Consider the following 227929-nt stretch of genomic DNA (forward strand, 5'->3'; position numbering starts at 1 on the left):
AATTTTTACAGTAATCTAAGAAGTCACTGTATGTATACGTTATCGTTTTAGGAATCGAAAGCGATAGAATTTGAATTTGAAGAGCATTTCACGAACATGTTATCGCATATTGAGGGTATGACATTTTAACCACGCTACGAAATATTTCTTACAATTATATGTATATGCGCTTGTTCCTAATAACGAATGATCGCTGTTCTCTAACAAAGCGCTTGTTTTCAGATCGGTCAACGTCAACCCCGAGTGTTCTTTTACCTCGATGTGCTAAACCGAATAAAAAAGAAGTGTTCTTAGCGTTAACGCAAAGGGTCGAAACATTTAAGAGAAGGGCGCGGAGGTAAAACGTTTGTCTTCAGCTGGGAAACAAGAAGAAGAAGGGGTTTCGCAAAATCGGACCGGACAACGAAGATTTTCGGAAGAAAGAAGATGGTTGTTGTTACGTTTCTTCAACATTGTCCTCGAAACGTTGCTCTGTAATTACAACTCGAGCAGCAAAGTATTCCATCATAATTCGCGAGGTTCGAGTCACGCCCTTTCTACATGTTTATTGGTGAGTAGGTGGATTGTGTCTACACACACACGAATGTCGTTATTAAATATATAATTTCCACCTTAACAAAAAGGACTGAAGAGGATGGTAGAGTGGAGTGCAGAGATTATCCCGATTTGTTGTTGTCTCGCCATTCTGTCAAGAAACAACGTTCGGCACTGCGTGCTGCGAATACTGTATCGCGTGTGCGTGGAAATCGTTCCAATACTGTGTTCATAATGAAGAGAGTTCAACCAACCAATTCATTTCAATCTCGCGGGAGTTATTCACACTGAAGAAGAGGAAAAAAGTAATTATGCACGAAAAAATAACCATTCGATGTAAATCGGAAAACACCTCTTGTCTCGAGCGAATTATCAGGAAGTCGAACAAAATCAACCCCAGTCGGTCAATATGTGAGAAAACTTGATCAGTGCTTGATTAGAGTTTCGAGCCTTATTAACAGGCCCGGGTGTGAGCAGATGTGAAAGGGCGCAGCCGTACACAGAGAGTAAATAGTGTGCATCACTATGAATTTCATCTTGATTTTAATTACTTAACTGAGTCAAGTATAAAATTCTACTAATTTATAGATATCTCCTTTTGTGGATTTCTCCAGGTCATTTTTATGGCTTTTCCTCCTTGTTCTATCTACTGTACAGTTTCGGCTGGCATTTCATCTACTGGCAATTCCGGATTAATTATTTCCCTTTGTTGCGATATCTTTAAATACAAGATTCGACATTTTCGACACGTGAATATGCATCCTTATTTGTACATTAGATGAATAAATTTGAATTTGAACAAACCTTTTACAATATATTCACCCCCCCCCCCTATTGCGTGAATGAAAGCATGTATGAACCCTTTACGCGGCACAGCAGAAATCACTAAACCCCCTGTAAAATGTTATATCATACTCTTTTTTTTATGAAATAGGATTCCTTACAGTATGACGAGACAACTCAACTGGTATTAAAAGACAACTTTTGCACTCCAAGCCGATTCTTTTATCCACATTTCGATTTTTCGATCCACCCTAGTGAACACGTCTTTTAAATCATCGAACGATACTGAATATATCCTCGAGAAGTTGCGTAACTAAATGCTTTGAACGCGCACATCTCATTAAGCATTTGGAATATATCAGTGGTTTCTGTGTCTGCACGTAGATCGCGTTAAGACAAATCTAATGATGCCCGACTGATGTTAATGACTCTTCCGAGTTGGGCACCAGATCCACGGCCAGCATTCGTAACGAAATTGTTTTACGCTATATCTCGCAGCGCAAATAAAAGCCAACGGCGTCGTCCGGTACCTATTCTCAAGACAAATGGGACCATACCACTCTGGTTTTGATATCCTTCTTGTCTGGGCCCGCGGCTCGCATTTGTAACGAAATCGTTTTTCTCGAGAGGTTCACGACCTAAATAGAAGCCAATGATATCGTCTGTTAGCTATTCGGAAGACAAATCTAACGATGCCCATTTCGTTACGCGTGATAGTGACCACGCGATTCAAGGCACAAAGAACGTTTTCACGTCAAAGCTAGAAGCCGTGTCTATGACACATAACCTACCCCAATTTTTTTTTCCTGAATGTACTTTTTCACATGATCAGAGATATCTGATTTATCTGCCCTTTGCTGGCCGCGTTTCAGCCTAAAACCATTCTGGAGCACATGCAATGGACAGTCACGTGAAGGAATAATTAAGAATTCTTATACTTTGAATTCAAAATATTAAACAGAATTCGACACGTATTTGTCATCGAACGAAGAACGTAAGAAGAAAAATCCATTGGGGGGAAAAGTCTGATCGAGAAGAAGAAGAAGTAAGTGTTGGCGAAAAGTAATCAAGGGAGGGACCATTAAAAAAAACCCGATCCACGCGTGGTTATCCAAAAATAAAAAGAAGTTGACTATTGGGATGTCGACGCTTCATCGTGTGATGGTGGGTTGCGTTGAAGAAGATTCCGCCAGTCTCTTGGCTACGGGGTCGGAGAAGGTGAGCCAACATAATAGTCGGCGGCGGTGGATTATTCTACCCGACAAGCTTCCCATGTCGAACTTTGAACTCCCCCACGTATACCTTCCTTTTTTCAAAAGAATAAAAAAATTATGCAATATATATAAAAGGAAAAATATCGCGAGAGATAATTTCACTCGCGATAAACACCGTCCTCTCATTTCCTATCAAAGTGCTTCGATTTCTTTTGATCGGTTTTTTTTGGCGTCCCATTCAATACAGTTCTCGATTTATTATTACTTTCTCGAGAATTACGACCGCGACTATTAAAATTACTCGGTAATAAATCTAATACTGCGTTGTTAATTTCTTTTCGCAGTCGTCTTCCAGCACGTAATAAATCTTGGCGTTTTTGACAGAGGTTCCGCCATCGCCGAATAATAATTCCCTATTGGATTTGAAAGGAATTTCGCTTCGCAAGTGACCCTGTCCAAGATTTTTGGAACTTCACTGCATGGCGCAAATCTCTGCTTATTTTTAGAATTATCGTCGCTGCGAAGTCGAGAGAAAGTTGCGCTCGAGAAGAGGAGATGCGCATACACGTGTGTCTCTCTCTGAAAAGAGATCCGAGGAAAGGAAGGAAGGGTTTGGATTGTCGTATCCTGCAGATAAAAAAACATTTTTCTTGAACATTATCGTCAACCGAGGCTCATTTCCTTTACACAACATCCGTTTCCAAAACTGCAAACGGTTACTTCGGGATTATCAGTGGACGAACGAAACATTCGAAGATGGATGCCGAGAAAAAATTATTATTACTATTATATCGTTTACGCATTTTAATCCAAAATTTTCGTTAGGTATCGAAACCAGCGTCATGTCGGCTCAAAAGAAAAAGTGGAGTCGTATACATCGAAACGATGAACCTCTCCGCTGATTATACGAAGATTATACAAATCGACTGGATACCAAGCAAAGATAATTTCGGGGAAAAAAGCGACATTCCCTGTGAGAGAAATCGAACCACCAACCTCTCACTATCTGAGCGAGTGCTCTACCATTAAGCAACAGAGGACAGACATTTTCGGACCGTAGAGCAATATGTTCTTTCAGCTGAACGGGACTGCGGTTGTATGCCCCGCTACCATATGCTTCACCAAACACTAACTCTGGCCGTATCGTTATATTACAATTTACTGCTATTAATGAGATGGATTGGAAATGATCTGTTGGTGGTCGCCTCAAGTTTATTAAGGAAAACATCTTATATCGATGCCCTCCATCGGGTTCGAACCTGGCGCCGTAACAGCAACCTTCACAGTGGTAAACGAGCATCTTACCAGCACGCCACTCGGGCATGTAAGTCGCCCTCTGGTGGCTAATGTCGTAACAAGCTGTTGCTAAGTTAGAAGGATACTGCGCAGTCACGTTCAGCTTATAGAGCATATTGTTCTACGGTTAGAAAATGTCTGCCCTCTATAGCTTAATTGCGGAACACTCGCCCGAATAGTCGATTCCTCACAGAGGAATGTGATTTTTCTTTCCAAAATTACGTTCGCTTGGTATCCAGTTGATTGTGCTTCGTACATCATACATGTTCAGTCCATAGTGGCCCTCTGATTCATCTCATGTGGCCCACAATCTAAAACATAATTTTGTGAAAGTGAACTAAATAAATGTTCATGCTAGTATTGTTTGGTCCTTTTTTTATGAGATAGTAATCTCTCAGTGGTTATCCAACATTGTAGCTTCCACTATGGATGCCAGCAGAGCTGTGTTTAAAATTGCATCAGAATCAAATGTACCATACCATGTGAAAAGATGATCGTCGTTTTTGTTTTAAAACTTCCATTATGTTGTCCAAAAATATGTAAAAAATTGAAAAGCATGAAACATTTTATTAGACTATAGCCCATTGATCGATTACCAAACCATCCAAGAGGCCCAGAAAATATTACCGAATTGCTTAACCCTTTCAGCATATGCGGAGCTAGACTTGAAAGTCTGGAGGGAGGGGACGGTCATTATTGTTGGGGGGCACGATGATGATGTCAATTCATATATACACATATACATTAAGATCAGGTGACTCCACCTTTGAAGCTGGGGGGGGGGGGAGGAGAATGTGGGGCATTGATCCCCCCCCCCCCCCGCCCTCAGCGTCAAAGGTAGAGTCATCTGATCTAATGTATTTAGAAGACACCAACGAATTTGCCTTATTCGTTGGTGTCTTCTAAATATTCTTGGGCAAAGTGGATCAACTCTTCTATGATCTAATGTATATGTGTATACGTATATGAATATGCACCCTGTATATGTTACTGTCAAAGCCAGAGGTGCCGCCAATGCACGAAATGGTCAAGAGTTTTGGCCAAAGTCCAAATTTTCAGAAATGATTCGGGCTTTGGCTGGCCAATTCACAAAGTAGCGGGAGATCCCTGGCTTATGTTTGGTGTGCTGATGTAAGACAGTCTGGCTGGTCCCAAATCCATTTTTTTCATCGCCAACGTGTGATACATGGCTATATATAGTATCTGTATTTGATAAGCTCCATATGATGAGAGTGAAAAAAAATATAATAAAATAGACATACAGTTTTTCTGTCAAATTTTGAGGAAAAAAATGATTACCGCATCGTGACTGCAATATGATGGACATAATTATAACGAAAATATACGCCGAATGGCGATGACCCGGAATCATGCTTTTTTTCGGACTTTGGCAGGGAATCACCAACCACTTCGCAAACTGGCTGGCCAAAACCCGAAATTCGGACGCTGGCCGGGTCAATCGACAAAGAAATCGACCAATTCGCAAACTGTCTGATTTTGGGCCTTAGCAGTATAGAAACAACACGCACAGATTTTATTGAATTTCAATCCAATAATAATTAATGTTTCTATATTTAGTAAAGATACAACTAAACGTCACTCAAGTGTTGAAATCCGTGTATAAAACATCACGTAAAAGAAGCGATCCGTTTCTCGCTTAACAGTTAATTGAATTCACCGTCAACCTGTGAAAACTCTTCTTCTTTGCTATTTCATTCTATTCTTACTCCTTAAATAGAGGAATGAAAGAAAAGAATCTTTATCGTAACCCCCGCGAACTTTTCTCTTTTTTACGTCGAATACGTGTTTTCGCCCATTGAGAACTTCTCAATCGTGACCGTCTCACATAAAATCCAAAAAAAAAAAAAGAACCGCAAAAAGATACAATTCCAAGTTTTGAGGAAAAGTTACAAATAAATAACTTTGAGGGGTTTTCCCAAAGCCTACGCTACTTATATTTTTAGTAGGAAGAAGAAGAAACATAGCTTGAGGTACAATAAACCGACATGCCATATTTATCTCTCTTTTTTTCAGCTGCCCATGCTATATATTTTTGCAACATCTTCTCTCTTCTCTTCCAAAAACTCTTAGTGATGCGTTTCATTCTTACATGAATGTCGAATAGCTGAAATGCGTCTAATTGCGTCTCATCACGTTCATCGTGGAACATTTCTCAAGTTCAAGAGGAAAATAAAATTAAATATGTAATTTTTTAGATTGTAATTATTCAATTAGTAATTCCTTCCAAAGTTGCGACTGTGTACATAATGTGTAAATTTTCCATATTAGAAATGTGGTGACACGTTATCTATACATACAAAACACAAATACGGTCGAATCGCATTTTAACGAATGCCGTAATAGCAAAAATATCGTTTTAACGAACACTTTTTAATCATCCAGTTAAGTTCACATAGAAACAATGGAAAAACCTGGAATTCCTTTATAACGAAATTTCGTTAATAACGAAGTGATTTCTCTGGTCTCTTAGTTAGTTATAACGGTATTCAACTGTAGAAGGGCCACAAAAGGCAAATTGCCCAATGAGGTGGCTGAAAGAAGATGCCCATAAAAAATATGGATGTCAAATATAACCGAAATGCATAAACTCAATATACAAATACAAATGCAAGGCCACAACAGGAAAAATGCTCAACGAGGTAGTTGAGAATAAGATACCCATAACAAATATGGGTGTCATATATTTCTAAAATACAGCAACCTCCCAATTAAAAATGCTAAAAACTAAAAACACTATATATACATGATAAAATGTTATGCAATGTCCATAAAAAATATTTATGGTTGTCTTACTCTAAGTATGGATAGCTTCTCGATTTACCCCTACATGTTTATCGTATTACTCGTTATAGAATATAAAAGTATGTCTCGAAAAGAATAATATTGTTACAAAAATTATGTAAATAGTGATTATTTATCCCTTATTATGTCACTCTCATCTGTACATCGCCATTTTCTTATATAAAAATGAAAATTAGGCATTTATCTGTAAGTCTCGCCAAATTACGACAAGCTTGGCAAGTCTGGCGACACCTCCAATGATTTGGCGACGTCGTATCACCAAGAGAAGTGTAAAGATAACGCGAGTATCGTCGAGATTATTCCTGAAGGTTTCTGTCAATGAATTTCTTTAAAATGAATTTTAAGTTCTTAGCCTTTAAATAGCATTGAAATTAACAGAAATAGATTATAATAACATATAAAGGTATTTTCTTTCGAGATTTTAATTTTTTTGCTTTAAAAAAATAAATGTTTGATCGTCTGGCGGGGTGGGGCACGTGCCTCCCCATGCCCCCCCCCCTCCTTCCGCGTATGTCTCTGATCCTACCAATGTGTGTTAGGAGGTAGGGGTCAGAGATGACGAAATTTTGCTGACGGTGGGGGGGGGGGGGAGGTAGACTTTTGCTGACAAGGGGAGGAGAGGATCAAAAATAGCTCAAAATTTTTGAGCTACTTGAACGGCCCCAGTCAAGAAAATTAGACTATATCGGCAGATGAGCGGCAAAACTCGTGTTGCCCACGGGCGGAAAAAACTGGGGCGCTCACCCAGCATATGAGAGTACGTCCAAAGCCTCCAAGGTACTATATACAGGAGGCTTTGGTACGTCGTCGGTCCGATTCCCCCGCAGAATCAGTTTAGTTTTCTTTCCTGAATTCACCTTCACATCAACCAGTTGTTGAACTTTCATGGAAAAAGTATTCACATTTAAACTTACACTTATTTTTTAATCGATTTGTGAATTCAACCTAATTATGTTCAATATGTAATTACGGTGGTTTGATAAATTGCTTACATTCCTCTTTCGCATTCGTGCTTTCATGGTAATGTTACGATTCAGTAAATCCCCCCCCCCCCACCTCCATCGATCTAGCACCACCAATCGCTGACAGTATTTGCCAACGAAGGAGGAAAAACCCATTTTCGCGAATATGATCCTTATCCCGGTTTTGTGATTGGTCCTTTCGGTAGACAGAGAGCACGCGCAATACATTATAAAACAGCAACTTACCCAATCACTATTTTATGATTGTCATCGCATATTTGCGAGGTCTCTCGTCCGATTACCGCATCTCATTTCATGCGTTATGGATACCGATGATGGCAGTAATACAACGAATGACAATGAGCCACAAACTGAGCAACAATTTTCACGCAATATTTTTCGCAAACATTAATTTGAATGCCATTCTTTTATGATTCTCAAAACCATCACTTTTTGAAGTTCGTCTCACGATTTATTATTATTATTTGCTTCTATTTTCTCTATAACTCATCATTAGATTCTGCAAATGCTCTTGTAGATCAGTATTTGTGCATTGTGCATTCAAATTCAAAATTACAAGGTATTCATATGAAAACAAAACCAACTGCAGGGGGGAGGGAGATTATTCGTACGTGAAACGACCGACCATCTTGTAGGGAAGACCGGGGCGTTTTGTCGCACGAGTAATACGTTTTCACACACATTGTTTCTCAGAGCGTAGATGTCCCCCCCCCCCCCGTCCATAATGGTACAGTTTGTTCATCTAGTTAAGGGGATTTTTCTTCCTATTATTCATCTACTTCGGACACTTTCGTAAATTTTTAGAAATGTTTTTTTCTGAATTTTCCCTAGATTAGTAATTTTTGATTACCTCAGTTTTCGTTTCATTTCTATGGGATGTCTTTATTAATCGATTTTATCGAGTATGTCTATTATAAAGTAATGCACAAGCTATCATTTCGCATAGTTGAAAACTTTCTTGTTGACAAAGAAATCGCTGTTGGATTGAGTTTTTCGGAAATGTGGATCTGGGACTAGTTGTCCCAGACGAAATAGGGTGAGTTGTGTCAGGGGCGTAGCCAGGAATTTCGTTCGGAGGGGGACCACTTTCATTTCAGGGAGGGACCAAAGTGACAGAACAATGGATTTGGCTATCTTTTTCCCTTTTTTCGGTCATTTTCTCACATTTCGGGGGGAGGGGGACTAGACCCCCAAGTCCCCCCCCCCTCGCTACACCCTTGAGTTGTGTCATGTGCTAACTTACCCAAAGGAAATTACTATGTTTCGTTTGCATTCACTTGGTTGATTTCTTTCAATATGTATGTATAATGATAGAATACTGCCATATATAGTGAATTCATCGACTTTATATCAATGCAATCTGAGAAATCACAATGTACGCCCTCAGCGTTGATTCCAAGAGTGAGTTTGGGGGCACGGTGTACGAGCTTTTTTTTTTGGAGTGCCTCAATTAATTTGGAGGCTCTTATTTCACTCTGTGCGGTACGGGACCCGTTGTACTTTCCCCCGTCTCCACTTTCTGTTAATATGCCACTGTTTACAAGTAGCAACGCCCTGGACGACTCCGCTTGGCGCCTGGTATTTTCCGGACAAGACGCTTGCTCCGCGAACCTGATGAACCCTCTCTGATTACAATACCTGAATTATCCTTAAAATTTTTATCAGGATTACCCATGCCCCAGCTAGCTTCTTCAGTATTAACAATCTGTCTACTTTGTCAAATGTCATCTGAAAATCGACGTAAATAACACCAATCTCTAGTCCTGAATCGATAAGCAAAACTTCTAAAAATATTTCCATAGATTCCCCCCCCCCCTTCCCAAGCCAACCTAAAGAATCCTATAATTGTTTCTATCGCACCCTGGAATGTCGCTGCATCCTCCCAATGCATGATAACACTCACTGGGAAACACTGATCAATGATGTTAACTGCGACAACGCAAGATGCTAATAAAAACCATTTATAGCAAAAAAAATTCCCATTTTCCCATTCTTTAACATACAGGGTGCCTATAATTAAACTTCCTTTGTTCCGAGGTGTTTAAAGCTATAACTGTTCATTAGACAGCTTTGAAGCAAATGGTTGTTAATTTTGAAAACTATGTGACACCAATCTGCTCAAGTTTTATGCCAGATCATCATCAATTAATTGTTCAACTCAATCTGTTTCTAATTGTTATTTCTTTATCGAAGAAAAGAGTTGTTTCTGTTAAAAGAACGTGTGGCAATTTCAAAAGGGGACTGTTTCCGCACCAGATGTTTTGCTGAGAGTTTCGAAAGAGCCGCCAGACGCAGAGCACGGTGCGAAAATAATTTCGATTTCATATATTTTGTGGGGGGGGGGGGGGGGGGATCGCCATCCATTGATTCATGCATTGCCACAGCATATTCAGGAATGCTGAAAAATATCTACCCCAAAAAATATAGACACAATTAATAACACAAATATTGATGAAAATTTTGAACAGATGAAAATTCAGAACTCAAGAAAATTTTAAATTGATGGAAGAAATAACTTCGAAATTAATGAAAATTATCGCCAAATGATCTACGAAATAATGAAAATTTAAAATTGGTGCATTAAAAATTAGAAATTGTAGCACGAATGAAAATGCAGAATTATTGAAAGAAATAATTCCACAATTGAGGAAAATTGCCAGAATAAATCAGTTGAAGCTCAGATACCTTATTTTCTACAAACAATGTAATTTTTTTTTATATGTATACAGTATATAGATACATTTTTTCACTTCTACTACCGTGAGTGCGGGGCCTGGTGCGACCGCACCTGTCGCGCACTCCTTAAAGCGGCTCTGACTTTCGATATGTAGAAGCTTCGAAATTTATCCCGAACCCCGAGGCTGTAGAAAGCTCAGTATGAGTTAACTCTTATCACAGACACCCAGTAGTTTTGTGGAGATTCGCTCATGGAACAGATGTTCTCGTAGTATCATTATTGCATATAGCGCATTTTCTATTTTCATCATAAAATACAAATATGTATCTATACCGGTTTTTAAGAGTGAGGACGAGACGACATAACAATTGCGTCGAATGTTTATACCTCCTCCCCACCACACACAAGTTTCCTTGTTAAGTAGCAGCAGTCCTATAAAATTAAAGCGTATGAAAAAATAAAAACATCCGTGAGGTCACCGAAAGGGCCCCCGATCAGAGTGACCATAAAACAAAAGGGTGTGGCGCATTTAGCCCTTCTGCGGCTGAGTTTCACATTTGACCTTTTCTTTTCTTCTTGCAATTCCTCTCTCTCTCTCTTTGGGTTCCTTCTTCTCATTTCTCGTTGTGATAGATACAGACGGAACTTGCAGAACAAGATTGTAATGTTTTCCGGATTTGCATTTAATTATCTTTACTCGGGAGTTATTTCGTACGTCACTGGTGTCACTTTGAAATTGAGAACCTTATCCAATCCAGCAGCACAGAGTGAGAAAAATCGTAACTGCAAACTCAGTCATCCATCTTACGTTTCACGAATGAATCGATTTTTGTTGCGTGCGTCAGTCAAATTATTTGAAAGGAAAAACAACAATTTTCCTTCCAATAACAAAGAAAAACAATCAAGGAAAAATTATAATAATTTCCTCGAAACAAAAAATACGAAATGATTAGGTTTGCAAATGCAGAGCAGAATAACATGAATTTCTACGACGATTAGACGAATTTCTTTTCGTTTCTTTGAATTGAATGCGTCTACTAAATCGGCTGCCCGATCGAACCGGCGGCATTTCCAAAATTTTGGCACATCGAATTCATTTGAAACGCTCATGTCTCATGATGTGCATGACACATATGTAATTCTTTTGGATGTTCGGATAAAATCAACGATACTTTATCCGTGCGAATACGTTTTCAGGTTTCGGTATCGGCCCCTCTGCACCCAAAGTACCATAACAACATCATTTTACGCTGTAATGTAGGCCTATCTCAAAAAGTAGATCTCACACATTCATATTTTTTCGTACAAATCCAGCGATACTTCATTAATGTGAATGCGTCTTCGGGGTTTTGTTTGAGTACACACAGCCCGGTTGTACTGTGCACCATGTTGCATCGAAACATAATCACGCCAAACTCGAGAACAGTCCATGACGGCGTAATAATAATAATAATACAGTAGAGTCTCGAAAATCCGAGGTGCTGGAATTTTTTCAAGTTCCTTCTCAAAAAACCATTCTTTTTCTGTTTTTCACTGAGAACGCATTTTGTTAAATGCAAATAATTAATTACAATAAAGTTAATGAAAATTATTTCTGTTTGAAGAAGTCTTGATTCATAGTCTGTCTTCGGAGAATTCCAGGGCAGTTTTTTTCACTGGTACCCTCTATGATAAATTATTCCTATCGGGGAGTGCAGGAGCACCTAGCGTCCGAGTGGCATGATGTTTGCCTTCCACTATGTAGGTTGCCGTCAAGTTCCGCGGGTTCGAATCCGCGCAAAGAACATCTGGAATAAGTTATTTACTTAAAGCCCGGGGCGTCCACCGGTATATGGCACCATCATTTCCCACCCAACTCCACTAGCTGGAAAGTGCCATATGGCGATATATGATTGGAGTTAGTGTGCAGTAAAGTAGCTGGAGGCCCTGCCAGTCTCCTTTATAATGAAACTATGGTTTTTGGCAGCACCAATCTAAAACAAATTAAGCCGTTGAATTAAGAGCAAATATTTTGTAAGAGTAAGTTTTCAAAAAAGAAGCTAGAACAAAAATATTTTTATAATTTCATCAAATGAAACTGAAACTTATTTGCAACATTAATTTCACCGGTTGTTCCATGTAAATAAAGGTCATTAGATAAAGGACTGGCTCCAGCGGATTTATGGACCTTGTAATTCCGCAATTTCTAACACTATATAGTTAATATTAACCATAAAATCAATATATGGAGCCCCCCATTGAAAGTTACTTTATGTTGTTTTTCAGATAACCCGATTTTCCAGTAGATTTCCAGATTTTCCCGATTTCTAATGTAAGGTACAGGATCGGATCACCTCGGACATCCGTTATCACTTCAGATTATCGAGACTCTGCTTTAAAACAGTATAACCCCTATTTTGTGGATACCGCCGAGACAAAAAAAAATTTGCTGCAAAAAAGGTGATCGTAAAAACAAGTGGTAGAGGGTTCCTATTGACGCTTTCAAAATTGAAACTATAAGCACGATACTTTACTTAGCCCCCTAATTAAACTTTTTTAAAAGATTGTTTTATGAATGCATGTAAAAATTCCGATTTGAAAAATATTTTTGCGGATTGAATGCAAAATTCTTAACTTGAAAATTTTAATTATTATTTTATTTATTTTCCCCGTATTCCTAGTTAATGAACGTATTCCTAGTGTAAAAGACAACAAATAACATGAAACTTGCGACAATGTCAACGAAACAGCTTTTATATGAAATTTTTACAATTTTTATATGAAAATAAGATTCTTCTGAAAAAATCAATCTTGAATGTAAAATAACAAAAATATAGGACAGTAACATTTCAGTAGAATATGTATAAAATAGTGATAATGACAAAGGCGTGATATTTTGACAAATATGGCACCTATTTTGCCATATGTATTGTTTTTACTTTATACACGTACAATATATAGCTAAGCTGTGATTTATTAAACGTAAAGGAGAAGTGATACTGTCAGAAAGCGTGATTCGAATTAAGAAATCGCTTATCCGATTTGACCCCCCCCCCCCCCCCCCCCGTCCCATGATATATTTTTTTATTTATAGTTTCCCTTCATCCGCGAAAATGTCCGTCATCTTTGCGTTTGGAGCGTGTTTATTCACGTACAAATCGTGGCTCTCTCATCATCTTTTATACATATTATAATCACGTCGCATTAACATAACTAAGACAGAACGAGGTTCGTTCTCACGTTCGATCCTTTCGTTGACCCATTTCGCACAATCCCAAGTATAAGATATGCATTTTATATTCCCCGTTTTCCTCGTTCACACATTTTGTTGAAGCCGTTTAAAAATAAACGAAACCTTTGTCGCTTTTTCCCGCTCATTTCCCGCTTTCGTTTCCATACTGCTTGTCCTCATTAGTTTCTGATGTTTTTTTTTGGAATTGAGTGACGAAAAAACTCCACAGTTTTATTACACAGTAAAGAATTAACGCGACTACTTATGATAACATGTCATAGAACCAACAATTACTCCTAGTACATTTACTAGATGAAATCTATTGTATCGTGCTATATTAGATGCTCGTTGCGAACCGTGACCATTCGGGACCAGGGGTTCTCAACACCTTTTTAGCCGCGCCTTTTAGCCAAAATCACTCATTTGCTCAATCATAACTCCTTCACTTATTCACCTCTAACTCACTTGCTATTCATCCACTCCCATTTTTGCTCTCTCTCAGCTATATATATATAACTCCCCTTCACTCACTCACTCACTCACCCACTTACTTCCTCATTCCCTCACTCATTTTCTCACCTGCTCACTAATTAACTCCTTAGTTCACTTGATCAATCATTCACTTGCTCACTCATCTGCTCATCCCTTCACTCACTATGTCACTTTGTCGGTGAATTTTTCGCACACGAAATCAACATGATCAACTTTATGATTCACGGAACTGATTGTTTTTTTCGAAATTGCGCAATAGGTGTATTTATAAGAGGACTGTAAATGGATTTGTACGACCCATCTCGGAAAAGCCACGGTGATCCAAGTTTTGGTCATGGCCCCTAGGTTGAAAACACATGATTTAAGCAATGGATTGCGATTCTCGTCTTAATCTGTGGTTTGTTTCTCAGAGCTCTCTATACGAGAGATTTTTCATAAATAAGAGGGCTGCGTAACTATAAAAAAGGTGAGTATACGCATGAACAGTAACTTTAGTGAGCTGTATTTTCACCCTCATGCTAGACTTGTAATGCATTAGAGCAGAGATTTACATCGGTTCAGCTCAAGCACAACGATTGATAGTTACGAGATAGTTCTACGGAACACAAACAATCATGAATGTTTCTCGAATATGCATTTCATTGTACACCAATGAAACATTTCACAGCTCTTTATACCTTGGAACCCCTAAAAAGCTCTTGTGGAAACACCACTCGGAAACCTATGCATTAGAACAACTAGGAGACTTGTTTGAATCGTTTAGATGACAATTTGAACGGGGAACACATTTTTTGACTAGAGTTTTATAGGCGACCCTCCCTCTGCCGCACAATTTCATGCTGTAATCAACATCGTTCGAAACAAACAAATGACTGGATTTTCGTTTGCAATCGAGTAGTTTCTTAATAAACTGATCCATTCTAAATATTGTGTATATCGATTAATGTAGAAGTAGGATTTCGAAATGTTCAATTAGCTAAATTAATGGTTGAAACATTTTATGGTATATTAGTTTGTTACATTTTCATTTCTGTTGCGAAAGATGAAAATAAATTTCTTATCAAAAGACGTTTTTTAGCATGCAGAGTGATTCAAAAATCAGGAAATTAGACAGACGTTTTTTGAGTGCAGCTAGGTAACAAAGAAAATATCTCGGTTGAAAAGTAAAGGGCTCCAGGACGAGTAGCAAGAAATAAGCGTACTTAGTTGGAATCAAAAGGCATGAACCGAGTGCTTATGCACGTGGGTTGATTAATGAATCGAGTCAGAAACGAGCTGTTTCTTCGAGAGAAAAAAAAAACGGTTCGTTCACCTGAAAAATGAAAGAGAAAAGTTTCAATATTCCTTATTAGGAACAACAATCATATACGCGGTTTCTGTTATATCTTTCAATACAACAGGAAAAAATAAATAAATAAAGTACTCTTTTCCTTCTGATTTTTATAATTACTTCCACAATTGATAATCGAGTCTGAAGCTGCAAAAAGGTTTTTTTTAAAGAAGACAAATGAATCCGCAATTTTCAAATTTCAATGGGTAAGAAAAATAAAAGTATCTTTGCCGCGTATATTATACGAATCGAGTTATTAATGGGTACTTCCAGAGAATGCACAAGCTAAAGGTCCTTGATACGAAAGGACACGATTCTTACTATACGTCTAATCAAAGATGTTTTTTATTGCAAAAACAACAAAAAATATATTATTTTTTCCACAAAGGAATGAGCAAAGTTCCGAAAAAAATATGCTTGAAAATTTTGCTTTTAACACCTGTTATCGTGTAAATTTGATTTTCACTAACTCTCTTTGGTTCACCTCCCATAAATACGCATATTTATTTTTTTTACAAATACGGATGTAAATGGGTGATTAGTACATTTTAATTGAAACAACACATCAATACGGATATTTAATTACAATGGTCAACTAAGACCATTTGGAGACCATACCTACAGAGGGACATAGACTTGGTTGAAGGGGTGCAGAGAAGAGCTACGCGTGTCCTTATTGGCACACAGGGCTTGAGTTATGCAAACACCAAACATGGCCCCCGCTCTGTCCCTTGTGGGATATAAGCAGGCTACCTTGCGGCTGGGCCATGCTGGAAAAAAGAAAATGCCCCGCTAGCCACCAAGACCACTGTCCGACCTCCAACCCACGGAAAGGAATACAGACACCAACACCAAACATGGCCCAGCTCTGAGGCAGATTACCTAGCGGCTGGGACATGCTGGAAAGGCTTGAGTTATGAAGAAAGACTTCATTTTTTGAATATGTTTACATTGGATGAACGCAGGTGTCGAGGAGATATGATCGAAGTGTTCAAAATTTTCAACGGGATGGATAGGATGGACCATGAACTTTTAGTACACCGCCAATCGACTGCTTTTACAAGGGGACACCAGTATCGATTGGTGAGGGACAATGCAAGGTTATGGTGTCGCAGGGAATTTTTCTCTAATAGGGTTGTTAATAAATGGAATAGCTTACCCCCGGAGGTAGTAAATTGTAACACAATTGACACGTTTAAAAAGAAATACGATAAACATGTTGGGGTAAATCGAGAAGCTATCCATTCTTAGAATAAGACAACCATAAGTATTCTTTATGGGCATTGTATAATATTTTATCATGTGTATATATTGTTTATAATTTGTGTTAATTGCATTTTTAATGGGGTTGCTGTATTTTTGAAACATATGACATCCATATTTTTATGGGCATCTTTTTATCAGCCACCTCGTTGGGCATTTTGCCTGTTGTGGCGTTGTATTTGTATTTGTATTTGTATTTGTAAGGATAAAAAAATAATAATCAGCTTTCCCCTTTATTTTACTGTTATAGACTTATTATACTGCAACTTTACTATCTCGTTAAGCAGAGTTGAATAGTTGTTACCATGAATATTATTTCCGATTCCCCCTCACTTTGGTGTGATTTTATAAATCTCTGAACACATAAAATTTTAGCAGCTCTCAAAAAATGACACCGACAAGGAATCAACTCTATCTAGATAAAAAAAAGTCGGAAAAGTCTATCTACTCTTCCATAAAAAAAGTATTGCTCTTGTACAGCCGTATTTTGTATTGAAATGACACTTAAATACCAAAAAAAAAAAAAAACCAAAGAAAACAGAAATTGATGTAATTTCCCCCCCCCCTCAACCATGTATTTGCCGTGTACATTCAAACATACAACCATAGAGAAGTTAAATTCAATTTTATTTCTCCTTGAAGTACAATGGAAGTAATAATAGCGTACCTTGATCTGTCAAGTTATTACATCGCATCAGTGTTTTTCAATGTGTGCGTTGCGGATCGACTAGGGGCGACGTCAACATTTGTTAAGGACATCGCAGCGAGCTGCAGATATTCATTTGTATGGCTATTTATTTGTGCGCGCGTGCATGTGTTTGTTTCGAAGTGGTTCTTTTACAAGTGAAAATATCTACTAAACCATTCTGGGGAGCAGCGGTGGAACCATGAATTTGTCAAGGGAGCCGCGATTGACAAAAGTTTGAGAAGCACTGCATTACATAATAAAAGGTCTATCAAATAAATCCCGTTCGAGTAGATTTACTAAATTTGAACAACAAATATATCTGATGATGTGATAGAATCAAACGAACTATCTACAAAAAAGGAAGCCAAAAAGTATTTGTGTGGTTGGAAGAACTCGCCATAGACATCAAAACAGGCATCCTACATAAGGATGATTCCGTCCGTAAATAAAGACTTGTTTGGTCCGCTACAATTGCGTACATTGCACAAGTTACGTGAAGGCAACATGGCTAAGCGATCCAGCATCCTTTCCTGTGATGTGATCATGTTACGCGGCAAAGCTCGTCTTCACGTGGCTTTTTTAGAACTTTTTTCGAAGGTTCGAATGAATAAAAGTCACCGGTCAGATTGGGACTAAAGAATAGGTGGTGCACATCCTAAAACAATTCTCGTTATCTGGAATCCTGTGAAAACTATTCGCCATTTCAAAACGAGCATTGTCATGTTACAGATTCACAAATTGAATCGATCACAACCAGGCTCTGTCACTTGTAAGATATAAGTTCACTCCTCCGGGGGCCGTGGTCGTGCCGGAATTATTTCCGACCGGAAAACCGAATAAAACTGGCAGAATAAAAAAATATATGCTGGTCATGGGGGGGGGGGCGCCTAGTGACGAACATGTGCGGTTACAGGGGAAAATATATACGCATATCCACAACATGTTACACACCCACTCGACCAGAACATGGTTCCCCTTCTCTCCCCAGAGGACAGCGTGCCGATTGGAAAGTATGCCGGAGAGTTTCGTCATGATGGCTTTATGTAGCTTGCGTAATGTGTCATTGTAGCGGACCAGCTGATGTCACGATTGACTGACGAAAGCATCCATAAGAAGTTGGATGCTTTTCTGAATGCCTATGGCGAGTTTTTCTTACGCAGATATGAGTTTCCGCCTCCGTCTTAATAAATACATTCCAATAGATTTCATTTGATCGATCCGCTTTCTCATTCAGGAACAGTAATCACTAGACGTTTCGTTCTCCGAGTAACGAGCATAGGCACCAACTGTACTAACTCGCTCCTCATTCGGAGGGCACTGGTCCTTTGGGAAGCATTCAGGAGGTCCTTGAACTTGAATAAGAAATCGCAGAATCACTTCAACTCGTAATTTTTACGGTATAAATTGAATATTATTCTTTCCAGTCCATCTCCGGCCTTCACGAAGATGGGCTGGAAGAGATCTCGGCAACGGGATAAGTCCGGTGGCATTCTGGCCGAAGTTCTAGCGTTCATTAATTTCTTGATTTTATTGGTACAAGGGGTCCGCGAGACATGAAAGGTCAAGTACCCCCTGATCTGAAGGAACGCCTAATACCTTATTTTGAATCAATAAACGAACCTCTCAAGTAACATATAATGAGGAGAAGGTTAATTCTCTCCTCTGGGAGGGGGGAATATTGAAACTCAATTCCCGCATGGAGTGATTGGTAAGTCCAGGGGCGAAGCATTTCCTTCTTTTTTTTTCAACGTTTCAAGTGAAATTTTCCCAACATTACTCATGACTACCAGTCGTTCTTATGTATCTGTTGAGCAGTTAGATGATTGCGCTACTGTTATGTTAAATACTCATGAATTATAAATACCGTAATCCTGGTAAAGCAGCTCTGCAGTTTCGCTCTCCATCCCCCGGGGGGTGAATTGCGAATGAAATTGACGGAGATCGAGGAGTTGCCCTTGGAACTAGGGCAGGTGTTTTCCATCTTAAATGCTGTTATTAGTGGCATGACTTTTAACGTAATAACGTGCTATTGGTGTTGCGTGTGTTTATTTATTTATTTTTTCTTCTTTTCCAGGTGGGTAAAGTGAAGCGCCATCATTTGTCAGGTGCCTGTGTGGTGTCTTGGACATTGTCTTCCCAAAAACCGAATCTTTTATCCAGTCACGCGACTAATAAAAATCTGTTCTTATTTGTTGGTTGCACTTCCGATCGATTCGATTATTCCTTATGCAGGATGTCTTGCGCTAGGGGTGCACAACCTTTTCCGTCCACGAGCCAGATATGTCGTATTTCTGGCGTTCGCGGGCCAGAAATGGAATATATCGAGTAACCATACGACTCCTATTTTAAGGAAATTCCCGTAATTTTGACCGTTTCAATTTTTTCCATAAAATGCCCCGATTTTCGACGACTCTTACTGAAATGTTTATTTTATACTGCAAACATAAAGATTGAGATTATAAATTATATGATGATAACTGTGACAGATTATAATAATTATAGTGATATAAATATATTCATATTTCATATACTAGTCAAAGAAGATATGCGGGTTTTCCCCCTTGCTGAATTAAATTCCAATCAATTGTGTGTTGCGGTAGCCCTCTGTTTTCCGCCATTAGCGATTGTTCAGAAATTGTAGCCATATAGTAGTTAGCGAAATTCTCAATGAAAATTTTCTTGGTTATAAGTGGAAACTTTACTTCCGACAATTTTTTTTGACGATAATTGATGATGGTCAGTATAGACCTCGATTTCCCGTATTTTTACGAAACTATGTGTGTGTGGTCTGCATTTTACTTCTGATACTTTTCTACCGAGTGTCCACCTTTCGCGGGCCGCATGTGGCCCGCCCCTGGAGGTTTTACATCCGTCTCACGCGCTTCCCAGGTTGAAAAGTATTTCTTAAGTTGTGTAATCGAAATAATAATTGTTTTCCCCAAGATGAAATGTAAGATTTCTTTCGCATCTATTAAGTGAAAAAGGTAGATAAGGGGGGGTCTCTCTGACCTCTCTCTCATGTAAGTGATTCCACAGGTTAATCTTTAAATCTGGTTATTTAATGATTCTCGGTTTCCTTGTTCATCTCATTAAACGTTAATCGAGACTCGTCCATTCATTTCCGAGGCTGGCACTGGATTATGAAGAGCTAAATGGGAAAGAATAGAGTAGTTTTTCTCTTATTCGGCCACATTTTGATTCGCATTGTTAACGCTATTTTCTGTATTTGCCTCAATACTCGCGTATATATATTACTCTTTTCCCTTTAATTTTACACAAACGCATATTGTGAGGTGCGTATCTCTTTCTTTCTCAAAAATGAACGGACGGGGGAAGCGGAAAAAAATATGACCATGGATTCGATATAACTCCGGTATATTTCCGTTTCCTTTCGAATATTTTTTCAATGATGTAAGTAATGAGAGAAAAATAGCATTTAGACCTCCATAAAACTATTTAAAACTTGTTTATCACAATAGAGGCACATTTATAGATCGCTTACGTGATCCGTGGCACAATTCTAGAGCATTTAAGTGGCCCACGGCATATTTTCAGATCACTTAAGTGGTCCGTGGAACATTTAGAGATCTCTTGAGTGACCACTTGATCAGTGACTTTTTTGGCACACTCAGTAAATATGCTATTAAGAATATTTCATGTTTTTCTAAAGGATAGTTGATGATGTAAGCATCTTTCAAACCCCCCTTCCCCCTGTCATCAAAAGTCAGTAAACCCGAAACCTTCCCCCCGCCGATGCTGACATAATACTTGAATGCCCCCCCCCCCCCCAGAATATAACGTCAATACACTGCGTCACCTAATTGACTGTATATAGAATTTTGATTGAACTCATTGCTAAAATGTTTGTCTGCCTTAACGGTGACCAAGGATGTAGAGTGAAAGGAGGGGAGGATTCTGCAACCCCTTCCCCCGTTGTTTCAAAATATTAGAACATCTCATTACGAGCGCAGTTCATGAAAAGTGCACATTTACAGCATGGCTGTAATTTGCATTTTAATCTTTCGAGAGGTTCTACTTGAGGTTGTCGGTTTTCCGGGGGTTGTGAATTCTAACGCAGTTGATACGATTAAAAAGAATTAACATGTAAGATAAACATGTTGGTATAAATCGAGAAGCCATCCATACTTAGATGAAACAACCATAATTTTTTATGAGCAGCTTATTTATCATAATTATCGGTTTTTATTACTCTTACTGGGTCACTGTATTCTTGATATAGTTTATATATATATATATTCGACATCCACAATTTTTATGGGCATCTTTTTTTCAACCACCTCGTTGGACATTTTATCCGTTGTGGCCTTTGTAATTGTATTTGTTTGTATAAAAAAAATTGCATATAAAGGGGGGATTGAATGTCTTAAATTTCAAATTACTTTTTTTTTCAATGTTTCAAAAAATTAGACCATCTCTCAATTAGAACTGATTATTACACGGATATTTTTATGCATATGGACATCAACTTGTTTGAATAAACGTTGTGCGTCTTTCCTAGTTTTGTAAGTAAAATTACAATAGTTAAATCTCAACATTGTGGGTACAAAAAATTACTGCAAACGCAAAATTACGTGTTTGGACAGTATGAAAAAACGCGTGCTGTTACGTAAGAATACATTTCACTGTGGCCATCTTAAGCCTTGATCGGGAATTTTATGTGCATCAAGGCATTGAATCTATACGTTTTGGGGTGTGTATGGATTCTGCAACCCCCTAAACCATGACTCCCATTACTGCTGTTGTAAAGTGATAGTAACTGGCTTATATTCAAATAATGTTTTTTTAAATATTATTTGGCAATTTCTCGATAAGGTAAGCATCAAGTACCATCATCAGATATCTCATGAAACCACAGAAACATCGATGAGGTTTGACGAATATGGCCGAATTCTTGATGGAATTTTCTTTCATTTTCCATCATCAAAGTCTCGTATCTACTGAAACTAGAAAACAGGGGCCCGGTGAGACACGGAGAGTGTACATTACTTTCTACCTTTTGATTTCCGAAGTTCATGTCTTGTATGGAGATGGAAATTGCATTTACCATCAAGATTTTCCTAATGGCCGTCTCCCGTGAGTGATGCAAGTTTGGTTTACAGTATAGGAAGAGCAGATAAACTTTGCCCAATAATACTCAAAATCACCGACGAAGAAGACAAATTACAGAAAATACAAAACATTTAATGCAGGGGTTCTCAAACGTTTTTCTACCTGCGGTGTACCTAACCTTAATCAACGCTTATTCCCCTGAGCACTTTAACAAAGAATCTCTTCGAAAAACCTTTGTCAGGGACAAAAAGGTCGGAGGCACGCCAGGGCGTCACGGCGCACAGTTTGAGAACCCTTGTCCTAATGCATTTCTACACACAGTGGGTGTCGTCTTCAGAGGAAAAATACATAGAAACCAATCACGCTGATCGAGGATCCCACTTGAGTTGGATACTAAATCTTAAGTCTTCGTTTGCTCATTTATATATTTTTCCTCTGAAGACGACACCTGCTGTGTGTCAAAATGTATTAGGAGTTTTGTATTTTCCGTATTATTTGTCGTATTCGTTGGTTATTTCCGAGTAGTTTGGTTTAGTTCCGCATTATTCATGTTTGTAGTGAAATAACCACTTCATTGAATAAATGTAACGCAATTTCAACAACGCAATTTTGCTGTTCTTATGAAAGTCGTTATTATCGACTTAATTTGTTCCACCACCTTGTCTTTTCGCGAAAAAAAAAATTTAATTAAAAATAAACAATTGCCTCTCTGTGCCCCTTACTTGGGAGAACCCGTAAGATCTTATTATAGTATTAAGTTGTTATTTAATACAGTACACCGCTGCTGAATTGTCCATCTGTAACTTTTACGTTGTCCTTTGGTGCCACTTCGAGAAGGTGATGGCGTTCACTTTGGAAAACGCTGATTTTAAACCTGTATGAAATGGCGTTTAATTTGCTAAAACAGTCGTGTGACAGGAGCTTTATATCATCACCAATGTCCTGCCGCGATTATCAAATACCGATCAGAGTATGATTACGGTCGAATGTCCCAACGATTAGAGTGTACTTCGTTTGAATACTGAAAGCGAATAATTCAAAGGAATTTCTATCACCTTAATGATAATCATCTCTCACATCCTATACAACAGGATCCCATCAACCAGTTATGATGGGGTTTTTTTTCCTCTCTCGTCATTGGATGCTCTTTTTTTGTTTCTTATTTGGAAGGAAATGAAGAGCGTGTGACGTTGGAGATGCGTTTTTCGTTCGACATCGAAACGGTTGCCATTGGCACTAATCTTCAATAAACAGTGGGTGCAGCCCTAAATATTAATATCATCCATTCCCTTTCGCAAATTGCCCAATCCTTAGCGAGCCTCCGAGTCACGTACGCAGATGGCCGACCAATGGCGCTGTTCAGTGAGTGTAATTGGTGTGCTGAATAGATGGTGGAGAGGGGGAAATTCACATTGGATTCGGGGGGGGGGATGGAGATAATTGGCCATTACACAACTGGATGAGTGATCTCTAGAAGATCGTTGATTCCGACTTTGAAGAAAACAGGTGGCAGTGGTGGTAGAGAGAGTGAGTGCGAGAGCACAATGCACCATCTCCACCATCAGCTCAAGCGAAATTATTGAGTGCAGTCGGGTCTTTGCCGCTTCACTTAATAAATAAATTTACACAACGATGAGGGATAAAAAAATCAAAATATAAAATTACAGAAAAAGTCATTAAAAACCCGCATTCATCGTTTATAGGCTAATGTGTGCCGACAAAAACACAGAAGTTCGAGAGCAATATTAATTACAATCGATTTCTTATTTCTCAAATTACGATTTTCCCTCATAATGGAAAGATTATCAATTCTTGTGAGCATATTTTTTCCCCATCTAACTATAACTCCTATGAACATATAGATGAGCAAAGTCTAGTTCCGAAATCCTAGGTGGAGAGGCCTCCGAATAATTTCGGTTTTTGAGGCTACCACTGCACCGAGAATAGCTGGCTGGTACAGTAACAATGTATGAGAATATTCACGCTCCTCCTCTTCTCCGAGGCGAAACCCAGAGATAGCCTCTTCTTGTACATACAACGAAGGCAACAAGCCGTTCTTTTGAAAACGTCAAGAGCTTCGTCGTCCGAGGCCAACACACACACACACTCACAAGAAGAAGCCTTTTTCGTGTTTTTCACACGCGTCTCGTAGTATCGATGTAGAAGAGGATGTTCCGTGCCACCAGAAGAAGAGTAAGTACAGAACCATCGCGGAAGAAGCCAACCTCTTTCTCTGGTACCTACACATCGCTTCCGTCCGCCGCCGCCACCGTAAGGCGAAATTCTGACGTGCCAGTGATCGATGAGGTGATCGCCGAACTTGATTTTGTGAGCTTAGTGGTATATCTCGATGCTACCTCCTCTGCCAATAACATTGTACGCTGGAAAGAAAAAAAAAGGCCCATCAAATTTTGTAATATACATAGATATATATAAAAAAAAACCAGCTCTTTACATGCACATTTTATGAGTCCACACATGCGTGTCCTACATTGTTCGCACCATACGTATGTTGAAGCGATTCCTTTTTTTTGTTATTCACTCGATCACTCTCTATACCTATTATAGGCATTTTATGAATCTACTGAAATGTCATTCATGAGTTTGCGCTTCTATGGGGATTGTTGCATTGAAAAATTCTCTCCCTGGCTTACGTGCTGTTCATGTTCACATACACGCACATACCGTTCACGTTCTTGATTCACTGGCATTTTCAATCTACATGAATGTAATTTTGAATTTATTATTTTCAGATCCGTAAAAATAATGCGAGAAAAACACAAAGCTTTAACAATTCGGTCATTACAAAAGGATACGTTTCAAGAAGCACTCGGAAAACCATCGATATTCGTGGCAGTCTTTAAGCACTATTCGACATGTTTAAATACAATTTTTAATGATACCGATTCTACCAGAGCGTATAATTTTCAAGCCTTTTTGACCATATTTAGAAGGTATCGGAGTCCTTAAGAGTTTTCTCTGTGCAAGGCCGTTAGGATGAGCGAGCTGAACCTGATTTCCGCATGAGCAAGAGAGGCATCTACCAAAGACCCCATATTCACGAAGGCTTAAATTCAAACAAAAATTTCACCAACCAAACATCTCCGACTCTGGTCACCTATCCTTCATTAATTTTTGGATTTATTACAAAATTTCCCTTCAAGTCAATGTTGCGCCCTGCTAGGTCTCGTAAATCACTCATAAATGAGCAAGGGAGCTGGAGCTAATAGGTAACCACTGGTGGAGGGCATGGGCGAAGATACGGGGTCAAAGGTGGAGTCGAATGATCTAATGCATATGTGTATATATGAATTGACATCATCATAATCGTGGTGCCCCCCCCCCCCAGACTTTCAAGTCTACCTCCGCCTATGGTGGAAGGGTTCCCTAGAATAGTGATGGGCAAACTACGGCCTGCTTAGAGGTTCCATCTGGCCCGCCAGAGATTTAAAAATAATAGTAGGCCCATAGAAATATTCAATTTCTGTTTTTTTTAATTATTTGATAAGGTGTTTCTTTTTTTTGCAATGGAAAATAAGTGGTGAGAATTTTTAAATAGGAACTGATTTAAAAAAACCTTTGCATAGCCGTAAGTTATTAAAATATACTACTTATTTATTTTTTCACAGTTGTGAAGGATAAACCATTGTCTCTCATTTGAAACGAAACCGTGGTAGTCTCCAAAGCATACGACACATTCCGCCACTTCATTTCTAAGCATAAAAAATGCCAAATTTTTTCTTTCTATTTCTTCGTCCGCTCCTAAAAACGTTTGGCCATCACTGCCCTAGAATATGAAATGAATACATAGAATCACTTCAAAGATTCCAAGAGAAATAAAGGTTAAAGAGAAACTGATGATTCGGTGAATACGCTTTACGTTAATTCATTCTAGTTGTTTAACCAAAGCACTCAATAACATTAGAAAAGAGAAAAATTCATCCCCCTCCCCCTTTCTGGGTAGATTTACGATTTAAAAAAACAAGTTGCAAAGATCTCCTCGAACACGATTTTATCAAATCTTAAGATCAATTAGAAGCATCAATTACATAACGAATTAGAAATAGCCTTTCTCACTGCGTCGGTTCATTCAATGTGTAAAATAAATGCCAGTTGCGCCAATATGAACACAGAATAAATACATGTATGTGCATGCGCGCTCACACATATATAGGGCATCCTCCTCTTCCACAGCAATGAGGTTTTGTCAATAATAAAGAAAAGTTTGGGGAGAGGATGAATGTGTATCGAAGTGAGAAAGAAAAAGTGAGTGGTATGTTGGCCTTATTCTCCCACTATGTTCGATGATACATCAGGCGTTAAAAAGCCAACCGGCAACCCTCCCACTTTTATCCAGGTCTTTCTTCGGCTATTATAAGTATTTTTCTTTTATGGATCGAAGGAACCCCCCCCCCCCCCCATGTCACACTATTGTCGTCTATTGTTTACTCAGATGGATGATGGTCCTAAAATACGTGTTGTAGCAGGTTACCGAAGAATAGCTAACCTCTGGTTATGAATATTAATGACTCCTAGAGAGAGAGAGAGTTTCCTGGGAAGACAGAAAAGACCATCTTTGGTCGTGACGTGTCCTTCTCTCGTTCCTCCTCCTCCTCTTTTAGATATCGCACTTCCGACGACAACCAACCTCTGTCTAAATACGCATTTCTTTTTTCACTTATGTATTTGCAAGAAAGTGATATGGAAATTCGTGTTCGGCAATGATCTCTCTCTCTCTTTCATTTTTCTCTGCGCCTCTTCCGATTCCGTAACAACCATTTCCGATCGTACAATATGGGGGAAAACATTCATTTCGCAGAATAAGCTGCATTGACGCAATTCATGTGTTATAGCAATTATTCCAACGACTCTCGCCAAGTATAGAAAAAATACGAAAATGAGATTAATTCCGATTTTCGGAAGACCCGATTGTGTTTGATTTCGTATTTTTACGATCAAAAAATTAGACGCCTCAATTAAACCATCCTACTGAAGTTCAAGATATACAGAAAACTGGTTGTTATGTAAAGATGCTGAAATTTTTGGAACGGAAAATTCCTTTCTGCCTCTAACGGGACTCGAACCCACGCCCTCTCGTATTCCGAACAACTGCATTACCACTATGCTGAAAGGTACCGTACGATGGACGATGACAGCAATCAGCTTATGACTCGTAAAAGGTCCGTCCCGCTAGAGGACGCTGGGTAAGATAATTAAAGTTAATAAAAGTCTAAAGATAAAAAAGTCTTTGTTGGACATATACCGCAAAAACCACAGCCGGCGTGAAGTAATCCCTACTTGTTCGGTCATTCACAAAGAAAGACGCTTGTTCCGCTGTCTTTGTATTGAAAGCCATAAAAATTATTGCTTCCCCGTGGCCCGAGACGACCGCGAATCCTGACAAAGACTTTTATTATCTTTAACTTTAATTATCTTACCCAGCGTCCCCTAGCAAACTGTCGTGGGACGGACCTTTAAATGGCACCAATGCCATCAGACGTTGGCATATATGAAGAGAAAGATGTCCTCTCCACTTGTCAGTACAAGATATACAAAAAACTGGCTGTTTTGTAGAGATGCTGATTTTTGTGTGGAAAGGAAAAATTCACCTGGGCCTCTACAAAGACTCGAGTCCACGCTCTCTCACATTCCGAACGAGTGCGCGACCACTGAAGTTCCATTTCAGTTAAGCTTTCCGAATTTAATCATATAGGACACATGAGGTGTGTCCTAATCTTTAGGTGCTGGACATGAATTGACTCGGAAAATTGTGATGACTATTGGAGCGAAAATACGATCAGAAAAGTTCCGAGATCAAAAACGCATGTACGTCCGACATCGAATTCTCAATTTCTACAAACATTAACAACAACAGCAATACCGTAATTTCGTGCCTATAATTCCGTAGGTCATACGCGTTAGCAAAAATATCTGAAGTTTTTGGAGGGGCTTATATAGGCTGGAGAACTCGAGAAACCGCGAGACACCCAGGCTCTGTCGCAAGAAAAGAGCTGCTGAGTGTTATCTGCAGATTCTTTCCACATTAATAAGGGTTACATGTCCGGACTCTAGGGTGGTTGTTCCAGTATTTACCAGAAAAAATTGTTTTGGTACGACGATCATCGGTCGTAATTCCAACTTAACATCACCTACATTGTGTTGCGTGAAACACCAAATTTTTCTTTTGCAAAATGCTCCGTTCTTTTTTGTTTTTCTGTAGCCCTCGTCACCATTCCATTTGACCACATATCTAATAACTCAATTTAAAAGAAATTAATTTCTAGAAGATTAAAGTAAAGAAGAAATGGGAAGATAATATATATAAATAAATAAATAAATAAATAAATAAATAAATATATATATATATATATATATATAGTATATTTATCGTATTCCATTCGTTAGAAATTCCGAGGAGGAATGTGTACGAGTTGCATGTACGGTTAAGTAGTAGTAGTATATTCATCGTACTAGTATGCTGCCTGTTACCCAAGTAACAGCCCGTCCTTGTCGGGAGGCCTCACTTGAACGAAACCGAGATGTGTTGTCTTTTTTTCATCTTGCCTTATCCCGAAAATTTTTTTTTTGACAACAACGAGTGGAAATTGGCATAAAGCAGCTTAAATGTGTTCTTCCTGTAGCTTTTAGGAGTCTGTGAGAAAAACCTATCGATACAAGATGATGTATGGTTCGCGTGATTCTTCCCTGCGATGGTGTCACATAATCTGTTGTTCGTGTTACCAGAATCGTTATTGATGGGTTTGAAAACAGTCTCTTTAACATGCGTCTCTTTTTATCTCTCCATTGTACACTATGAATACGAGATTCGATATTAGCATCTTATTTACGCAACTTTTTCTCCTTTTTTAGTACCGAGGAAATTCGAATATCGCGCTTATAAAAAAATATTCTCCACCAGTCTTACAGTACTGCGAAGCCTCCGAATTTTCATCCTTTTTTTTTGTTAACTTCACCGTTTCCGTACAGTCGAGTACACTTATAACATAGCCTTGGGTATAACTTACACAGTGAAAAGAACATACGGTTTCGTGATCCGAGATTTTTGGTCAAATCCATCACTTGAACCCAAAGACACTCTATTTACCTAGAAAATAATTCGGGCATAACATACTGCAAACAAAAATCCTCAAAAAATGAAGCTAAAAACTGACTGTATTTGTGAAACATGAGGTATTGCATGCAGGTGATATACCTTAATTTTTTTTTTTCACAGAAAGGGAATTTTTTTAAACAATCAAAATTTGTCGAAATAAGTAAAATAACTTAAATGATTACATTAGCACTGTAATAGTCAACAGCAGGAGTTCGCAACATTTTCTGTCCGCGGGCCACATATGCTGTAATTCTGTCACTCACAGGACAGAAACTGTCCAGTTGGGTGACGCGCATTTTACGGGACACTTGCCGTAATTTTGGTTGCCCCAACTTGCTCATAAAACGCGCTTCCTGTTTTCTCTCTTATTTTCAGCGAGACTTACTTAAATTTTTAAGATCAAGAATCAAGATTATTTTCATGGCAAATTATTGTCTTTAACAATTTCTTGGGATGTGATAGGCAACTTCACTTGCCTTTGAATATTTCTTGGACATGAATGAACTCCAGAACTTTGCCGCTGAACTTTTCCCGTTACCGAGATCTTTTCCAGCCCAGCTTCGTGGCAGAGTCCGGAACACTTTATTTAAGTCAAAAAAGAAAGAAATGATAATAATATACAAAAATTTTACAACATATTTTTCCCGGACAATTGGGGGCTGTCGAGATGAACAAAGTTTGTGGTGATAACAGACGAGATGGGGTTGGGAGTTGGAGAAAAGTTTGGTTACGGGGTTTCGTTAAGATGGGTGAATGTACATACGTTATATACACTGGTGTAAGAAAGTAAGAGAATTTGCAGACTTGGTCGATTATCTCTAGAACTACTGTACCGATTTTAATGAAATTTTATATGTACATACATTGATACAATACAAAACAAATAACCATTCAATAATTGGAATACACACGCATGATCGTGCGTAACACTCGTTGGAGTCGGAAGGTATGAAACAGCGGTTGCAGAATAAACAAAGAAATGGGTTAATAGATGGGTTAATAGGGGGTATGGTCCCCTCTATTGCTCTGGGGGGGGGGGGTAATCCCCTCCCCAGAGCGTCCCAGACATGCTCTATAGGGTTAAGGTCTGGAGATTTCGCGGGCCAATCCATCCGGCGAATATCCTCACTCTCTAGAAAATCGTCGAGCAGAAGAGCTCTATGTGGCCTCGCGTTATCGTCCATTAAAATGAACTCAGGGCCAACTGCACCCCTGAAAAGGCGAACATAGGGCTCCAAGACCTCACACCAGTCACACCATGATGCCTGCCCAGACCATTAAACTTCCTCCGCCATGATGGTCGATTTCGCGGACATTGGAGGGTAGGTAGCGGGTCCCTGGTTCTCTCCATATGAACGTACGGCGAGAATTGGTGCTTAGGCTGAACAGGGACTCATCAGTGAAGAGAACGGTCGCCCATTGATCCATACTCCAATCTCTATGCTCTCTGCACCATGATAAACGGATTCTCCTGTACGTAGAAGTGAGCGAGACGCAAACAGCAGGTCTTCTTGCAAACAACCCTCTCTCATGAAGTCTTTTTGAAACAGTCACCCTTGATACACGGGTTTCTGTGGCTGCATACAAGTCACGAGAGAGCTGAGAAGCTGTAGCACTCCTGTTACGCCTCGCTATAATCGACAAATGGCGATCTTCTCTGGCCGTCGTGGCTCTTGGACCACCTTTCCCAGGCTTTCTCTCGATGGATCCGGTATCCTGGAACTGTTTCCAAAAGTTACACTCGACGCTGGACGTTAAATTGAACTCTTTACAAATCTGGACTTGAGTGGCCTGCTTCTAGCCTCCCCACAATTCGCCACCTCATTCCATCATCATTCTAAACGTTGGTGGTTACTCATTTTTACTGTTACAATTTGAAATTAACCGATTGCTGCAAAATAACACCAAGAAATTCGCCGAGGTGTGCTAGCGAACGAAATGCGTCTTAACTTACGCGCGCTTATAAAGCCTGTTTCTCTACTGGCTCCGCCTACACACACGTGTACGCTTACGTATTTGACGTACAAGATTTGCATTTTTGTCTAGAAGCAGTGGTTTTACATTCAGTTCAGTTCTTTTCATGAAATTCGATAAAATATGCAAATTCTCTTAATTTATTTCACCAGTGTAGAATGAAGGTATATTAGTTTAGAAGCAATTGGAGGGTGAGGGGGACCCATGCCATCTCATCTGTTATCTTACACTTGTCATATTATATACATAGGATGCAACAGACAAACAAAACTATAGAATCTTATTTTATAGTATAAAATACTCATCGGAGCGAGTCATCTCGCTTAACACCTTGTTGGTGAGCAAATGGGTTTCATAATTTGCGGACTAGAAGCCAGCATCAGTTTTATTGGGTTGAGTTCACTCGCTCCGGTGCATTTGAAGAAAAAAAACAAAATAAAAATATTGTGTGGGGGGGGGGGGATATATACAATTAGGGACCACGCGTGCCATCTCGCTTAGCACCTTATTCGGTGATCGAGTTTATCGATAAAAAGTGAAAAAAGTATAGGGCCAAGGACACTTCCTTGGGTAACTCCACTTGTGACGCCTGTCCAACCAGAGAATTTCCCGTTCACCATAACTCGTTGTGACCTATCTCTTAACCACGATTAAATCCAATTAAGCAAGTTGCCCAAATCCCGTGTAAACGCTTCAAGAGTTTACCATGTTGGACCCGATCGAATGCCTTTTGGAAATCAAGGTAATCTACATTTTCGCCCTTATAGAAAGCCTTAGTCAAGTGATCATAGAAGCAAAGGAGGTTAGTTACACGTGACTTCCCCTTCCTGAACCCATGCTGATTATATTATTCTCGTCTATCCATTTCACCAATATAATTTCCAAAATTTTCGAGAGGGAGCTCGTCAAACTCACTGGACGATAATTGGACACAGCTTCTCTACTACCCATCTTAAATATCGGAAAAACATTAGCAAGTTTACAATTCCTTGGAACAATACCCTCAGCAACACTACTCCTGTATATCTGTGCGTCTGGCCCAACAATTCATTAGCACATTCCTTGAGGACCCTGGTTTAGATATCATCTGGTCCCGGTGCTTTGCTTTCACATACATTTCTTAGAAGATTCAAGACCTTTACGTTTTATATTTGAATATCGTTGAGGATTTTATTACACCATGTAACACCCGTATATCGAATATCATTATCTCTACTAAAAACCGACGCGGAAAAGAAATTGAAAGTACTACACTTGCCTACATTGTGCTCTCTACCACAGACCTCCTATCGAATTACATCCATTAAATCCACGTATCTAAAAATGATTTTGGGTCAGAGGCATCAACTTCTTTTCTACTATCCCTTATCGCTTTCTTCGACGCCCTTCTTTTATCAGTAAACAATGACAAGTCACCTCGTCCACTTTTATACTTTCTGAATGCTCTTTTCTTTTCTAGATAAAGGTTACGCACGCTATCCGTGAACAACATTACAGCTCTTATTGCTGAACCATCATATTTTCTTTCCTTTTGGGGTTAAATTTCGTAATTAATCTTCAACATAGAGTTGAACATCTTAACGACAAAATACCTACTCCAAGCTTCACAGGGGAGAAATTAAGGAAGTGTAAGAGGGTTCTGCTCTCCAGGTTTTGGACAAGTGAGAACCCGAAATCTTTTTTTTTTACCGTTCCAAAAAAATTACTAGATGAGGACATCGAAACGCACACTTGCACCGTGTGATAGAGTCCGTTCTTTTTACTGGTATTACGGCCCCAGGCCCTGTCTCTTCCCTCAAGTTTTCCCAAAATCTTTGTTGTGAAGGCATGGCTCAGCGTGTGGTGTCCTGTGAACTTTTATTGTTCCAAAACTTTGAAAATTTTATATGTGCCAGAGGCTGCCGCCACTTCCAATCAGCCGTCTGGGTGCACCGCAAGCCTTGCACCCACGCTTAAGCCACCCCTGCATTTGAGAGAAATATAAGGACGGGAACAGAGCTATAAATATAGTGTGATGGCATCGTTTAAGACTATTGTACGGTTATTCCTGGTTTCAGTTTATTCGAAGAGTACCGAAGAGCTCCTCGAAGAATCGATTCGCAGTTCATTCATTGGTTCCAAACAGGAAAGATCACTCACACGAAGATCAATGTTCATAATCGGTACTCAAAGTACTTTTTCGCACGAGCGAATGAGTCAAAAAAAAAAAAAAAACTTCAAAAGAAAAGGAAGCTTGAAGGGAAGAAAGAAAGAAAGAGAAGCGTCGTTTTATTCTTTTGTCGATTAAACACTCGAAAGAAATTACTTCCTAAAATCATCTTTCAATCTTTTGAAATTGTCGCATCAAACAGAATGGCTCCCGCCCGTCCTAGTGATCCGCGTGCATTGATAAAAACGACAAGCCGCAATGTTATCAGATGAAACCTCGGATGGTCCCTTTGTTTGGGGCTGGATGACGACGATGACGATCACCCACTGATAACGGCTACCTGTAAAAGTGAAGTGTTGAACACATTTAGCCGCCGATACACAAAGTCAAGAGAAATAAATGTATGACACCGTTGCCAGATAACTTCAGTGTATTCAAAGCGACACAAAAAAAATCACGTCCCCTCTTTTTCTGTTCGCGCAACTTTCTATTCTGATATTTCCGCCGCCGAATATCTCCCGATATTATAATATATATTTTTACTTTGCCCTCCTCTCCAACATTATTTTTCTCTTCTTTTTTTTTTGCGTGCATTATATCGTCCCGAACGTTTTTCTCCAAATTTAAGCGACGTTTAATAGATGAGTTGGTTCCCTCTCTCTCTGTATTTTTTATGAGCTCTTTGACCCCCTTCATGGAAAGTAATAGACGGCTAGAAATGCATACAAAGTTTGCTCTTGTTGCTGCTCTCTTGGGTCGTTGGGTTTCCCACACTACAACCGTGCGCGTCGCCGTATATTTAAACATATATAGGTACAACACACACAACCGGCCGTGGACGAAAAGGGGTACCACCAATAACTAACAAAAGCATCAACAACGGAGGCCAACAACGACAGAAGGAAAAAAATGAAAAGGAACGAAAAATGATGAATCGATATTTTCACGAAGAGACCCAGATATTTGTAGCTCTCCGATTTTATATAGCATATAATATAACTCGGCACTCACTCTCTCTCTCATAATAGAATTCCGTCAATATAGGGAACCTGCCGCCGTCGTCTCTGTTTAAAATAGTTCGTTACGCACTACTCGTGCTAGAAAGGATAGAAGAAATCGTGTTTCGGCAGAAAATGTGTGATCATCTTGCGCATCCAGAAAATAAACCGAATATTCAAGCAACAAAATAAATTTTTAAAGAATCTGAAAAGAATGCGGTTAGTCAATTAGTCGACCTGCTAGAAAATTTATTTTATTCATTTCACGCACAAATATTCGCTGGCCAATACAACGAAAGGGCACAGGTGCTGGACACATGCTTGGTTCAGGCTTTATCATCCAAGAAATCTCCCCTTGACTCTACTCGCTGACACTCCATCGTTATAACCGATTCTGACTATATAATTCACAATGGATTTTCCTAATTTCATCAAAATGATCATAAACACGCTCTGAACTGTTGTATTTGAAATTAAGTTAACCATTATAAAGTTTATCTTGAAAAATTTGTGCAATATTTTTATTCTTTTATTCTTATTTTATTCAATATTTTTATTTCATACTCCCTTTTTGTGAAGTAAATTTTTAAAACAGTGCAGTTCAGAAATGCATAACAAGCATTTATTAAGTACTCGTCGGTACCCAGAAGTCAGAAAATATGAATAAGAGTAGGTTTTGGATAAAAAGGATGTTTTTCATGGTAGGAAGTGAGTATTTATGGAGCTCCGGTATATTCGGCTTTTCTGTTATCCGGCCCGCCCATCCGCAACATTAGACCGGATAGTAAAAGAGAATTTGTATTTGAAAATTATCAAAGCATAGAATGAGTATTGAACAAAGTTTAATTGGAAATGAATTCTTCTTTTTTCTTTGGATTTATGTGCTATACAGTTTTTCCCACCGCATTTATAATCAAACAATTCAGTGAAAGTACAAAGACCAACCACCTCCTTGAGGAGGATTAGAGAGAAGTTATGAAGAACCTCCTCGAACAACACGTGATCAATCAGACGTGAGTGACACTGCGTCGTGTCAAGATAGTACGCACATAATAATACACTCGACCCATCTCACGATCAAAAAATAAAAATCACAAAAAAGAACTCTCTTAAGCTTCATCTATTTGTTGAGAGCAATGTTCTTACAAGCATGATATAAGAGATTCGATCTCCATCATAGGATTTTTGATGTACCACTTCACACAAGCGGATGGTTTTTTTTATTCTCCTACGGAAAGAATATAGAATTTAAGGAATTAGATGTTTGTTTTGGTTCCGTGGAACAGTTTCGTAGACATAAATAAAGGGTTCCAAGCAAAACTAAACGTCTGAAACCTTTGGTGGCACTCTGCAGAAGAAGAATAGTGTGAAAACTTACTGTGTTTCTGATTGATTTTTTGATCATTTATGCAAATACTTTATGGTTGGCTCAGACTTCGTACAACTACGATTTTCACAACTTATGCAATTACATTTTTCATGAAATGCGCAGAATTTTATAAGCATTTTTTACCTCTCTATTTTGATCCTTATATTTTATATTGTATTAACATATCAAGACCTTGGGAATAAGGAACATATGACTCACAAAACCTCAAAATGGAACATATAGCTCATATTTTGATCTTCTCCTCCATATGAATGATGCACTGTCATCAATAACTATGAGTAATTACAAGTAGTGATGGATTTCCCTTCACGTGACGTTGGTGTAGTCTCGAATATCGTAACTCCTATTTTGTATATTTCAATCGCTTGAACCACTGATTCAATGTATACGTTTGATTTTTTTTATCCTTTCAAAAGAAATCCATAAATTTCGAAAGAATAAAATGCTATATATGAGTGTGCTATAGTAAAAAGCAAGTTATAATAAAAAAAATTAATTTGGGGTTCATATGTCACCAAGGATTACATTTGCGGCCCGTATAAAAGTACCCTACTACGAATTAACCGTACATGCACCTCGTAATAATTCCTCTAAGGATTTTTCCAATGAATTGGCACGTACCGGAATGCGTAGTGTCTAATATGTGGCCCCAAGTTATTAATGTTGTCAGAGTTACGTTTTTGTTTCGGGTTCTAGGGGTGCTGTCATCTGACTTCAATATTAGAATTGAAAGTGGCAGATGCCTGAACTTTTGCATTGCGTAAGTATCGTGGTACGGGAAATCGGATCGCATTCGCGCCTCGAAGTTGGGAAAGCAGGAGCAGTTTTGTAGACGTTTTTTTGAAGAAAAAAAAAACCAACTTAAGCTGATCACCGCTGTGTTACCAACGGGTTTCGAACCTGAGGATCCTCTGACGCGACCGTGACGGTGCCGACACGACACCACAGCGGCTCGTGCAAAAACTGGATAACTACTTCGAAAGCCCCCATGAAAGCCGAGTTACTTTCACGAGGGCAGCTAAATAATTTTCTAAACGTCTGAATGACTCACTCCCTCGAAGGCGAAATAAAAATTGAAAAAAAAAACTGTTTTTTCTTTTTTCAGTTTTAATGTGTGTACTTAAAATCGCTTTGCGGGCCATGTACGAATCAGATTGGCCCGGGATCACCAAGTTAGAGCACCCATGCTACAAAAGAATATCGTATGACATATTCTATGGAAGAAATAGAAATTTTCAATCCCGCTTAGAGAGTATTGCAACAATTCTATATGGATTCGGAAGCTATGGCCAGGTCTACAAAAATCCCCCTTTCCTACGTAACGTATAGAAAGTATATTTATTAGCAGAAATGGGAATGCACACCACGCAATACTCACACGAATAGCTATTTGATGCCTACGAGGAATTATTCTTCGGCGGATACTCCATCAAAGATGAAATAAACGTTGGGAATCGAAAAGCTGCGCCCACGTTTCTCTCTCTCTCTCTCTCGGTACCTCTTTGACGATTATTTCTCGCTGTTCTTTTTTTTCTTTCGAGCGCATAGTTTAAAGTTAACAACGGCAGAGAACGATGGCATTAAATCAGGGTGTGGTTGGGTTTCGTACTGACAGAACGTTGATGAAGAATAACCCATCACACATATAGCCTAGGAAAAACGAGAAATTTCTAATCTCGATCATCGCCACGACGAGACGAGTAGGAGGCGGAGGAGTGTTGTGCTCACAAAACAACCATAAACCTACTTCGGGATCTCTCATCATATATACATACATATTCTGTTTCTGCATGTCAGTTATTTCCGAGTACCGACCGCTCTACTCGATCACCAACAACAGGTATGTTGTGTCTCTCTCTCTCTCTCTCTCTTAAAATTTAATGAATTTCCCTCTGTTTTCATTATTAGTTTTCATTAAATTCTTAAACTTTCTATGATCAAGTATTTATTCTCAGAGAAGAGCTTAACAACGAATTCATACATGATGCATCACGATCACGTGCAGAGAATTATTCAAGTAACTAAAGACATTATCTATAGAAGAACGCGGCAAGGATATTATTGATAGAATTCGTTGCGGAGAGAGACATCTACATTCCGTGAATTCGTGACTCCATAAAAATTGCAATTTTTCAAAGGATTCCATTCTAATCTAATTAAGATTCATTCATGGCAAATGCCATGTCATTATTGGAAGTTAATTCTGCTACTTTTCTTTTCTAGACAAAATTCTCACCCGTGCGATACATCGCTTTGGCTCTGCTCCGGCGTATAAGCCGCGCGTAAAATGACCCGAATACTTGAAGCCGCTGCTAGAGATTAAATACATAAAAAAAGAAAATTTTTTCCCCACGAATAATTCCATCCCTCGCATTCATAATTTAAAAGTTAACAGACATAATATTTTTTCTAAAAAAAGCTTTTCTGCAATTATATTTTTTCTTTACCCTTGGTTTGGCCCTCCATCTATAGTGGCACCCCGTGCGACCACACGTGCCTCACAGCCCTTGAGTCGCCCCCATTCTTTGATATTCCATTGGGTTTTGCCAAATATTACCAGATATATTTCCGTTAATTTCTTATTCCTTGATATAATTTATCCTAATTTTAATTAACTCCAATCATTCATGCATGTGCACATAACTCTTGTTTACGAAGTTTTAACCCTTTAAGCGACACAGGGGAACTAATCAAACCCCTCCTCTTTCAAAATAGCATATCTTTTTGATAAAGTAGGCTTTCATCAGGTGCTAGCAAAGAAGTATAGGGAAAAAGTGTTCTGTGTTGAGAAGTCAACCTTACAAAATATATATTCTTATCAATAAGTGGCTTTTAAAGAGGCGAAATATGCCGTCAATTTCGCTTAATGGACGTGGTGATCACTTTCCCGAATGTTCCGCGTGTTTTTCATATGAAATATTTTAGCGAGGGAAAAAAGTTTAAGGCTCCATTGTTCGAAGCATACTTTTTTTCTCTAAACTTTCAGCTATGTTTCGGTTAACTTGAATTTCAAGAAATATTACTTAAATTAATTCCTTAATTATTAATTAAACTTCAGTTTATTTATTTTTCTTAAACTTGAAATTTACCCAGAGTAGGTGATGAATTTCTCAGATTTAAAAAACGTTAGACCCAGTTCAGATCAGATGCGATGCTGAATTCCATTGGTTAATCTAGTGCATATCTTTTTGAATGGCCGCAGGTTAACATCCAGTTTTAAATCTTGGAACTAAAAATATACAGCCAAACTCGGTTGTAACGGCACCTCGGCTTACATCAATAATTGGCTTTCTGAACTGATTTCTATGGAGGATAATGAACCTTGCTTATAACGTCAATGAAAAGCAGCCCCCCTCGGATATAACAATATTTGGTAATTTTTTTTTTTTTTGTTTCAATGACGTTTATCCAAGAAATTCCTAGGATTTCAGCTGGTAATCACATCCAGAGATTGTATGTCTGCTGTTCTATTATTTAAATCCAACGTAAAAAAAAAGATTTATTGCGTTTGACGACTAGCTCATTGACATGACCACTATATGAATCTCTTTTTTTTTTTCAAAGAAGCTCGCTTTGATTCTCAATCTTTACTAGAATCAGGAATGAAGGCAATTTGTATAGTTTGTAAATTGTGCTATAATGAATATAACTATACAAATATTCATCTCACATATTTCCCAAGTTCTTTTTATCAGACTTACTGTAGCATTTATTTTTTTTTCGCCAAGGGTTATAACTCTCTCCTCACAGGTCTCTCCTCACACAATATAAATTACATTCTTTTTTTGGGTCTTCCACAGTCAGTCGGTCAACTCTCTTTGACAATACAAAGCAAATTATGAAGACATGGAAGCTTTTTTAAGAATGAAGCTCATTTGAAGCACTTCCAAAAGAACAGTGCAAAATATGTAAATTGAAAGATTTTGTGTAAATAAGTCAAGGTGAATCGGATAGTTTTAGTGCGTTGTCCATCTTTTTTTTAAAGGGATTTGCTAATATTTTACTGTTCAATGTAATTCGTTTTTGACGAATAAAGCACTTTCGTTTCTAGCTCTTTGTTGAACATTGTGAATATTGTTCATGCCTTTGCGTGCCCTAAAATACAAAAGACAATTGAATGCTATTGGGTATCATCAAAGTTACAAAACCTAGAATAGGCCTACGTATCCACCTGCTTTTTAATTCAAACTGTTGTTTCACCTATACGCAAAATGTGCCCATAATTTCGAACGATGATTGTTAGTTATTGTTCAAGACCATGAAGTAATAAATACAGAATTATTTTTCGCCTCCAGACAGAAGTTTTTAATGACTACTCTATTTGTTGAACCCTCAAACTAAGCAAATGAAAAATTTATAAACCAAATGATCCACATAACCTTGCCCCCAAATAACCTTGAAAACGACCAAATTCCTGCTTTAGCAGAATCATTACTTGCAATCCACAAAGTTTTTCAATATTTGACAATATATATTGATGATTTCTTGCTCAATTAAAATCAATTACACGAATTTTGTTGATAGGATTTTGTAAAAAAAAAGGAAAAATAGGACAAAAAACTATAAAGTAGGACAAAACCGAGAAAGTAGGGCATTTTACCAGAAAGTAGGAAAAAATTGTACGAGTGGAAGCCCTGCAAGAAATTAATCTTTACGTGATTTTGGCTTCAGCCAGTGAGATTTTTCACGAAACAGTTTTTTTTTTGAAGGAAGCGAAGGAAATATATTTCGCAAATATTTACGGAAGTTTGTGAGAAGCTTTACTCCTTCACTTGAAAAAATAGTAATAACATCGAGTGCCAAAATTTCAACTTTTGATTAGCCATATTGTACACTTTGTTTCTTTATTCAAAATGCATTGATTATGACAAAAGCCAGATTGGAACCCTTCAGTAGCTACGCTTCAACATCTCCGTATTCCTATAAAATAGTATTTACTGTATTTTGAAATGATGAAATAACCTTCGGCATCTGAATCACGCACCGATTAAAAACGCTATGAACTTTCGAAACGACCTGATACATGCTTGAACCCCGCTGTAACGAACCCGGCTTACAACGAAAACTATATAACGAAAAACATTTTCAGTCGTATCCCATAAAAATGTTATTATTCCAGGTTCACTTTGTTTATTTGTTCATTTTGAAACAGTAACCTTGAGAAAAGTTACGTTTATATAATGATTCTCGTTCGGGAAATTCAGAAAAAAGTTCTTTAAACCAAACTCGGGTTCAATCGGTGGAAAAACTTATTCCTCGCGAAAGACCACAATTTTTAGGAGCAATAGACGCGGATGAGAAAACCACATCAAATGAACTAATGTTTTCATTTGGATCTCCGGTAACAACTCCTCATGCGTCACAGAGCGTGCTATGAGGCTTACAAACGTAAGTTACAAACATTATGCGATTCAGAGAAAAACTTGGCATTACAAAACAACTTAATACAAAAAAATAAAAGATAAATCACACAATCATCACATCATATGTGCAATTACAATATACGAAGCCCCAAATCAGAAACGCGATAAATTATTAATAGATGTCAGATATATACATATATAAGAATATCGATGTCAATAAGGAAAAGAGAAAATTACACAATATATAAGATATAAAAAATACAACCACACATAATTATGAAAATAGTGAACAAAAGTTGAATGAAACAAACAATATTTTAAAAAAAATAGCACTCGTAAAAGAAAATGAGCATGTGCGTACGAATATACAAAGTGTACATACATACGTATGGCATTTTACTGGCGAACCGTTGATCCTAGAGCAGTGGTTCTTAGGGTGCGGGAGAGCATTTTCAAGGGTGCGAGAGGGGGGGGGGAAACTACATCATGTAGACTGATTATTCAGAAAAATTAAAATGATGATAAAAATTGAATTTTTCAATTCCTATAAAAATATATGAATCATACCAATATTTTGACTTCTGTTCGCAGAAGTGTGTCATACGAATTCTGCATTGTAAAAGTTTCTTTTTCGATTGGCGATCGTATTTATTTTCCATTTCGGTTGAGAAAAAGTACTATTATTTACTTGAACTATTTCGTAGTTTGTTTGCATTGGTACCTCGTGTTATTAGCATATTGTGCTCAGATTTGATACTATGGTGAACACACACAACTTAGAGAAAAATCTCACAAAATTCAATCAAATGTCAAAGAAACATTATTTTGTAGTTGCTGCGGCTGCAATCAATGAGTGAATTTAATGAGAATCTTTTTTCCAAATCTCAAAAAAAAGTGAAGTCAAAATTAAATATTACCCATAGCCGAAAAAGAATAAGTAAAATAAAGTAGAATAAACAAAATAAGTAAAATAATTCATAGAAATTAATTATAGGATAGTTACAGAAATAAAAAACCTGAATTTTCTAACAGAAAACACGTATTATCCAAGGGGGTGCGGGAAGGGAAAAAGATTTTGAACACACACATCGCTGTCCTAGAGCCATACTTCCACGTATGCTACTGTACGTTAAGTTTTGAGAGGCGAGATTTCTCATGATTGCCGAAATACAAAACATTGAGTTTGGCAAGATATCTCGTAATTGCTGTTGAGTGGTTAAGGGCGGTTACTGTCTCTACTCAGCTCATCACACTTCTACGCGTGCTATAATAAGGATAGAAATGGTGGTGTCTCTGTAATATACAATGGTTAGCTGCTGTGGTGGTCAAGTGGTCATAGTGATGAACTCACATCGCGAGGACCCGGGTTTGACCCTTCCCCCCCCCCCCACCGATCGCCAGAGTAGTGGCCGGCTAAACTTGTTTTTCCGTGGTTTCCAACTTCGAGGCACGAGTGCGATTCGATCTTCCCTTTAAGAAATCTAGCCACATTGAGCAACAAGCTTGCACACAGTGCTACAATTATTCAATCATTACACTTAATTCATAGTTAGAAAAACTGATGGCAGTTAGCAGCACTATTCATGACAACCATTACACAGTAACAAACTTCACGTTAGGTTCACAACACGTACACGCACATTCCAATATGTAGCAATTCGTTAGGAATTCCACAGAGGACGAGACGCACATGCGTGGTTTAGTAGTAGTAGTACGTTGGTTAGTACGCTTGCTTAGATTACAAGAGGTTTCGATTTCCAGCGGAGACAACAAAATTTTCTTTCCTCCAAAGTTTGTCTCAGCATGAAGGAAGTCTCTTTCTTTGATGTGTTGTGGGCTTAGAAACTAAAATCTCACACACACACACACACACAATCGCGCTAATTTTTGGAAAACTTAATTATCAAATCATCGATCATATTTGGTAATAATGTATCATGTTGAATCTTTCCTTCACCCTGTGAATCAATTTTCCAATAAAGATATTTTTTCTCCCGATAACTGGTGTTGTTTGGAAACTTCAAACGACTTGAAAATTTCCGTAGTACAGGTTGTGAAGTAAATTGATTCTCATCCCTTCAATAATAATTTCAATTACGCGTATCACCCCGTGGAAGTTACTTCGAACTGAAAATTAAGATGCCGTCTTATACGCATATATATGCTGACTTTACAAGTTGTGCGTCTGTACGCAAACAGTGTAAACAACTGGTGATTCCGTACAGACCGAGAAGACAAATCCCGAACTGGAATCGTGCAGGTTATTAGACATCCCGTTCGAAGGAAAAAACCAATTAGTTTCTTTCAACAACAGATAGAATCTTGATGGATTGCGACATTGGCGCGTATCTGTATTTATATATATATACGTGTGCGTGAGTGCACACTTATGCGAAACGAAGTAATCGATGGAAGCTTTCGATCAAATCCACCAGCTTTGACTGTTAGGCATTAGCAAGAGAGATAAAAAGGAAAAAAGCGCCACATATATATATGTGGTATATATATATATATAGACAGCGGAACAATTATAAATGCGATACGAATAAATCGCTTTATCAATCAACTACAATTTTGCTTTTATGACTTCTCTGATTGGGAATGACGATTGATTACCACATCGCGGCAATCAGTCCCGACACGCACTGCGCGCGTCATCACGTTCGATGATGATGATGTCTTCTTCATAGCTTCATCTCTATACAGATCGATCAATCAATGCACAGGCGACCTCTAACAAGCAAGCCTCACAAATTTTTTCCCGTTGAGTTTTTTGACAATCTTCACGGCTCGCACTGGAAATTTTACACTTCTAGAATGGAAAAAGTTTTCCTATATTGTTAGAAATAAAAGATATTGCATGAAAAGCAACGGTGTGCAAACAACATTAATTTCGAGTCTCGATAATTTTAGTCCCGAAACTAAGACGTCCCGGGTAATCGACGGTGTGGTTTTTCGAGATTCCTTCTTAAGATCTGTCTATTTTTCGCCAATAACGATTTTCGTTCAATATCGTCTCAGTTTTCCTACCGAATGCGAGAAATTTGTTTGAAGGAGGGTTGACAGGGACTGATGGGGGGGGGGGGGGTCTTAATCTCTAGATTTGAGTTTTCAATGGACCCCAAGGCCAGAATGCTTCACAGGCCCTCATATAGTAAATTTAAAATTTGTGGGGGAAAATTATATTCATGTCAAGCCAAGGCTAAAACTGGGGGGGGAGGCACAGGGGCAACTACTCCGGGTGATAGTGATAGTGATAGGAACCGAGAGACACCCAGGCTGAGAGACACCCGAGAGACACTCCGGGTAGCAATATTTAAGCGAGAACAAAAATGTAATTATAAAATCATTGATCTTTACAGTGACGAGGGCAGCGAAATCATAATTTGCTCCCCCTCCACAAAAATCCTAGTTGCAACAATGGCTAGAGCTCCTGTCAGCCTCCTTTATAACGAAGCCATGGGTGTTGGTAGTAGTGCAATGAACTGCAAGGGGTGTCATGACCCTTGAAGTCAAATTTTAAAAAATTACTTCAAAAATATATATTTCATTCAAACGCAAATAAAATACTAAAAATTTCGTGTCAATCGGTTTATTTGTTCTTTCAAAATGAAAGTAAGAGTAACGAAGTATAGTGTAGAAGTATATATTACTGCTAAAGCCCGAAATTAGCCGATTCTCGACAGGACTAGCCAGTTCGGGAAATGGGCAATTTTGTTAAATAGATCGCGAAGCGGCTGGTGATCTTTAACCAAAGTTCGATAGCAAAATACATGATTCGTTATCATCGCCAAGTTGGCGTATTTTTTCATGCATATTGTCCACAATAGTTATGGCAACTCAAGCCGCAGTCACCGATGCGGTAATCATTTTTTGTCTCCAAAATTTGGCAGAAAAAAACTGTATGTTTATATAGTTATTTTTATAGTTTTTCTCTCGTCTCATGCTGCTAATTCAATGCAGCTGCAATATACAGTTATACAATATACACACGTTATCGATTAAAAAATTGGATTTGGCTCCTACCGGGCCGTCTTACATCAGCACATCCAGCTTTGGTCAGGGATCGCCGGCCACTTCGTGAAATGGCCGGCCCCGTTGCGAATCGGCCGCACTTTGGGCTTTGGCAGTAACTACGTAAGCTTTGAACGTGGTTTTCTCAGATATTAAGTTCATCCGTAAGAGTAAAAAAAAACTACAGCATCGAAAATTCTGGAAATTTTGGCAGAAATGTTTATTTGGCATGTAAAATGAACCTCGGATTTTTCAATTGACTAATGGGAAATATTTTTAAAAAAATGCTGAATTTAGATTTTTGAAATTTATATATATTTTACAAACTTTGAAAATTCATAAAATTCTAATGAATGGTCAGATATCAAAGTTCGAGATCCATTTTACTATAACACGTGTCGAATAAACATTTCCACACAAATTTTCAGATTTTTTTTTTCTATTAACCTTACGGATGAACTTAAAAACCACGATCTCTGAGAAAACCACGTTCACTGTGTTTTTTGTCGTATACGTTTACTTTATAATTATTTCTTTCTTTCGTTATGAAAGAACAAATAAACTGATCGACACGAAATTTTTAGTATTTAATTTGCAATTGGATGAAATATTTTTTGAAGCCTTTTTTAAAAATTCATCTTCAAGGGTCGTGACGTTCCTTAAGCAGTAGAGCTAAAGGCGAAACATAAGAGTACGTGACCAAGTGCCATCTTAACGCATGGGCCCAACCGGGCACGACCTGGGGGCCTCACAAAAATGGGAACTAATTGAAATTTTCGAGAATTTTCCAGGTAGGGGGCCTCAGGAAAACTAATTGGCCCGGGGGCCCATGATGCTCTTAAGACGACCCTGTCGTGACCCACACTTGAAATGTTTTCAAATTACATATCGGATAAACAGAGCTTTCAGTAATCCGAGAGAGGTTGACCTCGATCCCATTCGCCTCGAATCATCGAGACTCTACTGTATGAGTAATGGCTACTTTTTTTTGCCGAGTTTCATCACTTTTTTAAAATTGCTTTTTGATATGCAGCCGACGCTCATTTGTATTGTATTGTTGTAGGCCTGTTGCCACAGAGAGCAACAGGCCTACAACAATACAATTATTCAATCATTACACCTCACCAATAGTTAGAAAAAAATTAGTGGCAGATGGCAGCAGGGCCGTCTTAAGAGTATCATGGGCCCCCGGGCCAATTGATTTTTCGGAGGCCCTACCAAACAAATTCACGCAAATTTCAACCAGATCTCATTTTTGTGAGGCCCCTCTTCGCTTGAAGCCCCGGGCTGTGCCCGGGTGGGCCCATGCCTTAAGACGGCACTGAATGGCAGCAGTACACATAACAATCATTACACACAAATAAACTTCTCGTCAGGTTCAATACACATATACACACACATTTCAACATGTACCAATTCGTTGAAAGTTACGCAGAGGAATATGGACGAGGTGCATGTCTGGTTCAGCAGCAGCCGATGCTCATTACAAAGGCCATGCGTTATTGTGGCAATTCCATTATAACGATAAGCCGGTACGATAAGCTAGAAATATTTTCCTATCTATCGCTTGTGTTATTTTTATTCATTATAACTACCTAAAAGACCATCAAGTCCAATACAAGATCCGAAATCAACTCTGCCCTGCCTCTTTTTTGCAAAGAAATTAACAAAATCCGTTAGTGTGTTTCACCTCAGCATTTTGTAAATCAGTGCGTGCGTGCATGCATTATCACCGTATATTGTAATTCTGTTATTACTTTCTAACCTGATGCATGGGGCTCCCAGAACACCAATCTGTCCAGGAAGCCCATGATTTTAATACGGCGCTGAATAGAACTTGGACAAGAGGGAAGCTCACTAAACTCTAGCCGGTCGTGTGGGCATCGTGCCGGACTCTCGTCCTGGGGATCCAACTTCGAACCCCGTTGATGGCACAGTGGTGGTGGGCAGAAGTTTGTTTGCTGCGGTTTTCCAGCTTCGAGGTGCGAATGCCAGCCGGTCTCGTATTTGAAAAAGTCTCTCCGCAGAGAGCAGGCAGACCTACAACACGATACTGATAACATGAAAATACAAGCATTTCCATCTTTACTTCAGAAAATGGAAGACAGATGGCAGCATGAACACTAAACAAACGCAATTCAACAACATAAATACGTTAGGGCCACACATACACTCATGGTACACATTCCAGCATGTGCCGATTCGTTAGAAATTCCGCGGAGGAATGTGTACGAGGTATGTGTAGGGTTAAGAAGAAGCCCAGTGGCTCGGAGACGAATCTTATTTACAAAAGTTTGTTCGCTATGGAAGCGTGGTGCATGCATATTGGGTTTGAATATTGATTGCATGGTGCGAAAAGGGCTTGCTTGTATACGGTAAATCAGGGAGGACAGTGCAAGTGGGGTCAAAACATGTATGCGACATGAAAATTAATATCACGGAGCGCGCATGCAAAAATAAGCAAATATTTGCGACCCAGGGTAAATAAATAGCAGGACAGCATCACGAAAAAAAGTTTTGCACAGAAACTGGGGGCACATAGTGCATGAATTAGAAAGTGCCAGTTGGCTCCGTGATGAATCAATAATGTTTCATCAATTCATCGACAGAAGTATATGATGCTTAATTCATGATCAGTTTCAAAAAGAACGAGAATATTTGATAATGACAATGGAGAACAAAATCGCGATCTGGAGGTCTACGTTAGAATATGAAAAAAGCCCAAATTTTTTCAAGGCCCTGCGCTCGGATTGGGCGAACCAAAATTCTCACGTCCTTGCGAGTACTTTTTCAAAAGGGACTCGAAATTTATTACCGTGGGACAAATTGCTCTTAAATACCCGAGCAATAATAATAATGTTACATGTATATATATGCGTATAAAGAAAGGAAAAAATCTGGAATAAATCCTTTTGTGCTCAGTATCCTAAACATTTGCTCAATACTTCAACAGATGGCGCTCGAGTGCGTCCGGTGAAAAGGTATGTTTCCGGCACAATGAAAAGCACCCTAAAAAAATAGTTGTTAAGGTATGAGGGGTATGATGAAAAAACGCGAGTTGTGGTTTCGAGAGCAAGCGGCGAATTAAAACCTTTAGTGCAGTATAAATCGTTAGCTTAAACATTATGTCACAATTTTCTATGCGGTCTTTTCAAGTCATTGTGATCGCAGTGCTCCCTGGGCAATAAACTTCACGGGTGGGGGGGGGGGGGGATACGAAGAGATTTAAATTTTCTTAGTTAAGACATAACTTTGGTTGCTTAAGATGTGGAAAGCCGGGAGGAGAATAAAAGAACGGTTTTATGGGATAACTCTAGCAGCATATATTGTACGAAAGAAAAAAAAAAGCGCCGTTTTCCTACCCACGGGGACTGCTAAAATTCCATCTATTAATAAAAATATAACCGTGGATAGGAAAAATTTATGTGGTCGGGAAGTCGGGTCGGAAATCTCACTTCTCGATAATGTTTTGCTCGATTTTCCCCGACGTTATCCTCCTTACCTCAGAGATCACCCATAGAATAACAAATTCCATGCAGAAAGCTTTTCCCATTCATATATTTTTCTGAAAGAGAAAGAAAAGCGCGTGTCGAGATGCGCCCACATTCAGCATTCGTGGAAGGAAACATAGAAAGAATGCATGAAAGAGAGAGATAAATCCTATATACGATATATATATATACTCACATCAACTTATTCGGAAAAACTACAAGCGATATCTTTCAATTGTTTGATTAGTGAATTTTCGATCAAAATCAGATGAAAAAATAACTCGATATCTCGGGACAAGGTAGGTCAACAATCTTCTGAGCTACAATGCTCTAGTCAACAATGATTCTTGAAAATTATTCGGGACAGAGCAGTTCCCAAACAAAGTTATGAGCGATCTTGAGCGTGCACAACACTTCTTAAGCAGTGTTCCTCACAACAATACTTCTTAAATAGTGTTCCTCACAACTATACTTCTTGAACAGTGGTCTTTAAAACGAGATTTCTTAAATAGTGTTCCGAATAAGAATATTTCTTAGGTCGATTGCACTATAAAAGTTTCGTGAAAGTTCTTTCATAAAACTTGAAAAATGCAACAAATAATCGTACCGGTTATATTCGCGCAAATGCAAAATGGCTGCATTTTTAAAGTTTTAAAAAAGAACTTTTATCAAACTTTTATAGTGTAATGAAGGCAGGCGTATTACACTATAAAATTTTTCTAAAAGCTCTTTGATAAAATTTGAAAATTGTTACCGATAAAACTTATTGGTCGTATTTGAGAAAATGCAACCGGTAAGCTAGCTTATTGGTTGCATTTGTCTAATTTTATAAAATAATTTTTATAAAAATTTTATAGTCTATAATACCTGCAATAAAAAATTTTCTGCGCAATATTTCTCTTACAGTGTTCTTGACAACAATATTTTTTGGAACAGTGTTTTGACAACAATATTTTTTGAAACAGTGTTTTGACAACAATATTTTTTGAAACAGTGTTTTAACAGATTATTTTTGAAACAGTGTTTTGACAGATTATTTTTGAAACAGTGTTTTGACAGAATTATTTTTGGAACAGTGTTTCGACAACAATATTTTTTGAAACAGTGTTTTGACAGGATTATTTTTGAAACAGTGTTTTGACAGAATTATTTTTGAAACAGTGTTTTGACAGTATTATTTTTGAAACAGTGTTTCGACAACAATATTTTTTGAAACAGTGTTTTGACAACAATATTTTTTGAAACATTGTTCTCCACAATAATAATTTCCAAACAACATTTCCATTCTTTGAAAGAGTTTTACGCAGCAATAATTTTCAAATAATGGTTTGGACAACATGGAACAGTATTTCAGCTCCTCAAAAGTTCTGAGGAATGGAGCGAAAGCGTCAGAACAACGCGAATCATACCCGCGTTGTCAAACCCGCGATTTTGTTACTTTATTAGGCGAGGAATAGCGTTTTCTTTCGATCGCTCGTGAAATACCAGCGCTATGTCACATTTTATTTTCTATTTCAGCAATCGAATGTGTGGATTTAATGATTAAGCGTTATGACATACGCAAGCGGGAAAAATCGACGAATTTGTGGGTCTTCGAGAGTGGAACAATCTGCAAGTACAGTCCCCTAAGAAGCCATTTTCATATGGATGCGTGGAACAGGTTGCGAAATTGGAAGGAGGATGCTAATGCAGAGGTTCTCAAACTGTGCGCCACGAAACGGTGGCCCTGACAAAGATTTTTCGAAGAGATTGTTAAAGAGCTCTGGGGTGAGCCAGCGGAGCTCGCGGATAGGCATTGAAGTAAGGAAAGGGGCGCCGCGAAAGGAGAAAGTTTGCATGAAACTGAAACATCTCCTAAAACATTTGGATCTCCTGAAACATCTTCAATTGTTTCAGGAGATCCAATCCCAAAAAAATCGATCCGAATAATTAAATCTGGATTCTTTCTCAACGATCGTAATTTTTGAACAGTGTTTCGGACAATAACGATTTTTTGCCAGTGTTTCAGACAACATGAGCTTTGGACAATAATCTGAACAACAATGATTTCCAAATAATTTTCTGAATTCTTGAGGAATGTGTTTACGTAATAACTTCTAAATAACTTTCTGCATAATATGGGTTTTGAAAAGTGTTCTGGACAACACAGGTTCACCATAAATCAGGAAAACGTAGGGGTAAACAATTTTCTAAATAAAATATTAGTCAGAAATGTTTTGGTCATTTGATCAACAATGTTCAAATCAACAATCTGTTCCAGTACACCGAATGCGAGATGGTCTCTCATTAGAAAAAGTCTCCCCGCAGTAAGCAGGCAGACCTTCAACATGATACTTAAATATAATATTAAAATTCAGAAATTTGCCATTTTTATTTCAAAATATAGGTGACAGATGGTAGCACATTGCGAAATAAACGTAACTCTAACAACATAAATACGTAGAGGTCACTCACACACAACCAACACGTAACTGCATGTAACAATTCGTTCGAAATTCCCAGAAGTATGTTTAAGAGGTGCATGTGCGGTTACCTGGAATCAATAGTTGGTCAATCTTCTGAACAACTATGTTTTAGTCAACAATATTTTGACATAAATCGTGTGGACAACAATGTCCGGTCAAAAACGTCTGGACAACAGTATTCCTAAAAACAATCTTGTGGACAACCAGCAGTCTTCCTAATAACAATTTCTTGTCAAAAATCTGAACAACAGTCTTCTTAACAGCAATTTGTTGTCAACAATATTGTGGACAACATTTTTCCTAGCAACAGTATTTTGGTCAACGGTCTTCTAGATAACAATGTTTTGGTCAACAATCTTCTGGACAACAGTCTCCCTAAAAACAATGTTTTGGTCAACAATCTTCTGGACAACAGTCTCCCTAAAAACAATGTTTTGATCACCAATCTTCCTGACAGCAGTTTTCCTAGCAACAATTTTCTAGTCAACAATCTTCTGAACAAGTCTTCTTAACAGCAATGTTGTGGTCAAAAGTATTCTGGACAACAGTTTCCCTAGTAACAATGTTTTGATGAACAGTCTTCTGGACAACAATGTTTTGGTCAACAATCTTGTGGACAACCAACAGTCTTCCTAACAATTTTCTAGTCAACAATCTGGACAACAGTCTTCGTATCAACAATGCTTGGTCAACAATATTCTAAGCCAAAGTTTTCCTAGCAACAGTGTTTGGGGTCAACAGTCTTCTAGACAACAATGTTTTGGTTAAAAAACTTTCCGAACAACAGCCTTCCTAACAACAATGTCCTAGTCAACAATTGAACAATCTTCTGGACAATAGTTTTTCTAGCAACAATGTCAAGTCTTCCGAACAACAATGTTTCGGTCAACAGTTTTCATAACAACACGTTTTGTTCAACTGTCTTCCTGACAACAATGATTTAGTCAGCAGTCCTCCTAACAACAATGTTTTGGCCAACAATCTTCCGGACAACACTCTGCTTAACAACAATGTTTTGTTCATTTGTCTTCCTGACAATAATGTGTTAGTCAAGTCTTCCTACCAACAATGTTTTGGCCAACAGTTTTCCTAACAACCATATTCTGGTCAACAATTCTCTGGGCAACAAATCTTGAATGGTATTCCGGCCAACAATGATTCTTAAAGTATTCTCGACGTTCGTGATTCTCAGTGTTCTCATTTGGGGGAAAAGAAATGTTTTGGACGATAATTATTTCGGAGCAGTGTTCTGAAATTCTCAAAGAGTGCTTCCTGCAACAAGCGCTAATTATCTCCAAACGCTGTCCTGAGTTTTGAACGGTGTTATTCACAAAACAGCTTTTTGAACAATGTTCCGAAGATGAATTCTCATTAGTGTCCTGAATAGCAATAATCCTTTAAAAGTTATGAACATCAGCAAATATTGGAATTTAGAATAGTTTCAATTTTCCTCGAAGAATTCTTTTGAGTTTTAACAACTTTTTTTTTTGGGGGGGGGGGAAAGAGGTTTTTCTGAATGAAAACTTTTGTTCTTGAATGAAATCACGTTTTCGACTGTGAAGAAATGCGAAAAGAGCATCGACTTTAATAATAAAGAATTCGGAAGAAGAAAAACAAAACATGCAATTTTTCTTTCTTTTTTTCGTTCGAGGACATTCCTTATTTTAACAAGTCCAGTACAAACCGATCTTTTATTTTCTCTCTGTCGGTTCAACATTGGGTCAAGTGTTTCTTTCTTATCTTTGCTGCAGGTATTTGCTGGCGTTGCATGGAATTCTCCCGACTGAATCAACTCCGCGGCTCCCGAAACCAGAGATGAGATTAGGGCTTTCGAGTATATTTTCCTAAGACTTCTCTTTCTCTTTCTTATTTTACCAGGGTCAACAATTCGGTCCACACACACACACACTGTTAAGCCTCTAGCAACTACCGGAAAGGAGGGCGGTACCCTCCCCTCATCCTTATTTTTTATTATTATACATGGAGAAATTCGCAGTTATTTGAACTCTGACCCCGAAGTGGGAGCTTACCTGTGTAGGCGGTTATTCTTTTGCTTTCTCTTATTTTTTAATTTACTTTTAACGCGTTTTTCTTTTTTTCTGTATTTTCTTTTACTAGAAGAAGAAAGTGCTGTTCATTCAGCGCAATTTCAAAAAGCCGAGGGACCCTTTTTTTTATTGCCTCGTCTCGGAACACACACAACTTGAGTTGGAAAATACGTAGAACTAATGAAAATGCCTAGTTTCTCGCGACCATTTTGTTCCTCCTCCTCATTTTTTTATTTTTTCGCAGCCTCAATCAGGTCAAGTCGAGGATAAAATAGTGCAAAGCTTTTTTTTTTTTGCCAACCACAGAATATTTTTTACGAGCATTTAAAAAAAAACTCATTCCGATGGTATTGAGTGTGAACTGAAACTTTAGCGCTCTATAGTTTTGTCGGAATAACTTTGAGAATATGGTCTTGACCAAGGGTCTTCAGCTTCTTTTTTTTTAATCGGGAGCACCGTTTACGCCCTCAATCGGAATTGGAGTACTCTCTGAAAAAAAGCGGAAACTCTCTGACATTCTTAAATCAAGACCAGCATATTGTGAATACTTGAATGCAACAAGTATGAAATAGTTCTATTTCATTGTCAATCAAGACCTCGAAAGCACGCGAAATTACGCACAAGTATCAAATTTAAGCATGTGTATTAATGAGTTTGATCATATGTCGCAGGTACTGCGCTCTCCTTCTGATGATAATGAACATAGATCATGGGTCTCCAATTTATTTCGAGTCATGAACGCTGTTCGTGTCCAGGATCGAGAAAGCACTCATATGACACAACTGTGGCATACGCTTACGTCAATGCGCAATGTGAGTTTTTTAATTCCATTTGAATGGAATAGTTCAATTCGGGCGAAATTAGTTACAAGCATCAAATAGGATGAAAATTCCTGGCATGGACGGTGCTCGTGACTCGAAACAGGATGAAGTTTCAGTTCTGAGTCAGACGAAAATATTTGGATGAAGGAAAGGTGTGAAAAATAACTTGTAGTCAGACACACATTGACTAGGTACAGAGAAATCTCGTAATTATAGGTAATAATTAGGTCCTACATTTTTTATAAAATTTGTCCCGTTTTTTCAACGATGCTTATTTGAATTTGTAATGTTTACTAAAATCGTGAATATATAAACTGCGTTTTCGTACCTTATTATGGTAGTACTTATAGCCATAAATACAAACATTCGTCTTACACATTTGTCAAGTTATACGGTTTTTTCGTCAATTTTTCAGCGATTTTAACTGCAATGGGAGATTTTACCGACATGTGTCAACAACGTTTTTGATGACGATTGGCGACGTGTCGTATTTTACCATTTTACCGTATGTAAGATTTCAGTTATTTTTTTCTGAATGAAATATGGTCATCTACTCATTTGAATGGTTTTTCAAGTACATTTTTGTTCACTGTGATTTGTAACTGCCCTTTATTCACACTCCACTCATTTTAGCAGTAATTAGTAAACTTGTCGTAAATTTCATTTTGTTTTAGCTACAATTATTAGTGACATCCAGTTACGATCGCAACTTCACGCATTTTCCGTGGTGAGGTATGGCGAACCGAAGTGTGAAGGTACAATTTTTATTCGAGCTCATATGACCCATATGGATATTACTGATATTAATTACAACAATTGAAATTGAATGATTTTTCATTCAGTTAGAATTGAATTATCAAGCCTGCTTGTCGACCATTAATGCCATCGTCACAGACGGAAAGTCGAGAAACACTGATGTCTAGTGAAAAAAAAACTCGACATAACACTCGAAATATTTTCTCCGCATTGCATCTCCAATTCAGATTCACAAGACTGAACCGAACTAATATAGTTTATCTCTTACTATCAATGCGAATGTAAGATCGGCTGTCAAGCGAGATAAAAGAAAAATGTCAACTGTATGAAGTTATAAAGCATCGTCTAATTATACGTTATTTGACACCAAGAAACAAAATAAGTAAAAAAAAACACCGACCACGAATCAGAATTACGATTACAACACGTAATGAAGCTAGGAGCAATTTAATCCTTTTGGTGATACAAGACGGGGGGAAAAAGCCAATACCAAGAGACAGTAAACACATGAGAACCCTCCATGGTCCCGCGTTCATTTGGATATACATGACGAATACATGGTAAAAAAAAAAATTCACATTATACCAATATCTTTTCTCAATTTTTTCGGTATTTTAAAGTTTCGTTCTCCTAAAGTCATTCTTCCGCTTTTTCGAGGCTTAGTTCGTCCTGGACTGGAGTATGCTGTAAGGTTTTGGAGACCATACCTACAGCGGGACATAGACTTGGTTGAAGGGGTGCAGAGAAGAGCTACGCGTGTCCTTATTGGCACACAGGGCTTGAGTTATGAAGAAAGACTTCATTTTTTGAATATGTTTACATTGGATGAACGCAGGTGTCGAGGAGATATGATCGAAGTGTTCAAAATTTTCAATGGGATGGATAGGATGGACCATGAACTTTTAGTACACCGCCAATCGACTGCTTTTACAAGGGGACACCAGTATCGATTGGTGAGGGACAATGCAAGGTTATGGTGTCGCAGGGAATTTTTCTCCAATAGGGTTGTTAATAACTGGAATAGCTTACCCCCGGAGGTAGTAAATTGTAACACAATTGACGCGTTTAAAAAGAAATACGATAAACATGTTGGGGTAAATCGAGAAGCTATCCATTCTTAGAATAAGACGACCATAAGTATTCTTTATGGGCATTGTATAATATTTTATCATGTGTATATATTGTTTGTAATTTGTGTTAATTGCATTTTTAATTGGGTTGCTGTATTTTTGAAACATATGACAACCATATTTTTATGGGCATCTTTTCATCAGCCACCTCGTTGGGCATTTTGCCTGTTGTGGCGTTGTATTTGTATTTGTATTTGTAAAAGACATATTTTAGTGTTATTTTAGTTATATCAATACAGTGACTTTTTATCTAGAAACATTTGATTCCTTATTGGAGTAATTTTTTGAAGGATGATGAAATTTTACGTGTTCAGAGATTTATGAGATAGCGCAAAATAGAAGGAATTGGACTTCATTCCACACACAAGGTTATTGGAAATAAAATTCTAAGTAAAACTATTCGAATTTGCTAAGCAAAAGATTTTTATCTTTCATAAATAACATTAAAATCAAAGCAAACTGTATATGATTTAAACTTAATTATGGCTAATTGAATTTAAACTTATAAAGTTTAGTTAGTTAAAAATCACCTCTAATTAATTAAATTGTCGTGCTATGTATTGTTTCAAATAAACATATGTTAGCAGCACTCATTTACATCCGTATTTTTTTCTTTTAAATTTTAAATACTTTTTATGGGGAGAGGGTGAACCATAGAGGGTTAATTTATCGAAAAAATTCCGGGAAATGCATGGGGTAAAAGTTGCATCGAATCGTCTTTTCTCTTCGTTTCACAAACAAACCTTTCGTTTATTACAAACGAACAGCTGGCATAACAACGATACAACGTAGATCCGTAACAGCAAACAATATCATCAATAAAACAACGTAAAATTTTTATAAAACTGATATCAGAAATGAGAGAAATATTGTCATGTTACTTTTGTTTACCTCGAATATCAAATAGTGATACTCGATTGAAGGAAAATTCGTCCCGGAATGGCATCCAGTTCTGTATCTATGAATTTGTTCATCTGTGCTTCGTACGAATAGCGAAATCTGACGCCACCTCTCCCTTCCTCTCTGCATTAAATTGTGATTCTCTTCCGACTCAAACTGACTACTCGTAATATTTATTTCGGGATAACTGTATAATTTTGAAGAAAGTAAAACTACGCAAAACCGGAATGAGCTTTTCGTGACCGATTAATTTGAAAAGTTTGCTGAACGCGAAGGGAACGTTTCTTTCAATCCACTAGTGAGTAAACTGAACTGAACCTTTAATGATTTGCACAATCGTGCCTATCAGTACACCAGTGGATGGCAAGTACAAATATTAGTGATTAAATTATTGGAGATACACAAGACAGGAACAAATGCATAAGGTTTGAACACAAGAAGTATAAATGCATAATATAGTTTCGAATCCAGATAGATTTAAAAAATAAAAAAAAAAAAAAAAAAAATAAAATAAAATAAATAGAACAAATAAATAGAATGTTACCTGAGCGCATGGGCAGAGATATGAAGCAAACAGCAACAGAAAGGGCGTCGAAACTACTGCCCCAAGAAAAATAAAATTTTTGATATATCCTCGATAAATTTAAAAAAATGTAGACACATAGAAGGAGAGGGGTTGCTAAACATTAGATAAAAGTTTGATCGGGAGTAGGTATGGCGAAGGTATTTAGAGATATGAGTATGTCTTTGAAGGGCAAAGAATGTGCATTCCTTAAGAAGGTGAAAAAGATCATTGTAGCTATTTAGTTGATTGCAATACTGACAAGGTTCATCAGGGTTAAATTTGTGCAATATTCCTTTGTTAGTATAAAGTATAAAAGGGTAAAGGCGAAGCCTGGCCATATTCTTACAAGTAAGTCAAATATTCGGTAACTGAGATGGACGCTTCTAAAAAACTGCAAGAGTTATTAAAACTAGTGAGTAAAGTTAGGAAGCATTTTTAGACGCAAAAAGGAAAAATGAATCGGAATCGTAATGAACTTCATCAAAGATTACCAATTTCTACAAAAGATCTCATCATATTTCCATTCAATATAATCAGTAGCTATCGCACACGCACACAATAGCATTGGAATATTCTATTGATAAAAATTCTGTCGCCGTTCCATTCGTCCAAATTTCTCTTATTCTAGACTAAATAGTTTTGGTTTAATAGTTTCGTCGAACAGTCCTATGAAAAAATTTTTTTTTGGAGTTCAGTGAGAGCTTCTTCGGGACTCCGTGGAATCATACTTCACCGAACCCTTAAAAACCTCGGAGACCGGAAAGCATATAAATAAAATAAAAAGCATTCTTGTTACCGATGTAGTTTTTACTTTTAAATTTGACGAAAAAGTTATGTTTTTTAAGCAAATCCAGGTGATTTGAATGACAAAATAAAAAATAGAGAGAAATTCCGATAGTTTTTTTTTTATTCTGACTTCATCGATCAAAAACTGCAGACATGTTAACCATACAAAGAATTCAAGAAAGGCATTGACCGACACTACAATTTTTTTCCCCCTTTCGAATCTACTTTTATTTGATTAGGGCTGGGAATCTATTAAAACTTTTAACTGGTTAATCAAAAAAAGTTTAATCTATTAATCAACTGATCAATCGAATTTTAATTGAATATTTTCAAATGGTACTCATTTTCATAGCAAACGTAGTGTTGGTAACTATAACATATCAATTGATACTATATAAGTATATTCTATTCATTTCACGCATCCATTCACTGAATTTATATTATTTACTTATTTATTTCTGTAATAAACAAATGCAGAAATACATTAAGAAATAAAGGCCGCGCCCACTTGAAGCTATTTAATATCGTTCCCCTTTGAAAGAAATATGAATGTGCAAATCTCTATAATTTGGAAAACGACTTTTGAATGCTTACTCTGCTCGTGTCACTCTATGAAAGTTGTTCTAAGATGTTTTGTAAAATGTGTTTCAATGAGATACACATTTACGCGTTTCTATTAAAACTTAGCAAAATAAGTGATCCAACCACCACATAAACTCAAAAGTGAAACTGTACGCATTCGTGTCTCTGGTTTAAGAGGGACGATATACTGAACATGCTTGTCATATCCTAGAATTTCTTAACTGTAAGACCAGTCGTGGCCCAGGATCTGTCCCATGAGGGATATAAGCCTTTTACCCCGAGGGGTTGGACCACGCTGGAATTTCTTAACTGGGATCTTACCGGTTTTTTTTAATCAGTAATTTTAGAAATCATCACCGGTTTTCGTTGAATCGACTTGCGTTTCCTCATGTCGAAAAATTTGATCAAAATATTGATTCAAATATTTTTAAATACGATCACTTATGTTATGTATAGGAACATAATTTAATCAGTTTAGTCAAATAAATCAACATTCCTTTGACCGTTAAGGTTGCCATAGCTAACCATGATTATAAATTGTCATAATTACAACAAAAAAAATAAATAATACGTCAACGTGGCGATGACCACGAAACATGTTGATCAATATATTCAAAAAAAGGATCGATGTATAGAGTCAGTCGAAGCCCGGTTAAAGCCCGAAATCGGGACATTGGCCGGGTGCCACCTGGGCCGCCGATTCGCGAACTGGCCGATTTCAGGCATTGGCACTAACATATATACAAGGAAAAAAAATCACGGACAGAGAGCGATAGCATGTGTCACATTTTTCTTCTTGCTATCGTGATATGACAAGAAGAAATAGTTTTAATTTGAACACTGTTCTAGAGAGAGATTTATTCAGCGACAGCAATCAATTTTTATTATGATTACACTAAAAGACCGCTGTAAGTTTCCTAAGCTTCGCTGCACACACACACACACAAATAACATTTCCAATAATTTCTTACTCATCTTAATTATCGATAATAGTGTTTGTGTCAAACATTTTTAGCCATGAAACAGATTTTTTCAAGAACATACAGCTACGTAGCTGGGCCCGTGGTCTGTTGTGACTTCTAAATACTGTCTTTAATAATAAATAAATCTACAACTTTAGACCGATCTCTAAAATTTTGCGTATACGCGAAACTGGGCCCGTCTTGAACGATAGTTTGCTTTATAAGTTCGTTTGCCCGAATTGGGCAAAAAAACTGTCGGTAACAATGGTTTTTGGGCCTCAACAATGTAGTTCCAAAAGTCATCGCATTGATTACTGTGGTTAATTGGCAATGTGTTTCCTTTACAATGATTTGCAACTTCTTTTATGTTCCCTGCATATGGAGAAAACGCGGGCAGCGCATAATAGCATAAGTATCATAAAAGCAGATCATTATGTATTTTATTTAATGATGATTTATTATTGCTACATTAGGTTCTCAAAAGGTTTCAAATTGGTTCTCAAATTGTAATTAGCTATTAAGGGCGACAAGTCGAAAGGTCTCATTTCGTAGATTTATTAGTTCTATGGTATGATAGTTTGTTAAAACATGTAACTCTTACTATTATTTTCCTACATTTTACGTAAATTTTGTTACGAATTCGAATAATAGTTTTTCATTTTAATTATCTAGCCGTTTAGGCCTATTGTTCTAATTAGCGGTGCCGTGGGAAAATGTTTGATGCACAAAAAAAAAAGAAGAAAAAAGAAAAAAAAGAATGCCATCAACCGAAAAAGACAGGGGCTACTATACATTAGATGTAAAATGTGTCCGACTTTTAACCGTGCTCTCAAATTTAATGATTTACAGTGAAAAGAGTTTCCGAGAAACGAATACGACTCATAACGAGAATCTCGCTATTATGAGTGATTTGCAAATGACTGTAATGAAGCTAATGTTAAAGATATGAAAAAAATACTCATTTTTTCGGAGTTTCAAATTAGGAAGCTTCCGTTATAACGTCAACAAAATTCTTAAAAATTGCAAGTTTTTTCTTTCCATCTTTAAGAATTGAACTAAGGATGGATTACAGATCACTCATCATTGCGCATGATCCTTGTTAACATAATTCTGAGGTACAAATGATGGACGCAGAAAAGTCACTTTTTTCTATTCTTAACCTTTGCCAATATACACGGTATATGTGACTTCTGTTACTTTCAGTGGCTGATAGACCACAATTATCTTTCACTATAAAGGTTTATTTGACAAGAACTAATTCATTAACTGCGCGCCTACTATGGGTTGGGCAAATCGTGTTAAAAACCTCTCAATACGCAAAAAGATTTTAACAAGTCCATAAAGTTATAAAATGGAGCAATGAGATAATAACTGAGAAGTTCTGTTGGAGCTAAGTAATTCAGTGAATGCGAAATTCTTTGAGCCTATTTCGCTGTTTGAATTTTGTTCATTTGCCAATGTTAGATCGAAATGATATTGAAAACAATTATTACAGGTAAATAATTGTATAGTTTTGCCTGACAGAGCAAAAAATAGAAATTCGCTTATAACCGACAATTCCTTATAACGAAAACTTTTCCCGGGATTGTGAACTGCCGTTCTTTTTAAAACGGACTTTTACTGTATTTCATTTCCAATAAAAAAAAAAGTACCAAAAAATCGAGGTTACCAATAACACCCTCCCAGGAACATAGATCGGAAACATTGATGTGTACTTCTTTCGATAGGAGTTCTGATGGTACTTCACAGTTACATGACGCTAGCTCACTTCCAAATTAAGGGTGAAAAAATCTGTATCTACAGTCAAATCCCGTTTTAACGAATACCGTTATAGCGAAAATTTCGTTTTAACGAACACTTCTCTAATCCCTTAGATAAGTTTAATAGGAACAACAATGCAAATACCTGGAATTCCTTTATAACGAAATTTCGTTATAGCGAAGTGATTGCACCCGAGTTTGCTATAACGGGAGTCTACTGTATATGAATGTGTCATGAAAATTACGGTATATTATATTACTATAAAGAAAATATACGAAGTTTCTTTTTCTGAAACGAAAGTTTGAATGTGGAGTGAAAACATTATCTCAGGCTGAAACAAGACCAGTACGAGAACGGTTTATTCGTGAGCGTCTGAACATTCATTCCATACGTCGCAAATGACTCAAACACGGCAGGTGAATCGAATTGAAACTACTCTTACAGGCTGAGAAGTAACATAATTTGAATTCTTGAACGCTACTTCGATGAAAAAGTGTGGATCAAGACTTCACGAGCGCGACATTGGCTGCAACCATAAAGTGTGGGTGTGCTTCTGAGCAGCAATTAATGAGCACGATCTCTGTACCACGATTCTGTAAGATAAGCCTACTTTTCGAACATCATGCTTTAATTCATTCCATAGGCGTACGCAGAATTTTCCCCAGGTGGGGGTGAGTTCAATTTTTTTTCTTCTGAAGGTTTTTTTTCACATTTTTTGCTGCAAAATCACACTACAGTCTCGGCTTGGGGGGGGGGGGGTTTAGAACCCCCCAAAACCTCCCCTTTACGTACGCTCATTATTCATACAACATTATTTCAGTGTGTACCATCGTATCAGAAATGTATAACACGGTTCATGCATCAAAAATGTAGATCGTTGAAAATACTGCGCCAAGATATATTTTTGGTAACGAATTACGCAAACATTTTATGATATGCAATAAGATTTTACAATCGTTCTCAAAGCAAAATTTTTCTTCAATCGATACAAATATCTGGAATATCCCGGTAATGCGAAACATGTTCTTACATTTAAAAGATCATAAGGGGCCGTTCAAGTATTACGTAAGCAAATTTTTAGCCATTTTTGAACCCCCCCCCCTGTCAGCAAAACGCTGACCCTCTCCTCCCCCCCCCCCCCCCGTCAGCAAAATTTCGTCATCAGCTCTGCCCCTCTGAATCCTAACTCATATTTTCATAAAGGGTGGTTGATGACGTAAGCAAAATCCAAACCCCCCATCCCCCCTTGTCATCAAAAGTTAACAAATCGGAACCCCCCCCCCCCCCGTCGATGATGGCGTAATACTTGAACGGCCCATAAGGAAAAGCAAGAGGACGTCGTTTGTTTAGTGAGAAGATTGATTGCCCACTTTTGCTGCTAGACGGACATGCAATATGTAACTACAGACAATGTAAGCTCAATGTACTTTCACAAACGTCTGTGAATGATATAATAATCCGAAAGAAATGAATTGTAACCCGAAGAACTCCGCATCTGGTACTAAAGAATGTTTTTGAATTTTGGAAATTCCAAATTAATGGTTAAAAATAGTTTTTTCGTCCCGTTTATACGACTTTCACATTTATGAGACGCTTGGCTTCGGTCGCAATTAATACCATGTTAAAATATTTTATTTATGCATCGCGTGACTTCAATTACACGTTTTCATTTTGACTCGAACCCCAAATTTCGGTAAAAATACAATTTCTGTCAATCGAATCAATATTTTTTGGGGGTGGCACGGACACGTCACTGAAATAATTTTTTATGAATATTGGCACCGCAAAAGCCGTAATTTTTTTTAGTGTGATTGACAGTTTGTGAAGATACGTAAGCATTCACCGGACTGACGACCACTACAAGGAATTTTGTATTGTCTTTTTTTTGAGAATTGAAAAAATGCAGCGAGTCCTAAAAAAAATGGAATTTTGGTTTTTCCGAAAGGCGATCATTTTCCTTTATTGCCCCCCTTATGTTTGTGCTTAGTTTCGCATAGTTATTAGAGATGCATTGCAAAACCCTTTCAGAGACTTTTAAGAAAGTATTGGTCTGTTTGATGCGAAAAATGTTGTGAGATCGCTCGTCTATTTCCAGTAGCAGGAATTTCCTTTGGTTGTAGTATCGTGCTAGCCCCGGCAGTGTCGAATCAATTGTTAATTGTCATTTTTCTAAAGCCGGGAAAACAAAAACGGTCCCCTTCTCTGGAACGTGAAATGGAAATTTCAGGCAATTTCGACAAAAACTTTGAATTTATGAAAAACAAAATAGACTTTTGAAAGAATTAAATTCAAGAATGTTCTTTTATAAATATATTGGATTATTATACTTCCAGTGTGTAGGAAGTGTAGCATGTAATAGAAAAATGTTAATAAACCACGAAATATATATAACGGCATAAAGAATGATTTTTTTTATTGGACAGAGCACGTGAAAAAGAACATAAGACAGATAGCAAAGGGACGAAAATGCTCAAAAAGTGTATATACAAAAAGGGACACACACACACACGCTCGTTCTTCCAGAAGATCAAAATTAATTCAAAATCTAATAAATAAATAGAAATCATATTTTTGTTAAAGCAACTTGCCTATAACATAAGGTGCATTGTATATAAATATACAGTTACTTGCATATGCACACATGATAAATTTCATAATGTGTGACAAAACAAAAATTGCACGTTGAGAATTTTTTTATAGACTTTTTAAAAATGCATTGATTTTTTTTGTCAAAGAGCAAACTTTATGAAAACTTAATACACTTTCTTGAGAATGTCGAGTGTATCCAAAACTTTGTCTGTCATAGCACCATAGAGTATCAAAAGTGTTTGAATATATGCTGTAGTTTTCAGAGTACAATTTCTCATTTAGGTATCGAAAGAAGAATAATTACTTATAATTGGAAAAGGGGCCCAGGTCGATAAGATACTCGCCTAAAATACCAAAAGGATGTTTAGTGGTGTCGCGATTTCGATACCCGTTTCGTCCTTGTCAGAAAACTTTCCTGACGGGGGTACAACAGAAACGGCGACATGATCAGAAAAAGATTGCTACCGCAGGGAGTCCCACATCGAGGGTTAGTGCACCAACTCCTCGGTGAATATAAAAAAAACAAAATATCGTGCGCTGCCATTCGGAATTGGCAGTAAATTGTAGGTGCCGGTCTAATTAGCCCTAGTGCGCAGAAACTGACCGCGGTGCGACAAAAAATAAACAAAATTATAATTGATAAAAGATGAAAACTGACGTACGTAAAATAAATTTTTTTCGAAATTTTACTGGTTTTTTTACATCGCCCAGAATTATAATGAGAAATCACGCGTGTTTTGTTATAAGTATGGTGTTTCAAAAACGAAGGTACTCCGATGATAGTGCTTTGTTAACCTTTCACCTTTTTTAATTTTGAACAAACATTATACGGAGAATGTGCTTCTGTCGTTGGTCGCCATTAATTGTTATTCATTAGGCTCGTTTTGTAGGAGGGGTGGAAAAAGAGGAAGTTTCTCTTGGATATGCGCGTGCATTTCAAGCCAATCGAGGGAAACGGAATATTCCGATCGTGATCCAGAACTGTCTCAATCTGCATTATGCATGACGAAAGTATTTAAGTCATCGTCATCATAAAAATAATAATGATAATGGTAATTGTTGTGCCCGCTTCTCTTTTGTTCATTTAGTATTCAAGCAGGTGGCTCCTTCTGCGGCTACCTGAGTCTACCATCTACGAAATTACCCGTTTTCTATACGCTTATCCGTATATATGTACACAGATTTCCCTCCCCCCAATCTCCCTATAAAGATACTCGCTCGCAGATCTAAGGGTGTGTCTATCTTTTATCATCGTGAATGAAGGCAGGCAGCAACAATAACCCACACGCAACCCGGGGGAGGCGGTCGGAAAGGGTCACACAGCACTGCCGATAGTTAGCTGTGCACCTCCGAAGAATTCGTGATGAAGATCCGGGATGCCACATGCGCCTTCCCACCATGTCCTCTCGTCGATACCCCATGTTGTACTACGGCCCACCATGACCTCGGCGCTACTCGCGATTCTCTCTCGGCCCCCGGGGCCTTAAAAAAAGAAAGAAAACCAGCGCTATCGACTTCGATATACCACAGTTAATGATGCCAGAAAACTGACTGACTCTGTATATAAGCTGCTGCTGCTCGCCGGTAAAGAACAATCATGATGGGAGAGAGAGACTCCCGAGAAAAAATATTAAAAGAAGGGAACCGTTGATGACAGAGCGCTAAAGCCATGTCTGAGCATCGGTCGAGGGAGGAGCTCTCCCTCTCCCTCCCACCTACTAACTCTGCTTTTGTTCCAGAGAAGCGAATTCTGACAAGATTTAAACCTATTATTAACTGCAGCATTTTTCTTTCATTTATTTTTTCGTTCGCGAAACTGTAATTGAGAGGAACCTGATTATATTGTTTCTCTGAAAAATGAGGGGAAGAGGGAAAAACGCATTTTTTTTAAGAGGTACGAATGGTTTAGTTTAACTCGGTGGTGCTTGACTTAACGCCAGCCGATGTAAGACATTAAAGCGTGTGGTCCAAATAGCAGTTATTAACCACAAACGGACATCAGACACGTGTCGGTTGAGGACTACTATAGCCACAGGAATATAATAGCCTCGGAAAATCCATTTGTGTTATGAGTCGAATTCACTGAATATCCAGTTTCCGAAAACACGAGTGCAGCTGACAAATGTCATGAGCCAATTTGATTAACATCTGATGACTGGATGTCAATAAACGGGGGCGTACGCAAGATCGACCTTTGGGGAGGGGGCACAAGGATTAACTTCTAGAGAAATATTTCGAGTTACTAACCTACGAAAAGCATTCAAATCGACAGAAACCGATTAAAATAAAATATGAAAGCATTTCCGAGCGAGTGACCGCATGAAGTGAGTAAGGGAATGAATGAGTGACCGTATAAGTGATCAAGTGAGTGGGTTAGTGACTGAGTCAGTAAGTAACCATATGGCTTATTGAGTGAGTGGGTGAGTAACCAAATGAGCGATTGTGTGATTGAGTGAGTGGCAGTATGAGTGACCAACTAAGAGGGTTAGCGAGTGATGAACTAAGTGGGTGAGTTAATGATCAACTGAAAGGGTGAGTGAGAGATTGAGAGAGTCAGCGACCGTATGAGTGGGTGAGTGCCAGAGTGAGTAACGCGTCTGGTTTGACGGAGAATGAGTAACCGTATGAGTTACCGAGTGAGCGAGCGATTGAGTGGGTGGCCGTATGAGTGACTCATTCAGACGCTCACTCACTCGTTGATTTACTACTTACTCACACCTTTGCTCACGCACTGACACTTTGACTCACTTGATCAATTAGTCGCTCACTGGTTCACTCACTTTCTCCCTTTGTCGATTAATTGTTTGTCGGTGAATTTTCAGCACACGAAATATAATAATAATACAACGATATTAACCTATTAACGGCCGATTAATTAATAGCAGTAATAGAATAGTTTTCCGTTCGTAAAAAAGGACATGATTTTTTTTCTTGATTCCAAACTTAATTTAGAAAACAAAAATTCTATTCATTTCAGCAATTAAGGAAAAAATTTAATTTCTTTTTAAATCATCCATTTTTAAAGAAATTTAATTTTTAATTGAATTTTTTGAGGGGATGATGTAACTCTCCGCTATCCATACAAAAGTTTCGAACAGCTGGCTGATGCGAAGATATATTTTGGAGAGAGAAAATTCAACTGCCCTTGCGGGGAATCGAACCTAAAAAAATCATCTCCAAGGAAAGATTGAGAGATTCGTTGCCATAGGGGCCGTTCAAGTATTACGTTAGCAAATTTTTAGCCATTTTTGACCCCCCCCCCCCCTGTCAGCAAAATTTTGTCATCAGCTCTGACCCTCTGAATCCTAACTCATATTTTCATAAAGGGTGGTTGATGACGTAAGCATTATCCAACCCCCCCCCCCACCCTTGTCATCAAAAGTCAGCAAATCGGAAACCCCCTTTCCCCCCATCGATGATGACGTAATACTTGAACGGCCCCTTAGTGGTCTAGGGCGTTCACCCGGAAAGTGAAAGGACGTGGGTTCGATTCCCCGCAGGGGGCAGTCGAATTTTCTCTCTTTCCAAAATATATCTTCGCAACAGCTAGTTGTTAAAAACTGTTGCATAATAATTTTACTGAATTTTTAATTCAGTGGTTTTTGTTTTTATGTTGTTTCTATGGACACGGGCTGGTCCAAAAAAATTTTCATGAATTTTTGCGGTTGAAATTTCTAAGTTAAAGGATCATAAGGAGGGGGGGGGGGCAGAAATTAAAAAATTATGGTTAATAACTTGGTAATAAATGGTTATAATTATTTTTTTCCTTTTTAAGGGGAGCTAGGTATTTCGATTCCCCCCCACCCTTAAACTTCAAGTTATCCATCTCTGCCTGTTTCTGCTTCAACAAATGCTTAATCAAAGCTGTGGAATGTCTTTGATGTACTTTTTACGGGCCCATAATTAATTTTAAAACAACCTAAACTATATAAATTTATGCAGTTGAATATCAAAAGACAATACGGGGACAATAATTTTCATGTTTGAGAACAGATAAATAAAAAGTTGAAATCAATGTTATTGCATGAATATCCAACTCACAAATATACGGGTCCGGCTAATTACTTCATATTTAATCTCCTGGGCTTCGTATCTCTAAGCGAACTCAATATTTCAAAAATTGAGAATACAATGCAATCTTTAAAATTATTGTTGCGGCGGGAAACCTCACTAAATTTCCGCATTTCAACAGTAAAATCGGCAATTTTAACACTGATTTCTATGGGTGATCATCGTTTGCCTGACCCTCAAAGTGATGCTGACGTCTATTCAAAAAGTATCATTCCTGGGAAAATTGAAAAAAAAGTGGAAAACCATTATAAATGCATATACACGTCTGAAACGCATTTGCTAGGGAATCACGGTAAATAAACGTTCCGAAAGTGATTGCTGAGTCCCAGAAACCATTGTTGCCCGACAGTTTTTTTGTCAATTTCGGGCATTTGGCCTGCTCTGACGAACTTTTAAAGTAGCCTATCGTTCAAGTCGGGTCCCATTTGGTATATATACAAAATTTGGTGACGATCGATCTAAAATTGTAGATTTGTATAGAGAACACACAGAAATTATAAACTAAAAAGGGCTCACGAGTCAAAAAAACGGGCGGGAACCGCTGGACTAGATTATTGTTCGCCAAACAGCGAAGCGCACGTCACTGGGAAGAAATAGAAGTTCCATAGGGAAGAGCGAGAGAATTGCAGAGCCATTCAGTGTATCAATAAATTTCATACATGTAGATTTACCGATTACAATTTTTTTGCGGCGAATAAATGCATAAGAGCGCATTTTCTGATAGTATTAACAATGTCGATGTAGAAAAGATGACAACAACAGCATGAATTTGATCTCAAGTAAGGATAATTTTGTCTCTCGATCTAACGATAATCCTACGACGATATGGGCCGCAGAAATAATATCGTTTTTTATCGAGGGGTTTCACTGTTTTTAAAAATTTCCATTTTTAATGAAAGAGTAAGTGTCCATTCTATTGCTATTCAGGATAACTTTTTAAATTGAAGTTTAACTATTAGCGCACTAAATATGAAATTTGAACTGCATAGTTATTTGAAACAGCAAACATGAAAAAATTCCGAGTAATAATATGCATGTCTCTGTTTAACACTCGTTGGCTTAAACAAGTTGGGTGGATGTTCTGAAAACTTAAGGTATCCGACTACCTTTCTTGTCATCACTTTTCTTTAAAATGGTTCTCGAGTGAACTTCAAATACATTTTTTGATAGAAAGTGTCTCGAAATGGTCAAAACAGTGACAAATTTTGGTCTATCTATTATATTTTCTATGAAAAAGTCGTTTTTATGTCAAATTTTAGGCAAAATTCATGTGATATTCGAAACACGATTGCAAAAAATTTTATTAATGAAATGCTTTGTGACTTTCATAGTGCATTTAGCTAGAAATGTTGCAGGTTATGAACCAAAATTTAAAGGATTGCATGATATGTTCATAAGTTACACAAAAATATGTTTAAGTACGTGTGAATTTTGTGAAATTTCCTCCTACATTTTGTCTATAAAACACTGTAATTCAAAAAATATACGTGATAGACCTAGGATTTTGGTTCATAACATCAACAATATATAGCAAAATACCCCATTAAAATTTCGTAAGGAATCAATTTTTACAAATCATATCACAAACTCAAGTAAAATGTCAAAAATAGCATTCTTCGTAAAACACGTTTGAAGTCTTTATTCGCGTATTACTTGCATGTAAAAACGCAACACTAAAGTCAATGTAACTCTGATTCTATAAGCATCATATAAACAAAACAAGGCCCGTTTTGGAATCACAACAAATAGGGCTTTTATAAAAAATTAAAAAATTAAAATCCATATTTTCTTCCAAAATCACGTTTTCAACGTAGTCGGATACCTTAAGTTTCGTAAACGATAAAGATAAATCACTGTATTTTATTTTTATGTGCACCTCTGTGAAACGGAAACCTGTCTGGAACGGAAAATAATTTCAGTCTCTCTTGACCTTCTTTAATACAGGTTTCACTGCATAACGCATAGAATCGAAGTTACGTAAATTTTAGTGTTGCGTTTTCACATATAGTGCAAGTAATCCGTGAAAGAAATTGTAAACGTGTTTTACGAAAAGTTATATTTTTGGCATTTTATTTGAGTTTGTGACATGATTTCTAAAAATATATTCTTTGTATCATTAGAAAAATTTAATATAACATTTTGCTATATATTGTTGGCGTTACGAACTAAAATCTAAGGTCTATCACATATATTTGTCAAATTGCAGTGTTTTATAGACGATACGTCGAATGAAATTCGAAAAAATTCACACGTACATTATATAACAGATTCGAATGTAACTTATGAGCATACCATACAATCCTTTAAATTCGATTCATAACCTGCATTATTACTACAGGGTGGGCAAAAAGTCCGTAGAAACTTTAAAAATGAATAAAAACCTGAAAAAACCGAAATAAAAAACAGTTTCCAGGGTTCAGAGTAAGTAATAATAATTATTATTACTCTGTCTATATATAAGTATATCTTTAGTCTGTGGTTAGCATCGCTAGGTCACGGGAACTTTTTTAAGACAGAAAAAAAAAGAGTAAAAAACAGCAAATAACAAAACATCCCATTCATAGAATGTTTTGCAATTGTGTTTCGAATATCATACGAATTTTACCTAAAATTCGACATAAAAACTACCTTTTTATAAGACATTAGGTAGTCCAAAATTTGTTATTGTTTTCATCACTTTGTAGAAAAGTGCTCTCGAACGGAGTTGGATACCTTAACTACTCCTGCACAAGAAACATAAATGTTATTTTTGCATAATTTTATTGTCAGATATACAGGGTGCATAGCAAATAGGAGATATGGTATTCTTGTAACAATCAGCTGTTTTCCTCACAAGTACTATTTGGGAGGAATTTCTCTAGAGGAAAAAGTAACAGTATCAAGATCAAAAGTGGTTTCGAAATTGGTAACTAACCTAAAATGACTGATTTCCTGAAAAAAATAACAAGATCCTAGGGGACCTTTCAAGTATTACGTAAGCAAATTTTTAGCCATTTTTGACCCCCTACTTCCCTCCCCCCTTGTCAGCAAAATTTAGTCATCAGCTCTGCCCCTCTGAATCCTAACTCATATTTTCATAAAGGGTGGTTGATGACGTAAGCATTATCCAAACCCCCCCTCCCCCCCCCCCTTGTCATCAAAAGTCAGCAGATCGGAAACCCCCTCCCCCATCGATGTTGACGTAATACTTGAACGGCCCCAAGTGAAGAAATTCTAAGATATGATAAAAATGTTCAGCATTAATTCAAGCGTGCAGCCTTAATGTCTTTAATCGATTCCAATATTTGTTCACATGTTGCGAATAGGTGACTGAAATGAATAAAATATATTTTTGCAACAAAATTAATAAAATAAAGTTTCCTAATAAGTTTATTATAAAGTTTGAAAGTATTCTCGATTACAATGCGAATTTTTCTCCTATGTAGGCAGCCTAATTTTGCAATGACTTCCGACTATAAAGGGCAGAAAATAGCAATTTCATGTTTTCAACTTTGCTTTTTGAACTCGGGAGAGCGAATTTTTGTTATTTTGTAAGTGAAATGTTGAAAAACCAGGATTATATGAGTCGTAAAGAAGTATTTCGAAAATACATTATGCACAATGAATGACAGATTTTTTGCAAGGGTGGCCAGTTATTGATCTCTTAAATCATGGATACATTTAACTGAACCTCAAGCGGGACATACAGTCAATCGTCACCAAACAATCATTAAAAAGACCAAATTGCACGCCATTACCAAGACCAAAGTTAGGACAAACAAAAAGTAACTGATTTGGGATCACATTCTGCAGGTATACAAAAATAGGATGTGGAAGGCCTCTCCAACTGGCACATCACATTCTTCCCGCTCGGCAAATTCAAAGAAAGCACTGGGGCTTACCCAGAAGAGCACCTTCACCAACAAATTCTCGACTTGGAGCATATACGTATATAATATGCGTACGTATTTATACGTATGTAGAAATACTAAAAATTATGCGAAAGTTTTGTTTTGACATTTTTTTTTGAAACCCCCTCCCCAGTTTCGTAAAACTGTGTGTGTGTGTTTTTTTCTAATATTTCGTTTTCCGTTTTAGTTTGTTGATTTTGTTCGCTAATTAGTAACTGTGTTCCTTATTATTCATTTATAAACTTGCAATGTATCATCCAGTATGGGTCTCAGACCCCTTGGCTGATTATATTTTGTTTCATCTTGTATTTATGTAAAAAATTAAAACAAACAATAATGCAAATAATGCAATAAGGGAGAAGGCATCGAAAATGTCACGGAGGTTACTTTTTGGGGCTAAAACGTATGAAATGAATTTTTTTGTGAGAATAAGAATGGAAAAAAATTCCATAGTTTTTGAAATTTAAAATTTTATTCCAACTCACCAATTGTATTTTCTGCGAAACATCAAGATGCGTGACATATTCTGAAAGTTATTTATAGTTTTAAAATTATTATCAGTGTGAAAAGGTATTTTCCTGTCATTTTCAATATTTCAGTCACCCGATGGCAAATGACCAATTTACAAATATCGATCACAAAAGCTTGAAAGGAATAATTATCTTTTTTATAATTATTCAGGTCAAACAAACATAGAAATAACAACTCCAACCCAGGAACAAAGAAAAAGTATTTTTTGTTACAATAACAGAGAGAGAGAGAGAGCGAAAGATGTGTCGCATTCCGTACTCATTATTAACCGTATTGAAGAAGCATTAAAAGCCAATGTGCGGAAACCGAAGCCGCGAAACAAAAAGGGAAGCCAGTCGGCATGGCAGTAGCACCCCGCCAGGCTACCACCGTCCGATGTCCGCCGTCTCGATTGAGGGTGCGTCGTTCTCTTGTACAGAGGTGTGGCCTCACATATGTATGTATTGCCCCTTTCTTTACATTCTAAACTCATCGCAGCACCAAAACAAAAATAATATGCAGCGCACAGAAGCAGTAGCGCTCGCTTACTAGTTAGTAGCTACAGGCTGAATACGAATATTCATCTCATCACTGTGTTCCCGCCTACGCTTCTCCGATGGGAGGGTGAAATCGAAATAATAATAATAAAGATTTTTTTTTTTTTTTTTCTGTTTCTTTTTAAAGGAAGAAAGAAGAAAAAATGCCAATTTTTGATGCACGTGCGGATAAACAACAAACTTTTTACGACATCCGGTATAAAAAGATATATCGAAGATTTACGGCACACATAAACTTTTACGACTACGTACAATGCTACCGTGATCGAGAAGAACTCCCGGTCGTTGCAAAGAGACTGGTGGACGAGCAAAAGAAAAAGAAAATAATAATACAGATATAAATGTGGGGAAAAATACCCATTATCTTACGCAACGCGGCATCCCCAATGTACCTTCGAATAACACCTTGAAACAATATATTTATTAGAAAAAATGCATATTAGCATTATGATTTCCAAGAAAGAGTTCGATTCATTTTCAAACTCACTCCGGGCCTAACTTCTGATTACGCGGCGAACGATTAGGTTAGTTTTATTATACTCGCGAATTTTTAGTTTCTGTTTGTCAGAAATGATGTGAAGTAGTGTCACTGATATTTGTCAGAAGAAGAGTATGTAAGAAAACGCCACGGAACGATTATAAAGTTTTTTTTCATTGTCTCCTGCCTTTTCATCAACCTCTAGAATACTGATTTCATCTCCAAAAATAGGACAATCGCTGCGTCATTTAGTTTAAAAATGAATACCTGTTTTACAACAAGTAAAGCTACATACACTCATAGACTATATGATCGCGCGACTGTCTATGTACAAATCGTGGATCTTGTCCAGATACAGTCGCGAGAAACACACAAAACTTGTCTATCGACTTTACGTGTCCACACCATTCAATCTAGAAAACATCATGGCCACAGAAATCGCAGAACACCTAATTAATAGTGTTGGGCGACGTGGTCGAGTGGTCATAGTGACGGACTTCCGTCGCGAGGTCCTGGGTTCGAACCCCACCGTCTCCCCAGCGGTGGTCAGCTGAATTTGGTTTTCTGTGGTTCCCAACTTCGAGGCGCGAATGCGAGCCGATCTCCCCTTCAAAAAGTCTCGCCACAGACAGTAACAGACCTACAAACGGTACAAATGTAATTCAATCCTTACACTTTACTTCTGAAATATACAGCAATAGATACGTATTCAGACTGTTAGGAACACACACACTTCCGACTCGTCTTATTCGGTAATAAATTGCCCCATTGCCACAGACTAGAGTTGTATTCATTTAGAAAGAGAACGAAAGTTTCCCCTAAGAGTCAGACCTCCTCTCTTTCTCTCTCAAAATAACTAAGTATTTCAAAAATTACTGGCTTCTGTCTTAGATATATACTTCGTGAGATATGGCGAGACATTGAATACAAACATCGGACCAGGATCAAAAGTTTACATTTAGCCTCTTTACGATCACGGGAGAAACAATACATCCAGTGGAATAAATTCACACAAGCTCTCTGTGATTTCTTTACCAGCGCAAAGCTTTATAGTAACTCTATTATCTACAGAAGTTGCGTTTTCTTTTCCTTCTTATACTTTATAATGTATCTTACTACTATATACATGTACGAGCGAAAGAGGACACGTAGGGCGAGGGTGAAAAGAGGACTGTAAAAATACTCTTATCTGCCTTTACATTCTACTTTTTCCTTTCACATATTTTTCTTTCCCCCCTTCTTCCTTTTCTAACGTGCTTAAGTTAGGACAAGGTTACCACATTTATTGTCGATTCGTGACATAGAGATAATCCAAATTTCTCGCCAAACGCTTGTAAGTCAAGACGTTAACGGTCCATGGCGGAGTTTTATTATACCATTTTTAAGTAGTAGGGTATGTAAATCACATCATCATATAATCCTATATAATCAAGTATATATATAAAAGCATGAAACTACAACCTCTGACAATAAAGTTCGGTGAATGTAACATTAACGTAGATGAAATGTTAACGAAAGTTACCTTACTGTCCTTCGAAATAGTCACCTCCCATTACTATGCACCGCTGAGATCTCCTATACATGTCCTGGAAACTTTTGGGATGGAGTTCAAGAGCCTCGTCACGTTTCGTTGGATGTCAGGAATATCGTCAAATCTCTTTCCTTTCAAAGCGAGTTTGAGTCGTGGGAATAGGAAGAAGTCTGGAGGATTGAGATCTGGCGAGTATGGTGGGTGTTCAATTTGCACCACCACCTTTTTTGCCAGGAACTGTTTGACGATATTGGCTGTGTGAGGGCGAGCATTGTCGTGAACCATGAACCTTGTTGTGCGTACTGAGGTCGTACCCTGCGTAGACGTTTCATGAAACGGGTCAAAATTTTAATGTTACCTTGCAGCATTCATCGTCGTTCCCTCAGGTAGAAATTCCTTGTGGATTTTCCTGTTCTCAGTTAAGAACCAACGCACTGAACAAGAACTTTGTAAAACAAGTCTTTCACGGAACACAAACGACGCTCAACTGAACAACGGTGTCTGCAGATGGTTAACACCTGCCACTACGCATGTGCAGCGTTTTGCTTCGCCAGTGTTGCCAGATCGGCCGTTCTGACTTCATTCACCGAACTTTATTGTCAGAGGTTGTATATAGAAGCATGAAAATATAAACTGAACATATGCAATCGAATATTAACAAATCACGTAATCACCATACTTATACTTACCACCATACTATTGCAAATTCCGATTATTCATTAGTATGGTGATTATGTTATTTATTATATTAACAAATCACATAATCACACCATACTAATGAATAATCGGAATTTGCAGTATCGTAATCCTCTGTACGGTATTATCACTGATTATTACTTTGGACACTCGAACAATTAAATCGACACTTTAATCCTTCCGATACCGAAACATGTTTTCATTACGCGTAAATGTTCATTCCCCGGATATTTTGTCATGTATAAGGTATGGTACCAAAATCGGAAGACGTATCCACATCGGTAGAAAATAAGATCTATCCGTAATACTTGTTGAGATAAGAACGTTCCATCACGTTACATTTCGATAAGGTACGCGATTTAAGAAACGCAGTTTTGAAGAATCCAAAAACGGTCTAGACTTCCGCGTCGAAATTTCTATATTTATCGGTTCGCTTCAAGAGATATAATACAAGGTGCGCCTAATTTCTAATTAACATATACACTCACGCGATTAATTAAATTATTGTTATCGGCACTCATCGAATCGATAGTAATGAGTTCTCGAAGATGAATAATAGCGTTTGTTTTCTTAGAAGTACTGAATCTATTTGAGAGCCTTCGGGCGTCTATCGGTTGTAGGCGTTCCATTGACAATAAGAACTATCCTAAGATATATATACCTGCCTTTTTTAAGATAAATTAGACAAGAAAACAAACAGTTTCTTTCAAATACTTCGTCTATGAAAGTAATCGATCAAAGTTGCGAGATCCCGCTTTCTCTGCTAACGTCACTTACATCTTCGCTACTCCTTATAAGGAAAGCAACGAAAGGTTTAAGGTTAAATACCATTCCCTAATTCATTCGCAATGTATAAACCATTTTATTTTAATCGTTATTGTTCGTTCTTTTGAGATATATTAATGACGACGGATTTTAAACAAATCCTATGGAAATCCAACGCTTCTTCAGAGCCAGGGTTCTTATCATGTTAATGATTTTTTTTTTTTGGAAAATTCCATGTTAACTATGGTCAGACTCGGTTATACTAACATTCGAGAAACCGAGAAATTTTGTCGTTATAACCGAGGTCTCGTCAGCATCAAGATTCTTTCAATATTCTAATAAAGTTTCATATGCTGTCGTGAAGTGGTTATTTCAAACTAACATACATACTGTAATATAGAAATGAATAAAGCTACATTATACTCCCTAGGTAAGGTTTCCTTATGCAAAGATGCAGAAAACAAACACGTACGAAACCTGAATTGATGGTAAAAACAACACGCAACCAATTGGGTAAATTTCACACACGTCCTTTCAAATATCTATAATACCCGGCGCTGCCCGTGTTTTCTTCGATGAGGCTTTTCGGATCACGTGATATCTCGCTCTTTCTTTGAGGGACATGCAAACCGTGTCTAAGTTAATCAATATGGCGACTTCCTGCGCGACTCATGAAATAAACAAATCTAGATTTAAAGAAACGTAGAAATATTTTTTTCCCCTTTTTTAAGGGGCGCTTTTCGATTTCTCCCCCCCCCCACCCCTTGAACTTCAAGTTCTCCATTTCAGCTCCCAAAAATGCTTAATTAAAGATGTGGAATTTTTTTCGATGTACTTTATGGGCCCATAATTAATTTTAACTCAACTATATGAATTTATGCAGTTGAATATTGGAAGACACAATACAGGCATATTTTCATTTTCGAGCTTGAGGAGATGTAAATAAGAAGTTGAAATCAATGTTATTGCCTGGATATCCAACTCAAAAGTAGGTCCGGCTAATTACTTCATATTTAATTGTTTGGGCTTCGTATATCTCTAAGCGAACTCAATATTTCAAAAAAATCGAGAGTTCAAAATAATTTTTAAAGTGATTGATGCGGTGAAAAAACCCACTAAAATTCCGCATTTCAACCGTAAAATCGGCAATTTTAACCCTGATTTCTATGGGGGATCATCGTTTGCCTGACCCTCAAAATGATGCTGACGATGATCCTGACATCTATTCAAAAAGTATCATTCCTGGGAGGATTGAAAAAAAATGGCAAACCATTATAAAGGCATAAACCATTATAAATGCATATACTGGCATCATTGAAGAAGTGACAAACCATTGTAAAAGCATATATACGTCTGAAACGCATTTGCTAGAGAATCACGGTAACCAAAATAAACGTTCCGAAAGTGATTGTTGAGGCACAGAAACCATTGTTGCCCATTTCGGGCATTTGCCCTGCTCTGACGAACTTCTAAAGTAACCTATCGTTCAAGTCGGGTCCCATTTGGTATATATGCAAAATTTGGTGACGATCGATCTAAAATTGTAGATCTGTATAGAGAAAAAAACAACATTCAACAATTCAACATTTAATGTTTTTTTCAATTGTATTCATTGTATAGTATAATTTCACTCTGTATAAAAGAAATTCTACCCTTCATGTAGGTTCCTTTAGAACAGTGGTTCCCACAGTTCCTTTATAAATAGAAACCTTCAAACAAGAAATTTATTTTCATTTTTCGCAATTCAAATAAAAACATGTCAAAATAATAATAATGATGCCTTTTCGCAAATCGAGCAACTTACTATGTATCACAAAATGTAATTTTATCAAATTCTACTTGCAATCAATGCATCAAGTTAATACTGTAATTGTGCAGGGTCACTTTGAAAAAGAATGCAATTTCAAAATTATATATTTTTCAAAATTGCAAACACAGAATGATAAGTAATATTAATAAGTAATAGTGTAAAGGGGAGGGAAATGTCTACGTATCACGGACAATAATATTAATGGGTCGATTTCCAAGAGAAGAATCATTCTGAGAGATTGGGAGGGGATGATTCTTTCTGCATCACACACCGTATATAAAAATCAGGAGCACGCGCCTTCCAACACCTCCGATTTCGTAACAAAACAGCACCACTGTCAATTAAATATTGAAAAATAATTCGATTTCATTCATCACTGATTATGCATATTATTAACGCATTTACTAACAAATAATCGGAAATGTTCCGGGAAAACCGGAAACACCAATTATTACACCAATAATGAAACTCCAAAAAAGAGTAATAAGACTCATCGCAAGTGACTATTTGACTCCTTCAAAACAACTTTTTCACAGTCTTGGAATCCTTCCCCCTACGTCAGCTTTATTTCTACAAATCTACTATAATTATTTTTAAACGGCAATTTGCTTTACCTCTGAACAGTTCCCGTTTCTCAAATAGATTGAACAATATATACTCTCTACCACTTATCCACAAAACTCTTCTGAAGAAGCATTTTACTTACCTCATCCCGAAATTTTGCAACTCTTTACCACCTGATATCCTTAACATTACTAACTTATTACCTTTCAAAAGACACATGAAGCAATATCTTTCTTTCAATCAGTGACATCGAGAATTTCTTTTGATTTGCCTATGCTCCTCAATCAGTTAAATTATGAATCTATTTGATCTTACGCATTGCAAAATTACACTGATTTTTATTTGCAATACTTACCTGAAAATCATGCAATGTGTATTTCATAAAATTGCTCTCCTTGCTGTTGCCAAAAATACTACAAATTATATGAAAGTTTTGTTTTGACATTTGATTTATTTTATTTTTTTGAAACCCCCTCCCCATTTTGTGTGTGTGTTAATATTATAATATTTCGTTAAGCTAATATTTCGTTTTTCCGTTTTAGTTTGTTGATGTTGTTTACTAATTAGTAACTGTGTTCCTTATTATTCATTATAAATTTGCAATGTATCATCCAGTATGGGTCTCTAGACCCCTTGGCGGATTTTTTGTTTCATCTTGTATTTATGTAAAAAATTAAAACAATAAACAAAAAATATATATATATATGTGGGGGCAATCGAAAAATTTCTTGTCAAAAAGGGGGGGGGGTCACGGTTGAAGAAGTTTGGAAACCAATGCTTAGAACATTTGACAGGTTTGGTTTTATGGCCAGGAATGTTATATTCACTGCGCATGCGCGAGTATCAAATTTTTCCCCCACAAATTTCATGTGTGTGACCGGGTCTCCCCACCCCAATTTATATTCACTAAGAAGGAAGCAAAGGGATTTATCTGCAAAATGTGTCTCTTAATTCCCTAAAAAAATTACTTTTTGATTTATTATTTTAATTCAGTTAGAGCTTACGAAATTTGTTTTCTGAACGATGTATAGTATATTCTTTTTTGTATTTAATTTTCAGTCTAAAGGGGTTGCTTAGTTGAATATTTTTTTAAAATCAAAAAGTTCTCGTGAAAATGCCCGTTAATTTGTAGAGGTATGTGCGTTGAGGACTTCATTGGCATGGTCATATTACCCGCACTTACCTAATTATAGAATTTTACAGTAAAGTCTCGAAAGTTCGAAGTTGCGGATAATCCGAGGTGCTAAGAATTTTTCTAGGAATTTCTTCTCAAAACCTTTCTTTTATTTTTCCGCTAAGAGTGCGTTTGTTTTCTTCTTCCTACGAATAGGACTGATTACAGTTTGAAAGGGTCTCGACACGTACCAAAAACTTCTAGTATAAAAAAAGGGTATAATACCATTCCCATCGGGTCCAAGGGTTGGAACGAGCCTCTATCAGCCTCCATTATAATAAAACTATGGGCCGTGGCAGCACTATTCTAAAATAAATTGAGCCGTTGAATTGAGAAAAAAGCAGGTAGGCACATAAGTACAAGAACATAAAAAGAAAGAGCAATTACAGTTCATCAAATGAAAATAATTTTTATTTTCATCGTTAACTCAATCAGAATGCCTATATCTCCATTGAAGTAAGGGCCATTACACAATTGAGAGGCTGACGGGACTTGACCTGATGCGCTACACATTTATCATTAAATCAATATAACCCTTCCCCCGAATTTAATTTATTGTTTTCTAGATAATTCGTGTTTTACGTAATTCCAGGTGGTCCCGATACCGTTCACGTCCGAATATTGACTACTATAGATTATATTAGAAAGAATTATATCGATAGATTTTTTTTCTCGTCAAGTATACAGGGTGAATAGCAAACACGGGGTATGGCATTTTACTGACAAACCGTTGTTCCTAGAGGTAAACTTCCAATTAGAAAAAGTTTCCATATAACATGTAGTGCTCAGATGACATTCGTATTGTAAAATAAAAAAATTAACATCTTATACGTTCCCCTTGTGCTATAACTTCCAATTAGAAAGTTGTTGCCCTGCCTTTCCTGATGTCAATAAAAAGATTTAAAAAAAAATCCATGTTTCTAAGTGCAGAGATATTCGAATTCGAAAAACGGAGGAAATTCGAGAAAAAGTTGCATTAAATGTGGGTAAAAACGGTTTTTCTGCATTTAGAGCTGTTTCCCCTCCAACTTTCCTTCTTTCCGTTTTTCGAATATCTCTGTGAATATTGCACTTGGAAAGATGGAATTTTTTTTTGTTGGCATCAAGAGAGACACCTACGTCCTGCATAATGATGGTTCTTTCAACACTTCTTTCTTTTTTTTCAAAATCAAAGCGTTTGACAATACATTGTTTTTTAAAAGGTGATATTCCAAGATAACAGTGGTTATCGTGAGATATAGAGCAGTGCGCTCAGCTCAGAGGGTTCATATGGGGTCTGTTTTCAGAGACTCCGTAGGACAGTGAAAAATGTGTAAATTACCAGGTCCGATATAAATAAGTCAAGGTGAACAGGATGGTTTTACTACATTGTCCATCTTTTTTTTAAAGGTATTTGATTAAATTTTAGCGCTTAAAATGCCAGTGTAATCGTTTTTGACAAATGAATCACTTTCATTGCTAGCTTAATGCGTAAATATTGCTTATGCCTCTCTGCATGCCCTAAAAATACAGAAGACATTTGGATGCATAAGTCACAAAACCTAGGATAGGCCTATTTATCCAAACTGCTTTGTTATGCAAACTGTTATTTCACCTATACGCAAAATGTGCACCATAATTTTGAATGATGAATGTCACTTATTGTGTCCAAGATCATGAAGTAGTAAATACAAAATTAATTTTTCCATCCAGACGGTATTTTTGGATGACTACTCTATTTGTTGAACCTCAAACTATGCGAATGAAAAATTAATAAACCAAATGGTCCGCATACACCCCCCAATAACCTTAAAAACGATACAATTGCTAATTTGGTAGGATCATTATTTGGTATTATATCGATGATTCCTTCCTCATTTAAAACCAATTGTACGAACTTCGTCGATAGGTTTTGGTAAAAAAAGTAGGACATTTTACCAAAAGTAGGAAAAGTGGGAGCCCCGATTTAAAAAATTTGAAATCCTTATTTCCCGTATTATCGTCGAGGAAACATGGTCAGCCTAAGATTGAAAGGACTGAGAGATTTGTCATTTTTTTTGCAAAGCCCAATATGAGGATTTTCAGAGACTTTTATATGAAGATACGAAAAATCGGAAGACTTCGGTTGCCGAGTCCGGACAATTTTAATTAAGGATAAAAAATCGCATTGGTACCTATGTAATATTGGTACCTTGATGGCTTTTGCTCAGGGCATTCAGTTCCATTAGAACCGAAAAGTATTGTGACAACATGGGAGAAATGCTCACAAATCCCGTGTCTTATAGATGTGACTTGTAACGACTTATTTATGCCAATAACTATTTCTATGCTCAATTGTCAGCGGTTTCAATAGTAGAACACTCGCAGGATCCCCTCCCTCCTTCACATCTTAATGCTGTAAAAGTCCGAGGTATATTGCGCGGACAAATTAAGGTAAAGGCTGAATCCAGCTGTGAGTGCGTGGGTCAGTAAATCGACGGAGCAGCAACAGCGAACGTCAAAATCTTAAGGACATTAAAAAATTATAATAATCATCATCAACGCAACTTCAAAAACTCGAAAAGAAAACAATGAGAGGGGAAAAACAAAGCAAAAGCCTTCGCCATTATTATCATTATTTGTACTGCGTCTATTCGGCTCGGCCAAACACGAGATGATGAGAGAGGAAAGAGGTGGAGAAACGGGGCTCGCGGTAAAAAAAAGATGCATATCTAAGAATGATGTTTGTCCACACCCACAACTTGAGTGCGCAGTAGCGATCGCCCGCCCGCATGCATTCTCAACACGAGAGACCAGAAAAACAATGCAATTAAAAATATTTTAATACGTCGGCCGCCGCAAAGATGTGCCAGTTCCGGAGGAGAGCGAAGGTTGCCATGTTGAAATGTCGCTTCCAAAATTTATGGGCATAATTTTCAGAAACAATAATACATTTATGGTTGATGATTGTGAAATGAGATTGAACTTTTTGAGGATCGCGCGGATTCTAAATCAAACAGTTTCGAATAGAATAATAGAGTTTGAGCAGAATTTTAATTTTTTTACATTAGGTTTTTTAATTTGAACGCATTTTATTTCTTTATTAATGTGGAAAACATCTCACAAAGAAACTAAAATAAGAAAATTGGGAATACGATTTGCAACCGCATTGACGTGTTTTCTTCGTCAAAATCTTGTTCGCGAGTGAACTTATTCCTATCTGTAAAAAAAAAGTCCTCCGAAATAATATTCAGGTTTTTAACCAATCCGCGACAGCATTATGTTCGTACTCTAAGGATGGTCGGAAGTGACAACGTGACAAACAACGCGGGCAACATCATTGAATATTGAAGGACCGGACATACCCAACGCCTTCTACAGCAGAAAGCCTCCGCGCGAAGCTTCGACGTCACTGAAGTCGTCCATTTCACCTGTCCCATTGGATATGGCAGTCCAACGTATGAGAAATCTTTATATTTTTTCGCAATATATCCAATGATTATACTAGGTGAAATGGATGGCAATAAAAAGATATAATCACGCATCATGGGAAATCTTCAATCTAAAATCATATAAAATATGTGAAGTATATAAACAAACTACGCCAATGGGCGATCAAAATTATAAATATGATTACGCGGTGATGGCGTATAGCCGTCCATCCTATAAGATCCTCTAGTAATCGTCAACTAATCGAGTAATTGGTGGCGGGCGACAACAGCCGACTTTAAGTCAGGCACCCGAAGTCGTCTGACGTCACCCACTGAAAGTGACCCTCACAAGTTTCTCAGTTTGCGAAAGCACACCGTGCAGACGACTATGTTCGTCAATAATCCTCAATTTTTGAGAAATGGAACCAGAGAACTTGTATTTATCAAGCCCACACTTAAGGAGACATCTGACAAACTCGGAGGCGGCGTTCGTGTGTTGTAAATAACTAAACAAAAACATTTAATCGATTAACTGCTTACTATTACAACACATGAACAGCAGTTATCAAATTTTCAAGTTCCACGTTCACGCGAGAAAAAGGGGGGAGAGGAGGAGGATAAAAAAAAGAGCGAGTGGCACAAAGTAAGTAAACAACCGTACTGCACCTGTGCAGATAAGGCTCGACGCGTAAAATCCCATACAATTCGGATTTGTCGGTCGTCTGCTGCTGTCATGAGACACTTGCTCAAGATCGTTTCTAGTGGACGACGTTCTCCTACTTTCTGCGAAATGGGATGAGTCTTGCGAATATACAGACACTGAACATTGAAGGACCGGACACACCTCACTTCCCATCTCAACGAGATATCGAAGCCTTCCCGAAAGATGGGTGCATCCGGAATTTTATTAAATGAGTATATATGCATATATAAATATCTATATAAATTTGTACAACAGAATAACAAGTCCAATTACAGTACTATAAATCAACGGAATAATTATGATGAATCGTGATCTAAGAATCGAAATCTGAATTGATATCATATCGTCCTTGGCACGTCTGGACTCGATAACCAAAGTTCCGTTGGTGGTGGTCCGTTCATTGGATGTCACAAGTTATAGTCGTGTACGTTGTTATATACAGACAACTGCGCGACTTGGTTATCGCCTCAAGTCGCCAACAGTGGACGACCGGCTTAAGTACAAACATAGTGCAGGCAGATTTCCCGATTCCAATAGTCTGCCTGCTATGAATTGGTTAAAAACATGAATTTCAGGTTTTTTAACCAATACGTACGGAACCGACTCGCAGAATCAAAAACCAGCGTATACAGTACTATGTCCGTACCCTAAAACAGCAACTTGCATTCAGCAAAGTATTCTAATGTATTGGTCTCGATTTTCTCATTGCAGCCGTTAAAACTTATGTTTAGAGAATGAAACTAAGTTTCCATCAAGAATTCGATCATCCCTTTCCAAAACTTTTTCTGCAATTCAATAGTTTTGTGAGGATACCTGACATCAATTTTTTCTACCAAGACATTGTAGAGTGTCATGCTAAAGAGCGGAACTGGTCAAAGCTACAAGCTACTATTGACTTCACAACTGCGACCAGAGCCCAGGGTCGAGGTTCGACCTCGTCGCGTCAGAGACATCATATCAATACCTTGATACATGAAATCCATGGCCAGAACCTACCAAGGTGGTATGAGCACAATGCATTCTAACGATCTTTCCCATATTGGTGAAACATAGGTTCCTGCAGGTAACAGATTTTTTTTGGGGTTCCGCAGAATAAAAGAAGTGAAGTTTTCCATTGTGATTGCTTAGTTTTCTTCCCTGTGCTGCCATTTATGCTAGATATTTTGAAGTAAAGATGATAAGTGCGCTTGAACTTTCGCGTTATGTAAGTACCGTGGTGTAGGTCTGCCTGCTCTTTGCGGAGAGACTTTTTCAAATGGGAGACCGGCTCGCGCGCATTCGCACTTCGAAGTAGAAAAACCACCAATTCAGCCGACCACTAATGTGCGTCAATGGAGTTCGAAAGATGTCTGGTTACGGGTGAGAATTTTGTCTCGAGCCGGCCAAATTCCAAGAAATTGAGGACAAAACGTCCAATCTGATATAAATATTATTTATAATATTTTGCATAACTATCAATATATATAATTTATATTAAACAAATGTGTGTGCGCGCGAATCAGATATTACAAATTCAAATAAATATTGTTGAAAAACGTAACAACGAAAATTAGAGGAATGTCTCGTAATACGAACATAAGTGGTCCGTCAAATCGTTTGATATTTTACTGGTCCTTGTTTTCAGAAAGGTTGAGAAACAATGACTTACAGGACCCCGACAGTCGCACTCTATCGAATGTGAACGACCGAAGCCACATAAAAGGCAATAAATTTACCGTCACAAGGCATTCGCGCTGTCAGCGATACCAAAACAGGAAAGCCATCAGTTAAACGTTGCAAATAATAATTTAGTGTCATAATCTTCGTTCCTGATCTGTTCCATGAAGGCAGATTGAAAAAATTGTTTAACGTGCGAATTCTCCGAAATCGCCCAGAGGAGAAATGTTTGTGTGTGTGTGTGTGAATGATATTCCCAGCACTTTCATATTCTTACTTTGAATTCCCGTGACATTGAGGGAGAGAGAGAGGCAAGAATTAACAGATTGAAATGAAACCCTTTCGAGTGCAAGGGAATAGACGGAGAATCGTGCGATAACATCTAACTTATTGATATAAGGTATGCGTTTATTCCAACACCGTGTGTAGCATTGCGAAATAACTTCTGGAACAAAAAAAAAACAGCTTGATCTCACCGCCGCCCCTCTTCCCCAAATAAATTGCACAAAGGGAGGGGGTTGGGGGAGGAGGTAAGTCGCATAACATTCAAATTAGCATTTTATCGCTTTTATTGGACAATCGGTAGAGTAGGTAGAAATGGTGAGCGGGAGGGGGGTTGGACATGAAAAGGTTGAATTCGTGTCGATGACGTCACATTAACCTCGACAAATCAGGAACGAAGCAATTTGCATTAGACCATTTACTAGAAGGCCTAAGGTAGCAGTTTGATCATCGGTGTGTACATAAGTGTGTGCGCTACATGATTTATCTGGGCGTAACTATGCAGACTTCAGTCGCGCGGTGATCGGAATATGTAATAACGCGTCTAGAACGAGAACATATGATACAGAGTCATATTCTACTTTTTCCCATTCGTCTAGTCTCTTTATTTTACTCTCGAAGCAGAATTTTTCAACTCAAAAATAAACTTTCTAAGTAATTAATAACGGCTTTTCATGTTTATTTCATGTTTTGATGCAGACAGAAGCTGAAAATGTTCCGAAACGAAGGGGGTGGGGGGGGGGGGGTGGGGGAAATAATCACGTTAACATATTTTCCATTTTTCATATCGATTAATTTCACCACAATACGCGAGATTCCTCATTTAATATGTGCTATGACGGATGAAGAGAAAATAATCACAATCTTGACAAATACAAGGACACAACAGGCTAAATGCCCAACGAGGTGGCTGAGAAAAAAGATGCCCATAACAAATATGAAGGTGTTATATGTTTCTCAAATGTAGCAACCCCAATAAAAAAATGCCATTGTAAAAGCTAAAAACTATATAAATATACATCATAATACAAAGACCACATAAAAGAGATTATGGTTGTCTTATTCTAAGTATGGATAGCTTCTTCATTTACCATAGTATGTTTATCGTATTTCTTTTTAAGCGTGACAGTTTTGTTAGAATTTACTACCTCCGGGAAGGGGTAAGCTATTCCATTTATCCACAACCTGGAGTGTCCCCTTGTTGAAGCAGTCGATTGACGGCTCAGAATTAAGTAAACGATTTATTTGAAAAAAAAGGTGGTATTCTAAGTATTTTCTTAGCATGAACAGGCTAATTTTAATTTGTATGTATTTTGTACACGACCCCCTCGCAAATGTTTTCACTAGTGATGCCTTATTTATGCAGGACTTGACAGATCGGAAAAGAAACTTAAGCACCATCAAATATTCGTAGGTGCCAAGCATTTTCTCCTCCGACAAAATTAGTCCCAAATAGTGTAATTTTAATCCTGTCCGTGACCCTTTTCCATTCTAGCAGACAGGCAGACATATTTTACGATAATTTTGAGCTGTCCTCAGGCTTCAATTCAGTTATCATAAATAAAAAATTCGGCGGCAATATCAATTTCTGTAGTCGTCACGGCAACCTGCCTGGGATTTGTCAAGTCCTGCACTTACGCTATATACTGTGATTGCATATTTATCCCTCAGCTACAATCAGACTCGGCTGTTACGACATCTCGGATATAACGACAGTAAGCACAGGTGCAATCAACCAATCTCAAGTTACAAGAACTCTAACAAATCCGCTAACATATACTGTACAGAAGTTTTGTAAATGGACGACAGTAATTTCAGTTGCGTATGTATGAATGACTCTCGTGTTTATTCGTCCTCTAAATGTTAAATTTGGAAATAATTCTTTGTATAGCCGCTAAAAAAATTTAAAACTTATATGAATGTCAGTGCAAACCGCATACATACACACTCACACAATTCGTTCAACTTTGAAAAGCCATACTTTTGGTCTAACCTGCACACATCGCGATCCTTATGAACAGCGATATCCAACTGTATCAATACAATACCACAAATGTGTTTTTCTTCCGAAAAAGTAGAGATAGATATAAATAAGGTTAGATAAATTTCACATTGAAACTATCCCTTCTTTCTAAACTATTCATGCAAATTAAAAAAAAAAGAAGCATTACATTTTTATGGAATTCGACTAATAGAAAGATTATGTGGGCAATAGACATACCTCCGTTCACGTAAAAGTGAAATTATAAAAACGAGAAAAATCCTTGAAAGACCGAGTCTAATGTGAAAAAGAAAATGAGAAACACACTGAAAGACGAAAACGAGATAATATCATTCTGACTAAAAAACGATCCCCGGAAGGCATAAGTGAGGAAAAAATAAAACACATATCTATATAAGCTTACCTACGGGAAATTCAATACTTTTTCTAGGAAGACAATCTTTTCGCCAAGGACAGTGACTGAGCGAGTTGCAGGGGCGTATGGGATATGACAATGGGCAACACTCTTATCTCTGGGATTTATGAAGTACGTAACAAGAGTATATGCAACTGTATAATGCATGCGTATTTACTCTCCGAGGAACATAATGAGTTAGCATGTAATTGCTTCGACGCCAGACCGAAGACACTCGAAATTTCTTGATTGAGAAAATGCCAACCCGTTATCGGATAGATTTTACCTCCGTTGGGTTATCGCAGAACGACACCAAATGTCCCACAACCTTGACATAATAAACGCATTAAAGTAATATTGATTCTAGAACACAAAGCTGGACACCAATTTACACGAAAAAAAAATCATGAACTGTCTCCCCATATGCTCGATTCTGTTTTGCTCTTCTATTCCCTTATTTTGTTTTAATTTATCATTGCATTACTTAATTTTAGCTGTATACATCTCTCTTAAATCCTTTAAGCGACAATGACGAGATATCTCGCCTCCATAAAAGCCTTTTATTTTAGCATTGTGCGACAAGCCGACGTTTTGTAAAAATGATTTCTCAATGGATAATTTTTCCCTACACCCCTTGGTTCACACCAGCTGAAAATCGGAAGAAAGCCAACTTAATTAAAAAAATTATGGCGTTTTGAGGGGGGGGGGGGGCAATGAGGAATCATTGCCGCTTAAAGGGTTAATAGTTTCAAAGGAGATGTTTTATTTTATTTGAATTTACTTGTGCAGTTTTTAAATTTTTCCATTTTCTCGTCTCTTTTATACACATTCTCACTTCTGCTTATTCTATATACAGACGAATACCATTATAGCGAAAATCTCGTTTTAACGAACACTTCTAATCCCCCAGATAAGCTTTGCGTAGAAACAATGCAAAGACCTGGAATTCCTTTATAACGAAATTTAATTTTAACGAAGTGATTTCGTCGGTCTCTTGAAGTCCGTTATAACGGGGCTAGACTGTGTACATATATATATTTATTTATTTTAAACATTTCTGCATTTTCTTTGATGAATGTGCTGAATTTGCCATTCACAAATATGTATATAAATAAAATAATCTCTACGCATTTGTGACGTCCACCGTTGTCTGAAACCAAGATTGAAATACAGTTGAACTCTGTTATAACAACCTCGGTTCTAATTCCCATACAGAGTAAAGTTAACGAACCTTGCTTAAGACGTCAATTAAAACGCAAAGACCTCTGATATAACGACACTTTTTTGATCGTTATTCCGTATTATTTATCATAATTAGGGTGATAATATGGCACGTACAAAAGAAATTTCGTAATTTTTGCCTTTGATATTTTTTTTTGAATTAACCCCCTCTCCTTTCAATGCTTACTTTAATTCGTAACCTTATTAAAATCGGGGATGAAGAGGGATAAATATCAATATTAATCTGACATATTTTGCTGGGTTCAGTGAGGTCTTAAGGCATGGACCCATCCGAGCACGACCCAAGGGCCTCAAGTGCAGAAAAGTATTGGCAATTTGCCGAGCAATTGGCAACATTTTAGCGACAATTGGCTATGCCCCGCATTTATTATCTTAATTTAACGTTTAATCTAAATTTAGTCTAAACTAGAAGTCGCCTATTTGTGTGCAAAGTTTCGTAATCGTGAGTTATCGACACAAATGTCACAATTATACACTTTATTAAAGGAGTTTCATCCCAGGAATTAGCCATCATGGTGAATCAGTTATAGCAAATACCAAAGCTGCTCTTTTGATAACTGCTTAACCAAAAAAAAAAAATCATGTTCTTAAAGAAATTTTAATGGTTATACCGGGGCTGCTGATTCTGAATCGGTTTTGGCAGATTAGCTCTAGTTTTTGGGATAAAGTGAAAATTAAATTTCAACGATAATAAATAGTATATGAAAAAGTTTGTCTTAAATATACAGATTAGCAAAAAAATAGAAAGAAAACTGAATTCCAAGTTTAGTTTTATTAATAACCATAACTGTAGTAGCAAAAAGGAAAAATATTAAAATAGGAAAGATAGTTATTGCATCTCATTCGGCATCAAAATAAGCTAATATATATATATTCTTTTTGAAGACAATAAAGTTCATTTTCTTTTGGGAAGAAGCTATTTTCTTTTCTTTTTCTTCTTTATCCAATTCACAACAAATGCAGGCTAATAATGACAATTGAAGAACAAAAATTAACATAAGTACATCACGATTCTGAATACAATATTAATTCAATAACAATACGAGCATTTATTTATCCAAATAACGGGTTCATTAACGTCAATTGCAGCTAAAAAATTTAATTGAGTCAATCATTTCATTTAATCCTATTAAAATTTATTAAACATTTGTAAATCAACTTGATTTGTTTGGCGATATCGATTAGATGTCTTATCTATGTATATACGTTGTCATATGCTTTCTGTGTGTACGTTCGCCCAACTGGAGTTCTGTTCCCAAGTATAGAGCTTTTACAAAATCAAGGACATAAAGCTCCTCGAAAAGCCAGAGGTCGTTTACTAAACGAATAGCAGGCATGAGCGGTTTGTCTTATCGCCAGAGACTTCAATTTCTGGGTTTGCACTCGCTGGAATGGCGTAAAATAGCTGCAGATCTGAAGATGTGCTACAAACTAGTCCACCAAATTGTTTATCTACCATCGACAGAAAATTTCTTCGAGATCATAAACAGGCGAGTTAACCAACGGAGGCATCGCTTCTAAATAAGAATACCAACGGCCAGAAGAGATTGCTTTTTTCTACGGATATAGATGCCGTATGGCGAGAATATGGAAGTCTGCCATCAGAACTTATATGCGCCTCTACGCAAGATTTGCTTTAGCTATTGAGGATTTCGACCCGACTCCCGTATGCGAACTGCTATCCTTTCTCACTATTTTTCATTTTTATTATTTAGTCATTATTATTCCAGTATAAGTGCATTTCATGCCTTCTGGGTTATTATTATCATTATTGTAAATAAAACTAGCTATAATACCCGGGGTTTCTTCAATTACTGGGAGGATTGAAAAAGTGGCAAACCATTATAAATTCATATTCATGTCTTAAACGCATTGCTAGGGAACCACGGTAACAAAGTAAACACTCCAAAAGTGATTGCTGAGGCCAAGAAACCATTGTTGCCCGAAGGTTTTTCGCCCATTTCGGGCCTTGCTCTGACGAACTTTTAAAGTGGCCTATCGCTGAAGTTTTGGACGCCGTTTGGTATGTATGCAGAATTTTGCGACGATCGATCTAAAATTGTAGATTTGTATAGAGAACACACAGAAAATCAATTTTTTTATGAAGATGGATTTTCTGTTTGTGTGCATATGTTCTCTATACAAATCTACAATTTTACATCTATCGTCGCCAAATTTTGCATATATACCAAACGAAATACTTACCGCCCCTTAAAAAACGAAAAAAAAAATATATTAATTGCTACGTTTCCTTAAATCTAGATTTGTTTCTTTCAAGAGTCGCACAAGAAGTCGCCATATTGGTTAACTTAGACACGGTTTGTATGTCCCTCGAAGAAAGAGATATCACGTGATCCAAAATGCCTCATTGAAGAAAACCCGGGCAGCGAGTATTATAGCTGGTTCCATTATATATATAGTTTATTCTTTTATAATGGTTTGTCACTTTTCCAATCCTCCCAGTAATTGAAGGAAACCCGGGCAGCGCCGGGTATTACAGATAGTAATTTATATTCCTATACGTAACAATTTGGATAAGTAACCATATTTTCAAAATACTTCAATCAATATCTTAATCAAATTTTTCGGCATGGAAGAGGTGTGTCAACGAAAACTGATGATTCTAGTTTCAAACTGAATTTGATGGGAGCTTTAGGAGACAAGACCAAAATTTATTGTCTCCACTGTAGACAGTAGTTTTCGGGAGCATCACAACTCTTCCATCCGCCAAGTAACATTTGGAAAGAGTTCTAGGAAAACACAACAGTATGTTCGAAAGTAGTTTCGAAATCATTCACTTTATTAAAAAAAAGAAACAAAAAGATTTTCAAAAAAAAAAAAGGACAAGATCCAAGTAAGAAATTCCAGCATTTGACAAATATGTTCAGCAAATTAAATTTCTTCAAGTGGGTGGCTATAATTTCTCAATCTATTTTGAGAATTATTTACATCTGACGAATACATGCATGAAATTAATAAGATATGTTTTTATAGCATCAACTGATATTAAAACAAAAAAAAATGTTCGATTAATCGATTAAAATTTTTTGATTGATTAGTTAAAAATTTTAATCGATTTCCAGCGCTAATTTTTAGACAAGGCTACGAAAAAAAGCACCAAGGAAATTTAATTTTGAACCCGCATCATCATGCCCATTTAGAAAAATCGCGTCACTTTTGCTTATCTCGATGTACAAATAAAAATAATAAATAAAACTGTTAAAATTAGAATTTATTCTTGGCTGTAAAATGCTTCTAAAATTGCTCTCCATTCATATATATATATATTTAAAAAAATGACCCTTATAATTCATAAAATGTTGTCGACACGTTACAACATACATTGGCATGTCAACAGAAATTTCAATTCTAATTTTTATATCAATATTTTTCAGGCACTTCAAGAGGTACATGGTCTGCACAATTCATACAATGATGCAAAGAGATAATAATTACTGTAAATCTCCAAAAGAAGGTGAAAGAAAAGTTGTAGGAAATTGAAAATAATCACAGAATTTGAATAAAAATTCATAAAAATCGTTTTAATAAAATGAGTCCTTGAATGTTGCTTCGGATATTTATTTTTGTTCACTATTGTTCACTACACAGAAAATGTTCACAATATAAAAGACCCCCTTCTGTAAACAGCCAAGTAGGCGATAAACCAGAAACAGTAATCGATATGAAAAAAAAATTGCAACAGCGACGCACTTGCATCAAATCTCGGTTCGGGAATGATTTACAGCGCAAAAAACACACGAAATTCTCAAACTCATTCAGAAAACCAAGGAAATGAGAAAGACACGAATACACACATACGCGTGGAAAGATAAGGTAAAGACTCTTATAATCAAAGGATCGTGATAACGAAGTCACGATTTCTACCAGATCCACGTGCCGAAAGTCACGACGTGGACACCTTGTGCGACCCCGACCATTACCATCTCCTTGCACGTGGTCAACATCAAAAGACCTCTCACCCCAGACAGGTGGAGTGCGACCGGAAAAGAGTACGAGGGCAGAAAGAGAGAAAAAAAAATTATGGAATCCCTCCCTAGTTCTTTTCTTTTCTCCAGAGTTGTGCAAAGCTGAAAAATTTCCACACTTATGAAAAATACCATTACACGAAAATCATCTCTCATAAAGTGCCCTTTGACAAGAACAAAAAATTTCGATTCGAGAGACTACATGGATAAAAAAAAAGTGCCCATATTATGAGAGATAAATCCAACAGATAAACGTTGGTCGAATTTTCATATGATGTGTATTTCACCATGAGCAACATAGAGTATTGGTAATTTATATCAGACGTCTAACATTCTTAAATCAATCTACTATCAAATCGGCGTGAATAATTTGGAATAGCAGGCGAGACACAGATGAAAACTTACTGCTTAGGCAATAACGGCTCTGCAAGAAGAGAACAAAACGCCACCTTAAGCCTGGGTCGCAGATGTAAGAATAAAAATAAAATTTTCCAATTTCAAGTTGCGTAAAACTTTCATGGTTAAAACTTTTCTTTGTGATGCAGCTTTTCCGTTTCAAAAAGATTGAGCTTAGACAGAATGCGAAAAAAATATCGCAAAAATCACTGCAAGCGAACAGTTTTAAGATAATTAATAACCAAAATGCGCAACAGGAGAAGAAATAGTTCAATTTTCGCCACTCGGGTCTTCTCATAAAAAAGTTGTCCGGGACCGCGCAAATCTCAGGGTCGTGACTGCTGATAAGATCGTAAGGTATGTGTAATTGTGGTGGATTGCATGATTATGCAAGCACATTGTAGGCCTGACTACCCGGCGGGAATCCGTTTATACAACTCCATACGATTTTAGGTTTTGTATCGATTCTCCCTCAACACATTATACCGATAAAGACACCGAAAGTAAAACTATAATTTTTAATCAAAATTCTGAATTAAAGACGGAAATGGAACTGGTCGGAAAATCCCGATCTAATCTGAAAACAGTTCAAAAGGTTTGATGTATAAATACAAAATAAATCTATGTACCAAAAGATTGAGGAATAGATTATTCCTTGGGGATAACCTTCGAATAAAATTGGAGAATTGCGCTCTTTTATCTTAAAAAAAATCAAAATCCTCCTAGATTCAAATGCAGATATTGGGATTGTAGATATTAATACAGCTGGGAATCAATTAAAATTTTTAACTGATTAATCGAATTTTAATCGAATATTTTTTGTGATCATATAATATTAATAGATGCCATAAAAATATATTTTATTTATTTCATTCACCTAATCGATAGATGAAAAGAAATATAGGAATGCGTTAAGAAATTAAGGCTGAATATTGATTGCTTTAAGCAATTTAATATGCTGAACATAATTGCCAAAACTTGTAATTTCTCCACTTGGATGTTGTCTTTTTTGAAAAAAAGTTATTCACTGATTTCGAAACTACTTTCGATTATACTGTTGCTTATTTTTTTTCTCTAGAAACTCTTCTCGAATGGTACTTGTGAGGAGATGAGCTGATGCTTGAAAGAATATGAAAAAAAAAACTACTGATAAAACTCCCATCAAACTCAATTTGAAACTGAAATCATTAGTTTTGTTGAATCTAATTTGATCAAAATATTGATTCATAATATTTTTAAATATGTTCACCTAATTATACCTAATATGTTCAACGTAATTTATGACATCTAATCGGTTTTTTTTCAAAAAGATCAAGTTAATTTACAAACTTTTAATAAAAATTTTAATTCAATTTTAATCGAATTGATCGAGTTGATTAACTCAACTAAAATTTTTAACCGCGATTAAAAATTGATCGATTAACCGACCGATTAATCAGACCAGCCTTGTGATATCTTAATTTGAGAAATTTTTTTCGATTCCATAATTTTTCTATATTTTAATAACGTGGCTCTCACGTATTCTTAAGAGACCCGTATTATTTATCCAAGAAATTTGATTCCACGAGTACTGTTGATACTCTCTTTTTTTGTGGAGAAGCCAAAAATTGGAGAATTTCGGGGAACGTTCAGTCCAATTTAAAACTAAGTTTCAAAGTCACATTTAATAGAAAGGATGTTAATGTACACTGCTCAAAACAATTAGGGGAGCACATGGTTTTAACAAAATTACGCAAAGATGTATACCGATAAGTAACATAAAATGAATCATCCATAATTTAAAGCCTAGCAGGAAACGGAAGAAGAAAACTTCATATGCAAATCAAAGTTCATGACATCAAAAACAAGAAAAAGGAGATAAGGGCAGAAATCGGGATGTTGCAGAAACGTCTGTTTTACTGCCGTAACTGTGAAATTCGATTGCGCAGTATTTTTTTTTTTTGAGACAAGGTGACTTGAGGAAGTCTCAACAACGTGATTTACCGGAATCCATGGCATGGCGTGTTATAGGCAGACTGGAATCCGGGCAAACACAACGTAGTGTCGCGGACGCTGTTGGAGTCGCCAGAAGTGTTGTTGTAAGGCTGTGGAATCGATTCCAAGAAACAGGAAATGTTAGACGTCGACCAGGGCAAGGTCGGCCACGCGCCACTACAGCAACTGATGACCGGTATATACGGTTAACAGCCCGTCGAAACAGAACAGAGAATGCTACGCAGCTGCAAAGACGGTTGCTCTTGGCAACAGGACGAAGGGTGTCCAGCCAAACAGTACGCAATCGGCTTCATGAGGGAGGGCTCTATGCATAGGCCAATGGTCTGCATTCCGTTGACCCCACGCCACCGTGCGGCCCGAAGAAGATGGGCTGCTGAACATCGAGATTGGGAGCAACATGATTGGAGCCAAGTGCTGTTTACAGACGAGTCCCGATTCAGTCTGGAGTGTGACACCCGACGTGTTCTGGTATGGAGGGACAGGGGCACTCGAAATAACCCCGCATTCGTTCGTGAAAGGTCACAATACAGACGAGCTGGTTGGATGGTATGGGGTGGAATCAGCATAGGCGGACGTACGGACCTGCATATCATTCGGAATGGCACTTTGACGGCCCGAAGGTATGCAGACGAGGTACTGCGACCTCATATCATCCCTTACGCTGGAGCCATTGGAGATTCCTTTGTTTTCCAGGATGTTAATGCCCGACCGCATAGAGCTCGTCTGGTGGAGAACATGCTTGAAGCTGAAACAATACAGCGTATGGAATGACCAGCGTGCTCTCCTGACCTGAATCCAATCGACGACGCATTGCTACGCGACCAAGGCCGACTGTTACTGTCCGAGACTTGCAGATTGCACTTCTTGAGGAGTGGAAAAGTAGTCCCCAAAGTCTGATCGATAACCTCATCGCATCCATGGCAAACAGGTGTGCAGCAGTCTTAGCTGTTCGAGGAGACCACACGCCCTATTAAAACTCATGCATCATGTCTAAACAGTACTTTTTTTTATCGTTTACATGTAACCAAATTGTTGCCCTAAATCATGTTATGTTTTTTCCATATTTTCAAAGAATTAAAGCTTAATTCCAAATTTTTTTACGTCTTTTTTCTGTATTGCGCATTGATACGCGTGTACTATCCATTGTATGCCAATACGTGGCTTTCTCGCATGGTTTTCTTCACTTTTTGCTTGCTCCCCTACTTGTTTTGAGCAGTGTACATATTAAAAAAAAAAAAAAAACTTACTTCTCGAAAAAATATAATATAAAAAATGGAAGACACCAGGTTTAGCCCGAAGCAGCTAGAGCCATGAGATTATATCGCATATTTCCAGGGTCTCTATCCATATATTCTTTGCAAATTTTGGCAGCATCCTAAAGAAAATAAATAAAATACAGAGAGTGATTCATCGATGCGTATACAAAACGAGTCACGTGATTTCCAATTCATTATCAAGCGATACTATGGAACTGTGCATATAAACATGTTATTTTTTCAACTTTTTTTTTTTTTGGGGGGGGGGGGTAACAATATCGAACTAGAACAACTACTGCATCTAGCTAGTATGCTAGTATATAGGTGATGAAAGCGAACACAATGAACATATTGTTAACGAAATAATACTTATCTTTCTCTCGCCCTATCTTCAAAAATAAAGGAACCAGAGAGAAATCATCAAAATCATGTATTACAAATTAGTACACGTATTCTACCGTTAAATAAAAATACGGTGGACACAAGAAAAAGGAAGTAAATTGTCCCAAGATATACGTCGAGGCTACTTTCAAAATCCATGGAATGTGATCACAACTATTCCTAAATATGCCGAGAAATTGAATTTTCTGGATGTTATGCCGAAACTGATATTTGGAAAGAAAAGTGATTTGTATCCTCCGGGAATCGAACCCGGTTCCCCTTGTATATCGGGCAAGTGCACTAACCAATACACCAGAGACACTTTTCAATTCCTTATGGTGTATTGGTTAGCGTACTTGCCCGGTATGCAAGGGAACCGGGTTCGATTCCCGGAGGAAACAAATCACTTTTCTTTCCAAATATTAGTTTCGGCATAACAACCAGAAAATTCAATTTTTCAATATATTTCGGGCCGAACAAAAATGCCATCTTTTAATATTCTTAAATATTTCATGAAATCTCTAAATTGAAGCAAAGGAAAACAACGCCACAACATATGATCAATAATCCAACAAAATTTCGTATTCAGTGCACATGGCCATCCCGTCATGTCATAGCTACTTTTTTCCTCCCCCAAAACTCTAAAAAACAAAAATAAGCAACAACTATACGTCGGTGGGCTCCACAATTTACTTCCAACGTCACGGGATCAAATCGCTTGCGTTCATAATTCGTGTCGACCACCTCTAAAGCATGCGGAGTAAAATCAAAATAAATGAATGTTACACGTCATTTCGTGATACATGTAATGTACAGAGTGTCCTGCATGTCACGACAACCTCATTAACGAAAAATGGGAGAGAGAGGAAAGGACACCTACTACATCTCGATTCTAAATTTCTTCTTTCTACGTTGACAAGATATTAGAAACAAGCAGCGCAAGAAAGCCAACCGACACTGAGCTATTGGTCTTCGCTGCTAAACCTGAAGCAATGTTTTCCTCGCGAGCGAAAAAGAGTATTTTTTTTGTATAAAAATAATTTCGGATACTTAATAATACTCTACACGATAGTTCGGTAGCTCAACTGAATGATAATAATGAGATACAAATTGGAAAATTATATTCATCGACAAATACAGGTGTAACGAAAAGAAGCCAAAGTTTGCATATAATATTTATATAGGCCTATACATGCTGAATACTTTTCGTGACTTGAAGCAGTTATTAATGCACATTTTTTTGATAACCCTCTTTCGCCTTGCATCATACATTTTAGATGAAAAAATTAACAAACATCTAAAAAGTTTACGAACATCTGAAAGAATTGCTGTATAGCTTTCTATCGGACATGTGAAGCATAAATCTGTATTTTTTTTTTCACGATCAAATTTCAAAGCCCGCGCCACGTCGAGCAAAACAAGCACGGTAACATCTTTTTCTGGAAGCAACTTCGGCACTTTTAAGACCTCCGCATCGAAGCTGCTAAGAGACTTGAAACTTTGCATATCTAGAGCATTTTATAAATTCAATTAAAACCTCTTAATTTCACTTTTTTTCAATTTGTATTTCTTGAGAAATTTGAACTCAACGTTTCGTTATATTGACACTGACTCACTCACCGATCATCAAAAATCCTAGGCACTTCTAGCAGCCCTAGAAAAATGAAATTTGGTATGGAGATAGTCTTAAGGGTACAAAGCAAAGAAAAATTAAAAAATCCGGAAAATTCCTCTCAGGATGAAAAATAGGGGAAAATTCGGAATATTACCTATTGTCGCCAAAAAAACAATGCCAAATAATTGCAAGATTGCCAAGTATACAGAGCTCAATATATGTATGTATATATACACCATTTTTAGTGTATTTTCAAAAACCGGGGGGCCCTCAACACCCCCCCCCCCCCAAATGACGGACCTGCAAGTATAGTTGAAATTGTTCAAAATATGCCGAAGACCGGAAAAAATGATTTACATATATCGACATTGGCGTTGGTTCAGTACTGTGTCAATATATAAATACAGTGTTATTGTTGTTAATTTTTCATATAATCCGCCTGGCAGTCGAGTAGTTAGGGAACTAGCTTCTCACTATGCAGGTCTGGGTTCGAATCCCGGTTCGGGTATGGATGTCTACTAACCCAACACTAACAAATTCCCTGCACGGATCATGCTGATCCATTCTAGATTGATTCTAGAGAGTGAGGATATTCGCCGGATGGATTGGCCAGCCAGATCTCCAGACCTTAACCCTATAGAGCATGTCTGGGACGATCTGGGGAGGGCAATTGCAACCCCCCTCCGGGAACCATCCAGGGAATGAAAACAGCGTTGCTGAACGAGTGGGACCAATTGCCACAGGAAATGATAAACCGCCTTATTTCAAGTATGAAATCACGCTGCGAGAACCTGTATATCTGTAAGAGGGGGGCCATACCCCCTATTAACCCATTTTTTTGTTTATTCTGTTACCGCTGTTTTATACCTTCCGACTGCAACGAGTGTTACGCACGATCATGCGTGTGTATTACAATTATTGAATGGTTATTTGTTTTTTATTGTATCAATGTATGTACATATCAAATTTCATTAAAATCGGTACAGTAGTTCTAGGGATAATCGACCAAGTCTGCAAATTCTCTTAATTTCTTACACCAGTGTATGCATATTATCTTTGTCCACACGACTTTAGCAAATATTACCAATTCAACTGAGCTACGATGAAAAACGTCAGTGGCGTTATTTACAGATGGGCGTAGCGAACTATAACACAGGGCAGAAAATTCAGAGGGGCGGCAAATTTGAGGAATGAGTGTCCAAGAAAATTGGTAGAACAGGAGAAGAGCGGCAAAATTTGTGTAACCCTCAATAAATGCGCATCTGCCCAGACAGCTAGGGACTAGATGAGTGAGTGACCAAAAAAAGGGACCTAGAGAGTTTTCAAGCACGTGAGTGAACAAAAAAGTGACTTCCGAGCTTGAGCAAGCATGTAAATGATAAAAAAAAATGACCTACGGAGAGAAGGACCTGGTCAGTGAATGATCTAGAGCGTAAGCAAGCATGTGAATGAACAAAAGCGTGACAGAGCAGTGGTTTTCAACCTTTGGAAGCCCACGGCCCGGTAAATCTCTTGCGTAAGTGAAAGGTTAAGCCACACACACACAACTAACGAGAAATTAATGAGAAAAATGAAACAGTGAATCACTTACGGGTCGGTATGACTAGTGTTAGGGCCCGGTACTGGTCCGCGATCCAGCGATTGAGAAACACTGATCTAGAGATTATGAAAGCATGTGAATGACCAAAGGAGTGACCTAGAGAGTGTGAAAGCATGTGAATGTCCAAAACAATGATAGAGTATGTGTAAAAGAGCAAATGATCAAAAGAGTGACCCATAGTGCAAGGAACCATGTCAGTGAGCAACCAAAAGAGTGATCTGGAGCGTGTAATTATGTGAGTGACCAAAACAGTACGTACGCATGTGAGTAATCAAAACAGTGCGAAAGCACGTGAGTGACCAAAATAGTGTGCAAGCATAGTGTGGCTAAGAGAGTGTTAGCATGGGAATGACCAAAGGAGTGACTTAGAGACACAGTTGTACTTGCAGGAGTGGGGGGGGGGGAGGGTAAGCGGACAGGGTGGCGAATTTGAGGGAAGATTAGTCAAGGAAATTAGACTAGAATGGTAGAAGGGCAGCAAAACCATAACTACACCTCTGGAAAAACTTGAATACATTTTTACAAGTAGGGTAGGGGGATAGAAAAGTTACTCGAATATCCTTTAAAATGCGGATCATGCGGTCGACATAGTGAGGCCTTTCAACTCGTGTACTTTACATTGTATGGTGAAATGGACAATATAATTTAAAAAATAAATAAAACAGTGTCCAAAAAGTACGCAACGTCAAAAAAAGAGGGCTACGGTACTTACAAAAAGAAGTGAAATCCCATCAAACATTTCATGTAAAAACTGAAGCCAAGTCTAATGCTGTTATTAACTGTGACACTTCGATTCACAAATCACCCCAAAAACCTGTACACTTTTAGTTGAAGAACGTTTTGGGACTTGGGAATTACGCAGCACGAGAATGTGTCGGCCGTGGTAAGTTTTATGTTTATGCCATTAATCAAATTCCATAAAATACTGTTTATGTACGGATATCTGTACTTTTAGCGTTGACTTAATTTTACATAACATAGTAAGATGTAATATGCGCTGCGTATGCCAAGTCCCAAAATGTTCTTCAACTAAAGGTGTACAGGCTTGAGGTGATTTGTAAATCGAAGTGTCACAGTTAACAACAGCATTAGACTTGGCTTCAAATCAGATATTGGCTTCAGTTTTTACATGAAATGTTTTTGATGGGATTTAACACTCGATTCGATAAATACGAGTTCAAATCTCGGCTCGGCGATGGATGTATTAGCGTGCATCGTCACTAAGAATTTTTAGTTGATTAGATAAACTGAGGATATTAAAATGACAATGAGGCGACACTGAACGAAAATGAATGAATCATGAATTCATTCCACAGTTCCAATAGGTGGGTATTATTCGTTTGTGTTCTTGAGGAAAGAACACCAGTTTTGTGTTTATGAGAAGCATCGAAAAGAGACAAATCTTGATAACTTAAAGGTAAAAATTTTATCAAAAGCACGTCCGAGGTTCCTCGCGATCGTTGAAATCCCACAATTTGCCAAAAACTATTTGCTACTAGCTGTTTTGAAAAAGTACATAAATATATGTTATCAACCATTGCTGGTTTTTATCTTGTTTCACTCACTTCTGTGACTTCTTTCCTTAGAAAAAGAAGACTTCATTACTACTCGGTAGTGAAAGAAAAAAAAATAGCACCACAAGATCTCTGTTAAGGGAAAAAAGTACCAAGAGATGCAGCAGCAGTGAATAAATCACATGTTGGCAATCTACGATGTTTCAACAGTATCCTGGTGAGCTTTTAAGAGCCCTATTCCTATCCACGAGATGGGAAAAAGGCCAGATACCGAAGAACTTCCATAATTGGCCACACTATTTTTTTTTTTTTTTCCTTTCTTACTTCTTTCAGTCGAGTTGCAGCACAACAATTACTTCTCCCACACAAACTAATATTGAGCATGCACTACTTACTCTGTTAGAAACATACAGCAGTGAACTGTTCTATGGTACACAAAAGCTACTCTTTTTGATAAGCTAAAAGATTACAGCTTGAACTCCAATATTTGGATTTCACAACAATACATTAGGATGAAGATGCAGCCAAGTACTATCACATTAGAGCTAAAACGAGTACCTCTCTGCTTTATTAACGAATTTGCTGCCAATAAATTTTATCGATAGCTACTTCAATCCGTAATATTTTTCGAATAATCGTGAAGTGCAGCTTGCTCAGGCATAACTACAGCGAATTTTCGAATATTCCTTAAAATTAGCAAAAAACATTTCATATTCATTCATATAACTTTTTAAACAAAAGTAAATATGAATATATAATAATTAGTTAATAATTAAGACATTAATAATGCGTAGATTTCTGTCAGGAAAAGGACTTATTCCTTGTGCATTATCGAGTCCTACCTAGACCGTGAAGGTGATTTCAATCTTTCGCGCCCCTCGATTTCCGGACGAGATTTTTCAAAATGCATATGGAATACGGCAATTTCGTGATCTGATTTTTTCTCCCCTTTGCCACAATGAAAAATTGATATTGATGCATAAACAGACAGTGTTTTATTTACTGTTACCAGAAAGTGATAAAAATTTCATCAAAAAGTCGTCATAAAAAATTATTGGAACAATGTTAAGCGGTAATGATATGAGGTCAGCTTGCCTGATGCAATGCATGAAATGTTTAATTAAAATATTTCACAGGAGTCAGAAGAAAAAGTTATATTTGGGAGTTGAATATAAAATTCGAGTCCATAAAATTGTAAAAAACAATCCCCCCTCCCCACCTTTTTCAGCCATGAAAGAAGTATTGGCCTGTAATTTTATAATGTAATTTCAAAAAATAGTCAATAACGATAATGTACGAAAAATGTAGAAAAAAAAATTCACCTTCATCGAGAATATTTCTAACATAAAAAATAAAACGAATTATTTATTATTCAACTATGCGAACACCTAAAATTATTTCTACAGGTAATTACTTCTGCCTTCCTTTCTGCTCTTTTTTACTTTATCATTCATTTGATTTTCTTTCACGTTGCTGAAGTGTTGGCAGCTGTTTATACTGATGAAGTTAATGAACAAGCGTGACAAATACGACCGAAAGTGTGGGCGGCGAACGTTTCCCCTCAACCTCGGGCGTATAATCACAACCGAGAAATATGTACCGCAGCATAAAATTTATGAGCACGAGAAGTGGAACTATTCATCCCTACTCCTCGGTTATAAATAATGAAAATAATTTGAGCATTGAATGAAAAAAACACGGGACTAATATCTTCAAGCAAAAAAAAGAACAAAGCAACACCATCAAATTACTGTGAGCAAAAATGAAGTGTGTGGAGAGTGGACGAGGGAATAAAATCTCTGAAGTACATCTCGGTGTCGAAGAAAGAACTTAAATTTTGAATTTTCGAAAGGAATCTTCAAAACTGCCATGAAACTGGATTAATTTAAGTCGATGGGATATGCATTTTGGAAGCCCTCTTCAATCCCGGTGGGATCCCAAAGAGTGGTCTGCACTAATGTTGTTAAGGGGTTTGCAAGATGCGTTTTAGAACATCTATTAGTGAAAATTGCTCCACAACTAAAATTTCATGGTCCGACAATTTGATCACTCTAATTTAGGAGCCTTTTCATTTCGTTTGTCTCCGTTTGTTAGGCGGTATGAACACCATGTTATAATTCGATTCATATAAAGTAACAAATTATTTTCCTTTCCAAACAAATTAAATTTTCGAAGACTGAAAAAAATTATATCCATAATAAAAATCCATAATAAAAATATCCATATAAAAATACATCCATATATATACATATGGATGGTGATATAATAGCTTTTATTTATTTTAAATTTTCAAATCAAATATGAAGACAACAGCAAGCTCTTTGCGAAGAAAAAGCAATTCAAGTCAAGGCTGAATGATCTTTCTCTGTGGATTTAAAGGAAAAATGTCTGAATTTTTCTTTTTAATTAGATTTCTCGAAGAGAACGTTTCTTTTAATTCGTAACTATAAATTTGTGATGTTCTCCCAATTAGTCACAGCAAATCCCAGCTGTTCATTCTTCGTGTGTACCGGAGAATTCACTCCGATGGAATGTGTCTTCTCAAGAAAATAAATCAAAAACTGGTAAGCAATTAATTTTTTTTCTTTAGCGTATATCTTTTCTCCCCTCCTCGTGGTTACAGGCGTAATATCAGATGAAGAAAAAATTAATACCGTTGCTGCAAAACTGTTCGGTTCAAAAACGTATCCGGTTCAGCAGCTCGACGACATTACGAAAAAAAATCGAGACACGATGTCAGAGATGAGAGAAGTGGGGGTAAGGGAGGAGCCGTTTTTTTAGCCCGGAGGAGTCGATCGGTTATGAGTATATTTTATGGAGTCAGCGGGCGAACTATTTCGATAATTTCTTCCCTTTATAGTCTATTCTACTGACTGTGACAAACAAGGTTACAAGACGAAAATAGGGAATTACTATTGGAAAAGTGAGAACTGCTTTCAGGGAATGTTCTCTTGACAGCAACAGATATTGCTAAAACAGGAAAATTAATGTCCACGACTCCAAAGCACGTTCACATCCATGACACTGACCCTTTCTGACTTGGTCTTGTTTTTACAATTTGTCGACATGGGTTCAAACAAGTGATGCAGAGACACGCCCATCTAGCTGGCGTTTGCACTCGGACAATAGATTAATTTCATGCGTTCAAGGACAGTACCGAAGAAGTAATTGTTATAATAATTTCTGCGTGAAAAAAAAAGACATTGATAACTGAGTAGATGGGATGCAGCAGATTTATGACGCAAATAATAAAAACTAATAATACGAAATGCATTTATATATTAATTACAACTGCATTAAGTTTCATTCCCAGTTATTTCCAGTAATGAAATCAAAACAAAAATCTTAATCCACAAAAAAGTTTCGAGTGCACCACAACCATAAATTCTATGCACTATTTCATTCTATAATTTCAAATAAACATCCTTCTGGATGATCATTTTGACGAGGAGTTGACATTAATTATGAATTAAATGATATGCTCCAAAAAGTTAACATAAACTTAGTCAAGTTGCTTTTTTCATAATCTAGCGGTGGTTTTTATTACATAAAAAATTATAATTTTTTTTCTCCACTGCAGCCTCAAGAGTTGCAACAATGCATTTCGGGTCCATGCTTTCGTGTTTTTACAGCCAAATTCTCACTCGATCATCTGCACAGTGTAACTGAGAACGTAATCTACCGAACTAAATTATTTGTTTCCAATTGCCGCCTGTCGAATACTTGTGCTCCAACGTGAAGTGGCGACGTTTTCTCTTATGAATGCAGACAAAAAAGGTGTTCGAACAAGCCTTTGGCTGCCCAATCTCAAACGGTACACTATACTGCGAACAGTTCGTTCAGAGGATCATTTGAAGATAATTCTTGGTTGAGATGTGCTGTAATTTGCTGCCTTTTTTTTTACTTTTACGAGTCTGGACGCTTTGTTCCACCTGACAATTCACTAGTCGACGAAGACAACACATCGTCCCACGCTGACTTAATTTAGTTTCGGTCGAAAATCCAAACTTTAAACACTTTAACGCTGGCTGATCTTCAACATCTCACGAATGCGGTGGTTTCGCCGACGCTAGTTCCGTGGTTCCAAGCTCTTCTACAACAATCATGTACGTTTATAGTTTGCCCCAACACACGTTTAACCATATCTTCCTAAAAAATTACTTCTACTGTCGCAAGCACTAAGCTTTCATATTTTATGCTGTCTCACCCTATAGTGACAACAGCGTTACATCATACATGATTTGCTTAAAACCGTTAGGTGGTCATAATGAATTAGCCATATTGAGCGTATTTAAATATTTATATATTTTTTACACTTGTGAAAATCACAATTCACTTTCAATTGTATTCGATAGACCAGCGGTTCTCAACCGGTGCTCTGCGGTCACTCAAGGAAAATGAAATAAATCAGTAAATTAGTTAAATAAATAAAGAGCCCTACGGGGCTCCGCGAGTCAAAGAAGGTTGAGAACCGCTGCGTTACGCAATGTTCCTCGCACAGGTTAATCAGGCCTCTTACAATACAAGCATGCTGAATTGGCATCTTCCCCACCCACTAACAGAAATTTATAAGAAATCAAGACATTGTAACAGAGGGAGGACGCCTCAAATAGCATCATTAAGATAAATAGCAAGAGAAATTTCATCGACTCATCAATGCGTGCGTGCCGCAGAAGAATGCACCATACAGAAAGATAGCATCACAAAAGCAACAGTTTTAACATATATATATATACATACATATGAAGAAAAAATACATTAATGTAGAAAGGTTGCTGAAGGAGAAAGAAGAATACCCCTAAGGGGTTAAAAGCAGCTTCTTTAATACTTCGGTCGTGGAAGACAGCTTGGCGCTATTCGACAGGCTAATTACAGCTGCTGAGATAAAAAAGAAGACAGGAATGCCAGAGAGTGAAAGTATGTGACCCCCCTCCCCAAGGCATAAATGCTGTGGATACCTTCACGATATTGAAGGGGAAAAAACCCATACTCAATTAGCTAGCGTGAAGACATGGGAGGGAACGAGAGACACAGTTCGCTCCCACCTCCCAACGTCATCCTTAAAGAACAAGGAGGACATTATTTTTTTCTACGTCGAATTCTTCATGCCAGCCGTATAATAAGTGAGTTAGGTCTGATACGTCACCCAGTCATCCTCACTTCTTCCACTTTCATAGGTATATTTGCTTCAACTCAATTTCATGTCAAATACATTGGCCATGAATTACCAAATGTCAAAAAAATTTAAGATGTACATCTTAAAATGTGTGAGGGTAACAGGGCGTCATAAATTCGAATTTCAAAATCTCAACTTTATATTTTAAATGTGTCTTGAAAACATGACAATAAAATTGTTTTTACATGGGGTGGGAGGCTTTACAAAAAAATTTCCGAACTTCGAAAATTCATTTAGCATTTTACAAAATTCTACCGATTCCTGCCTTTTCCCCTTAATGTTACCGCTGTACATATTTTCCTCTTTCAAACTATTTTTTACCCATAAATCTCATTTATATAAAACAAAAAGTGCCCTCTATTTCTTTTCATTATAATTGTTTACTTGCACAGACTTTTTAGTACTCTGCACGTATGTACATATATGTATTTTCGGCATATGTGCAGAGCATAAACACCAACCTTGCAAGGTTCCTACAACTTTAGACTGAAAGATTTCCCTGCCATCAAATAACCGAATATTTTTAAAATATCAAATAGATACAGTATTGTAACGAAAATTATGCAAATAGTCATTATTCATCACTTATTATGACGTTTTCATCTGTAAATAGCAATTATTTTACGTAAAAATAAAAATTAGGCATTATTCTGTAAATATCGCCTAATTAACGACAAACTTGGCACGTTTGACGGCAGCACCGATAAGTTGATGTCATGCCGTCAAAAGATTCTTCCAGAAGAATATCGACATTTCTCTACGTGTACATAAGCTCCACCAAGGGAGAACTAAATAGTTTTTTTACGTTTTTACAATACGAGATCTCTTATATGTCAAATCGCTGCTTGTGAATACCTGTACATAGATAGATGTTCTGTAAAATAAAACTGTGTTATCCTTCCAATTGGTTAGTGCTTTGCCATCTCGAGTGCTTGCGAGACACATTATCCGGAACAATTTGGTGTCAGGAGCGGTGTAATTTAAGGACTTGAATGGTAAAGACCAGAGGAATGGACATGGACGAGATGCGAGAACAGCTGATGCTTCTGATGGGACAAATTAGATTAGGCATCGAAGAGAGAAGATCATCAGCGAGATCAGCCATGAAAGACGTCGCCACCATGAATGATAAGATCGAGTGGATGAGCTCAGATGTCAATGCAACTGTTCAACAGAATGAACATTGCCGGAGTGAAAGGAGACATCGCTGTCGTTGAAAACAGGGTGAACGGAATAGTTGACACCGTGAAAGAACTCTCCCAAGAAATGAATTCTGCCACTAAGCAGGTGAACGCGGTCGATGAGAAGTTTCCAAGAGATGGGAAAAATAAAATTCAAGAGCAAACATCTTCCGCGTATACACACATCGTCTTGCCAGCCTTAGATGACGTCAATCGGCCGAACATCAAGCCACAAACATAAGACGGAAGGACATCGTGGTCGATCTACAGGACCCGGTTCCAGACGATTGCGCCAGCAAATGGATGGGAGATGGGAACTGTGTACTCAAGGCCGTCCATCTAGCCGCCGCACTCCGAGGGGAAGCTGCCGAAGTGCTTTAGACGCTCGCTACAGAGAGCAACAGGCCTACGACGTTATAATTATTCATTCATTACACTTCACACTATGAGTTGAGGAAAAAAACTCAGTTTAAAAAATTTATTGCAGATGGCAGCACCACACATAAGCATTACACAGAAACAAACTTCATGGAAGGTTCACTATACATACACCCACATTCCAACATGAACCAATTCATTAGAGGTTCCGCAGAGGAATATGCACGAGGTGCATGTGTAGTTTAGTAGTTGATGCTCGTCGCGGAAGACCGATCTAGCTATGAAGCTCTTACGAATGAGCTTGAGCTGAGGTTCGGAAAATTACCTCAAGAAGTTTCACTGGACGCAAATGAAGACCAGGCAGCAGAACACTGGAGAAACCCTGCAGGAACTGGTCATGGACATTGAAAGGCTCTCGCAGCTGGCTTACCCGGATTGCCCGCCGGACATCAGGGATGGATTGACCCTACAAAGCTTCGTCGATTCCGTCAAGGATCCAGACATCCAGCAAGCGTTGCGTCTGGCACAGGGTTTAAGCTAGATAAAAAAAATTCTTTTCGCAAAAAAGCGAAAATGGGGAGAAAAGCTTTAGCGAAATGCTACAATGCTAATGTAATGATTGATGGTTGGATGTCTACTCGTTCCGTACCTCCTGTACGCATTTTTGCGAAAGTGGCTACCACTTCTTTCGCATTCTAAGATCTTCTTTCGCATTTTGCGAAAAATGCGACCGTAGCTTAACCCCTGGTCTAGCGGAATACAAGGACGTGAAAGTGCTCTCGCCTAAGCCATGAAGTTCGAAGCAGCCGATCAAACTTCGAGAAGAGAGCGACGAGCGGTTTGCGGTGCTGTTGCGGAGGACGCTACGTCAGACATCATCAGAGAGTGGAAAGAACTCTTAAAGAGTGCCAGGAAAGACCATGGGAACCGGAAAGGCAAGTCATTGGTGTGCTAGAAATGACATGAAAAAGGCCACCTGAGGAGTGCATGCTCAGTCGCGGCTACCGGCAAGGGAGATGAGAAGTGCCGAGTGTACCACGTCTCACAGCTGCGTAGTGGAGAACATGAACTCTTCGTGAGAGGCGAAATTGATGGACTTCTATGTAGGATGGTCATTGACACCGGAGCCAACGTTAGCACCGTTAGGACGGACATGGCTAAAAATTCCAGCAATGACTTTTCTACGTGCCACCATCGTTGACGCTGCAGGCAGTCACAGGAGAGAAAGTAACCGTGAGCGGAAAATTGTAAGCCTCAGTGAAGTTCGCCACGGTCGCCTACATACACACCGTCTTAGTGGTCATCATAAAAGTCCCATGCATTATCGGACTAGACTTCCTGAGGAAACATGGATTTGCCTTAAACATGAAAAATGACCAGTTGCACAAGCCGAAGGACACATCACCCTACTCTGATATGACCGCGACAAAGTAGTTCTACGGAAAGTGATGGCCGTTCCAAAAGCAGAAAAAGAGTTCACACCTGCAAATTTTCTCACGAAAATCCGGCGAGGTTACTTTTGCATGTGATATGTCATTTTATTGCCATGATAAGAAGCTGGACACAGACGTGCCAACTTCTGGAATCCAGAAATCCCACTGGGGGCTCCCACTCAAAAAATTAGAAAAAAGTAGGAAGAAGTTGGACCAAACAATAGGACGGGGAGAACCCCTTTAAACACCATAATCATATAATTAAAAAAAAACTTTTTTCATAGCACTATTTCAGTATCCTATAAGATTGACTCAAGTCAAAGCAAAATGACAGAAATGACTTGGTTGCAAAAACAATTTTTTGGCCAAAACGCAGTTCTTTTCTGTTTCTCTCCTCTCTCACACAATATACATTATATTCTTTTTTGAAGTCTTCCACAGTCGTCTGTCAACTCTCTTCGACAATGCGCACAGCAAATTATGAAGACATGTAAGTTTTTTTAAGAATCTCTATGACACTCTTTCGAGACCACTTCCAAAAGCACAGTGCAAAATGTGTAAATTACAAGGTCCGATATAAATAAGTCAAGGACCTCATGGTTTTACTGTCCATTTCTTTTGTTTTAAGGGATATTTTTTACATTTTACAGTTTAATGTAATCGTTTAATCGTTCCAATGCACTCGTTTTCGAGAAATGAAGCACTTCATTTTTAGCTCTTTGCTGAGTATTGTAAATATTGTTTATGCCTCAAAAATACAGAAAACAATTGAATGCTATTGGGTACCATCAGAATCACCAAACCTAGAATAGGCCTATGTATCCAACTGCTTTGTAATGCAAACTGTTGTTTCACATATACACAAAATGTGCACCATAATTTGGAATGATGAATGCCACTTACTGTCCAAGAACATGAAGTAAATACAAAATTAATTTTTTTTCATCCAGACAGAAGTTTTTAATGACTACTCTACTTGTTGAGTCCTTGTGTTGTACCGCAAATGTACGAGAATCGGAGGACGGGAAGACGTTCAGGTGGCAACTCATTCTACCAAGAGCCTGTGTGAAAGAAGTTTTGAACGAGTAGCATGAAAGCCCGACCGATGGACATTTCGGCTTAACCAAGACTCTCCAGAAGGTTCGAAAACGATTCTATTGGGAAAAGTCCAGGACCGATGTCGAAAAGTGGTGCAAGAACTGTCACGCCTGGGGACGCCGCACGCAAAGGACCCGAAGCCCACCATGACCTCTCGCTCTGTCCCCATAGAGGATATAAGCTGGTCACCAAAACGGTTTGGGCCATTGTGAAAGAGCGAGGCGACGTCCGGAGCACTAAGCATGCACTGAAAGACCGCGAGCGGGCAACAAGACACAAAGTTGGTTACATGGGCAGGTGCATACGCACGTCGCCAGCAAGCCTCGAAGAGGGGCCCCACGAACGACTATAGACATATATATATATATATAAACACATACAAGAGAGACGAGATTGTTTATTGACAGCAACGGGAATCAAGGAACTTTATTGTAAGACATTGTGAAATAATTTTATCTCATGCCAGAGGGTCCGAGTCCGATGAGGGGTTGTTATCAGCTTGTGAGGGAACTGAAACATTCATACTTTGGCACTGTTTCGTGACTGATTTTGTCTTCGTTTGTTATTTTACATTCTGGAGTGTTTTCGCAGTAACTGTAGCTTCCAGGTGGTGTAATTTTGTGGCGTAGTAGAGTCCAAATGAATGCCCCGGAGGGAACCGTCTTCCACTATGCCACAGCATGAGAGTGGCATAGTGAAAGACGGTTCCCTCTCCTCCACATTTACACATGCTAGAAAACTTACTCTTATGAAAACGATGAAGGTAGAAGGGGCCCATGTTTTGAAAAAATAAAATAGTCTCTCTTGACTAGCCATAACTAGAGCATTTAACTTGTGGAAATATTTCATGGATCTTTCGACCTGTTTTCCTGTCATTTGACAACCGTGATTGCCATTTCTGTAACAGATCATTTCGCAACTTCTTTATCCCCAAGATTTCGGAAGGAGGATAGAGAAATCTGTTCCTGGACTTTAGATCGCTGTTTTATCTGAAAGATCAGCTGCTTCATTCCCAGCATTTCCTCTATGCGCACCCTGCCCCGCCTTCAATAACACAACGTTGGAGCCCGTTCGGGAGAATCGCCCTGAAACGTTACCGAGAACCGTCCTGGAAAGCAACAGATTCTCGTCGTCGCATATGCTTATGGAAAGAGATATTCGACTACCGGGCGACAGCCAGATGCTCCTCTTTCACCGGAAGAATGCGTCGAGGAACTCCAGCTGCATCTCGAGGATGTGCATCGAATCACCAGAGACAGAATCAACATCGGCTTCGAGATGAAGAACCGCTTCGATATGAAGGCCACGTCTCACGACTCCAAGGAAGGAGACCTCGTCTGACACTGGAAACCGAAGCGCTGCAAAGGACTTTGCACGAAACTCCAGATGTCATGGGAAGGACCCTACAGATGTCGTAATTCGGATTCAAAGGACACCATCACCGAAGTGCAAGGTGGTCCACTTCAACGGGCTAGCTCCTTACCATAGTGAATGACAAAGTGTGACCAGCCGACTTAAGGACTGACTTGCCAGGACTAATAATTCTACGGGGGGGGGGGCAACGTTACGAAGATTATGCAAATAGTCATTATCTTATGTAAAAATGAAAACAAGGCATCTCTGTAAATATCGCCAAATTGGCAACAGCGCAGATAAGGTGGCGATGTCATGTCGCCAAAAGATTCTTCCAGAAGAATATCGACATTTCTCTGTCTGTACATGAGCTCCACCAAGGGAGAACTAAATGATAGTTTTTAGAATACGACATCTCTCGGATGTCAAATCACTGCTAGTGAATACTTGTACGTAACTGTTCTGTAAAATAAATCTGTGTTGTCCGAATTGCTTAGTACTTTGCCATTTCGAGTGAGAGACATTATCCGGAACAATATTACCCTCCCCCCCCAAAAGTTGTATGTAATACTTATTAAAAAAACCAACATGCATCAAGATTTACATTTAATTACTCTTTCATCCAAAACAATGAATGATAGTACTTAAACACTTAACTATTTAATTTTGACACGAAAATTTTTTGATTACCGAATTACTCAGCATGAGGATGAATAACAGTTGCAGATTCAGAGAAATTCTTAAGTATCTGGACTCAAGAATTGATCGAAGTGGCAGACTTGAACTTTGTTTCTCTGCTTATTCTCATCTTAAGGTCCTATCTGTTTTATTAACTTCATGAACGTCAAGGTTTCTTTTTATTTCTTCCCTACGCAATCTTGATTTCATATTCATTCTTGTAGCTATACTACTTAGCGTCAGCCTCTAAATTACCTCACACAATTTGATGAGCTGAATTGCTGAACCGTAAAATGGGTGGTTGACTCGGCTGACAATGTATGTCATTACTGCCCTGCTCAATTCAATCTTGCACACTTGTTCGAGGAATAAAAAAAAATTCCTCGATCAGTGTGCGAGATTAAATTTTGCAGGGCAGTAAAAGTATACTTTGTCAACCGAGACAACCACCCATTTAGGTGCTCCAGTGTAATGTACAAGCAGCAGTTAAAGTGTGAATTCAGCCCCCCCCCCGTCCAGCTTCTAGTCCAGCACTCGGGGTGCCAGACCCCTGCCTGCACCTCTGGGATTGAGAGCAGTACGATTTTTCAGTATGCAAAAAAATGTAGCGAAACTTTCAAAAATGGAAAAAATTTTAGTTGATTGGACAAAAAAACAAAACACAAATAAAACAGAAGGCCGATGAAATGCCGAGAACTCTGTGAAACACATGTAAAATCAAGCATTCATGGAGGGAATAGCTGGCAAAATGAGATCAATTTTGAGAAACCCCAAAAACACTGATTTTTAGCTCCCCAGCTAATGCTAGTTCAATAAGTAAAAAGGCTACTTTGGGGAATTATTCTGCTGACCTCGAGTTAAAAAAAATGGTAAAAAGCGGTGACATTAACTACAACGAAAAACCTGTCCTAACTCGTGAAAAAAACAAATATAGTGAAATTAATTATAGCAAAAAAAATGTATCTCGTATCAGAACGACTTCTAAATTTGCGAAATAAAGTGTGAATGCTTGATTTTTTATCGAATTTCTGGTATTTAAAATTTAAAAAATAATTATTTGTTTAAACTCTTGTATTATACTGCATGGTATCACAGAGGCAAATTTGTGGATTTGCAGCCCTTCTCCAGTTTTGATTCAATGTTCTTGTTCACCAATTATCTGAATTTCCGCCTATCTGAACTTGCAATTCAGAGCTATAGTCCGCTTAACCCCCTGTAAATACGTTTCTGTGGTATCAAATGCAATATTGTGGTTACAGTGAATTTCTTAAAAGCGCAAAGCGCTTTCAGCTTTTAGAACACAAACGGGGTTCACTATAATAAGCTACATTTTTTGGATAGAACGTGGAAATAAAACATTCTACATTGAAAAACGAAAAGTTGGGTAACTTGTTGAGAGCAACGAAATCGAATCGTTGAGTTGAACCTTTCTTGAAAATCGCAACAGCCACGATTAATGAATACTTGAGTGAGCCTGTTTAATTAAGTAAAGGAATTCTCTGTTTAATCTGACTTTTCAAAATTAAAGGTAAAAGTGAAAATTGAAGATATTTAAGAAAGAGTATACTGTGGCGTATATGTGACTATTCTCTTTGTTCGAGATGGCATAATAGACTGGTTTGGTACAGTACATCAGTCGAGATGTGTATGTATGATGCTTATGTATTCGAACGCAAGCACATGTTATGCGTATCATAACTAACACAAAGATGCGGGTGAAAAATATAACGTATACAATCTTTCTTTTTTTTGCTAGCCACTTTTCTTCCTTTCATTCATTTATTCATTCGGTTTTTTCAACGACGTTTAACCTGTAGGAGGGTTTTTGAAAGCGAGTTGAAGCCAAACCGATGGTTATCTCGTCCGGAACAGTGTTTTCTCCCCAGCTTTCGGTCACGCCATCCTCTTCATCTACTACGACCTGGTGGTTGGTGCGCAATCGGCGTATATAACAGCATCCTTGTTATTAGCATCAAGAGAAGATTGTCATTGAAGCTCTCAGTGTGAGTAGGTGAACATTGCTCGGCCACATAATTACAGGGAGTAGCCCGCAGGGACGCTATGATGACAGATGGTTTTTTTTCCTGATGGCCTCTTGTTCAGAGATCACTTACTGCCCCAGCTTGAGGGACCAGAGGTAAAAGAAGCAAAGTTCACGATGAAACTAGAAGAATATGGGTGGTTGGAAGGTGAACGAAAAATTAGATGAGTTATGGATAACTTCTAAGTCTGAATGCAAATTATGCCATAAGTCCAAGTAAGGGGTCGAAAAAAAGGTTGATTCGAAGAAATTGAGATGTTTTTTTTCAACTTCCATTTTTTTTTTCTTTACAAATCTTCACAGCGGAAAAAAACTTTAAAATTTCGCTGAATTAAAAAAATAAATAAAATAAAAAAATAAAAATAAATTTCCCCAAAAGAAGGGAGGAAGGAAAACACCTGTATATGCAATAAGAATAACCATACGTGAAGAAACAAATCGGAAGAGATAATAAAGAATAGAAGGAAGGCATTAGAGAATGGGCACGTTCTTGACACCTCGGTTAAATCAATCAGAATGAATCAAGAAATAGAAGATAAAATTTGATGAAACGATAACTCTTCAGAAAGTAAAATCGATGGATCATCGATGAATAAGGCTGAAGCACTCCAAGGTCAAGGATCAAATACTAAGGAGGCGAGGGGTTGGATTGTAGGGAAGGTTCCCCCATAACATCAGAACATTAACTGGCAAAGCGATCGAGTGAGGTTAATAAGAGCCACACGAGCTTGAGTCACGAACTTTTTTTTTCTTTTCGATAATTGTAGTGGCGGAAAGTAGAATTACGATTCACAACACTACATAAGGTTTACTGAGGTAATGACTTGATGCTCAGTCGAATTTTACTTAGATCGATTCCAGAATTCCGGTGTTTTTCCTCATGTAGCCTGTCCAGCTCATAATTGCAATAACAACACAATTCAAAGTAGAATAAGCAGAAACACTGAAAATGTTTTAATAACGACTTTAGAGGTGAAATCCTTCCGAAATGGGGAGAAAAAATGAGTGAGCAGCTGTATAAGAAAAGATTTGGGAATACGCATTTTTGGACTTAAGAAAATCAACACATGCATGCGTCTGGCGTTTAATGCAAATTCAGAAAAAAATTAAAATACTTAGAACACTACGGAAGAGTAAAAACCCTTTGCCTGATATTAACAAAATGAAAAAACCAATGCTAACGGCAAATAACAAGGAAAAACCACGAATTCGTAATGCATTTGACATAGTTCCATCAAAATATCGCGACGTGAAAAAAATTTAACCTTAGATAACTAAACATTTGTCTAATAGGCTACCGACCAACTTGCAAACACTAATTTTTACCGCTTTTAGATGTCGATTTTAGGAAGGGGAAAAAACTCATCTCTATTGGCCATCCCTACCGGCAAACGAAGGGCCCAGGTTCGATTCCCGGTATATATAGAGGAGAGGTTTTTTTTCCTTCCTAAAATCAGCATCTCAAAAAATAATCACGCACCCCATACAGTTTTTGTATATATGGCACAAACAAGTGGAGAGCGACATCATGTTACATATTTACGGCGTAATTACATTACGTTGTTCGGTTGTGAAAAAATTAATATCATGAACTAGGTTTCAGCGAAAATTGAAACAGCGTTTAAGCGCATTCAATGTTTCCTCCCCGATAATCGTCAATGAGTTATTGAGTTAACCCTGGCTAAAACGTACACACTGGTCTGAAAACCATTGTGTCTCTGATTTTGGTTCGCATAAGATTGTAGTTATCAGTAATTATACGTATAAGTGGAGCTTCGGTTAACGTGCTCGTTATCCAAATCGCGTGTTATTCGAATTAAACTCAAAAACAGGAAATAATGGAACTTCGGATAGTTCGAACCGCAATTATTCATTCACATAAAAATGACTAATAAAAACGGCATCCATCAATAATAATAAAATGGATAATACAATAAAATATATATAATATAATAACGCCATTACGGACTCACTGTTGATTGCTAACTTATCTTTTTTGTATGACTTTTAAAAGGAACCTATTCAATGACAAATTGCTTTTGCCTCCGTTTTTAGATTTTTTGGAAACGAAGAAACTGCATTTTCGTTGAATTCATTGCTCTCACACTGCTACAGCTTTATTTGATTGGTTCTTTCCTACAGAATTTAACTCAGATTCCCACATTTTACACATCTCTCCTATCTCATTTGAAGTGAGGGACTTCTTTTCCTAAGACGAGATCCCATCCATAAGCTCTTGCTCTTACATGCACTGAGGGTCCATCAGTTCATCTATGGTCAACTCCTGGCCAAGCAGAATATATAAAGAAAGCTTACAATGCGACATCTAGTTTCGTGTCGTAAACAGTCACGCTCGTACGGGTGTTCATTTTCGAGCGAGGCACACGGACAGGAGACTGTAGGGGAGCATATTAAACACAATTTCATAGTAAGTGTGTGGACGAAAGCAAAAACCATCAGCTCAGTTGCGATAACGTGGCAATAAACAAAGCGCAAAAATTTTTGCTTGTAATGCGAATCATCGCTCGTTAATCGAATTGATTTTTTTTTCAAAATTTTTGCTGGTTGAGCGAATTGTTCGTTAATCGAAGTTCTACTGTACATACTAAAGTATTATTACTTGTTTTTACAACAGTGAATAAACACGTGTCATTCAGTCATCAAGTCTAACAGATGCTAACTATATTCTCACATACAGCGGATTCCGTTTGAATAGCGAATGTTTCTATATGAGCAAAAAAAAAAAATCAGGACTCTGGAAAGCAGAAAATCTTGAACGCGATACACTGTATCTGAGCAACTCAAAATTTTAATAAGTTATTAACAAAATTTTAAAAGTTCTGTTGATCGATTCGTATAATAGACATACGCTTTTCATAGATGAAGATTGAATTGTAATTTGTGCACACGTGTGCGATGAATCCCATTCCTACCACTTGAATTCTGGTTCATGAAAAACGAAGGTACAATTTGTGATATAAAATATTTGTTTTCCTCAAAGTGGATACTGATCATGCTTTGTGTCTCCAACTGAACAGCAGCACGTAATAATTATTGTTATATTATACACCGTGGTAATTTCAACTCCCTTCCTACTACGGATTTTAATTATTGTAGGGGATCAAAGCTCCAGGTCAAAAAGTATAATTGATCATAGGCTTTCGCGCTACGAAAACATTAAACAACCTGCGCACGCGCGAGGAAATGCCCACCTCCACTTGGAGGTGGGGCGAAGAAGAGGGCACGCGTATCAAACCCAAGAAAAAAGACTAGAGACTAGCTAATTACAGTTATTAAGATAGAAACAAATAGCCCGGCCTCTCTCCCTTCTTACATAGGCAATAACGGCTCAGTGCTTCAAACATCAAGAATAATGTTGGTAACGAGGTATGAGAAAGAACCAAAAAGAAACGATTGCATTTTATTCGTTTTAACGAGAATCAGTTTACGAATACTGGCGTATAAAAACCAATTAACGTGACGCTACAAAAACACCCAAGATAGTAACTATGTTTATTAAAGAGTAGCGAAGGATAGTGGGTCATATATGTATAGTTGCACACACAAAATTAAGGGTCCACGTACCGTAATTTTCTGCGTAAAATCAAAGATGTGAATGTCACTATTTTGAGAAAAAATGGCATCGTATAATTCGCATATTCAAACTCACCAATAACGAAATCTGAAATAATAGAAAGGGTTGTCGGTTATGTTTTCGTAGAAAATAATAAAAAATATTTTTTTTTAAAACTCGTTTATATCCGCCATCTATAAAATCTAAAAAAAAAAAATTCACAAATAATTTTCTTTTAAATTTATTTCCATCCTAACCTCTCGGAGAAAAACAAGCTCAGATAATGCTTAGCGGTTTATAATCCCGATGTCTTTTAACGAATGATCCGCGGATTATATGCAGGAAAATACGGTAGTTGATTATGGACTTTTTTTCTGACATGGGGGGAGGGGGCACAAAAAATGCTATTTTTTCCCTGAACACATATGAATATTATCAGTTTCAGATGGATTCCTAAACACAGACAAGACATTATTTGAATAGGTATACTCCTCCAGTCTCTCCGGCTATGTTTTTTTTAACATGCAGCAATATATTTCTCACGTGTCCTCATTTACCTAAACTTTTATTAAAAATTTAGTTTCACCTACTATAGGCTTTTGCAATGGTAAATTCGTATAATTTCATGTTTCTTGGTATAGACGTAATCAGTGTTTAAGGGCATGTGCTTTTCAAGGCCAACAAATCCAGACCATATTTGCAAAATAAATAAAATTGCAGAATTTACAATCAATATATAATTTTCTACTACAGCTTTTTTTTTTCGAACATCTAACTCGAATTAAAGCAAATGTTCATTTCATACATGGAGAAAAGATTCTTTCAACGCAATAATGACATGCTGCAATGCAAAAGATTGGTATTGCAATTTCATTTCGGATACGTAGGTAAAAATCAATACCAAGACGAGACAAATCACTGTACAAATCAGATGCATGTTGAACTGCGTCGAAATCGTACCACGAACCAGAAACTTAATTTATGTATGAGCCCCATACGATGGAAATTTACGCTTTTGGTTTACCTGTAATGAATAACGACATTAAGTAACAAGCTATGTTTTATACAAGGAAGAAAATAATAGGTTCTTCCTTTCTTCTCAAAGAAAAGATATATTTTCCTCATTCTATGCAGTTATCCACAACCACAATCTGCGCACTGAAACCCATCTTCCCGCCTTCTTCTATACTTTCCTTTAATGTAATCAATTGCTAACTTTTCTAGATCTCATAATTGAGGATAATGACGCCCATAACGAGCTCGTTTCTATCTTTCAAACACGAGTTAAATGCAGGCTTCCAAAGAAACAACAAGACTATCAAATCGCTTCTCTCTCTCCTCGATGAAGTATGAAATGTTAATAGCCACAACTACCTTGGAAAAAAAAAAAAAAAGACACGTCATTGGTCCAAACATGCATCTATCTATCCCCTGCTCCAGAACTTATCAAGTGAAGCACGAAAAAAAAAAGTAGTCGAATTCTCAACCAGTGCTGTATGTATGAACATGCTCTGTATGTTCAAAAATGAAAAGTAATCAAATAATATCATTTTGCTAAAACTTAAAACGTTTGGAGAGACAGAGAAATGTAAAACCAGTTTAACTTCTCTCCCGAACAACGAATTAGAAATTGACACGTTTATATTGTGGTAAAAAGTGAAATTTCCGCCCCCCCCCCCCAATCAACCAGTATCTGATACGGACATGCGTTGCTAATCAATATCTAATGTTTGCTAAACAGAGAAGCACAAGATTATTAAATATTTTTCAATAAAAATGTAACAGAGCAGTCAAAACTTTAAGTACTGTCAAAAATATAATTTTATTTTCATTACAATTCCCTCTTTTTTTCAAACCAATATACCAATTCAACCAATTATCCATACTATTGGATAATTATTCTTCTTGCATGAGAAAGAAATGCGTGAAATCAATTAAATTATGAATATTGAATTTTTTACTGTATTTCAGAAATACATCGTCTGTCCAATGGGAAAGGTACTAATTATATCGTGTAATTACCAGTGCCATCTGTGGGCGAATGATTGGGTTAACAAATACAACGCCACAACAGGCAAATTGCCCAACGAGGTGGCTGACTTAAGAACATCATGGATCCCCGAGCCATTTTTTGGAGGCCCTACCTACTACTGCTACACCACACATGCACCCCGCCCACACCCCCCCCCCCCCCGCGGAACCCCCAACGAATCGGTACATGTGGGAATGTGCGTGTACGTGTAGTGCAACCTGACGAAGTTTTTTGTTTCTCTGTAATGCTTGTTATGTGTAGTGCTGCCATCTGCCACCAGTTTTTCTAACTATGAGTGTAGTGTTATGATTGAATGATTTATCGTTGTAGGACTGTTGCTCTCTGTGGCGAGACTTTTTAACGGGGAGATCGGCTCGCATTTGCGCCTTGAAGTTGGGAACCACAGAAAACCAACTTCAGCCGACCACCACTGTGGGGTTCGAACCCGGATCCTCGCATCGCGAGTCCGTCACTATAACCACTTGACCACCACAACGGCAAAAGTGTAACTATCTGGAGGTGGGTAGGTTTGAACCCATGTACCCTGAACTCTTCCCATTTTCTCCGTACCTTACCAACCCACCACTACAGCACTAGTGCACCAAATGATACATACAGTTAGACTATCTTCCGTACAAGTTTCACACCGCTAGCATTGCTAATTCATTCATTGGCGTACGCAAAGGGAGAAAAGATTATAGTGTTATTTTACAGAAAAAAACGTAACCCTCCCCGCCCCACCCAGAAGGAAAAATAATCTGACCCTCCCTCGAGAAAATTCTGCGTGCGCCTACGAGTTCATTCATAATCACGTAACAATTGACTGCTCCTTCTAAATCTCGGTGGGAAAAGAACAATGGAGCAACGAGCCACCATTAAATTTCGTTCAAAATTAGATAAAAGTGCAACAGAAACGTTTAAAATGATTCAAGACTGCTCAATAGGGTAATGAAGCAATGAATCGAAAGAACATTTTTAAATCGACCAAATTCCCTGGACAGATCGTAACGATGTCTTGGGAATACGTGCTGATCACGTTCTTATTATTATTAAATGGTATGCAAGATTTCGTGATGGTAGAGAGAGTGTACGGAAGATGATGCACAGCCAGGAGAATCATTGACAGTTCGAATTGAAGAAAATGTTCAAAAGTGGCAGAAATTCTTCGAAATGAACATTGTTCGTCTAGCAGGCTAATCAAGGAGCACTCAGGAATTTCTAAATCCACTGTTCATCTGATTCTAACGGAAAATTTGGGAACAACACACACTTCCTTTGTACCGCACACACTAACGGACGATAAAGATTGCAGAGTGGAGCAAAGAAGAAATTGGTAGCATCACAGTCACAAAACCTAGGATAGGCCTATTTATCCAAACTCCTTTGTTATGCAAACTGTTATTTCATCTATACACAAAAAGGTGCACCATAATTTTGAGTGATGAATGTTATTTACTGTCATGAAAAAGAGTAAATACAAAATTACTTTTTCCATCCACACAGAAGTTTTTAATGATTACTCTACTCGTTGAACCTCAAACTATGCAAATGAAAAATTAATAAACCAAATGGTCCACATACACCTCCCCTCCCTCAAATAACCTGAAGGAGGATACTGTAGTGACCGATCATAAACGATACTCTGTGACGTCAAGATGTCACGTTTTCTCGTTGTAGCGCTTTTCGCCTTGCGATGGATGGTAACCTAGCAACGGATCGCCAGAGAGTTTTCGAACGTTTTAATGAGTTGATTGTATTTCGTCATAGAGTATGGATGTCGCGTATAACTTGTCCGTGTGTGTAAATAAAATGTTCATGTCTTTAAAAATGAAATTTACATCTTCTCATTGCCGTCGCCTTCACTGGTGACCCGGACGTGATCCCGAACCTGCCAAGAACTTATCGCCATGGCTGAACAGCAAGAAAGCGATCTTCGAGTTCAAGCTGTCCACGCGAAACTGCCGACGTTCTCGAAGGACAAGATCAAACTTTTTTTCGTCCAGCTCGACGCTGCCTTCAAGATCAACCATGTTACAGCCGAAGGAACCAAGTATAACTACCTAGTCAACTGCCTAGATGTGGAGGTCTTGTCAACGGTAAGTGACATTGTTTACGATCCTCCCGCATCGGATCCGTTCTCGAAACTCAAGGAGAGACTTCTCGCTGTGTATAAACATTCAGCCGCGAAAGAGGTCAAGATATTGTTAGAAGACCTATCCCTAGGTGATCAGAAGCCTAGTACGTTGCTACGTAAAATGCGCGAGCTTTCGACAGGGCGAATTAGCGATGAGACTTTCCTCAAAAATTTGTGGCTTCAACGGCTACCAAAGAGTATGCAAACGGTGTTAGCAGCTAGCAGTGAAGAACTGGACAAGCTAGCCGAGTTAGCTGATCGAGTAGCTGAGCTCACCGAACCCAATTACGGTCATGTAGCAGAAGCCTCGTCTTGCTCGGAAATAAGAGACCTTAAACTGCAAATCTCGGAGCTGACTAAGAGAGTCGAGCAGTTGGGCAAATATCCGAGGAATAGCCGGAACCATTATCGAAACTCCAGTCGAGACCGACGTTATTCTGATTCTAGGAATCGCTCGCGATATCGAGACTCCGATGAAAACCCTAAAGTGTGTTATTATCATAGCAGGTTCGGAGACAAAGCTTCCAGATGCAAGTCCCCCTGCGCTTACAACACTCAGAATATTCAGGGAAACGGTCCAAGCCCCCCGCAGTAACGGCATGCGGTGGCGGCGATAGCAGTCTTCACCATAGCCGTTTGTTCATTATGGAAAGGAAAAGCGGCATGAAGTTTTTAATTGACTCTGGAGCTGATATATCAATTTTACCTTACAAAGGCAACGGCAAACCGACAACTTTTGAGCTTTTCGCTGCAAATAGTTCCCGTATATCTACCTACGGTTTGAAACTCCTGGAATTGGACTTGAACTTACGGCGGAATTACAAATGGCATTTCACCCTCGCTGACGTTGAGAGACCAATTATCGGATCGGATTTCCTTGCTCACTACGGACTCATCATCGATATCAAAAACAAGCGACTTATAGATCCACTCACTTCTCTCACATGTAAAGGTTTTACTTACAATGGACCTGCGACAACGATTAAAACAATCTCAGGAAACAGTGCTATAACTGAAATTTTGAAGGAATTTCCCGAATTAACGAGACCTCGTCCGTTTTCGAGGAAAGCTTCCCATAATACCTTGCACTACATAGAAACTAAAGGTCCTCCTGTTTTCGCAAAGCCATGCAGATTGCACCCAGCTAAACTCAAGATTGCCAAGACCGAATTCCAGATGATGTTGGACCAAGGTATATGTCGTCCATCGAAATCAAACTGGGCTTCCCCGTTGCACATGGTTACAAAAGGACCGAATGAGTGGAGACCAACTGGTGATTATCGAAGTCTGAATCGAATTACTGTGCCGGATAACTACCCAGTGCCACATATACAGGACTTTGCGCAGAATCTGCATGGATGTAAAGTTTTCTCTAAAATAGATCTGGTCAAAGCATTTCATCATATTCCTGTAAATCCCGACGACATTCCCAAGACAGCAATCATAACTCCCTTTGGTTTGTTTGAATTCGTAGTCATGCCGTTCGGACTCTCAAACGCTGCACAAACGTTCCAACGCTTCATCCACGAGGTGCTACGCAATCTCGACTTCTGTTTCTCGTATCTTGATGACGTGCTCATCGCCAGCCATGACGCAGAGCAACATCACAAGCACCTTAGAGAAGTGTTTGAAAGACTCGATAAGTACGGACTGACAATCAACACATCTAAATGCGTGTTCAATGTACCGGAAATTTCCTTCCTGGGCTATTTGGTCAATGAACACGGCTCGAAGCCTCTCCCGGACAGAGTTCGTGCAATCCAAGAATTTCCTCTTCCAGAAAACATCAAGCAGCTTCGAAGATTTCTAGGAACTTTGAACTTTTACAGGCGATTTCTACCATCTACAGCAGCTGTGCAAGCACCACTTCATTCCTTCTTGTCCAGCACCAAGAAGAATGACAAGACATCAATTCCTTGGACTCTTGAGACCAGACAAGCATTCGAAAAATGCAAAACACAGCTCGCTAATGTTACTCTTTTGCACCATCCTTCAGCATCGTCACCATTAGTTTTACATGTGGACGCCAGTGATTTTGCTATAGGTGCCGCCTTGCATCAAGTATCTAACGATAATCAGCTACAACCACTTGCATTCTTCTCAAAGAAGCTTTCAAGCGCACAAAGAAGTTATTCTGCATACGATAGAGAATTACTTGCAGCTTATTCTGCTGTCAAGCACTTCAGGTATATGCTAGAAGCAAGACAGTTCTGCATTTGTAGTGACCATAAGCCGTTGGTGTATGCGTTCAGGCAGAAACCAGAAAAGTGTTCACCTCGCCAGCTACGACAGTTGAACTTTATCAGCCAATTCACAACAGAAATTCTTCATATAAAAGGTGTCGAAAATATTCCAGCTGATACTCTTTCTAGAATATCGACCATTTCTGTACCCACACCTTTAGATTATGTGCAACTCGCAGCTGACCAAGAGAATGACAACGATCTCAAAACCATCTTAAATTCTAGTGTATCATCTTTACAACTGAAAAAACTCAGCCTTCCTGACGCAACAGCCGAAATTTGGTGTGATGTGTCAAACGGCAAAATAAGGCCTTTTGTACCAATTTCTCAACGACGACTAGCGTTTGAATCATTGCATTGCTTATCACATCCTGGCATGCGAGCAACATCAAAACTGCTGAGTGACAGATTTGTTTGGCCTTCAATTAGATCTGACTGTCGTGAGTGGACTAGAGCATGTATTCCATGCCAACGCTCTAAAGTTCACCGACACACTCGATCCGCGCTGACTGAATTCAAGGTACCAAACAACCGATTTCAGCATATCAATCTTGACATAGTTGGTCCATTACCATTATGCCAAGGTTCTCGGTACCTCCTAACGATGATAGACAGATTCTCCAGGTGGATCGAAGCCTCTCCAATGCCAGACCAAACTGCCGAAACAGTCGCCAAAACATTGATTGCCACTTGGTTTTCAAGATTCGGCATACCGCACAGGATCACCACCGACCAGGGCAGGCAGTTCGAGAGCCAGCTTTTCCAAAGCTTGAGCAGATATCTAGGATTCCAACATCATAAAACGACTGCTTATCATCCACAAGCAAATGGGCTGATCGAGAGACAACACCGATCGCTGAAAACTGCCCTGAGATGCCGTATTCAATCGAATCCTGCTTGGGTTGATGCTCTTCCATTCGCCCTACTGGGTCTAAGAGCAGCAGTGAAAGAAGACCTGGGATGCTCTTCCGCAGAAATCCTCTATGGAACACCATTGCATTTGCCCGGCGAGTATTTTTCCAAAACACCAGACATTATACAATCCGATTTCGTCCATCAAATCCAAAAGCTAATGCGTTCAATGAAGCCCGTGCCTACAACAACTCACGGATACACGCCGACGTATATTCCTAGTGATCTGCAATCCGCGTCGCATGTCTTCGTACGCAACGACGCACCACATCCTGCCTTACAACCAACATATCAAGGCCCGTTTCCTGTCAAAGATCGCAGAGAAAAATTTTTCGACATTGGCATCAATGGGGCAAGCAAGAGGATCTCCGTTGATCGTTTGATTCCAGCTTTCCTTGGAGATAGCTTTAAGGTACCTTCAGAAGTGCCCATACAGCCATCCAGTACAGCGTTGCCAGCACAAGCAGTACCAGCAACTGTGACTCGCTCCGGTCGCCACGTCCACTTCCCCGACAGATATTCGACCACAAATTTCGTTGACACTAGGGGGGGAGTGTGTAGTGACCGATCATAAACGATACTCTGTGACGTCAAGATGTCACGTTTTCTCGTTGTAGCGCTTTTCGCCTTGCGATGGATGGTAACCTAGCAACGGATCGCCAGAGAGTTTTCGAACGTTTTAATGAGTTGATTGTATTTCGTCATAGAGTATGGATGTCGCGTATAACTTGTCCGTGTGTGTAAATAAAATGTTCATGTCTTTAAAAATGAAATTTACATCTTCTCATTGCCGTCGCCTTTAATACAATTTCTGCTTTGGCAGAATCATTAATTGCAATCTACTGCAATTGCATTATTTGGCATTATATTGATATTTCCTGCTCAATTAAAATGAATTATATAAGAATTTTGTTGATAGATTTTGGTAGGAAACTAGGACAAAATTGAGACAGTAGAACAAAAGTAGGACATTTTACTAAAAAGTATGAAAACTAGGACGAGTGGGGACCCTGCTAACGTGAAGATGATTGCTATGGGAAACGCGTGTCACGAGTTTAAAAAGTTACTCTCCCCCCCCCCCCCAACAGATATTGTAGTGCATAAGCAATGCCAAAAGCAATATATTATTTAAAAATCGCCAAAAGAAAAAATAATTTTAGGGGAGATATCTTTGTTTTGGAGATCTGCTGAAAACTGTCCCGCAGCTTCAGCAAGAAAATGAAAATTCGATATACTTATTATTGCACCGGTATGGGATAGAAAGGATGAAAGAAATAGATGATCATATTCGTTTCTTATCATGGCTCCAGAAAATAACAGAGATCACACCTTTCTCAAATTTTCAAGATTATAGGGTTCATCGTTAGAGAGAGAACTTTGAGATATATCGTCGCTATTAATTTAGTAACTCTGTAAGAAATAATTAATCAATAGGATGGCGATTCTTGAATAGTATTCGAAGATGAGCATTTGTTTCTTACATGTACTTCGATAATAAACAGGAAGAATTGTGGTTTATTCAGTTGTCACAAATGTTACCCCTCCCGAATAATGCTTACAGATGAAGCATAAAGGGCGACGGACCCTATAATTTGAGTACATCGATCACTAATAAAGCTCAACCAAATGGTCGCATGTTCGAGCACGAAACCCGTTGATAGACACGATGCGAATATTGCTTCACCACAAAATTCATGTATGTTCTTTATTTTTCACACCTGCAAGTTATTAAGTTTATTAACACTAGTTCCAAGGACCGTTTCATTCGAGGAACAAGAAAGAAAAAAAAACGAAAAGTTTGATAAAGATCGAAAAATAACACTGATACAGCACATTCACGATGATGGGCGTAAGTGTGGGGGGGGGGGAGGGGAGAGGAGATTAAAACCCCCTTTCTCATTGAACCGAGATTATGGTGCATTTCCGCAATAAAAAACGAACAAACCCCATTGGTAAGACCAATTAACCTCCATCATTTGATCATTTTTGTTGCACCAGGGTAATTTTCTGCACACGAGGGCTAATTAAACCGGAACCTACAATTTGTTGCCGATTCCGAACGGCAGCCTTTTTTATACTCACCGGAAGGTTGGTGCACCCCCCCCCCCCCAAGAAAATCCTGCATACGCAGGATACACTATATTGTTATCACGTTATATATTTTGTTTTATAGTGTGCACGATAAAAAATTAAAAAAGTCGATAAAAGATTCTACAACTAGAAATTAATTACGACCTATAACTAAGTCATTTTGCGCAACAGAACATTTTTAATGTTAGAAAAATTATGAATAAAAAATTTAACTTCTCTAATTCCGCTTGTAGTCTGTTATCGTCGATCCCAAAAAAAAAACCTGCACATCCAGAGGCACGTCTGGAATCTGCGGAACCAATGCCACCAAAATTTTTAAACCTAATGCTGCTTTGTGTGTAATATACGCATTCCTTTGATTGAAGTATTGTCGAATCCCATTACAACGAACTCCAAGAGACCGGAAAATCACTTCGCCATAACGGAATTTCATTATAAAGGAATTCCAGGTTTTTGCATTGTTCCTATGTAAACTTATCTGGCGAAATCCAAAAGTATTCGTTAAAACTAGATTTTTTCGCTGTAACGGTATTCATTAAAACGGGATTTGACTGTAGAACTTATTTCATTCATTTATCGCTATACTTCCGTGTTATTCGAAGTGTTAGTTTGAACCAGTAGAATGAAATCTAAAATAAACGAAGTCATACAAACGGTTAATGAATATGCAGATTAGTTGATAAAGAGATAAGTGATTGCACAATAAGAGAACTTCTGGAATTAAATTATAACTTAAACTCCAAGGATTACAAAATAATTTTGATTTAAAAAAATGATTTCAGGGGTAAAAACACTATTTGGAAGGAGGTGCAGAAATGAGCAGTGGGAGAGAAAAAAAAAAACGTCAAAAATTAAAGGCGATAAAATTGACAGATGAAAATAAAGAATCTGAGATATCGAGGGCGGAGTCCTTAAGAAACCGTAAGAGGCAGAAAACAAAAAAGGGAGAAATGAACGAGTCAGCAAAACGACATTCATCAGAAATGAACCAAACCAACAGCTTGTCTGAGAAGGGAGTTGAACTTTTCTCGCCTGTCAACCCTCAACACCCTCGTCGTCTAGAAAAAAATTTCTTCTTACCTCCACCCTGCAAGATGGTATTACCACTTCTTTTTGGCCCCTATTCTTTTACTTTAGAGTGAAGTGGAATTTTTCTCGTGTATAATCTATGTACACTGTTCCCTCTCAAATATGTAAAAGACTTTTTTTATGAGGATCAGTTTTCTCTGCAATGTCAATAGTAAGGTGATAAAGAAAAACAAGGCGAATGAGGTCGCTCTCAGTTTCGCAGAAAACTCATTTCGGTGGATTGAAACATTAAGTGCAATTGCAAACGAATTTTGCATTGCAAATTCTCGTCTCACAAATTACATTGAAGAATCGCATAATCTGACAGAAGTGTGGGGACGGATATATATATATACTGTAACTTACCCAAGAGCCGTAACTAGGAGTCAGGAACCAAAACGTAATTTTACCACCACCAACATTGAAAAGACGATTTTATAACGATATTTTTGTCCCTCCCTCGCTCCTTGCCCACCTTACCTGATGGTCCTTTCGTCCAAAAAGAAATTTTTCTCTCTTGATTCGGAGTCAGTAAAAGAAAATCAATTTTACGATACACCTATAGATAACTTCCAAAATACACAAATGAAGACACAATTGAATTCACAACTCAAGATAGCGATCATACCCTCACTACAATTGGAAAAAAAACTGAAAACAAATAAAATGCCGAGACCTATCCCAATGCGATATTTTTTTCCCTTACAGCCAATCTAGATGTTAAAACTAAACAGCAGTTAGCTAGTATAACCTCTCCAGTACTAACTAACTTTATTTTAGATGGTATTGAAAAGTTAAGAAAATCGTTTTGGAAAACTAGGAGGCAAAAGAAAAGAAATTAGAAGTGGAGGGAATTTAATCAGACATGCAGATGACTTTATCATCTTAAAAACACACGTGAAGAACTGGAAAATGAAGTTAAGCCATTAATATCATTCTTCTTTCGTGAGAAAGGCCTCTGTCCGTTTTTAAGTAAGTCGTTCAATTTTAAGTCAAAATTTAAATTTAAAAAAAAAAATACCGAATTTCGCTTTAGATAAAACGATTCGGCAGAATTTTTTCCCCTGTATTAATTTAAAAATTTAAATTTGAAGACAACTTAAAAGAAAGCACTTCTCTAACAAGACATGCACATGCATCTGACACCACAAATCCGTTAAAACAAAGCATACACAAAGTGTTTCAAAAAGCACATTTCAACATTGAAAAGAAAAACTTCGAAAAAGTGTAAAATGAATTAAATGGTATGTCTAGTTGAGTTTCCTAGAATTTTATATACAGCGACAATTCGGCTAACGAATGTTCAGTTGGTATGATTGCATTCGCTATTATCACATAGGCTAGTTCTGAGCTGAATTTATGCCTCGATCATAATCAGAATTGCAGTCACCATAGCCTTAAAAGTTTCTCCGCAGGTAGCAAATAGACCTTCAACACGATAAAATGAAAATTCAGGAACCTGCCGTTTTAACTTCAAAATATAGAAGACAGATGGCAGCACCAGCAGAACATGTACACGCATAATTCTGACAGCATAAATACTTCACGACCACACATACAACACAATCTCCGACATGAATTCCGCAGAATTTCTCGGTACGAGTTGCATGTAGCAGTAGTTACGACAGCCTGATTAAATTTGTCCGTCTCGGAATCAATTTCCAACTATACTTCTATTTCTCAGTAATCATATATTCGTACTAGGGGCCCTGCTGTAGGATGTGGGAGCCTCTCAGTACATGCACGTAACTTGGTCCCGATGGGTCAAATGGGTCCCAAATATGCTAGAGTTAAATGAATACTTGACCTAAAATCGTAACCGATTTCCGTCACTCAAAAAACGTCACCCATTTCCGTAACATAAAATCGTCACTAATTTCGGTTGCTTAGAAACAGGCCCTTTTCGAGTTTGTGATTTTATATTATAGAGTAGATATAGCTTTTATATATAGTCATTCCATGTCAAATGAAAAATTAAACTACCAGAGAATGAAGGCATTCAAAAGAAAAGACCAGAAATGTCAGTGAGCATTATTTCTAATGTTTTCTATGCATTCTTGACGTCAAACTGAAGTCGGAATTTTAACACATTGTTCACCGATCACGAGTTAACTCATGCTTTTATACTCATACGTAGTCGGTGTGATGAGTGCTTTCCCTTGAAAAACAGCACGGTCTACAATATATTAAGAGCTCATCTCAATCTACATGTATAAGACAGAGAAATGAGCAAACCACATCACAATAGCATAGATACCATCACACGCATAACATTAAAAAAAATTTTAGCGAACTAGGAGAGGGATCAAATTACCTTTCTTTCACCGTATTATTACCGTCCACCGATTAACAAAATTATTTATACATTTGAGATTAATAGATGGCACTGTAGTCTCTGCTCAAAAATGATATCGTCTGTTCCACTGCCGAAACGTCACAGAAGTTTCACATATTGAAGGATGCAAAGTAGGAAATTAAATGTATTTATTGAAGCAACGTTTCTTATTGTACTAAAATATCACCGATTAGATCACAGTCCAGCGATGACAAAGGGAAGTTTCAACAAATATTTAATGTTAAAGAAGTCCAGATTTAAAAACAATACAAAACTTGAGAAATTTAATTTTTTGGATGTTATCCCGAAATTAATATTTGGAAAGAAAAGTGATTTGTCTCCTCCGGGAATCAAACCTGGATCCCCTTGCATACCGGGCAAGTGCGCTAACCAATGCAATGCCAAGTATGCAAGGGGAGCCGCGTTCGATTCCCGGAGGAGACGAATCACCTTTCTTTCTAAATATTAGTTTCGGCATAACATCCAGAAAATTCAATTTCTCAGTATATTTCGGGCAGAAAAAATACCATTTCTTAATACAAAACTAGTTTGACAAGTTTAAACAAACAAACAGCACGACGGATGATTTCGTCGGAAACGTGGGATGCAGCGGGTCCACCATGACAGCTGAAAATACGGAAGCAGATAAAGAAATTATTAAACGCAATCCTCGAAAATCCATCAGACGATTAGCTTCTGAAACAGATTGTCAGAATCCACTAAGTACAGAATTGTACGATACGCCCTGCACCTATTTCTATATAAAATTTGGTATCACGTGATCACAGCTATAGCTCTGCGACAGAGAGAGGGATCCGCCCGTGAGATGCTCCAAATTGATTGTAGTAAATTTGATGTCGGAAAAGCGACGTTTAATGAGGATCACAAAATACATTCAGAAGACCGATACCTCAATTTATATGAATTACAGAATGAAAAAAAAATAAGCGAATTAGAATATCTTTTCACTGTAGCAAACGTGTTCTGCCGAAGAAATTAACGTCAATGAAAATTCAGCATTGTTGAAACATGCAAGCATGACAAATGGGCAGAGGTGGACATTCACACCCCCCCCCCCCCCACAACCGTATTCGCTTATGCTAGAACATGGGTATTTCAATAGTTCACAAACGTAGGTCTGCAGAATAAAGTTTAAAAAAAACTAAAAAAACAACTACCTTTAGATAAAAGTATTTCAATTTAGAGAGTCAGAAATACATATATGTAGCTTTTTTAAGTTCATCACCAGACAACAAGAAACCTCAAAATTCTAGTGCTACGAAAAAGTAAAAAAATATATATTTATTCTTCCTCCCTTTTTGTTCGAATAAATTAAAAACTATGAAGCCGGACAAGATTCTAAATGGCTTCGTAACTCTGCTGATGGGGAAAAGGGGGAAGAAAAAAAAACTGTCGTCGTTAAGATATAAAGAGGAAAATAAATAAAATGAAATCCCATTCACGGAAGGTGGGCATCGAATAATGCGAATCTTAGAGCAGGAAATCCTTTGCCCCCTGCGCCCAAAAAGGTTAATAGCAATCTGTGTTAAGTGGGCCTCTATTTCTTTACAAAGGGGATTTTTTTCCCCCCCTTTCAAATACTACTAGTGGCTAAGATTTTCGACAACCATTTGGTGAGTCCTTCAGACACTTTTAAATCTTTGAAGTCAAAAAATTGAATCACTTCCTAATATTCCTGCAGAGTGCTCTTATCTATATTTTTTACCCAATTTTGGATATATTGGACGATACAATATCTAGACACCTCTAATAGACTGTTGCAATAAGAGGAAATTTAAGAAAAATAATCCACACATCAAAAATCGTTCTTCGCAGAAAGCTGATAAATGAAGGGAAGAAAAAAATGTCATCATTAGATTCCTACAACTGACTGCAGCTAGAAATAATGACTGGATGAAAAAAATTTAATGACGTAAAAATTTAAGAGACATAAAAGTATCAAATATCGTTGATATTTCAATATACTGTGATAATTACCGTTAATTCGAACACAATAAAAAAACCTTTATTCATGTATGGTCCTCAAAAACTCCGGATAAGAAATTACATTTGAAATTTTAGTCGTCAATTAGTAATAAGTCGCCACGACAACTTGGGATTTATCTAACCTCAATATAGATGAGGAGTAATAGGCCTATATAAAAAACTAATGTTATCCTGAAAAAAAATTGGAGAGTAATTTCACTCCTCCCCAAAATGTTAAGGGGTAGTTTTGTAAAAAAAAAAAGTACTTTTCTTTAAAAGGAAAAAAAGAAATGACTATTTAAAAAATTACCTAAAATTTTAAGGTGTATTTTCACTCCACAATGAAATTTGAAAGACTAAAATTGAATTTTGGTAAGTGAACCACGCATCTGGATACGTACTGGCGAACACTGAGTATAACAAACCTATAACATACATGCCAACCTTGGAAACAAGTCTCTCCGTACTGGGGAGGGAGGGGGGGGGGCTGAGGCAGTCCCCCCCCCCACCAATATTTTTTCTCACGAATTTTTTTTTTTTCAAATTCCAATAAATTTTCTTCAACTTTAGAAAGAAATTGTGAATCTGACATTCTGTATCAGACTAGCAGTAATACCCGGTAATGTTCGAGTTTTCTTCACATATATCTTACTAGCTGATACCCGGTGACGTTGCCCGCCCTGTAAAAAATTAATTTTTAGGATTTTCCGTTGATCTTGTTCACACTGTCATTTTTCGATGCCAGAATCGCTTTCTCACAAAGCCACTCATGGTTTTGGTGATTTTGTTGAATGTTTGGGAAGACTTTGTCTGCAAGTTCTTGAACCGAGTTTATATATATAAGAACTGGCAAAATCCATTAGGGAACGTTATCAGTCCAGTGCTTGGGTCTACGGGAATTCTTCCACTGCCAAGTTTGATCAACTGATGTGAAAATGATAGCAGTGCTGAGTCATTTTGCAGTTGAACTCGCATGTTGGTGGATAATGATAATTTTTTAGCTTCGTGATAGAGTGTTGATGATTTGAGGCAAGCATTGAGTTCATCAGCTGGCGTTGAACATTTTTATTCTCAGTTTTGTCGTCGTAGTTGTTGTTCTCTGTTGTTAGTGACGTCAGATATCCAGCTTCTGCAGCGAATATTATTCAAACTCCTTTTAAGCACTTTTTAAATTGAAACTATACCTCAACGATGGGTGGTTGATGAGATAAAGGCCGCATTAGCACTTATAGGACACCCTGTATACATGCAAGCAAAAATATCTGGCGCTTCCAGGGTTTTCTTCAATTACTGTGAGTATTGGAAAAGAGCCAAACCATTATAAAGGAATAAACTGTAATGATGGCAGCGTTAAAGATGTGACAAACCATTGTAAAGACATATACACGTCTGAAATGCATTGTTGGGAACCACGGTAACCAAAGTAAACGTTCCGAAAGTGATTGTTGAGGCCCCCAAAACCATTGTTGCCCGACAGTTTTTCGCCCATTTCGGGCATTTGCCCAGCTCTGACGAACTTTTAAAGTAGCCTACGGCTCAATCCCGGTCCTGTTTGGTATATGTGCAAAATCTGGCGACGATCGGTCTAAAACTGTAGATTTGTATAAAGAGCATACATACATACATACATACATACATACTTTCACATTTATATATAAGATATATAAATGTGAAAGTATGTATGTATGCTCTTTATACAAATCTACAGTTTTAGACCGATCGTCGCCAGATTTTTCATATATACCAAACAGGTCCGGGATTGAACCGTAGGCTACTTTAAAAGTTCGTCAGAGCTGGGCAAATGCCCGAAATGGGCAAAAAACTGTCGGGCAACAATGGTTTTGGGGCCTCAACAATCACTTTCGGAACGTTTACTTTGGTTACCTTGGTTCCCAACAATGCGTTTCAGACGTGTATATATGCCTTTACAATGGTTTGTCACACCTTTAATGCTGCCAGTATAACAGTTTATTCCTTTATAATGGTTTGTCACTTTTCCAATCCTCCCAGTAATTAAAAAAAACCCGGGAAGCGCCAGATATTTTTGCTTGCATGTATACAGGGTGTCCTGTAAGTGCTAATGTGGCCTTTATCTCATCAACCACCCATCGTTGAGGTATAGTTTCAATTTAAAAAGTGCTTAAAAGGAGTTTGAATAATATTCGTTGCAGAAGCTGGACATATGACGTCACTAACAACAGAGAACAACAACTACGACGATAAAACAGGAAATAAAAATGTTCAACGCCAGCTGATGAACTCAATGCTTGCCTCAAATCATCAGCACTCTACTTCACCAAACACCAACTCTGGCCATATCGCTACATTGCAATTTACTGCCATTAGTGAGATGGGTTGGAAGTGAAGGTGCTGTCTATCGGTGGTCGCCTCGAGTTTGTTAGGACATCAACACTCTGGCACGAAGCTAAAAAATTATCATTATCCACCAACATGCGAGTTCAACTGCAAAATGACTCAGCACTGCTATCATTTTTCACATCAGTTGATCAAACTTGGCAATGGAAGAATTCCCGTAGACCCAAGCACTGGACTGATAACGTTCCCAAATGGATTTTGCCAGTTATTTTATATATAAACTCAGTTCAAGAACTTGCAGACAAAGTCTTCACAAACATTCAAAAAAATCACCGAAACCATGAGTGGCTTTGTGAGAGTGTGATTCTGGCACCGAAAAATGACAGTGTGAACAAGATCAACGGAAAAATCCTAAAAATTATTCCGGGAGACTCCACATCTTACAAATCGGTTGACACTGTCACAGACACAGCGCAGACAGTTCTGTATCCTGCAGAATTTCTGAACTCTTTGGATATTCCGGGTGTGCCACCACACAACTTGACCCTCAAAGTCGGAGCACCTATAATGATTTTAAGAAATTTGGAGATACCGATACTCTGCAATGGCAACAGACTCTGCGTGAAGAAATTGCACAATTACATCATTGAAGCAACGATTCTAACTGGATGTGCTGGAGGAGAAGACGTCTTCATTCCACGTACCCCAATTATCACTGAAGAAATGCCATTAACTTTAAAGCGATTACAGTTCCCGATTCGTTTAGCTTTTGCCATGACAATCAACAAATTTTATTTACCCAATAAAAAAAAATTATGAGACGAAAATTGATTTATCTGACAGCAAGATGAATTTTTTTTTACCATGAAAACTTCGCAATGTTGATCTGTTTTCGGCTCATAACTTTTGAAACTATCAACAAACTGTAAAAAGTGATTTGGATGTTTTTGTACCGCAAAAAACATCCTTTGCCTGACCCTCAGTGATGCTGATGATGATTCTGACGTCTATTCAAAAAACTCTCATTACTGGGAGGATTGAAAAAGTGGCAAACCATTATAAAGGCATAAACTATTATACATATACTGGCAGCATTGAAGTAGTAACAAACCATTGTAACGATTTCCATGAATGATTTTCATTCATTCATGGCAGCATTGAAGTAGTAACAAACCATTGTAAAGGCATATACACGTCTGAAACGCATTGCTAAGGAATCACGGTAATCAAAATAAACGTTAAGAAAGTGATTATTGAGGCCCGAAAACTATTGTTGCCCGACAGTTTTTTTTGCCCTGCTCTGACGAACTTTTAAAGTAGCCTATCGTTCAAATTTGGTCCCGTTTGGTATATAGGCAAAATTTGGCGACGATTGATCTAAAATTACAGATAAGTATAGAGAACACATAAAATCAATTTTATATATATAGATTTACTCCATTCACTAAATAGAAATTCAAACGCGTTTTAACAAACACTACACTGTATTACAAGCACATAATGCATTTGGATTATAGAATATGGTTAACGTTTCGAAACACTTTCGAGGCGGTTGCTATCGTACCAAATTTTTAATCTCTTGGCTTCCAAAAAAAAGGGGGAGGAAGATATAAAAATAAAGATATGTAATATGTATTTTGGAATTTTTGAATGAAGAACAGTACATAAAATGTGTGGGTAAATCAGTGAAGTGTCTTTCGCTGCGTGAAACTTCGCTTGGGGCTGCCAACAGCGAAGAGGTTGTTGCAAGCACACCTCCACGGGAGTCGTCACAACCATTCTACAAACAGAGGAGCGTCTAGTAGGAAGCAGCAGCAACAAAAACCTTGCATATCCCACCTCTTCGGACTATGGCTCATGGAACCAACATTATTTCACTAGAGATGCCAAGTACACGACAATAAAGAGCACGGGATACTTGTCCTGCAACCTGGATAGGAATCCGCAGGAAGTCATTACCAGTTAAGTTTACGGACCACACAATAAATAATAGAAAATTTATATTTCTATTTTGTTTAGTTTTTCCTTTAAATAAAAGAAAAAAATATATATATATGGGGAGGGGGGGGGGGAAGAACAGCAGGGAGTAAAATACGTACTAGCAGTGAACGTGTGTCTGTGATAGCACAAGATATCTTTTTCTTTTCTAAAGCAGAAATTGCAAGAGAACGATAGTAAAAATGCATCATGAGTGTCTCCAGACAAGCTTTTATTTCTCGTTAAGCTTGGAAAGAGAAAGAGGGAATCATAATTTTTTTCACGAAACTCTTCTGAAGGAAGTGAGCGGGTGAAATATGAGTTTATGAATCCCGTGATAGAAAAATAAGAAACGAACAAAAAAAATGAAACAGATTTTTAACACCATTTTTCCCGCGCTTTTTAATGGCAAAAGATGGACAATCATATTTATAATTTCACATTCTTTTAATTTTTGTGGGGTTTTTTTTTGCAGCCTATGTACGTGTATATGCATACATATACACTGAAACTCATAAGGTTTTTGAAAAAACCGTTGTAAACGGAAATCTAGATGAGTATCAGTAAGAGTTGGGACCACGAACACAAGTCGTACTAACCATGGAAACGTTATAAGCGGAATTCACTGTATTTATATACAGTACTAACGTACAAGGCCTGCGAGAAAAGTGGATTTCGTGATTTGCCAATTAGGTGATGAACTCTCAGAGAAAATCTTATTGCACCTTTCGCATCAAACTGGATTGTCGATCTAACTAAAACCATCTCCATCTAATCGGAGTTCCCCCAAACTTTTTTTTCGTCATCGCCCCCAACTCACGTCAGCCTAATAGAATTCTATATTATTATGCTATATCCATAGCTTCTACCACCCCATGGGGGCGATGAAATAGTGGGCGATTGCCCACTTTGGAAAACACTGATCTAGATGAATCAATTAAGAATCGAAGTCTATCTCTCGTTCTATTTTTTAGTCATTATTAGAGAACTAATCGAATATTTCAATAATCAATCGAAATGGAACCCATTTTATCCAGATGCATCGTTCAAGAGGCGAAGTAAAAACTTCGTTGAATGAATGTGTGCGGAAGTCGTTTTTATGCAACCTGAATTTTGAATGAAAGTAAATACCCATAGAAACCTCATTTAATTGAAGTTGCACGAAGTGCAAATGAAATATTTTAGCAATAAAATGCACAGAGATGAATCTGGATGAGCATAAACGTCTGATAACTGCGAATATCCTATAAATGAGGTTTCACCTTAAAAGGAAAGGGTCCCAAGTTGTCGTCCGCAAAAAAAAATTAAAACATTTATAAGCTCGTGCGTCTCCCCTAGAAACACACAAAAACAAAAAAAATTAGTGGCGCAATGCAATTATTAAAGCCGCAAAAAATTAAAACACTTGGCTACTTATCGCCTTGGCAATACATATTAAAAATTCTTTTCACTGTTTTTACATACACTAACTCTATAGCACTCTTTTTCTTTTCTTCCATATTCCCCCCCCCTTTTTCGTGCTGTACCAACACCTGGCTGTACCTGGTTTATTGTTTGAATGATGCCACTCTAGAAGGTTGCGGGATTCACTAATAATTTTGAGATGAGATAAAAAATCTCATTAAGTTCCAACTTAAAAGTTTCTGAAGATGTACATGTTGTATGAATGAGCCCCACAAGGGTGAGCTTGACAAAGCTTCAGTTCCGGAGCTCCAAGAAAATTATCAAGATATTTTTTTTTTTTTTATGTCATGCCGTAAATTCACTATTAGAAAATGAAGCAAAGAAATATTAGAATGACTTTTCACGGGCTGTTGCGTCACGACTTTTTTGATTGTAATTCATACAACTTAACACGGTAAGCTTGTTGAATGAAATCGATTACAGTTACGACGTCTTAATGAAGTCTAACATAATAAAATCTGGGCATTATACATCTCATTTATGTTGAGTGTGTGAATGAAACAATATTGAAGACCATATTTTGTGGCTTTCATTTGGAAAATTCGGGGGGGGGGGGGGTAAGAAACATAATATAAGAGCATCTCAAAAGGGCGGCAAAATTAGCAGTGCCTAGAACGGCAAGAGCCTGAAGTCTACGCTAAGAGGGCCCTTATAAATAAGCCCATGAAGAAACAAAATGACCAAATTCTACGTGAATCATGCAGGCTGGAATAACTTTCGAAGTTGTCAAAATACTTCTTGTAAAAAGGTATATTAAATTTATCAACATTTCAGCGTTATAAAAACCAATTGCAGTCACAAGGAAACGAAAGATCTTTATTGCACCATGTCGAATTCGGTATAAAAATGCCTCTCGATGAATAAACAATCAATAGAAAAAATCCGAAACTACTAATTGTTTTGAGTATGTGAATTCATAAAATAATTAGTTTGATAAAAACGTTTATGATTGAATCGTTATTATTCTGTTTCCAACAGTCACACTCTCGTCAAGCTACCATTTTTGCATCCTTCATTGAAGCTTTTTAAGCGTCCACTTTGGATGAAAGTTTAAAGTTACTCAAAAAATATTGCCCTGTTTTACTAATCAACATGTAATGTGATTGCAACGACAGCGTAAAAAAACGATCGCGCATTGCGAACACACACACACAACTCGTTGCTTGCTAAAACAATTTTTCAAATAGGCTAATACTTTACAAATCCGATGATAAATTTGCCAATATAGTGGGCGAAGTTATGATACATAATAACAAATACAAGGCCACGGCAGGCAAAATGCCCAATGGACGAAATAACAAGGTTATAACATCTCTTTACGAAGAGAAAAAGAGCAACGACAGACGAGCGAACTCAGTTTCTAACGGGATCGAATATTTCCGTTTATTTTCAAAAAGCCTGCAACCTACTCCTGCGGAAGAATTTTACTTTCGTCGTTTGTTTGACGCGCAACTGACCGTTAGAAAAATGGCACATTACAAAAATTCAAACGTCATAACTCCCTAAAGATTCGTCCAATTCTAAAACAGAAAACACTTTTCGATATCCAGTTTTCACAAGGAATCTCATGTAATTATTTTGGGGGGGGGGGGGGGGGAGGTCGATAGTATCCACAAACAATTCTGTACCACTAATAAGGCTAATTTATAGCGCAATCGTCCGGACAACTGGGGAGCGGGGCTGCTCATCCGCCACCTCAGCAGCAAGCGAATTATGACCCCACACCCATTCCGGGGATGTCGAAACACTAAGTATCGGCTTTGAGTACAAGCGAGCCTAAACTTGGCTACGTGCTAGCATCACGCATATATTTTCAACAGCATTTCCGCAAATTTGGCGGGATCTGCTCCAGCTCGAAAATGATCGACGGCATCAGGGCGTACGCTGGATTGACCTTTGGAGTAAGGTGCACAAGGAATTTCTTCTAAAGAAATTTTGAGTAACTAACCTCCAAAAAGCATTCAAATTAACACAAATTTATTAAAATAGCATTTTATATATATTTTCTTTTGATATTTTTTCACTTAAATATTTTAAAAATTAAAATTCGTTTGGCTTGGAGACACCCCCACCCTTACCCCGCGCGTACGCCTCTGGACGGCATATTACGTGAGCACCTATATTTCTGTTCTAACATCTCAGAAAAAGATCGGGAGATTAGACGCAGCGATACATGATGAACACTAAGAAAATATGTTTTTAAAGCATTAAATATGATTATACGCAGGAAAATACGGTAAATATTATATTTTCAGCGATGCTTTTGACACTATACTGCGTGGGTGAGGGGGTGCGGTGATGGTTCGCTCCTTCTGTGTGTGTGGTCTACAGATTATTCTTTTCAATTCATTTTTTGCTAAACCATATCCTAATTATTTATTTTCTGCCGGTCTGCAAATCATTTCTCTCATTTCCGACGGTCTTGTAAGTCACTTGCTGCCAAGCTTTGTCAATACGAACTATGCACACAATTGAGGATATATTCATATATTTGCAGAAGTCAATGAATTGTTAGCTCTTGTAAGAGATAATATATATGCTAAATTTGGCGACGATAGGTCTAAAATTGTAGATTTGTATGGAGAATATACACATAGAAAATCAATTTTACATATATAGATATAATAATGAACAGATGCTTTAGAAATCAGATGACAACACGCCAAATTCTTTCAACTATAATAATAAAAAAGAAGCTATGGCTAACTAAAACTACGAATGTCTCACAGCGTTGACACTGGGACTTTAGCTTCGGCATTAATTGCGAAGATTATTACAAAATGAGATGAAAATCTTAAAGTATCGGGAGTAAGATAGGCGCGGAAAAATCCCCTCGTCGGGTAAAAGAATTATCTCCCTACTACACTTTCCAATATATAAGCAGGCAATGGAAAAATTAAACCATTGTTACCCAACGTATCATCCGAACATCCTCCGCGCACACAATTGGCTATTAAACTATGAATTCCCGAAAGCCTAAAAAAAAAAGTACAACTCATTTACTAACAAGATTTTATTCTATAGGAAAGTGAAGGTGTGGCCCGAATATACAGAGCAAGGCGGTGGGGGAAAAAATTATTCCGTCATTGTTTACTGAAATCTTTTGCAATCATAGAGTATATTATTTAGCCAGAAAGAACGTTACCAAGAAGCCTTGATAACTGTGCACTACCGTCGGTTCTATTAAACCATCGCTCGTTAATCATGTTGATATGACAAGTGCTTATATTCATATGCTTTCGATTTTTTTCGCCCCCCCCTAACTTACCAAGCTGTTCTCGTGAAAAGTTCAAGAAAAGGTCACGCGCTTATATAAAGTTTTTCATGTTTGATTGCTGTCTAAAATCTTTTGTTATACAACCCTCTCGTACGAACGTATGTCCTCTCTCTCGTATGTCCTAGAACAACAATAGACTGGGATTACGGGACTCTAGCTTGTGTGCTTGCATACGGATCATTGGTTGTTTTAAACTGAGAATTTATTGCTTCAGCACCCTCCTTCCTATCAAATTCAATAATGAATGAAGTTAAAAATGAATATCGGGATTTTTTTTAAATCCCACACTCTCTTGAACCAAATCACGACTTATTTTAATAAAACTTGAAGTTAAAAAAAAAGTACACCCGCGCAACTGAATGAAAAAGATTTACTAGCTGGATCACTGAAGTTTGAAATACTGTACTTCGAGCTTTCGCGTCAAACAGTATTATTGAAAAGAGCAATAATACGTTTCAATCTATATGTTACGGTAAAAGCCTGAAGACTAGTAAGATCTAGGTTTTACCAAGGCGAGTTGGTGAAAAATTCTGAAATATGTATTCATTTCGTTAATCATGTATTTCTTGCAGGGCAAACGCCCGAAATGGGCAAAAAAACTATCGGGCAACAATGGTTTCTGGGGCTCAACAATTACTTTTCGGAATGTTTACTTTGGTTACCATGGCTCCCTAGCAATGCGTTTCCGACGTGCATATGCCTTTACAATTGTTTGTCACTTCTTTAATCTTCTCAGTATGTGTAGGGCTATAATATTTTATATGCCTTTATAATGGTTTGTCTGAAGAAAACCCGGGCAGCGCCGAGTATTATAGCTAGTAAATACGAATATTGAACCTATTCGAGAAAAATTGGGCCATCAAGTATGAGAGTCAAACTGTGTTTTACAAAAGAACATTTGTTCAAAACAAAGAATTCCGAAACTTTGTCCTCGTTCTTTACGTTTGGTTCGCAAATCGCCACTGATATGATGTAGGACGCCATCTATGTTCGCTTCGAATCAACGCAGATTTCATATAAATCTGATGATCACCGAACTAAGCTGAATTTGACATTTATCTTTATTAATAAAGTCATACCATAAAGCCCAACCAAATATAAGTTATCTCAATTTCGCTGTTCACAATGTGAAAAACAAATCAGCTAGTTCACTATTACAGTGCTTCACTATTTACAACTTCGAACCCAATTCGGGGGATTGGGTTCGAAGAAATACGAATAAGATTATTGATGAAAACCTGACACTGACTAACATCTGCTGGCCAGGCTAGAAAGTATAAAAAGCTTGAAAACTACCATTTCAGCTTCGAATTAATCTGAACTGATAGTCATTTTGAAGAAATTATGTTTTGTGAAGCACCTTATACCCGTACGATTCGAGCGTTGGTTGCTGAATCACAAAATCAAAAGAAAAAAAATAAAACTATGAATCCATTCACGTCAGATAAACGCTACTCGACCCCACAAATCGTGCCACATACCGATGTGCTATACAGCGACAAGATTAAGGCAATCTAATACGGGAATTTTCGACACTAATTTATGGTGGATTCATATCAGGATGAATATTAAGGGGGTTGGTGCACGCAAATTTTTCAAAAAACACATTTTCCAATTTTTGAATACTATGAAATCTTCTGCGTCTATATAACTTTGCTAAAAAATTTTTTTTACCTGTACTAAAAATATTTTAATATAAAGTGCTAGCAGGCTATGCTAAACATATGCTAATGTTTTTCTCACTAAAATGCTTTTTTTTTCAAAACTAAGTTTTTTGTTATATAAACATTTTTTCGAACACCACACATTCAAATATCTTGAACCTTTGTGTGATTAACTCTAAACACTATGATGTTATATATTTTAACACGAGCTTTTAGGATTTTAATAGTGTTGGTTACTTTTTTTTCTTGAATTTTACTTTCAACAACATGTAACTTCTTCAAAAATCACCAAAATGTACCCATATTTTGCGCCATAAAATTTTTAAAATAATTTTAATAAAAAATCTTCGTGTTAAAGTATGTAACACCAAAGTGTTGAGAGAGACACAGTTTCAAGACATTTGAATAAGTGGTGTTCGAAAAAATGTTCCTTATCTAACAAAAAAACTTAATTTTGAGGAAAAAAAAGCATTTTAGTGAAAAACATTAGCATGTGTGATGACTGCCAGCAGTTTATATTGAAATATTTAAAAAATATATTTTTAGTACAGGTAGAACAAAAACTTGAACAGACGCAAAAAAATTCATAGTACTTAAAAATTGGGAAATGTGATTTTTGGAAAATTTGCGTGCACCAACCCCCTTAACGGCAGTAACCTACTATCAAACGGAAGGCCGAGATTGGGTTCGGTGTTTTGTTTTGGTGGAGTTTATAGATTAAAAAATATTTCACCCATATTTAAAACGAAACATTACTTGTAAATATGCATACGCGAAAAACTGGGATTTTTCAAAGATGAGAAATCTTTAACTTTTCAATATTATAATTGTCTGCGTTGAAACATCAAAACTCACGTTTCATGACGGTCAATCAGTGATAAAACGTGATTCAAACAAATATTGTTTTGATTGTGAACTATGGATGGGAAACAAGATGGTCTTCCCGGTTTGACAGCAATTGTCATTGATTAACAACCCTATTTGATGTCCCATTCGTTTCATTTATTCAAATAGAGCAGAGAATAATGGATCATGATCGAACGATTTTCATCAGGTGGGAGGTCATATTAGCAAACATTCTAAGGTTTCATGAATCATTCACAAACTGCTGACGGAGGATAGATAAAAGTTGGCTCGCATTCTATTAATAACGTCATATTTCATACATTTGAAATGCAGCTTGGTTAATTAATCAACTACTTTAGTAAAGGTTTTAGGAGTAAGATATATGTTACTTGCTATTTGGCAAATCAGCCAGCATCTGAAAGATGCGGATAAAAAGTGTGCTGCTATGGCTATCGACTAGGTGGCGGGTCAGGGTCGCTAGAAGAGAGCATTTGCATACTATATAAGAACGCATGGAGATTCGGCGGAGGTGGTCGAACGAATTTCGTTTAGTTCTCCTCTGCTTATCTACCCCTTAAAATATCTCGAATCGCGGAAAACGTAAAAGTTTGTTTTTTTTAACATTTTTTCGCCAACATCCATTCTATGTCAAAGGCCGAGACCTCGGTCAGATCGATCGAGAAGGGGGAAAAAATAAGAGGATGGTTGCAAACGCCGCATAAGTTTAAATGTGTTTCGTCGAACAATGTAAATCACAGCAACATCGTCACGGATCATTATAACCAACGTTTGAAAACACAAGATTCGTAGCAATGTTTAACTTGGTCCTTCTTGTTCGTTACAAAAAAAAGGATCACTGACAAGAATATTCCAAATTAGTCATTCATCAGCGATCTTTGTTCAAAAGCTGGATAAATAAGATGTTGCCAGTGGTTAAAAAATAGTATTCGATCATTCTTGAATTCAAGAACTTCGAATAATATTGATGAGAGGAGGAAAAAATGTATTTTTTTTTATTTATATTGAAAGTAAAATCGCAATCGGTATATGGCCCCCGACTCACCTCCGGAAATCACGATGTTCGAAAGGGGGAGGTTAGTCTCGTGCAAAGAGGATATCCTTCTTCATCTCCCAAGTACACGTGGGCAGACACGCTCCGGGCGCGAGGCTAATATCAGTCTTGTTTTGAGCTTCTCCCCCTACACCCATCATGAGCTGACCCCGCGACCTATATCGGAAAATATTATGGTTTACTATTTCTGCAGGTACTTTAACTAGCTATTATTTACGCCCTTTTGACCTCACTCTAGTCACCCGCACAACGAAAAATTCTTACACTTCACAAAACAACATTAGCCGAATTCCTGAATATTTTAAGCTAACCGATGAGAAAGGTAAGTAGGGCTCCGAGAATGAAAATTGAGAAATTGCTATTTGAATCTAATAAATTTTAATATATATATTATGTGAAATAAATTTGCAGCTTGCGGTTAAGAATCGTCGGTTATGACACGAACACACATACATGAAATTTATTCGTCCTACCCGAATCGGGTATGCGAGAATGGTGACACGAGCACATAATTGTTGCAGTTAACATATACGTAATAATCTGTGTATTCCACAACATTCTCGTATGATAAGTATAATTTAAATTTTCGATCACAAAATCTCTGATAATTATCAAAAAGATTTTTGGTCGATTGTAAATCTGATCAAAAGTATTGCACAGAAGCTGAATTCGAACATCTATAAAAATAATGCAGTATGATGTACCTCCAAGAACTTTGAGAAATTGCTGTCACAATAAAAAAAAATATGTTTTTTTTTTTTTTTCAGAACGATTTTTTTAAATATATAATGCACCATGCAATTCAATGAAAATATTTTTGTTACGTCAAAGTAACCACCTAGTCTGGGGAACACCTAGCTATTTGAAAACAAATACCAAATGCTGCAAAAAAAAAAAAGATATGCAACCGGTGGGTGTACAGTAAAATCAATCTTTTGCAGACACTGGTGGGACAAAAAAATCTGTACGTAGAAGAGGGGGTAACCGTTAATCAGAGGTTTTAAAAGCATTCTTTTACTATACACGGAAAATATTTGACGGTAAACGAGGAGCGACATCTGAGGAATGTCCGTTAAAAGGGGTTTTACCGTACATAGAAACATATTGTTTTCCGTCAGTGATGGTAACCCTCTTCAAACAAAACATTCTTTTTTCAGCAGATTAATTTTCATACAATATGCTTTCATTTATTGGTGAAAACAGGTTTTCAAACAATGTACTTCCATACCAAAAAAATAAAGAATCGCACTAAACCAGCAGACCGAATTTGTTGATTTAGGAATGGGAGATTTCCCACGGGTGAAAATCACCGTTTTCGGTCAACACTATGAAATTTGGGGCAACTTGTTTAAAGGTACACAGTACTCTGACACGACGAGGTCCCACGTTGTCACATTCCAAACTCCACAGAATTCCCACTAATCAGAATTCTTAGGTTCCCCATCTGAGATGGGATCGCGACTTGTGATTTTGATCTATAAGAAGTTGCAGAACACTCATTTGTTGCGCGACTGTCCATAGGCAATATCGGAACATTGTCTACAGGTACGTGTTGCGCGATTTTATTTATGAATATAAACATAGCCATATAATAATTTTAACTTTAGCACGATCAGTTATTACTTAGCACTAACTGGTAGCAAAATTAGAGCTTCAACTTCCTTTACTCGTGTTCATGTGAATCGATGGAAAAAAGGCTATGGTAAATATATATATACTGCCTCATAAGACAGAAGAAAAAAAAAACATTTCAAGCAAAGCGTAGGGCTCCCACTCAAAAATTTACAAAAAGTAGGAAAAAGCAAGACTAAAAAGTAGGATGGGGGATTGTACCTCCTTAGACGACATCATCATAGCATAACAAGAAAAAATCCCTAAATTTTTTTTTTTCATAGTCTCCCATAGGACTGACTCGATCCAAAGCAAAATGACAGAAATGACTTGATTGCAAAAACAATTTCTGGCCAAAACAGGGTACCAGAAACAACGGATAATTTTTTCTATCTCTGATCATAATATAAATTATATTCTTTTTTCGAGTCTTCCTAAGTCCAGTCTGTCACAACCCTCTTCGACAATGCACAGCAAATTATGAAGACATGTAAGTTTTTTAAGTATGACGCTCTCTCAAGACCAATTCCAAAAGCACAGTGCAAATTGTGTAAATTGTATAAATATATTGATGAATCCCTGCTCAATTAAAATCAATTACACGAATTTTGTTCATAGGATTTGTGGTGGAAAAGTAGGACAAAAGTAGGCCATTTTACCAAAAAGTAGGACGAGTGGGAGCCCTGAAAGCGTCTTTAAAATTTCCATGTAACGAGCACTGCCTATGCAGTACTTATGGTGAAAAAAAAGCCGTCCACAAAAACTCTCAAAGGACTTCCTGAGCACAAGTCATTACCTCAAATCGGCAAAATAATAATCCTTGAATGGAGGGCATGTGTCAGTGGGGTTCCGATAAATATTACACGAGTACGAAATCTGAAACAAGCACCCAGCACTCTCAGGTGCTCGGGAGAAATAAGTAAAGATGCCTGATTAAAAGGATCGAGGGAAAAAATTGGTAGGGTCTCATTAGTCTTAAACAATAGCATGTGAGGCATGTAGGTCGAGGAACAATTTTTGGTTTCGCATACCGTCGATCAGACTGAAAATAACCAAAATATGATTTGATTATAAATTTTTGAAGTTCAAAAGAGGGCATAGTAAAAAGAAAAATATCTCCTGTTGTTCAGCCAAGTATTACCTGAAAGTAAAAGAGAAAAAATACTGGAGGTATAATGTTTCGGTTAGCAACAGCAATCTTGGTGAGATTCTTTCGATAATACATATAAAAGAAAGAAGAATGTATGAAATTCCAAAAAAAAAATACGCCAAGAGCGAAAATAGGATAGAGGGGGAAAAAAAGAAGAGAACCTGTAATGCGACAACTACCAAAAAAGCCAATCTTCAGCGGTATGCAACCCCGGGGAGAAATTAACCCCACAATCAGATCGCAATCACGCACACCTGTTCCTCCCTCTTCTTCGGGTATAGAAGATGGAGAATTTCTACAACACATAACCTTGTAGTTTAATAAAAGATTTACCTCTGGGGGTATATACATATAAAGCATGCCCATGAAAAATATATAGCACAGTTATTCGGATGAGGGGGAGGGTCACAGAAAAATTATAAAGGTATATATCCCGTCTTCTTCCATCATATTTTCTTCGGATTTGGAAACCACCCTACTCTTCCTCTCCACTTGGCCGTTCACTGTCGGTCCGTGTTAACTGAATTGCACCTGCCGTTTACGTACCTACAATCTTTTCTGGCGTTATACGCACAAGGGAGGGGGGGGGGGGGAGAGAGCACCCATCTTTCACCTTTTGCACCCACGCCAAAGTTTGTTTTTTTACTATCTGGTGGAGACACTTATCGCATTTGTTCACAAAAAAAAAAAAAAAATATTCAAATAAAAAAATTTTGGCATTTGCTCTCTCAAACACGCGCGCAAACAATTTTCAAATCAAAAAGGGTATTTTGGAGAAGCTTGCTAACAATAAATTTTGGTTTAAAGATAAAATTTATTGATTTTAAGTTTAATTAACCCGTCGAATGTTACAATTTTTTCCAATTTTTACAATCCTCTCAATTTTTTAAACGAAATGCATTTCAAGTTTCTGGGAAAAAATTAGCCAAAAAATAAAGATCCGATTACATTAATGCGCGATAATGAGGAGGGAAAGAGATGTCTAGTTAGATTTTTTTCCCCGTGTGGATTGCAAACTGGTTTTCGTGATGCTATTCATATGTAAAGATAAATATATAACAATAAAAAGTTCAAGATAACACAATAAACGATGTAGATACAGTATACATAGACTGGGGGATGTCTGAGTAAATATTTGGTGAATATATAGTTTTCTGCCGAGCTTGAAAATGGCATGAAACATCAGTTTTTTTGTAAGTACGCATAAATCAAAGACAATAATATGCTCTTAGCAGAGACTTGTAATCAAGACCTGATGTTGGCATTTGCCTTCAAAGGCTGAACATTTACGAATCATTTATGCGATTTTTTTTATTGAAAAGTGAAGATTTATTTTGAGCAATTGGTCTTGATAAGAGCTTTCGAGTTCTTTCGCTATGCCTAGCAGCATAGATCAGACGCGGGACCCCTTTCACCGATACGAATAGTTTTCTGTAGTTTCTTATACGGAAAAACTTCCCATAAAACGATCATTCCCCATTTTCGAACTTCTTTTTTTCTTTTTTAGGCCCGTGTAATATATATATACTAGCTGATACCCGGCGACGTTGCCCGCCCCGTAAAAAAAAATTTACATGTGTATAGCTCATTAATTATTTCTTAATCAAAAAAATTCTGCATCAAGTAAGAAAAAATTACTTTTATTTTTAAATATTTTAATTAAAAACTTCAGGCAGTCGCTTGTGGATACACAATATTTCTTGTTTTTCCATCTGGTGTGTAGATGCCAAATTTTTGGGATTACCAACACGCAACGTAAAGCTGTCCGTGTGAAAAACAGGGCTCAAGTAGGTTGATACCTGCCACTGCTAATAACTGGCCTTGAGCTTTTTTTTTTTTTTTATAACCGATCACAACTCAGGTCTATCGCTATAGGCAATTTTCTACCTAGTGATTTGTGCCGGAAGTGTAAGTGTGTGTACCTAACAGTCTGAGTGCGTATCTAGTGTTGTGTATGATTTTTCAGTGTTGCCATCTATATCTCAGAAGTGAAGTGAGTGATGTGTAGTGACTGAATATTTGTACTGTTTGTAGGACTGTTGCTCTCTGTGGCCTTGAGCATTGTTGATTGTCATGGCAAAAGCTAAATGAATCGGGAACTGTAATCGCTTGAAAGTGAATGGCATTTCTTCAGTGATAATTGGGATGGCGAATTGCAATGGCGCTAAATTGTTTTCTGTTGGGAAAAAAAAAAAAAACATTTTCCGCAAGTTGCGGAGCCCGTCAGAGTTCGGGGCCATGCTGCTACAGCTTTAACTCATCTCTGGGGGGAGAGGAAACTGAACGCCAGACAAAATATCAAATAATGCGGCAAAAAATTCAAATATTTACATGATTTTTTTTTTTTTTTTTTTTTTTTGCAGTCCCACTATACCTACACACACATTCCAACATGCACCAATTCGTTAGAAGTTCCGCAGAGGAATATGGACGAGGTGCATGTCTGGTTTAGTAGTAGTTCCACCCAAGAACTTCTAATCAACTGAATAAGAGGCAAGTCAAAGAACCGTAACATCCCGTAAAAAATAAACAATTATTGTCATTGTACATATTAAGAAAATAATGAATTATAAGAGGATGATTCATAGAAGATGGGAAAACTTTAAGAGGTGAGAGTACACACCTGTGGGGTTTGCCGTCAAGTAAAAACCTGACAGATGGCAGCACGGATACTGGCAGAAGGAGAAAGTCTTTCTGTGAGGACACGATATATCTGTCGACACCACTAATCTACGAACGTTGAGGGTTGTTCGTCTTCAACCGTTGAGTTCGCCATGTGCCATCGACGCCGTCGCATTTCTCTTTCTGTGTAAACATGTTTTAATAAATCAGAGTTACCAGATTGGCGGTTTTCCCGCCAAATTGGGCTGGTTTGAAAACAGTTCGGCGGGAAATTTTTGGCTTTGGCGGGTGACGGTTTCTTGGGCGGTTTTTCCAAAATTGCGTTCATGGCTAATTTCTCCCTATTTTCCTTTATTTTTCTTTGCTCGCGCGAGCAAAAAAGTTCTTCTCTTTCACTTCAGTCCCCAACCTCATGTTATGTTTTCTTCCTGACAAGGCAGAAGGGGTGGAGAGCATCTCGGCCAACTATGGAAAGCCAGAACTTTCAACCATAATGCCTTTGCCACCCAATAATTGAAGGAGCCATAACACAAAAACTTGAACCTGTCCTAGGCTCTAGATCAGTGGTTTTCAACCTTTATGATACCGCGGCCGGTCGGCTATAATATATCCAATGTAGTATAAGGGAAGTAGTATATTCAAGGCCCCCACATCCTGAAGCTGGGCCCTAGGCTCTGATCTTTTGCGTGCCCCTGAGCAGACTTTCACGGGGCCCCTTCATGATGAATTTATAGCGTGAAAAAGCAAAAAAAAAATTTGTGAAAATTGCCCTGGGTCCCAGGGCTGGAGCCTTGTCAGCCCATCCCTTGTGGGGGCCATGAGTATATCCAATAACTATAAGGGAAATGGAAGACTTCAGTGACGTCACGATTTTCGCGCGGAGGCCTTCTTCTATAGGTGTTGCTCCGTCGGGCCGGAGCAACACCTATAGAAGAAGGCCTCCGCGCGAAGATCGTGACGCATGAGCCCAACCGGGCCTCAGAAAAACGAGAGCCAGTTGTATTTTTAGGGGATTTTCCATGTAGGGCATCAGAAAAATCACTTGACTATCGGGGCCCATGATGCTCTTAAAACGGCCTTGCGAGGAACCCAGAAGAGTTCTTAAATTTTTGTTTACTATATAGACTGTGAAAAATCTGGTCTGGGACCCATACCTAATTTTTAAAATCATTGTACCAAATTTCGTAGGCACCTATGCACAATTTGAGGCAGTGCCTTCTTGACGCATGGGCCAACCCGGGCACGTCACGGAGGCCTTGAATGAAGGGCGGGGGAGGGATAAAAAATGAGATATGGTTAAGATTTGCGAGATTAAGCATGTGAATTGGTAAGGAGGCATTCGCAGTCTGGATAGAGAGCTGAGCAAAATCAATTTGCCCGGGGGTTCATGATGTTTTGAAAACGGCCCGACTCCAGGCCGTTTTTCCAGGAGAGAGAATGTGTAGCCCTGACTTTCTCAACTTTTCAAAGAAATCAATTTATTCGGTAAAAAAAACATTTTTTACGAAAAAGTGAAAAGTTGGGTGGGGGGAGTTACTGACTATAAAAACACAAGAAAAGCTATAAGCCACATCGTTGCAGGCTAGAATATCGTCAAACTGTAGCTCGATCGTTGCTTCATAGATGGCAGCACAAGCTCTAATATTTTGGGTTACTTTTGAGAGGATTTTTTAAGGACCTGGCAACTCTGTAATAAATAATAGTATTCATTCCCGTGCCGCTCTCGCCTCAGTGGTGACCCTAGGACTAGAAACACGTACCATCGACATCAATGGAAATGGCATTGAGGCCAGGACTTGTGGACAATTTGTGAAGCCAATTCACGCGGGAACTCGCATCGTGCGTCACCTTCGTCCAAGGATTTACACCGACAGCTTTGATATTTACGACAATCGCATGCCGTGAATGCTATCGCTTCTGAAGATCACTCAGCGATAATCACGTAAGTCCCAATTTCGTCCTTTTCGGGAGAGCCGTCAGACCATGTATATAGGAACTGTAAATTTCCGTTCTATATAAAGTCGAGGTCCTCACATATATCATTTTATTACGAAATTGTGTATATTGTATCGTACTTTCGCTATCAGCAATATGTTTGTCACTAACGCCGAGGGTGCCGCTGCTCAAATCGATCGTATAGGTCTAAAAATGCCACCTTTTTGGCGCCAGAACATCGCCTTATGGTTTTCCCAAGTCGAGGCGTCGTTTCTTTTAACGGGTATCACGAGAGACGAAACTAAATATGCCGCGTTCATCGCCTCAATCGACGCAGATACTTTATCTCACGTTTCTGATTTCGTTTTCCAACCTCCGGAAACAAATAAATATGAGGCATTGAAACGAAGATTAATCGCAGAATTTGCTGATTCGGAAGCCACACGAATACGTAAACTTTTGGGGGACCTACAGTTGGGCGACAACAAACCGTCATTTCTGCTCCGTCAAATGCGAGAGTTATCAAGGGACAAGATTGACGATGACTTTTTGAAGAACCTATGGCTCCAGCGGTTGCCTACGACAATTCAATCTATTCTTTCCGCCTCCACCGAGGATTTGACAAAGCTTGCCACGCTGGCAGATAAAATCCACGAAGTTGCTGTTGATCCACGAGTGACGTATTCTCTCGCGACCGATAACGAATCTTCAAATGCTGTTGCCGTGATTTCGCCTCTCATAGCGGACTTACAAAAACAAGTTTCCAAATTGACAGAGCAGGTTAATCATCTAAGATTTCGACGTTCACGATCGACCTCTCGTGACCGACGTTCATTTTCTAGGGGCTCCAATACGTCGCAACAGCCACGTCAAAATTTTGCATCGGAACTGAACGACGGGCACTTATTATCATGCCCGTTTCGGAAATTTAGCTCGCAAATGTAGAGATCCTTGCACTTTCTCAAAGTCGGGAAACGAGTAGCAGCTGCCACTCAGCAGCCAGTGGGTGGTAGCTTACCTCTTTCCATAAGTCACAGGCTACACGTTTACGACAAGACCACAAATCGTCGATATTTGATCGATACCGGCAGTGACGTATCATGCGTTCCGGTAGGTCATAACTCGCAAAATCACAATAACGATCCACTCGAACTGTATGCCGCAAATCAATCGGCTCAGGAGGTGGTTCAAGTGGAACTTTATCGTCGCGCAAGTAGCCGTTCCCATAATCGGTGCTGATTTTCTCCTTCGACATTTCGGCCTCTTGGTCGATCTCAAAAAGAAACGTCTGGTCGACTCTATCACCAACCTCAACATCTCCGGCATATCTCAAGCTTGTTCCCAGTGTACTGTTCGTGTGATTGATGACTCCTCTCGCTACCATTCCATTTTGAAGGAGTTTCCAGAGTTAACTAATCCATCTGAAACTTTTCGCTCTGTGAAGCACAATACCGTTCATTATATTCAGACCACTGGCCCGCCCATACACAGCCGGCCTCGAAGGTTGAATCCACAGGTGCTTGATACAGTTAAAAAAGAATTCGAGTACATGGTAGAACAGGGCATTTGCAGGCCTTCCAAAAGCTCTTGGGCCTCCCCATTACACATTGTGCCGAAAGCTAATGGTGCAATTCGTCCTGTCGGAGATTATCGACGGCTGAATGCGCAAACCGTCCCTGACTGTTATCCGATACCTCATCTTCAGGACTTCTCACATGCTCTTCATGGTATGAACATCTTTTCAAAATTAGACATCTTACGAGCATACCACGCTATTCCAGTCAACGAACCGGACATTCACAAAACCGCTATCATCACACCTTTTGGACTGTTCGAGTTTCCGTTCCTGAATTTCGGTCTGTGCAACGCTGCCCAGTCCTTTCAACGTTTCATCAATAAAATTCTCCGTGCCGTTCCGAACTGTTTCGCTTACCTAGATGACATACTCGTTTTTTCAGCCGATGAAGATTCTCATGTATCCCATCTCCGACAAATTTTTCGACAGCTAGACCAATATGGTATAAAACTCAACGTATCCAAGTGCGAATTCGGAGAGTCGGAGCTTTCGTTTCTCGGCCATAAGGTTTTCTACAGCCGGCATTGGACCTCTACCCGAAAAAGTACAAGTCATCCTAGACTACCCGTTGCCGAAGACCATCAAAGATCTGAGACAATTTCTAGGACTTTTAAATTTTTATCGAAGGTTCTTTCCACACGCTGCACACAAGCAAGCCAGATTAACTGCTTTTTTCAAAAGCTCTAATAAAAATGAAAAAAAGGAAATACCTTGGACAGAAGAAGATCGACAGGCGTTCACAGAAACCAAGCAGCAGTTAGCTCAGGCGACACTACTCGTGCACCCTAATCCAAACGCTCAGATAGCCTTGTGTGTTGATGCATCGGATTACGCTATTGGGGGTGCACTTCACCAAATCAACAACAATAAACTCTAGCCACTCAGTTTTTTCTCGAGAAAACAGTGAGACAGAACAAAAGTACAGCGCCTATGACCGAGAATTGCTTGCTACGTTCGCTGTTACCAAACATTTCCAGTTCATGCTCGAAGGAAGGCAATTTTGCATTCTCACAGACCATAGGCCATTAACGTTTGCCTTCAATCAAAAACCGGAAAAAACTTCTCCTCGACAGACCCGACAGCTTTCGTTCATTTCACAATTTACGACTGACATTCGTTACGTGAAAGGTTGTGACAATCAGGTTGCTGATGCTCTCTCCCGAATAAATGCGATCGAACTCTCCAGCAAAATCGATTACGAAGCAATAGCTCAAGCACAGACGACCGATCCAGAGTTGCAGACGAATTCCTCATTGCAGCTTCAGAAGCTTCTCCTACCTGGAACTTCAGCCGAAGTCTTATGCGACATTTGCGACGGAAGAATCAGACCGTATTTACCAAAGGACTTTAGACTACACGTCTTCAAGGTAACTCACGGACTCTCGCATCCAGGAGTGAAAGCAAAGCAACGACTCATCACTGAGCGCTTCGTCTGGCCGTCGGTCAAGAAAGACTGTAAAACATGGGTGACATCGTGCATACCATGCCAACGGACGAAAGTGCAACATTCTTGCTACCGAACGCAAAATTCGACCACTTCCACCACGCCAGGGCAACCGATACGCAATAACGATGATTGACAGATTCACGCTGGCCGGAAGTAGTGCCTATTGCAGATATCTCGGCGGAAACCGTTGCAAGATCTTTTGTGTCAACTTGGGTTTCCCGATTCGGCGTACCTAGCAGAATCACCGACAGAGGTCGACAGTTCGAGGCACAGTTATTCCAAGAACTGGCGCAGCTGCTAGGAATACAAAAACTTCGAACGACATCATTTCATCCTCAAGGCAACGGCCTAGTCGAAAACTTCCATCGGCCACTAAAGGCAGCTCTAAAGTGCCAACTCACCGACCGATGGGTAGATGTCTTACCAATTGTTCTCCTTGGCCTCCGCTCAACCTATCGACCCGAACTCAAGGCCACATGTGCAGAACTACTCTATGGTGCCACACTGCGGTTACCCGCGGAGTTCTTGGTTCCGAGTAGCCCACGGATCCACTCACATTCGCAGCACAACTAGCGAACACCATGCGTAATATTGCGCCCGTTCCTACTGCTAACCACAATAAACAAGGTCTTCATTCATCCAGCACTCCAGACATCGACTCACGTGTTTGTGCGCAGAGATGCCGTGAAGCCTCCGCTCCAGTGCACTTATGATGGCCCGTTTCAAGTCATGCAGCGGACGCCCGAATACTTCGTATTACGGATTAAAGATAAGCATGAAACAGTGTCCATAGACCGACTAAAGCCAGCATTTTTGCTGCAGGAAGATGTGCTACCACAAAACTTTCAGCCAGTGAAAACGACCACCGAACTTACCACTCGTAGTGGGAGAAAAGTCCGATTCCCTGATCGCTATAAATCGTGACTGAAGTCACTGGTAGGGGAGTACTGTGGGGTTTGCCGTCAAGTAAAAACCTGACAGATGGCAGCACGGATACTGGCAGAAGGAGAAAGTCTTTCTGTGAGGACACGATATATCTGTCAACACCACTAATCTACGAACGTTGAGGGCTGTTCGTCTTCAACCGTTGAGTTCGCCATGTGCCATCGACGCCGTCGCTTTTCTCTTTCTGTGTAAATATGTTTTAATAAATAATAGTATTCATTCCCGTGCCGCTCTCGCCTCACACCAATACAAACCAACTGTCATCAAAGAATGCATGGTCTAACATGAAACGTAAACACTAGCGCGTTTCGAAACGGCCGCTACGCAAACGTTAAAACGGCATTCCTGTTGAAATTTATCGGGAGGAAAAGAATACCATGCATGAAATGTAACCTGAGGAAGAAGAAACCGTATGCAAATCTTGTTCTGCAAATCTGTCTCTGCAAAACCGTCTGTGCAAATCAGTGAATAAAATGGGCGGACGCCAGCTCTTTGAAACTATTCCAGCGTGCAACCGTTCTAACATATGACATAATGGTGCACTTTATCTTATTATTTATCACTTATACTGAAAAAGCAGACATGAATTTCATTTACGGAGCTGCAAACGGAAGTACCACAGAAGCAGCACGAATGTACGGTGAACGTTTTTCCGACAGGCGGTTGCCCAATCCGAAAACATTTGCGCGCTTGCATCGGTAGCTGTGTGAAACGGGATCCTTCCTTGCTTCCCGATCCGATGCAATGTGACGCAAATTTGCATACGGTTTCTTCTTCCACAGGCTACATTTGCATGCATGGTTTTGCTTTTTCTCCCGATAAATTTCAACAGGAATGCCGTTTTAACGTTTGCGGAGCGGTCGTTCCGAAACTCGCTAGCGCGTTAGCGTTTCATGTTAGACCATGCATTCTTTGATGACAATTGTTTGTATTGGTTTGTACTATCATCTGTTAACGTTTTTCCCATCTTTCTTGAATCACCCTGTATTTGATTTTACATGAGACTTCATATGATATTTTAAGAACAGAAAATGTGCGTAGGAAAAGTGGATTGGCATATATCCGCGTATTTTTTCTGCGAATTTATTTTAAAGTACACTCCTCAGACAAAGACGAGCGGGAAAAAATATGATTTTGAGTGAAAAAAATAACGTGTAATCTCTCACAAGAGAAGTTTTAAAGTTGCTTTGCTAGGGGCGCACACGCGAATTTATGCAAACTCACATGCAATTTATTTAAACTCTTCCGTGTTGCTGTGTCTTAAGCATAATAATATGCTCTCTTCAATTCCATTCTCAATCTCATTTTTTTTCCACCTCTCAATTTTTCCCCCGCAAAAATACTGTTCTGGTTAATGTTATTCATATATTCGAGATGAATGACATCTTTGAATCACGAATTCCAACTGGTTAATACAGGTCGGGAAGAGTTTCTGACAGCGCAGTTGTAATGATTTTTTTCTTTTTTATAGCTTACAAATGTCTACGCACTTTTCATTTTTCTTGAGTGCAAAAAAATAAATGCGAGTGTCTTAGTCACAAGAGAATTCAACTTCAGAATTGAACTCTTTCTTCAATGAATACGTCACCCACGCGATTCACTATTTATGCGCCCAGCCAACACCAAAGAGTACAGCTAGAGCACCTCTGCTCTAGCTGGTGTTGGCCCACTACTAGCAGTGCAAAATGTCACCAAGAAGTGTTTTTAATAAGTGGAATCAAGTCATATAACTCGCGGAGTAGGATACTAGGCCCTTTACTGGAGAGTATTCAATTTATTATTCTTTTACGGTGTCAATTGAAATGGATAGTCAGCGTGGGAGCACACGGAAGAATTAGAGACGTCTAAGTGCAAAGTATCTAGATTGCTTGGAAAAGTAGTAAAAATTCAAATTTTCTCATTTGTTCGTCAAAATTAGCAATTTCGCATTTATTTTGTGAATTCCGCATGTATCGCGATTATTTCATAAATATGAAATGTTTGTAGCCGAGATACTGCACATTTTCCAAGGTGAAAAAAATACTCTTTAAAAATATTGTTCCGGATAATTTTCCACGAGACTTCGAGATTCCAAAACAAGTGGTTCGACGGACAAACAGATTTGTTTACAGAGCAGCAATTTACACGTAAACTGAAGAGCCAAAAAAACTGGTACAGGCATGCGTATGCAAATAAAGAGAGATGGAACCAATCAGAGTACGGCGCAGCGGTTGGCAACGCCTACATAACACAACAAGTGTCGGGCATAGTTGTTAGATCGGTTACTGCTGCTACAATGGCAAGTTATCGAGATTTAAGTGAGTTTGAACGTGGTGTTATAGTCGGAGCACGAGAGATGGGACATAACATCTCCGAGGTAGCGATGAAATTTGGATTTTCACGTACGACCATTTCACGAGTGTACTGTGAATATCGGGAATCCGGTAAAAAATTAAATCTACGACATCGCTGCGGCCGGAAAAAGATCATGAAAGAACGGGACCAACGACGACTGACGAGAATCATTAAACGTGACAGACGTGCAACCCTTCTGCAAATTGCTGCATATTTCAATGCTGGGCCATCAACAAATGTCAGCATGCGAACCATTCAACGAAACATCATCGATATGGGCTTTCGGAGCCGAAGGCCCACTCGTGTACCCTTGATGACTGCACGACACAAAGCTTTACGCCTCGCCTGGGTCCGACAACACCGACATTGGACTGTTGAGGACTGGAAACACGTTGCCTGGTCTGACGAGTCTCGGTTCCAATTGCTTCGAGCTGATGGACGTGTATGGGTATGGAGACAACCTCATGAATCCATGGGCCCTACATGTCAACAGGGGACTGTTCCATAGGCGTAAACTTCTATAGGGCCCATGGGCCCGAGCCCCCCCAACATTTTTGAAGACGCGGCTCAGCCCCCCCAAAAATTCGTATGAATATGGCTTATTCATTTTGCAATGATGAAAAATTTTTTTTTCAACCAAAAGTTGTCCTAATTATGAATTAGTTAATGGAAACAATCTGCTCAAAATTTTAGTTCTTTTAAAAAATCTGGATGGTCTTTGGCTTTCTTGTTCCATGACAATACGTTTATCTCATTTCTTCCCTGCCGTTCAATCCCCAATTGCAACCTCCATCAGTTCCAATCCTTACTGCCAGAAGGCACGGCTGAGAGGAAGATTCTTTGAGGTGTTGAGGGGGCTCTTTCTTCTTTGCCTGTGGCAAAAACTGAGTGTCTCTTCTTTTGTTCACTGCGACCGGAGGACGGCCATGGCGCCGACATGAAAATAAGCCCAAAGATGCATGGTGGGGGGGGAGGGGGGAGGTTGAAAATTGGGAAGCAATGATATTGAAACCGAAATAAATTACACTCTATAAATAATAGGTGCCAGAACCTAGAGGCTGAGGCCATTTGAGCACACCCCCCCCCCCGCAATAAATTTTGTAAGGGGACTGAGCCTCCCAGTAATTACTGAAAAAAACCATTGTGCAATGCATTCTCCCTCTCCTTTGTACACGCTTGAGTCCCGTATATGCGGGAGGACCAATAACTTTTTGGCCCCCCCCCCAATGTTTTTTTGAAAAATATTGGGGAAAAAAGCACATTCTAAATGCCCATTCATAACAGATCTTGAGGACCGATGCCGAAACATTTTTCGGGGGGGGGGGGGCTCAACCGCCTTACAAAATTTTTTGGGCTCAAATATCCTCCACTCCTAGGTTCCGGTGCCTTTGAGGGGAATCAAATAAATAATAGTAAAATAAAATTAACACACAAAAAAAAAAGAAAATAAGAAATGAATGGAAAATTTCAAAGCCCCCTGAGCCGGGTACCATTGCATTCTAATACTAGGAATATGAAATTTCCTCCTTATAAATCAGGGATTCTCAAACTATCTACGTTAGCAGCACTCTTATATAGAAATTTTAAATACGGTATTTCAATAAATGTTGGAGAGAGGTTAAAAGGTGAAATTTGCGTTCCCCCCCCCCCTCTGGTCCGGCACCCTAGACATTTGACCCCTCCCCCCAGCCCTGTTTCCAGTACTCCAACACTTAGGTAGCCAGGGCCGGAACTAGGGAAGAAGGCAGTTTTCACAGGCGGAATTCTTGTGGGGAGTGCTAATTCTGGGGGGGGGGGGTGGAAGAACGAAAAATATCGTTTCGATCGTTTTTTTAGTGGGGAGAGGGTGAAAAAATTACATACTCTTCCCTCCCTCCACGACTAAAATGATCCTGTCTCCGTTGGACCGGGCTTTTGGACAGATCTTTCGCGAGGACCCCGATTTTTTACAGGGAAGTGCTTGGACCTGTCGTAAGCGTAACTTGTATTAAGTCGTATGTTAAGTGCATTAAGTCGTAACTTGTATTACCTGTCGTAACTTGTTTTAAGCCAATGGGATCGAGACTCCCCCCCCCCCTCTTATTAATTTCGGAGAGCTGGCTCAATCTTCCCCTCTTCCCCCCCCAAAAAAAATCGCATGGACACGTTTTCCACACCTAGACTCGGAATAATCACGTCACGTCAGTACAGTGAGTTTCGGCCTTTATACGAAGCTGTGACATGTTAAAAAAAAGTGGCGATTTTTCCACAAACACTTTTTCCGGCCATTTTACAGGATGCGACCTCTATTTATCGGAAAATACTGTAATTTTTTCTACGTTCCATTGCAAATTAAATTGGGGAATTTTTCTAAAAAGGATGTAGTATTTCTTACTTATGTTATTCAAAAAATTGTGTTTATTTCAAAATGAAGAATTATTCTCAATGTTTTAATAGGGTTCCTCCTTTCCCGATCAATTATTTTTTACGGACGAATTTCTATTTGTCCAGCCGGTGACCGCAAAGAGGGGGTTTTACATACCCTGTTTACGTTCGCAGCACTGTTAGAAATTTTAAATATCTTGCGGCATCACAGTCGATCTCAAGGAGGCATTTCGATGCTTCCCCCGCCCCCTTTCCCGACAATAAAATGATCTTCACTCCTAGTTACAGCCCGTCCGTGGCATCTAGTGGCGTGTTTCCCGGGGGGGCACTCAGCGAGCTATAAGCACGGCCATGGACTCCCACATACTGGAGAAGGGCTTCTAGCCTGGGATCTTTGGCGGACTTTTAATTCCATGTATTTTTTTTTTTTTCATGATAAAGGGGCCGCACCTTCTGCAGCTGACAAAGAGCATTTCAATAGGGTTCAGTTTCGGCTGCTTCAATGCAGGTTTACTGAATACAATCACCATTTCCTAATTAGAAGGACGGGGAGTGTATAGCGTGTCGCTTTTATGTGGGGAATATGTCACCTGGAGGCATCCGTCCATATGGGGACCTCCCTTCTGATCCTGAAAACTACATTCTTCTTGACGCCGCCGGTCAAGACTTTAAAAGCTTTTGTGCTTAATGGATGGCCATCCGTGAAGGACGCCGACATAGATGATCCTAATTGGAATATAAAGAAATTACGGTGGTGAAGAAAAATCTAGACGAGGTTTGTGATTCTGCAAAATAAGAATAGCTGTGTTTGGAGCCACTTGAAGTAAACTCCTTGTTTTTCCACTGAAACCCCCCCCCCACCCCCCACAAATGTTGAGATAGACAGTTCCACAGTATTTTATGGTTTGTGTGGACCACATTCGGTTGTGCACGTACAGTATAAACCTTCTGTTAGTAAAACATGTTGTATTACAAGAAAACGGAAAAGTTCCTCGTGATTCCGCACAGTTTCCTGACAGAAAAAGTAAGCAATATTAAATATAGCTACACATTTTTGATAAATTCATGCATTTTAAACATTTTCTTTAATGATAATTTATTCAGAATCTTCAAAAACAATCTAGATTTTGCAGCCCTCTAATACTTATAATCAAAAAAGCGTAGTATAAAATAAATTTTTTTCTGTTAGACACATCAATAAATTAATAAAACTTACTATATGTCTTATTTTTTTCAATCATATTTAAAATTTATTTAAGAAAAATTTAAACTCCATTTGGCTTGCGTACTTGTAAAAGTGACAATATTTGAATCGAGTTTTTAATAAGAAATTTATGCAACTAAAAAAATTATTATTTTTCTAATTTAAAACCTGATATATGACTCAATATATGAGAGTAAAATAAATCTTAAATAAGTGACATGTAATTTGATTTTGGGGGAAATATACACTGTATCATAAAATATAAATAAATAAATACAGGGCTTGACAAAAATCATTAAAAAATTTAGGCACCAGCCAAATTTTGTAAGAGCCAAGCATGGTTTTTTCACGAGAAAAGTATCTTAAATAATCTTTTTTCAACCTTTCTGGGAATTGATGACCCCTTCCCAGGGCCGCAACTAGATGCTTTGTCATCTGGGGCAATTCGGAATTTTGGCGCCCCTTGCATGTAGAAGAAGCAGTTAAAGGGTGAATTCGACTCACATTCTGGTCCAGCGTCCGGAGCACCAGACCTACCTGCTTTCTCTAGTTGTGGCTCTGCTCCTTTCCATGTTGGAAGACAATTATGAAATCGGAAAATTTTGAGCCATCACTAGATTCTGATTTAGCAATCACATATACAAAATTTTAGGCGCGAATACAGATTTTTCAGTCACCATGGTGACCTGGCACTTGGGGTTTGTCCAACCCTGGAATAAATAAAGATGCATATACTGTTCTTAATATATTTTTTGTATATAGTCATTTTCATGACCCCGCCCAGGGGATTTCGGGATTCATGAGATCTGGGGGATCCTGGGAGGATATACTCAGATTTACGGCATGACTAGATCTGAATAAATTGCCTATGGCGATAGACCGGAGTTGTGCTCGTTTCAATGAGAGAGAGAGAATGAAAGTATATTTTTACTTGGACCGTGATCAAACTAGAATGGGGCTCAAGGGCAAAGGCTACGCCCCCAACAATCAAATAAATTTTTGTTAATTAACTGCTTTTGGAAAATTGGCACCAACTCAAAAATTCTCTGGAAGAAATTCCGTGTCCCCCCCCCCCCAATAGATTGGTTTTCTTGGGTAGCTCATGCTCAGGGGTATCCCATTCCAAGGGCGTAGCGAAGAGGAAGACTTGGGGGTCTGGTCCCCTCGTCCGAAATGTGAGAAAATGACCGAAAAAAGGGAAAAAGATGACCAAATCTATTGTTCTATCACTTTGGTCCCCCCTGCCGAACGAAATTTCTGGCTACGCCCTTGTCCCATTCACTTTGGTAACAATACATTAAATGATTGTTATACAGTCGAATATCCTGTTATAACGAAGTCCAAGAAACCGGAGAAAACACTTCGTTATAAAGAAATTTCAGATTGTTTGCATTGTTCCTATGTATACTTATTAGAGGGATTAGAAAACCATTCGTTAAAATGATATTTTCGCTGTAACGGTATTCGTTAAAACGGGATTCGCCTGTAATTAGAGCCCGAATTTTCCACTTAAAAAAAATGGCTAAATATGAACTAAAACTGAGAAAATATGTGCTAAAGAACAAATAACCAAGCAAAAAACGCAAATGCGTTTTTAAATGCATCTTTTCTATTTATCTCAGTGCATATTCATTTGCAAAAACATTCTCATGCAAATGATTTCTACATGTATTTTATTTAGGAATTTCTAGTTATTAGTACAAACAACATACATTCACTGACCAATTAACATCTTTGACTCTTGTCGCAAGAGCCTCCTAATTCCTGCTTTACCCAGGGCCCTGCCTGTATACACTTCAATTAATCGACGTTTTCACTTCGATTCGAACTCCCAAGTCTTTGGAAAACACCTTTTCTATCAATCGAATCACATAATTTTTCAATTGGTGAAAACGTGTCACTGAAATACAGTGTTTTACGGTTTTCAAAAACCCATCATGAAGAAACGTTGTAAGCGGAAAAACTAAGCGGGACCGACTGTAGTTTCTCATGCATATTTTTTACTGAAAAAGTAATAAAATTTAAGATGATTGACTGGTTCAATCAGGGCTGCAACTAGATGCTTGGTTACCCGGGGCAAGCGCGCATTTTGACGCCCCCCTTGTAATGTTGAAGGAGAGGTTTTAGAATGAAATTTGCACCCCATCCGGTCTAGCGCCCGGGGCACGAGACCCGCCTGCTCCTCCCTAGTTGTGGCCCTGTGTGCAATGGCTTTTGACAGGTACTGAAATAATTATTGAACGGGCTACGGTATGCTGATAGCCAGGGCTGTAACTGGGATTTTTGTCGCCCCCACATTCGATAATTTTGTAACGGTGTTCTCTGTCAAGTAAAGGACGTTTTACATAACGTTTAAATAACACTTTTTTTCTGTTGAATCTTGAAATGAATACCGTAAAAGTGCTTGAGACTTTAGCAACAGTAATGTTATGATAGTATTATAAGTATATTTCTTCTCAAGCATAAGATTTTGAATCGAAACGACAGATTTTCACAAAATTTTTTTTCGGAAACGTCTGTAAAAAAAAGGTGGGGGGGGGGGATAATTTTCGGAAAAAGTTCGTTTTGCAGTACTGCTTTCGCATTTATACGACGCGTCGTATAAACGAGGTTCTATTAGAGCCGGAGCCCCCCCAACATTTTCAATAAGTTTACGCCTATTCAATAAGTTACGCCATTTCACGAGTGTACTGTGAATATCGGGAATCCGGTAAAAAATTAAATCTACGACATCGCTGCGGCCGGAAAAAGATCATGAAAGAACGGGACCAACGACGACTGACGAGAATCATTAAACGTGACAGACGTGCAACCCTTCTGCAAATTGCTGCATATTTCAATGCTGGGCCATCAACAAATGTCAGCATGCGAACCATTCAACGAAACATCATCGATATGGGCTTTCGGAGCCGAAGGCCCACTCGTGTACCCTTGATGACTGCACGACACAAAGCTTTACGCCTCGCCTGGGTCCGACAACACCGACATTGGACTGTTGAGGACTGGAAACACGTTGCCTGGTCTGACGAGTCTCGGTTCCAATTGCTTCGAGCTGATGGACGTGTATGGGTATGGAGACAACCTCATGAATCCATGGGCCCTACATGTCAACAGGGGACTGTTCAAGTTGGTGGAGGGTCTGTGATGGTATGGAGCGTGTGCAGTTGGCGTGATATGGGACCCCTGATACGTCTAGATACGACTCTGACAGGTGACAGGTACGTAAGCATCCTGTCTGATCACCTGCACCCATTCATGTCCATTGTGCATTCCGAGGGACTTGGACAATTTCAGCAGGACAATGCGACACCCAACACGTCCAGAATTGCTACAAAGTGGCTCCAGGAACACTCTTCTGAGTTTAGACACAACCACTGGCCACCAAAATCCCCAGACATGAACATTATTGAACATATCTGGGATGCCTTGCAACGTGCTGTTCAGAAGAGATCTCCACCCCCTCTTACTCCTACGGACAGCCCTGCAGGATTCATGGTGTCAATTACCTCCAGCACTACTTCAGACATTAGTCGAGTCCATGCCACGTCGTGTTACGGCACTTCTGCGTGCTCGCGGGGGCCCTACACGATATTATGCAGGTGAACCAGTTTTTTTGGCTCTTCAGTGTATTTACAACCTCACCAGAGGGCTAACAACTTTCTCGCAAAGTTAAATCACAACTGACTTTTTCTCCAGTCTCTCCCTATTTGAGCCTCGCATCTCCTTTCCTTATTCTCATTCTCCCTACATTTATAGGTCTGCCGAAACTTCGAGAAAAGGAACATTCTACAAAATTCTACTTTAAAGTTTCCAAGTTGGCGGCACCAACGTACGGAGGTGTTGAACCACTCTCTGGAGAGGCAGGACTTTCTAGAATGTTCCCACAGTTCTCCGCCAATAGCAGGTATTTCCGCCAAACCGAAACCGGTATCAACCGATTTCGATATTTCGGAGAGCTATGGAACAAATCGCGCCATCTATCGTCTATAGTTCGTAACATTGCCCCGCCCCCTCTCTTGAAATTGTTCGTACCGACAATTCAGTCCTTAGATCGACGGGTTGCATTCACTGTGGTAAGAGGCCAGTCTGTTGAAGTGGACCACCTTGTACTTCGAGGATGACGTTTCCTGGATCCGAGCGACGTCTCTTCCCGACTCTAGCGTCCTTCCCATGACGTCTGAAGTTTCGGGAGTTCCAGAGCCAGACGAGGTCTTCTTCCTTGAAGCCATGAGACGTGGCCCGCGCATCGTAGCCGTTCATCTTTTCGGAGCCAATGTTGATCCTGCGTCTGGCGATTCGATGCATGTCCTCGAGGTGCTCCTGGGCGTATTCTTCCGGTAAAAGAGCAGCATCTCTCGGTCGCCGAAACATCAGATCACCTGGCTGGCGAAGGTTCTGTCTCATGAGCGATGGCGAGTATCCGGTGCTCGGTAACGGCCTCAGGATGTTCGGGGCGATTCCTTTTCGGGCGGCGCAGGCGTCGCAATTCTTGCACCACTCTTTCACATCGGTGCTGGATTTGTCTCAACAGAATCATTCACGGCCCTTCTGGAGAGTCTTAATCATGTCGAAATGTCCACCGGTCGGGCTTTCGTGCAATTCTTCCAGCACTTCTTTCACACGGCTCCTTGGCAGGATGAGTTGCCACCGGAACGTCTTTCCATCCTCCGACTCCCATTTGCGGTTCAGCGTGCAATCTCTCATCTCCAGAGAGTCCCATAGTGTCCAGTATCTTTTGGTCGTCGGAGTGGAAGAGGCGACGTCTTGCCATGTTGGTGCACTCCCGGTGGATTCTTTCAAGTCCATTATCGGTCGTATGTCGGGATCTTCTAGCTGGGGCTTCAGAGTATTCTTATCGCTCTAAAGATTGAGACTTGAGATGTTATCCGTCTCACTACAGGGTTCGCCATACTGGGCTTCTCTTCCGCCTTGAGGCAACGACAACGGTTCTGTGTACCAGGTCCTTTCTTCAAGGCGTCGGCATTTCCATGCGCTTTTTCTTTACGAGGCTGGATAGTCCTCTTCATGCCATCTGAACCTCGTGAGAGAAGTTCCGGTCCTGCCATTGGTCTTCTCTGCATCGGCGATGCACTTTTTTTTTTTGCTTCTGGAATGTCCATCACTCTCCTTGGAGGTACTTCGTTACGACCACATCCAAGCAGGGCGATTCGTTCCTTCGACGTGTGCAACTGGTCATTCCGCATGTCAAAGGAAAATCCATGTTTCCTCAAGAACTCCACTCCGATGATGCACGGATCCCTTATGTCTGCTACGAAGACGGTGTGTCGGTAGGTGACAGTGGCGAACTTCAGTGAACTTTCAATTTTCATCGCACAGTCATTTTCTGTCCGGTTACTGTCTGCAGCGTCAGCGATGGTGGTATTTCCGAGCCAGGTCAACACCCACTAGAAAACAATGCCTCTACAAGGTAATCCAAAACTAGTTGTGACGTAGCACAGTTAGGCCGAAGAATTAAATGGAATGGTTGCCATCAGCCTACGATAAGCCAATAGTTATTCGGAAAAACGCGCCAAGTGATAAAAGGGTATTTTTCTTCAACGCACGCATGTGGGCACGCTGTTTTCTCGCCAACAAAGCACGTTGCTTGGCTTCTACCTTGTATCTCCCACGTTGTTATTGTCAGACGTGCGAAAACTAAGCTCTTAAAATCGTTCTTTTTTATTCGTTTCTGTGGATTTCAACATCTAAAAAAATTTAACAATCATGCCATATAAATGCTGTGTACCATATTGTCAGGGAAACTATGTTAAATGTCCTAAAGTATCAGTATTTTCATTCCCAGAGAATGCCATGTTGAGGAAGGGTTGGCTTTCAGCCATTCCAAGAAAAGACTTCGTTCCGACAGAGAATCACAAGGTAAGTGCATAACTAAAATTATTTTTGAATATTGGAATTACGTAATTGCCAGATTTTAGAAACAAATAACATAATATTGCATACTGTAGAATGAAATCATGCATCGAATGCATACTGAATGAAATTTTGGCATAAAGTATTTTGAGGTATGAGCTCAAGAATGATATGGAAAACAACAGTGTCACTCTAACAGTTACGGTTACAGTGAGAAAATTTCGAAAATATCAAATGGCAACACAAAGTTTTTTGTATTGGAATGCGATCTCCATACTGAAAAACACTAAATAGCGTTGGAATGGCACCTGTAGTACGAAAATCCCCGGAGCTAGGCAAGGAAAAAGTAAAAAGGACTTTGCCGTGCACCAGAGCATTAATGTTTGTTTCATTCGTCACACCATTTCTTCGGCTGAGATCCCAGCCTGATTAGTCCTCCACAAGGTCATGTGGAAAATTTGTGAAACACAATAAAATGCTTTATTTTATGCTGCTTCTCTGTCCTTATTGGTTGTCCTCACTTTTAGCGTATCTACCGCCGGTGATTTTCATGCTACAGGTGCCGTCCGAAACGCTATTTAGGGTTTTTGACAATGGAGATCACATTCCAATACAAAAAACTTGGTGTTGCCATTTGATATTTTCGAAATTTTCTCACTGTAACCGTAACTGTTAGAGTGACACTTGTTTTCCATATCATTCTTGAGCGCATACATCAAAATACCTTATGCCAAAATTTCATTCAGTTTCTGTGAATGGTATGATAGTTAGGGACCCATATGTCGGGATAGTTTTTTTATAATCACCCTGCACATCCGAAATGATACGATTCCAGCTCTTCTTCAGCAAAATAAACTCCATATGCAAAATTTAGTGAAGAACCTGGTTATGCATTTTATATAAGCAATGTTTTGTCTCTCACCAAAGAAAAACTGAATCTCAAAGCTGCATTGCCCCATCATTTCTAATCCCCTCAGGAATCAAGCTGACCAGATAAACTAAAAATGGTCGAGAATCATTCTACATTATCTAATATACGTATTTTGAAAATTATGTCAATTTTCCTGACCCTAAATGCGTTGAAGCACTTACATTTTAAAGATATTGTCGCTCAAGATTGCATTTAGTGGTTGAGGCTTCAAACTACTGACATCATTTTGGTAAATGGTTAGGGTTTTTCAATCACAGAGAATTTTATAGTTTTCGCGTAATGGTCATAAAATTTGCTTTAATCTGTTATTTATAATGTTAACAAAATAGCAGAAAATAATAGAAATAAATAAATGAAAATGATCAGAGAAAAATTCGAGAGTTAAAGGAAAAGCGTGTTGACGTGACTTTCTGAAGAAGAAAAAGAAGCGATTGAATCTTTTAATTTGTCAGTTTTCTGAATAAATCGATAATAAAGTACTTTGACGTTATCTACTAGTAGCATCAAAAAACTTGGTGTTGCCATTTGATATTTTCGAAATTTTCTCACTGTAACCGTAACTGTTAGAGTGACACTGTTTTCTTCCATATCATTCTTGAGCGCATACCTCAAAATACCTTATGCCAAAATTTCATTCAGTTTCTGTGAATGGTATGATGGGGCCCATATGTCGGATAGTTTTTTTATAATCACCCTGTATATATACATACATTGAGTGCATGTGCTTTGTCCCCCCTGGAAAATGTTTGCCCCCCCCCCTCCCTGTAAAATGTTGAAATGACGGCCCTGGCTTTCCGATAACCCTTTTAAAAAGTCTCGCTACAGAGAGCAACAGACCTATAAATGTAATTCAATCGTTATACTTCACTTCTGAAATATAGATGGCATCACTGAAAAATCAGACAACACTACTAGATACACTCTCAGGTAAGGTAAACAGACTTACACTTCCGGCACAACTCGCTAGGAAGTAAATGGCCTATAGATGGCAATAGGCCTGAGTTGTGCTCGGTTTGAAAGAAAGTCGCCCACTTTGTGCTTCCCCCCCCCCCCATATTTCTGGCCCTGCATATAGGCGATGTTTTTTTGAAGATCATCAACGAAATATTTCATACCACAATGAGACCTTGATCATCCGAACTAATAAATCGTAACTACCTTGGATAACAAAAAACTGAAACAATACGATCTTATTAGATTCTAAGGTGAAATAAAAAATAATGAGTTTTGAAAAAATCACACATACAGCCACTTTTGATACTGCTTCCACTATGCATCAGCGAGGAAGGATTATGATACAAGTTGCTCTTGTTGGCCTACTTCACCACACACCAACTTCGGCCACATCACTGTAAGCAATTTACTGCCATTTACGAGTTAGGATTGAAATGGAAATGACATCTATCTGTAATCGCTTCAAGCTCATTACAAAAATATCTATGTTCTTTTACCGGTTCGAACCTGGAATCTGACGACAACCTTCACTGTGGTAGACAAGCATCTTACTACCACACCATTCGGGAGCTATAAATTCCTTTCTGCCTCTTCTGGGAATCGAACCCGGGCCCCTTCGTTGGCACAAAATAGTTGTAATTGAACATTGTGGTTGGAATGGAATTCTTATTGAACTGGAATATGGTCAGCAACAGGGACGTAAGCCTGGAGGAGGGGGGGGGGGAAATGAATATATATATATATATATATATGTTTTCCCCCCTTTTTTTAAGGGTCGCTCAGTATTTTGACCCCCCCCCCCCCCCCCCGAACTTCAAGTTATCTATCTGCCAGTTTCAGCTTTCAAAAATGCTATACGGGGACAATAATTTTCATGCTTGAGAACAGATAAATAAAAAGTTGAAATCAATGTTATTGCATGAATATATCCAACTCAAAAGTAGGTCCGGCTAATTAATTCATATTTAATCTCCTGGGCTTCGTATATCTCTAAGCGAACTCAATATTTCAAAAATCGAGAATTCAATACAATTTTTAAAATTATTGATGTGGCAGGAAACTCCCAGTAAAAATTTCCACATTTATGCAGTAAAATCTACAATTTTAACACTGATATCTATGAGGATCATCCTTTGCCTGACCTTCAAAGTGATGCTGATGATGATTCTGACGACTATTGAAAAAAGTGGCACACCATTATAAAGGCATAGACTGTTATACATATACACTGGCAGCGTTAAAGAAGCGACAAACCATTGTAAAGGCATATACACGTCTGAAACGCATTGCTAAGGAACCATGATAACCAAAGTAAATGTTCGGAAAGTGATTGTTGAGGCCGAGAAACCATTGTTGCCCGACAGTTTTTTGCCCATTTGGGGCATTTGCCCTGCTCTGACAAACTTTTAAAGTAGCCTATCATTCAAGTCGAGTCCCATTTGGTATATATGCAAAATTTGGCGACGATCGATCTAAAATTGTAGATTTGTATAGAGAACATATACACACACACACACAGAAAATCAATTTTATATATATAGACAATGGGAATTATTTCTCAAAAGATATTTCTTGCTTTTTTCCCTGTATCCTTTTTCCAAATGATAAATTTCTGGCAAGAAATCCTCCCTACCTAATATCCCTCCTACCTAATATTAAGTGTAATTCACTGTATATAACTATTTTACCGAGTTTCAAAGTGAAAAGGAATTCCTACCTTGACAAAAGAACTTTCAGAAGTGGTACCATGAAACAATGGACCAGACTTTCTACCATCTGAAAAGAAAAATCATTTGCAAGAAACTGCTTATAAATATCAAAATGTTATTTTTTCAACCCCCAACAATGTCATTATTAATACTAAAGAAAACATATTTCATTTTTTCATTATAGTGTGCTTTTATTGTCATTTTTGATGACAAAATTTATCCACTTTTTATTGCAAACTAAGTTTACCCTAATAAGTACTCAATATTAAATTATAAATCTGAAGTTGGAGACTTTTATTAACATTCCCCGTTTCTCTCACATAGTTGTCATAAATATAGCCTACACCCTATTCAATAAACTCATGAGAAAGACAAAATTAATAAGAATATTATTCACCTAATTCATACAACTTGTTATCCACACAGACCAGAGCAATGAAATGCAGATCCACATCTTCATCACTTGCCTGAAATATAAAGAAAGCAATGAAAAAGATAATGAATTTATAAAAAAAAAATATCATTTCAAAGCTTACTGTACATTCACTAATATGCTTTGCATTACATAATCCCTACATATACACACAACTTTTATAATTTTTTTAATCTGAACATATCCATAAATTCTGTGACTACAAATGAAATATAAATCAATGAATAAACAAAAATCTTAGTTTGAAAATATTAAGTTGTTCCATTTTAATTCAACCAGGGATGCCGGAACATATACGCTCGCGTTGCTGGAGCAATACCAACCATTTTCCCAGTATTGCTCAGCAACACCAATCAACATTTAAAAATAGCTCCTACATTGCACCAAAAGCACCTTTAAGTTTGTGTAAAAAAAAAAGAATTTTAAATTGCTATTAATTTGAGTGATTTTTTTGCTTCTTTTACACACTACCAACAGTAAAAGGTACCATTCTCTCCTCCTCCCTGGGGAATCTATCAATTGATGAAAAGCTTGCACATCCAAAAAATATCTGGCACTAGCTAATTAGCGCGAGATGGTTTTTCAGGCTGTTTACCCTGAACACATTAACAATAACTGAATCTGTATGTCTTTACAGTCTATACTCAGAGGAAAAAGAGCTGCTGGTAAGCATCCGAGTGAATGCTTGTCATCAATGGTCCCTGGTTTTTTTCGAAATGATATACAGTACATTTTCCTACATCAGGAAAAAAACTCATTTCTACGGTAAAACCAATAATCATAACCCCCACAAGGGTAAACCTGACTATGATCCGCCCCCCCCCCCAAGATAATTAACGGTTCTTTTTTGTTTTCATGCTATAAATCCACTAGAGGGGCCCCAGGAAATAGTCTGATTTGGGGGCCCGCCAGATTTCAGTTTAGGAGGCCACTGCTTCAGGATGTGGGGCAATACTTACCAAGTTAGACAAGAATCTATGATGTGGCAAGTTTTTTACAACTCATCTTTGATTGTAATCCAGCTGTATGGTAGAATGGACCTTTTATTACCATTCGTGTGCAACTATTTTTCTCATAGATGGATAAATTATGAAATTAATGAATTATGAAGTAATCACAAATTTTCACTATTGGAATAACAAAACCATGACCTCCACAAAAGTCGAGTTGAGAGGCTCCAGCCTGAGCACTCAGGAAAATTCATTATTTTTTTGTTCAATTTAAATGCTTTTTGAAAGTTGGTAAAACTGAATTTTTCTGAAAGAAATTCCTTGCGCCCCCCCCCCCCCAAAGGTCAATTTGGAGGGGGCGGAGGGTGTTTAACAATTCACTCTTTTCACTCTTGAGCAGAAATTGTGGTTTTTCTTGTTTTTCTTTTGCAGTGAAAAAAAAAGTTTGGTAATTAAAAAAAAATAAGACAAACCTAACAAATAATAAGGTAAATTGAAAAGAATCAATAATCAATCAAAAGAACCATTGAGGGATAAATTTTACAAAATGTCTGGTCTTGTAAAAGCTAAAATACTAACTAATACTCTAAGTAACTCCTAAACAATAGATTTTTACTTGTGATCTGATCATAAGTTTCTATAATTACCAGCAGAATGGTTCAAAGGTACGAATCTCCTATTTTTTGACAAGCTAAACAAAAATTATTTTTGACCCTTTTATTTTGGTGGGGAATACCATGTGTGGAGGAAACATATTGCTGTGCATTCTTCAACAATGATAGAAAAGTAAGTTGGCAAACAATAAATGACATTTTCATAGTATTCAAATCTACAAAAATCATAAACATGACAGTGGAATTCCTTAGAATTCCTTGAAGTGCAACATCCTATATATATTTATTTATTTAAATATTGACAATAGAATTTTTATTTCATTATTTTTTTATGTAAACATTCCAGGTAACCCTATTTGCTTAATACAGTGAAACCTGTCCAAGACGGACACTGTATGAGACGGAAACTTGTCTTGAATAGAACAAAGTAATAGTCCAGTGGATAATGAATGGTTTTTTTTCCATTATGGGAAACCTCTTTAAGATGGAAACTGCTTAACGCGGAAAAACGGAAGGCATATTTAGTCTATTTTCAGATAAAAAACGTGCTGGAAAGGAAGAAATTTTTGGCCAAGAGCAAGTTTTTTTTTGTTTTGAATGGGAAAAAATTAAGTTGTACTGATTTCCCTTTTGTTAGGGAACTCTTTTACTTATCGGAAAAACGATGAACGCTTACCATTTTTTCTGAAGCAGATATATTGAAAGCCTGTTTAGAGAATTTTGTTTATGATCAAAATGACTTTTGTTAGAAGGTACTCGTTTCTTAGGAAAAAGGTGATAATTTCCATTTTAAACTAGTTTAGGTGTGGAATAAGGGGTGAGAGACTGAATTATTATTCACAATTTTAGGGATATCTTGTTTCTTTAGCGATTCATTCAGGGTAGAGATGGCCGCCAGTAGCACAAGCAACACTTGGATTCAAACACAAACCTTGGTGATAAGGCTAAAGAAAAGTAAAATTCAAGCGTTAGAGATGTAGATCTTTCTTTCACAAACGATATTGCTTGTTGATCTCATTGTGATGATTTTTAAAAAAGGGATATGCAATTTGACATAATTTTTTCATTTCAAATATTAAAAATTTTTCCCTTTTGATAAAAGTTCATTCTATTGCTACACAGGAGGACATTTTATATTGAATTTTAAAAATCAGCGAATAAAATATGCAATTTTAATGCATATTAATTTGAAACAACAAACATAAAAAAATTCAAAATAATATGCCTGTCTAATACTCACTGGTTTATAGTAGTTAAGCCAAGTTGCACTATAAAAGTTTGACAAAAAATATTTTACAAAACTTGAAAAGAAAACAACCAATGAGCCTACTGATTACATTCACTCGGATGCAACCAGTACGCTTATTGGTTGCATTTTTCAAAAAGATATTTTTCCAAACATTTATAGTGTAATAGCAGAATTAAGGTGATATTACAAAATTTAAGTTTTGCAAAGTGACAGAAATAAATCACTGCATACAAGGCAATTCAGAAACGATGGGAAAAACTTTAAAAGGTGATAGTACACACCAACACAAACAATTGCCATCAAGGACTGCATGGTCTAACACGAAATGCAAATGCGCTAGCACATTTTGAAACAGACACTCCGCAAGTATTAAAACGGCATTCCTGTTGAAATTTATCGGGAGAGATAGAACACCATGCATGCAAATGTAAACTGGGGAAGAAGAAGCCATATGCAAAGCTGCGTCACAGTCAATAAATAAAAGGCACTTTAGAACAATACTCAAAAAGCAGACATTTGCTGTGACGCAAATTTGCATACAGTTTGTGCTTCTTCCCCACGCTACATTTGCATGTGCATGGTGTTCTATTTCTCCCGATAAATTTCAACAGGAATGCTGTTTTAACGTTTGCAGAGCAGCCGTTTCGAAAGTGCTACAGCGTTTGCGTTCCGTGTTAGACCATGCATTATTTAATGACAGTTGGTTTGTATCGGTGTCGACTCTCACCTCTTAAAGTTTTTCCCATCTTTTCTGAATCACCCTGTATACTTATTTTTAGCTGCACTTTTATAAAACGAAAACCTGTCTAAAACGGAAGATAATTTCAGTCCCTTGAAGTTCAGTCTTATACAGGTCAATAATTCATTGTATAACCCCCCTCAAAATTCAAAATCTGGATTCGAATTCCCTTCCAATTAAAGGGTTAGCATGCTTTATGTACACACAATCAGGAGGTCAATTAGTTATATAACCTAATGAGACCAAAACTATATCGCCCAATATTAGCTTTATTTCTATGTTTAGATAATAAATACACTCACTTCTGTTTGTCCCTGTTGTGCTATGTCATCATGAGCTGATCCTATATCCTGAATACAAAGATGTATTAGTAGTAGAAAACACACACATTCATGAATAGTGCAAAATATAAAAGTTATTAACATCTAACACACCAATTAAACATTAAACAAACATCAATTTAACCAGTCAACTGTCCAATTAATTTCTCAGAGCGTTACCCGCAGTGCCCACTTTTTTTTGCAGATGCGCGCGCTTTTTCCCTTTTCTTGGAAGTTTGAAATATTAAAATATTTTTTTATAGCTTGAATGTGTCGAGACATAATGACACCCCAAAAGTGGGGAGGGGGCGGTCATAATGTCCTGTGACTAAAAGAAATGTTGTTGATGGATTTATGTGGAACCATACTAGTTGAACCTTTGCTAAAAGATATATGAGTAATAAAACAGATGCATCTTCGCAAGGGAGTTGGAAATTGAAACAAAAACGATGGGGATGCAGCTTTGCAAAGCATGACAAAGATAATAGTAATAATAATCTCAGACCTTGAAATATAATTGTCAACTCCATCTAGTGATGAGATAATAAAGTAGAAGGATGGCTGTACAGAGATGGCAGCACATGTATGACAAATTATTTCGTCATTTCTATGTGAAAAAGACCAAAAAGTCTGTGTGTCGGCAAATGCCGTCGTAGGCAACACCATTACGTATATCAGCGACGGCAAATGCCGTCTTAACACCTTGACTGGTGAAAAAGACTGAAGAAAGTCTGCGCGTCGGCAAATGCCGTCGTAGGCACCAGCATTACGTATGGCAGCGACGGCAAACGCCGTCGTAACCACTTGACTGGTTAATATAACTTTTAGCTCAACCAACTTTTACTTGTAAATAATACAAATAATACAATACACTCATTCATTGCGCTTTCAGTTATTTCACGCATTCTATTTTCTAATAATGTGAAATACCTGAAATATATTGTAAAAAGTTTCACCAAAATTAAAACGCTGATAAAATTGTTGGTTGTATCAGTTTCTTTGCCAACAGACATAGGCAATATAACGAGAGTTACTGTATTTTTTTCCCCTTGACTGCATAAGTAGTTAAGAATTATGCCTCTCTTTATGTGTTGAGGCCACTAGATGGCAGCAGCATACCGTTGGCATCACATTGGATGGCTGCACGCGTAACTCAGTATCATTCACAGCGATGAAACTGACAGCATGCGGCTTGCAAGTCGTTTCCCGCTTATGGCTTAATAAAAGTCATAGTTTGTTAATTGTATCTTGAATTGTCCCTTTAATTATCTATGTTTAACTCAGCGGAATATGCAGTTTTAGTTACCTTGAACTCATCCCAAAAATCCTGCCACAAGGTCATGAACATTTATGGTGCAGAAACTTGAAGAAAAACGCAACCAGCGACAATGGTCTTCAGATGGAATCTTGGGTAAAGAAACGAAATTTGGTGAAAGCAAGATCATGAGACTTAGCAACATCATCAAGCCGAAGCTCAACAGCGATGATCTCCCATGGCATCAGCTGGAAATCTACCAAGATCAAGCCAGTAAACTGTGGACGGAGCTCAAAACCTTGCACGATGAAATAGTCATCTTGTCAACGGATTAACTTTATTTATTCATTTATTGGACTGAGCACAACACAAAATATACAATCAAAACAACCGAGAAACACAGAAAAAAAAAACCCCACAAAAAATGACATTATGATGACACAGACATTCTGCGACCCCTAGGGACAAGTCCTTCCAGTGGGTCAATATAAATCAGATTAAAGAGTTAATTGCATTACGCAACAGTCTTATTAATGTGCTAATTGTTTAGCATTAAATATTTTATAAAATTGTATATATTTTTAGTTGAACAAATAAAACATATATGCTACAATATATGGTACAGATCCCCTCAAACTTGCCAATGTCCTGTTGCCAAACAAAAAATACAAAGGTATGGTGCAAAACATCCAGATTTTTCTGGAAGTGATTTTCTGCCCGTCCGGTGGTGCCGCCTACTTGGAAACAGTAAAACAAAGTTTTCTGGAATATTCGTTTTTCTCGAAGATTCGACAGTACCCATAAATATTGAAGCGATCACAAGAGAGGGGAAGAGTTGTTGGATTTTATGTTCGAGAAGAGAACTCTGATTTGGTTAGCGTATATCTACCTGTAAATGCATGCAAAAATTGTTATGTGGATAAATTTGTAACGTCCTGTAAAGTGTTTCCATCCTCTGCTTATTTCAAGGACTTGTGAAAAATTATCTGGAACAATATGTAAATACAAACATAAAAAAATTACTCGGCTGGCATACACCAAATTCATGTATGGTCACATGGTTTGTATTTTTTATTGATTAGCCGGAATGGTCATATTTTTGAACTTATTTTTTTTCAGAATGATTTATTTTGTGTTTATGATCTATTATTGCTTTAGTATGGATTCTAGACTAGTGTTTATCGAGAATATAAATATCTTGTGATTGGATCTTATGTTATTATTTAGTTATATGGCATTGGTTCATTATTTTTGGGGCAGTATATCTATAACACTTTTGGAATAGCGTTTTATTTGTTTTCAGCACTTGATATATGTTATTTAATCTAGATGAAGTACTATTTTGTTTCGTTTCTAGCCATTTATTGTTTAAGAATGAAAATTTTATTAGTCTATAAATATAGTTTTGCCTTATAGTTAGTTAGTGACATTGTCTGTTGCATAATTGTTTGCTGTGGTGCTTGTTATTCTGGATCTTATTTTATTGTAAATATTATCTAGTTTCCGTATATTTATTTGATAAGCAACTTTCCAAGCAGTGATTCCATATGTTGTATATCCAAGCATAAAATACATCTTTTACAAAGTTATTGTCGATTGTGTTTTTTAACCTACATAAAATTGTGGCATATGTTCTTTATTTCTTTATTATTTTTTCACATTGGAGTTCCACTTCAGGTCATCTTGTATTATTATTCCTAGGTAGTTGCATTCATGAACTCTTTCAATTTCATGGCAGTTACATCGTGAAATATATTGGCATGGACAGTGATCATGGATTTTGATTTTTATGTTAGTTAAATTATTTATATTTCTTGTTTTTAAGCATATGTATTTTGATTTTTGTTATAGTTAGTTTAAGTTTATTTCTCTTAAGCCAGGTGTTGATTTTGTATAGGTCCCCTTCGACTTTTTCATTAAATTTGTAATTTTGGCATCTTCAACATACAGTATTGTGTCGTCTGTGAAAGGAATTAATTTTCCATTTATATTCAGTTTGAATATGTCATTTATCTATAAACAAGAAACAAAATCGGCCCAAGAACCGATCCATGGGATACTCTTTTTTTTTTTTTTACTGCTTGTTTCCTATTAAAGTAATGTTTTAAACCAGTTTAATGTATTACCTCTTATACCAGCTAATGACAATTTCTCTCTAAGTACCATTAGATTCACATAGTCAAAAGCTCTTTTTAAATCCAGAAAAAAATTATTGAATATTTATTATAGTTACACTCAGTGTTCAAATAATTACATAGTTCTAAAATGGCCATTTCTGTATTTTTACTTTTTTAAAACAAATATTGGTTAGGTACTAGATAGTTCTGATAATTTAAGAAACTTACAAGCTGTTTTTTCATAAACTTTTCTATTACTTTTGAAAAAATGGGAATTGATATAGGCCTGAGTTCAATAAGTTATGTCTCTCCTGTTTTATATCATTTTGCCTATCCCGTATAAATGGGATGTACAATGGCATATTTCAACTCGCTATAAAAGAATCCATTTAGTATAGATGAGTTAATCATATTATAACTATGCAATAATGGGCAATTACTTTCAACATCTTAGGGGTTATTTGATCGCATCCACTTGCTTTGTTAATCTTTAATTTTGTTATGATCTCATTATCATTAATTTTGAAAAAATACATCAAGTTGGTAGAGTTATTGTTTGCTCCTCCTCACAATTATGGTCTGTACACAATTTTATTTCTTCTATGTTTCTTGTTATAAAGTCCTCATTGAATTTTTTTGCTTGGTGTTTATTGCTGTCAGATATTGGAAGTGTATTGTGCTTTACATTTTCATTTAGAACATTGTTATTTATAAATTTTCATTGCTGTTTCTTGTTATTTCCACATAGCCTAAATGTATTCCTAATGTGCGCCTGTTTTATTTGTTTATATACATTTTCAGATCTTTATTATATTTCTTGTACTCTAATTCGTATGAAACAATATTTGGGTGTTTTAATCTTTTCATTACAATTTTTATTTGTAATTTATTCGATTTACTATTTCCTTAGTGATCTAATTGTTTTTGCTTTTTTTGGGGTTTCTTTCTAACTTGTTTTGTCCAAAAATTAGAATTTGATGTTATAATAGCCAAAAATCGTTTGTATATTTATTTTCTAAACATCTTTCCTCTAGGACACCAACCAAATTTATATTTACAATAAAATCTTCAAATTTATTAAAATTTATATATTTTAAATATTTGTTTTGATTATTTTGTCCTTCCGGTTCCTTTTGTAAAAGATTTATGAATCCTATTACTGGATAATGGTCTGTTATTTGAGTTTTGTATACCAGAAATTTTTTTGTAGTGTTTGTGTTCTGTAAAAACATGATGTAAACATGTTTTAGATTCATTAATTTCTCTTGTATTGCTATTATGAAGGGGTACAAATCTATTTATTGTCATCATATCAAGTTATTTTGAAGTTTTGTTATGTAAGTTTGTTAATATCTACCACTATTAATGTATTGTTTTTTAATTTTTTATGTTTCATTCTAGTTCATTAAAAAACTAGCTTACCCGTCGTGTGTTGCTGCGATTTCAGAAGAAAGGAAATTCAAGGAAAGGCAAAAAGACTATGCCAGAAACCTTTGCGGGAGTGTACTCAACAACTTCCCAAAGTTTCATGGCGATCGGATGAAGGGTGTAGTAATGCATAAAGGACAAACAGACATACATTCGTTTTTATGTATATACACTGCTCAAAACAATTAGGGGAGCAAGCAAAAAAGTGAAGAAAACCGTGCGAGACAGCCATGTATTGGCATACAATGGATAGTACATGCGTATCAATGCGCAATACAGAAAAAAGACAAAAAAAATTGGAATTAAGCTTTAATTCTTTGAAAATATGGAAAACACATGAAAAGATGATTTAGGGCAACAATTTGGTTACATGTAAACGATAAAAAAAAGTACTGTTTAGACATGATGCATGAGTTTTAATAGGGCGTGTGGTCTCCTCGAACAGCTAAGACTGCTGCACACCTGTTTGCCATGGATGCGATGAGGTTATCGATCAGACTTTGGGGAATACTGTTCCACTCCTCAAGAAGTGCAATCTGCAAGTTTCGGACAGTAACAGGTGGCCTTGGTCGCGCAGCAATGCGTCGTCCGAGCATGTCCCAAACATGCTCGATTGTCTTCAGGTCAGGAGAGCATGCTGGCCATTCCATACGCTGTATTGTTTCAGTTTCAAGCATGTTCTCCACCAGACGAGCTCTATGCGGTCGGGCATTATCATCCTGGAAAACAAAGGAATTTCCAATGGCTCCAGCGTAAGGGATGACATGAGGCCGCAGTATCTCGTCTGCATACCTTCGGGCCGTCAAAGTGCCATTCCGAATGATATGCAGGTCCGTACGTCCGCCTATGCTGATTCCACCCCATACCATCCAACCAGCTCATCTGTATTGTGACCTTTCACGAATGAATGCGGGGTTATTTCGAGTGCCTCTGTCCCTCCATACCAGAACACGTAGGGTGTCACACTCCAGACTGAATCGGGACTCGTCTGTAAACAGCACTTGGCTCCAATCATGTTGCTCCCAATCTCGATGTTCAGCAGCCCATCTTCTTCGGGCCGCACGGTGGCGTGGGGTCAACGGAATACAGATCATTGGCCTACGTGCATAGAGCCCTCCCTGATGAAGCCGATTACGTACTGTTTGGCTGGACACCCTTCGTCCTGTTGCCAAGAGCAACCGTCTTTGCAGCTGCGTAGCATTCTCTGTTCTGTTTCGACGGGCTGTTAACTGTATATAGCGGTCATCAGTTGCTGTAGTGGCGCGTGGCCAACCTTGCCCTGGTCGACGTCTAACATTTCCTGTTTCTTGGAATCGATTCCACAGCCTTACAACAACACTTCTGGCGACTCCAACAGTGTCCGCGACACTACGTTGTGTTTGCCCGGATTCCAGTCTGCCTATAACACGCCATGCCATGGATTCCGGTAAATCACGTTGTTGAGACGTCCTCAAGTCACCTTGTCTCAAAAAAAAAAATACTGCGCAATCGAATTTCACAGTTACGGCAGTAAAACAGACGTTTCTGCAACATCCCGATTTCTGCCCTTATCTCCTTTTTCTGGTTTTTGACGTCATGAACTTTGATTTGCATATGAAGTTTTCTTCTTCCGTTTCCTGCTAGGCTTTAAATTATGGATGATTCATTCTATGTTACTTATCGGTATACATCTTTGCGTAATTTTGTTAAAACCATGTGCTCCCCTAATTGTTTTGAGCAGTGTAGATTATATATCATATCAATGTGAGCGGTATAATAATATATTAGTATCATAAAATCTGGAATCTGATACATAATTCTTCAGATGAGACAAATTTTGAATGGCTTTTCTTTAGATTTGATTTTGCTATTGATATACATTAAATACAAATACAAATACAAATACAACGCCACAACAGGCAAATTGCCCAACGAGGTGGCTGACTTAAGAACATCATGGATCCCCGAGCCATTTTTTGGAGGCCCCACCTACTACTGCTACACCACACATGGAACCCCCCCAACGAACCCCAACGAATCGGTACCTGCGGGAATGTGCGTGTACGTGTAGTGCAACCTGACGTAAAGTTTTGTTTCTGTGTAATGCTTGTTATGTGTAGTGCTGTCATCTGCCCCCAGTTTTTCTAACTATGAGTGAAGTGTTATGGTTGAATGATTTACCGTTGTAGGACTGTTGCTCTCTGTGGCGAGACTTTTTAACGGGGAGATCGGCTCGCATTTGCGCCTTGAAGTTGGGAACCACAGAAAACCAACTTCAGCAGACCACCACTGTGGGGTTCGAACCCGGATCCTCACATCACGAGTCCGGCACTATAACCACTCGACCACCACAGCGGCTAAATTATCATTTATTTTATCATTTATTTATACATTATTACTGACCTATTATAAGTTCTACAGTTTACATAACAATGATACTCATTTGTATTTTCAAAGCTTGCAATATAGTAGCTGAATATTTCATCTTCAATTCATATTTCACTTAAACATATATCTATTGGTTCACTTAATATTCTCAAAAATATTAATAAGTTGTCAAAATTTGTCCTAAGACTTTGAATGTTCAATACAAGAAATGTTAATGATTTATCTGTTTTTCCATATTGATTGATGAATTTCTTGACTTCACTGATTTCCTCCAGAGATTACTGATATTGATTCTCGAATAAGTCCTCAGGAATTATTGGCATTTGCTTCTAACTTATTTAATTGTTCTTCATTTAGTACTCGAATTACTTTTGTGTACTCGAATTACTTTACAATTGTGTTGTCTCTCTAGAGAAAAATCTTTTCTTCTTTCACCCAGGCAAACTTGTATTTGATTCTTGTTTTACATTGTCTTATGAGGTAGAATAATCTCTTATTTTCCATGGTTAAGTGCTCATTTACATAAATTCTGGTGTCTCGAAAAACTTCATTTATCTTGTCTGCTGTAAGATTGTCTTAACTTTTAGCTTTTTGTAGCCAGATTTTTTTTGAGTTCTCGCTATTAAATCTGATGCGATTGGTTTTGGTATATTTTCATTACATGTTGTAACTCTGTTTGTATTTTCAATTTGTTGTTTCCTGGATACTCAACTGTGTTTCTACCACCTGTATTAATTCCTATACATTTTCATCTGCCATCTCCGGTATTCCTTTTACTTCAATATTGTTCATCTGGCTCGGTTTCAAATTCATTCATATGGTACTTTAAGCCTTCTATATCTGATTTCAGCTTCTTGTTTTCCATTTTGATTTCCCTGTTTTCCTTCATTGTTTGTCTTATTAGATCTATCAAATTCTCCATCTGCCCTGTGAAATAGTCTATGTATTTTGAGATAAATTCAACCAGTTTTATTTCATTTCTTTGGGTGTTATTTCTTTGTCGAGGTCTTGCTGTCTCTGAAGAATTTTTTCTGTTGCTCGTTCCATAGTCTTTCTCACCTCCTTTTGAAGTTCTGTTAAGTATTTGTCCATCCAGTTTTGTGTCAGCATCTTCCTGGTTGCTTTTTGCTGTTTCATTTTCACATTTTTTGCAGATAAAATAGTTTTATTTCCTGTTTCAACATTCACCTGGTAGCCCATGAAGTGGAATTCGATGATTTGGCAAGTCGGATCTTCGTCAAGCAGGTACTGTAAATTCACAAACTAGTTCCAAGTGCTTACCGAAAATTGAACTGCCTTCATTCAGTGACAAACTTAACGACTGGTTGCCATTTTGCGATATGTTTAAAATGGTGGATTAGTCATAAAAAAGTGGGCATCAAATGAAGACGACGTTCTTGTACCTCTACCGAATGACTTTCATGCAACAGGTACTACATTCGAAATAGATGCCGACATCAAAAATTTGGGCATTTTATGGAAGCCAAAAGATAATGTATTTGTTTTCAATTCAAAATCACCACCGGTGAATATATAACAGCAATTGCACTCTGTTCTATCACACATCTCCAAAGTGTTTGACCCACTTAGATGGTTGGCTCCTGCTGTAATCAATGTCAAGATTCTAATACAAGAAATATGGAAGGGTGAACTGTCTTGGGATGAAAAAATAGCATTTTATCAAGACTTCAAGCAAGTGGAAGACATTCAAATTCCAAGATACATAATGCAAATTTCTCCACATATGTTAGAAATTCACGGTTTTAGCAATGCATCAGAAAAGGCTTACTCCACGGTTGTGTACATTTGAACAGTTTTAGTGAAGGCATTGCAAAGGTTCAACTAGTAACAACAAAGACACGAGTGGCCTCTGTAAAACCAACAACCTTGCCTCGACTTGAACTTTGTGGAGTAGTGCTGCTTGCAAGACTCATCAAGTTTACATACAATGCCCTACGTCTGGTCTACACAAACATATGTTGGACTGACTCAACAATAGTTCTAGCCTGACTCTTCACATCCAAAACGGTGGAAGACGTTTGTGGCTCATCAAGTGACAAAAATTCACGAGCTCCTCCTTGAGGGTCATTGGAATCATATTGATAAAACCAACAATCCTGCTGATTGCACGCACAAGGAATACCAGCCAACAAATTGAAGGTATTTCCCCTATGGTGGTATGGTCCAGAGTTCCTTTCCAAGCCAGGTCAGCTCGCAGACAAACCTGTGTTGTGCAGCTCTGTGGATGAAGCTTTGACTGAGAAGAAAAATATTTCTTGCAACCAATCTGTGTTTGTTGGTATTGCACATGACATAGAAATTATCGACAGGTTGGCCTCCCTTACTTCTCTTTAGCAAGTCACGGCATATGCCTTCAGATTCATCGACAGCTGCAAACTCACTGCATCTGAAAGGAACACAGTTTCTCACCACTCAAGAACTGAAACATGCATTATGTATATGGGTTATAAAAGTTCAAGAAGAAGAACTCCAATCAGAATTGTCTTCTTCAAGAAAATCAGGAACTCTCCTTTCAAAGTGCAAAATTCTGCAGTTGAATCCATTCACTGGTGATGGTGAATTTTCAGGGCGGGCGGAAAATTATGACATGCCCATAGGTTGTAAAGTCAAAATCTGATCCTTCTTCCAAAAGAGCATCATTTCACTCAGTTGATTATCCAGCATTATCATACAATGCATCTGCATGCTGGACCTCAACTTCTCCAGTAGCATCCAACAGCAATTCTGGATTGTCCTTTAATTATCAATGGCTCGCTCAGTAGGATATGCAGTTTTAGTTATATTGGACCCATCCTGAAAACTACATCACAAGATCGTGAGCAGTATGCCTGAGAGAAAATTCCCTTTTTCCTCTGTATCCTGAATCATCAGAAAGCGATGGAGCATGATACTGCACTCATCAACTGTAGATGATGGGAGTAGTTTAAATGGAAAGAGTAGAAGGGGTGATTTTTAAAAACTTATTGCAAGCATATTTCAAGATGAACATCTAATGAAAAAATTCCAGAGCTTGCTATCTTGGATTAATGAAATTAAATAATAAATTAAAATCAACTGGATAAATGGTTGATTGGAGAAAAAAAAGTATATACAGTGAAACCTGTATAAAACAGAACGTCAAGGGAATGAAATTTTTTTCTGTTACAGACAGGTTTCCATTTTATAAAGGTGCACACAAAAACATATTCAGTATTTTTTTTTTCTATCATTAGGCAAAACTTAAATTTTCAGAATATCATCCAAAATACTATAGACCAATGAGTATTAAAGTGACATGTATATTATTACCGTATTTTTTATGTTTTCATGTTATTTCAAATTACTACACATTTTAAATTTCATACTTAATGTGCAAATAGTTAAAAATCATTATAAAATGCTCTCCTGAATAGCAATAGAAGGAACACATACAAGTAATTGAGAAATGATGCAACCTTTTTCAAAATAGAGACAGTGAGATCAACAACCAATAACCTTTGTGAAATAAAGATTATACATTTGTGGCCATATTTACATAACTATACGTGAATTATTTTTTGAAATAATCAAGTACAGTTTTTTCTGTACCAGCATCATTCTTACAATACAGTTTTCTGCAAACATTCAAGCACTGTTTATCATGCTCAAAAGCTCCATGTCATTTTTATAAGCTGCAAAGTCCTGTAAATTCGTAAGGCACTGAACTGCACTTGTGTACGAGTTTATCCTAAGATCATTTTCTACAACTGTGTTGGATTTCTCTTCTTCATCACTGCTGCTGCTTTCATTGGTAAGCTGCCCCAAAATAGCAGTTCCAATACAGTTTTAATACAGTGCTGTCGTTGCTAGTTCATCATCCACTGTTACGAAGTCTATTGCATGCAATCCTACTTTTGCTGCATTTAATGAGTCTTGTAGATTATCAATTTCATGATTGACTGATTCTTCTATTGAACTGATTTCTCCGGGGAAGTTTGCTTTTGCAAAACAAAGAGTTATGGTTCCATTATCAACTTTTTTTCATGCTTTTGAAACCCGCAATATCACATCCCAAGTAAATCAATAGATTTTGTTAATTCCAATAAACTTGATGCATTTTTCATCTTTGCCAGCAGTTATTGCATTACAAAGCTCCGATAACACTGGTAAACAAGGTTTTTGTTTTTTGGATGCTGAGTACTGTTTCTTACGTATTTTTTGATGCTGATTCTGAACCCGTCATCAGAAATCGTCCATCAGGCACCAGTTTTCCGCAGTTGCATTTTCCATTGTTGTGGGTTAGCTGAACCAGCTGCCCCATTAGCTGCCATGATCCCTATTTGGGGATTTTGGAATTTTACGTGCTTTACGTTTACAACTTTTTGTGCATATATATAATTTATACGGCCAAAAATTTCAAAAAAAAAATTGGCAGTTAATGAGTTATAATCTATACTTAGAAGATCAACATTTTTAGCCTAATGGGTATTATGAATATTAAAACTTGCCTCATCTGACTAAATATTATGAAATAGTACATCAAGATTCTTTTGAGATACCTCTGATCATGTGCTAGCCACGGGGACAAGGGAATTACGAGTCCCTTTCACCCTTTCTAGGAAATTCCAGTCCAAGCTTTGCTCCTCGACCAAAGCAATTTGAGCACTTTTTTTCGAAGGAAGATCACTTAGTCTAGTGCAATGATGTCGATGCTCTGTACGTTGCATTGGGGCATCAGTCTAATCCCCTAGAGTGGAGGTTATTCATAGATTCCTCTACAACCAGCTTGAAAGCAGTACTTTTGCACAATGGTAATGAAAACCCCTCCATTCCCATCGCTTACGGGGCCCACATGAAGGAGACATATGAAAACATGAAAGTTTTATTACAGATGGTTCAGTATGAAAGACATGCCTGGCACTTTTGCAGAGATTTGAAAGTCATTGCTCTTGTACTCGGTCTTCAACTAGGATATACCAAATTTTACTATTTCTTGTACTTGTGAAACAGCAGAGATAGACAAAACCATTATATAAAAAAACAATGGTCACCAAGAAGACAGCTCGTTCCGGGAACCAAACATGTCAGCCCCTAGTGAACCCCCGGAAAGTCTACCTGCCACATCTATTCATTAAAATGGGATTAATGAATTTTTTTTTAAAGGAATGAATTTTGAAACGGTGACGGTTTTAGCTTTCTAAAAAACAAATTTCCACAGGTCAGTGACGCTAAAATCAAGGAAGGCATATTCGTTGGCCCTCAAATTCGAGAATTAATGAACGATCCTGAGTTCGATGACACCCTAAATGAGCAAAAAACACCAGTATGGGAGTCATTCAAGAAAGTAGTCCAGAACTTTCTTGGAAATAACAAGACGGACAAATATAAGGACCTTGTGGAGGAATTACTTCAGAACTATAAAGCTCTTGGTTGCAATATGTCTCACTGAAGATACATTTCCTTCATTCACATTTGGATTTCTTCCCTATAAAAAGAAAATCTAGGTGATGTCAGCGATGAGTACAGTGAGCGATCCACCAAGACATATCCATCATGCAATCGCATTATCAAGGCAAGTGGAGCCCAAACATGCTAGACAATTACCGTTGGACATTAAAAAGAGATATTCCTGCTACAAAATACAGAAGAAAATCATGTAAAAATACCTTTTGAACTGCCATTAATATTAGAATTTAAGTTATTTTAATTTGTAAGCAAATGCGAAAAATATAAGTTTTCAAAATTTTAAATGTGTATTACTCAAAAACTACGCCTGACAGACAAATTCTGAAAGCAGATTCGGAATCAGTGGGGAAAATACTATAAGAATGGCCCTATTTGATCAAAGAAACACAAAAAAAGTGAAATTTTGTTTACCAGTGTAATTTGTGGGAACATTGCGAATGACTCCTTGATCCATTGGCTGCATGGCCCCCACATCCTGAAGCAGGGCCCCTAGGCTGGGATCTTTTACAGGCCCCTGACCAGACTTCCACGGGGCCCCCTTTATGATGAATTTATAGCGTGAAAAACAAAAAATGATTAAAATCCTCCCGGGTCCCAGGGCTGGAGCCTTGTCAGCCCACCCCTTGTGGGGGCCATGATTGGCTGTGTAACAGTAGTTCTGTTATGTGGGAAAAAAGCCAGTCTAACATTAGAAAGCTGAATGTGAGGATGACAAGTTGCATTGTCAAGAGAAATAGCAGAACCTGTCATTTTTGTTTCTTCATTCTGGCATTAAGGGCAACAAGCCACTCTTCCATGATTTTAACTGTCATCCACACTTTTTTTCTCCCTTCAAGCAAACAGTTTTGTTTGCTAGGGCCCTTTAAAACAATCCGGTTTCATCCCCATTTGCTGTTTTTAACATTGTATCCTTGAATTAATTTCAAAAGTTTTTCGCTCCAATTATTCACAGGATCAGCATCAGCAGCTTCACCATATACTTCCTTGAATTTTATTGAATGTCGTTTTTGAAAACCTTCTCATCACCCATTGGATACCTGGAAATCTTCCTTCCCAAGTTGTTCAGCAATTTTTTCTTTTTCTTTAGCTTGAACCATTGGCTCAGATATCAGCAGTTTTCTAGATCTGGCGTCCACAAACCATTCCCATACAATTTTGTTAATTTGCTCATTTTCAGTCTTGTGCATGTTATGTTTTGTTTCTCCATTTCCATTCAACCATTCGGCTCGAATTTCCCATTTTCTTTTGATAATGTCATAACATTGAGTTTTTCAAATAGCAAACTTTTTTGTTATCTCTGTAACACTTAAATTTCGTTCTTCTTTTGAACCTATGACCTCCACTTTCATATTCAAATTCAAGACGTGTTTCTTGTGACTGGTGGCCATCCCTACACCGAATGAAATGCGAAACATGTGAAGACTCCAGCATAATATTTTCTTTCTCATCGCTTGTCACACTTTTTATTTTTTCTACGTGTCCATGCGTTTTTGCACACGGCGTGTCTTCAGTGATCAATCAGTGAGTCGCCGCAACACTGTACTGTATCACATAAATTGTGTCACCCTCACCTATTGCTCTTCCGAACTGCTCTTTAAATGGAAATTATCAACATTTTCTTAAGGAACAGGAGAGTTTTCTAACGAAAGCCATCATTTTCATCATAAACGAAACCGGCTTTACTAACATATAATAGACTATTCTTATAGACCTGCTGGAAGGACACCCTAGTCCCTTCGGGTCACAAGTCCCAATTTTGTATTCTATGTATGTACATATTTTTTTTGCTACTGTTTGTCTTTTTGTACATTGTCATGTTGTCACAATAAAAAAATTAAAATCTGAAATTATAAATTAAAACCAACTTTAACGTTAGTTGACACATTATATTAGCTGGGATAACTACAAAATTTGTGATAATTTTTTTTAATGTTTGACAAACATCATCAAAGAGTATTATACTCTTGGGAATCCTTGAGTATTGGACCCATAATATATATTATAATCTGAACATTTCTTGTCTTCTCTGTTATAAGGCACACCCCTGTGGATTAAGGTCGGGTTAATAATATGTACTTGAACAGGCCAGTCATCAAAACTTTCTGGCACTACAAATGTAATTAGTGCCCTATTATAAGTTCCATTGCAAATAAGATTTTCTCCTTGATATTTGTGACCTTTCGTTTTTTTGTTGAAAGAGTTTAAGAAAATCCTGTGTATCATATAATTACACAATGTTTTTGTTGAAGGCAAAAATATATCTACTAGACAGAACTTTAAATCCTGACAGCCGTCATTTCATCTGGTATATGTTTGCCATATAAATTGATTTTACACTTTAATTTGACGCTCAGTTTGGTTTTCATTATTTTTCCTTATAAACTGTATCGGGCATACCTCAAAAGTTTCCAACAGCTTGCCTCGCTCTTCTGGAGAAAGTTTGTCACTCTCTTGAAGAAACTTGAACAGAGGAGATGATTCTGTTAAGCCAATCTTTTCTTTGTTGTTTGCAAGGGCATGCAACAGGGCAATGGTCCCACAAGCATTCTTAATAGTCTGTTTCATATAAAATAACTTCTCCGGTATCTGAGATTTGTTCTCCGCCATTTCCTTTTCCTTCTTTTCAAAATACTCAGCTTGCTACAATTATACAAACATGCATATATATATTTCAGACTATATAAAAGAATTAAATCAATTATTCAAGATTGATCAAATGAATATATGGCGGTTTGCTCACCACACTCATCATATTAGTTTCTCAAGTTGTAATTAAAATTGTTATGAATGATTCATAAGAATTCAAGTTACTCATGATTGAAAGAAATGTTGAAGCAAAAACAAATATTTAATTTAAAAAAAATAGCTAAACAAATTCAGTACGCCCACACTAGAGAATATGCAAAGCTGCCACTCAAAAAATCAGAAAAGGTAGGACTGGGGGGGGGGGCTAGACAACATAATCATAGCATATAGCATAGTATAAATACAACGCCACAACAGGCGAAATGCCCAACGAGGTAGCTGAGAAAAAGATGGCCATAACAAATATGGATGTCATTATTCAAAAATACTGCAACCCAATTAAAAACACAATCACAAAAATTATAAACAATATATACACATGATACAATGCCCATAAAGAATATTATAGTTGTCTTATTCTAAGTATGGATAGCTTCTTGATTTACCCCAACATGTTTATCGTATTTCTTTTTTCTTTATCGTATTTCTGTCAATTGTGTTACAATTTACTACCTACGGGGGTAAGCTATTCCATTTATTAACAACCCTATTAGAGAAAAATTCCCCCCTGCGACACCATAATCTTGCATTGTCCCTTACCAATCGACACTAGTGTCCCCTTGTAAAAGCAATCGATTGGCGGTGTACTAAAAGTTCATGGTCCATCCTATCCATCCTGTTGAAAATTTTGAACACTTCGATCATATCTCCCCGACACCTGCGCTCATCCAATGTAAACGTTTAAAAAATGAAGTCTTTCTTCATAACTCAATCCCTGTGTGCCAATAAGGACACGCACAGCTCTTCTCTGCACCCCTTTAACCAAGTCTATGTCCCTCTGTAGGTATGGTCTCCAAAACCTTACAGCATACTCCAGTCCAGGAGAAACTAAACCTCGAAAAAGCAGAAGAATGACTTTAGGAGAACGCGAAGAGACTTTTTTGAAAATCAAACCAAGCATTCTATACAATGTTCAGGAAACTTGAGCCACTCATCAATGAGAATTCCCAAATCGGTGACCCTAATTACATCCGGAATAGCGACACCATTCCACTCGTACGAGAACCATGGGTTGTTCGAACCAAAGTGAGCGTCTATGCGCTTGTCAATGCTAAACGCCATGCTCCATTCATTTACCCATGCTATAATCCTGTTTAAGTTGCTCTGGAGCAACTCCCTATTGCTTTGATTCCCGATTACCTGCATTAGCTTCACGTCATCTGCGAATTTGCTATCAATCCCATGATACCCTGATCGAGTTATTCGATAAAAAGTGAAAAAGGTATGGGGCCAAGGCCCAGAGAATTCCCTGTTTACCATAACTCGTTGCGACCTATCTCTCAACCATGATTCTATCCAATTCAGCAAGTTGCCCCCCCCCCTATTCCAATCTCGTGTAAACGCTTCAAGAGTTCACCATGTTGGACCCGAACGAATGCCTTCTGGAAATCAAGGTAAACAACATCTACATTCTTGCCATTACCCACGACCGTCTTAAGAACACCATGGGCCCCCGGGCCAAGTGGTTTTTCTGAGGACCTACCAGGTAAATTACAGAAAATGCCAACCAAATCTCATTTTTGTGAGGCCCCTCTTCTCTCGTGGCCCAGGTAGGCCCATGCGTTAAGACGGCACTGCCATTATCCAAAGCCTGATCATACCTTTGATCATAGAAGCAAAGGAGGTTAGTTACACATGACTCTTCCTTACTGAACCCATGCTGATTATCCGCCAATACGTCTATCCACTTCACAAACTGCCTTTTGATGATAATCTCCAAAATTTTCTAGAGGGAGCTCGTCAAACTCACTTTACGATAATTGGACACAGCTTCTCTACTACCCTTCTTAAATATCAGAACAACATTAGCAAGTTTCCAATCCCTTGGGACGATACCCTCGGCAACACTACTCCTGTATATCTGTGCGACTGGCCCCAACAATTCATTAGCACATTCCCTTTGGACCCTGGGATAGATATCATCTGGTCCTGGTGCTTTGCTTGCACATACATTTCTTAGAAGATTTAGGACCTCCACGTCTTCCACTTGAATATCGCTGAGGATTTTATCACCCCATGCAACCCCCGTACATTGAATATAGTTATCTGCATTAAAAACCAATGCGAAAAAGTCATTGAAAGCATTACACATGCCTGCATTGCTCTCTAACCTAGACCCTCCTATCGAGAAGGGGCCAACTGTGCCCTTACATCCATTATTGACGTATCTAAAAAATGATTTAGAGTCAGAGCCTATGTTATCTGCCAACCTATATTCAACTTCCTTTTCACTATCCCAGGGTTCATACAAAATTTTCAAAATGAAAAGTAAAGAGTTTTTAAGGACTTTTTAAGGAGTTTCAAGCTGTTTTTAAGGAGTCATGGCAAACTTCATAACTTACAAGTTTTACAGCAAAAAAAGGGGTGGGGCACATATGAAATTTATTTTTAATTAGCAAACAAACTTTCCCTCTTCTCAAAAATATAGATGTAGAAGTGGTTCAAAAATTACAAGTTTTGATTTGTTACCCAGCATCATAAGAATTCATAAAATAATCAATCCACATGAATGCTTTCTGTTGTCACCAAAGTGTTCTAAAACCTTCAAGTATTAGTCAAAAATATAACTCATAACAGCATCACATAAATTCTAAAAATTCTAAAAGTGATATTCATTCCCCCTCCAATTATTCAAAATAAAAACCACAGCCGACAAAGATTTTTCTTACAAAATTATTTATATTTGCAGCAACTCTAGGCACACACACACACACTTCCAGCACAACTTCCTAGATATTTCCTGGAATTTTCGGCTACTGGTTCAGCGGAGTGATGTCGTTCTACGGGCAATCGATTTCCAACGCTGACCAGTTTGCGACATAGGCAGGAAAACACTTTCAGTAAAAAAAATCGCATTTTTAGAAGCAAAAGCGTATAATCGTATTAATTTACTAAATATCACAAAATCTTAACGGTTGGCAGGTATGCACAACCATTGGATGTTCCAATCCCATCCCCTGCTTTCACATTTCCTATTACAAAGGAAGAGAGTGTTTTTTTTCTCTTTTCTTCCTCTTTATATTCGGGGGAAGCTACCTCTTATTTTTCTAGGCAATGCTATTACCATGGGGAATGCCTATTCTAAGAAAGATCATCCCTTCAGAGAAAAAAAAAAGGACTTTTTCAGGTGTGGCTGCAAAAAGTAAGGAGTTATAAGGGCCCTTCCAGAGGGAAATGAAAAGTTAGGAGTTTGTAAGGATGTGCGAACCCTGTATCCCTTATCACTTTCTTCAATGCTCTTCTTTTATCAGTGAACAATGATAGGTCACCTCGTCCACTTTTATACTCTCTGAATGCTCTTTTCTTTTCAAGACAAAGCTACGCATGCTATCCCTGAATCATAGAGAGTGTGATGTACAAACACGCTTTTTTCAAAAAAAGGGTATGACGTCGTGCAAAACAGAGGGCAGCTTCTTACTAAATTCTTCCCATTGACCTACCACCCCTACTGTGATTCCAACCGGTCTTTGAAAACTTCCGCTAACCTTCCTCTCAAAACATCAAAGTTATTTCTCCGAAACAAGGAACCAGTCTTTTGTTATCAACCTTACCCGAGGAAAAGTTAGTGAAATCTGACGATACGATGATCACTGGATTTCCCCCACCGAAACATGTTCAACAAGATAATAAATAAAAAATCCCTCAAAATTTTATTTTTAAAAAATCATAGCATTATTTCAATATCCCATAAGACTGACTCGAGCCAAAGCAAAATGGCAGAAATGACTTGCTAAAAACAATTTGGCCAAAACTGTACTAGTAACCACAGATAATTCTTTTCCATCTTTTCTCACAATATGCATATATTACATTCTTTTTTCGGAGTCTTCCACAGGCCAGTCTGTCAACTCTCTTTGACAATGCACAGCAAATTATGAAAACATGTAGGTTTTTAAGAAGACACACTTTTGAGACCACATCCAAAAACACATGTGTAGATTACAAGGTCCAACATTTAAATGAGTCAAGAAGAAAGGGTTTTACAGCATTGTCATACCATTTTTAAAGGGATTTGTTTACATTTTAGTGTTCAATGCCAGTGTAATTGTTTTTGACAAATGAAGCATTTTCATTTCTAACTCTTTGCAGAGCATTGTAAATATCGTTTATGCCTCTGCACATGCTCTAAAAATACACAAGACAACCGAGTGCTATTAGGTAGCATAAGAATCCTCAAGCCTAGAATAGGTCTATGTATCCAACTGCTTTTTCATTCAAACTGTTATTTCACCAATACAGAAAATGTGGACTAATTTTGAATGATGAATGTTAGTTACTGTCTAAAAGACCACGAAGTAGTAAATACAAAATTATTTTTCCCATCCAGACAGAAGTTTTTAATGACTACTATACTTGTTGAACCCTCAAACTAAGCAAATGAAAAATTAATAAACCAAATGGTCCACATACACCCCACAAATAACCTTAAAAACTCAGAGTTGCCAACTTCTACGGATGGTCTGTAGTCCCTACGGATGGCCGCAATAAACTACGGAGCTATGGGTGACACTGTCAATACTATGGAAATCGAGTCTTTGAGTTTCTTGTGATGTTTTACTTATTTTTTTTAATTGCACTGACCTTTACGATAATGATGAAATTGTATACACATGTGAGAGAAGACAAACTTGGAGCCAATCTGTTTTGTCTGTGCGTGGATGGCAATCTGTAAAGCCATGTCTGAAGTGGCCACTCTACTCGATGTCCAAACACGTAAAAACCTGTTTTTTCATCAAAACTGCCCCATGCTGTGGGCTAAAAACCAGGTTTTTGAGTGGTTCAAAAGTGCAGTGGGTCTGAACCCAGCTTTATTTGCATAGTACATGGTCGAGCTTGTGTCAGAAAGAATGTTTCGTCGTAGATGCTGATGCGAAGAAAACGGGGATGGGGGGTCTGGGGTTACTGGACGTCTGTATATATATGGCTCACAAGGGGTGTATGCAGGTTAGGATTGTATTGAGTATTCATGACTTATTAAGGGACTCTCAACCTCGAAAAGTTGCTTCAGGAGGTGGGGAGGGGAACTCATGTGACTAGTGATTGTCCTAGTGATTGGTTCCTGTCATGATGCATGATGGGAGCGATCTCAGATAAATACCGAATACACAGTGAGATACAACACTGATTTATTTCTTCGAGACATTCGATTCTATCATATACACCATGTTGAGGCGTTCGTCAGGTGATTTCTCAACAATAGCGATGTATTGAATATGGAACATGCTTAGCATTATTTGGAACTCCATAGTTGCTCTATGGCTTGATTGATGGCTCACCCAGGTAACACCTCATATGATTCAATGTAATATTAGCTTTGTCGTCCTCGCCATGGGTTGTCTGGTAGCTTTTCTGGCTACCTCCAGATCTGTCTCGACATTAGCCTGACTTTGCTCTCAATACTGTGGTGGACCGGTAGCCTGAGTGGATGCCTTAATGTGTGAATCAATACAGTCCTGGTTTGGGTGTCTAACCGTTAGGCATGCAAAGGTCCGACCGACTGATATGAGTCATCTCTGGGATGTCTCCTAATCAACCTTGGTTCCGCTGAAGTTAGTACAGTGTTACGGAAGATGTGAACGAAATAAGTGTATTTCCTGTTGTCTCAGAAAATGGTAAGAATGTTCCAAATATTGTTCTAGTTAAATGTGATGTTGAGAAAACTATAACTTACTGTGATAATGTAGTATTGTAAAACTATGATAGAGATTTCAAATTTTAATACTCAACAGAATAGCCTAAATGTTTATTTTCAAAAGAACGATCTGGTTGTTTCATTGTTGTCATCTGTTCAATGAACTGGGAAATGCAAAAGGTAAGTTGCACCTATCCGTTAAGCGGTTCATGAGTTTCGCCATCTGCAATCATCTAGCAACTTCTAAAAATTCTGGAGAGTGGGAGAAAGGGTAAAATTTCCGGAGAGCTGACAGGTCTGTAAAGAAATACAAACTTTATGCCAAATATTTTACACACAGTAGACCACACTAATGAAAAATAGTAATAGTAATTTTAAAGAAAACTTACAGCTGCTCCTGAAGGAAACAATAACAGAAAACCAAGGACTGGTGATGGCAACAGTGCTAAAAGTTCATCATCTAGGCCATAAACATCACATACTGCCCAATTGGACGAGACTCCCAAAGTTTCCAAGTACTATAAAATGAAAAGCAATGTAATTTCATTAAATAGGTCTACTTAACTCCTGCAGATTTTGGAGGCTGATTGACTCGCCCACAAAAATATTGAAAACCCCTAGGTTCTAGTAACTTTCTTTACAGACTTTCATTAATATCCTTATACTCAATACAGCGACACCCAAACTACAACATTCTTAGAAATTTCATAAATCTCCCCTGCCAAATCCCAAACCCAATATATATATATTATATAAACTATATACAAGAGTAAATAGTATATATTTTGCTCTCCTTAGGACAAGAACTCGAAAATCTGGATGCTGAAGCAGGTCCATTAAACTTGTTTCTATTATTTTTATACAAGGTATTCAAAAATGCACAAAGATCTTGTTTATTTTAAAAACACACTTTCATAAGTTAAAAATAAATGCTGTTCACTTCAGGCTGAATGAATATAAACATTTTCTAAATTGATGTTCTTCAAATACAATAAATGAAAATTTTGTCTCTAAAGTAGTTTTCATTTGGCAACATTAATTGATGTTGGTATCTCGATTTAAACCACGTGATATTTTTTTAAATCACTGATTTAAAATCAGGTACTTTTGATGTTTCAAACAATTTTGAATAATATGATTTTTTCAACTTGTATGATGTAATACAAGTAAATAAGAGATTAAGTTTCATATTTTTTAGTTACTATACATTAATATTAATTTAAATAAATGTGAAAGATATTTGTTTTTTGAATGAAGAGTGAGGTTGATAGAACTCAGTTTTTCTCAGAATAATTAGAAGAATTTAGAGAGGTTTATAGGGTCTATTCCAAGAACTTTCCAATGGAGAAAGTAAAGTCGTTACAGAGAGTATTAACTGTATAGACAAATTTTTATCCCACCTAACCTTTTTTTCAGTGGCTCCTTTGATCATTGATCATTTTTGTTGCACCACAATCATTTTCTGCACCCAAGGCCTAATTAGACCAGGACCTACAATTTACTGCCGATTCCGAATGGCATCTTTTTTTACTCACAGAGAGGTTGGTGCACTAACTACTCAGTGTGGGACTCCCTGCAGTAACATTTTTCTGCCGTCATGTCCGGTTTGGCCAAATGGGATGCTCACTGTACTTTCAAACAGGACATTTTCAGCTACAGTTATCAGAAACCCAGAGTCCCCACATGTGACTGCATTTAGCATTTGTTTTTTAATTTTGTTTTTTCTATCAGCTTATAGCAATTTTAACTTCATGTCATATTTTCATGCATGGTAACAATACGGCGAGAATGTGATAAATACATTTTGGTTTTGCCACAATGTCCAAAACCTTAACACTCCTGATTTACTACTGCAAACAAATTCAAATGGTTGAAAGAAACAGCAATCAATCATTAATTTTTTTTATAAGTAATTTCTCATAGAGATGCGATAGTATCATGACGTCTTCCCACAGCACCGGCAATAACTAGTAGAGGGCAGTTGGGGGGTCTTGCACCCCAGGCAGATCAGGAAGGACACTGAGTTAACTGCTTTTCTGTTTAAAATAATGGCGGGTGGGGGGTAGGGAATAGACTGACTTCAGGTGACAGAGTAAATTTTCGTTTCTAGTTGCAGCTCTGATAGCAAGTTTTATAACTACCAGCCTGTTTAAATTCAATTTTATTCAAAAGTTGACAGTAAATCTTTACTCAAATATAATTAATATACATTTAAATATACTTCATTTTTTCAGTCATTAATGTAACTGAGTTATTAAGGCAGCACAATATCATACTACTTTTTTACAAATTGGAAAAGAAATTGAAGTTTGAGTTTTGACCACTTGGTAAAACTTAGTGGTTGAGCCTGGCCAAAGTTAATTTAGACCAGTCCGGTCCCCCCCCCCCTCCGGTTAAAACCAACTCAACCCCCCCCCCCCATCATAAAATAACTTTAATATAGGAGCCTTAGTGCAATATATATATATATATATAGTTCCCAACCTTTTTTCCTTCCCACATCCTCCAGAGCAATACAACTTATCTTCCCACACCCCCCACTTGGATGTTTTTATCTCACACCCCCAAAGCAGTTCTCGCACAGCAGTTCACGCACCCCTAGTTGAGAACCACTTGCGAGCTGATCTCCCCTTTAAAAAGTCTCACCACAGAGAGCAACAGACCTCCAAACAGAGCAAATATAACTCAATCATAACACATCACTCACTTCACTTCTGAAAGATAGATGGCAGCACTGAAAAATCAAAACACTGCATACACATTCAGATTCTTTGGTATACACACAGTTACACTTCCACAGGCACAGCTCACTAGGTAATAAATCGCCCATAGATAGCGATAGACCTGAATTGTGCTCAGTTTGAAAGGAAAGAAAAGTTGAGAACAACTGCCCTAGTCGCAGCAAAATCAAGGAATAAAATTAAATTTGATATAGGTGTTTCTGAGTATGGGCTAAAATATGAAAAGAGAAACAAAACCCTTGCTTTCACAGCCTACAGTTAGAGCAAGGTATGAAAAAAATTATGATTTTTTTTAAAAATCAAAAAAATGATTTTTTTCAAATTGTAAATCTGATTTTATTTAAATTATATTTTTTAATTAAAATTAACTGACTGTTCATTAACTAAAACCAATCTTGTTAATCATTAAGAATGCATGTTTTTATATTATCTGTTTTTTTCTCCTAATCACTCAAATTTAATTAAACATTAATGAATAAACTATAAACGAACTACAAACATAAAATACAAATGCCAAAAATCTATGTAACATGAAAGGTCGTTGAACCCAAATTACCTTCATGGCTTAACATTTTTTTTGTAGAAAAAAAGTGATTTTATTAATGAGCCCCCACGCAGCCACGGATGGGAGAGGGTGATAACCCTTTCCCTCCCCCAAGCCAAATGTGAATGATAATATTGCATTTAATAAATCCATTGAAAATTGCTTGTATCAATATTTTTGATCAAATAACAAATTCAAGAAAACTTGAACTAAAACAACGGTAAAAACACAGAAAACCACGACTGCCCTGGAAAATATTGACAAATCTATTGACAAGATTGTTTCTTTCACAATTAATGGATGTGTTTCCAACTTACATGATGTTACTTAATACAGTAGAAGCCTGTTTTTACAAATACCATTATAGCAAAAAAAATCTCGTTTCACACACACACGCACACACATCAAACCCTTTCCTATTCTTCCAGATAAGTTTACATAGAAACAATGCAAAAACCTGAAGTTCCTTTATAACGAAATGATTTCTCTGGTCTCTTGGAGTTCGTTATAACGGGATTTGACTGTACATAAGATACATAAACTGGCTGATTAAAGAGATATCAGTGTTTTAAGGAAGGAAGATTTATCTCTGCTCTGATGGGAACAAGATGAATATTCCTAACCAGTTTTATACTTGCTATATTAACGGGGAGAGTGACGTCTTTCTATATATATGTTACTTAATAGTTTACACATTTTTCTTTCAGAGATTTTATGAGTTTTGTTAAAAAACTAGAAAACTCAAAATTTTAATATGAAAAATAAAGTTGAAATCCCAATGATATTTATGTTGGGACAACATCTACCATTATTTTGAATCAGCAATTACAGCATGGAATTGAAGGCTTTATACAAAAAATAATTCCTCTGTTTATTAATCAAGGGAACCCTGGTACCACATTGTAATGCATTGAAAATATTTAGTGCAGTTGAACTAAGAGTGATGAGTTCAACTCCCTACATTTCCCTGCAATTTTTTCCCATGCATAAAATCTAGAAATAGAACAATTTTCTTTCTGCACTGTATGTAAGGATTAAGTTCAATTTCATATTTTTACCCCGAAGATCTATACTTCTTTCAGTCACAAACTTTACCACATATCAGTAACATGCATACCAGGTTACTTTAATATCGTTGAAGTTATGCAAAGAAAAAACAAAATTTAAATTGTGATTTAAATCAAGCTGATTCAAATTGCCATACCCTGAGTAAGGACAATAAAATTTCAAAGGATTCAAATGGCAACACTCACTTTTATACATTTTATCATTTTACAATGCATAAAAATGAGTGTTGCCATTTTAAACATTATAAATTTATTTTTGCCGCCACTAGGACTTATATATCTGCAAAGATATTTTACAACCACCCAGTAAGTAGCTATTGAGGGTTTTTCCATCTAATTGGGCACTGTGCATGCGCCAGTGGGTGTAGCCTTGAGCATCCAATGATCATTCACCACTTGATAACTTACATTGGGACCACTTCCAGAGCGCTTAATGACTCAAAATTTAGTTAAAGTTTCGAACAGCTACAGCAGGGGAAGCTTTTGAAAGAGTGGCGCGCGCGCGCACCCCGAGCATCACAGGCCATTAATTTCATTCTTTAAATGGATTTGATACCAATTTAATACCATTGAATATTTTTAATTTTTGAAATGAATTTAAGAAATTAGAAAAGAAAAATTTTCAGAAGATTTAATAAAAAAAATTCCATAAAATACAGTTCATATGGTCAAGGTTTAGCAGCACTTTTTATGGAGACAGCTCTGTATTCTTCTTTGGCTGCTTTCCATCGTGTGCCATATGAGATACCCTTTGGTAATATAAATACCAAAGAAGGGAGAAAGGGTGATAGCTAGCCAAGTTATTATGCTCATTTCGGCTGCGCCAAAAACACACCATGAAGATTGATGCTGCTCCATCTACTTTTTTTAAAATCTATCTTTTAAATGTTGTATCTTCTAAATTAGAATATATTCAGGGGCGAGAAGGAACAAAATCCATTTCAAGACAGTTTTGGAACAGCAAAATATAGGATTCTGAGCAGATATTTATAAATTGGAGAGAGAGAGAGCAGCGAAATTAACTTACAAAAATATTTTCTTTAAACCCTACCCCTTTTCAAAATAGAACTGCACTGGCTTTTGTTATCAAACATCTTTTCATCAGCTTGTTTTTGGTGTTTCAGGCTTTTGACACCTTGTTAGAAGAAGCGGCTGTCATAAAAATTTTCACACCAGTCTATTTAAGATGACACTTTTTGCTTATTGAGGGCACTATTGCAGCAGGATGGCGAAAGATGTTAATTTTGGCGCAGTGCGACACAGCGTTGCCACCCGTTTATTTGAAAATATATTTTTCTATAACTATCATTGAAATTTATACACCTTTTAAATTAGTGTATAATATTCAGGCGTCCAGACTTTTTTTAAATTGCTGTTTTTGTGAAAAGTATCATTAATTTTGCAGGAAGTGGAACAATCTAGTTAATCTACACAAAAGAAATGAAATTCCAAATTTATGGTTTCATTAATTTTTATTTTGTGATAGATTCGTTTTTTTAGACCCGGAATTTTGAGAAGGGTTCGAAAAACGAGCCCAAATTTTAGCTGGGCGTACACCCGATATTTGAAGAGTATGAATTTTCACAATTTGCAAAATCATTGCCGATGGCAAGTGCTAAATTTAAACTATTTTCAATGTTGTTAAGACATCAGTAAGCTCACTGCGCAAACTACTGAACTAAATGTTGTGTTGATAGAGCATTATTTTTGTACGCATAGTTATACAGACAATGTGAAAAATAATTTGATAAAGCAAAAATAAAAGCTTTCAATGCAGTGCAATACTTTACCAATTGTGTAAATAGTACATGTAGTCAGGACCAAAACTAGAGGATTGGGCAGAGAGAGCGATTGCCCCAGACAGAAAAATTTAGGGGGAGCAGCAAGTTTTAGGGGAAAAACAAAGAACACCATTACATAAAGTTATAATATTTTATATTGGTGGGGGTGGAAAAATCATGTTTGCCCAGGGGAACAAAAATCTTAGTTACGGCCCTGCATGTGCTTGACATTTCATCACCGATAGACGGCGTCATATTTTTGGAAATCTGCACGCCCCCCCCCCAAATATACGGCCACGAGCCGCCACTGAGCTATAACATGATCCCTTTTGGCAATTTTGTTCTTTAGCAAGAAAAACGGCAAAAGCATGTTGAGAAGTCTCCAAGTGTGAAACGGTCATTCAAGTCTGGGTATCGCATGCCCATAAATTTTAATGCAACAATAAATACAAACAAGCGATGAAAAAAATGTATTTTGTATATGTATTGTGAAAATTTCATTTCAATCACAAATTCAAACTGCTCCTTATTCGTGTATGTCAAAGTGAAGTCGACATTGTCAAAAAAAATGTTTACTTATCCGAATTCATAGCGCCAATGAACCAATAAACCTCTACAAACCTTGTTCATAACCTACATTGAAAGAGAGAAGAGGAAAAATATAAAACTTCTAAATACCAAATATCTACGCAATGGCAAGAGAGGTCACGTGAGTCGGTAATTTTATCGCGAAAGACTCATACTCACGTCCGGGTTGGACTCGAGAGGCAGCCATCCAATACCCATTTTGAAACAAAGCTACCGAATATTTCAGTTGATACGAAGAAAAGCAAACTTATTAATTTAAATTAAAAATCGAAGCCTGCCCAATAACGATCAATTCTAATGTTCGCAGCGCTGCTAGCCGGCTTCTATTACGGACGACTATGACTGTGGTTGAAAAGTTTCCCCGCCCAGAAGATCATTTAAACGTCAAAACTTCCAGAGACTGCAAAAACATAATTTTCGGAATTAATTTGGGGTTTTTGTTCATAAAAACGTCTTAATATATGTTTAAAAAAAGACAAAAGAGTTCTTTTAATTTCCTCATGTTCGAGTCAACGTTTGTCGAACTCACGTGACCATATATTAAAAACGAGACATTTTGTTGGTGAATAATTTTAGTTTAATAATGAATGCAATGATTGAAAATTTTCCTCGTAAACTTCCTCAAGATAATTGAGAACATGATCGTTTTCACTTGAATGATAAGTTAACCGAATACTATGTTATGGGAAGTAATTCTGTCTCTCAAAAGTCGGGACGTATGGGAAGATGTTGAAGTGTCTTTCTCCTTAATCTCCAGAAGCAAATAATAAGCACGTTTTGTTTGTTTGGAGGGTTTTTGATCAAGAATGTCTGTGTATCACGACGAAGTGGAAATCGAAGATTTCGAGTATGACGAAGACACGGATACGTACTATTATCCGTGTCCATGCGGCGATAGGTTCGAAATCACGAAAGTAAGTAGTTGCCCTTTGATATCGAATCGTTTATTTAGTGAAGAACGTTAATGTATGAAAAAGAAAGTTTTACGTCCAACACACCAATAGCGTTAATTGATTCAACAATCAATGTTTTGAGCAGTGGGGTTTTAGGGTGTGCACCACTAATGCTATTTTTTGGGTAGATCTGGTGCTTCGCTAGGGCACACCGAATCCTTCGACGAAAGAGACTTTTTGGATAAAATGTGAAGACATTTATGTCAACCTCTTGCAATCCGAGTAAGTGCACTAGACATAACTCCCCAGTGCCAAGGCCGTAGCGGCGCGGGGAGACTTGGGGCCTCAGTCCCCCCCCCCTCCCCAAACGAAATTTCTGGCTACGGGCCTGCCCAGGACCATGGCTTTTTTTCTTGGAAGCGGAAATTTCAGGTCATTTTAAGCCAATCCTCACATGGGTGTGCTGCAAAAACCTGCTTTTAGGGGGGCGAAACCTGTCTTGAAGCCCTGTTTTCCGAGGAGCAGGTTTTTATGTGCCACGTAACAAATTGGACCGTTTCACTTCAGCAGAAACATGTAACATTGCCACGTTACGCATTAGTGTTTTCCTAGTGTGACTCATCATTAATCTGTCATTTGCATACATCTATTCACATGTTTGATTAAGAACACAAAAATGTGGAGATCAGTCGGCCAATCACGCCAGATCTAAAGCACTGGCAGGAGAAGTCTTGTGCACTGTAAGAAAACAGTCATACTGTTTTTCCCTATTCGTAAGTGAACAATGTGCCATTCTGGATAATTCCCATTCACATCACAAAAACATACCCTTTGGAAAACTCCTCTAGGGCCTGTTCACATGAGTCGGATAATTTAGTACTAAACTAAATTTTATGTTGTCAAATACTTCAAGATATGGCCAACCCATGGAAACAGATGAAAGTGAAGGAGGGGGAAGTGAAGAGTCTCCCTTACTTTTCTTTGAAACTGACTTCAAATCCAGTCTTATCGCCATGGGTGATTTACTACCGAATGAGCTGTGCTGGAAGTTTGTGTTTAAAAACCTAACAGTTTGAGTGTATATCTAGTGTTGTGCTTGATTTTTTTTGTGCTGCCATCGATTTTTCAAGATACTCTACACTAGATCAAGGACGCTGAGTTTACTTTTCTCCTGTTCAAAATTACAGGAAGATAGGCCTCAAAATGAACACTTACCCTGAGCGACAGTAATTTTTTTTTTCTTCTGCAGCCTTTTATATATATATAGTATGTTAAATATATGTATATATATGTCCAGTGCACTTGCCCGTATTGCAAAAATTCTGGAATCAGATTCTCACTGCAGACAAGACAACAACAAGGTTTTCTTTCACGAGTTTGATGTGACCTCTCTCTTAACGCTAGCTTTTTTTTGCTGATCGTTAATGGGAGCAGTTGCCAAAATATATATTTGACTTGAGTAGGGCTGGATTTAGGTTTGGCGGGGTTCTTTATATGTTCAACTCCAGCTGTTCTGTATCAACAGCAAATTGTTTTTTGTGTTAAATATATGATGCATGGTAATTAATGGACCTAATATGCATTTATTTCTGAGTTTTTGCATTAGACTAAATGTCCCGGACATTCTAGTTCTGGTACTGTGTATTTATTATGAGAAAAGTATATAAAAATATTCATTAATATTTTATGTCTTTGTAACAGGAAGATTTGATGAATGGTGAAGATGTGGCCACGTGTCCCAGCTGCTCACTGATAGTGAAAGTGATCTACAATATTGTGAGCATTTGATTTCTGAACATCGGTTTATTCAAAGAATTCCACTTTCAAATTTTAATTTACTATCATATTAGATGGGGAACAAAGTTCTTGCCAAAAATTTATTGTTTAGAAAAAAAAGATACAAAAAAAAAAAAGTAAGAAATATCTTTTCTGAAGAAAGTCATAGAAGATTATTCCACTGATCCCACCAGACAGACAGTATGGCTTTCTTGTGTGTCAGTGTGCATCTGGCGACCTTTTTTGCTCTCGCACCAAGCTATTTCCTGCTGAATTGTCAAGGGGAATCTCCATATTAGAAACAGTATCCTACTGTTCTGGCACTTACAGTGAACTCTCCTAAGACAAAATTTATCGCAGTTACAGTGCTGAAAGCACATAGTTTGTATGTTCAATAGAACCAAATGATGTGATGAATTTTATATTTTTCAACACATTCTATTTGTTTCGTATTACACCTAAGAGTTGCAAACAACGAACAAAGTTTTACGTATTACCAGAACACACTTTAACGTTTCCAAAACGATTGCAATTTTTCAAATTAGACTGTAAACATGACTACTGCAGCTCGTCTGGTGCTACCTATTATTTCTAGCAAGAACTTTGTTCTCCATCTAATATATTATACAGGGTGCACAGGAAAGTTCCATTATCCTAGAATAACTCTCAAACTGTTGATCCTATAAACATAATTTCAATCTGAAAAAATGATCTGAATAATGTGCAGACCCAGGCCCGTCATTTGGGGGGGTCGGGCCATTGTCCCCCCCCCCCCAGCTTTTGAAAACACACTAAAAATGGTATATATATATACATATTGAGTACATGCTCTTTGTTCCCGCCCCGGGAAAAAGTTGAAATGATGGCCTGCAGACCTCAGATTCATCATCCATGTTGCAATAGCTATTAAAATTAGAATATACTTTTTATTTGGTCACTTTGTCCTAGAAAACTTGTTTCCCTGTCTCTCCTGAACCCATCAAAAAACATTTGTTTCTAAGTGCAATATTGCTGATATTTAAGTTTGAAATAGCTGAAAATGAGGAACAGAATAGCTTATGAAAAACAGAAATGACCTTGTTTAGTTTATGTCGTTCTTTTCTTCATTTTCAATATTCAAGCAAATATTACACTTAAAAACATGTTTTTTAGGAGGGGTGTGCTCAAAACAGTGGCAGTAACTTTCTGATCTGATTTTTTAAGGTGTTACCAATAAAAGTTTTTTTCTTAATTTAATAATTATACAACCCCTTGCAATATGAATGATATAACAGATCTTGCAAGTTATTTGGATACTTTTTCCATTTCGAAAGTATGCCTCAAAAATCAATGGTTTGCAAGTTGTTCTAGTATAAATGGACTTTTCTATGCACCTTGTACAGCCTGGTCATTATCTTTATTGTCAACTAATACAATTTTTTTTTAAATTCATTAAATAAGTGTTAACCCTCTGGCTGCTCATCCCGCGATTTCCACGGGCATGTGTTTTCCTTCCTTTATTGAGGAGCGCATCCCGTTTTTTCCCCGTTTAACCACTGAAATAAATTATATACAGTATTAGACGTTTCATTTATGTTTTGGCCAACAGATGTCGTTAGTTGTCCACTAAATTGCGGCATTTGAAGGCATGTGGTATTACCGCTCAAACTTCACTTTTTGAGTGAAAACAATTAGGCAATTTTTGAAGCAATTTCGATCCAAAAATTGAGCAGTCAGAGGGTTAATGTATACTTGAGTTAGAAATGCTGTAAATACAGGGTGTCCAATATTTTGTGTTGCACAAAAATTTACTACCAGGGGAGGGCGGGGGGCTCCACCAAAGAACCCGGTCTTGAGATCAAGACCTCCTTCCAAATGAAATTTCTCGTATTCATGATTACCTCAGAACCTCAAAGTTTTGTGACTCAAATACAAACGTTACTTAAGAGACTGGAGAAACATATTACAAAGGAGTTATCATTATACATGAATCCACATACTATGAAAAGTGCATTGGGACCAGAGAGTAATATTGTTATAGTGTGTGTTATTCTGGCAGATCTCTCTTAGAACGTTTTCCCACTTGGCATGACTCATTTTCGTGGGTCCATCTTTTACTAATACTCATAAAGATTTCCTGTGTTTACGATATTTGTTCATGACATTTTTTTTTTCAAAATGTTGTAAACAGGATCTACTGTATATAGAATTTTTATTAGCATATTTAGTTATTAATAAGCTTTTCTTAACCAATGAATTTTCACAAATGTTATTTGTATGTATTTATCGTTTTATTACAGGAAGATTTCCAGTCTGACGAAGAGAAAAGCCGCATCAAGAATGACGATACCAAATTAGAAGTTGCCAGTTGACGAAATATTCTCTGATCCACACGCTTTATCTGTTGCTCATTCACATATTTTTTCATATATTTTAATTATGTTGTTGCACGCAAGTGAAAAATTAAAGAATATATATGAAACATTTTTTCCCCACTCATTTACTCTTAATTCACAAAATGTTTGAAGAAATTCAGTATTCATTTCTAAAAATCATGCATGCGTAATTTTCTTTCACTAATTTACTGATAATGTCCTGGGTTAAGGAGGCTATTCAATCAATCTGTAGATAGAATATATACATATACTTATAGTAAAATTTTAAGAAAATATTAGAACTTGAATTATCTGGATCACTTTGAGAAGGAAAAAAAAAATCCGCATTTTTTCAAGCTTTTTATCAGTAAAGACATCTAGAATGGTAGTCAGCTTTTGAATGCCTTGACACAGTGTTAAAATGGATGTTGTGGCAGCCTGAGTGCAATCACCTACAGCTACTCACTATCAAGTGGATACAAGAGTAAAATATTAAAAAGCATATATCAAAATCCCTGTGAATAAATAATCAAAAAGAAAACTGGTTAGAGAATTCTATTTTATTCTTTCTAAGTTAAAGAAGCAAAACATAGGGTGGACAAAACTCTTGATGTACTCAGGCTTTCTCATTTTGGCTTTTCATTTTTTTCATCATTTGATAAAGCAAACAAGTTTCTTAATGAATTTGTCATTCTTTGATATCCTTTTACTATAGGATTGTTTGTCCTGTATTCTTGGTTAACAAATAATTCATTTTCTTGAAGTCGGAACCATGCCCAGTGAACAATCAACATTCCAGGTACGAAAACGATTAATACAGCATTTTTCCCCAAAAATTTCTTCCATTTGGCTGTCTCCATGAGCCCTAACAGTAAAAACATAAATATTCAAAAAGCAGTAGGTACTTCAAAATTCTACAATCCCTAACTAAAATATATTATCATACAAAAGCATAAGTATCAACAACAGTTATCTGTGCTGTTGATGATGAATATAGAAATCTTTGTTTTTGAAATTGAGATATATAAATCAAGTTTAAATTGCTAATCTCATTTGCCCAAATATCTCGGATAAAAAAATTGGGTCACAAAAATTACAATTTTTCTTATTTTTGTATCTAGAATGGGTGGAAGATGAAAAAATTCATTCCATTTGAAAATAAAGACAAATTTGTCAATTCAATATGCTATTTTTTTTATTACAGTCAATACTGTTTATTGAAATCATAGATAATTGTATCATTAGAATATTGTTATCACTTGCAAGGAACATATTGGATCACCAATAGCATAGGAAAAATTAGTTTATAGTTCTATCAAGATTTTGGTTTATGTTTTTCTATAATATGTTTATGTTTATATAACTTTTTTTTTGGACCCAAAGTTTGTTTTCCCCCCCCCCCCCTGGGGTTTTTTTTTTTTTTGCACTTTTTGAAACTGTGGTTGAACCCAGGGCTATTTAGTAAGGGCTGTCTCATTCCTTTGAAGTTGCTCTTGCCGCATTGGCTCAGCGGACGCAGTCTCAGATCAGGTGCCTGAGATCACTGCTCTAATACTTTTGGTAATTAACCGGTTCTGTCAGGGTGTTGATGTCTGCTGATACAGACTCTGGTGTGTCATGAAACCCCTCATTGTATGCACCTGGGCTGAACCATACTTTTTTCCTTTAAAGTTATCTTTATTAGCTAGCAGACTAGGTAAGAGAGTGCACCCGTTCTTGTAAAAACATTTTTGTAACTCCCTTATTGGATCATACATACTGTTGCAGTGCCTATGATGCATTTCCTTATGACGCTACTTTCGCCAAATGAAAGTTTGGAAAGTCCGGGTATTTGATGCACTACAGTGCATTAGCGGTACCTCCGCGAACCACGAGCAAGAATTGCCACAAATGTGCAGGGATTTGGCACCTTGGCATGCCATGTAGCAAAAGAACCGTTTTGGCACAGCTCTTGCACCCCTGCTACAGGGCAGAGGCAACGAAGTGTTTAGAACTTGTGGGTGCTCATCTTCATCTTTGCATAGGAAATTTTGATTTCTCAATTAATTCAGTGGGTGCTGAGACCCATGCCATAAATTACAATGGAGTACTTACTAACCGAAACGACGACCCAGTCTATATTCCGAAGAATTTCTAACCGATAGGTCACCGCCGGGGTAAAAAAGGTATGATAGGGGCAGGAAGAGTCAAGAAGGTGTGAAAAATCAAAGTATTGTATCGAAAAATACACGCGTACAGTTAAAAGCAAGGGCTACTGATAAGAAATGTACATAGCTTACAAAATTGGGTATGCATGAAATTACACCTGGCACCACTGGAAAGGGGGGGAAAGTGTGTGACATACTGTGCAAAAAAAAATATGAAAAAACAACCCACTTACAAACTATATGAGCACACAAACAGCCGGGGGAAGCGGCACGCACTTCCCAGTTCATATCAGAATAATGTGTGGGGTGTGAATACAATGGCCACGTGATGCACAGTTACAGGATGGAATACATGTACGCAAAGCATCTCAAAATTACATGAAGAAAAGTGAAAAACAGATTTGTTAACAATGTGAATACATAGAGAATATTTTGAAGGAGTTTTGGAGAAAAATACAATATATCTTTGAATGGGATAGGATACAATGAAGCACTGCATCCCCAACTTCGAGGCCACCACGGCTACAACTAAATGCTTGGTCAGCTGGTGCAAACACACATTTTAGCGTCCCCTTGTAATATTGAAGGAGAGGTCCAAGGGTGGAATTCGCACCCCCTCCCCCAGTTGGAGCCCTGGACAGCACTGCTTTAGATGCTCTTTGGGGCTGTGTGTCTACAATGATCCGCTAATGCTGAAGCTTCTGCACATGCTGTCTAGACTTGGATGCTTTTGTAGATGGTTCTTTGACATTGGGCCTGTGTAATGGTCCCTAGATGATAAAACTTCAGCAATGCTTTCAAGACGTAGATGCTCATTTAGGTTGAATTTTTGCAGTGTTCTGCAGACGGTGAAACTTCCACAGATGCTCTCCAAACATGGAAGCTCGTGTAGATGCTTTCTAGATGCAAAGGCTAATGCTTCTAAATGCTCTCCAAACATGGAAGCTCGTGTAGATGCTTTCTAGATGCAAAGGCTAATGCTTCTAAATGCTCTCCAAACATGGAAGCTTGTGTAGATGCTTTCTAGATGCAAAGGCTAATGCTTCTAAATGCTCTTCTTTTGACATCGGGTTTTTGCAATGTTTCAGAAACGTTGAAATTTTCACACAGATGCTCTTGAAACATAGATACTCCTGCTGAAACCCTTTTGACATTGGGCTTCCGCAATGTTCCAACAGATGGATGCTCTTTTGACGTTCTTATGGAAAAGCTTAAATATTCGTCACCACTTCCCTTGGTGAATTTTTTCCCGTGAGATAAGTCGTACCAACGATGACTAGCATAATGGCACTGGGTTGCCATATTTGTTCTATAGCTTTCTTATCCAGATGGCGCTAGTTGCCGTTACCTCTCTGGCTTTCTATATAAGAGTGACCTCGCTTTTCTTCCAAATGACATCGCCCCATTTGTATGAAAATAAGGTTTATGCTTTTTTTCTTCTTGCTTCACCCTTCCTTGTGTACAGCAAGTATGTGGATTGGATGTCATTCTATCAGGTTGTACCTTTAATATTTATCTTTTTTTTTTGCATATCCTCATCGGTTTATTCTTAGAATTCCTTTTTCTTTCAAAGAATCCAGGTTTTACACCCAGAATATTTAAGTACTACAGCAGGAAGGACCTTTTTTATTTAAAAGAGTGGATACTTTATGTTTAGTCTAGATCAGAAATCTTCAACCTTTTTCTAGCCACGAGCACTGAATGTAGCCATCATCAAAATAAGCGCACCCTTACAACAAGTTTGAAACACTAATGCATGAAATCAGGCTTGGGACGTTGATCAAGTGCTCGCGGGAACGAAATCGGGCACAAGCATCGAATGCGTCAAGGAGCACCGTGGTGCTCGTGAGCAACGGGTTGCAGATGCCTTGTCCAGAGATAGTGATACTTTTATCATTAATACTGTATTACGCTTGTTATGACAATACAAAAAGTAATTTAAAATGAGGACTAACCAATTTTGAATTACTCTGATAACTAGAATACTGACCAGAGAAGGCGGAAACTCTTTCAAAAGTGCTGAGAGTGACACTTCGGCGCTCGAAGCAAGATCTTCTTTCAGATTTAGTTATAAAAAAATTACGAGCTGATTCCACCCGCAGTACATAAATATTTACTAATAGGTAAAAATTTTCTGGTGAGGAATTTTATGGTATGTTCTTTCTTTCCGTTTTTTTGAAGAAATAAGATAACCTTGATACCACCACTCAGTGGATACCACAGAACTTGTGCTGCTATCTTTTGAGCGAAAATCATAACGTGACATTATCATGATCGAAATACGGTACCCATGCTACGATCTAGTGACGAGTCGAAGGAGCCTAGTTTTTTCTGATTGCCATTAGATGGCGATTTGAGTGTCAAATTGATTGAATATAAACGTGAAAGATAAACTCGCCAATCTCGAACATTAATTCGTGAAATTTATTATTTCGATTTTTACCTTCAGGGTTAACAAGTTCTGAAATGAGGACGCATGCACGCGTACCCTTGGCAACGTCAGTTATGTATATGTTCACATCAGATGGCGCCACTTTACCAAAAGAACAGCAATTATTTTCTATAATATAACTATTTTCTAACTAAAACAGAGCCGTTTTGATGTACGATTCAATACATTTTTTGATGGGGGAGAGGGGGGGGGGGTGTTTACTAATGGAGGATATAAAAATCAAGAGATCTCGCACTCAGGACAATCATTTCAACTTTTCTGGGGGCAAAAGACATATACTCAATGTATGCATATATATATTTTTGAGAGATTGCCCCATCCCCAAATGACGGACCTGCTCACACGAGCGTTATTGAATATAAAACTCATTTCAGACGGCTTTTTTTTTCTCAGCTCAAGATATGAAAAGGAAACTTATATTTTCTGTGCCAAGGTGAAATCGGAAAGAAAAGTCATCTAGTCTCCGCCGGAACTCGAACCCAGGCCTTGGGAAGCAGGGTACTATCAACATCACTGCCTTCCTTATTTCACGCACTGTGGCGTGAAGTGCTGAAGTGGAGGCATTACGTTAGTATAGGGTTACTAGATTCAAAAACTGAGAAAGCAGGACTACCTTACAACAGGTGACGCCACTATTCTGACTAATAAAAACACCGGCCACAACAAATAATTTTTCCCAACTCAAACAGTAGCCACTACAAAAAGCAAAAGAAGAAAAAATAATGGGATTCTTTTCGATGACTATTGGTCAATGTGGGAAAAACCCCACAAAAACATTCCTATCAATGGAGAAATGTGTGTTTCAAAGTATAAAAAAAAATTCCCTCAGAAAAAAATAATAATATTAATTATTTTGAAAACCTGAAAAGGAGGACAAAAGGGGGAATTTTCCGAAACGTAGGAGGACGCTTGAAATGGCATCCCCAGTAGCACAACGATATCGTTGTGATATCGTGTCGTGCGATACCTGTCCGACGTCGAATGAATATCGAACGTCGGAAAGAGGTCGGAAATTCTTACGTGCCCGATATCGATCGATGTAGTAAAAATGTATTCACTCAATAAACGCCAAAATAACTTCTTTTTGTACTTAAATAGTTTTACTCTCATTTTTACAGCATTTCGTTTAGAAGGAGAATATCTTGTACGATAATTAGTCTCTATTGAAATAATCCAAATTTCTCTATGTCGAACTACGTCGACAAATGTATGACATTTCTACGTCGAACGATATTTGTAACGACGTCGAACGGTATCGAAATATCTACGCAGGGCCTTTGAAAGAGCCCCCCCCCCCCCCGCTTCTGTAAATCAGTGATAAACAAATATGAGTTTTTGAGCGATTGCAACGTGCAAGAACAATTCTCGGAAGGAAAGGAAATAGTCCAGGCAATTTGTGAATGAACCCTGGCAAATTGCATTTTAATCAGTAATCATTAGTGAACGACATATCCAAAATCGGACAACGGGAACATTCGTAAAAACGAATTTAAACAATGGGAGTGGTTTTTTCGATTTAAAGCAAAGGCAATTTGATGTACGCTTTTTGAATGGCAATATATTGCTTTATTTTCACTACTTAAAATTGAAGTATCTTCAAACAGCACACGAAAGTCCACTATTCCTTTCAAACTACTGCTTAATTTAATTTGAATGAGAAAAATGAGCTTCGTTTACATCAGTGAGGGACCCCCAGGTGTGCCCTCTGTGGTCCCTGCTTGTCTCGTTCGGTATCTTATTTATTTACCGGCCGATTCATGAGCGGCCCTCAGTTGGCTCTGCTTGGCTCGTACTTTATTCATATCAGCTCTGTACTTGCCATCCGGAACTGAACCTGACCAAAGGAACTTTGTTTCCATCCATGAGGGACCCTCAGGTGGGCTTTCTGTGGTTTCTGCTAACACCTTCTAGAGCAGAATCTCCTTCTGCTGTAGAAGGTGTTGTCTCTGCTCGTTTCGCTCAGTGCCTTGTTTAATCTTTACCCTTGATCTGCTTGGCGTATGCACAGAAAATGTTGGGAACCCTTGCTGGAAACTCAAGCGTCCACAGCTGAGCTCCACTCACTTTAAAAACTTTTGGTGTTTCTGATTTCTTTAGGGAACATTATGCAATCTTCCTTCAATTACTCACATTCTTGCCAATTAATTTGTGTTTGTGTGAACGATTTTAAAAATTCAAAGAAAGTTTTATAACACACACCAAACTTATATCCTCTCTTCAAATGAGAAGAAACTCTTTGCCTTCACTGTTTCAGATTTTCTCCAGGAGTTTGAAATTTTATTGGGTAATATAAAAAATCGTGATGTAATTATTATTGGTGATATTAACATAAACATATTGGATCAAATTAATACTAATCATTATGAATATCTCGATCTTCTGTCAAGCAATGGTTTTTTACCCATGATATCTCAAATCACCAGACCTTCCTCTAAGGGCGGTATTCACCGACATGGTTTAAACTATCGTCACAATTTTTTGATAAGTGACCGATACGGATTGGTTAAATTCAGGTTTTTAATCAATCTATGTCGATCTCTTATCCAAAAATTGTGACTACAGGTTTAAACCATGTCGGTGAATACGGCCCTGAGTCAAATGCTACCGCAGGGAGTCCCCCATCGAGGGGTTAGCGCACCAACCTCTCGATGAGTATGAAAAACAAGCCTGCCGTTCGGAATCGGCAATAAATTGTAGGTCCCGGTCTAATTAGCCCTCGTGAGCAGAAAATGACCGTGGTGCGACAAAAATGATCAAATGATCAAACGGCCCTGAGTCATGCATTGATCACATTTTTATAAGAAATTCTTCACGGCTTTTATTTTCTGAATCTGTGGTCTGGGAAACGGATTTGACCGATCATTACCCGATTCAACGTAAATTATCATACTCTAATATTAATTCTGGTCCGGTACAAAAATTCAATGTTTATAAAAAAAAATTATTAATTATTCCCAACTCAAGCTATGTCTACGGAATTATACACTTTGCATAATTAATTCCCAAAGTGATGGGGCTTTTGATGAATTTATTGTTAAACTTGAAACCATAATAAATAACCATACATCGTATCGTGATATTAACCTTTCCAGACGGACTGATATAACTTGGATTATATCAGAGATAAAACATTTAATTAAAATAAAACAGAAACTATATTTTAAAACTAAAAAATATCCATGTGATCAGGAGGTTAGTACTGCATATTATAATGTCACACATTACCTAAAATACAAAATCAAAATTTCTGAACAATTTTGCTTCTCTCAACAGTTTTCAAAATGTGATACTCCTTTCAAACGATGGAAGTTTATTGATAACATAATTGGTAAAAATCGTAGCAATCCCCTCCTCGATAACATTGAACCCCAAGTGCTTCCTGATAAATTTAACGATCATTTTGTAAACATTGTTTCATCACCCATTTCACCGTCGGATAACTACAAAAAATATGTTCCCTATTCTAACACATCTTTTTTCATCTCCCCAACTTACCCAGAAGAAATCATTTCTATTATAAATCGGTTATCTCATTCGGTTTCTAGTGATGATATGATTAATTCATTGATTCTTAAATGTTTTCCTTACCATTTAATTATAATACTTACTAATTTTATAAATAACTGCATACTAAACTGTGTTTATCCTAACTCTTTGAAAACTGCCACTGTTTTCCCAATTTTCAAATCAGGAAATCGTAATGATTTAAGTAATTATAGGCCTATTTCCATTTTACCTTCTATTTCCAAGATTTTTGAAACTGTTCTAAAAAAAAAATACTCTCATTTCTCTCTCATACTAATTTTTTTTTCTCCTAATCAACATGGGTTTCTTGCTAATCATAACACTGAAATTGCTTTACTAGATTTTAGTACATACGTAATACACAATCTTGACAAATCTAGAAAAACCATAGCTGTATTCCTAGAAATAAGAAAAGCCTTTGACAGTGTTAATCATTAAATCCTTCAATATAAGCTTGAGGCATGTGGAATTAGAGACATCCCCCTGAATCTCTTAGTGTCATATCTGACGAACAGATCTCAGAGAGTAAGATGTGGCTGTCATTCCAATGAATGAATGAACGCCAGGGGCTCTGCCACCGGACTTATCCCGTTGCCGAGATCTCTTCCAGCCCAGCTTCGTGACAGAGTCTGGAACAGAGTAGTCTGCACCTAACAGTCTAAGTGTGTAGCTAGTGTTGTGCTTGATATTTCAGTGCTGCCATCTATACTTCAAATTGTGAGTGAAGTGTAATGATTGAATATTTGTTACGTTGTAGGCCTGTTGCTCTCTGTGGCGAGACTTTTTAACGGGGAGATCAGCTCGCATTCGCGCCTTGAAGTTGGAAACCACAGAAAACCAACTTCAGCCGACCACCACTGTGGCGCCGGTGGGGTTCGAACCCGGATCCTCGCGATGCTAGTCCGTCACTATGGGCTGTCATTCCAGTAAATTTTTAGGGGTAAATCGAGGAGTCACCCAGGGATCTGTTCTTGGCCCCCTTCTCTTTAATGTATTTATAAATGATTTATGTAATCTAAAAATTGATGGCAAGATAATCACGTTTGCGGATGATACAGTCATACTTTATTCTGCTGCTACCCATGAATCTCTCCAAATTACAGTAAATTCAGACATGATAAAAATTAGAGATTGGTTTCATGCAAATGATCTTCAACTTAATATCTCGAAAACTAAATATATTAACTTTTCTTTGCATAACATTCCTGCCTTGAATATTGACTTTATGATTCATAAACCTGCATGTAACATTAACACTGATTGTAACTCTTATAAATTAGAACAAGTGAATACTATAAAATGTCTGGGTGTTTTTATTGACTCTGACATGAAATGGAAATCCCATGTTCATAACCTGCGAATAAAATTAAGATTTACAATGTATAAATTTTCTTTTCTAAAATATTTTGTTAATCGCTCTTTTTTAATCACCCTCTACTACTCACTATTCCATTCTTACTTATTATACGGTTTACCTATTTGGGGTAGTGACTATTTGACTAACTTAAAACCTATTATATCACTACAGAAGAAAATTATAAGGCTAATTTTTAATGACTATAATACTCCTTTCATTACTCTCGTCAAAAATATAGAAATTCTACCACTTAGATACTTATATTTTTATAAATCCTTGTTACTTCTCTTTAAACGTCAATACTCCCTACCATTAATATCCACTCGATCTTCTGCTAGGCGTAACGCTACATATTCTTTGCCAATTGTTCACAAAAACATTAAAAAAAATTCATTTCTCTTACCTAATAGCTAAGTTTTATAACTCTCTGCCCATTGAAATTAGGAATGCTTCCTCTCTTTACACGTACAAGAAGTACCTCAAAAGATATTTATTGTCTATTGATGATATCTCCGTGCACTTTTAGTCTTCTGTGTTTTTTAAAGAAATCGTCCCTTACACTAATTAAAGTAATTGATTTTCTCCAATTATATTTATCAACATTTTAAATATTTTGCCTTTCTGACAGTAGCTCAATTATTCAAATCATATTTATTATCTCTAAATTTGATATTTAAAATGCACCCACCATGCGTTGCCACAATGATGTTACTATTATTTTTTTGTTTTTCCCCCTTAACTCATCTATTTGATATTCAACTATCAATTTCCCTCCCCATTTATATTTGCGTTTATGTAAAAGTGTTTATATATAGGTATTCCCCCCCTCCCACACACACACACATTGTACTTTTTTTTTTTTAATAATCCATCATCCAGTATGTGACAGTCATGTTCACCTTGGATGAAAAGTTGTCTCTATTTGTATATGTATGTTTGTACATTTCTTTCTTTCTTTGTTGTAATCATGTTGTTGTCTCTACTGTAAAAACACTAAGCTTTTACACATTGATTGCATGTCTGTATTCACAAGTAATACCTTTTTACTTCCTCATTCACCGCTTATAATTTTCAAACAAGACGATAAAATCAAGAAAACTCATTAAAAATTTCCAGCTTTGTACTCCCGATTTATGAACATTTTTGCGTTGGAAACCCATGTTTTGTTTGCCTTCAAATAAAGCATCTTATACTATTTCGTATAGAGATAGACTCCCAATAATCCTCCAGTAATTCGGCGTTTTTAGACCGGTTTTCTTCTAGCATAGAAGAGGAAAACATATCACAGTGCATGCAAACATATCAGCAGAGGTTTATATTATTTAAATGGGTTTTTTCAATCAACTTGTAATTCGGCGATTTCGGTAACCCAGCACACCCTGGTGTGACACGTGCCAGATTATCGAGAATTAGCCAGAATACGAATTATTATTGCACTAATAATTCGTATTTCTATTAGTTCCAGAAATATTCAACTCGATTCACGTGCTTTTCTTTTTTCTGCTATCTCTTTAGTTTTATCCTCAATATTTTTTCTACAACGCTCAGATTTTGAACTTGCATGTCCCGCCACTGAAGGCAGTGTGGTATTTACGGGGGAGGGGGGGGGGGGAGCTTAGAGGACTGTAGCCCTGGGCAGCAAGTTCAGAGGGGCCAAGAAAATTAGTAGAATGGGAGGAGGGCGGTGAAACTTGTATAACCCTTAATAAATCCATCTCTGCCCAGACAGCAGGTGACTAGGTCAGTGAATGACAAAAAAAAATAACCTAGAGAGTTTCCAAGCACATGAGTGAGCAAAAGAGTGACTTAGAACCTGAGTAAGTATGTGAATGACCAAACGAGTGGCCTACAGATTGAGCGGCCATTTCGGTGAGTATCCTAGAGACAGCCGTCTTAATTAAGCGCATCCTGGGCCCGTCGGGCAAAGTGATTTTTTTGAGGCCCTTTACCTGGTGCGGCATGTTTACTCTCGAAAATTTTAATCGGATATCATTTTCACGCCCCCCCCCGAACTTGAGATTCCTGCCCATGGGGGGGGGGGGAGGCATGCGTTAAGACAGCATTCCCTAGAGCGTGTACAAGTAACCAAACAGAGTGACCATAACAGTGTCAAACACTTGAATGATCAAAGCAGTGTGTGCAATCACGTGAATGACTAAAAGAGTGGTTTTAACGCATGTGTACTTGCAGGAGTGTGGGGAGAGGAGGCAAGTGGGTTATAGCACAGGGTGATGAATTCGAGGAAGGAGTAGACAAGAAAATTAGACTATATATATATAGAATATGGAAAAACGGCGGCAAAATTCTTCGTGTAACCCACGGGCGGAAAAACCGTAAATGCGCTTCTGACTGAAGAACATCAAAATTCTCTAAATCTTCAAACATAAATTTCTCATTTGTGGAAATAAAAAACTCACAAAGGATGAAAACTTTAATTTGGGTAATCACACACACACACCTTAGCATGAGTTTCGGAATTACTAATCAGGAAATACAAATACACAAAATACTGAATGGTAAATCGGGCTTATACGAGTAGGAAGTCGAGATAAAATATGAAAATATTTTACAAGTATTAAAATATAACATTGAAAAAAGTTAAGTGCACAATATTAATTTTTAATTTTTTGTCCGAAAAAATTCCTTTCGTGGTTAAATTTCGAATTAATTAATTTTTAATTCCGGCAGAACATCTCTCCGACCTCACACAATCGAGTTTATATAGTGCATTCCGCTCATAATGTTTCTTCAAGGCCGAAACTTGTAGGGGGTGCCTCGGGCGGTGGACCGGGGGGGGGGCGTATTTCTCACCCTATTAGTTTTTTAGTTCCCTTTAACATTACAAGGGGGAGCAAAATGATGACCAAGTATCTGGTCGCGGCACTGCTCTCGCGGCAGAACCTCTTCCCGCTAAATACGATTCATTTTCGTGATCCCATCTTTGACTTATGTTCATTGATATTTCCCGTATAAAGCGTTTTTTCGCTTAGAACGTTTTTTATATGACGGTTTTTAAAAAAAGTGTTATGAACGGGATCCACTTATATAACGTTTAATTCAGGTACTTATTTATTCGCACCGAAAGAATTCAAATTATTGGATGGAGCCGAGGCCTATATTTTTAGATATTATAGAGACTATGTTTAAAATCCCACCTTGTAAAGGAGGGGGGCTCTTGAGCTAGGTTTTTTTTTTATTTGGGGGGGGGGGGGTACCTTGCTCAGATTTTTCATATTTTTAGGCCCCACTATTGTGAATTTGTAGACTTGAAAATAAAATAATTATAAGAAGCCCTGTTAGCCTCACCCTGTGAGGACCCCTGTTGTGCCGTATTTATAGGGGGCTTAGCGGGCCGTTGCGGCAAGTTCAGAAGTGGATCAAATTTGAAGAATGATTGTCCAAGAAAATTGGGAGAAGGGTGGCATAATTTGTATAACTCTCAATTAATCCACCCTAGATAGCCAGAGGCTAGATCAGTGAGTGACCAAAGAGTGATCTAGAGAATTTACAAGCATTTGGATGACCAAAAGCGTTACTTGGAGTTAGTGGAGGCATGTTAATGACCAAAAGAATGATCTAGACCAGCGGTTCTCAACCGGTGCTCCGCGGAGTCCTTGGGGCTCCATGTGCACTCCCCAGGGGCTCCGCGACCGCTCGAGGAAAGTAAAAAAAAACCAGTTAATTTGAAAAATAAAAACATAGTTATAAATATTTTAAATAACATAAGTAAATTAGTAACTTTGATGAATAAATAAAAAATAGGCCTATATACGGGGCTCCGCCATAGAATTTGTAGACCATAAAGGGCTCCGCGAGTCAAAAAGGGTTGAGAACCGCTGATCTAGACCATGAGCAAACTTGTGAACAGGGCTGCAACTGGGGGGGGGGGGAGCAGGCGGGTCTGGTATCCCCGCGCGCTGTACCAGAAGGGGTGCTGAATTCCCCCTTCAACTGCCTCTTCTACTTCTAAGGAGGTACCAAAAATTCCTATTTTCCCTCGGCCCGAACATATGTGGTACAGGTCCCGGGGCTCATACCGGGATGGAACCACTAGTCTGCCAGTTTACGTCCTCACTCTCGATAATCATAGTACTCTCGATAATCACGTACTATATCTCATAAACATGAGGCATGCACCAAGTCCTATTCATCCAAGGTCCCGGTTGGGCCCACGTGTTAAGACGGTACGGGGTCGGATTACATTCCTTTGACCATTCGATCAACACCAAGGGTGTGCCTTCCCCCCCCCTCCCCGCACTCCTGATTATTATTAGAACGTAATCATATTATAAAAACCATTGTGAAATCACCATCGCTGACAATTCCTCTTCATCGTAATGTTGAATCAACATTTAACATCAAAATTACGCGCCGACAGAAATATTTTATCCGGTAAAGGGACCAGTATTGCAATTTTCCGTTCGAGATATCGCAGAAATGCTTCACGCACTTCATTGAAAAAAATATTTACCGAAACCCCATGTGTCGCATCCGAATTATTGATGGGGGAAGCGGGTGGGGGGGGGGGGGAAGAGCCTCACCAGCACAAAAGCCTCCTAGATCGAGACTGGTCTAGGAGACTTTCGGTAAACTCACTTCTTCTGCTCTTTCTTTTTTTTTCTGCAGAAAAAAAAATTAAATATTTATTCTAACTTCGAGCAGTTTGTTTGTAAAAAGAAAAATTTCAATTACGGTGAGTATCACATGCCATCTTCATGTTAGTCTGAAGCAAATACAAAGCGACTTGAACCTGCCACTTTCATTTATCATTATTATTTGTATCATATATGCTCACATACACCTATGACGCGCGGGCCGAGACCTCAAACCTAATTTTGTAAAAATGAACCAAGTGGCGGCATATAGACAGACATCTCAGTGACCCGCGGCATATCCACACACATCGCGTAAGTAAATGAGGTACAGTTCCAGAGCGCTTGAGCAGCCCGCAGCATACTTCTAAATTACTTAAGTGATCTGTAAATGTGCCGTTGGACACTTAAGTGATCTGAAATGAGCCGCGGGACAATTGAAACATCTGGAGCTGTATGTTCCGCGTGTTAGTTGAATACTCTGGAAATGTGCAACATGTCACTTAAGTGTCGGCGCGCTGTTCAGGATCACTGCAGATCACTTAAGTGATCCACGACATATTTATGGATCATTTGATTGATTTAGCCGTGGCAAATTTATAGATTAGTTATAACCCGCGGAACATTTAGAGGTCACTAACGTGACCCGCGACGAAGTCCCAGATCACTCAAGCGGCCCGCGGTACATTTTCAGATTACGTAAATGACCTGTGGTACATTTCCAGATCACTTGAGGGAACCGAGGCACAATAACAGATCACTCAAATGTCCGCGGAACATTTACGTATCACTTAAGTGACCTACTAAACCACACGCGCACGTCGTCCACACTCATCTGCGGAATTTCTAAAGAATTAGTACATATTGGAATGTGCGTGTAGTGTTCTAACGTGAAATTTGTTGCTGTGTAATGGTTGGTATGTGTCGGGCTGCCATCTGACATCTTTTTTTCTAACAATGAGTGAAATGAATAAATTAGTGTACCGTTGTAGGCCTGTTTCTCCCTGTGGCGAGACTTGTAAATGGGGAGATCGGCTCTCATTCACGCATCGAAGTTGGGAACCACGAAAAACTAACTGATTCGGGTTGGAAAACCCAATCAAAACCTTGATTTTAAAGTTTCAGCCGACCACGACTCTGGCGACTGTAGGGTTTGAACCTGTTCAAAGCTACAGTTACTGCGAAAACACTGCAGAATGGAAAGAATTAAGAACCTTTTGAGATATTTGAATTCGAAAAACGGAGGAAATTTGATTTAAAAAAACAGCGTTAAATGCGGCTGAAAACTGGTTTTCCATATTTAGAGATGGTTTTTTTTTCCCCCAAATTTCCTCCGTTTTTCGAATTCAAATATCTCAGTGAATATTGCCATTAGAAACATGAAATTTGATTTGTGTTGGCATCAGGAGAAACAAGGCAACAACTTTCTTTCTAATCGGGTTTTTAAGGACAACGTCATTGATCATAAAAAGTCTCCGTTGGGTCAACCCACCACACCACTTGCGTAAGTCTTTTTTTTTTTTTGTCTGACGGCCCGAGTGTTCAGATTGAAATGGCGTATCGGAAAAGCGTCAGTTTTCTCGATAACGGTTTCAAATTAATGTTGAAACATCGGACATTCGAGGTGAGGATTAGGATAGTGTTATTAGAGTAAATTTTGTACGTAAGGCCTGTGTGATCAGCATGTCATGGTGTTGCTTGCAAGTAGGCTATTGTGTTTCCGACTTAGAATAAGACTAATTTTGGAGCTTGTGAAAATACAGTAAATATTATTTGAATTGGCAAATTTTATTTTCCGCGTATATTTCAATCATATCAGTTCATTTTTTAATCTTGAAAGTTGCGTTCAAAAAATTTAAAATATAATTTTAAAAGAAAATTTCCAAAAAAAAGTCATGTATCCTTCCATTTCTTTCGAATGTGTGTCTTAGTGAAAGACCATTTTTGAGGAAATGATTGGAGAAATTTCAAAATTATTTAGTGAATTAATTAATTGATAGGTGAATGAAGTCATGTTAATAAACCCATTCTTTTTATAAAGGCTGTTTTTGTTGATTTTAAAATGTATGCTGAGGTTCAAAATGACCCCACGACGCCAGTTACGCACAGAATTTTCACAATGTCAGTTAAGGGCTAGTCTAATTTTCTTGACTACTCTTTTCTCGATTTCGCAGCGCTGTAATATGCTTGATACCCACTTGGCTTCTCGCCCCGCCCCCGATTCCTGCAAGTGTTCTTGTGTTAAAGTCACTCTTAGTTATTCCCATGTTTGCACACTGTTTTGTTCACTCACATACTTTCACACGCTCTATGTCACTCACTGACCTTGTCTCTCACACTGTAGGTGTCAGTCGTTTGGTTATTCACATGCTTGCTCACGCTGAAAGTCACTCTTTTGCTCACTCACGGGTTTGCAAACTCTCTAGATTACACCTGCTCAACCCATAGCCTTCGGGCCAACTGTGGTCCTCGGAGTCATAAAGTCTAATTTTGAAAAAAATGAACTAAGTGGCACATTGCTATATCACTTAAGTGACCCGTGGTATATTTACAGATCACTTACGTGACCTGGAGCGCTATGCCAGATCGCTTTAGTAACATGCAAAACAGTTCCAGATCATTTACGCAGCATGTGGCACATTTAAAGATCACAAGTGACCCGCGGCACAGTCTCACTTCATTTCAATGATGCAAGTCCTACGATAAGTGGCCCGCTACACAATTTCAAATCACTTAATTAGCCCGCGGCACGTTTTCAAACCAATGAGGTGGCCCGCACTCTTTAAAAGGTTGAGCACACTTGCTCTTTTCCCTAACGAGCTTAAGGCGACCACCGATAGACAGCACCTTCATTTCCAACCGATCTCATTAATGGCAGTAAATTGCAATATAACGATATGGCCAGAGTTGGTGTTTGGTGAAATAGTAGTAGTACCCTTGCTCTCTACGTCACTCACTGACCAAAAGTCCTTTGCTGTCTAAGCAGAGGTGGTTTATACAAATTTCGCCACCCTTCTCCCATTCTACCGGTTCATTTTGCCACACGTTCCTCAAATTTGCCGCCCCTCTGAACTTTCCGCCCTGGACAATCCGGTAA

General features: G+C 37.9%; 2 protein-coding genes and 1 long non-coding RNA gene across 3 annotated transcripts; 2 read left to right on the forward strand and 1 right to left on the reverse strand.

Annotated features, from left to right (window-relative positions):
- Window positions 1-37503: 37503 nt before the first annotated feature.
- On the forward strand, window positions 37504-93499 carry LOC149069453 (uncharacterized). The gene is made up of 2 exons (XR_016195049.1): window positions 37504-37829; window positions 93332-93499. It is a non-coding gene; the product is annotated as an uncharacterized LOC149069453 (long non-coding RNA).
- LOC149069454 (ubiquitin carboxyl-terminal hydrolase isozyme L3-like) lies at window positions 90694-206078 on the reverse strand. Its single transcript, XM_089249450.1, has 9 exons — window positions 205896-206078; window positions 205770-205781; window positions 199405-199533; window positions 192976-193218; window positions 177949-177996; window positions 174059-174128; window positions 173670-173728; window positions 97561-97688; window positions 90694-90900 (listed from the first exon to the last, which is right to left on the reverse strand). Exons 1-8 carry the CDS (start codon window positions 205932-205934, stop codon window positions 97602-97604), a joined length of 687 nt encoding a protein of 228 aa, XP_089105576.1. The 5' UTR covers window positions 205935-206078; the 3' UTR covers window positions 90694-90900; window positions 97561-97601.
- Window positions 206079-206496: 418 nt separating this feature from the next.
- Window positions 206497-210866, forward strand: Dph3 (Diphthamide biosynthesis 3). The gene is made up of 3 exons (XM_089249859.1): window positions 206497-206650; window positions 208331-208405; window positions 210685-210866. Exons 1-3 carry the CDS (start codon window positions 206543-206545, stop codon window positions 210754-210756), a joined length of 255 nt encoding a protein of 84 aa, XP_089105985.1. The 5' UTR covers window positions 206497-206542; the 3' UTR covers window positions 210757-210866.
- Window positions 210867-227929: the final 17063 nt, after the last annotated feature.

Source organism: Pholcus phalangioides, unplaced genomic scaffold (assembly GCF_987345545.1).
Source record: "Pholcus phalangioides strain wild (caught in Gottingen) unplaced genomic scaffold, Ppha-v1.0 ptg000022l_1, whole genome shotgun sequence".
Lineage (NCBI taxonomy): Eukaryota > Metazoa > Arthropoda > Arachnida > Araneae > Pholcidae > Pholcus > Pholcus phalangioides.

What these genes read in the sequence shown, in the direction of transcription:
- LOC149069454 (XM_089249450.1), bottom strand. Translation starts at nt 205,934, where the DNA reads ATGGGTATTGGATGGCTGCCTCTCGAGTCCAACCCGGAC. An exon ending in AGCTGTTGGAAACTTTTGAG is followed by an intron (nt 177,997 to 192,975) that starts GTATGCCCGATA and finishes CTTTGTATTCAG; the next exon opens with GATATAGGATCAGCTCATGA. An exon ending in CTGAAAGTTCTTTTGTCAAG is followed by an intron (nt 97,689 to 173,669) that starts GTAGGAATTCCT and finishes TATTTTCTTTAG; the next exon opens with GATGCTGCCAAAATTTGCAA.
- Dph3 (XM_089249859.1), top strand. Translation starts at nt 206,543, where the DNA reads ATGTCTGTGTATCACGACGAAGTGGAAATCGAAGATTTCGAGTATGAC. An exon ending in ATAGGTTCGAAATCACGAAA is followed by an intron (nt 206,651 to 208,330) that starts GTAAGTAGTTGC and finishes TCTTTGTAACAG; the next exon opens with GAAGATTTGATGAATGGTGA. An exon ending in TGAAAGTGATCTACAATATT is followed by an intron (nt 208,406 to 210,684) that starts GTGAGCATTTGA and finishes GTTTTATTACAG; the next exon opens with GAAGATTTCCAGTCTGACGA.